General features: G+C 42.0%; 2 protein-coding genes across 5 annotated transcripts; one reads left to right on the top strand and one right to left on the bottom strand.

Moving 5' to 3' along the window:
* The first annotated feature begins 79972 nt into the window (after positions 1-79972).
* slc6a6a (solute carrier family 6 member 6a) lies at positions 79973-166211 on the top strand. 4 transcript variants are annotated; one of them, XM_060932478.1, is made up of 16 exons: positions 79973-80158; positions 95504-95692; positions 111943-112168; positions 112895-113124; positions 120466-120600; positions 134133-134367; positions 137155-137287; positions 137585-137719; positions 137845-137948; positions 140226-140350; positions 140460-140572; positions 144577-144714; positions 150143-150245; positions 153086-153186; positions 153306-153476; positions 160134-166211. In XM_060932478.1, exons 4-16 carry the CDS (start codon positions 112896-112898, stop codon positions 160284-160286), a joined length of 1875 nt encoding a protein of 624 aa, XP_060788461.1. In that variant the 5' UTR covers positions 79973-80158; positions 95504-95692; positions 111943-112168; position 112895; the 3' UTR covers positions 160287-166211. The 4 variants fall into 4 exon arrangements, with proteins under 4 accessions (XP_060788461.1, XP_060788460.1, XP_060788458.1 ...); XM_060932477.1 differs by lacking the exon at positions 95504-95692; XM_060932475.1 differs by lacking the exon at positions 111943-112168.
* Positions 166212-176580: 10369 nt separating this feature from the next.
* On the bottom strand, positions 176581-261664 carry grip2a (glutamate receptor interacting protein 2a). The gene is given in 25 exon segments (XM_060930920.1): positions 176581-176814; positions 179267-179413; positions 181830-181994; positions 182412-182526; positions 186857-187007; positions 187536-187541; positions 187922-188164; positions 188318-188457; positions 189540-189684; positions 192535-192680; positions 192806-192869; positions 192986-193066; positions 195372-195517; positions 196403-196586; positions 197790-197948; positions 198113-198247; positions 209346-209500; positions 209860-210007; positions 214101-214246; positions 218221-218296; positions 222124-222210; positions 224599-224744; positions 231339-231474; positions 231586-231666; positions 261502-261664. Coding segments are annotated over 25 exon segments (3399 nt in total).
* Between the last annotated feature and the right edge of the window lie 14616 nt (positions 261665-276280).

Genomic DNA, 276280 nt, shown 5'->3' with positions numbered 1-276280 from the left:
AAACCGTCGCCGGTACGTTTCTGCTTGTAACTTTTGAACCGTTGGTCCGATTTTCAAAAACTTGGTGTCCCTGGAATCCTTGGCCCGAGACGATTCCAGCACACCCTATGATGTCATTTTCCGCCCGGAAAATTTTCCCGCCATTTTGGATTTTGTGCAAATCAATTAAAATGCTTCTCCTCCCTCAATTTTTGACCAATTTCTCCCAAACTTGGTTCATGGCAGCTGCACAGGACACTTACCCGGTGTTCAGAGTTTGATAAGCGTTTGGCCGTGGCGGCCAATCGAAATTGCGCCAGCAGCTCAAAGTCGCAGGTACATTTCTGCTTGTAAGTTTTGAACCGTTGGTCCGATTTTCAAACTCTTGGTATCCCTCGAATCCTTGGCCCATGACGAATCCAACGCACCCTATGACGTCATTTTCAACCCTGAAAGTTTTCCCGCCATTTTGAGTTTTGTGAAAATCAATCATAATGCTTCTCCTCCCTCAATTTTTCACCAATTTCTCCCAAACTTGGTAGATGGCTTCTTGGGACTAAGCTGCACAAGAAACTTGCCCGGTGTTTAGGGTTTCATAAACATTTGGCCGTGGCGGCCAATCAAAATTGGCTGCGCAGACGCGAACCAGGAAGTGTGCTCATATCTCGGCCGCCCTTTGGCGTGCCTTAACGAAACTTCGTGGTGTTACGCCGGGCCCCTCCACAAAGGCCCTCAAAAAAATTGGGGACAAATTGGCCGCTAGGGGGCGCTATACCTAAGGACAATGACTTTTGCCTCATATCTCATGCTGCCTTTTGGGTGGTGCTTTCACCTAGAGGCGTGGCTACTCGCACTGCATCACTCTCGCAATTTCCGGTGACAGGGTTATACTGAACACAAGACAGTACAAAAACTTTGACATTTGTATAAAAATTAATTTATGAAAAAATGTACTAGTCCTTTTTTAATTTCTTGATTGATTTGATTATTTAACTCAGTTTTCTCTCTTGGCTGTTGCAGTATTATTCGAGCTAGTGAGCCCTGTATTAGTAATTTTTTAAAGCTATGTTATGGATAATAAAATCTTTATCCCATAAAGAACACTTCCCTAGCAGAAGGCTGCACAGAAAAACACAAAATGACTTCCAGTGGTGATTCTTCATATTGCAGCTGCAGCACAGAAGCTCCAAAATGGAGTATATGCTAATTCTAGCAGTGAATCAGTATGGGATTTAATATAATGATAATTTATAGTCAAATCATAAATGTATTTCACACAAAACAACAACAGGAATGCAGTCAATTGAGGAGACAGGATTAGGTGATAAGGTTTTTTTTTCTTTTGTGTTTTTATCTTTTACAGCTGGTGAGGTAATTGGTTGCTAGCAGCTAGTTTAGACAGATTAGCATGTGAGGAGGATGGGGGGGGGCAACTCTGCAACAGAGTTGTTTTAAATTAGATTAAATTTTATTTTAATTTTTAAAGGGAGGATTTGATTCATAGCCCCGAAAGTAACTGAGGAAAAATAAACTGCATTTACAAACCTGTATTTATTTTTCAGCTGAAAACTAGCATGCTAAGTTGCAGAAGTTTAGCTGCTAACTGCAACAAAATGGAGGACTGCAGTGGATTAATCCATGTCTCAAAAACATATTCAGTCAAACAAATACTCAGATACTTGAATAAGCAAATACTGAAGTTTCCTGACAATATTTAATTTACTTAAAAATGCTGATATGGTTTATGAATTAAAACTCATTAGTGCTGAACCTTAACTACTGAGCTGCCATTAAAGGTGCAATATGGAGCTTTTTTAAATTTCTCAGTAGTAAATATAACCTGTAAAAACGCATAGAACATGATCTAAAATAATGGTTTAAGCTACAGCCTCCTCATAATTGGATCACATGGTTGAGAAAACCAGCTTGGAAAACTGCTTTATAATCCAGAATGTGGACGGCACGGTGGTGTAGTGGTTAGCACTGTTGCCTTACAGCAAGAAGGTCCGGGTTCGAGCCCTGTGGCCGGCGAGGGCCTTTCTGTGCGGAGTTTGCATGTTCTCCCCGTGTCCACGTGGGTTTCCTCCGGGTGCTCCGGTTTCCCCCACAGTCCAAAGACATGCAGGTTAGGTTAACTGGTGACTCTAAATTGACCGTAGGTGTGAATGTGAGTGTGAATGGCTGTCTGTGTCTATGTGTCAGCCCTGTGATGACCTGGCGACTTGTCCAGGGTGTACCCCGCCTTTCACCCGTAGTCAGCTGGGACAGGCTCCAGCTTGCCTGCGACCCTGTAGAACAGGATAAAGCGGCTAGAGATAATGAGATGAGAACTTCGTTTTACTTTTCAGTTACCACTTTGTCACAGCAGTTGTTTGTCAAGGGCTGAAATTTGCTGAAATTAAATGGACTCTTATCTTTAAAGCGAGACGGCCTTTCGATTTCATAAAATCGGTGAAATTTAGTTCCCTCTGAAATTTGGTCATTGTGATATATGTTTATTTCTGTAATATTTTAAAAAAAACCCCAAAAAAACAGGCCATTCTGTGGCTGTGAAGCAGACAGATTCATCTTTTGGGTTTTATAGAAGCTGGCATCCACAGTGTTGCATTACTGCCATCTACAGGTTTACTTTGACAGTTCCATCATTCTGTCGCTAAACGAACAGCTGATCACACCGAGGTGCTCGCTGAGCGCCGAAATTTATTAGTTTGGTCCTGCGTTTCCTTTCCTTCGTATATAACAACGTCTTTTCTTCTCACTTTCTTTCCGTTACTGTAGTCGGTCTTTCACATTTCATTCGCACACTCACGTCCTCCATTTTTCTCTCCTGTTTCAAATTTGTATCCCACAATGCCTTGAGTGAATAGGGAAAACCCACCACATGATGCATGATGTAGTATCTTGAATTGGGTCATGGTGAAGCAGGAAAAAATAGCGGGGAATTTAGGAACACGTGGCTCTAAACTCATTAATTGTTCTATTAAAAAAGCCTAATAAAATTGGAAGTCTGTGATTTGAATTTAGTAGCTTTCGGTCCACTAGACAAAAATAATTGGGTGTCGGGGAAAATTCTTTTTATGACCTACACTTGAAAAATCTGAAAGGCAGAACAGCTTTAAAGTTGTGTGGGTGGAATTTCTCCGATGGTTGGGTGTTCTTAATTTTTCACATCAACCACTTTCCCCTTACCCTACGCATACATTACACAAACATTTTCCAATAATTTTAATAATGAGCATGAGCACATGCACGCACGCACACACACACACACACACACACACACACACACACACACACACACACACACACACTTTTATATAGACAGATGAATTGGCCTCACAAGGTTTTTTATGTTTCTAGGCGACAGGAGTGAGAGGATCTCCATGGCAACAGGCTTGAAGAGAAACGGAGTGAGAGGTTGACGGAGCAGAATTTCCATTCTCTGACATATACACACAGGATGTGTGTGTGTGTGTGTGTGTGTGTGTGTGTGTGTGTGTGTGTGTGTGTGTGTGTATATGAGAGAGAGAGATGAACCAGCACAGAAACAAGTAAGATAAGCAAGCAGACAGTTGTGCAAGTCTCTGTAATGTGAGACCTGTAAACAAATACACTCCGATCTTCCAATCCTCTCTCTTTCTCTCTCTGATAAACTCATTATTTCCAAAACATAAAGACAAACCCCTATGGAAGCAGACCTATGAGTTCCCTTTTGAGTCTGGTTCCCCTCAAGATTTCTTCCTCATTTTGTTTCCTCACTGCTGTCGCCTCTGGCTTGTTCTTTGTGGATTTAAATCTACATCCGGATCTCTGTAAAAGCTTCTTTGTGATGATATCTGTTGCTAAAAATGACTATTTAACCAGACGGTGTTGATTAATTTTCTGTAGCATCGGCTTTGACAGTACTTACAGCTGCAGCACAATTCACAGATTTATATTAGGATTTATGATTTTTTTTAAATAGCTGAATGCCTTCATCTGATTAACACACCACTGTTACTCTGGTTTGCTTGGGTCAGCTGATTGTTGTGAATGGTGGCATTCCATAGCCATCAGTGGAGTTGCGGTGTGCCCTCTGGTGGACAAGCTACGCAATGGCGACACTCATAACGTGGTGAAAGGATCCATCTTCTTCCGTATCTCCATTTCTTTTATTAATGGTCATTTATTGGCCTTTATAAATGTCGATACCGATTTGCAAATACTACAGAATATTGTATTGCAAAAATGCAATATTGGTGACAGGGCTTTCGATGTTGCAGCACCTAAACTTTTTAATGCTCTTCCTCATGAAATCAGACATGAGAAGAATTTTGATCATTTTAAGTCTTTAGTTAAAATGTTTTTATCTCACGCTGCTTATGGATAAATTTAATATACTACAACTTATCATATTAATGTATCATTATTATATTTTATTTTATTATGAGATATTTCCATCATATTCTGATTTTCTTTTAAATAAACACTTTTTGCACCTGCAGTATTTATACAAAGATGAAGATAAATTATTTTTATGCAGTAAGCAATATAAATGTGTTTTGCTTTAGATATTTTGTTTTATATAGAAATTTTTATATATTTTTGTACAATAGACAATGTTTTGTAATTTAGCTATTTATTAATGTCTATAATGCACGTTTGACCATATTTAAATGTCAATTTGCATAAAATAAGTGTTAAATTATTATTATTATTATTATTATTATTATTAATCATTATTATTGGAACATTGATTTATCAATCGGGCACTAATTTATGTTAATTAATGCCCTCGTTGTTAAATGTTGTCATTTCTATAGTAACAGCATACACAGGAACTTGTACGGCGGATGCGCCTTATAATCCAAGACTAATAATAAATAGATAAAAAAAACACATTATTTAATAAAGAAAAATATAATCTTTGATATGGTGAAGTTTTCTGGAAATATGTTTATTTAATAAATATCAAAGGAGTCTCCACTGTCAGTGAGTTGTAATAGTCAGTTATTATTAGTACATTTTCTGACATTGGAAATTCTTCAGAGGTTTGAATTTTTTGTTTACTTCTTTATTCATTCTTTCTTTGTAACAAGACAAGTTGCATTTTTTTTTTTTAAGAGAGAATAAAACGGAACTTCTCACCAGCCTTTATAGCTGCTATAACATAAGTGAGAACAGGAACATTACACATAACTGTAAATGGATGAATGGATAAAAAGTACAACATGTCGTTCTATAATAAATAAAAAAATTAAATTGTCAAACTTCGATGTAAATAAAACATTCAAGGATGCACTGGTACGGAAAAATAATCAGCTTTGGTAACATTAGCGGAAACTCTGCTCCGTTGTTGATTTTTGTCCGATAACAGCACATCGCACAACTGTTTTATTCCTTACGTATTCGTCACATCAACGAATTTGTGATAGAAGAGGAGATGGTGAGATTCAGCAGATTGTATTGAATATTCCCTCATGCAGATGGTCTGTTCGAACCTGATATTACAGATATGACTGAATCCTAATTCATTTATGTGTTCTACTGTATTGTAATGAATGTATTGAGGTCATTGATCCTTTTCCATGTGCTAAATTGGCTTTGGTTGATCTGACTCAAAGACTTGCATCTACAGGGGATTTAATCCAGCGAATGAGGCTCAGAAACACTGCTGATTTCATCCTTATTGTTTAGTCTTTAGCTTCTAGAAAGGCATTCGTTTCCTTACAGAGACTTCTTAAAGAAAGGATAATACTATGATGTGGGTAAAGCAAGATTAACAAATCTTATGTTAAAATTCACATCACTGAGTGATCTTACAACCCCGATTCCAAAAAAGTTGGGACAAAGTACAAATTGTAAATAAAAACGGAATGCAATGATGTGGAAGTTTCAAAATTTCATATTTTATTCAGAATAGAACATAGATGACATATCAAATGTTTAAACTGAGAAAATGTATCATTTAAAGAGAAAAATTAGGTGATTTTAAATTTCATGACAATAACACATCTCAAAAAAGTTGGGACAAGGCCATGTTTCCCACTGTGAGACATCCCCTTTTCTCTTTACAACAGTCTGTAAACGTCTGGGGACTGAGGAGACAAGTTGCTCAAGTTTAGGGATAGGAATGTTAACCCATTCTTGTCTAATGTAGGATTCTAGTTGCTCAACTGTCTTAGGTCTTTTTTTTTGTCGTATCTTCTGTTTTATGATGCGCCAAATGTTTTCTGTGGGTGAAAGATCTGGACTGCAGGCTGGCCAGTTCAGTACCCGGACCCTTCTTCTACGCAGCCATGATGCTGTAATTGATGCAGTATGTGGTTTGGCATTGTCATGTTGGAAAATGCAAGGTCTTCCCTGAAAGAGACGTCGTCTGGATGGGAGCATATGTTGCTCTAGAACCTCGATATACCTTTCAGCATTGATGGTGTCTTTACAGATGTGTAAGCTGCCCATGCCACACGCACTAATGCAACCCCATACCATCAGAGATGCAGGCTTCTGAACTGAGCGCTGATAACAACTTGGGTCGTCCTTCTCCTCTTTAGTCCGAATGACACGGCGTCCCCGATTTCCATAAAGAACTTCAAATTTTGATTTGTCTGACCACAGAACAGTTTTCCACTTTGCCACAGTCCATTTTAAATGAGCCTTGGCCCAGAGAAGACGTCTGCGCTTCTGGATCATGTCTAGATACGGCTTCTTCTTTGAACTATAGAGTTTTAGCTGGCAACGGCGGATGGCACGGTGAATTGTGTTCACAGATAATGTTCTCTGGAAATATTCCTGAGCCCATTTTGTGATTTCCAATACAGAAGCATGCCTGTATCAGAGTGCATGCGTGGGGTGGGCGGGGCGCCGAGAGAACCTCGGGACCCTGACCCGGAGGGGAACCCTGACCCATCAACCCTCCCAATGGCACCAACCAACGCCAGTCCCACCTGACAGCCAGACAGGATGGGGCCGACCACGCCATCCCAGAAGCCCAGGTATAACAAGAGTAGATGAAGTGGGGGAGGGAAGACGGTAGCAGAGGGAGGGAGGGAGTGGTGGGAAGAGTAGGGAATGGTGGGAAAAATTAATAAATGAAGTACATAAACAGAGATAAGAGATTCCAGCTTCCATCCTCCCTTCCCTAATATGTATGGCTAAGTATTAACAATTATGGAAGGATATTTGAGTGTGGCGTTGGGACTGGATCTCAGGCACAGAGGGCCAGGTCAAGTCTGTAAAAAGGTGAGGTAAGATGACCAAGGGGAGTGTGTATTCTGAGTGTGGAGTAAGTTGGGAGAGGTATGATTGTCCAATGATATATAATCTGCTAGCAGGTTTTTCCAATGGGTAATGTGGATTGAGTTCTTTGAGTTCCAGTTCATGAGGATTGTTTTCTTGGCGATAGTTAGTGCTACTAGAAGAAATTTATTGTCTGTGGTGTTAAGGTTGGTTGAAGATGTATCTCCTAGTATGCAGAGGGAAGGAGTTGCTGGGATGTGATGGCCAAGGATAGAGGTGAGTGAATCTGTGACTTTTATCCAGAACCTATGGATCGGGGTGCAGTGCCAGACAGCGTGGATGTATGTGTCCGGGGTGTTTAGCATGCAGTGGGAACACGTGTCAGAGCCAAAACCCATTCTTGCCAGTTTCTGTGCAGTGTAGTGAAATCTGTGGAGTACCTTGTACTGTATTAGTTGAAGATTGGCATTTTTAGTCATTAGATAGATGTTTTTGCAGATTTGGGTCCAGAAGCCGGCATCAGGAGTAATGGACAGGTCTGATTCCCAATTGTGGTATGGAAGGCTTAAAGTTTTTTCGGATTGTGATATAATTTTGTATATTTTGGAAAGGATTTTTTGAGGGGAGGGTATGTTAATCAGTTCCAAGATTTGTGGGGGGATGTCTAAATTAGGTATCTGAATATTCCATTTTGCTTGAATAGTTGATTTAATTTGAAGATACTGTAAGAAGTGTTTACCCTCAATGCCATGCTTCTGGACCAAATAGGGAAAAGAGACCAGTCTATTGTTTTGGATGATATGATGAAGATGAGTGATACCCTTGCCTATCCATGTGAGAAAGTTGAGTGTTTTTTTATTGATGGTGAAATCAGGATTATTCCAGATAGGGGTGTGATTTGATAGTGTCAGAGGTGAATTAGTGAGGTCATAAAACTTCCACCAGGCTGTCAGACTTGATGCTATGGTTGGAGCTTTGAAAGATGGATGCTTTTTGACTGACTGGCTGCAGAAAGGTAAGTCTGAGATCTGAATATCCTTGCAAATGGTTTGTTCTAGGTCTAACCAGGTGAATTCAAGTGAGGTGGGATGTATCCATTTGTAAATGTATTGAAGCTGATTGGCCAGTGCATAATGGTAGAAGTGTGGCGCCTCTAGACCACCTAGTATTTTAGGTTTTTGAAGTGTGGTCAGTTTGATTCTTGGTGTCTTGTTTTTCCAGTAGAATTTAATGATTGTAGAGTCTAGTGATTTAAACCAGGATTGGATAGGCTGAATAGGAATCATTGAAAGTAAATAGTTAACTTTGGGCAAAACTGTCATTTTGATAACTGATATCCTGCCCATGATGGATAGTGGAAGGTTCATCCAGCGCTGGAGGTCATCAGTTATTGAATTGAGTAGGGGGGTGAAATTTAGACCAAACAAGTCTGACAGCTTGGGGGAAACCCTTATCCCCAGGTATATGATATAATTGGTGCATAGGGGAATAGGTGATGAGTGGGCCGACACATCCCAGCTGTTGGAATGTAATGGGAGGATTGCAGATTTGTTCCAGTTGATAGAATATTCAGAAATGTTGGAGAATGTGTTGATCAGTTCAATAGTTTCGTGTACAGATGTTGGGGGATTTTGTAAGAAAAGTAAGATATCATCAGCATAGAGACTAATTTTGTGATGTAAATTTGGAGTTTGAACTCCCTTGATGAGGGAGTTCTGTCGGATGGCGGCGGCTAAAGGTTTAATGAAGATGGTAAATAGTGAAGGAGAGAGTGGGCATCCTTGTCTAGTCCCCCGGTGCAAAGTGAAACTATGTGATGTTAGTCCATTGGTGATTACTGTGGCTGAAGGTGATGTGTATAGAATTTTGATCCAATTAATGAAGGATTCCCCAAAACCAAACCTCCCTAATGTGGAGAACAGGAAATTCCAGTTGACCCTGTCAAATGCTTTTTCTGCGTCTAGAGTTGCTATGATGGTATTTTCTTGTATGGTTGAGGAGTAGTGTATAATATTAAATAATCTGCGAGCATTGGAGGTTGAGATTCTACCCTTGATAAAACCAGTTTGGTCCGGATGGATAATGGATGGGGTGACCTCTTCTAACCTACGTGCTAAAGCTTTGGCGATTATTTAATTGTCAACGTTGAGAAAAGAAATTGGTCGATAGCTAGATGGAATTGTTGGGTCCTTATTGGGCTTGAGGAGGAGTGAAATTGTTGCTGAGGTAGTGCTAGCTGGTAGTTTTGAATTTTCTTTTGATTCATTGATCATCCTGATGAACAGTGGAGCCAAAATGGACCAGAATTGTTTGTAGAACTCAGCAGGGAATCCATCCGGTCCTGGTGCTTTATTGTTAGGCATGCGTTTCAGAGCTGAAAACAGTTCCTCTTGAGTAATAGGTGACTCCAGTTTATTTATTTGGGTTTCGGTTAGTTGTGGTAAATTGATATTATTGAGGAATGAGTCAATGGATTCCTGGTTGGGGTTTATTTCAGAAGAATATAGTTTGTTGTAGAAATTGTAGAAAACTTGGTTAATTTCTTCAGGTGAGCTGGTTAGCTTCCCTGCTGAGTTCTTTATGGCTGAAATTGTTGCTTTTTCTTTGTTGCGTCTAATTTGATTTGCTAAATATTTACCTGATTTATTGCTGTGATGACAGTCCAAAGACATGCAGGTTAGGTTAACTGGTGACTCTAAATTGACCGTAGGTGTGAATGTGAGTGTGAATGGTTGTCTGTGTCTATGTGTCAGCCCTGTGATGACCTGGCGACTTGTCCAGGGTGTACCCCGCCTTTCGCCCGTAGTCAGCTGGGATAGGCTCCAGCTTGCCTGCGACCCTGTAGAAGGATAAAGCGGCTACAGATAATGAGATGAGATGAGATTGCTGTGATGAAAGGATTCTTGCCTTAATCGATGGATCATAAATTGGATGTGTTTACTAAGTATTTCATCTAGTTTGGATTTGCACTTTCTTAATTCATTTTGTGTTTCTTGAGATTGGTATTGCACAGCGCGCCTTATCCTCTTTTAAATGCTCTACACATTAGGAAGCACACACCATTTGTCCACCTTCAATAAGAACAACGTGATAGACTAGGGCACGGGAGGAGTGCATGTGGGAAACCTCTGCAGGTGCTTCGCTGCACTCCTCGCTTCTTTTAATGCAAATACATCTTGGAGGAGGCTTATATCTTTGATTACATAGGGTGTGGGGGGCGTGTAGGTGGAGATCTGGGCAGGTTTTCACCCTGCACGCCCTCTTCTTTTAATGCAGTACACTTTAGAGAAGGCACACATTCTTGTCATATACAGTCATATATAGGATAGGTAGGGCGTGTTGTGCGGAGGTTATGGGGGGCTGGTGTCGGTGTGTGGGGCGTCCGGGCCCGGAGCCCTGCCTCATGCAGTACCTCCCCCTCCCCTCTGTCGTCCCATCATGATTTAGCTTGGGCAGGGGCGGCTGGCACCATAGCCATGAACAGGTGCTCAGGTAGTCATCGTAATTAACTATTAAATAACTATTATTTTTAGAATTACTATCTATAAAAAATTTACTAACACAAATGATTAGCAAATAATACTCCCCCCCCCCCCCCCCCCCCCACTCTCCTTCATTATGATCCAGCTTCCTTCTCCCTGGCCCGACACTAGACCAGCACTGCTTATATACACTCACACACACACACATGTGCTCACTATCACAAACTCTGCTCCCCCCCAACATATACACACTGTCCCTCCACCCATAACTCAAGGCCCAAAACCCCTCCAAATCCCCCCCACCTACCCTCCTCTATCTCACATGCACATTCATTACCCCTAACCAACCCCACCCAGCCTCCCCTATACAGCAATATAGCTCTTGTTTATCTTTGTCGAATTTGTCTCCATGTGTTCTGTTACATCTCTTTGTTAACATATTAGTAGTATTGTCCAGCCTTTGAAATTGTTGTTAATGTTACGTCAGTGCTTCTGTTGTATGTCATGTGTATGTATTGATTTGTTTCATTCTGTCCTTCTTACTTTGTATTTGTTAGCAAATAAATAAAAAAAAAAAAAGCATGCCTGTATGTGATGCGGTGCCATCTAAGGGCCCGAAGATCACGGGCACCCGGTATGGTTTTCCAGCCTTGACCCTTACGCACAGAGATTCTTCCAGATTCTCTGAATCTTTTGATGATATTATGCACTGTAGATGATGATATGTTCAAACTCTTTGCAATTTTACACTGTCGAACTCCTTTCTGATATTGCTCCACTATTTGTCGGCGCAGAATTAGGGGGATTGGTGATCCTCTTCCCAGCTTTACTTCTGAGAGCTGCTGCCACTCCAAGATGCTCTTTTTATACCCAGTCATGTTAATGACCTATTGCCAATTGACCTACTGAGTTGCAATTTGGTCCTCCAGCTGTTCCTTTTTTGTCCCTTTAACTTTTCCAGCCTCTTATTGCCCCGTCCCAACTTTTTTGAGATGTGTTGCTGTCATGAAATTTCAAATGCGCCAATATTTGGCATGAAATTTCAAAATGTCTCACTTTCGACATTTGATATGTTGTCTATGTTCTATTGTGAATACAATATCAGTTTTTGAGATTTGTAAATTATTGCATTCTGTTTTTATTTGCAATTTGTACTTTGTCCCAACTTTTTTGGAATCAGGGTTGTACTTCCAGGATCTGTATATTAGATATCCCAGGATCCTATTAAGGCCCGGTCTGACAATACTGATAACTGCAACTACAGCTATAACTATAAATAAATCGGTCCCCTGCAATTTATGTGGCCGGTGCTCACACCAGACCGATAACGATCCCTATAGCCCGGGCCTGGGTTTATCCGTATCGCTGATATTGCTTCACTCACACTCATTATCTGGTTTAACGTCACGTAAACACCACCAGTGTGTTGGACACTGCATGGCAAGTCCGTAATTCCTTCTTCCAGAAGTCCCTGTGTAAGGCACCACTTCTTGAGGTCCTGATTGACCAGCGCACACAAGGTCTTGCGGGGGCGGCCCTTTTTCCTTGATCCATCCAACTGCTGGGGCATGACCCTTCCAATACATGACGGATGTGGCCAAACCACTGTAGGCGCTTATACTGAAGGTCGGCATCAAGCTCCTAACTACCATGACTTAAAGTGAGGCAACATTTTACAGCTGGATGCCCTTCCTATCACTAACCTAGAAATTTACAGCATCTAGGGGAGCTGGGTCCTTCTGGAGCCATTTTTCCAGGCCCGGACCTGAGCCGATAAAACATCTGACCAATCAGCTAATTGTTTACATGTGATGTTGTCTGAGCACGTACTATTTCCGCCAGGCATCTTTATACATCCTTGTTGCATCATGAAGTCGCGGAATACGGATTCATGGAAATAAAAAACATAATACAAAATACAGATCTTTTATTCATGGATATGTGATTTTCCATGAAATATTAATAATAAATTAATAAAGTAAACCTATAAATGAAAGCAAGATATTTTAATTATGAACTTCAGCAGTCCAAACATTTAATTGTTTTAGACTTGTTAATGTTTTTTATCCGTGATGCATCATCTGTATGAAATCGGTAACCAATCTGTAATATACTGAAACGTCCGTGACCGATCCATAAATTATTAGCATCCATGATGCATCCGTATTAAAATCCGTAACCACTCTGTATTTTGTATCCTTTTTTATTATATTTCCATAATCCGTGACCTATCTGTATTATATCAACCACTGGAGTGTGTGCAAAGGTTGTTTTGAAGTCCAAGCTGTACAGTATGACCCGGAATAATGTGCTGCTGCTTGGAAAAAACTTCCGTGACTATTCCTAAGTTGCATGCATTTATTTACCTGAGTGGCAGGACCAAGCGATATTATAGTTGTGATGTGACTGCTCCAGACTGGAACTAAATTCAGGCAGAGGTATAGTCATAGTTGTAGTTATACGTACTGTATAGTTATCAGTGTTGTTGGACCGGGCCCTTATCCTCTCAGAAGTAACTTTTTTTTTTTCCAAATCTAATTTAACATAAAACCGTAGCAGCACAGCATGGCTTGACTAACTGTGACACAGAGCTGCAGCTTTTTTTTTTTTTTCCTGTCTTTCAGATTTAAATATAGGATTCAAAAATAGCAGACAATTCTGAGAGAGATGTAGTCGAAGAATTTGAGTCAGTCACAAGTGTGTTATGGGCCAAAAGCTGTAGGCAGATAATTTAAGATTCTTGCTATATTTAGGATCAGGTTAAATGCAACCAGCCATATTTAATGTTTTTGCAGCATTTCCATTTTGGACTTCTTTGAACTCGGTGAAAAAGGTAAAAATGTTTATTCCAGTATAAATAGCAGTGAGGTATATTTGAAAAATCGGAAAAGCATGTCGGATTCACGTGGCGTCAGACTCAACCCTGAGCAGGTAAAACATTGAGAGCTTTTGTTTTATCCTGCTCCTGTTCCTATACTATGATTCAGACATTTTGTGTGCGGCTGATCTGAAACGCTATAAACTCTTCAAATGTTAGCAGGTGGCTTGAATAAATGTGCTAGCATGGCTAAATCACCAAATAAAAATAAAAAAAATCAATCAATATTAGGTTTAAATTTTGGTAGTTTATCTGTAGTTAACGAATGTCTTACAGAGAATTTATTTGGCATTTGGTATAAGAAGAAAAACATACACTGTATATGAAGGATATGAAGCAAGAAGTGAGGATGGGGCTGATTTCTTTCTAGCTCAGACTGTTCCATGACCTCCATTTGGTCCTCCATATTATTTTTCACATGCATTTTCCTTAAAATGGGGCAGCACGGTGGTGTAGTGGTTAGCGCTGTTGCCTCACAGCAAGAAGGTCTGGGTTCGAGCCCCGTGGCCGGCGAGGGCCTTTCTGTGTGGAGTTTGCATGTTCTCCCCGTGTCTGCGTGGGTTTCCTCCGGGTGCTCCGGTTTCCCCCACAGTCCAAAGACATGCAGGTTAGGTTAACTGGTGACTCTAAATTGAGCGTAGGTGTGAATGTGAGTGTGAATGGTTGTCTGTGTCTATGTGCAGCCCTGTGATGACCTGGCGACTTGTCCAGGGTGTACCCCGCCTTTCGCCCGTAGTCAGCTGGGATAGGCTCCAGCTTGCCTGTGACTCTGTAGAACAGGATAAAGCGGCTAGAGATAATGAGATGAGATTTTCCTTAAAATGCATTTGGAGGATAAGCTAAAAGTAGATACACTAAGCACACATTGTCCAAATAAAATACAACCCCAATTCCAAGTTGGGTCGCTGTGTAAAACAGAAATAAAAACAGAATGCGATAATTTGCAAATCATGGAAACCCTATATTTCATTGAAAATAGTACAAAGACAACATATCAAACGTTGAAACTGAGAAATTTTATTGTTTTTCGAAAAATATATGTTCATTTTGAATTTGATGTCACCAACATGTTTCAAAAAAGTTGGGACAGGGGCATGTTTACCACTGTGTTTCATCACTTCTACTTTTAACAACACTCTGTAAACGTTTGGGAATTGAAGAGACAAATTGCTGTAGTTTTGAAAGAGAAATGTCGTCCCATTCTCGCCTGATACACAATTTCAGTTGCTCAACAGTTCAGGGTCTCCTTTGTCTTATTTTGCACTTCATAATGCGCCAATTGTTTTAAATGGGAGAAAGGTCTGGGCTGTAAGCAGGCCAGTTTAGCACCCAGACTCTTTTACTATGGAGCCATGCAGTTTTAATATGTGCAGAAAGCAGTTTGGCATTGTTGTTTCACTGTTTGCCCACGCGGTCTTTCACAAAGAGGTGAACCCCTCCCCATCTTTACTTCTGAGAGACTCCACCTCTCTGGGATGCTCTTTTTATTCCCAATCATATTACTAACATGTTGTCAATTAACCAAATTAGGTTTTTTTTTAGCATTACACAACTTTTTCAGTCTTTTGTTGCCCCTGTCCCAACTTTTCTGAAACATGTTGCTGACATCAAATTCAAAATGAGCATATATTTTTCAACAAACAATAAAATTTCTCATTTTCAACATTTGATATGTTGTCTTTGTACTATTTTCAATGGGATATAGGGTTTCCGTGATTTGCAAATCTTCACATTCTGTTTTTATTTATGTTTTACACAGGGTCCCAACTTTTTGGAATCGGGGGTGTAAAAGTACTAAAAATGACAGACGACACAATTGTAAGTTTATTTTGTGGTTTGTTTGTTTTTATAATGAAAAGATTACACTATGTGTTTACCAGTAGAGTAGTCAAGTCAAAGTCCCTTCCACACCATGATCTGGTCTGGTCTTCCCAGGCAGTCTCCTGTCCTAGTACTAACCAGCTCTTTGAGGTGCATGGGTGCAGCGCCGATCTCCGTTTCCATGGCTCTTAGCCTCTCGCCTATACAGTTAGGGTTACAATGGGGGGCTGGTCCTCTGGTAACCGTGGGAGTTTGACTCCCTACCCGCATCTGTATTGCCATGCCAGAAGGTACCGTTTTTATGATGGTCTTTGGTATGACCTGACTGCAAGTAGAACTCGAGATCTCCCGGTTGAGAGGCGGACATGCTAACCACTAGGCCAACTCATGGTTCAGTAGAGTATTAATGGATACAACTACCAGTGTTTTTGAACTAGTTTTCCTGACAACATTCTTACTATAGTGTTGATGAGACCTTGTGATGTAATGCATTGCTCAATGATAGTTTAATTATCAAAGTGTTCATAAATATTAGATTTGGAGCTCCAATACAAAACTAAAGACCATCAGACACCAAACATATCTTGGCTAATCAGCTACATTTGGCATAAGAAGAACACTGTGATCTGTCAACATTGTGGTTCTGATGTTTATAGACCATTCCAGGCACATTATTTTTGAAACCTTACAGCCTGAACTTCAATGATCCCTTTGAATGCATTGACTATACCTGCTGGCTTTAACCACATATCAATCAAAGCATGATAATTACAGTTGTCAAGCAACTAGACAAAGGTCACCAGAGCCCTTTTTAAAAAATTTCTTAATTATTATTTCTGTCTGTATACAATAGTATTCCTGGTAGAGCACATCTAAAACTCAGCCGTGTGTAACAGATCCATGAGTCACGGTGCATGAGGTATGACTACTTGATGTTGGTGTCTCGTGGACATGATCTAAAATAACAATGGTGTAGGGTTAACATGCCTTGTTTCTTCAGCTGCTTGGGATCATTTTCAAGGCTCGTGCACATGTTAACATGGACTTTGGTTCAATACAAAGCGATGAAACTAATAAATTGGCGTGACGTACAATATGACTGGTGGAGTGTTCTTAAAACGCCTTGTAAGTGAGCGTGTTTGATGTTTCCTGGCACAACACACAAAAACACAGTGAGAGAGAGAGAGCATGTGAAGCTGAAAGAGGATTACTGTTACAGCACATGACTTTTATGGGGAATGCAGGCAGCAGACACACACTTTATCGTACAGTACTTTATCATTTATTCGAAACCTTCAGTAAACGCACCAAGCCAAAACAATGTCTAAAGACAATAACATAAGTGTTGGGGGGTGTTGAATGAACGGAACACAACTACACTAAAGTTTTAAGATGCTTGAATGTAGCCAAAAATCAAAATGATGTCAACAATTTCCTCCCAAATGTAGTCAATCAGCTAATGCATTTCTAAATATTTTCCCCTTAGCTTTGTGGCTACTGTGTTATAGAAGCTTGAAGCCTCCATTATCAGAATGTAACCAAATAGGAGTACAGTGCCTTGCAAAAGTATTCATCCCCCTTGGTGTTTGTCCTTTTTTGTCGCATTACAAGCTGGAATTAAAATGGATTTTTGGAGGGTTAGCACCATTTGATTTACACAACATGCCTACCACTTTAAAGGTGCACATTGTTTTTTTATTGTGGCACAAACAATAATTAAGATGAAAAAACAGAAATCTGGAGTGTGCATAAATATTCAAACCCCCCCCCCCCCCCCCCCCCCCCAAAAAAAAAAAGTCAATACTTTATAGAGCCACCTTTTGCTACAATTACAGCTGCAAGTCTCTTGGGTTTGTCTCTACTAGCTTAGCATATCAGAGGAATGGGCCACTAGGATTTTTGTCCATTCCTCAAGGCAAAACTGCTCCAACTCCTTCAAGTTAGATGGATTGCGTTGGTTTACAGCAATCTTCAAGTTATGCCACAGATTCTCAATTGGATTGATGTCTGGGCTTTGATTAAGCCATTCCAAGACATTTAAATGTTTCCCTTTAAACCACTCCAGTGTAGCTTTAGCAGTACGTTTAGGGTCATTGTCCTGCTGAACCATGAACCTTCGTCCCAGTCTCAAACCTCTGGCTGACTCAAACAGGTTTTCCTCCAGAATTGCCCTGTACTTAGTGCCATCCAGCTTTCCTTCAGTCCTGACCAGCTTTCCTGTCCCTGCAGATGAAAAACATCCCCACAGCATGATGCTGCCACCACCATGCTTCATTGGAGGGATGGTGTTCTCAGGGTGTTGGGTTTGCACCGCACATGGCATTTCCCATGATGGCCAAAAAGTTCAATTTTTGTCTCATTTAACCAGAGAATCATCTTCTCTGTGTTTGGGGAGTCTGCCACATGCTGTTGAGCAAACTCCAAACGTGTTTTCTTAAGCAATGACTTTTTTTCTGGCCACTTTTCCATAAAGCCCCACTCTGTGGAGCGTATGGCTTAAAGTGATCCTATGGACAGATACTCCCATCTCCACTGTGGATCTTTGCAGCTCCCTCAGCGTTATCGTTGGTGTCTTTGTTGCATCTCTGATCAATGCCCTCTTTACTCGGTCTGTGAGTTTTGGTGGGCGGCCTTCTCTTGTCAGGTTTGCAGTGGTGCCATATTCTTTCCATTTTGCTATAATGGATTTAATCGAGCTCCTTGAGATATTCAAAGTTTGGGATATTTTTTATGACCCAACCCTGATCCATACTTCTCCACAACTTTGTCTCTGACCTGCTTGGAGTGCTCCTTGGTTTTCATGTTGCTTGCTTAGTAGTGTAGCAGGGTCAGGGTCCTTCCAGAACAGGTTGATTTTATACAGACATCATGTGACAGATCATGTGACACTTTGATTGTACAAAGGTGGATCTTAATCAACTAATTATGTGACTTATGAAGTGAATTGGTTGGACCGGGTCTTATTTAGGGGTTTCATAAGAAAGGGGGTGAATACTTATGCACACTCCAGATTTCTGTTTTTTCATCTTATTGTTTGTGTCACAATAAAAAAAAAAACAATGTGCACCTTTAAAGTGGTAGGCATATTGTGTAAATCAAATGGTGCTAACCACCCAAAAATCCATTTTAATTCCAGCTTGTAATGCGACAAAACAGGACAAACACCAAGGGGGATGAATACTTTTGCAAGACACTGTATATTATTCGGGATGAACAAATCGAGCATAGTGTAGTTCAGGCAGATCATGAAGTCAGGTTCATTGGCCTCAATCACAGCTACGTTGGCTGGCTGTAGCTGGTCTCAAGCCAGCCCACACCAGCTGACAGCTTCGCCAATTCCCTTCTTAGCATTCTATTAGCATATCTCTCACAGGGCGCCTTATTTAAGCTGTTTTAACCTTCCTGCTTCCTCTACAAGCCATTTTTGCAACCCAGTTCCTCCTTTTGCTGTTCTGACCTTAATGTAATTTCTGTTGTTATCAATGCCTGCTCATTCTGTACCCCAGGTGGGGTCTTTGCTGCTGCTCTCCCTGTCTTAAGCCTTTCCATGTAGGCACATGGAAAGGCAAGGAGATCCTAGAACAAAGCCACACCGCCAAATTAATTTGTTGCAATGTAAATAAAATTCTTTGACAAACGTGGTCCTGACTGAAATAATGTATTCTAAACAGATGTGAATATATAGAAAAATAATATACGTGACCCACTAATTGTTTTTGACTGTGAGCTGGCCTAGTGGTTAGCATGTCCGTCTCTCAACTGGGAGATCGCAAGTTCTACTCGTGGTTGGGTCATACCAAAGACCATCATAAAAATGGTACCTACTACCGTCTGGCAAGGCATGCTGCAATACAGATGTGAGTGGGGAAGTCAAACTCTTGCGGTTACCAGAGGACTAGCCCCCCACTGTAACCCTAGCTGTATTGAGGTATTTCACTCACGTGACCAAGTCATGTGATGCTGCCATTTTGGACGGCACGGCTCGAATCAGTTTGAATGCGAGGAAGGCGACAAACGAAAAACATAAAAGAAAAAGGAGCGAGATGCAGAAAACACCTTCACTATCCAGCGACGTAGGGCATTTACAGGGTGAGCAGAGGGAGAGGTATTTGCAAAAATTGAGGTTAGCAGGCTTGGAGAACGACGTTTACCTGCTTCCACCAGGATTGCTCACTGACAGCTAAGGTTTGTTCACATTTTCATTTACTTTCGGTCCTCAGGATAAACAAAATGTTATTAAATGTCATTGAAATAACTTCTTAGTCTGTTGAGACATGGCCCATTATAAATTTTTCCTTTACTGTATTTACTAGTTTACTGAGCGCGCTCTGGGGCTGGCTGGCCGGCTAGCTAGCGCTCCGGGGCTGGCTGGCCGGCTAGCTAGCGCTCCGGGGCTGGCTGGCCGGCTAGCTAGCGCTCCGGGGCTGGCTGGCCGGCTAGCTAGCGCTCCGGGGCTGGCTGGCCGGCTAGCTAGCGCTCCGGGGCTCGCTGGCCGGCTAGCTAGCGCTCCGGGGCTCGCTGGCCGGCTAGCTAGCGCTCCGGGGCTGGCTGGCCGGCTAGCTAGCGCTCCGGGGCTGGCTGGCCGGCTAGCTAGCTCTCCGGGGCTGGCTGGCCGGCTAGCTAGCGCTCCGGGGCTGGCTGGCCGGCTAGCTAGCGCTCCGGGGCTCGCTGGCCGGCTAGCTAGCGCTCCGGGGCTCGCTGGCCGGCTAGCTAGCGCTCCGGGGCTGGCTGGCCGGCTAGCTAGCGCTCCGGGGCTGGCTGGCCGGCTAGCTAGCGCTCCGGGGCTGGCTGGCCGGCTAGCTAGCGCTCCGGGGCTGGCTGGCCGGCTAGCTAGCGCTCCGGGGCTGGCTGGCCGGCTAGCTAGCGCTCCGGGGCTGGCTGGCCGGCTAGCTAGCGCTCCGGGGCTCGCTGGCCGGCTAGCTAGCGCTCCGGGGCTCGCTGGCCGGCTAGCTAGCGCTCCGGGGCTGGCTGGCCGGCTAGCTAGCGCTCCGGGGCTGGCTGGCCGGCTAGCTAGCGCTCCGGGGCTGGCTGGCCGGCTAGCTAGCGCTCCGGGGCTGACTGGCCGGCTAGCTAGCGCTCCGGGGCTGGCTGGCCGGCTAGCTAGCGCTCCGGGGCTGGCTGGCCGGCTAGCTAGCGCTCCGGGGCTGGCTGGCCGGCTAGCTAGTGCTCCGGGGCTCGCTGGCCGGCTAGCTAGCGCTCCGGGGCTGGCTGGCCGGCTAGCTAGCGCTCCGGGGCTGGCTGGCCGGCTAGCTAGCGCTCCGGGGCTCGCTGGCCGGCTAGCTAGCGCTCCGGGGCTGGCTGGCCGGCTAGCTAGCGCTCCGGGGCTGGCTGGCCGGCTAGCTAGCACTCCGGGGCTGGCTGGCCGGCTAGCTAGCGCTCCGGGGCTGGCTGGCCGGCTAGCTAGCGCTCCGGGGCTCGCTGGTGCAGTAAACTAGTAAATCCAGTAAAGGAAAAACTTGAGACGGAAAGGTTTTAACAGTCATCCAAATGACTGAACGTAAACATTGCTACAGTAACATACTAGCTACTGTTGTTGACATTAGCTAGCTTGCCGTCCAAAATGGCGGACACCGGGGCGTCACGTGACCCTGTGACGTCAGGTGAAATACCTCAATAGGCGAGAGGCTGAGGGCTACGAAATGGAGTTTGGTGTCGCACCCAGTTGGTTAGTACTGGGACAACAGACTGCCTGGGAAGACCAGATTCTGGCATGAGAGGGACTTTGACTAATTGTTTTTGCTAGAAATCTTACCAGAAAGTTTCTCAGGGCATCTAGATAAGATGAGAAGTCTGTATCAGGACTGGGATCTTGCGGGATCGTACAAAAAATTTGTACAGGATATGAAGCGATCAGATATGAAGCTTGTGGGACAGAAGAAGACATTCATTCATTCATCCTTAGTAACTGTCTTTTCAGGGTCTCAGTGGTACTCATATTTTGGGAAGCTAAATTTGTTAGAAAATATCATGGGCAGGTACAAAAAAAGAAAATAGTACTGTACACATCTCAAGCTGAGCCCAGTTATGAAATAGAGTGATGTAGCTGAGGTTGAAGAACTGTCAGAGCCAGAATTCACATGCCATGCTGATTCACATGCCATGCAATTGTGCTAGTATTTCTACAAAAAAAATCAATCAATCAATCAATTGAGGCTGAGGACATTTCATGTCTAAATACAGGGTGGCAAAATGGTGTAGTGGTTAGCACTGTCGCCTCACAGCAAGAAGGTTCTGGGTTTGAGCCCAGTGGCCGACTGGGGCCTTTCTGTGTGAAGTTTGCATGTTCTCCCCGTGTCCGCGTGGGTTTCCTCCGGGTGCTCCGGTTTCCCCCACAGTCCAAAGACACACAGGTTAGGTTAATAGGTGAATGTGAGTGTGAATGGTTGTTTGTCTCGATGTGTCAGCCCTGCGATGACCTGGCGACTTGTCCAGGGTGTACCCCGCCTCTCGCCCATAGTCAGCTGGGATAGGCTCCAGTTTGCCCGTGACCCTGCATAGGATAAGTGGCTACGGATAATGGATGGATGGATGGATGGATGGACTATACAATCATGTAAATCACTTGGAACATCCAATTATGATGTGACTCTAGGCCACGCCTCCTGTTAGGTTCAAATCTTTTAAGCTCAAAACCAGATCTCGGTCCTCCTTTGAGTGTTGAGCACTCAGAGAATGAGAAAACGAGACACACAGAAGTTGTCAAGCATTACTCGGTCTCAGGTTTAATAATCATTGAGCAATATTTATACAAAGATTGTCACACAAAGAACAGAAAAAAAGAGGGGTGAAAGGGGAACAGATAAGGGTCGATTGTACCAAAACATCTTGTTCTGTCTTATCGCTCTAGGCACTCCATGAGAGATCATGAGTTGTTCACGTGAACCTTAAAAAAGGAGGGGGAGCGCATGTAAGTATATACAGCAGCCAAAACATTATGTGCAAAGAGGATAAAGAGAACAGGATGATATTCTATCAATGCCTTCTTTTGTTCTGATGGAACAAAAAGTCATCTTGTTTGTTTTTAAGCAGAGGAACAACCAAGAAGGAACTAAGGAATGAACATCCCAATAATATGGCACAGAAAAATAAACAATATGCTGTTTTAGACATGGAATATTACATTACATTAATGGCATTTAGCAGACGCTCTTATCCAGAGCGATGTATAACATACCGAAAGCAGCCTGGGGAGCAGCTGGGGGTTAGGAGCCTTGCTCAGTGGCACTTCAGCCATTTCTGCTGGTACAGGGAATCAAACCAGCAACCTTTTGGTCCCAAAGATGCTTCTCTAAACATTAGGCCATGGTTCCCCCCCCATGTACAGTGATTTATGACCTAAAAATAGAGAAAATAATGTATTAAATGATTACAAAATTAAACACAGACATATCGACACGGCCCTGTGATGACCTGGCGACTTGTCCAGGGTGTACCCCGCCTTTCGCCCGTAGTCAGCTGGGATAGGCTGCAGCTTGCCTGCGACCCTGTAGAACAGGATAAAGCGGCTAGAGATAATGAGAGATGAGAGAGACATATCGACACACAAACAAAACACTGGGCCCCTTAAGGGCTGTTTGATTCATGTTACAGAGTTTCTTATTCCTACGTTGGGCCCCCTGAGAATGGCTTGATGGTAGTTACTTCTGCAGAGGCTGATGACGCTTTCTTGAGTTGACTAGTATGGATCCATTTTGGTTGGATTAACATTGCGGTTCTTGTGATAGCAATGACCTCTGTTGGAGGGCTGTAGGTGACCTCACCTACATTTCAGGGATTCAGGGACTTCACAACTGGAACAAAAGGGTGAGTGGTATATATTTCTGTAGGTATAGGGAGAGAACCGGATATGCTACCACGAATTCTTCGTGTGCATGTGATGTCACGCTTATTTTCCAAACCGAAAGTCTGCCATGTTGGATGATAACGACCACCAAGTTTGCGGCGCTTCACGTGTGAGCTGCTGCAGTGCTTCGTGATTTTCTTTTCTTTTCATTGCCTTTGAAGAAAGACAGTGCCTCCTTTGTGTGTGGGATATAATTGCACTAATAATGCTACTCGTGACAAAGAGAAACGGTTCTTCAGAAAGAATTCCCAAACTAATTAAAAACGGCGACAAAACAGATGAAGAACTATCCAGAGAACACCATGCATATGCTGTGGTTCAAAAACATCCATCGTAAGGACTTAACTGAGGAAAGAGCTAATTACATTCGCGTGTGTGTGTGGTGACCACTTTATTTCTGGTCAGAGTTCATTGCTAATTAAAGCTATTTTTTCTGCTGATTAATTTGAACTTTTGAGTGATGTTTCTCGAGATCGTTGAGAATGGTTTACAAACAAGCACCCTGTCATCTTTTAATCGTTTGATGAGAAGACCACCAACCGACCCAGCCAGACACAAAGAAATTGTAGGTATCTAGACTCTTATAAGCCTTCATTTATGCATTGATTGTTCACAAGGTTTGTAGAACAAGAGAGTTCACGCTGATATCAGGGTATTCAATTGCTGGTAATGAGGCTAAATCCTCTGTATAATCAGACGCCTTTAACATATACGGGTCAAAGCTACAAATTTCACCTTTTTCCTCTGAATTTTGACTAGGCAGAAGACTCCAGAAAATCATAATATTTCTAGAAAGTTGGAGATGCATCACAGTTATTGTTTGTACGAGATGGCATTTTGGATTTGTAGATCATCCAACATGGTGGCGGATGCATACATCACACTGTTTTGTCACGTGGTTGCACACGAAGAATACTGTTCAATTTCTCAATCAAAGTGGGTGTACTTGGGTGTAATTGCTGATGACAATTTTCTGTAAAAGAAATGCCAGGATTCCTTTTATCCATGGTGTAACAAATTCCATCATAACCTTCGTCAAACATTCTTTCGGCATTCTATTCACTCTCTCAACTCCCCCTGATGACTGTGGGTGGTAGGGAATGTTAAATTAAATTTCCAGTTAATGCTTAAGTATTGACACAGCTTCTGTGTAACCTTGGTCAACCTTGGGGAAGCCATGGCCTAATGGATAGAGAAGCAGCTTTGGAACTAAAAGGTCACTGGTTTGATTCAGCAAGGCACCAAACCCCCGACTGCTCCCCAGGCTGCTCTGGGTACGTTGTACGTTGCTCTGGATAAGAGTGTCTGCTAAATGCTTGTAATGTAATGTAATGTAATGTCAGTGGCAGATGGAATGCCATAAACTGGGACAATTTCTTTAGCAAGAATTTTCACAACAGTATTTGTGTCCCTTGTGCGTTTAGCACAAGGGAAAGTGTCTACCCATTTGGAAAATCTGCCAACAATCTGGCCCTGCAGCAGGCACGTGTGTGAAATCAACCTGCAGATACTGAAAAGGAAACTGGGGGGGTGGTATTGAATGCACTTCCTAGACGGGATTGAGAAGAGCGCAGACAGGGTAATTACAATGAAAAGTAGATTCGTGAAGTTTTGAACCGGAGCCATCAACACGCACATGTATACCATATTCAGATGAGAGGGAGAAAGATCTGAATGAATGCTGGAAGTTTCATAGATAAGAGCCAAGCAATCATGGTCTTCAAACGGGGTCGAAATATTGTGATCAGAGGAAAGAAGGTGCTGTAAAAGAATTGCAGGAGAGTTGGGGGATGAGATGGGTTTGATGATGAGATTTTGGGTAGTACATGGAATGGCCTCGTAGCCTGAATGTCTCTCTCTCTCTCTGTCTCTCTCGATCATCATCAACTTCTCCCTTGTCCAGCACTGTTGCCAGGTCAGGGTCCATGTGGACCCTATTGATCCACATGTCATATTAATTGGAGCATAGTTTTACGTTGGATGCCCTTCCTGCCACAACCCTCCCATTCCTGGGCTTGGGAAACAACCATTCACACCTATGGACAATTTAGAATAGCTGGTTAACCTAACCGCATGTCTTTGGACTCTGGGGGAAACCGGAGCACCCGGAGGAAATCCATGCAGACATGGGGAGAACATGCAAATTCCACACAGAAAGGCCCCCGTCAGCCACTGGACTTGAACCCAAAAACCTTCTTGCTGTGAGGCGACAGTGCTAACCACTACACGACCGTGCCGTCCCGTGCTGTGTCTGGATGTTGATTAAAATAGTAAGGAACTGGTGAGAGGTGTGTAAAGTAAGAGGATGGGACAAAACAATCTTTTCAGTATCCATGAGCAGTGATTGCACAAAGACAGGCTGGCATGCCTTGAACAACCAGATCAAATGTTTTGCTCACGTAAGCTACAGGATGATAATGATAGCTATGCTCCTGGGTCAAGACCCCCACCACAGTGGAACCACATTCAGATACATAAAGGTGGAATGGGAGCATTTATTGTGGCAGGCCCAAGGTTGGTGGTGTTTTTAAATGTCTGAAGGAGCGCATAATTTCAGGAGTCCACGAGTGGCCACATTGCCCTCTTAAAACCTTGTCATGTCGAGAGCAGCCAGGAATCCATTGTCTGCTGTAGTTAATAAGTCCCAGAAAGCTGAGCATGACTTTCTGTGTTTCAGGTGGAGGAATGTCACGTATAACAGCAGACATCCTGCAGACAGGATGAAACCCAAGAGGATGACTGATGGTTGACACCATTGTAGCTTTGAAAGCAATGCCTTGAAACCACAGAAGGCCACTTGTTTTACAACCCCAAATCAGAAATAGTTGGGATGGATGGTGTGTTGAAATTGAAATTAAAACTGAAAATAATGCTTTGACCTGTATTGCAGGGTGGCACGGTGGTGTAGTGGTTAGCGCTGTCGCTTCACAGCAAGAAGGTCCAGGTTCGAGCCCTGTGGCCGACGAGGGCCTTTCTGTGTGGAGTTTGCATGTTGTCCGCGTGGGTTTCCTCCGGGTGCTCTGGTTTCCCCCACAGTCCAAAGACATGCAGGTTAGGTTAACTGGTGACTCTAAATTGACCGTGAGTGTGAATGGTTGTCTGTGTCTGTGTGTCAGCCCTGTGATGACCTGGCGACTTGTCCAGGGTGTACCCCGCCTTTCGTCCATAGTCAGCTGGGATAGGCTCCAGCTTGCCTGCGACCCTGTAGAACAGGATAAAGCGGCTAGAGATAATAAGATGAGATGAGACCTGTATTGCACTCTAAACAATACGACAGCACATCATTTGATGTTTTACATCATGAATTTTGTTGTTTTTTCAAAATAAACTCATTTTAATTTTGATTCTTGTGACATATTTCAAAAAGTTAGGACATTTGCCATATTTTTCATTTCAAAATCCTCCACACATTCTCTATTGGGGACAGACGAGACAGACACCCTCTTCTTCCACAGCCACACCTTTGTAATGTGTGCAGAATGTGGTTTTGCATTGTCTTGTTGAAATCTCCCTGGAAAAGATGTCGTCTTGAAGGCAGCATATGTTGCTCCAAAATCTCAATGTACTTTTCTGCATTAATGCTCCATCACAGAAGGGTAAGTTACCTTTGCCAAGGGCACTGACACAACCCCATACCATGACACACCCTGGCTTTTGGACTTGTTCCTGGTAACAGTCTGGATGGTCCTTTTCGTCTTTGGTCCAGAGCACATGGCATCCATTTCTGACAAAAAAGACCTGGAATACTGATTCATCTGACCACAGTACATGTTTCCACTGTGTGATGGTCCATCCCAGAGGCCCCTGAGCCCAGAGAAGTCAATGGTGCTTGTGGACACCAGTTAAAATAAGGCTTCATTTTTGCGGAGTTTTAACTGGCATTTGTGGATGTAACTCTGTATTGTAGTACTTGACAAAGGTTTGCCAAAGTAATCCTGAGCCCATGTGGTTACTGTATATCAGCTGTAGATGATTGATGGTTCTTGATGCAGTGCCGTCTGAGGGATCGGCGATCACGGGTGTTCGGATTAGGCTTGAGCCCTTGCCCTTTACACACCAAAATTCCTCCAGATTCCTTGAATCGTTTAATGATCTTTAATGCACCATAGAGGGTGAAATATCCAAATCCCTTCCTATCTTTCCTTGAGGCACATTATTTTGTAAAAATTTCAATGATTTTCTTACACATTTGTTGACAAACTCGGGACAAACTCGATATTTGCTCCTCAAAGACTAGGCCATTCCTAGATACTTATTTTGTACCAAATTATGATTACAATCACCTGTTGACATCACTTATTTAAATGACATCATTGTTTAATTGTTGTACCTCATTACTAGCCCTAAACTGCTCCTATTACAAATTTTTTTGGAATGTGTTGCAGGCCTGGATGTATATTAACAATCGAAATGAAGTTGACCAGATGTGACCATGAAATATCTTGGGTTCATACTGTCTGCAGTGAAATACAAGTCAAAGTAAATTTAGAAATCACTGCTTTCTTTCTTTATTGGCATTTTCCATACCCTCCCAACGTTTTCTGATTTCGAGTTGCAGTAACTATAAGCTTCCCTTATTTGTTTGACACATTTGGTATAATCCTTGATTTTATAAAGTGAATTAAAATGTGAATTAACAAGAGTGCTCTGACAGCACGATATCCCCCACTGGCAACTATACCATAACTCTGGTAAAATGCGACTGAATTGAGCGAAATTTCAATATGTGTATTACCGACATATAGCAAAGAATCCAGTCAAGTTTCATGAAATTCCTCCAAAAATTGTGAAAGGACTTGATTTCAGAAGGTGAGTACCCTTCCCGGGACGGACGGACAGAAGGACATCTCCACGACATAATCTCCCTTCGGGCCTTTCGGCTAGCAGGGGATAAAAATTGTGAGGGAAGTTGATTTCAGAAAGTAAGCACACCTTGATAAAATTGCCAAAGTGCAAGTTTGTTAATAATCAAGATCATAACTCTGGTCAAATTTGCCCAAATTAAATGAAATTTTAATATGTGTATAACTGTCATATAACAAAGCATTTTGCCAAGTTTGGTGAAATTCCTCCCCAAATTGTGAGAGGAGTTGATTTCAGAAAAATGTACATCCTCATGAAATTGTCAAAGTACAAGTTATTTAATCAAGGGTCACAACTCTGTGAAAATTTTCACAAACGAAATTAAATCGTAATATGCGTATTACCATCATATAACAAGGCCTTTTGCCAAGCTTCGAGAAATTCGTCCAAAATTACGAGAGAAGTTGATGTCAGAAGGAAAACACACCTTCATGAAATTGTCAAATTATAATTTTGTTAATCAAGGGCTGTAACTCTGGTAAAATGCGACCCAATTTAACGAAATTGCAATACGCACATTACCAACATCTCATTATCTCTAGCCGCTTTATCCTGTTCTACAGGGTTGCAGGCAAGCTGGAGCCTATCCCAGCTGACAACGGGCGAAAGGCGGGGTACACCCTGGACAAGTCGCCAGGTCATCACAGGGCTGACACATAGACACAGACAACCATTCACACTCACATTCACACCTACGGTCAATTTAGAGTCACCAGTTAACCTAACCTGCATGTCTTTGGACTATGGGGGAAACCAGAGCACCCGGAGGAAACCCACGCGGACACGGGGAGAACATGCAAACTCCGCACAGAAAGGCCCTCGTTGGCCACGGGGACCGAACCCGGACCTTCTTGCTGTGAGGCGACAACGCTAACCACTACACCACCGTGCCGCCCCATTACCAACATATAACAAAGAATCCTTTCAAGTTTCATGAAATTCCTCCCAACAACTGTGAGAGGAGTTGATTTCAGAAGGTGATCACCCTTCCCAGGACAGATGGACGGACAGAAATTGCCACGACACGATCCTCCTTCGGGCCTTTCGGACAGTGGGAGATGAAAACTTTTTTTTAAATTCGTCTGTCAGGTTCATGTTCTGTGTGTGATTATTTTTTGTTAATTCCATCTTTTTTATCATTTAATACCAGTCATGTTTTATTTTGTTGCTTCCGATTTTATTGGTAGGAAATTTCGGGTCACAACTATTATCTGATCAGTGCACAGAACAGATTGTGATTGACTGAGACAAGATAGTAACTGAGGCTGAAGTAACAAAAAATTATGTACTGCAAATCATGACCTTAGTTATAAAGTTCTATATGGGTTAAGAATGAACAGCAGATAGAACCTTATAATACTGAGGTCAAGAAATGGTTAAATGATAAACTAAGCCGAAGAAGTAACTCCAACTGAGAAAGCAAACAAGAATCACTAAGCACACCTGAGTGAGAGAAATAATTGCGTAGATTAGATTTGGCACTGATCCATTGAGAGAAGATACACATTAAACAGGACATCATTTGTAGGAAGTACATAAAATTCTATATAGTGCCAGGTTAATGTTTTATTAATAAGTCAGACCTGAGGAATGTGAGGAAAAATAAACTTGCCCATGATCTAAAGTACACCATGATGGTGTGGACACAGTGGAACTGAATCAGGTTTTATTATTATTATTTCTTGTACCTGTCAGTGGCGCTAGTGTTGAATAACAATAATCATTTACCAAAAAAAAAACTATGAAATACATCTTTTAAGAAAGAAACACTTTGCAAGACAAGACAGCATGTTGTTTCCTGTGCCAACATGCCATCATGCTGTAATGACGTTGTCCTACCCATTTGTCTAGATTCCTGGTAAGCAGCACAGCACGGCACACATGGACCAGCCATCTGTCTCTGTACAGCATCATATATACCCCTCCTCACAATCTCATGCTCCTATACCGTACATGTCCTCACACAGACACACTTGCTTACACTCTGATCCGTGGCATGTCTGTGGAAACAAAATGTGGAAAAGTCCAAAGGATAACTACTTTTACAAGGCATTGTAATCTCAGTGATTTAAAAAGTCTAATGCTCAGTATTACTGATTGTGACATGTTCACTCATGTTTACAATCCTTTCTCCTGGTCGATAACGTATATAGACTATACAACCCCAATTCCAAAAAAGTTGGGACAAAGTACAAATTGTAAATAAAAACGGAATGCAATGATGTGGAAGTTTCAAAATTCCATATTTTATTCAGAATAGAACATAGATGACATATCAAATGTTTAAACTGAGAAAATGTATCATTTAAAGAGAAAACTTAGGTGATTTTAAATTTCATGACAACACCACATCTCAAAAAAGTTGGGACAAGGCCATGTTTACCACTGTGAGACATCCCCTTTTCTCTTTACAACAGTCTGTAAACGTCTGGGGACTGAGGAGACAAGTTGCTCAAGTTTAGGGATAGGAATGTTAACCCATTCTTGTCTAATGTAGGATTCTAGTTGCTCAACTGTCTTAGGTCTTTTTTGTCGTATCTTCCGTTTTATGATGCGCCAAATGTTTTCTATGGGTGAAAGATCTGGACTGCAGGCTGGCCAGTTCAGTACCCGGACCCTTCTTCTATGCAGCCACGATGCTGTAATTGATGCAGTATGTGGTTTGGCATTGTCATGTTGGAAAATGCAAGGTCTTCCCTGAAAGAGACGTCGTCTGGATGGGAGCATATGTTGCTCTAGAACCTGGATATACCTTTCAGCATTGATGGTGTCTTTCCAGATGTGTAAGCTGCCCATGCCACATGCACTAATGCAACCCCATACCATCAGAGATGCAGGCTTCTGAACTGAGCGCTGATAACAACTTGGGTCGTCCTTCTCCTCTTTAGTCCGAATGACACGGCGTCCCTGATTTCCATAAAGAACTTCAAATTTTGATTCGTCTGACCACAGAACAGTTTTCCACTTTGCCACAGTCCATTTTAAATGAGCCTCGGCCCAGAGAAGACGTCTGCGCTTCTGGATCATGTTTAGATACGGCTTCTTCTTTGAACTATAGAGTTTTAGTTGGCAACGGCGGATGGCACGGTGAATTGTGCTCACAGATAATGTTCTCTGGAAATATTCCTGAGCCCATTTTTTGATTTCCAATACAGAAGCATGCCTGTATGTGATGCAGTGCCGTCTAAGGGCCCGAAGATCACGGGCACCCAGTATGGTTTACCGGCCTTGACCCTTACGCACAGAGATTCTTCCAGATTCTCTGAATCTTTTGATGATCTTATGCACTGTAGATGATGATATGTTCAAACTCTTTGCAATTTTACACTGTCGAACTCCTTTCTGATGTTGCTCCACTATTTGTCGGCGCAGAATTAGGGGGATTGGTGATCCTCTTCCTATCTTTACTTCTGAGAGCCGCTGCCACTCCAAGATGCTCTTTTTATACCCAGTCATGTTAATGACCTATTGCCAATTGACCTAATGAGTTGCAATTTGGTCCTCCAGCTGTTCCTTTTTTGTACCTTTAACTTTTCCAGCCTCTTATTGCCCCTGTCCCAACTTTTTTGAGATGTGTTGCTGTCATGAAATTTCAAATGAGCCAATATTTGACATGAAATTTCAAAATGTCTCACTTTCGACATTTGATATGTTGTCTATGTTCTATTGTGAATACAATATCAGTTTTTGAGATTTGTAAATTATTGCATTCTGTTTTTATTTACAATTTGTACTTTGTCCCAACTTTTTTGGAATCGGGGTTGTATATCGGTCCAAACTTCAGAGACTATGCGAGGCTATCACACTTATGCTATAGGCTACTATCGAGTGAATTTTTAGAGTATTTGAGAGTCATCAGCATCAGTGATGGGAATAACGGCGTTAGAATAAACGGCGTTACTAACGGCGTTACTTTTTTTAGTAACGAGTAATCTAACTAATTACTTTTTACATCGTTATAACGCCGTTCCCGTTACTTACAATAAAATACTATGCGTTACTTTATTAAAGCTGTTCTCATCTGGCACGCTGCTCGTTCAGCCTTTCTTTCTTCTGCTTTAGTGTGGGGCGGGGAGACGCGAGACAACGGCACAGTAAGCCAATCAGAGTAGATTTGGACAACATATGTAGGTAGGCCACGCCTACTGCACTACTGCGCACGCTTTCAATCGGAAGACCCAGCGATGGCGAGCGGTCAGCCCAGCACTGCGCTTTCACACACTGGAAATACAGCCAGGACTTTTCATTACTTGAAATAAAAGGCAAGAGTGTTTACGTGCAATGCACATTATGTCGAGGAACAAAGCGTTTGTCCTCGTCAGTGGCCAGTAATTAGTAACATAATTTTAATAACTGCAAAAATATATTACATTTGATAGATGTCTTATCTCACATTGTCCCACAAAAATATTAATATAGTGTAGATAATGTTACTAACTGGTTCTGTTAAGTGTCCATTTCAGTCATTAAACACATTTAACATTCACTTTTATTATGATTACACTAATTGAATTTGATTTTTTTTTTTTTGGGGGGGGGGAACAAAATGTAACGGAATAATTACTTTCCCTGGTAATTAGTTACTTTTATGACAAAGTAACTCCGTTACTAACTCAGTTACTTTTTGGGAAAAGTAACTAGTAACTATAACTAATTACTTTTTGAAAGTAACGTGCCCAACACTGATCAGCATACCATCATTAAGCATCTTCTTCTTGTACATCAGCCGTAGTTGCCTGTAGATTTGTTAGCTAGCTCAGGAGAGCAGAGGTGGACAGTAATGAGGTACATTTACTTGAGTACTGTACTTAAGTACACTTTTTGACTACCTGTACTTTACTTGAGTATTTTTTTTGGAAACTTATGACTTTAACTTCACTACATTTGAAAGACAAATATCGTACTTTTCACTCCACTACATTTCTATCAAGGTCCTCGTTACTCGTTACTATGAAGCAGCTTAGAAAGTTGATGTTTTTTTATTTTCCTTTCTAAAACGTGATTGTTTTTTCACAGGTGACACTGAGACAGCTGATCAGTAATCACTAGGGTCATGTCTCGTCCATAGACTGTATAAAATCGAGTTCAATGATTTCTCAGTAGCATAATTGAACACGATCAATTTGATGGTAGAATGGAAGGAGGCGGTTCTTCTTGGAAATGAACGCGCTCATGGCCCATGAACCCATGTTTCAGTTTTCTGAAAGGATTAAAGATTTGTTTCGTTTTAAATGTTTGCTTTGTTTGCCGAAAACGAACCACATCACGGCCTACAAAAACTAGCCGTCCAACCTGCAGAAACATATTGAGGTATATAAACGTTTTATTCCAAGAGAAAGCTTGCGATGGAGTTGTTTGTGCTTTTAGAGCTAGCAATAACGTTACAATAGCTATGCAGTCTGGTTAGTCATATGACTTTCTATGGATTTGCCCGCCAAGTTGCCGTAGCCTTGTCCACAGCTAATGTTTACACATAGCTAGTTAACTTGGACACTGTTAGTATGTAAAAACGAAGTTCCGCTAACATGAATAATGTTAACTTCTCTGAAGTCCTTTCAGAAATATCTCATCTCATTATCTCTAGCCGCTTTATCCTGTTCTACAGGGTCACTGGAGCCTATCCCAGCTGACTACAGGCAAGAGGCGGGGTACACCCTGGACAAGTCACCAGGTCATCACAGGGCTGACACATAGACAACCATTCACACCTACAGTCAATTTAGAGTCACCAGTTAACCTGGCCTGTATGTCTTTGGGGGAAACCGGAGCAAACCCATGCGGAGAACATGCAAACTCTGCACAGAAAGGCCCTCGCTGGCCACGGGGCTTGAACCCAGACATTCTTGCTGTGAGGCAACAGCACTAACCACTACACCACCGTGCCACCCTTTCAGAAATATGTTTTAGCATAATTTTGCCAAATAAACAGAATGTAGAAATCTTTCTTTTCTAGTAATGTTAGCTACCTAATATGATTTCGAGTTTGAAAAGCGTTTGCTAGCATGTCAGGTGGAGTTTCACTGACTAGCTAGCTTAACGTTAAACCACTATGATGGCACAGCATGCGTTTATTTTGTAAATCCAGTAGGTTGCTTCAGAGACATTAGGTTTTGTAAGTGTTGTGGCAATAATACAACAATGCATTGACAGAAAATGTACTTTTAATACTTAAGTATTTTTAAAAGAAAGTACTTCAGTACTTTACCTTAAGCAAAAATTTGACTGGAGAACTTTCACTTGTATCGGAGTAGCATTTGACCAGCGGGATCTGTACTTTGACTTAAGTAATGAAGTTGGGTACTTTGTCCACCTCTTCAGGAGAGCTACCCAGGGTGAACATCAAGGACGTAGGACAGTTCCCACCCATCCATTCACACATATGGGCAAGTAGACGGTTAACCTAACTATGGGGGTCTGAATTTAGGGCCACATGGCCCTAAATTCATTAATTGCACTATTTAAAAAAAATAAAAACCTAATAAAATTGGAAGTCTGTGATTCGAATTCAGTAGCTTTCAGTCGACTAAACAAAAATAATTGGGTGTCGGGGAAAATTCTTTTTATGACCTAAACTTGAAAAATCTGAAAGACAGTCTACTTTTAAGTTTGGATCAGGTAAGAAAAAAATGTATCAAATTACACAGCAAGAACAATGTACAGTTGATTTACAGACAAAAAAAACCCCAAACACTGCTGTAATGAAAAATTACACAATAAAAATTGGTAGGCAACAGGAACAAAATCAGTAAGTCTTGGTCCTGAATACCACTGGGGGAAAAAAATCAAGCTACAGTACAAGTTTAAAAGTCAGATTCATTATCATTATTGCGAAACCGAATGAGGTAGTGAGACATTACACACTCCAAATGAAAGACACTTAAGAAGTGAAAACAAGCAAAAGAAAGCAGAAATTCCAAGCAGAAAGTACAAACCGAAACACAATGGAGGAAAAAAAAAGAGTTCACGGGATACAGTATGCAAATGTATTCCAGTATTCAAAATATTAAAACAACAGTAAAATTTTACTATCAATATGAGCCATCTATTTTAAATAACAGGCAAATGTTAGCTGTAACCTTCCCTAACATTGCCTCGCTTTAGCTCCAGTTTGCACTTATCCTGCTTCGCTAAAATAACTGAAGATATGTTTTATAATCAAATTAAAATAATGAAGGGACAACAAAAAATAATGGTGATGTAATGGTTAGCACTGTTGCCTAACAGTAAGAAGGTTATGGGTTCAAACCTCCTGGTCAACTGAGGCCTTTATGCATGGAGTTTGCATGTTCTTCTCAAGCCTGCATGGGTTTCCTCCAGGTGCTCCAGTTTCTATCCTGTGACAGATTGGATACTTGCCCAGGACCCTCCATGCCTCTTGCCTGAAGTCAGCTGGGATTGGCTCCAGCTTCCCCCATGATTCTGACACATAAGCAGTCTAGAAAATGGATGGATGATAAAATAAACAAATTAGCCAAAATTAGGATTGGTTGCTTCACATCAATGATTTTAGTGATTACTAGACTACAGTATCCATACCGCTGGGATCGCCACCTTGTAGTGGTGGTATGGCTTGCGTGTTCCAGTGACCCCTAGAGCTATGTCGGCTGGAGTTGTAAGACTCTTGGTAGGGACACCCATGCTGAACAGGTCGAAGGGTAGGGACCAGACGAAGAGTGATCCCCTGGTCTTCCAGGTTGGGGGTTGGGCAAAAGGCTGATAACCCACTCCCATAAAAATCACCATATTATAGAAACCAGAAACAGAGGAAATCCATTGAATCTCGGGTGCACAGTGACCACTCATCCTAATAACAGAGAGCCCATGACGCAGGAGGGCCAAAGCCAGCAGGATGCCCTTCGGCCGAATAGGCCACTTCTACACCCGAAGAACATAACCAAGATTGGAAATTGGAACGAAAAAGGAAAAGAGGTCGACCAAAGACAACATGGCAGCATACAGTAGAAAGAGAGCGAAAGGAAGCAGGATGGAGGTCATGGGACGAGGCACAGGTGACCGCTGCAAACAGAATTGAATGGAGGAAATCTGTGGAGGCCTTATGTGCCAGCAAGTGTGAAGAAGATAGGTAACAGGTAACAGACTACAGTATTCTTCACATCATAGTTTACTGTATTATTAGTTCATCCAGCCGACAGGCGATGAGTTTATGCCATCATGTGTTGTCTGTTGTCCGTCCAGCGTCATTCACATTTCACGAAAATTGCTTATTCTCTCTCAATTCTTCACCGATTTTGATTCTTTCTGGCATGAAGGTAGGGGTACCTAGAGTGCATATAACGTCTACCCAGATTTGCTTCATTACAAGTATTAATGAAGTTATGGACTAATTAAGCCTTAATGAGCAGTTCAACAAACAAAAAAAATCACTTCTTCTTGGTCAATTCCTCACCGTTTTGGATTCTTTATGGCAAATAGGTCAGTGTTCCTAGAGTATATATAGCTTCTATATATAGCTTGTATATAGTGTATATCACTTGCAATATTTATTGCGCAAGGTGGCCTACTTTAGATCGTTCCTTCTGGACTAGACAGGGCTGGAGTGAGCTATGCCGTCATTGACGGTCTTGTTATAGATAGCCCTGCAATAAATTGGTGACCTGTGGATGGATGGATGGATAAAAGGATAGATAGTTGGATGGATGGCTTATTAAGATATCTATTGTAGCTATAAGATACTTTGATCAAGTGTAATCTGTCACTGCTGATAAATATTTTCCCAGAATACCAGGCAGGCTACGGTATCAAAGTGTAAATCACAGTTAAAGTATTATACTGCTTTGAACGCATTATCTTTTGTAGAATTAAAAAAAAAATGGAGTAGTATTGTTACATGGCATGGTGATTGCTACACTACATGCGAGCTCCAGGTTCCAGGATTCCGTCCTGAATTCAGAGTACTCTCTGTGTGGTGTTCCCCCAGGGGCTATATGGGGTTTCATCCTACACCCCTCCTAAAAGCATGTTAATAGGTTGACTGTGTGTGTGTGTGTGTGTGTGTGTGTGTGTGTGTGTAATGGACATATTTAAGCCTCATGCTAGCCAATGACAGATACCTGTTAGCTCATATGTCCTGTGATGTCATATAAGCAGCAGTACCAACACATAAACACATGGGTGTTAGCAAGGAGCAATCAGTTTGACTGAAAAATAAATTACAGAAAAACTGATGCCAGAGGCAAATTCAGCAAGGCATGTCACAGCACTTTGGGCCTGTGGAGAGGGATCTGGGTCTCCCACAGAAAAATTTAAAAAATTTAATGTTCTTAGATGCTCTCTGATGGCATTCCTGCAAAAAAAACAGACAAAAAAAGATCTTATTTTGCAGATATCAGAAGATATATCCAATAGCTGGATTCAATAATGTCATTTTTGATAGATTTTTCCCAAAAATATGCCACAGTATTTATAAATCGGTGTGAAAACAGAGAGAATTAAATAGTTGGACCAAGGCATTAAAAATAAATGGCGGGACAAGTGGCTAAAAGAACTTGATTAACATGATGGGCCACAAAAAACGTGGTGTTGAAATCTTATTGACAAGCCTAGAAAGGGCAGCACGGTGGTGTAGTGGTTAGCGCTGTCACCTCACAGCAAGAAGGTCCGGGTTCGAGCCCCGTGGCCGGCGAGAGCCTTTCTGTGTGGAGTTTGCATGTTCTCCCCGTGTCCGCGTGGGTTTCCTCCGGGTGCTCCGGTTTCCCCCACAGTCCAAAGACATGCAGGTTAGGTTAACTGGTGACTCTAAATTGAGCGTAGGTGTGAATGTGAGTGTGAATGGTTGTCTGTGTCTATGTGTCGGCCCTGTGATGACCTGGCAACTTGTCCAGGGTGTACCCCGCCTTTCGCCCGTAGTCAGCTGGGATAGGCTCCAGCTTGCCTGCGACCCTGTAGAACAGGATAAGCGGCTAGAGATAATGCGATGAAGCCTAGAGATGCGATTTGCCTTGTAGATCATGAGGAAAAGACGTGCGGCCAGAACGGAAAGAAGGTGTTTTTAATGCATGCAAATGAAAACCAAAATAATCACAAAGCTTTTTCTCAACAGGCGTCACCTAGATGTTACCAGGTAAGTAAACGGGCGTAACTGAGTACTGTGCCAGTCAATATCATGTGTGAGCGATAATAGGTTAATTATCTAAATGAGTTAATTAACTAAATGGGTGGGGGTGGGGTAGAGGGAGGGGCAACATAATGGTGCTGATGTAGGCTTATGCGTTTAAGTTTGAGGGTGTATGAAGGAGGTCTACCGAATCTAGTGCCAGTCAATATTGTGTGTCAGCGATAATGTGATATTGACTGGCACAGTAGGTTCGGTAGATCCCCTTCCTACACCCTCAAACTTAAAAGCGTAAGCCTACATAAACACCATTATATTGGGCTAACACATGTCGGAAACATTTGGAATTTATATTAAGACGCATTAAAAACCCAAGTATTGCCAAGTAATACTGACAAACAAACCACTATGGAAGTGTACAAGTGACAAAGTATTTAAAGCTAGACGGCCTTTCGATTTCATAAAATCGGTGAAATTTAGTTCCCTCTGAAATGTGGTCATTGTGATACATGTTTATTTCTGTAATAGCTCACAAAATATCAGGTCGTTCTGTTCTGTGGCTGGGAAGTTATTTAATTTGAAGGGATTAAAGCAAATAATGTGCATGAAATCACTCGCTTCGCTCAGTCAAGCAGACAGAGGAAGTCCGTGTGTGTGTGTGTGTGTGTGTGTGCGCGCATGCGCAGGTTTCCCTTTGAGCGTGCACTGACAGTTCCATCATTCTGTCGCTAAACGAACAGCTGATCACACCGAGGTGCTCGCTGAGCGCCGATATTTATTAGTTTGGTCCTGCGTTTCCTTTCCTTCGTATATAACATAACGTCTTTTCTTCTCGCTTTCTTTCCGTTACTGTAGTCGGTCTTTCACGTTTCATTCGCACACTCACGTCCTCCATTTTTCTCTCCTGTTTCAAATTTGTATCCCACAATGCCTTGCGCGAACGGGGAAAGCCCACCACGTCATGCATGATGTAGTATCTTGAATTGGGTCATGGTGAAGGAGGAGGAAAAAATAGCGGAGAATTTCGGGACACGTGGTGCTAAATTCATTAGTTGTTCTATTAAAAAAAATCGGAAGTCTGTGATTTGAATTCAGTAGCTTTCAGTCCACTTAACAAAAATAACTGGGTGTTCGGAAAATTCTTTTCATGACCTACACTTGAAAAATCTGAAAGGCGGTCTACCTTTAAGCTTGCAAAAAATCAGAAATTACACAGATGGTGAAAATGCAAGTTTCACGATTTTATTTTGACGTTTATTTTGACGTTGGGCTAACACATGTCAGAAACATTTGGAATTTATATTAAAATGCATTAAAAACCCAAGTATTGCCAAGTAATACTGACAAACATAAACCACTATGGAAGTGTACAAGTGACAAAGTATTTAAAGCTAGACAGCCTTTCGATTTCATAAAATCGGTGAAATTTAGTCCCCTCTGAAATGTGGTCATTGTGATACATGTTTATTTCTGTAATATCTCACAAAATATCAGGCCGTTCTGTTCTGTGGCTGGGAAGTTATTTAATTTGAGGGGATTAAAGCAAATAATGTGCATGAAATCACTTGCTTCGCGCAGTCAAGCAGACAGAGGAAGTCCGTGTGTGTGTGTGTGCACGCGCAGGTTTCCCTTTGAGCGTGCACTGACAGTTCCATCATTCTGTCGCTAAACGAACAGCTGATCACACCGAGGTGCTCGCTGAGCGCCGATATTTATTAGTTTGGTCCTGCGTTTCCTTTCCTTCGTATATAACATAACGTCTTTTCTTCTCGCTTTCTTTCCGTTACTGTAGTCGGTCTTTCACGTTTCATTCGCACACTCACGTCCTCCATTTTTGTCTCCTGTTTCAAATTTGTATCCCACAATGCCTTGCGCGAACGGGGAAAGCCCACCACGTCATGCATGATGTAGTATCTTGAATTGGGTCATGGTGAAGGAGGAGGAAAAAATAGCGGAGAATTTCGGGACACGTGGTGCTAAATTCATTAGTTGTTCTATTAAAAAAAATCGGAAGTCTGTGATTTGAATTCAGTAGCTTTCAGTCCACTTAACAAAAATAACTGGGTGTTCGGAAAGTTCTTTTCATGACCTACGCTTGAAAAATCTGAAAGGCGGTCTACCTTTAAGCTTGCAAAAAATCAGAAATTACACAGATGGTGAAAATGCAAGTTTCACGATTTTTTTTTGACGGAAATCCATTTTTCCGTCTGAGTACTAACACCCATGCAGAAACAGTTTTTATCTTGCAGTTCTGATAAGAACTTGAAATCAGAAATAGGTGCAATAATGTCAGCAACCTCCTGCTAACTCACTTTTTTCGGACACTTTTGAGAACAACAGAGTGAGGTTAAGATAAATATTGCAACCTTTAGATAAATATTGTGACCACTCACTAAGCTCTGCATGTGGAGCTGGAGGAGGCCCAGGTGTTCTGCAAAAAGACTTTGGAGCTCAGAACATATCTCTAATACCTGTTGATATGTTCCGTTTGAAACATGAAGTCAAAGTGAAGTGCTTGACTGATTTACACAGCAGCCAATCGCAAACAAAATCACCAAATTGAAAAAAAAAAAACCCTCAACAGTAGCTTACCAAGCTAGCGAACAGCTAAGAGTTTCACAAGAGCCTTTTTCAGCTGTGGAGGTGTTCTTACTGCAGCCTTCACCCACACCTGTTGGATTTAACGAGGGCGCTGATGAAAAAATGGCATGTTTGTCTGACACGTGCCGTACGTGTTTGAGTCAAGGTCGAAGATAGCGAATGAGAGCCGCAAGGTCGTCATCGTGAAATCTGTTATTTGTTATTTATTTGGTCGATAAAATAATATAACTTATTCTGACTCGTAGCCTTGACAGTACATAAAGGCAGAATTATGTTCTGGATCAGCCACAAGTTGGTAAAAAAACTCCTCTGAAAATTCACATAACTGCCAGCTTGAACAAATTACATCGAATAAATCCCAGTGATTTTTTTTCTCAAGTGATAATTTGATGGCACCATGTTTACTGCTAACAAGCTGCTACCGTAGAACAAGGCACACCCCGAGCTGGACATACTGTACCAGTCAAAAGTTTGGACACACCTTCTAATTCAATGGTTTTTAGCTTATCTAGCCGCAGGCCAGGCCGGATGAGCTTACGCAATCACGTGTCGTCCATCCGTCGTTGTCCATAGTCATCGTTCGTCCACAATTTACAAAAATCGCTACTCCTCCTACAGGATTGATCGGATTTCGATCAAACTCACAGACAATGTTCCTCAGGTGGGTGTAGAGCATTTTTTAACATAGTTACTGGGAGACCAAATGGTCTCCCAGTGGCCAGATTTGGTCTCCTAGTCAATGCCAAACCAGCTTCACTGGGAGACCAAATTTTAAACCAAGTTATGTCTTATCATTTGGTTCAATCAGCTGCAATTAGGGGCGGCACGGTGGTGTAGTGGTTAACGCTGTCGCCTCACAGCAAGAAGGTCCTGGGTTCGAGCCCTGGGGCCGACGAGGGCCTTTCTGTGTGGAGTTTGCATGTTCTCCCCGTGTCCGCGTGGGTTTCCTCCGGGTGCTCCGGTTTCCCCCACAGTCCAAAGACATGCAGGTTAGGTTAACTGGTGACTCTAAATTGACCGTAGGTGTGAATGTATGAATGGTTGTCTGTGTCTATGTGTCAGCCCTGTGATGACCTGGTGACTTGTCCAGGGTGTACCCCGCCTTTCGCCCGTAGTCAGCTGGGATAGGCTCCAGCTTGCCTGCGACCCTGTAGAAGGATAAAGTGGCTAGAGATAATGAGATGAGAATGAGATGAGCTGCAATTAATTAACCAAGTACCATGTAAGTATACATTTAACAAGGAAAACGAAGATCTATGTTATAAGATATACACACAAGATCATGTTGGTTAAGAAAAACAAAATTAAAATTTGGTTACTGAGATGGCTGATGTCAGAATCCAATGTCATTACTGTGTAACTTTGAGTGTCTTTGACATAACATTTGTGCTTGGTAATTGCTCTTGATAGCTGTGTAGTCACTGTAGTGTGTTTGTCTGTATGGTGATTGGTGAACCATTTTGCATCACAGAATATGCCGCAGCGGTGCAGCCGCATGGACTCTGGGGCCTGTGATTGTATTGCCCAGACCAGTTGGTCTCCTAGTGGAAAATCCTTAAAAAATGCTCTGGGTGGGTGTGCATAAAAATTGTCAAGATGGTGGTGCTACTTGTCATATTTATGATTTTTTGGGTGTCTGAAATTTTTGGGTGACTTGTCACATTAAACATTACTGTTCATAAACTGCTGGGATGTTTTCACTGAAACTCACCCAGAAGACTCTAAAGACATATTCCAACAAGAGTTGTTCACCAGGTGGCACCACCTATCATGGATGCAGCTACAGAGGGGTCACATGCAATTTCACAGAAATCGCTACTCCTCCTACAGGAGTGATCAGATTTTGATCAAACTCATATAGAATGTTCCCCAGGTTGGTATGTAGAAAAATTGTCATGATGGTGGTGCCACCTGTCATATTTAATGTTTTATGGGTGTTTGAAAAATTTTGGGTCACTCTTCACACCAAACACTACTGTTCATAAACTGCTAAGATGTTTTCACTGAAACTCACCCAGAAGACTCTAAAGACATATTCCAACAAGAATTGTTCACCAGGTGGCGACACCTGCTATGGCTCCGGCTACATAGGAGTCATATGTAATTTCACAAAAATCGCTACTCCTCTAACAGGATTGATCGGATTTCAAACTCGCACACAGCAACAGTGGCTGGTATGAGTTACAGCCTCATTGAGGCTGTTTTCTTTATTTTTATTCATCAAAAGCCACTTCGTGTCTTAAAGTAATGATGGATGTTGTTTCTCTTTACTTATTTGTTCGGTTCTTGACATAATACTGCATGGATTACTACAGTTGTGGTGTGGAATAGGGCTATTAACTGTATATTTATTATTTACTATTAACTGTTTGATCTCAAACACATTAAGAAGGCAAAAAACTCATCCACTAATTAACTTTTGACGAGGCACACGTGTTAATTGGAAAGCATTCCAGGTGACAACCTAATGAGGCTGGTTAAGATAATAATAGTCAATAGTGTGCAAAGCGCTGGACACTTTGAAGAATCTAAAATGTCAAACATATTTTGTTTACCAATTTTTGTTTACCACACAATTCCATATATGTTCCAGATGTTATTTCATAGTTTTGATGTCTTCAGTATTGTTCTACAGTGTAGAAAATAGCCACAATACAGAAACACCTATGAATGAGTAGAGTAGGGGTGTACAAACTTTTGACTGGTACACCATAAATGTGTATGTTTTAGAGAGTACGGTATTTAATTGGACGAACACAACACTAGTACAAGTACGAGTTACCAAAAATATTTTAATTAAGCATTTCCCTGGAAGTGACAAATTATATATATATATATATATATATATATATATATATATATATATATATATATATATATATATATATATATATATATCTGTCTGGTGGTGGTTTGGTTTTATTTATTTATTGTCCAAGATATACTGTCATATTGTTGTCTATAAGACTGAGGGACAGATAGTAAAACCTCTGAAACACCAGTTTTGATTTCAGGGGCCATTTTAAAGAGCTCTAAAGATGTGGATTATCCTGTAACTGAAGAACGGTGAGTTGATCACATGACATCAGCTCAGCACTGAATCCGAGCTACAAATGAAATGGAAATGGAAAGATAAAGCCACACAAATGGGAAAGGATCCTGTGTGTAATTGAAGATCTGGCAATAACACACCACGTTGCTTTGGGTTCCAAGGCCGTGACGCAACACATGCTGCACCCCTCCATCCTTACGCACTTGTTTCTGGTTCTCTTTGCGCATGTGCGCTCATGCAGTCTTCAAGTGCCATGACTCAGTGAGTGTACATGTAATGAAATTCTTCCCTGTATTCCATGAATTCTTTTAAATTAAAGTATTTCCTCATTCTTATAATAATAATAATAATAATAATAATAATAATAATAATAATAAAATCAATAGTGAATAGAGCTGCAAACTAATGAAATTATTGTTGTTGTTGCTGTTGTTAATAATAACAACATCAGCAATAATAATAATAATAATAATAATAATAATAGAATCAGGGTGGCATGGTGGTGTAGTGGTTAACACTGTCGCCTCACAGCAAGAAGGTTCTGGGTTCTAGCCCAGCGGCCGGCAAGGGCTTTTCTGTGTGGTGTTTGCATGTTGTCTGCGTGGGTTTCCCCTACAATCCAAAGACATGCAGTTAGGTTGACGTGGGGTGGCCTTGGGCTGAGGTGCCCTTGAGCAAGGTACCGAACCCCTGACTGCTCCCCGGACACTCTGGTGTAGCTGCCCACTGCTCTGGGTGTGTGCGTGTGTTCACTGCTTCAGATGGGTTAAATGCAGAGGATGAATTTCACTGTGCACGAAGTGTGCATGTGACGAATAAAGGTTTCTTCTTCTTCTAAATTGAGAATATCTGACAAAAATTCAAACTACTAATTTAAGGTCAGACAATGTAAGTGACCCTGTAGTTAACAATATAACTGTATCAGATCAGCAATTAGAATGTTTTACTCCCCTTGGAAAAATTGAATCACTTTCATTAATCTCAGCATCAAAAGCCTCAACTTGTGTACTAGATCCCTTACCTACATGTCTATTCAAACAGATAATACCTGAAGTAATTGAACCACTTCTAAAAATAATAAATTCTTCTTTTAGGATTGGCTATATACCCAAATCCTTTAAATTAGCGGTTATCAAACCCCTGATTAAAAAACCTGACCTTGATCCCTGTCAGCTGTCCAATTATCGGCCAATATCAAACCTCCCCTTTATCTCCAAGATCCTTGAAAAAGCTGTGGCACAGCAGTTATGCTCATATTTACATAGGAATAACATCCATGAAATGTATCAGTCAGGATTTAAACCTCATCATAGCACAGAGACAGCACTGGTTAAAATAGTAAATGACCTACTGTTGGCGTCTGATCAGGGCTGTGTCTCGCTGCTTGTGTTGCTTGATGTTAGTGCAGCATTTGATACCATTGATCATTCCATTCTTCTGCATAGACTAGAAAATGTTGTGGGAGTTAAGGGAACAGCCCTCTCCTGGCTCACTTCTTATTTAACTGATTGCTATCAGTATGTTGATGTAAATGGTGCTTTTTCTAGACATACTGAAGTAAAGTTTGGTGTTCCACAAGGTTCTGTCTTGGGTCCACTCAGGGGCGTGGCCACCGGGGTGGCCGGGGGTGGCATTGGCTACCTCTGAAATTTGGTTGGCCACCCTAAGTGGCCCTCCTCCCCACCTCAGTAAGGGAGAAAAAAGGAGGGTTTAATTAATTGCAAAATTTATTTTTCCACGCATATGTATAAAAGTACAATTTAAAAGTGTTTTGATGTTGGGCAATATTATTTTTAATTATTTTGTACGCAACAGTATAACTGCTTTTGCGAATAGGTTATTGGCCGCACAGGAAGAACGTCAATTTCATCCAATCACAACAGAAGAAGTTGGACCTCTTTCATGTTCATCAAGCTGGTATGGTTCCTGAGAACACCACCACTGCGGTGGTTAAACACAAAGATTAATTAAGGTAAGTGAGAATGTCCAAAGTGTGAAAAAAGTGTGAATGTTAGTGTTTAATGTATTGGGAATTTCGCAGGTGATTAGGTAACTGTGGCAGCGGGGGCGTGGTCAAGCGCCGGTCTGTGACAGGAGGGCGGAGTCAGGGAAGGTAAGTGGCAGAATCACGTCACCTGAGAGCAATTAACCTGTTTGTGTGTCTTCCCAGTGACTGCGCCCTATATCAGGAGGGAGAGCGAGAGCAGAGGGGCGCAACCCTGAACCAGACTCCAGTTGTGTGTGTGTCTGTGTAAGAAGTATTGCTAGACTGAAAAGTGTGGCAATAAAGCCAGTTGATAAAACCTGATCTCTGTCCTGCCGTCCTCTGTGCTCCACCCACACGTAGGGTCGTTACAGTGGTGCCGAAACCCGGGACAGTGGAGCACCAAACCCGCAGCCCCATGGAATCCTCCCCGTTCGCCGATCTGATCCACGCCCTCGCCACGGCTCAGCAAAGCCAGCACCAGGCACTCGTCACGCTCCGAAAGGAGCAGGAGCAGCGCTTCAAAGCCCTGGTGCTGGCCCAGCAGGAAGATCGCGAGGCGTTCCGGCATCTCCTCGCGTCGGCGGGGTCCACCAGCGCTCCGGCCGCGGGCCCGTCTCCCCTCATTGTCACCAAGATGGGCCCGCAGGACGACCCCGAGGCTTTCATCACGTTGTTTGAACAGGTCGCCGAAGCCTCGGGGTGGCCGATGGAGCAGCGCGCGGCGCGCCTCCTCCCCCTGCTCACGGGAGAGGCACAGCTGGCCGCGCTACAGCTCCCCGCCGACCGCCGGCTGGCCTACGCGGACCTTCGCCGGGCCGTCCTCCAGCGCGTGGGGCGCACACCGGAGCAACAGCGCCAGCGCTTCCGCGCGCTGCGACTGGAGGAAGTCGGCCGGCCGTTCGCGTTCGGCCAGCAGCTCCGGGACGCCTGCTGGCGGTGGCTGAGGGCCAACGATCGCGACGCCGAGGGAATCGTCGACCAGGTGGTACTGGAACAGTTCATCGCCCGCTTACCAGCCGGAACCGCGGAGTGGGTCCAGTGCCACCGCCCGGCGTCGCTGGATCAGGCAGTCGAGCTGGCGGAGGATCATCTGGCGGCTGTCCCGGCGGCAGGACAGCAGATGGCATCTTCTCTTCTCTCCTCTTCTCTCTCTCTCTCTCCCCCTCCTCCTGTGTCCTGTCCTCGCCCCATTCCCCCTCCGCGGAGGCGGGGGCCGGCACCCCCCCAGCCGGCCCGCCGCACCCGCGGTGCCCTCCCGTTTCTCCCTTCTGTGTCTGTCTCTCCCCCACCTCAGGTGAGTGAGCCCCAGATCACCGGTGCAGAGGGAAAGCCCGGGCCGGTTTGCTGGCGCTGCGGGGAGCCGGGCCACCTTCAACAGCAGTGCACGGCAACGGAAGTGGGCGCGGTGGTTCGGATCCCCGACGCGCCAGAGGCTGCCCTCGATCGGGCCGGAGCGTATCGCATACCGGTGAGTATCCAAGGGGCTACATATCAGGCGTTGGTGGATTCTGGTTGTAATCAGACCTCAATTCGCCAAAGCCTGGTTCAAAACGAGGCATTGGGGGGAGCACAAGGGGTGAAGGTGTTATGTGTGCACGGGGATGTTCACAGCTACCCTTTGGTGTCGGTCCACATTATTTTCAGAGGGGAAAAATCCATAGTAAAGGCGGCGGTTAATCCTCGCCTTACCCACTCTCTAATTTTGGGGACTGATTGGCCGGGATTTCGGGGTTTAATGACACGCCTAGTCGAGAGTGGGTCCTGCCATTTGACAGGGGGAGGTCCCGGTGTCGCTTTGGCGGGAGCAGCTGTCACAGAGCCGTCTACGTCATCTCCGCGTCAGAGTGAGGAGCCGCCGGCTCCTCCTCTCTCTCTTGGGGAATCCCTCGCGGATTTCCCATTAGAGCAGTCGCGAGACGAGACTCTGCGGCATGCGTTTGACCAAGTGAGAGTAATCGATGGTCAAACGCTCCCGCCGAACGCCACCCCGTCCTTCCCCTACTTCGCGATTATGAAGGATAGATTATACCGAGTGACGCAGGACACTCAAACTAAAGAGCGAGTCACGCAGCTTTTAATTCCGAAGAGCCGCCGGGAATTGGTATTCCAGGCGGCTCACTTTAATCCCATGGCCGGACACTTGGGGCAGGATAAAACACTAGCCCGAATAATGGCCCGTTTCTATTGGCCGGGGATTCGCGGCGATGTCCGTAGGTGGTGTACGGCATGCCGCGAATGCCAGTTAGTAAACCCAGCGGCCATTCCAAAAGCGCCTTTGCGCCCTCTACCGTTAATCGAGACCCCGTTCGAGAGAATTGGGATGGATCTCGTCGGGCCATTAGATCGGTCAGCACGAGGGTACCGCTTTATATTAGTTCTGGTGGACTATGCAACGCGATACCCGGAAGCAGTGCCTCTGCGCAATATCTCAGCACGCAGTATTGCCGAGGCACTCTTCCGCGTCATCTCCCGAGTTGGAATCCCGAAAGAGATTCTGACTGATCAAGGCACTACGTTTATGTCACGAACACTGCGCGAACTGTATGGGTTATTGGGGATTAAGCCGATCCGCACCAGCGTGTATCACCCACAAACGGACGGTTTAGTGGAACGATTCAACCGCACCCTCAAAAATATTATTAAAAAATTCGTAAGTGAGGACGGACGTAACTGGGATAAGTGGCTCGAACCCTTGCTGTTCTCAGTGCGAGAGGTCCCCCAAGCCTCCACGGGGTTCTCCCCGTTTGAATTATTATATGGGCGTAAGCCGCGCGGCATCCTGGACGTGCTGCGGGAAAATTGGGAGGAGGGACCTTCACAAAGTAAGAACGAAATTCAGTACGTTATGGACCTGCGCGCAAAACTCCACACACTCACGCACCTAACTCAGGAGAATTTGCGGCAGGCCCAGGAACGGCAAGCCCGCCTGTACAACAAGGGTACGCGCCTTAGAGAGTTCACTCCGGGAGATAAGGTACTCGTACTGTTGCCCACGTCGAGCTCCAAATTGATCGCCAAGTGGCAAGGACCCTTTGAGGTCACACGGCGAGTCGGGGACGTCGACTATGAGGTGAGGCGAACGGACAGGGGTGGGGCGCTACAGATTTACCACCTCAACCTGCTTAAACTCTGGAACGAGGAGGTCCCCGTGGCGTTGGTGTCGGTAGTTCCAGAGAAGGCGGAGCTGGGGCCGGAGGTTCAAAAAGGGACATTGGCATCGCGTACCTCTCCGGTCCCCTGTGGAGACCACCTCTCCCCGACCCAACTCACGGAGGTCGCCCAGTTGCAGACCGAGTTTTCGGATGTGTTCTCGCCCCTGCCCGGTCGCACTAACCTCATAGAGCACCACATAGAGACGCCCCCGGGGGTGGTAGTGCGTAGCCGCCCTTACAGGCTACCCGAACACAAAAAAAAGGTGGTTCGGGAAGAACTTCAGACCATGCTCGAAATGGGCATCGTCGAGGAGTCCTACAGTGACTGGAGCAGCCCGGTGGTCTTGGTACCCAAGGCCGACGGGTCGGTCCGGTTCTGTGTGGACTATAGGAAAGTCAACGCGGTGTCTAAATTCGACGCGTACCCAATGCCTCGTATTGATGAGTTGCTCGATCGACTCGGCACTGCTCGCTTTTATTCGACACTGGATTTGACGAAGGGATATTGGCAGATCCCCTTGACTCCACTATCCCGAGAAAAAACGGCCTTTTCCACACCGTTTGGTTTACACCAATTCGTCACCCTTCCGTTTGGGCTGTTTGGGGCGCCCGCGACGTTTCAGCGGCTGATGGACAGAGTCCTCCGCCCTCACGCCACGTATGCAGCAGCATATTTAGATGACATAATCATCTATAGTAATGACTGGCAGCGGCACCTCGAACATCTGAGGGCTGTCCTTAGGTCACTGAGGCGAGCGGGGCTCACAGCCAACCCAAAGAAGTGTGCGATTGGGCGGGTGGAAGTACGGTATCTGGGCTTCCACTTGGGCAACGGGCAGGTGCGTCCCCAAATTAATAAGACGGCAGCAATTGCGGCCTGCCCGAGGCCCAAGACCAAAAAGGGGGTGAGACAGTTCCTGGGGCTGGCTGGCTATTATCGCAGGTTTATACCTAATTATTCGGACGTCACCAGCCCGCTGACTGATCTCACTAAAAAGGGGGCACCAGATCCGGTCCAGTGGACGGAGCAGTGCCAGCGGGCTTTCTCAGAGGTAAAGGCTGCACTGTGTGGGGGGCCACTTCTACACTCCCCTGACTTTTCTCTCCCTTTTATGTTGCAGACCGATGCGTCGGACAGAGGGCTGGGGGCGGTTTTGTCCCAGGAGGTGGAGGGGGAGGACCGCCCTGTCCTGTATATCAGCAGGAAGCTGTCGGTGCGTGAGGGGCGCTACAGCACCATAGAGAAAGAGTGTCTGGCCATCAAGTGGGCGGTTCTCGCCCTCCGGTACTACCTGCTGGGGCGCCCTTTCACCCTCTGTTCGGACCACGCGCCCCTCCAGTGGCTCCACCGCATGAAGGATGCCAACGCGCGGATCACCCGTTGGTATCTGGCGCTCCAACCCTTTAATTTCAAGGTGGTCCACAGGCCGGGGGCGCAGATGGTCGTGGCGGACTTCCTCTCCCGTCAAGGGGGGGGGGGAGTCGGCTGCAGGCCGGACGGCCGCCCGGCTTGAGTCGGGCGGTGGGGGTATGTGGCAGCGGGGGCGTGGTCAAGCGCCGGTCTGTGACAGGAGGGCGGAGTCAGGGAAGGTAAGTGGCAGAATCACGTCACCTGAGAGCAATTAACCTGTTTGTGTGTCTTCCCAGTGACTGCGCCCTATATCAGGAGGGAGAGCGAGAGCAGAGGGGCGCAACCCTGAACCAGACTCCAGTTGTGTGTGTGTCTGTGTAAGAAGTATTGCTAGACTGAAAAGTGTGGCAATAAAGCCAGTTGATAAAACCTGATCTCTGTCCTGCCGTCCTCTGTGCTCCACCCACACGTAGGGTCGTTACAGTAACGTTTGTGTAGCTGAAGTTAAGGAGCTAACATTAGCAACATTAGCTCGACAGTATGTTATCAGCATTTAGCTGTGCAGTTATGTACTCGCGTATGGGTCCCAAAAAAGACGGTTCGAGCAGGAAAATAGAAAGGTCGCACATGTGCGAGTACCGAATTCAGCCCATTCATTCTCATTTTTCTCCAGGAATGAATTCATGCAAAGAGGATCTAAGTACAGTAACTTTTTCGCGCATAAACAAACTTCCCTTTGGCACACCTCTAACACAGCCTGATAGATTGACTTGAGTCAGGTCGGTGTCCTGAGCAGCCGCCTGAACTAGGCTACGTCCCTCGAGGGGAAAAAAAAAAAACACGCATTGGCTAGTTTAATCTTTTCATTGCTCTGGGCCAATAGTACTTACTCTATTTTTTTTGTAAAATTGTACTTAAATGTGTTAATAAACTCAGTAATAATTATCTCACTAATTAATCATCAATAAAGTCATATTACTTATAATGTAGTCTACTGGTTATTATTGTCATCACCTAAAATCAGAGGCTGTCATAGGACACTTTAAACCATTTTATGTCAATACAATAGGGGTGTAAAGGTACAAGTACATTTACCGAACCGCTCGAAATCGAACGTTAGGTTCAATACAGTGCTGTATCGAACGGGAGCCTACAGTCAGTTTACATAGGCCATGATTGCATGCTGCCACTACATGTGCAGTGGCTCTTTAATATTCAAGAGGGTACTCATTCATGATTGGGGTGGTTAGGGAAGGATTTTAAATATTCATGAGGAAACTTGTCCGTGATTTGTGCTACTGTGATCATGTGTGACAGAGTTTTGGTTTAATAAACAACGTGCTGAGCAAGCAAATGGTTTAACATGTTATTCCTATACTGTACCGAAACGAATCGTGACCCCAAAACCGAGGTAATCGTGATTTTTGTGTATCGTTACACCCCTACAATACAATATGCCACCCCTCTACAGATTGTGACCCTATTTGGCCCCCCCAAGAAAAAAATCCTAGACACGCCCCTGGGTCCACTGCTTTTTTCTTTATATACAGTATGTTCCCTCTGGGTGATATGATTCGTAAACATTGTTTCCACTGTTATGCTGATGACACACAGTTGTATGTTTCTGCAAAACCTGATGAGAGACACCAGCTTAATAGAATTAAGGAATGTGTGAAGGACATTAGACACTGGATGCTTATTAACTTCCTTCTGCTTAACTCTGACAAAATAATAATAATAATAATAATAAGTTAAATTTATATAGCGCCTTTCAAGAAACCCAAGGACACTTTACAATAGTAGACAAAGAAGGAAAAAAATAAATAAATAATATAATAAGAAAAAAAATAAAATAAAAAGTAAAAAAGTCCACCAAGTAGGGGTCAGGATGTAATTCCCGTGGTGTAGCAGCCACAGTCCCACCAAAAGGCGCACAAAAACAAGTCCCACATCTCCAGCACCGCCGCCACGACGTCGTCAGCAACATCGCTCAGAACACCACGCCATGGATCCACAAAGCGAGCAGAGAAGCTCTGCCACGCAAAGCGCTGGTGTGTCCCAAACCGCCTGCACAGCCGCCGCGACACCACCAAGCAACATCGCTTGGAACATCATGCCAAGCGTTAAAGCGCAGAGCGCTGGACAACCATGATGTAAAATGAGCAACGAGCTCACTGCAGTCCACAGCTGGGAGCGCAGGCATCACCCACAGCGAACCAAGGCCTGGAGGGAACCGACGCCCAAAACTAGATCCGGAGCTACACCACAACCGGTGGAGAAAACACTCAAACAAACATCAAACTACACAAATACACAGAAAAAAAATAGAAAAAGAAATAAAATAAAACAAAAAAGCTCTGACAAGACTGAAGTATTTGTACTCGGACCACATGCAGCTAGAAGTAAGTTTTCTGATTACACAGTAACTCTGGATGGCCTTTCTGTTTCTTCACGTGCAGCAGTAAAAGACCTCGGAGTGATTATTGACCCCAGCCTTTCATTCAAAACTCACATTGATAACATCATCCGGATAGCTTTCTTTCATCTCAGAAATATTGCTAAGATAAGAAATTTAATGTCACTACATGATGCGGAAAAACTAGTTCATGCTTTCGTTCCCTCCAGGTTGGATTATTGTAATGCCTTACTGTCTGGATGTTCCAGTAAGTGCATAAACAAGCTCCAGTTAATTCAAAATACAGCAGCAAGAGTCCTTACTAGAACTAGAAAATATGACCACATCACGCCTGTCTTACCCACACTGCATTGGCTCCCAATCAAATTTCGTATTGATTATAAAATACTACTATTGACCTTTAAAGCACTGAATGGTTTCGCACCACAGTACCTGAGTGAACTTCTGCTCCTCTATGACCCGCCACGCCTACTTAGATCAAAAGGTGCAGGCTATCTGCTGGTACCTTGTATAGTGAAGGCTACATCAGGGGGCGGAGCCTTTTCTTACAAAGCCCCACAGTTATGGAACAGCCTTACAAGTAGTGTTCGGGAATCAGACACAGTCTCAGCGTTTAAGTCTCGGCTGAAAACATATCAAAACACAGTCAAGCCTTTTGTTAATGGTGTTTATGAGGTAAAAGTGTAGATCTGGAGGGTCCTCAGACAGAGTGTTTTGGTAAACTGGGATGTATGGATGCTGTCAGTCCCCCACTCGCTTGCTCACTCGAGTTTGTTGACGGTGTAGTGGCTGCTGCTTTATGTCCCGGGGCTCCCTCATGCCTGTGTTACCTTCTGGCTCTCCCCTTTTAGTTATGCTGTCATAGCTAGTTGCCGGAGTCCCTGCTTGTACTCAGTGCAATATGTATACTGTTTCTACTTATGCAGGTGGCATTGGGCATACCTAACAACCTGTGTTTTCTCCCCCCCCCCCCCCCCCAAAAAAAAATCTGTCCCTCTGAGTTACATGTCAATCCTGAGATCGAGATGCTGACCTCTTCTTCTCGGACCTGCTTGATCCATCCTGGTGCCCTGTGTCTGGTTGGAGTCTCATCACATTGCTCCTGTGGAGGACGGCCCCATATGGACAGTTGAAAGCCACACCTGGAGGACGCTCTGGACACTTACAGTAATGCTTTTATGGCTGAGGACTACAGTTGACTTGCTAACTTTAGGACTGCAGTTGTCATGAACAGTTTTGCACTCAAGTTTTCATCAATGAAGAGTTTATAACATCAACGAAACTGACTTCATGTTAAAACTGTTAATGTTATAGTCATGTTGTCTGTTGTTGCCCAAATGAGGATGGGTTCCCTTTTGAGTCTGGTTCCTCTCGAGGTTTCTTCCTCATGTCGTCAGAGGGAGTTTTTCCTTGCCACCGTCGCCACAGGCTTGCTCATTGGGGATAGATTAGGGATAAAATTAGCTCATGTTTTAAGTTGTTCAAATTCTGTAAAGCTGCTTTGCGACAATGTTTATTATTAAAAACACTATACAAATAGACTTGACTAATAATAATAAAATCAATAGTAAAAAGAGCTGCAAACTAAGGAAATTATTATTATTATTATTATTATTATTATTATTCACAACAACAACAATAATAATAATGATAATAATAATAATAATACATTTCTTAGTTTGCAGCTCTATTTACTATTGATTCTATTATTATTATTATTATTATTATTATTATTATTATATAATTGAGACATGGCCCGTGAATAACATTTTCCTTAGTTTGCAGGTCTATTCACTCTTGATTCTATAATAATAATAATTAAAGCCGCAAGCGGCCTCGACGGGCCCTCGCGCCAGCGGCCAGTGGGGGCGGGGGCATGCGTCCCCGCGAAATACCGTAAAGAGTCTGCTTGCCAAGTTTGACCAATCAGAAGCTGCAATATCATTTGTGCCATAACCAGCACCCCCAGGGGTGAAAGTGCACAAAATTTGGCGGATATGTCAGGAGAGCTATGAAGAGTTTGCGTATGAAGTTTGATGACAATTGAGTAAATAGAAGATGAGAGATAGATTTTTGAAGAATAAATTTTTTGGTTTTTCCCATGTCAGAAGGTGGCGCTATGCTGTACATGAGCGATTATGAGTTGGAGAAATAAGTGTCTACAACAGCAACGCACTATCACAAGGTAGTGGTGTGAAGGAAAAGCAGTATGGAATTATTTACCAAAAACCCGTTTTGGAGAAATTGCGTCGGCCAAAAACAGCGCCCCCCATGGACGAAAATTCCCAAAATGTGGTATACATGACATGGGCGGTAGTAAGAGGGTGGCCGTGAAGTTTGACCAAATTTGAGGAAAGATTGGATTGTTTGCCCAAAAATAGCGCCCCCAGTGGCGAAATATCACAGAAAATGGGGAACATGTCAGAAGCCCAATGAGGGATTTGCGTGTGAAGTATGAGCAGTTTTGAGCAATTAGAAGATTTGTTATGAATTTTTAAGCATGTAAAATTTTGCATTAAAAATTGATTGACGTATAACTTCTGAGCGGTTCAAGCTACGTGAAACTTATTTAGTAACTTTTGTCAGCCATGTCTGTAGATGATGTGTATCAATTTTGGTGACATTCCTATGAACGGTCTAGGAGGAGTTGCGCCGTGTTCGTGGCCATGCATTTCGCACAAAAGTGAAATTACCTCACTTCCTGTTGGGCGTGGCTAATGCATTGGCATTACATTTTTGTCCGGCTTAGTGAGATACATATGCGTACCAAATGGCACGCCACTCCTACAAACTACATGGCAACCAGGCACCTTAAAGCGGGAGGCCAAAATCACAACGAGTTAGGGGGCGCTATAGAGGCCCTGAGGCCCGGCTGGATCTGGGCTTTTGGTTCTCAGTAGCGGTGGCAGTCTAAGAAAAAGGAGCCAAATTTCGTGCGTTGTCGACCATGGCAAGCGCCCCAATAAGGGTCTTGAAAAGAGTTTGCTTGCCAAGTTTGACAAATCAGAAGCTGCAATATCATTTCCGCCATAACCAGCACCCCCAGGGGCAAAAGTGCACAAAATTTGGCGGACATGTCAGGTGAGCTATGAAGAGTTTGCGTATGAAGTTTGATGACAATTGAGTAAATAGAAGATGAGATATAGATTTTTGAAGAATAAATTTTTTGGTTTTTCCCATGTCAGAAGGTGGCGCTATGCTGTACATGAGCGATTATGAGTTGGAAAAATAAGTGTCCACAACAGGAACGCACTATCACAAGGTAGTGGTGTGAAGGAAAAGCATTATGGAATTATTTACCAAAAACCCGTTTTGGAGCAATTGCGTCGGCCAAAAACAGCGCCCCCCATGGACGAAAATTCCCAAAATGCGGTATACATGACATGGGAGGTAGTAAGAGGGTGGCCGTGAAGTTTGACCAAATTTGAGGAAAGATTGGATTTTTTGCCCAAAAATAGCGCCCCCAGTGGCGAAATATCACAGAAATTGGGTAACATGTCAGAAGCCCAATGAGTGATTTGCGTGTGAAGTATGAGCAGTTTTGAGCAATTAGAAGATTTGTTATGAATTTTTTAGCATGTAAAATTTTGAAGTGAAAATTGATTGACGTATAACTTCTGAACGTTTTATCCTACGTGAAACGTATTTAGTAACTTTTGTCAGCCATGTCTGTAGATGATGTGTATCAATTTTGGTGACATTCCCATGAACGGTCAAGGAGGAGTTGCGCCGTCTTCGTGGCCATGCATTTCGCACAAAAGTAAAATTACCTCACTTCCTGTTGGGCGTGGCTATGCATTCATAGAACGTTTTTTGTTCGTCTCAGTAAGATACATATGTGAACCAAATTTCGTTCCTCTACGACAAACTATATGGCAACCAGGAGCCTTCGAAAAAAGGCAAAATTTTCAAGGCGTTAGGGGGCGCTATAGAGGCCCAGAGCCCCGCCCAGATCTGGGGTTTTGGATCTGAGTAGCGTAGGGGATGCCGATAAAATGATCCAAAATATGCGCGTTTTCGTCCACAGGAAGTGCCCCAAAAAAGGCCGAACAGCGACCGCGACTAAGGAATAATAATAATAATAATAATAATAATAAGAATAATAATAATAATAATAATAATAATTAAAGCCGCAAGCGGCCTTGACGGGCCCTCGCGCCAGCGGCCAGGGGGGGCGGGGGCATGCGTCCCCGCGAAATACCGTAAAGAGTCTGCTTGCCAAGTTTGACCAATCAGAAGCTGCAATATCATTTGTGCCATAACCAGCACCCCCAGGGGTGAAAGTGCACAAAATTTGGCGGATATGTCAGGAGAGCTATGAAGAGTTTGCGTATGAAGTTTGATGACAATTGAGTAAATAGAAGATGAGAGATAGATTTTTGAAGAATAAATTTTTTGGTTTTTCCCATGTCAGAAGGTGGCGCTATGCTGTACATGAGCGATTATGAGTTGGAGAAATAAGTGTCTACAACAGCAACGCACTATCACAAGGTAGTGGTGTGAAGGAAAAGCATTATGGAGTTATTTACCAAAAACCCGTTTTGGAGAAATTGCGTCGGCCAAAAACAGCGCCCCCCATGGACGAAAATTCCCAAAATGTGGTATACATGACATGGGCGGTAGTAAGAGGGTGGCCGTGAAGCTTGACCAAATTTGAGGAAAGATTGGATTGTTTGCCCAAAAATAGCGCCCCCAGTGGCGAAATATCACAGAAAATGGGGAACATGTCAGAAGCCCAATGAGGGATTTGCGTGTGAAGTATGAGCAGTTTTGAGCAATTAGAAGATTTGTTATGAATTTTTAAGCATGTAAAATTTTGCATTAAAAATTGATTGACGTATAACTTCTGAGCGGTTTAAGCTACGTGAAACTTATTTAGTAACTTTTGTCAGCCATGTCTGTAGATGATGTGTATCAATTTTGGTGACATTCCTATGAACAGTCTAGGAGGAGATGCGCCGTCTTCGTGGCCATGCATTTCGCACAAAAGTGAAATTACCTCACTTCCTGTTGGGCGTGGCTAATGCATTGGCATTACATTTTTGTCCGGCTTAGTGAGATACATATGCGTACCAAATGGCATGCCACTCCTACAAACTACATGGCAACCAGGCACCTTAAAGCGGGAGGCCAAAATCACAACGAGTTAGGGGGCGCTATAGAGGCCCTGAGGCCCGGCTGGATCTGGGCTTTTGGTTCTCAGTAGCGGTGGCAGTCTAAGAAAAAGGAGCCAAATTTCGTGCGTTGTCGACCATGGCAAGCGCCCCAATAAGGGTCTTGAAAAGAGTTTGCTTGCCAAGTTTGACAAATCAGAAGCTGCAATATCATTTCCGCCATAACCAGCACCCCCAGGGGCGAAAGTGCACAAAATTTGGCGGACATGTCAGGTGAGCTATGAAGAGTTTGCGTATGAAGTTTGATGACAATTGAGTAAATAGAAGATGAGATATAGATTTGTGAAGAATAAATTTTTTGGTTTTTCCCATGTCAGAAGGTGGCGCTATGCTGTACATGAGCGATTATGAGTTGGAAAAATAAGTGTCTACAACAGGAACGCACTATCACAAGGTAGTGGTGTGAAGGAAAAGCATTATGGAATTATTTACCAAAAACCCGTTTTGGAGCAATTGCGTCGGCCAAAAACAGCGCCCCCCATGGACGAAAATTCCCAAAATGCGGTATACATGACATGGGAGGTAGTAAGAGGGTGGCCGTGAAGTTTGACCAAATTTGAGGAAAGATTGGATTTTTTGCCCAAAAATAGCGCCCCCAGTGGCGAAATATCACAGAAATTGGGTAACATGTCAGAAGCCCAATGAGTGATTTGCGTGTGAAGTATGAGCAGTTTTGAGCAATTAGAAGATTTGTCATGAATTTTTTAGCATGTAAAATTTTGAAGTGAAAATTGATTGACGTATAACTTCTGAACGTTTTATCCTACGTGAAACGTATTTAGTAACTTTTGTCAGCCATGTCTGTAGATGATGTGTATCAATTTTGGTGACATTCCCATGAACGGTCTAGGAGGAGTTGCGCCGTCTTCGTGGCCATGCATTTCGCACAAAAGTAAAATTACCTCACTTCCTGTTGGGCGTGGCTATGCATTCATAGAACTTTTTTTGTTCGTGTCAGTAAGATACATATGTGAACCAAATTTCGTTCCTCTACGACAAACTATATGGCAACCAGGAGCCTTCGAAAAAAGGCAAAATTTTCAAGGCGTTCGGGGGCGCTATAGAGGCCCAGAGCCCCGCCCAGATCTGGGGTTTTGGATCAGAGTAGCGTAGGGGATGCCGATAAAATGATCCAAAATATGCGCGTTTTCGTCCACAGGAAGTGCCCCAAAAAAGGCCGAACAGCGACCGCGACTAAGGAATAATAATAATAATAATAATAATAATAATAATAATAATAATAATAATTAAAGCCGCAAGCGGCCTTGACGGGCCCTCGCGCCAGCGGCCAGGGGGGGCGGGGGCATGCGTCCCCGCGAAATACCGTAAAGAGTCTGCTTGCCAAGTTTGACCAATCAGAAGCTGCAATATCATTTGTGCCATAACCAGCACCCCCAGGGGTGAAAGTGCACAAAATTTGGCGGATATGTCAGGAGAGCTATGAAGAGTTGGCGTATGAAGCTTGATGACAATTGAGTAAATAGAAGATGAGAGATAGATTTTTGAAGAATAAATTTTTTGGTTTTTCCCATGTCAGAAGGTGGCGCTATGCTGTACATGAGCGATTATGAGATGGAGAAATAAGTGTCTACAACAGCAACGCACTATCACAAGGTAGTGGTGTGAAGGAAAAGCATTATGGAATTATTTACCAAAAACCCGTTTTGGAGAAATTGCGTCGGCCAAAAACAGCGCCCCCCATGGACGAAAATTCCCAAAATGTGGTATACATGACATGGGCGGTAGTAAGAGGGTGGCCGTGAAGTTTGACCAAATTTGAGGAAAGATTGGATTGTTTGCCCAAAAATTGCGCCCCCAGTGGCGAAATATCACAGAAAATGGGGAACATGTCAGAAGCCCAATGAGGGATTTGCGTGTGAAGTATGAGCAGTTTTGAGCAATTAGAAGATTTGTTATGAATTTTTAAGCATGTAAAATTTTGCATTAAAAATTGATTGACGTATAACTTCTGAGCGGTTTAAGCTACGTGAAACTTATTTAGTAACTTTTGTCAGCCATGTCTGTAGATGATGTGTATCAATTTTGGTGACATTCCTATGAACAGTCTAGGAGGAGTTGCGCCGTCTTCGTGGCCATGCATTTCGCACAAAAGTGAAATTACCTCACTTCCTGTTGGGCGTGGCTAATGCATTGGCATTACATTTTTGTCCGGCTTAGTGAGATACATATGCGTACCAAATGGCACGCCACTCCTACAAACTACATGGCAACCAGGCACCTTAAAGCGGGAGGCCAAAATCACAACGAGTTAGGGGGCGCTATAGAGGCCCTGAGGCCCGGCTGGATCTGGGCTTTTGGTTCTCAGTAGCGGTGGCAGTCTAAGAAAAAGGAGCCAAATTTCGTGCGTTGTCGACCATGGCAAGCGCCCCAATAAGGGTCTTGAAAAGAGTTTGCTTGCCAAGTTTGACAAATCAGAAGCTGCAATATCATTTCCGCCATAACCAGCACCCCCAGGGGCGAAAGTGCACAAAATTTGGCGGACATGTCAGGTGAGCTATGAAGAGTTTGCGTATGAAGTTTGATGACAATTGAGTAAATAGAAGATGAGATATAGATTTTTGAAGAATAAATTTTTTGGTTTTTCCCATGTCAGAAGGTGGCGCTATGCTGTACATGAGCGATTATGAGTTGGAAAAATAAGTGTCCACAACAGGAACGCACTATCACAAGGTAGTGGTGTGAAGGAAAAGCATTATGGAATTATTTACCAAAAACCCGTTTTGGAGCAATTGCGTCGGCCAAAAACAGCGCCCCCCATGGACGAAAATTCCCAAAATGCGGTATACATGACATGGGAGGTAGTAAGAGGGTGGCCGTGAAGTTTGACCAAATTTGAGGAAAGATTGGATTTTTTGCCCAAAAATAGCGCCCCCAGTGGCGAAATATCACAGAAATTGGGTAACATGTCAGAAGCCCAATGAGTGATTTGCGTGTGAAGTATGAGCAGTTTTGAGCAATTAGAAGATTTGTTATGAATTTTTTAGCATGTAAAATTTTGAAGTGAAAATTGATTGACGTATAACTTCTGAACGTTTTATCCTACGTGAAACGTATTTAGTAACTTTTGTCAGCCATGTCTGTAGATGATGTGTATCAATTTTGGTGACATTCCCATGAACGGTCTAGGAGGAGTTGCGCCGTCTTCGTGGCCATGCATTTCGCACAAAAGTAAAATTACCTCACTTCCTGTTGGGCGTGGCTATGCATTCATAGAACGTTTTTTGTTCGTCTCAGTAAGATACATATGTGAACCAAATTTCGTTCCTCCACGACAAACTATATGGCAACCAGGAGCCTTCGAAAAAAGGCAAAATTTTCAAGGCGTTAGGGGGCGCTATAGAGGCCCAGAGCCCCGCCCAGATCTGGGGTTTTGGATCTGAGTAGCGTAGGGGATGCCGATAAAATGATCCAAAATATGCGCGTTTTCGTCCACAGGAAGTGCCCCAAAAAAGGCCGAACAGCGACCGCGACTAAGGAATAATAATAATAATAATAATAATAATAAGAATAATAATAATAATAATAATAATAATAATAAAAAACCGAACAAGATCAATAGGGCCTTCGCCCTATAGGGCTCGGGCCCTAATAAAAAACCGAACAAGATCAATAGGGCCTTCGCCCTATAGGGCTCGGGCCCTAATAATAAAAAACCGAACAAGATCAATAGGGCCTTCGCCCTATAGGGCTCGGGCCCTAATAATAATAATTATTAACTAGAACATTTTTCATGCAAGGGCGGCATGGCAGTGTAGTGGTTAGCGCTGTTGCCTCACAGCAAGAAGGTCCGGGTTTGAGCCCCGTGGCCAGCGAGGGCCTTTCTGTGTGGAGTTTGCATGTTCTCCGCGTGGGTTTCCTCTGGGTGCTCCGGTTTCCCCCACAGTCCAAAGACATGCAGGTTAGGTTAACTGGTGACTCTAAATTGAGCGTAGGTGTGAATGTGAGTGTGAATGGTTGTCTGTGTCTATGTGTCAGCCCTGTGATGACCTGGCGACTTGTCCAGGGTGTACCCCGCCTTTCGCCCGTAGTCAGCTGGGATAGGCTCCAGCTTGCCTGTGACCCTGTAGAACAGGATAAAGTGGCTACAGATAATGAGATGAAATTTTTCATGCGTTTTGGGAATTTTTTCCCTGCCCATTGATATTTATATCTTTTCAAGGATTAAAATATTACAGCTTTAAGAAGAGTTAATGTGATTATGAAATGTCACCATTATAGATTAATACAAGATGTTCTAGACAAAAAAAAAAGCGCTAAAGTTGTAACATCAGTCTGTTGGGCCACTTCCCTGGGCGTGGCCATTCTGCATAGAAAATGAGGGTGGCGCTGTGTGACGTAGGATTCCGCACGTCTTCTTCATTCTGTCTTGGATTCGAGATGTTTGTCTGAGTAGATTATTATTATTATTATTATTATTATTATTATTATTATTATTTAACTAGAACATTTTTCATGCATTTTGGGAGTTTTTTCCCCGCCCATTGATATTTATATCTTTTCAAGGATTAAAATATTACAACTTTAAGAAGAGTTAAAGCAATTATGAAATGTCACCATTATAGATTAATACAAGATGTTCTAGACAAAAAAAAAGTATTAAAGTTGTAACATCAATCTGTTGGGCCACTTCCCTGGGCGTGGCCATAATTTCCTTAGTTTCATCAAGTAAAGCGAGAAAACTTTACTCCTGGAAAAAGCAGTAAATTGTACAGTGAGCATTTTACAGAAGATTGTGGATTTGTGGAGGACTTGGATGAAAAAATCACTGGGAAGAAGTGAGACACGAAGCAGAAATGACAACTGAACCCAGACGCGATCCCGACTTTGTTTCACCACAAAACACAGACAGCACGACAGCACACCGTGTCACGCATCAAACGGATGGAAGATAAGCAGGTAAATATTTTTTTAAAAACAAACAGGCAATAAACTAGCCACTACTTTATTTTGATTCCTTTTCTAATCCTGCATTGCCATAATTTTTGTGGAGAAATGCAAACAAATTGACCAAGAAGTCACACTAGACCATAATATTATACTATAGTCGAGTATACATAGTTTGCACATGACGTCACAGAGTCGGGGATTCCCTAGTGGCGGCCATCTTGTGGGTCAAGCTTACCGTACGGGTGACTGAGCACACATTGTAACGCGTGAGTACAAAGTCTTCAAAAGAACCCAAGCAGGCTATTTAAAGCTAGCAATGGTGCACACCTGTTGTATTCACGGCTGTCGTAATAGGTCAGATGATGAAGTCAAGCGGAGCTTTTATGGAATTCCTACTGTACGGGAGCACGAAGGCGAGCAAACAAAGAAACTCAGCATACAGAGGAGAAATCTATGGCTTGCGAGAATCAACCACAAGGATTATCAGCCTTCCAAACACAGCAAAGTCTGCTCCGATCATTTTATAAGTGGTAAGTTGTTTAAATAAACAATCAATTGTGTTTAAGTTTGTTTTTGGAAACCAAAACATCGTGTAAGCAATCTCTGGAGAATGCCTAACTGGAACCGCTGAGTGTACGTTTACATTGTAATGTACACTTAATATCGCTCGTTTGTTTATATGCAGTGTTGAGAGCTCTAAAATTCCAATGTTTACATATCTCGGCTGTAATTAGGACACGACTGTCACTTGGTTTTATATGGTGGACTTCACGGACCCAGCCACAGACAAAATAATTGTATGACTCCAGCGACTTTTATGCTTTGAGGTCGTCAAGTGTGTAGGCACTTTTACTATTCACGAAATAGTTCACAATATCAGGGTACGATATGGATGGCAGCCCTGCATAGTCACTCGAAAATGCATCTTTGTCCAATTCGTAGGGGTCAATTCCCCCAATCAAGGCCAGTTTGGCTGCATACCGTTGTCGTGAGATGTCGTCCAATGTATCCATATAGTACTTCCATTTGCTTGATTTTGCTGACATTGATCTTTATTTTAGAAAACTGACTATATAACTTCATAAATTCGTCCGAGATAACGTAGCTGGTAATGGCGATGGTCCGTTTTGTTTGCCCCCCAAGATGGCGGCTGGAGGGTGTTCCCCGGAATGCCGTGACGTCACTGAAAACTATGTATAGCATGCACTTGTACACCTCCGCTGTGCTCGCAGAAAATGACATCATGCACGACGGAGTTATGGCGGCCTCCCTGACAAAAAATAGTCCCAACTATTTTAATCACTTTAGTGGTTATATCGTTAAGAACAAATTCAACATGCAGCTTATTTTTTTTTTATAAAGGACAGACATAAAGACGGACTTTCAGCTCCAGTTGTTTATTTGCGAGATATTTCCTGTAAAGTACGTGTTGAAACTTGCAGTTCTGAATTAAGTTACATATTAAGCTATTTATATAATGAATTTATTTTTATGTCAACTAGTTGTTTGTTGTTCTACTCGGTTCATTTTCTTCAGTAGTTATTCAGACGATTCTTTGTACGTTAAGGGTTTTTAATCTCCAAAAGGGTTCTACATATGCAGGTTTTCTTTCTTTCTTTTTTTTCTTTCTTGTTTTTGGTCAGATCTTTTTCCACCTTTAATGTGACCTAACAACCAACAAAACGCAAATGAAAAATAACTTGAAATGCTTTATGTAAAGTAAAAGAAAATAACTCACAATAATGTGGTTGCATAAGTTTGCGCACCCTTTTATAATTGGACCATATGACTGTGCTCCAGATGAAGATCACATTCAAACTCGTTAAAAACTAATCATCATACAACTATTATCAATGAAACCATTCTACTTAACTCCAAATAAAGATCAGATCAATCTGTAGGATTTTCATGACATCATCTTGGGCATGTCCGAGTGTTGAAGCTATCTCCCACAAAGAGATTACAAAGCACGTACAGATTCTCATTGTCGAAAAGAAATGGGTACAAAAGAACATTCAAAATATTAAATGTACCATGGAGGTTCGGGAAGGCCATCACAATGGGTCACCACAGTGACATTATCTAGAACAGGACTTCCTTTCAAAACTGACTAAAGGCAGGATTTAAAAAATTATCAGCAAGGTTGCCAAGAGACCTACGGTAACAATAAAGAAGTTGCAGGTTTACTGCAGTGAATGTGTGCAGTCTGCCTCTTATCTGCTGTTTTCATTTGTTATCTGGTTAGCCTTGTGTTACAGCAGAAATAATTGTGATGGGGGGACAGACAGAGAGAGAGAGAGAGAGAGAAAAGAAAGACAAAGAGAGAGAAAATGAGACAAAGAGAGATGAAGACAGAAAGAAAGAGATACAGAGAGACAGACTGTGAGACAGAAAAGGAGACAAAGGGAGACAGAAACAGAGTGAGGTGAAACAGCGAGAGACAGAGAGATTAGTCAGGTATGACGTGTATAGTGCATGATTACAGACAATATACAGTATATCTTATCTGTGCTCAGTTTTATGCTGTTTTTTAAGAGAGAGAGAGATTAGTTAAGTATATATATTAGGTTACTTTTACAAGCTTAATAAAAAAAACAGAAAACAGTAACACCAACATGGCTGTACGGTACCTGTATTGACACTGAGCTTATTTTATTTCCCTCTGACACAGCTCAATAACACCATGATCTTTGTTATATCCTGTCTCTGAATTCTGAATGTTGTTGGTGGTAACTTCCTGTCCAGGGCTCACTTGTGTAATGTGTCTGTCCTGGTGAAATGAAGGATAAATAAGGGTGTTTCTTCAAATATGTGCACCTTTTGGCCTTTTGAAGTTGAGTTAAAAAAAAGATTCTCCAAATTCTACTCACACAGCTTTACTGTAAAAAAAAAATAGTTGAGAATACTTGAAATTTCAAGGCAACCGTCTGCATTAAGAATTTTATGTTTTGCCAACGATGTGCCCATGATAATCCAAACTATGATAAAACTGTTATCTTTATTAAGAATTCTTAATTAAGTCAATTTTCAATTCCTCATTCTGCCAACATAGATTTCTCTTTTTGCTGAACAGTGGCATTCACAGTAGTGCAAAAAGGCAATTGAGGTTATCACAATTTTTTTTTTTAGATTTTTTGGGGGCTTTTTTCACCTCTATTTGGATAGGACAGCGTAGAGACAGGAAATGAGCGGGAGAGACGGGGAGGGATCGGGAAATGACCTCGGGTCGGAACCGAACCCGGGTCCCTGGATTTATGGTATGGCGCCTTATCCACCTGAGCCACGACGCCCCCGAGGTTATCACAATTTATACATGCCTTTTTTCATTGTTCTACACAATTACAAAAATTTTTAAAACCTACATCATGGGTGTGGCTCAGGTGGATAAGGCGCCATACCATAAATCCGGGGACCCAGGTTCGATTCCGACCCGAGGTCATTTCCCGATCCCTCCCCATCCTGCTCATTTCCTGTCTCTACACTGTCCTATACAAATAAAGGTGAAAAAAGTCTGATAACCTCAATTGCCTTTTTGTACTACTGTGAATGCCACTGTTCAGCAAAAAGAGAAATCTATGTTGGCAGAATGAGGAATTGAAAATTGACTTAAGAATTCTTAATAAAGATAACAGTTTTATCATAGTTTGGATTATCATGGGCACGTCATTGGCAAAACATAAAATTCTTAATGCAGACTGTTGCCTTGAAATTTCAAGTATTCTCAACTATTCTTTTTTTACAGTGTTCATATGTTTAAATAACCACTATAGAATTGAGATCCACAAGATTTCACACTGAATTTACAAGACAAATTGTTATTTTTTTTTACATTTTATCTGACCCGGAATAAACAAATGTCATTTCCACCACATTTCATTAAACAAATATCAGTTAAAACGTATGATAATTTAAACATCCTAGAACTTTCTAGGACCATTAGTTTAACTAGTTGTACCAGTTACCATTATTTACAACAATCATTAATTTCTGAATGACAGAAATTAAATGCCTTATACGGATCAAATGCTGAACTGTACATTTTTGACAGTGTGAAATACAATATTACTTTGGGTAGGGTCTTGTAAATAACAAATAATCTGGTTTGTTGTATAAAGTAAGGCAAGTCATCAATAATTAAAGATATGATTTTAATATGAGGCGACTATTTTTTGAAAAATATGTGCCGTGATGGAAATGACAAGGTGTTGTGGAAATGACAATGACTTAAAGTGCCATTCCACCATTGGATGTATTTTTTTGGCATAAAATACAATATATTTTATGACAACATGACTAGACAGAGAAATCTTTTAGCTTCAAAATGATATATCAAACATAATTTTTTGACAACGACAAGTATATTAATTTTGCGAACAAAGTCACCTACCCTTTTAATTTCCGCGCGGTAGTGAAACGTGATGTCATCGGCAGGTTCCCCTTCTTGTGTACCACGTCACGTGTGACATGGCACAGATTATCAGCAATGGCGGATAGAATGCGATTGTCAGCTTGGGAAAAGAAGCGAAGGAAAATAGCAAGTGATGCCCAAAGGAGACGGTCGATGGTGAATATCGGCACAGCAATCGACAAGTGGAAATCGCGTTCTATCCGCCATTGCTGATAATCTGTGCCATGTCACACGTGACGTGGTACACAAGAAGGGGAACCTGCCGATGACATCACGTTTCACTACCGTGCGGAAATTAAAAGGGTAGGTGACTTTGTTCGCAAAATTAGTATACTTGTCGTTGTCAAAAAATTATGTTTGATATATCATTTTGAAGCTACAACCCCGATTCCAAAAAAGTTGGGACAAAGTACAAATTGTAAATAAAAACGGAATGCAATGATGTGGAAGTTTCAAAATTCCATATTTTATTCAGAATAGAACATAGATGACATATCAAATGTTTAAACTGAGAAAATGTATCATTTAAAGAGAAAAATTAGGTGATTTTAAATTTCATGACAACAACACATCTCAAAAAAGTTGGGACAAGGCCATGTTTACTACTGTGAGACATCCCCTTTTCTCTTTACAACAGTCTGTAAACGTCTGGGGACTGAGGAGACAAGTTGCTCAAGTTTAGGGATAGGAATGTTAACCCATTCTTGTCTAATGTAGGATTCTAGTTGCTCAACTGTCTTAGGTCTTTTTTGTCGTATCTTCTGTTTTATGATGCGCCAAATGTTTTCTATGGGTGAAAGATCTGGACTGCAGGCTGGCCAGTTCAGTACCCGGACCCTTCTTCTACGCAGCCATGATGCTGTAATTGATGCAGTATGTGGTTTGGCATTGTCATGTTGGAAAATGCAAGGTCTTCCCTGAAAGAGACGTCGTCTGGATGGGAGCATATGTTGCTCTAGAACCTGGATATACCTTTCAGCATTGATGGTGTCTTTCCAGATGTGTAAGCTGCCCATGCCACACGCACTAATGCAACCCCATACCATCAGAGATGCAGGCTTCTGAACTGAGCGCTGATAACAACTTGGGTCGTCCTTCTCCTCTTTAGTCCGAATGACACGGCGTCCCTGATTTCCATAAAGAACTTCAAATTTTGATTCGTCTGACCACAGAACAGTTTTCCACTTTGCCACAGTCCATTTTAAATGAGCCTTGGCCCAGAGAAGACGTCTGCGCTTCTGGATCATGTTTAGATACGGCTTCTTCTTTGAACTATAGAGTTTTAGCTGGCAACGGCGGATGGCACGGTGAATTGTGTTCACAGATAATGTTCTCTGGAAATGTTCCTGAGCCCATTTTGTGATTTCCAATACAGAAGCATGCCTGTATGTGATGCAGTGCCGTCTAAGGGCCCGAAGATCACGGGCACCCAGTATGGTTTTCCGGCCTTGACCCTTACGCACAGAGATTCTTCCAGATTCTCTGAATCTTTTGATGATATGCACTGTAGATGATGATATGTTCAAACTCTTTGCAATTTTACACTGTTGAACTCCTTTCTGATATTGCTCCACTATTTGTCGGCGCAGAATTAGGGGGATTGGTGATCCTCTTCCCATCTTTACTTCTGAGAGCCGCTGCCACTTCAAGATGCTTTTTTTATACCCAGTCATGTTAATGACCTATTGCCAATTGACCTAATGAGTTGCAATTTGGTCCTCCAGCTGTTCCTTTTTTGTACCTTTAACTTTTCCAGCCTCTTATTGCCCCTGTCCCAACTTTTTTGAGATGTGTTGCTGTCATGAAATTTCAAATGAGCCAATATTTGGCATGAAATTTCAAAATGTCTCACTTTCGACATTTGATATGTTGTCTATGTTCTATTGTGAATACAATATCAGTTTTTGAGATTTGTAAATTATTGCATTCCGTTTTATTTACAATTTGTACTTTGTCCCAACTTTTTTGGAATTGGAGTTGTAAAAGATTGCTCTGTCTAGTCATGTTGTCATAAAATATATTGTATTTTATGCCAAAGAATACATCCAATGGTGGAATGGCACTTTAACATACGCATGGAGAAATGTTTATATATTTATTAGAAAAAATCTCATGAATCATTAAACTTCATTCACAACAACATATGACGGCCAACCACACCTGACCACTTTAGTATTGTGCAAAGACAACATCTAAATTTCATTTGTTTCTTCAAACTCTAACAGAACTGTAACATTACATGCTGTAAATAACCCAGAGACTGAGGGTTAGGCAAGAATACTTCAAATGCATGACTATTCATTTTGAGAGTCAATACTGAGTCTCTTCTGAGTCTTTCTTCAATGAACACTAAAACTTGTATACTTGAAAATGCAAAGTAACTCTGCAGTAACTGTAGTATCATAGACTACTGTATTTTGTATTCAATCTGTGAATGAGTGTGTGTGTGTGTGCGTGCGCGCGTGTTTGTGTATGAGAGAGAGAGAGTCAGTACTGTGTGTGAGATTCAATCACGGGCGATTGCTCTAAGACAACGAGGGAGGCTCAGCCTCCTCTAAAAATGACAAACATCATGTAGGATGAATTGCGCTAGGCTTATGTTATAGTCGACCTTATAACATTGCTATTTCAGATCCAGAATCATAGAAATATATGTGCTCAACCCAACTACAGTGCGAAATCATTCCCTTATAACTTTCCCCAGTTCACCTAATGTGCGCGTGAGTTTTTCCCCCTCGTGACACCGCGATGCAGCCCAGCCTCAGTGGATTGGGAGCTATGTGCTTGTCAATCTCAAAATGCAAGACGATTATTGGACAAATACTGCGAAAATGCCCGCCCACGGAGTCTCACGGACTCCCAGCCTCAATGGACTTCAACGTCATTTGGGAGCTATGCGCTTTTCAATCTCAAAATGCAAGACTGTTATTGGACAAATACTGCGAAAACGCCCGCCCACAGACTCCGAGCCTCACATGGGAGGGACATGGCAGTTTCCGCGAGGAGACTGGTGATTGGTGAAGCGGCCGGATATTTTCTTTGATTGACAGCTCGTTTCAACTATAGACAGGCAGCGGTACAGTGTTGCCAGATTGGGCAGTTTTAAGTGCATTTTGGCGGGTTTTCAACATATTTTGGGCTGGATAACGTCAGCAGTATCTGGCAACATCAGTTCAGTCCCATGCGGATTTGCAAGTGCTGTGGTGTATTGTAAGAGATCGGCTTACATTTCGATTTCATTCATTACATACGGTTTCTACCAGCTTTTTTAGTTTGTATATATTTTCATTGTAAATAAAGTGTAAATATAGTGTTGTCAAGTTTGCTATCTTAGTTCCAGAAATTTCGTTTATTTGAGTGACTGAACTTGAACTTGAGGGGGCTAATCAGCTAGCAAGAAAGCTGCGCACGGATGCCAAGCATTGCTGATTTAATTTTGGCGAAGCCATTTGCCAGTCTTCCTTTCGAGGAAAAAATTAAAATTAAAGAGCAGGGTAGACCAACGCCTCAAATTGACTTGGTGAAAAAGGTAGGGAATAATACTCGTTCCTTTCAGCTCTCCTGGTACGAGAAAGTGAATTGGCTAACAGCAAGTGACCCACATCAACAACAGTAAATAGGCTACTTTAGTAATATGTCATGGATGGACCAAAAATATAGAATCTATTTAAAATGTTTATGCTGAGTATATTATATTGGGATATATATTTTTCTGGATATGAATTAAACACAGCTACAATTTGGAAAACATTTTTAAACAAAAACACAGCCGAGGTCAATTTTTAAACAACATGCCACAATTTTAAAATATAAAATGTTAAAATATAACCCACCCACCCACCTCCCAACACCACCATCATGTATATTGGACAGTAGGCTAATGGGCCAAAAGAACCTGTTATTTCACAGTTTGTGACCCTGCCAACAATCAGCCAGATCAGAGGCAAGAGTATGGGCAAAACTGATGTGTTTTTTCTTTTAAAATCTAGAAATATCGTAACCGACCAGCCTCCCCTGTTTGAAAGACTACCAGCCGCCACTGGATTCAATACTGAGGAAATCTCAATGGATTCTTCAATGAACACTAAACCGTTCCTGAACATGCAAACAACTCTTAACTCTATCATGAACTATCATAACTAGTCTTACACAATGCTGAGTACACCTTCGTGCGGTGCCTTGCCACCTTTTTTCTTCCCCTCTGCTTTTGGGCTTGAGATTGCATAGAGGGTGGTGAGGGGTGCAGGTTAACAACCTGTCGTGGTGAGGGGTATAGGTTAACGACCTGTCCTGGCTGAATGGCAGGCTCAGAAGACTGTGGTGGGGTGGTGGTGGAAAGGTAAGCCTGCATTGCTTGAGTTTTTTTAATATTCTCTCTTCTGTTTCTTTGATTTGTTCTCCATTCTCTTCACTTTTTGCGTTGCTCCCGCTTTGTCAAATCTGTGATTGGCTTTACTACACCTTTTTCCTCAGATATCTCTCTCTGTCTCGTTTAAGTTTCTCGTCATATTTTACAGGATCAGCTTTTAATTTGTCCCTATAGGCTTGTGATCTCTCTTTTGTTGTCTTTGGTGGCATCTTAAAAACAGATAAAAGTAAAATTGTAAGTATATAAAAGGAGTATATTTACATATTATTATATAGTATATATTTAGAATTTATATTTATATAGTACATGATTACAATTGTGGCTGCACGGTGGTGTAGTGGTTAGCGCTGTCGCCTCACAGCAAGAAGGTCCTGGGTTCGAGCCCCGGGGCCGGCGAGGGCCTTTCTGTGCGGAGTTTGCATGTTCTCCCCGTGTCCGCGTGGGTTTCCTCCGGGTGCTCCGGTTTCCCCCACAGTCCAAAGACATGCAGGTTAGGTTAACTGGTGACTCTAAATTGAGCGTAGGTGTGAATGTGAGTGTGAATGGTTGTCTGTGTCTATGTGTCAGCCCTGTGATGACCTGGCGACTTGTCCAGGGTGTACCCCGCCTTTCGCCCGTAGTCAGCTGGGATAGGCTCCAGCTTGCCTGCGACCCTGTAGAACAGGATAAAGTGGCTAGAGATAATGAGATGAGAGATGATTACAATTTTTAGTTATAATTTCACAATCATTGTCACTCATATATAATCTGAAATGTCATTTCCACCACATACTGTCACCACAGAGGGAAGTGTGGTGGAAATGACATTTCTACACTTTTCTGATAAAAAATGGAAGATGGCTTCATTGATTAGCTTTGAATTGATGGTTAGCATTTCGTGTCCGCAAAATAATGCTTTTCATCTTAAATTTGTAGTCTTTTTCAAAACAACAATTGAACTACAGTATGTTTGGAAATCTCATCTCATCTCATTATCTCTAGCCGCTTTATCCTTCTACAGGGTTGCAGGCAAGCTGGAGCCTATCCCAGCTGACTACGGGCGAAAGGCGGGGTACACCCTGGACAAGTCGCCAGGTCATCACAGGGCTGACACATAGACACAGACAACCATTCACACTCACATTCACACCTACGGTCAATTTAGAGTCACCAGTTAACCTCACCTGCATGTCTTTGGACTGTGGGGGAAACCGGAGCACCCGGAGGAAACCCACGCGGACACGGGGAGAACATGCAAACTCCACACAGAAAGGCCCTCGCCGGCCCCGGGGCTCGAACCCAGGACCTTCTTGCTGTGAGGCGACAGCGCTAACCACTACACCACCGTGCCGCCCATGTTTGGAAATGACGTACAATAAATATATTTGCTGATCAGGCAATATTTACCTTGCTTTTTCTTTAAAAGTTGTGAGTGGAAATTTAAATTGGCTCCATGCCCAACATGTGCTCTGATGCCACTTTACATTTCCATGGAAACTACCTAAACAATCTTTCACCAGAGCTTTTTTAAAGGGATAGTAGGCATTGTGGTGGAAATGACGCCAATGCTGTGTGACAGGTATATTTTGTATAAAAAAATAATATTTACAGTGGACTCAAATCTCATCTCATCTCATTATCTCTAGCCGCTTTATCCTGTTCTACAGGGTCGCAGGCAAGCTGGAGCCTATCCCAGCTGACTACGGGCGAAAGGCGGGGTACACCCTGGACAAGTCGCCAGGTCATCACAGGGCTGGCACATAGACACAGACAACCATTCACACTCACACCTACGCTCAATTTAGAGTCACCAGTTAACCTAACCTGCATGTCTTTGGACTGTGGGGGAAACCGGAGCACCCGGAGGAAACCCACGCGGACACGGGGAGAACATGCAAACTCCACACAGAAAGGCCCTCGCCGGCCACGGGGCTCGAACCCAGGACCTTCTTGCTGTGAGGCGACAGCGCTAACCACTACACCACCATGCCGCCCTGGACTCAAATCAAATATTATAATATATTTTATTTATTTTAGTATTACTTAATTCCAGTGCATCAATAATTGTCATATAAGTGAAACTCTTAAACTTTATTTTCATGTAAGTCTGGGTGTGTGACAAGGAGAAAACACTGATTTTGACAACTTCCAGGAGGAGAAAAGTATTAAAAAATCATATTTAAGAGGTGGTAAATTTTTTAAAAGAGTTTTTTATAGCTAGTTTCACACTGAAAGTGTTATTTGTCCAAAATTTCTATTATTTTTAAAAATATGAACAAAGACCATAAAAGTGCAAGTGTAAGTTCTAAGAATCACCCATAAACAACTGAAATAATTCAAAGGACTTTATTCCACTCTACTCCACTCCATTCCACTTCACTATACTCCACTCCGCTATACTACACTCCACTCAGCTATACTCCACAGCACCACACTCCACCTTGCTATACTTCGCCACACTCCACTTCACTATACTCCACTTTGCTATACTTCACTCCACTCCACCACACTCCACTCAGCTACAGTTGTGTTCAAAATAATAGCAGTGTGTTTAAAAACGTGAGTAAAGCTCAAAATCCTTATAATAGTTTTTATTTCCATGCATTGGGAACAATGCACATTATATTCTACATCAAAACATGAAGAAAAATGTATCAATATTTTAATTTCTTTACAGAAAATGAAGAAAAATGAACATTGGGCTGTTCAAAAAAATAGCAGTGTCTGCATTTTTCATTACAAACTCCAAATATTTACTGTATAAACTGAAAAAATCTTAAGGATTTAGTATTCCTGTGAATCACTAAACTAATATTTAGTTGTATAACCACGGTTTCTGAGAACTTCTGGCACCTGTGAACAGGTATTCCAGCCCAGGATGATTTGACAACATTCCACAATTCCTCTGCATTTCTTGGTTTTGCCTCAGAAACAGCGTTTTTGATGTCACCCCACAAGTTTTCTATCGGATTAAGGTCCGGGGATTGGGCTGGCCACTCCATAACTTTCATTTTGTTGGTCTTGAACCCTGATGCTGCTCGCTTACTGGTGTGTTTGGGGTCGTTGTCTTGTTGAAACACCCATTTCAAGGGCATTTCCTCTTCAGCATAAGGCAACATGACCTCTTCAAGTATTTTGATATATGCAAACTGATCCATGATCCCTGGTATGCGATAAATGGGCCCAACACCACAGTAAGAGAAACATCCCCATATCATGATGCTTGCACCACCATGCTTCACTGTCTTCAGAGTGTACTGTGGCTTGAATTCAGTGTTTGGGGGTCGTCTGAAAAACTGTCTGCGGCCCTAGGACCCAAAAAGAACAATTTTACTTTCATCAGTCCACAAAATGTTTTTCCATTTCTCTTTAGGCCAGTTGATGTGTTCTTTGGCAAATTGTATCCTCTTCAGCACGTCTTTTTTTTTTAACAGTGGAACTTTGCGGGGGCTTCTTGCCGATAGATTAGCTTCACACAGGCATCTTCTAATTGTCACAGTACTCACAGGTAACTTCAGACCGTCTTTGATCACCCTGGAGCTGATCATTGGCTGAGTCTTTGCCATTCTGGCTATTCTTCGATCCATTCGAATGGTAGTCTTCTGTTTTCTTCCACGTCTCTCTGGCTTTGCTGTCCATTTTAAAGCACTGGAGATCATTTTAGCCGAGCAGCCCATCATTTTCTGCACTTCTTTACAGTATACGTTTTACCTCTCCAATCAACGTTTTAATCAAAGCACGCTGTTCTTCTGAACAATGTCTGGAACGACCCATGTTTCTCAGGTTTTCAGAGAGAAATGGATGTACAACATGTGCTGGCTTCATCCTTAAATTAGGGCCACCTGACTGACATCTGTTTTTTCACAGAATGAATGATCTCACTAATTAAACTCCACACTGCTATTATTTTGAACACGTCCCTTTCACTTAATTATTCGATTACACAGACTCGGGAGCATGCATATCATGAATGTTGGGTCTGTTGGTTTTCTATGACTCTACTACACCTACTGGTAAATTATTTGCCATGTAGTAATATAATTTCCACCAAAAACAGTGATTGATCTGGTTAGTCGTGTTGGACTGCTATTATTTTGAACACAAGTGTATACTCCACCACACTCCACTTCATTATACTCCACTCCACTTTGCTATACTTCACTCCACTCTACTTCACCATACCACACCCCACTTCGCTATACTACACTTCACTCAGCTATATTCCACTCCACTCTGCTGCACTTCACTCCACTCCACCACACTCCACTCTGCTGTACTCCACCACACCACACTCCACTTTGCTATACTCCACTCCTCTCAGCTATACTCCACCACACTCCACTCTACTTCACCACACCACACTCCATTTCACTATACTCCACCACACTCCACTCCACTATACTACACCACACCACACCACGCTCCACCTCGCTATACTACACTTCACTCAGCTATACTCCACTGCACCATACTCCACTTTGCTATACTCTAGTTCACTCCACCACGCTCCGCTTTACTATACTCCACCACACCACACTCCACTTTGCTATGCCCCATTCCACTCTACTATACTCCACTACAACACACTCCATGCCTCTTCACCCTACTATACTCCACTACACGACACTCCACTTCACTGTACTACACTCCACCACACTACACTACACTGACCTCCACTTTACTACACTTTACTACACTCCACTCCATTCCACCCCACTCCACTATAATACACTCTACTCCATTCCAATACACTACACTACAGTATACTCCAGTCCACTCCACTACAACGCACTCCACTACAATACACTACATTCCACTCCATTTTACTACACTACAATACACTCCACTTCAATACACTCGAATAGAGAACACTACTGTGGCAGTGGGGGCGTGGTCAAGTGTCGGTCTGTGACCAGAGGGCGGAGTCAGGGAAGGTAAGTGGCAGAATCACTACACCTGATGTGAATTAACCTGTGTTTGTGTGTCTTCCCAGGAGCCGTGTCCTATTTAAGGAAGAGAGCGAGAGCAGAGCGGGCTCTCTCCCAACCAGAACATGTGTGTGTGTGTGGCGTGTGTGTATATGTATATGAGTAAACGTGTAGAAGCTGAAAAGCTGACAATAAAAGAGTTATTGAGAACTCAGTACTGGCCTGCCGTGCTTCTGTGCTCCACCCACCTAGAACGCTTGCTACAACTACAATATACTCCAGTCCACCCCACTCCACTCCACTATACTACGCTACAATATACTCCATTTCAATACACTCTAATACAGTACACCACAATATACTCCAGATCACCCCACTCCACTCCAATACACCCCACTCCACTTTACTACACTATAATACACTCCACTCCAATACACTACATTCCACTCCACTTTACTACACTACAATACACTCTAATACAGTATAGTACAATATACTCCAGTCCACCCCACTCCACACCAATACACCCCACTCCACTTTACTACACTATAATACACTCCACTCCAATACACTGCATTCCACTCCACTTTACTACACTACAATACACTCTAATACAGTATACTACAATATACTCCAGTCCACCCCACTCCACACCAATACACTTCACTCCACTTTACTACACTATAATACACTCCACTCCAATACACACAATACAATCCACTCCAATACAGTACACTACAATGCACTCCACACCAATACACTCCACTCCACTTTATTACACTATAATACACTCCACTCCAATACACTCTGATACAGTAGACTCCACTCCACCCCAGTACACTCCACACCAATACAGTCCACTCCACTCCATTTTACTACACTATAATACACTCCACTCCACTCTAATACAGTACACTACAATGCACTCCACACCAATACACTCCAATACACTCTAATACACTCCACTCCAATACACTCTAATACAGTACACTCCACTCCACTCTAATACACTACAGTGCACTCCACACCAATACACTCCAATACACTCTAATACACTCCACTCCAATACACTCTAATACAGTACACTACAATACACTTCACTCCAGTACAGTACACTCCACACCAATACACTCCACTCTACTTTACTACACTATAATACACTCCACTCCAATACACTCTAATAGAGTACACTACAATACACTCCACTCCACTACAGTCCACTCCACTTTACTACACTATAATACACTCCACTCCAATACGCTCTATTACAGTACACTCCACTCCAGTACACTACAATACACTCCACACCAATACAATCCACTCCACTTTACTACACTATAATACACTCCACTCCAATACACTCTAATACAGTACACTCCACTCCAATACAGTACACTACAATGCACTCCACTCCACTAGAATACACTCCACTCCAATACACTCCACTCCACTCCACTCCACTAGAATACACTCCACTCCACCACACTAGAATACACTCCACTCCACTCCACTAGAATACACTCCACTCCACTAGAATCCACTCCACTCCACTCCAATACACTAGAATACACTCCACTCCACCACACTAGAATACACTCCACTCCACTAGAATACACTCCACTCCACCACACTAGAATACACTCCACTCCACTCCACTAGAATACACTTCACTCCACCACACTAGAATACACTCCACTCCACTCCACTCCACTCCAATACACTCCACTCCACTAGAATGCACTCCACTCCAATACACTCCACTCCACTAGAATACACTCCACTCCACCACACTAGAATACACTCCACTCCACTAGAATACACTCCACTCCACCACACTAGAATCCACTCCACTCCACTAGAATACACTCCACTCCACCACACTAGAATACACTCCACTCCAATACACTCCACTCCACTAGAATACACTCCACTCCACCACACTAGAATACACTCCACTCCACTCCACCACACTAGAATACACTCCACTCCACTAGAATACACTCCATTCCACCACAGTAGAATCCACTCCACTCCACTAGAATACACTCCACTCCACCACACTAGAATACACTCCACTCCACCACACTGGAATACACTCCACTCCAATACACTCGAATACACTCCATTCCAATACACTCTACTCCACCACACTAGAATACACTCCACTCTACTCCACTAGAATACACTCCACTCCACTCCACTCCACTCCACTAGAATGCACTCCACTCCACCATACTAGAATACACTCCACTCCACTAGAATCCACTCCACTCCACTCCACTAGAATCCACTCCACTAGAATACACTCCACTCTAATACACTCCACTCCACTAGAATACCCTCCACTCCACTCCAATACACTCCACTCCACTAGAATACACTCCACTCCACCACACTAGAATACACTCCACTCCACTAGAATACACTCCACTCCACCACACTAGAATACACTCCACTCCACTCCACTAGAATACACTCCACTCCACTAGAATACACTCCACTCCACCACACTACAATACACTCCACTCCACTAGAATACACTCCACTCCACCACACTAGAATACACTCCACTCCACTCCACTCCACTCCACCACACTAGAATACACTCCACTCCACTCCACTCCACTAGAATCCACTCCACTCCACCTGAATACACTCCACTCCACTAGAATACACTCCACTCCACTAGAATACACTCCACTCCACCACACTAGAATACACTCCACTCCACTCCACTAGAATACACTCCACTCCACTCCACTAGAATACACTCCACTCCACCACACTAGAATACACTCCACTCCATTAGAATACACTCCACTCCACTCCACTCCACTCCACTCCACTAGAATACACTCCACTCCACTCCACTAGAATACACTCCACTCCACTAGAATACACTCCACTCCAATACACTCCACTCCACTAGAATACACTCCACTCCACTAGAATACACTCCACTCCAATACACTCCACTCCACTAGAATACACTCCACTCCACTCCACTCCACTCCACTAGAATACACTCCACTCCAATACACTCCACTCCACTAGAATACACTCCACTCCACTAGAATACACTCCACTCCAATACACTCCACTCCACTAGAATACACTCCACTCCACTCCAATACACTCCACTCCACTAGAATATACTCCACTCCACTCCACTCCACTAGAATACACTCCACTCCAATACACTCCACTCCACTAGAATACACTCCACTCCACTCCACTCCACTCCACTAGAATACACTCCACTCCAATGCACTCCACTCCACTAGAATACACTCCACTCCACTCCACTCCACTCCACTAGAATACACTCCACTCCACTCCATTCCACTCCAGATTAGCAATTTACACGCTTTGCGTTAACACAGTTAGCGCGTGCACGGTTCGGTGTGTCACGTAGCCGTTATGAACGTGCGCGTGCGTGTATGTATGCATCCGCGTGTCTCTTTAAGAAACACAGTCCTGTTGCATGGAGAGTCTGGTGTTTTTCCACTCTCTGCGATATTACCCATATAAGACACGAAGGTCAGAGAGAGAAAGAGGGCGTGAAGATTATTTGTAGTTGCCTTGACGGTCGCGCGCGCAGACAAACACTCTGTGATCCACAGCGAACAAAGAAACGGCAGGACAAGAAGAGCGCGAGCCAACAACCCGGAGCACAGGTAACCGACATCCTGCCTCTAATCAGGGCTCTCATCATCATACAGCTCTTAGCAATACAACATTACTAATTACACTCTTAATTGTGAGCGCGTGACCGTTGCGTTGCCCTTTCAAGTGCGTTAAAAATATGTTCCTGGTTCCGACATGCTTTAAGTTCATTCTTCAGTGGAAATCTCACCGTTTCCCTTCCAGGCTTTTCTTTGACAGGATGCTGTGGGGTCTTGTGATGCTTGGTGCGCTCACTTGTTTTCATTGGGTTTATTTAGACTGAGCTGTTGTAGGCTAGATGTAAATAATAATAATAATAATAATAAAATTTTAAAAAATCTGTGCATGCTCTATGCTCGGATTTAAGCTAGAGATATAATTAGATTATAAAGTAGGTTAATGGCAGAAACACACACACACACACACACACACATTGTCATGTAGATATAAAAGGTGTCAAGGTGCTGTTCAAACACACACGCGCGCACGCACGCGCATTTCCTCTTTTGTGTTTGAAGATGTGTCTCGCGCCCGTTAATACAAGATACATCCAAAATGAATAATACTATAGTGCACTAGTCCCTACAACCCATTTTGCACCCTACCTAGTGGACTTCTTTCAGTAAGAGGAAGGAAGGTATTTGGGATGCGACCTGAACACAATAGTTCATTGTCATAAATAAGCTGCTATAATATAAAAATGGTACTGTATTGACATAGGGTACTATTTAGTACTTGTTTTTATCCTGCTGTTTACACCTGAATTCAAGCTGATGAATATTCTATTTAATATAATAACCCTGATATTTTCCTTCCCCTTTAATGGTGGATATATGAGGGTCTTGTCAAAGATTCGAATCTTTTTACTGAAATGATTCGTTCTTCTGAATCATCAGCCGATTCTGTTGTGCATTTTGTATAATTGGACAATATTGAGCCAAGCATTTTAACCCAAGTATTTTAACCCCTTTATAGCCTCATTGTTGGTGTTAATTAGGCATGGTTATTCATCTTGGAGCACATTATTCAGGACTACAGTGAAACTAATAGGAAAAGGTGTATGGGGTGGGACAGTGGTGTAGTGGTTAGCACTGTCACCTCACAGCAAGAAGGTTCTGAGTTCGAGCCCAGCGGCTGGCGAGGGCCTTTCTGTGTGGAGTTTGCATGTTCTCCTCATGTCTGTGTGGATGCTCCGGTTTCCCCCACAGTCCAAAGACATGCAGGTTTGGATAATTGGTGGCTCTAAATTGACCGTAGGTGTGAGTGGTTGTTTGTCTCTGTGTCAGCCCTGCAATAACCTGGTGACTTGTCCAGGGTGTACCCTGCCTCTCGCCCATAGTCAGCTGGGATAGGCGACCCTGTAGGACAGGATAAGCGGCTACAGATAATGGATGTGTGTGTGTGTGTGTGTGTGTGTATATATATATATATATATATATATATATATACACACACTACCGTTCAAAAGTTTGGGGTCACCCAGACAATTTTGTGTTTTCCATGAAAAGTCACACTTTTATTTCCCACCATAAGTTGTAAAATGAATAGAAAATATAGTCAAGACATTTTTCTGGCCATTTTGAGCATTTAATCGACCCCACAAATGTGATGCTCCAGAAAGTCAATCTGCTCAAAGGAAGGTCAGTTTTATAGCTTCTCTAAAGAGCTCAACTGTTTTCAGCTGTGCTAACATGATTGTACAAGGGTTTTCTAATCATCCATTAGCCTTCTGAGGCAATGAGCAAACACATTGTACCATTAGAACACTGGAGTGAGAGTTGCTGGAAATGGGCCTCTATACACCTATGGAGATATTGCACCAAAAACCAGACATTTGCAGCTAGAATAGTCATTTACCACATTAGCAATGTACTCTATAGAGTGGATTTCTGATTAGTTTAAAGCATACCTGTCAACTTTGAGGTTTGAAAAAAAAAGGGATATTTCCCAGATTTTTAACTCAAAATAAGGGAAAATTTCGGAAAGTCATACCCTTCACCAAAAGTGGGTGTGTAGTTGAATGGGGGGGCAATTTTCTATTTAGTATTTGTGATTTCCTGTACTCTGGTGCATGTTGGTGATAGCCAAGACCCAAACTCAATATGCTTATGGTTTATAGAGTGCATTTGTGAATAAACTATACATTTATTTTTATTTGCTTTCAGTGGTACCAGTTATTTCCCAAATTAAGGGCTAAAATACGTATCTTATGTTAAAATAAGAAAGGTCATTATATAACTAGTCAATAAATTCAATTCCATTGCAATTTATTATGGTTTTACTCATGGCCTCGGAACACTAGATAGATAGATAGATAGATAGATAGATAGATAGATAGATAGATAGATAGATAGATAGATAGAGTAATAAAGAGTAATAAAGAGTAATATAAGATATGAAACCAAGAGTGATTTAAAATGGGTAAGTTTCAGATAGAAAATAAAATAGACAATGAGTGGATAAAACAGTTAATACACCAATTAGTTTACACTAGGCTATTTATGAGGTCTTAGCCAGGACATACTTAATGTAAACATATGTAGCTTACCTTTGATTATTTGGGAGGCTTTCGTTTTCCCCGTGGAAAATTTCTTTGCGATGGAAGAGTCTGGGAACATTCCAGCCACGCACTTGTTGAAATCATCAAAGAAAGAGAGGCTAATGTTTTTCTTAGCTATTAGCATCGCCATCTTCACCTCAGACCTAATCAGTGTTGCCAGATACTGCTGACGTTTTCCAGCCCAAAATATGTTCAAAACCCGCCAAAATGCACTTGAAACCGCCCAACTTGGGAGGGAAACCGTCCAATCTGGCAACACTGGACCTAATCACTTGTTCAGCCTCGCCTCCGGACGTAGTTATGTAATTACTGATGCCTGAGAGGGCGGGGACGTGAATTCATGGCCCGACTTCCTGCTGTAAACTCCTGTCAGAGGCGCGTCATGAATTCTGGACCTACCGACTTTTTTATATTGTGAAAATACGGGATATTTTCGGGAAAATAAAAAAACGGGAAGACAGCGGGAAATAAGTCAAAATAAGGGATTTCCCGGGAAAAACGGGAGGGTTGACAGGTATGGTTTAAAGTGATCTTCATTGAAAAGAACAGTGCTTTTTTTTTTGAAAATAAGGAAATTTCAAAGTGACCCCAAACTTTTGAATGGTTGTGTGTGTGTGTGTGTGTGTGTGTGTATATATATATATAATATATATATATATATATATATATATATATATATATATATATATATATATAAAATATCAGTGTTGTAGTCGAGTCACTAAACCTCAAATCCGAGTCCAGTCTCGAGTCCCCAGTGTTCAAGTCCGAGTCATTAAAAAAAATTTCGAGTCCGAGTCAAGTCCACTATTGCAGGGGTTCTCAACCTTTTCTGCTTTGAGGCCAACCTATTCACTCCCTGTTGCAGATGGGAGCCCAGGAATGAAATAAATGCAATAAAAATGAACTGTTTTTAATTGTAGGTATTGTATTTAAAACTGTATGGATGTACCAGCAGGGCATTCTCAGTCAAAAGGGATTAATGATCCAAAAGTGGAGTCTGGTCCATTAACACAAGAACTTACTGCCATGTTTGTGTTCAGCAAACAAGCCAGTTATTAAAGGAGAACTGAAGTAATTTTTAAACTTGCTTTATTTCTTAACAAACATATTATTCAATTACGTTTTCAGTTTTATTAACCTTATATTGTGACTCGTATTGGCATATTATATTACACTTATTGGCCTTTTTGGTTTTTAGCCGTGGTGAATGTAGTTCGTTTGATCCACGGCAGGCGTCGCTTATCTGCGTGATCTTCACGAGACTTGTGCGAGACTTCAAACGTGAAGTGTCGGCGCCGCCATTTTGAAAACTGTTTACACAGTCGCCATATCATTCCAATTTAGATTAATTTCGAGATTTGCCAGCTTCATCAGTGATGGAGATTATTCCATACGACTTCGAACCAACATGGAGTAGAGAAGAGTTGGAAAGATGACAGGATAAGGACTAGTCCGTCGCGCTGGTATGTACGTCATTACCGTCGCACAAGTAAAATGTGCCAGATCAGGCGGCTGGTGGGTTTCCAAAATAATAAATACATGCATGTATTTTTGTGATAAATCCATATTATACTGAGTGTATTTCCCACATAATCCTCACTAAGGTTTCGGACAGCACTACAAAATGGCGTCCTCACTATACAGTGCCCTATATAGTGAGTAGGGAGCGATTTCGGACACAGGGAAAACTTCCGTCTTGATTACATCAGCATTCGAAGGAGGGCACGCGCGTCTTTTGGCAACGTTGGCAGATGTTGGTCACTTTGATTTCCGCCGTATGTTTTACTTCCGTCCTACGGTGTTTCACACACGTCTCAACGAATCTCGTTTACGGCCATCGCTTTGACATATGGACTGATCTATTACAGAGCATATTTCAAACACTCATAACTTGCTATAGCAGCGACAAAATAGCGATCAAAAATGCATTCCGATATTTAATAAAATGAGAAATAGAATTTTGATAATAAAAAAATTTGCCTTCAGTTCCCCTTTAAAACCAAGAAGTGGATATAGAAACCAGTCAGTGGGATTAGACCCTTACACGTTAACAAAGAAGGATTTTTCCTACGAGTTGGAAAATTATCCATCCATTGAGTTCCCCAACGTCTCAAACTACCTGGTGCTGCAGACATTGTTCGACATGGACACACAGATGAAAACCTAGAAGAGCATGGAGGAGTACAACTTTTTATATGTGGCTGGGTTAAAGATCTGGGCATCAGGACACTAAAAGATAGACGGCGGTAGATGGATCGAAGTCCAGTTAGAGTGTTTTTTAGCAGGTGTAATATTTACAAAAATGAAAGCAAAACAAAGCAGAGTATTTAAACAGCGTTATAAACATAGCTAGAAACAAACACGACAGTGATAATGATGATACTTTGCAAATCCTTCTGAAAACAGTGTCCGTATCTGTGCGTGCTGATTGCACTCAAATCAGCGTCAGGTGTTTCCCATAACGACCGGGTCCCAAGAGTGTGTACAACGCGCTCCGTGAACACATGCGTCCGCTCGAGCTACGCCAGACACAAGCGCACAAAGGTCTGACAGTCAAGTGTTCATCTGCTCTGTGATCACAACTTTTAGCTCACATGTATATTGCCATACATCGCCACCCAAATGCCTCATTTTCATCGATAACCCATCGCAAACAACGCGAGCTGTAGTGTGACCGTAGCTTAACGAGGTGGATGTGACGTCAGATGCAACCCAACAATTATACTCTACTATGAGTAAAAAATTAACTTCAACTTGAAAATAAATTCACAGCCCACTAGATGGCGCTTCACGGCCCACTAATGGGCCGCGGCCCAGTGGTTGAGAAACACTGGACTACTGATCCGAGTCGAGTCCGAGAACAAGACTCCAACCGCACCATGTGACGGTGGCTGTGTCAGCGCCATTAATATTAGTTTGTTCCTGAACATGCCGTATGAACAGGTGAATGTGCTTCTCTTTATCAGGGAGTGTGAAGTATTCTGTCAGAGATGGTTGGGAGATGGATGTAAGTGCAGAAGGTGTGTTTATTAATACAAGTGAAGACGGTAAACAATCCAGAACGGCAGGCAAAATCGTAAAACGGTGAAACGGGCAATAGGTCGAGTGAGGCACAAACAGGCTCTCACAGACTCGGCAGGATCAAAGACGAGAAACAGGAAATCAGCTATCAGGAAACCAAACAAGGAAATAAGTCTTGGTAAAGTATCAGCAATGCAACTCAATACTTCGCAAGGTAAGTGCGTTTTCACACTTTTTATATCGGCGTGCTGATTGCGCCTTAATCCTGTGAGGGTGCGAGTCATTTACGGCGCATGTGCGAGAGTCTGCTTGGCGCCTGCAGTGTCCAGAGCGCACCCAAGAGTCTATCTAATGCACACGCCAAGGTGTGCAGGTGTAACACTGTTGCACAAAATTAATACAAAATTAAGGTAGATATAAATGTCTAACACCAAATTATTATGGCGTGTTGCAAAAAATAAAGAAAAAATCGGAGTCCTCGTCTCCAATTTACGAGTCCTAATGCAGTTAATGCACAAGTTTGAGTCCGAGTCATCAGTGCTCAAGTCCAAGTTGAGCCATGAGTCCTTAAAATTAGGGCACGAGTTGGGACTCGGGTAATATATATATATATATATATATATATATATATATATATATATATATATCTCATCTCATTATCTGTAGCCGCTTTATCCTGTTCTACAGGGTCGCAGGCAAGCTGGAGCCTATCCCAGCTGACTACGGGCGAAAGGCGGGGTACACCCTGGACAAGTCGCCAGGTCATCACAGGGCTGACACATAGACACAGACAACCATTCACACTCACATTCACACCTACGCTCAATTTAGAGTCACCAGTTAACCTAACCTGCATGTCTTTGGACTGTGGGGGAAACCGGAGCACCCGGAGGAAACCCACGCGGACACGGGGAGAACATGCAAACTCTACACAGAAAGGCCCTCGCCGGCCACGGGGCTCGAACCCGGACCTTCTTGCTGTGAGGCGACAGCGCTAACCACTACACCACTGTGCTGCCATATATATATATATATATATATATATATATATATATATATATATATATGCGCACATTTAGAATCCAGGTCTGGACCTGTTGACATGCCCTTTATCTTTATAAGGTTAACAAAATATTGTCAGTATTTCGTAGTGTCAGGAACCGCACAGCTTTATTTTCGTTCCCACTGTTTCGACGTTCCCTCAAAGGCACAACAGTCGTCCTTAAGGCCCAATTATGTACCTTAATCATGTTCCTTTGCCATTATGATTCTCTCGGTAAGGGTATAAAAGACGGTATGTGTAAGGAACCCATCGGCAGGCATTTGTACTTGTGTTACCTTCCGATTTGCGTGTAGGTTTATAGAAACATAAAATAACAGCTTAACCCTCCGTTCACACTCACACTAGCAAGTGACAAGGCAGTTCATTTTCAAAAATATTCAGTTTTCAGTTCATTTTCGATGTATGTGTACGACACAAAGCCACAGTTTTAGCAAATGATTCCTTGGATCAAACTGGAAGAAAAACTTAGAACTGTAGTTTCATTTTTTTCCTGTCTGATACAACTTCTCGTTAAATAGACGTCGTGAAGAAAAATAAAGGAAGGAAGTCAAGCTTGTTGGTGCTTCTGGTGAGTGCACATAGGCCAAGGTATTACTTTGTGAATCTGTCACTGAATCTAGTTTGATGTGTAGAATGTAGCATGTGCAACACAACCAGTTTTTACACTGATTACTGCATCATTTCATGTGTTTGAATATATTTTTTAAAATTTTATAGTTAGCCCTGTGATGACCTGGCGACTTGTCCAGGGTGTACCCCGCCTTTCGCCCGTAGTCAGCTGGGATAGGCTCCAGCTTGCCTGCAACCCTGTAGAACAGGATAAAGCGGCTAGAGATAATGAGATGAGATTAAATTTATACTAGAGATTGCCATACAGGTGTTCTAGCAACAACTGATGTGAGTAACTTGCTAGTGTGAACACAGGGTAGGACTCACAATCCCGTGACCACAATAATCAGCACAATATATAAACATTGTTACTGGTATATTTAAAGTCAGTTCTGCTTGTCCTTGATCTGACCACTAAACAAACGTGCATCATTTTTGTTCTAAGTTTGATATTGTGTAAAATAAGTCCTGTTTTGAAACCATTTTAAAGAACTGAAGGCAAATTTTTTTTTATTATCAAAATTCTATTTACCTCATTTTATTAAATATCGGAATGCATGTTTGATGGCTATTTTGTCACTTCTATAGCAAGTTATGAGTGTTTGAAATATGCTCTGTAATATATCAGTCCATATGTCAAAGCGACGGCCGTAAACGAGACTCGTTGAGACCTGTGCGAGACATCGTAGGACGGAAGTAAAACGTACAGCGGAAATCAAAGCGACCAACATCTGCCAACGTTGTCAAAAGATGCGAGCGCCCTCTTTCGAATGCTGATGTAATCAAGCCGGAAGTTTTGTTTGTTTTGATAGCGATCAGGAAAGTTTGAAAAAAGTCGGCAGTAATCGTCATTTAAACTCGTTTTTTGTGCAATATTTCGTTTGGAAAACAGTTTTCAAAATGGCGGCACTGACACCTGGCTGACACTTGACGTTTCGAAGTCTCGCACAAGTCTCGTGAAGATCGCGCGGATAAGCGACGCCTGCCGTGGACCAAACGAATTAAATTCAACACGGATAAAAACCGAATAGGCGATAAGTCTAATATTTAATTGCAATTAGTTGCCAATACGAGTCACGATATAAGGTTACTAAAACCGAAAACGTGATTGAACAACACGTTAAGAAATAAAGCAAGTTTAAAAATGACTTCAGTTCCCCTTTAAAGTCAGTTCTGCGTGTCTTTGATCTGACCACTAAACAAACGTGCATCATTTTTGTTCGATATTGTGTAAAATAAGTCCTGTTTTGAAACCATTTTAAACATTTCTCACTAATGTGAACATCACAGCATCGGCTGTAGCTGCATATCTTTTACAGACGATTCACCAAAAAGATTTGTTCAGCGGAGTGAATCATTTGTAAACGACGCATCGCTAAATTGCATGAAAAGCATGAAAACCGTAAAGACATCGACATAGAGCAGTTCTTGGAAATGTGACATGTACTGTATCTCTGGCCAAATTAATTAATTTTTACAAAAGGTCTGACTCCAGTGTCTGACTTTGCACAGAAACAGACAAACAAAACGCCAAGACACATAACTCAATAACTAATCCCGCATTGACAGTTTGTCTTGACGCTGAGCCAAGAGAAAGGCGTATAAGGACAAATATCTGACACAAAACTGGAGCTATTTTAATCTGCTCTGATACGTCATGACATGGTGGCTTGTCTGTTCTTAGTCAGATGAGGTTGAAATAACCAGGTACATTCATTTTCACCTGCTGATAATGTGGAGTAAAATTCCCACGTGAAATGAGGTGTTAATTAAACACCTAACACTTTTTTTTCAGTACATTTTTAATGTTCTATTAAACAAAAAGTAAAATAATCCGTGTAGCTAATATGTCTCCACTGCCTCACAGATCCACAGAGTGCAGCTAAGAAAAAAAAGGTAGAGCCTTTTCTTAGTAGGCATGCTATTTTGGTTATAGAGTGCTATTATGCAATAAAATCTAATACCCACTTTAAAACCCAAGCGATTGCCGTTATAAAGGCAAAACACTAGCCTAAGTACCGCACCATAAAGCAGTGGCGTGGCATGTTGAATAATACTACCTACGATATAACTCTGCTAATAGTTTATAACCGTGAGTAAAGGTCAGGCCAGCGCAAACATTATTTTCGAGAATGTTCACGCACTTGGCGTCTCTGAACCCACATGACATGTCTCTGTAGATCCGCTCTGTGCTGCTGAATAGGTTTAAGTTGAAAATCCTACATCCTGACACAGAATGAACCTGTTAACCTTGAAGGGTTAATTTTGCTTGAAAGCGACATGGGGTTTTGGTAAGCCGTTAGGAATTGGTTTATGTAATGCTGCAGGAAAGCCACCCTAAGTAGGTCTACTGATTTTTTTTCTCATGCAGTTCAGTAAGCTTGAATGTAAAACGGTACACTTGTTTATCTGTAATATGCCAGTAATGTCATAATCAAATCCATGCTCATTTTCTTTCATACGTTATCATCACTATCTTGGCGTGTCCTTTAAGAAGCTTGAAATACAAGCTATTCCAATCAGAACACAACACACTCACCGGCCACTTTATTAGGAACACCCATACACCTAAGGGCCTCTGCATGCTCTTGCGACAAGGCTTTCGCAGATAGCTTTTCGCAGACAGTTGTAATTTATCGTTGAGCGGGGAGTAATAGGCGTGCGCGATGTTATTCACCGCCACAACGCAAGGGGGCGCGAAATCGCTAGGAGTAGTTGGTGGGTGTGGTTAGTGGAGTGTTTATCCTCCGGTTACTTATAATGACTAGAACTGGAGTCGTATAGATGTACGTACTTCCTCACTTCCTCGATCAACGGCTCTTCGTGCTGCTCCATCTTCGCTCGTGTTTTTAAAAATGGCGGTTGTGAAAACAAACCAAACCGGGAAAGTAGGGAAGCGGAAGTGCGTGTACAGCAGATGTAGAGTGGACCAATCGGAGCCCTCTTGTCTGCGATGCTGTCTGCGAGGCTGTCTGCAGTGGTCACAATTTTTGGGAGGTGTGCGCAGAGCATCTGCGAAGGGGGGGGGCTTCGCAGACGCCATCTGCGACGCCATCTGCGAGGACTGGGTTGTCAGCGTAAATTGGCCTTAACTGCTCTTTTATTACGCAGTTCTCTAATCAGCCGATCCCTTGACAACAGCACGATGCCGTCATAAAATCACGCAGATGCAAATCAAGAGCTTCGGTTAATTAATGTTCACAATGTTCAAACATCAGAACGGGAAAAATTGTGATCTCAAAGTATGACTTTCTTTCACTGTGGCCTGGGTGTTGGTTTGAGCCAGATGAAGTGGTTTGAGTATTTCAGAAACTGCTGATCTCCTGAGGTTTTCACACACAGCAGTCTGTAGAGTTTACACAGAATGGTGCGAAAAACAAAAAACACGTAATGAGTGAGCGGCAGGTCTGTGGGTAGAAACAAACGCCTTGTTGATAATAGAGGTCAGAGGAAAATGGCTAGATTGGTTCGAGCTTTTTTGCCAGGAAGGATACAGTAACTCACATAATCACTCTTTACAACCGTGGTGAGCAGAAAAGCATCTCAGCATGCAACAGCAGAAGACTACCGGTACATTGGCTTCCAGTCCGGCAAGAACAGGGATCTTAGGGCGTATTCACACCTACGTTGTTTGGTCCGGACCAAACGAACCAAATTTCCCTTGGTCCGGACCTTTTGGGTTGGTCTGAATACAAACCACCGAACTCTGGTCCGGACCAAACAAGCGGACCGAGACCGAGCTGCAAGGTCGGACTCGGTCCGGACCAAAGGAACCCTGGTGCGCACCTTTTGGAGGTGTGAAGGCAGCCCGGACCTAATCCGACAGTTTTGCTTTTTTGTACCTCGGGAGCTTCCGTCGTTTGTCGAGCATTATGGGAAACAGAGTCTTGACACTCCACCGCAAAGTGCAAACACTGTTTCAGTTGTCAAGGGAACCTTACAACAGTCGTTCAGTCATTCAGACCAGTGGTAGGCTAGACTACAGAGTACAAAAAATGAGTAGGGGGCAGACGTGGGCCGAGGAAGAAACGCGTACCCTTGTGGATATATGGGCAGATGTCCACATATCTGAGCTTTTGGAGAGAACACACAAAAAACCCGACGTGTTTGCTGTATTCAGTGAGAAAATGGAGAAGGGGTTCACGCGCTCCCCAGAACAATGTCGGCTAAAAGTGAAGAAACTCCGTCAGACCTACATTAAAATCAGGGACATTCTTTCAAAAAGTGGCGGTACTAGCGACGCAAAAAAGAAATTCATCTATTACGATGGATAAGGGGCGGCACGGTGGTGTAGTGGTTAGCGCTGTCGCCTCACAGCAAGAAGGTCCTGGGTTCGAGCCCCAGGGCCGGCGAGGGCCTTTCTGTGTGGAGTTTGCATGTTCTCCCCGTGTCCGCGTGGGTTTCCTCCGGGTGCTCCGGTTTCCCCCACAGTCCAAAGACATGCAGGTTAGGTTAACTGGTGGCTCTAAATTGACCATAGGTGTGAATGTGAGTGTGAATGGTTGTCTGTGTCTATGTGTCAGCCCTGTGATGACCTGGCGACTTGTCCAGGGTGTACTCTGCCTTTCGCCCATAGTCAGCTGGGATAGGCTCCAGCTTGCCTGCGACCCTGTAGAAGGATAAAGCGGCTAGAGATAATGAGAATGAGATGAGACGATGGATAAGGCGAATATCCCGACACATACCTCCTCCGTCTTCCGTGAAGAGCCAGAACTGTCACAACATGATGTGCGCTCATCAGCGCTATCCTCCGTAGCCGCCTTGCCCTTTGAAGTCGTCGTTGATAAATTACTTGTACAACAGCATAGTAATCGCACAATTGTGAAAACAGTAAAAACTGGAAAAAACATATAGCTTTGATGACATTAAAAAGAATAGCAGCACGGAAAGCCTCCATGACTACTTTTGAACTTAACGCTTTGTGCGCGTGTCGTCTCTGACCAATAGCTGAACGACCTCAGGGCGCGTGGCTTTGTTGACAGATTTTGGTCCGCTTACTAAAATGTACTGTGTGAAAGCGAACCGCACCAAAATGAAAAAATAAAAAAAACATTTGGTTCGGACCAAAGCAAGTGAAATATCAAACTATCCTGGTCTGAATACACCCTTAGAATCAGCAACAAGTTCTTATTAAAGTGGCCGTTGAGTGCAGCTAACCTTGTCCTGCTAGCTCATACGTTGCCTAGAAATTTGTTAAGCTACACTTTTTAAATATGATGAATGATTTTGTCAGAAAACACAAAACAACTAGGGGGAAAAGATAGTTTAATATCTGTTAAACTACCTTGGTGATAATTGATTTGGTCAGTGTTACAGAAGTATACCTGTGTTTTTTTTTTTTTTTTTTCTGTCATTAATAATGTCGCCCAGCCTTATTCGCTAGCAAGTTAGCTGGCTAGTTCATCCAGACTTGTGACTGAACGAACTTTAAAAGCGAGCTTGTGAAACGTTTTGTAGTTCAAAACAAATCGTTTCCTCATGCAGTTCAGCAGAATAATCAACTCGGAAGTATGAACAATACCTACGTTTTTCTTAGGATGCTTATCATGAAGCCTTGTTAGCTAGCAGGTTAGCTTGCTAGTTCGATCAGACTTTAATTTCACTAGCTAATGTTTTGTAGTCGAATTCAAGAAATTTTCCTCGCACACTTTACAAAAATCACCAGAATAATTACATCAGAGGTGGTCAGGGTTGCAGAAGTCTTGAAGATTTTCTCTAAACGTCTACATGGAAATCACCTTCTTAGAGAGTTAGCTTGCTAGTTTGATCAGACTTTCACTTTGTACGTTTAAATGCTACATTTAAAAGCAACATTTAAATGCTAACTAGCTAGCTAATTGTTTTGTAGCTCCAAAACTAGGCTACAACACAGATCACTGGAATAAGTAGGTTGGTTTGTGTTTTATTACTGCATTTGGTTAGCAGTTACTGAGGTAAAAGTCTGAGAAAATGTTTTATAAAGCTGTTTCCCGTGTCATGTTATACTCCCTTGATAAAAGCAGCAATGCTAATTCGGAAAATGTATTGGCACACAAAAATACAAGCACACACAAACACGCCAAGTGCTAGTCAATGGAAAAATGAGAGAAAATGTCAACCATTTTCAACAAAGTTATAGAAATTGTTGTTCTTCTTTTTCATGCCTTTTTTGCCTGATTTTCTGGCAATGGCTTAATGACTTGAGAAATGTAAATCTGTATTTAGCCTTAAAGGACATGGGACATGGATTTTTTTCTGGGTATAATTATGTATAAAGGACATAAGAAATGCCATCTAAATCACTGCAGGGCGTCAAAAATGTGAAAATCATCACATTATTCAACTTTTTTATACATCAGCGTAAGACAATGATTCGTTAATGAGCTAGGTGGTCACGTGACCCGTGATGTCACAAAAACTTTCCAAGGAGCCAGCGCTTGGGAATCTAATGTAAACAGGTTACCGAAATGGACACCATCGACAGTGACATTCCCGATGTTTCACAGAGATGCCTATCAATTCGAACCGATAGCTGGAAATTCACATGAACATGGATCTTGTCTTTACTCTGACGGGTCAGATGATTCTGAGAGTGAGAGTTCATTCAGCCCTCATGAAACTGAAAGCGGTCGGCTCGATAACACTTCCTGGTAAGTTAAAAACAATTCTGCTCAAAGGCTAATGATCTGTTGAAAGAAGTATTATTTTTGTATCATACATTGAAAGTTCATCATAGATCTAGCTAAAGTCCGTTGCAAGCTAGTTTTTTTTTTTTGCTGATATTTTTCGAGATTGATTGAGATACAATGCTTCCAGAGTCCGAGATGAAAACATTCAAAATGGCGAAACGCCATCACACAGCCAACAACACTACGCCATTTGGTGAAAGAGATGAAAATTAAGAAAAGTTAAACAAACTTACCAACATAACATTTATTTAAATGTCCATTAATGTTACAGGGGGGCGGCACGGTGGTGTAGTGGTTAGCGCTGTCGCCTCACAGCAAGAAGGTCCTGGGTTCGAGCCCCGGGGCCGGCGAGGGCCCTTCTGTGCGGAGTTTGCATGTTCTCCCCGTGTCCGCGTGGGTTTCCTCCGGGTGCTCCGGTTTCCCCCACAGTCCAAAGACATGCAGGTTAGGTTAACTGGTGACTCTACATTGACCGTAGGTGTGAATGTGAGTGTGAATGGTTGTCTGTGTCTATGTGTCAGCCCTGTGATGACCTGGCGACTTGTCCAGGGTGTACCCCGCCTTTCGCCCGTAGTCAGCTGGGATAGGCTCCAGCTTGCCTGCGACCCTGTAGAAGGATAAAGCGGCTAGAGATAATGAGATGAGATGAGATGTTACAGGATTTCTTGACTGTCTCTACAGTTGTAGGAATGTTAGGCCCTGTATATTATGGCGCTATCACTGCCTCCATGAACCCGACTATACGGCCTCTTAAATTTGGCTTGGCAATTAATATCACTCTGAGCATTAATGTTGAAAGAATCCTCAGTGAAATGGTCCGAACACAGTTTGTGGGAAACAGTAGGTGCAAAGTTTTTTCTACGGCAGTAGTGAGCCCACACTTTCCTCAGTTTCGGGTCCTTGGGGAATGCAAAAAAACTTACTCCAGGGCATTTCCCATTGGAATTATTGCAACCATAAGCAGAACAATACACCATGATGTTCAATGTACGTTAAAGACTATAAAAACAATTTTCTTGTCATTCACTTCTCCATTCATCTACCCGCTTGTGCTGTGCCCGAAAGTTTTTGTGACGTATGATCACGTGACAGCGGCTCTTCCGGTTGTAAAATATGCATATCGGAGCTCGAGCAGAAATGCCATATAGCCTAATCATCACGAATATAACGATTTTGCTGAATTTAATTTTTGTATCTGTTGATGCAATTAATTCATATTTTTAATGGAAAGAAACTGATATAGCGTGCATTTATGTTTCATGTCCCATGTCCTTTAAAATGATGATCTGTCTGCTAGTGAGTGGACGCCTACATGACACGAAAGCCGGCTGTTTAAAGTGTTCTCAACTAATTATTTTATTGTCTTGTATTTTGTTTCACATGATGCTATGCGCAACTGCCATGTTTCACACCATCTGTGCTGGGGGGTGAGGATTATGATGTCCTTCCTCTGAGCTGAACTTCAGCCTGGTTTTGACTCTGGTAAACTCACAGAAGCCTTGTGTTTTCCTGCCTTGGATTAACCATTGCCTGCTCCAGCCGTGTCGTTTTGCCCTCTCTCTCGCAGTATAAACCAGTCCAATATGTCGATCATCAGCCACCATCAGGCCACCATGGCTGAGTAAGTCTGTGCTCCATTTCTTCGTTGGTTATGGGGATACAGTTCTGTCCCACGATCAGCAGGCTGACTAGCTGCTTATGTTTCTGCGGGAGTGCTGATCTCTCTGACCCCCCACCCCTTCCCCAGACGGTACAGTTTTCAAAAGGACATTCTTTCGGGATTTTCTCTAGATAATCACCAGGTTTTGCTTTGGTGTTACATTTCTCTCTGGATTCCTTCCACTCGATATCTCTGCTAGCCTCCTATGGTTGATTGAACTCATTCACTGTCATCCTACTTACCTTTAATAAACAGTAATCCACCAGGCGCTATTGTGCTTCTAAAGTAATAAAGTCCATTTGGAAATGTCAGAGCCTTCATCTCCTACATGTTCTCAGTTGGGAGAAATATAAGAACGTCCAAGACTTGACTTTGTTGCTCTTTGTAACTGAGAATAGCCAGCTAACTTTGGTACAGTAAATCCTGAACTAAAGCTCAGTTAAGTTTTCATAGCACGAGCATTCTGCTGTAAAAATGCTAATGTTGCTAAAATTTTGAATGAATGACATCTAATGGGAAACATTTAGCATAATCTCATTGGCATAATGCTAACTGGGTCCCACCATATTTCATTTATTACTATCAAGGTATTTCTAGAAGCTTATCTGTAATTTTAGCAATACTTTTTTTTTCGATATGAAAGTAGCAGTTCAATTTTTGAATACATTAGCTTCAAAATGCCACAACCGCCGTTTACCACTGTACGCCAAATGTCACACCAGAGCGCAATATCCTGTACATTTTTGGCATTTTGGTAGATATTATAGAAATAGCTGAATTCATACGTACAGGCTGTGATGGTTGGAGCCTGTGATGGTTGGTTGGACTTCTGCCCAGCAACCAAAAGGTATTCTGATTGACAAAATATGGACCAATAGTGTCAAAGAAAACATGAAGAAGAAAATGGAAGCTAAACTATTTTGTATAATTTATATCTTTAACATGCACAATTTGCTAAATGCAATATTTAATAGTTATTCCATGAAACTGAGTCGTACATGACCTGATATAAGCCGTGTACGACGAGATTGAGTGGAATAACTGTTTTATTCTATCCACATTCACTAGATTTTGAGAAACACGCCATTTTTATTTGTATTTTTTGCAAATTCGATAAAGAAAAAACTTTATACAAAATGTCCGACAGAATCGTTTCCGCTTAACAAACCGGCGAAATGACAGTAGCAATTTGTGAAAAATGCTATAATAATAATAATTCTTGAAAAATAAAAAAAGATAAGTTCTTCCCATCAAGTACTTTTCTTCCATATTTTATTGCTTTTTTGTATTTTTGGGGGTTTTGTTTTTGAGTAGTCTTTCTTTCGTCCTCGGTTGGTTCAGCAACACGCTCCGCCATTTTGTTTTTCTCTTCTCATGGTATATGAGCCTAGTAGTAGAGTAGCCAATCAAAGTGCGCGATTGCTCATATCCAGTGAATGTGGACAGGATAATTATGTAATATCTACAATAATGATACGGTACAGTATTGTGTCCTTGATGTAAAAAAACAAAAAAAGGTTTAACACATTTGTTTACATTTGAAGTAACCCAATGAGATTAGCATCTCCAAAGCTTCCCAACATGCAATAAGGACAGATATAAGAAATATTGAATTCTGCGCTCCTGAATTACACCAAATCTTTTTCACCCCCTCGTTTTTACTTCTCACGAAGCACACTTGGTGGAGTGAATGATTATACTGATTATATCCTATCCTTCTCTCTTTCCCTTAAACCTATCCCAAAATATTAATCTTTAACTATGAATAAGTTTCCTTTCTGAAATCTCAAACTAATCATCCCTGATGATCCTGATGATGTTAGCCACTATACTATACACTTGCTTGGCATTATCTTTTGTCATTTACTTAAGCCTGGCATATCAAACTTGCTCAACACACACGCTGTAATACCGCCTTGTCTGAATGTTTACTAGAAAGTTGCTTGACCAGAGTAAGATTTACAGGATCTGTGAAATAGAACCAACTAATTTCATTAGAAAATATTGCAGCAAAAATATCTCAGGCAGGTACAAACAAAAAATAATAACTGTATGAGCAGAATTAAAATAAAAGGAAAGAAAAAAAAACCAAGCACACAGTTGAGAACAGATATATATTTGAGTGATGTAGCTGAGGTTGAGGAACTGTCAGAGTCAGAATTCGCACACCATGCTGACAATGCTGACATGTATACTTGTGTTTATTTTCCCTCAGTAAGCGTAGTGCTCAGGTTTATATTTATTTCAAAAAGAAAAGAAATAAAATCCTTTTCAGTTTAGGTCATGATCACTTCAGGATAAAAATCTAATGCAGATTTTTGGAGCATTAAAGAGATGCAGATACAGATAGTGAAATTGCATTATTCCCCTAATGAGAACTTTATAATTTAGCTTGCTTGTTTGTTTTTTTTTAATTTGCTTTTCCTGATACACCTCTTTCACTTAATGAGCGTTTTTATTTATTACCGTAGCTTATGAACCATATGTCCCAAAGCAAGGAAAGCATTTAGTTGTGTTCAAGTAAAACCTACATCCTCCAGTTTATTGTAAATATTTCACTGTCAGTGAAACCTGGAGCACATCACTCATACAATAGCCGAAGGTCCATTTTAGCTTGTGTTGATGTGTAAAGTATACCTTTAAGGCCTATCACATTATTCTCAATCCCACACAGAACTAGCCTGGGCCCGCCCATCCTAAGTGTGACGCAACATGAGGGCCTGTTGCGAGCTTAGTCTGGCAAGGCAAGCTATCTACAGCTCTTCCAAGCTTCCGAAAAATCGGGAGCCAATCAACTTTGAGCATCTCCAACGGCCCTGGGTAGAGGCGTGTTCAAGGCACTGACGTAGTAGAACTGTGACCGGAAGCCATAGATTGTTTACAGAATCTATGCCGGAAGCGCTTCATTCACTAGAAACATTACGAACATGGAGCAAGTTCTCACTGAAAACGGAGCAAAGAACAGCCCTGGAGGTATTTATTGAAAGGAAGGACGTTTTCGCCTTGCTCCCGACCGGCTTCGGTAAGAGTTTAATCTACCAGTTAGCCCCATCGTGTCACATACGTCAGAGGAAAGAGTGATGTGATTGGTTTAAGCTTCGTCACAGCCTTTTCTGGCTTCGACCAGTAACAAACTGAGGCATTTCAGGGAGGCGGGTCAACCACGCACTTTGGGAAACGGTTGGGCTTAATATCTTTGCCAGACCAAATGCTCGCAGAGCTTTGAAGTCGCGTTAGCCAGACTAACACAGAACACCCTCATCAGTAATCTCTTGCACTCTTTTCTTGACCAAACTGTCGTAGTCTTCAGTCATCCGATGTCGTCACCTCAAACAAATACGACCTCACGGGATCCCTAAGGATCCAAAATAACTTTAAATTTAGCTGTAGGGGCTAGGGACACTCCCCCAGCTCTTGTTATAACACTTAAAAAAAAAAAAGTTAGTCACTTCCATGCCAGAATCTGGTCTTCCCAGCCAGTCTCAGTACTAACCAGCACTTTGAGGTGCATGGGTGCAGCACCAATCTCCGTTTCCATAGCCCTCGGCCTCTTGCCTATACAGCTAGGGTTACAATGGAGGGCTGGTCCTCTGGTAATCATGAGAGTTTGACTCCCTACTCGCATCTGTATTGCAGTGTGCCTTGTGAAGTGGACAGTGAAGTCAAAGTCCCTCTCACACCAGAATCTGGTCTTCCCAGGCAGTCTCCTGTCCCAGTACTAACCAGGCCCTTAAGGTGCATTGGGCAGCACTGATCTCCGTTTTCGTAGCCCTTGGCCTCTTGCCTATACAGCTAGAGTTACAGCGGGGGACTGGTCCTCTGGTAACCATGAGAGTTTGACTCCCTACTCGCATCTGGATTGCAGTGTGCCTTGCCAGACGGCAGTAGGTACCGTTTTTATGATGGTCTTTGGTATGACCCAACTGCAAGTAGAACTCACAATCTCCTGATCAAGAGGTGGACATGCTAACCACTAGGCCAGCTCACAGTCTTGGGGAATGTAGAACCCTGCAAACATACAGCCATGAGGAAATAGGACTGTAGCACTACAGTGGTGCTTGAAAGTTTGTGAACCCTTTAGAATTTTCTCTATTTCTGCATAAATATGACCTAAAACATCATCAGATTTTCACACAAGTCCTAAAAGTAGATAAAGAGAACCCAGTTAAACAAATGAGACAAAAATATTATACTTGGTCATTTATTTACTGAGGAAAATTATCCAATATTACATATCTGTCAGTGGCAAAAGTATGTGAACCTTTGCTTTCAGTATCTGGTGTGACCCCCTTGTGCAGCAATAACTGCAACTAAACATTTCTGGTAACTGTTGGTCAGTCCTGCACACCGGCTTGGAGGAATTTTAGCCCATTCCTCCGTACAGAACAGCTTCAACTCTGGGATGTTAGTGGGTTTCCTCACATGAACTGCTCGCTTCAGGTCCTTCCACAACATTTCCATTGGATTAAGGTCAGGACTTTGACTTGGCCATTCCAAAACATTAACTTTATTCTTCTTTAACCATTCTTTGGTAGAACGACTTGTGTGCTTAGGGTTGTTGTCTTGCTGCATGACCCACCTTCTCTTGAGATTCAGTTCATGGACAGATGTCCTGACATTTTTCTTTAGAATTCGCTGGTGTAATTCAGAATTAATTGTTCCATCAATGATGGCAAGCCGTCCTGGCCCAGATGCAGCAAAACAGGCCCAAACCATGATACTACCACCACCATGTTTCACAAATGGGATAAGGTTCTTATGCTGGAATGCAATGTTTTCCTTTCTCCAAACATAACGCTTTTCATTTAAACCAAAAAGTTCTATTTTGGTCTCATCCGTCCACAAAACATTTTTCCAATAGCCTTCTGGCTTGTCCACGTGATCTTTAGCAAACTGCAGACGGAGCAGCAGTGTTCTTTTTGGAGAGCAGTGGCTTTCTCCTTGCAACCCTGCCATGCACACCATTGTTGTTCAGTGTTCTCCTGATGGTGGACTCATGAACATTAGCCAATGTGAGAGAGGCCTTCAGTTGCTTAGAAGTTACCCTGGGGTCCTTTGTGACCTTGCCGACTATTACACGCCTTGCTCTTGGAGTGATCTTTGTTGGTCAACCACTCCTGGGGAGGGTAACAGTGGTCTTGAATTTCCTCCATTTGTACACAATCTGTCTGACTGTGGATTGGTGGAGTCCAAACTCTTTAGAGATGGTTTTGTAACCTTTTCCAGCCTGATGAGCATCAACAACGCTTTTTCTGAGCTCCTCAGAAATCTCCTTTGTTCATGCCATGATACACTTCCACAAACATGTGTTGTGAAGATCAGACTTTGATAGATCCCTGTTCTTTAAATAAAACAGGGTGCCCACTCACACCTGATTGTCATCCCATTGATTGAAAACACCTGAGTCTAATTTCACCTTCAAATTAACTGCTAATCCTACGGTAGAAGTTCACATGCTTTTGCTGTAACATTGGATCATTTTCCTCAATAAATAAATGACCAAGTATAATATTTTTGTCTTGTTTGTTGAACTGGGTTCTCTTTATTTACTTTTAGGACTTGTGTGAAATCTGATTATGTTTTAGGTCATATTTATGCAGAAATATAGAAAATGCTAAAGGGTTCACAAACTTTCAAGCACCACTGTATAGTACACAGTAATACATAGGACCCTGGGAACCCAAGACCCTAAGAGCATGAGAATTTAGGTACATAGGACCCTGGAAATAGAGGACTATGAGTACATAGGAGTCTCAGTACAAAGGTCGTGGGGAATATAGGACTCTTGGGACATAGAGCTTTGAGAACACAGGACCCTGGGAACACAATACCCAAGATGCACTCAAGATATCTGTGGGTCTCAGGGAATATAGGACCCAGCAAACCCTGAGGAAAAATGCATAGCTATATGGGTATACAGGTTCCATGGAACATAGTTGATCCATTGCTAATTAGTGAATCTACCTATAGTAGGCTATCATATGTCAGGTGTCAGTTGATTGCATGGCGAAGCCATAGCCTAATGGTTAGAGAAGCAGCTTTTGGACCAAAAGGTTGCTGGTTCCATTCCCTGGACCAGCACTTCAGCAAGGCATCTAACCCCCAACAGCTCCCCAGGCTGCTCTAGGTACATTGTGTTGTATGTTATACATGTAATACAACATTGCTGGTTTGATTTCCTGGACCAACAGGAATGGTTGAAGTACCCTTTTGCAAGGCATCTAATCCCCAACTGCTCTCCAGGCTGCTCTGGGTATGTTGTATGTCACTCTGGATAAGAGTGTCTGCTAAATGCCATTAATGTAATGTAAAAACATTCTGCCTTTTGCAAAGAATTTCGAAGTTGTAGCAAAGACAACAATCAAACAACCAAAGTTGTAGCAAAGCTTTCTCAAGCATAACATTAATAACACTAAGCTTCCCCTTATATATAGTACATTGGGCTTTTTATCCCCCGCTGGCCGAAAGGCCTGAAGGGGGATTATGTCGTGGCGATGTCCGTCCATCCATCTGTCCATACGTCGGGAAGGTTCTCACCTTCTGAAATCAACTCCTCTCACAATTTTTGGAGGAATTTCACAAACCTTGACAGGATTCTTTGTTATATGTCGGTAATACGCATATTGCACTTTCATTCAATTCAGTCGCATTTTACCAGCGTTATACAGTCATGGCCAGAAGTGTTGGCATCCCAGATTTTTTTCCAGAAAATGAAGTATTTCTCCCAGAAAATGATTGCGATTACTCATGTTTTTTTAAACACACGTTTATTTCTTTTGTGTGTATTGAAGCAATACAAAAAAAAAACAGAGAAAAAATAATAATTTGCATAATTTCACACACAACTCCAAAAATGGGCTGGACAAAATTATTGGCACCTTTTCAAAATTGTGGGTAAATTATTAAGTTTCAAGCCTGTCATGCTCGTTTAAACTCACCTGTGGCAAGTAACAGGTGTGGGCAATATAAGAATCACACCTGAAACCAGATAAAAAGAAGAGAAGTTGACTCAATCTTTGCATTGTGTGTCTGTGTGTGCCACACTAAACATGGAGGACAGAAAGAGGAGAAGAGAGCTGTCTGAGGACTTGAGAACCAGAATTGTGGAGAAATATCAACAGTCTCAAGGTTACAAGGCCATCTCAAGAGATCTTTGTGTTCCTTTGTCCACGGTGCACAACATCATCAAGAAGTTCCAAACCCATGGCACTGTAGCTAATCTCCCTGGACGAGGACGAAAGAGAAAAATTGATGCAAGGTTGCAACGCAGGATTGTCCGAATGGTGGATAAGCAGCCCCAATCAAGTTCCAAATGTATTCAAGGTCTCCTGCAGACTCAGGGTGCATCAGTGTCAGCGCGAACTATCCGTCGACATTTGAATGAAATGAAATGCTATGGCAGAAGTCCAAGGAGGACCCCACTGCTGACACAGAGACATAAAAAAGCTAGACTGCAGTTTGCCAAAATGTACGTGAATAAGCCAAAATCCTTCTGGGAAAACGTCTTGTGGACAGATGAGACCAAGATAGAGCTTTTTGGCAAAACACATCATTCTACTGTTTACCGAAAACGGAATGAGGCCTACAAAGAAAAGAACACAATACCTACAGTCAAATATGGTGGAGGTTCAAAGATGTTTTGGGGTTGTTTTGCTGCCTCTGGCACTGGATGCCTTGACTGTGTGCAAGGTATCATGAAATCTGAAGATTATCAAGGGATTTTGGGTCGCAACGTAGGGCCCAGTGTCAGAAAGCTGGGTTTGCGTCCTAGGTCATGGGTCTTCCAGCAGGACAATGACCCCAAACATACCTCAGAAAGCACCCAGAAATGGATGGAAAGAAAGCACTGGAGGGTTCTAAAGTGGCCAGCAACGAGTCCTGATCTGAATCCCATTGAACACCTGTGGAGAGATCTTAACATTGCTGTTGGGATAAGGCACCCTTCAAATATGAGAGAACTGGAGCAATTTACAAAAGAAGAGTGGTCCAAAATTCCAGTTGAGAGGTGTAAGAAGCTTGTTGATGGTTATAGGAAGCGATTGATTTCAGTTATTTTTTCCAAAGGGCGTGCAACCAAATGTTAAGTTGAGGGTGCCAACAATTTTGTCCGACCCATTTTTTGAGTTTTGCATGAAATTATATCAATTTTGCTTTTTTTTTCTTTTTGTTTTAATCCAGTGCACACAAAGGAAATAAACATGTATATAACAAAACGTGTAAATGCAATAATTTTCTGGGAAATATGCTATATTTTCTGGAAAAAAATCTGGGGTGCCAACACTTTCGGCCTGTCTGTGAAGATTCTCAATCATCCAGGTCATAGTAAACTGTGGGTGGTAGAAAAGGGCAACTGGACTTGCTTGAAGATTCTTGAAAACGTTTCACCTCTCGTCCGAAAGGCTTCCTCGGTTCTGTCTGACTAATAGGGAGTATCAGATATTTATCCTCTCCTGGATCAGAATCAGAATCAGAATTCTGATGACCAGCTCATCTAAGGTGTCATTGAGGTGGGGTTTACATTAGACCGTATCAGCGGATCATCAGATTAACGTTTTTAAAACGATTAGTGTGCACACAGCAACACCAATACACGGATACGCTCGGCTCCGCAGGCATCCTGCGCTCCAAATCACTCCACCCTGAACAGCGAGTGCCCTCTGGAGGGTGCGCACTCCGGCCCTGTGGAGCTCACAGAGCGCGCGAGTGAAGTGCACGAGCAGTGATTTGGGACTGAGCCGCTGTGTGAGAGATCTCAGTGCATATCGGGCATGCGCGTCACTTACCACTTGCAAGTGGAAGGATGGCAAGCCTAAAGACAATCATAACTACACAATGGGCAGTATTTGCATCAGTATTTGCAGTATTTTCATACTTTTATACTCTTTAATGAAAGGTGATACAAGGCGGAAGTCCGCGCCGTTTTTCAGCAGTCGCGTCACATGACCAACGCCAGCGAATCAGGAAGGTGGATGTCACAGTGACGTTGTCCAATGACGATGCCAGCTAGAGCTCAGCACAGCGTATCCGCGTATTCTCAATGTTTACACAGCACCGGACCAGACATGATCTAGATTGAATACGTGGACCCTGGCGGATTCCCGTTTCCCGGCGTTTCCAGGCGTTTTAATGTAAACGGACAGTGCATCCGCAAAGAAAACGAGACAGATACGGTCTAATGTAAACTTGGCCTGAGGCATCATGTTGGTGTGGGTCACTGGAGGCTGGGTGTGAACGGCGAGTCATTAGGGTGATCAAAGGATTGCCCGTTAGGGTGATCAATGGAAATCTGACTCTCTCTGTCCTCCTGTGAGTCACCGAAAACAGCTGGGTCCTGGCGCCATGACTGTAGCATAGTTGCCAGTGTGGGATATTGTGCTCTCGGAGCACTCTTGTCTATTACGCTAACAAGCCAACCCATCATCTTAATGGCAACCATTATTGGTGCATGCTGCAAAATTTATTGATTAATTTACACGGGATGGAAATTCCTCACATGAACAGAAACAAACTCATGAATAACTCACTGCTGTTTCCTGTAAGCATCCTCAGTTCCTCACCAAGCGATGTGTCAACTGAAACAATGCATGTGATCCTACCTATGATTTTTGATATCTGACCTCATCCCGCAAATCCACTACCAGGAAGCAAGTTTCCACCTTCAGCCTTACAGACATTTGATGGTCAGGCCTTCTCTCAGACTTTGTCTTTGGTCCGAAGGAGACTCTTTCCACCTTTTTATCTAAAGGTCATGGCTTAAACTGTGCTTTGCTTCCTTTGCTTCTGTGTGCTTTTGATGTCTTCACAGTAAATTTTGCAGTGTTAAAGTAACACGTAAAGAGTTCACTTTAACACTATTCCCAAGTGTATATGGTCGCTCTCGGAGTTGGTGTTAAATTGACTCTTGCTCTAGTGTTGAAATTTTAGAGTTAAACTAACATTAAATAGAGTAAGAAATTAACACTCGCTTGCACTCTATAGTGTTGTTTAAACTTAACACTACAGGTTAAAAACTTTGGAGAGTGTAAATATTATTCTCAGTGGTGTTGACTCTTAATTTATTCTTCTGCGATAAAAAAACCCCAAAACTCCAAGTTGAACTCCAATGTTCATTAACACTACAGTGAGTTATTAAAAGTTAAAACCGGAGGGTCAAATACCTCTAATAAGTGTTTTTCTTACACAATGCTGTGTTGATTATTTACTCTCTTGCAGTGAAAATACAGTGAAAAATCATTAACACTTATCAGTGTCTTTCAAACTTGCCACTTAATATACTCCTTTGTAGTGTCAAATTAGATCTAACCAAATTTGTTTTCCATATTTTTTTTTTCAAATATATCATTAAAGTGCTGATGACATGTTTTTGACATCTTTGGCGATGTTTTATAAAAAGTAATTCCCGATGATCCATATATTAATTCACGAAGGCGCCTATTTTACAAGTTATGATAAAAAACGCGGCTATCTGGGCAAATTTGACGGGGCTGCAGCACCCAGGAGACGAAAGAGGAGGAGGAGCTATATGACGTCAGCGAAAGAACCTTCCTCCTAACTTACCAGTTTGTTGTTGATGCGGCAGGTGTTCAGTTTATCATTATTAGTATTTTTATTAGACATTCTATATAATATATATTTATTTATTATGCCTTAGCGTTGTGTTGCCGGCTTTTGCTCCAAAACCCACAAGGATGGGGTAAGTTTATTCAGGTTTCCCAGAGATCCCGAGCTGCATGCGAAGTGGGTGAAGCAAGTCAGGCGCACTCGTGACAAGTGGGAGCCCTCACCAACATCCGTCCTGTGCTCTGAACACTTCGATTTGGATTGTTTTGACACCCTTCCCAGCTTAAAAGAATTTCTTGGGTGTTCAGTTCAGCACAAACGTGTGTTACTACCATCAGCTGTGCCTACACAGTGTTGCCAGATTGGGAGGTTTCCCGCCCAGTTGGGTGGTTTCAAGTGCATTTTGGTGGGTTTTGAACATATTTTGGGCTGGAAAACGTCAGCAGTATCTGTTGTTTTCCATATTTCCAGATACTGCTGAAGTTTTCCAGCCCAAAATATGTTCAAAACCCACCAAAATGCACTTGAAACTGCCCAACTGGGCGGGAAACCTCCCAATCTGGCAACACTGCCAGTATTCCGGAGGGGGTCTACTAGTAGCTATGCTGGATCCAAAGACAGTCGTCCTGTCAGAACATGTGTTGTGAAACGACATAAGATAAAGGTACGTAGAGCTATAGATTCTACATGATAATCATAAATGTAATCATAAAGTCGGCGTGATATCAGTCATGTATTTGCTTGTGAAAGCTTGCGGCTTTCATGTAACTGCCGCCTAGCAACGAGAGGCAAAGGGTAAAGAGGGTAGGCTATCATAGATTCTATTCGGAAGAGATCAACACAATTCTAGACTCCCAGAAGAGGAAGAGCTAGCACTAGAGAGTTCACCGGCGTTTTCATGTGCCATTTCCATTGAGTAGAACCAGAGTAGAACAGCCAGTGAACCGCAGCGTGTTCTTCCGCTGACGTCACAACATGGCCGCGAGCCACGGACCCAGTTTTCTTGCGCTGTGCAATTAAAAGTTGGATATTCGCGTAACAACAGCTTCTTTTCACGTAATTATAACAGAAATCTAACATGTTTGCCATGTTGTATAGTTTATTTAAGAAATTGCATAGAGTCATGTTCGTGTCATCAGCCCTTTTAAGTGAGCAATAATTACATTTCAACAAAATAATGCATTTAACAACTTGTCAGGCCAAAATATCAAAATATACCATGGAGAATACAAAGCCACTTTAAAACACTGACCTCTGTCTGCATAAAATGACAGTATGGCATAACATACAGTATAAGGAGGAATCCATGGTTCCCTACTTCATTTGAACATCAAATGGTTTGAAGTCACACAGCTCATTTATGTGCAACACTTTTAGAACCCTGTCCGGATGCAGCCTGACCTTAAAGGCATGGTTGATAGATTGATGTTCGTCTTTCGGGGTCGAAAATGACCATGACTTCAAATTTGAATTTGAAGTCATGACTTGCATGTGGGGGCGGCACGGACATGTAGTAGTTAGCACTGTCGCCTCACAGCAAGAAGGTCCTGGGTTTAAGCCCAGTTGCCGACGAGGGCCTTTCTGTGTGGAGTTTGCATGTCCTCCCCGTGTCTGCGTGGGTTTCCTCCGGGTGCTCCGGTTTCCCTCAAAGACATGCAGGTTAGGCTAATTGGTGGATCTAAATTGACCGTAGGTGTGAACGTGAGTGTGGATGGTTTTGTCTCTGTGTGTCAGCTCTGCGATGACCTGGCGACTTGTCCAGGGTGTACCCCTCCCTCCTCTCACCCATAGTCAGCTGGGATAGGCTCCAGCTTGCCCGTGACCCTGCACAGGATAAACGGTTATGGATAATGGATGGACTTGCACGTGACTTGGATTAGAGCGAGGGACAGTTGCGCAGCCGTCAGCTTCACTCTCTCGTCCCAACCTAACTGGGTCCAGGGGCAAAACAGAATCAAGACGGCTGGAGCTAGGTTGGGATGCAGTAGATGGCCAACAGTGTTCTACTTGTTGCACCGTACCCTGATCATGCTCTACAAACGCTTTGCTGGATCCGCCTTCCTGCCCGTTGAACCACCAGGTGGTGGTCTCCTCCGCGCAGTCTGCCGAGTCCAGTCTTCGGTCGTAACCCTGACCAGGGGAGCGAGGAGTTGCTAGTGCTTGCTCAAGGCACCACCCCAGGCTAGTGGAGGGAAGGAGACGCCTTACTACTCCATTGCACGGTGGTCAAGGACGGTACATGCCCACTGCCCAACAGATAAAGGCATGGTAATGGTGATCAAAACACATGGTTTTCATCATTTTTCCACAGAGCAATACATTGTCTTCTTTAACCACAATAGTCTTGACCTTACAAAACACAGGCATCTCAGATGCTACCTCAGGACAGATAATGATGTCACGGCAGTACTCTGTACCATGATGTTTTATCCACTTGGCAGAAAATACACTGGTAGACAATACAGTTCCAAATTTGCAAGCAATATCTTGGCCACCTTTGAGCTCACTAAGTGTCACCATCTTTCCTGGACCTGAAGTTAATCTTTCCTTGCAAAAGCACTCCTGATACATTGCCATACAACTTTGGTGCTTTTTGGCTAATGTTTTTAAAGCTTTTTAATTGTCTCAAAGAAATTATGTTTGGCTTCATAATGCATGCACCACGTGCAGAATTGGGTGGGGTAATGTATCATGAAGTGATGCTTTGGTAAGAGATTGACTGCAGGAAATAAGTGCTTGAAGAGCCACTGATGATCAGTGATTAAATGTTTGAGATAAATGGTCATGCCTTCTGACAGAACCGGTGTAAATGGTGAATGTTAACAATCTGTAGAAGCAAAAGTAGAAGATGCTAGTACTTATTATCTGTCTGTATTAAATCCCCAAATAACAAAGACATATTGCGCAATAAGCACCGTGACTGTATTGCATTCAACCCCAAATCATTATTCCATCAAACAACAACACTCTTTGTATTATATTTTTTATTTTCATTGAATCCGTAGTTTATAAACGGTGGTAACGCCACTTTGAAAGCACATCATTAATTTAGCCAACTAGCCAAAATTTAAACCGGTATATCAGCATTAACTTACATCTTCTTGTTATTGACCTTGACTGCTCATACAAATGGTAGCCATAGATAACTAGTCAAGCTAAAATTTGCCAGTTTAGCCAACACCCTTCACATGCAGTCTCAGCCATTTCAACGATAACATATGGGAATCTATGGACATTTAAAAAAAAAAATTGAGTGTAGCATAGTTTAGGCAGGCCACGAAGTCAAGCTCAGCCCTCAGTCCTAGCTACATCAGTTGACTGCAGCTGATCTCAAGCCAGGCCACATCAGCTGCCAGCTCAGCTGATCCCCTTCTACGCGTTCTATTGGCATATCTCTCATAGAACACCTATTTGGGCTGCTTTAACCTGCCTACCTTTGCTGCTTCCTCTGCAAGCCATTTTGCAACCCACGTCCACCCCAACTCCTCCCCTTTTGTACTGTCTGACTTTAATCAATGTCATTTCTGTATCACTGATGCCTGTTCACAACCCAGTCTAGGTCACCTTCTTCCATTACTCCATGGTCCAGTTCTGATGCTCACATGCCTATTGTAGGCACTTTCCTTGGCAGACAGGAGTCAACATGAGTGCCCTGACCAGTCTGTAGTTCCTCAGCCCATACAAAGCAAGCGGTGTTGCGCTATGCATTCTAACACCTACCATTAACTTTTTCAACAGTTGTGCTACAGGTGCTCTTCTGTGGTTCGCTGATTGTCCTTCTTTGGACCACTTTCTGATTGGTGATCATCGCTGCATACCGGGTACACCCCATGGCCTACAATTTTAGAGATGTGTTGACCCAGTCATCTAACTATTGTATTTAGCCCTTGTCAAAGAGGCCAAGATCCTTAATTCATGCCATTTCCGTTGCTACCACCCTCCCTGCTTTAGCCGTTCCATGTAGGCACATGGAAGGGCAGGGAGGTGCTCTCCCTGCCTCAAGGCTTTCCACATAGGCACGCAGAAGGGCAGGGAGGTCCCCTAATCCATGCCATTTCCGTTATTGCCGCCCTCCCTGCTTTAGCCATTCCATGCAGGCACATGGAAGGGCAGGGAGGTGCTGTCCCTTCCTTAAGACTTTCCACATAGGCACATGGAAGGGGTAGGGAGGTCCCCTAATCCATGCCATTTTTGTTGCTGCCAGTCTCCCTGCTTTAGCCATTCCATGTAGGCACATGGAAGGGCAGGAAGGTACTCTCCTTGTTCCAAGGCTTTCCACATAGGCACGCAGAAGGGCAGGGAGGTCCCCTAATCCATGCCATTTCCATTATTGCCTCGCTCCCTGCTTTAGCCGTTCCATGCAGGCACATGGAAGGGCAGGGAGGTGCTGTCCCTTCCTTAAGGCTTTCCACGTAGACACATGGAAGGGCAGGGAGGTCCCATATTCCGATCTTAATGAATGTCATCTCTGTTGTCATTGATGCTTGCTCTGTTCCGTACCCTATGGGGGGTTGCTGCAGCTCTCCCTACTCCAAGGCTTTCCACATAAGCACGTGGAAGAGCAGGGAGGTCCCAGAACAGCGCCACCTGCCAAATACAACTTGTTGCAAATATTGCGATGTAAATAAAGTTCCTTGACTAAAGTGGTCCTGACAGAAATACAACACAGTCATCTCTCCACATTGAATGAACCATGTTAACTTTACCTCTTGCTGACGTAGTCAAGTCAAGTTCATTTGTATAGCGCTTTTAACAATAAACATTGTCGCAAAGCAGCTTTACAGAATTTGAATGACTTAAAACATGAGCTAATTTTATCCCTAATCTATCCCCAATGAGCAAGCCTGTGGCGACGGTGGCAAGGAAAAACTCCCTCTGACGACATGAGGAAGAAACCTCGCGAGGAACCAGACTCAAAAGGGAACCCATCCTCATTTGGGCAACAACAGACAACATGACTATAACATTAACAGTTTTAACATGAAGTCAGTTTTGTTGATGTTATAAACTCCTTCATTGATGGAAACTTGAGTGCAAAACTGTTCATGACAACCGCAGTCCTAAAGTTAGCAAGTCATCTGTAGTCCTCAGCCATAAAAGCATTACTGTAAGTGTCCAGAGCGTCCTCCAAGTGTGACTTTCAACTGTCCATATGGGGCCGTCCTCCACAGGAGCGATGCGATGAGACTCCAACCAGACACAGGGCACCAGGATGGATCAGGCAGGTCCGAGGAGCAGAAGAGGTCAGCATCTCGATCCCAGGACCAGCATGTAACTCAGAGGGACAGATTGGGGGGGAGAGAGAGAGAAAACACAGGTTGTTAGGTATGGCCAATGTCACCTGAATAAGTAGGAACAGTATACATATTGCACTGAGTACAAGCAGGGACTCTGGCGAAAGTAACTATGACAGCATAACTAAAAGGGGAGAGCCAGAAGGTAACACAGGCATGAGGGAGCCCTGCCCGGGACATAAAGCACCAGCCACTATACCGTCAACAAACTCGAGTGAGCAAGCGAGTGGGGGACTGACAGCATCCATACATCCCAGTTTACCAAAACACTGTATGTCTGAGGACCCTCCAGATCTACACCTTTACCTCATAAACACCATTAACAAAAGACTTGACTGTGTTTTGATATGTTTTCAGCCCAGACTTAAACGCTGAGACTGTGTCTGATTCCCGAACACTACTTGTAAGGCTGTTCCATAACTGTGGGGCTTTGTAAGAAAAGGCTCCGACCCCTGATGTAGCCTTCACTGTACGAGGTACCAGCAGATAGCCTGCACCTTTTGATCTAAGTAGGCGTGGCGGGTCATAGAGGAGCAGAAGTTCACTCAGGTACTGTGGTGCGAAACCATTCAGTGCTTTAAAGGTCAGTAGTATTTTATAATCAATACGAAATTTGATTGGGAGCCAATGCAGTGTGGATAAGACAGGGGTGACATTGTCTAGTTTGACTAACTAGCTGCTTAATTAACGTTCACTCACACATTTAAGTTAGCCATCAGCTAACTCGGTCACGTTAGCCTTCGGAATTTGATGTTTTCAAGATACAAAACCATCTAGAGTGTATGGTGAACAACAATATAAAGTTATTCTAATATGCTGCGCCAGTTTAACATGTTATCAGGAAAAATGTACCGCAGTAAGTTTTTTTCAACGTGAAGAAAATGGCGCCGTGAAAATCTAACCTGGCCGGTTAGAAATGAGAGGGAAGGTGAGCGGGGCTTTACAGAATACTGAGAAGGAAGGCGGGCGGGGCTTTATAAAGAACTCATGACATCACATCTTTTGAGTCTGAGAATTTTCACAAATTCTAGTGGGCAATTTACTCTAGCTGCTGTTCTAATAACTTTGAAAGAGTCTGTATACTTTAATACTGTATATTTTACACGGAGGAATTTGGAGTTCTGTCTTTTATACAGTATATGCTGTGGGTTTTTGTTTTGTGAAAAAGTACGTACGTGACTGTGTGAAATAATATCAAAATGTGTATATAAATGACATCACTGTCTAATAGAAGTTGTGCAATTGTGCAAAACAAACTCTCCGAAGGAGCTGATTGTTGCTTGATTTTGTGATTTTTCTCTGTCTTTAGTATGGCACAGAAAGAGAAGCTGCAGTGTCTGAAGGATTTCCATAAGGACACACTAAAGCCATCTCCAGGTAAAAGTCCAGGCACTCGGCCAGAGGACGAAGCAGAGGGAAAACCTCCGCAGAGGGAGAAATGGGCCAGCAAATTGGACTTCCTTCTCTCTGTAGCTGGTGGCTTTGTTGGATTAGGGAACGTGTGGCGTTTTCCGTACCTCTGCTACAAGAACGGTGGAGGTGAGTGACTTTTGAGGTTAATTATATTTAAAAATCCTTCTTTTAAATAGCATATCACGACACTATATTACGTCTTGTAAACGAACATATGGATATTTTGTGAAGAAACGTATGGAAATGATCGTTATGATATATCTTTTCTCATTTGTGTGTCTCATATGGGGGTGTTTTAAGTGTGTCTTCTAGTTTTGTGTCAGATATTGTGTGTGTTTGCTCACCCTGTTCCCCTATGATCCGAGAATGACAAAGGTGACTTGTGTTTTTAAGCAGTGACACAGAGCGCCCTTTGTTTTTTCATAAATAAAGTTAATGAGGCCAGGACTTTCTCGAATAGTCTGGTATAAACATGATCTAATATCCATTCCTTTCACCTTGATGCGAAAGGTCGCCATATGGGGACAAAATTCAGTCTGCGGCATCCCGATTAGTCCCATCCGTACCTGACCCTCAGGCTGTGTGATTTATATTAAACACGTTTCTTCTGTCTGCTCAATTATTAAATTTTTGTATTTGTTAAAAATGCACCTATACTGTATGCAAAGCAATATGTGCCACAGTGCTGCATGAAATGTACCGATTTGTTCTTACATTTTAATAATTTGCCTTTTTACTGTTTCACTTCAACTCTTAAAGGTCATAGGCAACGGTTGGAAGCGAAACGTAGAATATCAACTTTATTGTCTAGAAGAACGACCCAAAAAGCGAATTCAATCTTCCTGATGTCTAATTTGCACCCTAAAATTGAATAAAACGCTTAAAATCTACTGTTTTGCCCAATTTCCGAAGGTTTGTTTAGATCTCATTTATGCGCACTTTCACCGCCAGGCGACCGTCGTCGTCATGTCATTTAAGCCAAACAGACCGGGAGCAGCTCTGTGTTTACTTGTGAACCGAGCACACGTGTACGGACTTTGGTCGTGAGAGATTGTGTAAAATGTCTGAAAACGATAGCGATTTTGAAGCAGGAACTCTCCAAATTAAATATCGAGAGGTGAAACCATACATGTATGAACCTATGGCCATTGCGAAGCAATCGGTGAATGTGGCTCACTGGTTTGACCGTGCGGCCTCGGAATCGGACAGCGACTCGGCCGACTCCGATCGCGGTGACCCCGGACCTCAACAAGACTCACGCCCAAACGATTTATCCTGGTAGTTATGATAAAAAACAACCCTCTGGCTTCACACACACAATCCACTCTCTCTGCCTCGTCTCCTCTTTCGGAAAAAAGCCAACCCTCCTGCTCCGCCTCTTCTCCTCTTCCAGAAAAAGCCAATTCACTCTCTCTGCCTCTTCTCCTCTCTCGGAAAAGGGTAAAAACTTCTTCCTGAACCGGTCCCGTTGTTACGGTTCACTGCACAACAATAAGGCATGGGGGGTTTTTCTTTGGAAATTCCTGAACGCGCGTCTGCGCGCCGAGTGGTCACGAAAATAGCCGAACAGAAATTCGCCGCGATCCGCGCTAACTTATTTTAATTATTACTTATTAACAATACTTCTTGGGACTAGAAGAAAATTACAGAGGGTTTTTTAACATATAAAGTTTCAAATGTGCATAAAATTAAAACCGTTGCCTATGAGCTTTAACTCTTTACCCCTTAATGACGACATACCGGTATGATGCCTTGTCTAAAACCTTGTCAAAACCTTGTCTTTAGACTTTTTTTTCTTGTAAATATGTTCTAAGGGTGAACAGTATACACAAGGGTGGCTGTAGCAACTGCTTTAAGGGGTAAAGAGTTAAGAGTCACTTTTCTAACAAAACATTGCCTGGATTGCCAGAAACAACATTATTGATCAAAGTGAATATTTTAGAAAGAGTGAAGGTCGGCCTGTGTTATAGGATCGATTTGGATTCAGAATCTAAAAAGAACCTTCCTTATGGAAGGGATTCTCATTCAGAATCTAAAAAGAATGTTTTGTTATAGAATCGATTTGGCTTCAGATTAAAAAGTGAACGTTTTATAATAGTCAGTTTTTATTTATATTCCAAATATAAATGCTGCGTTTCAAATAGAACCCTGAAAGTCGCTGCCTTGTTGCCTCGCTGCTGTAAGAGACGCGTGTCTCATAAGGCAGGAATTTCAACTCGAGGCATCTTCTAAAGACGTTCATTTTGAATGACCTTTTAGGATAGCATTTGCCGTAACGTGTAACATCAGTGCACCTTGTAACTAAATTTAGCTCACGTTAGCTAGTAGGCTAACAGATGCCTCATAAATCACATCAGACAAACTCTTCGTGTGCAACCGGGGCGCCGCCAGAAATTTTGGGCCCCATGAAAGATTAGAATTTTGGGCCCCCCCAACTTTGCCCACCCTCGTCACAATTGCACTATTGTCATTATTTGACTTTTGATAGCCCATGGACCTTGAGTTTGTGACTTTGTTATTACATTTTAAGTATTAACCTGGGCGGCACGGTGGTGTAGTGGTTAGCGCTGTCGCCTCACAGCAAGAAGGTCCTGGGTTCGAGCCCCGGGGCCGGCGAGGGCCTTTCTGTGCGGAGTTTGCATGTTCTCCCCGTGTCCGCGTGGGTTTCCTCCGGGTGCTCCGGTTTCCCCCACAGTCCAAAGACATGCAGGTCAGGTTAACTGGTGACTCTAAATTGAGCGTAGGTGTGAATGTGAGTGTGAATGGTTGTCTGTGTCTATGTGTCAGCCCTGTGATGACCTGGCGACTTGTCCAGGGTGTACCCCGCCTTTCGCCCGTAGTCAGCTGGGATAGGCTCCAGCTTGCCTGCGACCCTGTAGAACAGGGGTCTTCAATCCTATCCGCAAAGGGCCGGTGTAGCTGCAGGCTTTTATTACAGCCAAATTGGAGGCTCACTTGATTGTTGATTGGAGACGAGGGTGAAATGATTAAACAAGTGAAATCAGGTGTAGCTCCTGCTTGGTTGGAATGAAAGCCTGCAGCCACACTGGCCCTTTGCGGATAGGATTGAAGACCCCTGCTGTAGAAGGATAAAGCGGCTAGAGATAATGAGATGAGATGAGATGAAGTATTAACCTACCAGGGACTAGATGAAAACTGGTCAGTGACTAATTCTGGTGCATTTACAAAATGAAAATTCAAGATTTTGCCACATGCCTTCTTGTGCTAGGACAATTGGTAGTGAAATGTGTGACGTGACTGCTAAGCAACACTTTAATCTAGCAAACTATTAGCAACACTTTAATCTAGCAAACTGTATATGGCGCTCGCTCATTAAAAACTTCAATCCTGAAGCATTTATGGGTTGTATTGCTGCTCACCTCCTTCTCCAAAGGGGGGTTCAGTGGTTTGGTAGGGCGGAGGTCACCCTGAGGCTGAATCTGTGCATATTTAGGGCACCCCATTAGTTATGAAACTGGTTATTAGCACTAGTTATTAGCACCAGCATAGCGTAATATTTCATCTTGTTTATCACACAAGTCAGTTCAGTTATTAAAATGGAAACTATTTAATAACAAATAATTCAGACCACTGCAGAGAATGAGTAATATGTATGCAAAAATGAACAAATGTATATCCAAAGATTATTTTTATTTCTCAAAATAATACTGTTGAGCCGGAAGCTCTGTTTTTTTCGGTTCTGAAAAAGTCATTTTTCCAAATCGTGTAAATCCGTTAAGATTTTTTTTTGGGGGGGGTGGCTCTCTCACTGTCTCACTCTCATAGGGCCAATGATTTTCTGTGATCGCGGAAAACAGATGGAAATTACGGAATTTTTATGGTGAAACGTTGCTCGCGTGTCAAAATGTAACTGCCGCAGAAGGCTTCCGCCCAAGCAGACATGCCTTCAGTGTTGCCAGATATTGCTAACGTTTTCCACCCCAAAATATGTTCAAAACCAGCCAAAAAGCACCTAAACCTGCCCAATCTGGCAACACTGCATGCCTTTCCGGTCAAGTGATTGTGATTGGCTTGTGGCACACCTAGCCAGCCAATGAGCTGCTTGTTTACAGATTCACTCCCCGCGTCGCAACCAGAATGGCGACCGCTTAAAAGAAATGAATGCTCTGCCAGTGGCGAGTGTGGACGTTGCGTGACTCGCAGAAGATTGTCGCAGGTCGGCGAAAAAACGACTTACTAATAGATATAAAAAAATAAAAGTAATTTAAGTAAGTTTAAAATGTAATTTAAATAAAAAGTAAAGTATTCATAAATTGAAGTTTGGAAGCACCTCTGTTTTTGGGCTGAGGAGAAGTTTGAAAGGGTGTACTGCGATTCTGCCTTCTTGTATCGCGATACGGATCGTGGCTCTGCGTATCGCAATTTCGATTTCGATACGCATATCGTTACAGCCCTAGTGTAAACCATTCTCAATGATCTTGAGAAACATCACTCAAAAGTTCAGTTTAATCAGCAGAAAATACAGCTTTAATTAGCAACAAACCCTGACCAGAAATAGTGGTCACCACACATGCACGAGTGTAATTAGCTCTTTCCTCAGTTAAGTCTTTACGATGTATGTTTTTGAACCACAGCGTACGCACGGCGTTCTCCAGACAGTTCTTCATCTGTTTTGTCGCCGTTTTTAATTAGTTTGGGAATTCTTTCTGAAGAACCATTTCTCTTTGTCACGAGTAGCATTATTAGCACAATTATATCCCACACACAAAGGAGGCACTGTCTTTCTTCAAAGACAATGAAAAGAAGAGAAAATCACGAAGCACTGCAGCAGCTCACATGTACAGCACCCTGCTATCTTGGTGGTTGTTGTTAGCATCCAACATGGTGGACTTCCAGTTTGGAAAATAAGCGTGACGTCACACGCACATGAAGAATTTAATTGGTTACAGTCACAGGGGGCGGCACGGTGGTGTAGTGGCTAGCACCGTCGCCTCACAGCAAGAAGGTTCTGGGTTCGAACCTCATCGCTGATGAGGGCCTTTCTGTGTAGAGTTTGCGTGTTCTCCCCGTGTCCGTGTTGTAGTTGGGTCATTAAACCTCGAGTCCCCAGTGTCCAAGTCAAGTCCAAGTCATTAAAGAATTTCAAATTGAGTCCACTACTGATCCAAGTTGAGTCCAGAACAAGCCCCACCCACTATCAACGGGGTAAATAACATGAGAGAGGGTTAACGCTAGCTAGTTCATCGGTCAGCAAGCAAGCCCTGCTATCAACAATGAACATAACGTGTCACTTCTTTCTCTGGGTGGAGTCTTACCAAATAACGATTGAAGTTCGAGGTCGTCCCCGTCGTCTCCTCGATAGTTCTTCTACATATGGAACACGTAGCAGTGCATTTTTTTCCCCACTGCACGAGACGTCTGTATAAGCAAAGCGGACAATCCTAGGCGCATTCTCTCCAGGCATTTTAGCGCCATTAACGTTAGTTTGTTCCTGAACATGACATATGAACAGGTGAATGTGCATTCTCTTGCATGAAATTAGTACAAAATTAATGTAGATATAAATATCTTATGCCAAATTATTATGGCATGTCACAAAAAATAAAGAAAGAATCTAAGTCCTCGTCTCCAGTTTATGAGTCCAAATGCAGTTAATGTACGAGTCCGAGTCATCTATGCTCAAGTCCAAGTCAAGTCACGAGTCCTTAAAATTAGGGCACGAGTCGGACTCGGACTCGAGTACTACAAGCCTGTCTGTGTGGGTTTCCTCCGTCCGGGCGCTCCGGTTTCCCCCCCAGGCCAAAGACATGCAGTTAGGCAAACTGGCTATTCTAAATTGTCCACAACCAAAGGCAGTGCAGCAGAGGAGTGGCTAGCTGGCTGTACTTACTCAGCCAAGAAACCCTAGGAAAAGGGACCGAACCCAGAACAGACTGGATGGGTGAAGAAGAAGACAGTCACAGGGTTATAAGAGAGTCTCATCTCATTATCTGTAGCCGCTTTATCCTGTCCTACAGGGTCACAGGCGAGATGGAGCCTATCCCAGCTGACTACGGGCGAAAGGCGGGGTACACCCTGGACAAGTCGCCAGGTCATCACAGGGCTGACACATAGGCCAAGTTTACATTAGACCGTATCTGTCTCGTTTTCTTCGTGGATGCACTGTCCGTTTACATTAAACCGCCTGGAAACGCCGGGAAACGGGAATCCGCCAGGGTCCACGTATTCAATCCAGATCATGTCTGATCCGGTGCTGTGTAAACATTGAGAATACGCGGATACGCTGTGCTGAGCTCTAGCTGGCGTCGTCATTGGACAACGTCACTGTGACATCCACCTTCCTGATTCGCTGGCGTTGGTCATGTGACGAGACTGCTGAAAAACGGCGCGGACTTCCGCCTTGTATCACCTTTCATTAAAGAGTATAAAAGTATGAAAATACTGCAAATACTGATGCAAATACTGCCCATTGTGTAGTTATGATGGTCTTTAGGCTTGCCATCCTTCCACTTGCAAGTGGTAAGTGACTTGCGCACAGCGGCTCAGTCCCGAATCACTGCTCGTGCGCTTCACTCGTGATTTGGAGCGCAGCCGCTGAGGAGGAAGCGATGAGCCACACTGACACATTTCAACTTGCGTGCCGAATTAGTCATGTGATTAGCGTATCCGTGTATTGGCGTTGCTGTGTGCACGCGAATCGTGTATTGGCGTTGCTGTGTGCACGCTAATCGTTTTTAAAAACGTTAATCTGATGATCCGCTGATACGGTCTAATGTAAACCCCACCATAGACACAGACAACCATTCACACTCACATTCACACCTACGGTCAATTTAGAGTCACCAGTTAACCTAACCTGCATGTCTTTGGACTGTGGGGGAAACCGGAGCACCCGGAGGAAACCCACGCGGACACGGGGAGAACATGCAAACTCCACACAGAAAGGCCCTCGCCGGCCATGGGGCTCGAACCCGGACCTTCTTGCTGTGAGGCGACAGCGCTAACCACTACACCACCGTGCCGCCCGTTATAAGATAGTACAATGTTTATTTCTGAGTAATTTTTCCAAAATGTACAGTATGTGGGGGAAAAAAAGAGCTCAAAAAACTTACATTTGTTTTTTGTAAGAAATTCACTTTTCTGTGACGTTTGGTCCGCCATCTTTTTTTAATTTTTCTGTTGCTTGAGGCAGCTGGTGCACAGATTTATGGGTAATAGGCAGCATTGAGGATCGATCAATGCTGCCTTCAAGAAAGAACGTTCTGGAGCAGTTCGAAGGCATCTTACAAGACCGTTTCGAATGGTCTTTAGACACCCTCCTGAGATACCCTCCACTTTCTCCAATTTCAGTGCAGGACATTTAATCTAAATGTAAATCTAAACCTTTTTTTTGGGTCCCATATTGTAATGCTGGTCTTCCTCTGACTGATTGTTGTTGGTGAGCGAGACTGTTCACCTGTCTTACTACTCAAAGTCTGTCTCTCTCTCTCTCTCTCTCTCTCTCAGGTGCATTTCTCATCCCATATTTCATCTTCCTATTTGGTGGAGGACTTCCCGTGTTCTTCCTGGAGGTTGCACTAGGCCAGTTCACCTCTGAAGGAGGCATCACCTGCTGGGAGAAACTCTGCCCCATCTTCACTGGTGAGAGAAAGAGATACAGAAACAGATGGGGAGACAGAAAGGACACAAAAGAAAAACATACAGCTGTATTACAGTACAGTTTGGCAGCGTATTTTAACGATGCATGAGATTTATGATTCACTGTGACACAGCACATCTAAAATGGGTCAGCTATGAAATCATAATCTCAGCAGAGGTCAGAACTCATTTCCTGTAATAACAGTGACCATGGTGTGACGTGCTCGGTGTGCGATAAGCGCACGTCTGCTGAGAGCTGGTGATATAACGGTCCAATCAAACTTTAAGATGAACAGACAAGGACTGATTAGATTATTTCAGTTTGTAAACAACCACCAGGATCAGTAGGCACTGTTTTTTGTTAGTGTGTGTGTGTGTGACCTGCTTTCAGTGCCTAAGCAGTATGCGCTGTTACTGGGGCAGGTTTGGTTTCTAGGCAGCAGCAGGGGATGTTGTTCTCTCCTGAGAATTAACTCTCAGTATTGTGGCGTTTTATATACAAACCCCATTTTCAGAAAAGCTGCAATATTTTCCAAAATGCAATAAGAACAAAAATCTACAATTTGTTAATTCATGTGAAATTTTATTCATCTCATCTCATTATCTGTAGCCGCTTTATCCTGTTCTACAGGGTCACGGGCAAGCTGGAGCCTATCCCAGCTGACTGCGGGCGAAAGGCGGGGTACACCCTGGACAAGTCGCCAGGTCATCACAGGGCTGGCACATAGACACAGACAACCATTCACACTCACATTCACACCTACGGTCAATTTAGAGTCACCAGTTAACCTAACCTGCATGTCTTTGGACTGTGGGGGAAACCGGAGCACCCGGAGGAAACCCACGCGGACACGGGGAGAACATGCAAACTCCGCACAGAAAGGCCCTCGCCGGCCCCGGGGCTCGAACCCGGACCTTCTTGCTGTGAGGCGACAGCGCTAACCACTACACCACCGTGCCGCCTGAAATTTTATTTAACTGACAAAACTACAAAGAAAATACTTTCAGTAGTTTTACTGACCAACTTAAAGGTAGACTCCGTTCCAGATTTTTCAAGTGTAGGACATGAAAACAATTTTCCCCGACACTCAATTATTTTTGTTTAGTGGACTGAAAGCTACTGAATTTGAATCACAGACTTCCAATTTTAGTTTTTTTAATAGAACAATTAATGAATTTATCTCCATGTGGCCCTAAATTCTCCGCTATTTTTTCCTGCTTCACCATGACCCAATACAAGATACTACGTCATGCATGACGTGATGGGCTTTCCCTGTTCGCGCAAGGCATTGGGGGATACAAATTTGAAACAGGAGAGAAAAATGGAGGACGTCAGTGTGAATGAAACGTGAAAGGCCGACTACAGTAACGGAAAGAAAGCGAGAAGAAAAGACGTTATGTTATATACGAAGGAAAGGAAACGTAGGACCAAACTAATAAATATCGGCGCTCAGCGAGAGCACCTCGGTGCGATCAGCTGTTCGTTTAGCCACAAAATGATGGAACTGTCAGTGTGCGGTCAAAGGTAAACCTGTAGATGGCAGTAATGCAACACTGTGGATGCCAGCTGCTGTAAAACCCAAAAGAAGAAGGTAAACCTTGATTGCGCAAAGCAAGTGATTTCATGCACATTATTCAGGGTTTTTTCTAGAAAAATTTAGTATGAGGGCGCTCACCATGGCGAGGGAGCGAAGGGGGGGGGGATGGTGCCGGTTGTGTCCCCCCCCGCCGTGCGAAGCCTTTGAAAAATGCTCCAATGGGACATTCTGAGGCTATCTGAGAGGGAAATTGTAACAAATTGTTTGTCAACATTGAAAAACAAAGAAGTAATCTTCTTCTGCCCCGGACAGTCTTTGGCTTTCTTCCGCTTTGTGCCGCGGGATGACATCTTTAAATACCCAAGTGTCAACAAAAACAACTCGCGAACTACTTCTGTCAAAAGCTCCCGCGCCGGTGGGTGAAAGGTCATTCAGTCTCGAGAAATCTCGCTCTACAAGTCAGCTGACCTTGTATGTAACCTGTCAAATCTCGCGAGAGCAGCCGCGACAAGTAAACAACTAAACAACATGGCGCCTCAGTCTGGAAAACGCCAATTCGGATTGTTTTTGCACCATCTGGCGGTATATCTACTATGATTGGAATATTTTTGGAGCAATTATAACGTATTTGATGATCAGACACATTGTCACGTAGTGTTGCTGGGATGTTTTCACGGAGTCGGTAAGGGGGCGCACGCCGAGAGTAAGAGGGCACAGCGCCCCTGTTCCCCCGTTTAGACGAAAGCCTCTTATTTGCTTTAATCCCCTCAAATTAAATAATTTACCAGCAACAGAATGGCCTGTTGGCTTTTTTAGATATTACCGAACTAAACATGTATCACAATGACCAAATAAATTTCTATTTAACAGTTATTCCACGAAATCGAGTCGTACATGAGCTGATAGCCGACGAGGCGCGTAACACCGACTTGGGTATAAGCCATGTACGACCTGATTGAGTGGAATAACTGTTTTATTCTATCCACATTCAGTGGATTTTGAGAAACAGAGCTTTTTTATTTTTTGCAAATTCGATAAAAACTTTATACAAAATGTCCGACAAAATAATTTCCAATTAGAATGTAAACAAACCAGCGAAATGACAGTCGCAATTTGTGAAAAATGCTATAATAATAATAATAATTCTTGAAAAAAAGATACATTCTTACCATCAGATATTGTTATTCCATATTTCGTTGCTTTTCATTTGTATTTTTTGTGGTTTTCTTCCTCTTTAGCGTTTTTGGTGGTTGGCAAACCAACATAAAGGTGCATTACTGCCACCGACTGGGTTGGAGCGTGGAACAGGAGATGGGGGGGGGGGACCCCAAAAAACTATATTCTTTTAGCTATTTCTGTTTATTTTAAATACTTGATCACAATTTTTGTGGTTTTATTTTTGAGTAGAGTTTTTATTTCGTCCTCGGTTGTTTCAGCAACACGCTCCGCCATTTTGTTTTTCTCTACTCACGGTATATGAGCCGATCTCCTAGTAGTAGAGTAGCCAATCAGAGCGCGCAATTGCTCATATCCAGTGAATGTGGATAGAATAAAAATACATATATGAATACGAGGCACACGATTTGTGTTTTCACACCTGATTGAGATAAGACGTGCATCTGGACTGTTATCACACGGGACACAACAAAAAAACGTTTTTTTCTTTTGAAAATATCACAAGCAGGTAGGATACAAAATAATAAATTTGTCAGTGTGGATTTAAAAAAAAAAAAGGCAAAGTTGCTTAGTTCAGACCAATACGATATGATTATAGCCGATGTTCATTATTGAGGAATGATCAGAGCTAGAATTCACACATCATGACTATTTCAACATGAGTTTGTTTTCCGAGGGTAGAATTTAGATTTAATTAAAAAAACAATTCCAAGTTAGGCCACACCCACTTCACAGACACAGTTACAGTGGTATGCAAAAGTTTGGGCACCCCGGTCAAAATTGCTTCAGGCTTATTTAGATGTTCATTTGCAAACTTCAGACGCTGAAGTTTGTGGCTCGGACGCAGGAACGGTTTTCTTCTGATGACTCTCCCATGAAGGTCATTTTTGTTCAGGTGTCGCTGCATAGTAGAACAGCGCACCACCACTCCAGGGTCTGCTAAATCTTTCTGAAGGTCTTCTGCAGTCGAACAGGGGTTTTTATTTACCTTTCTAGCAATCCAACGAGCAGTTCTTTCAGAAAGTTTTCTTCATCTTCCAGACCTCACCTTGATCTCCACCGTTTCTGTTAACTGCCATTTCTTAATAACATTACAATCTGAGGAAACGGCTACCTGAAAACACTTTGCTACGTTCTTGTAGCCTTCTCCTGCTTTGTGAGCATCAATTATTTTATTATTCAGAATGTGAGGGAGTTGCTTAGAGGAGCCCATGGCTGTTGATTTTAGGGACAAGTTTGAGGAGTCAGAGAATTTATACAGCTTTGAAATCTGCATCATCTGACCTTCCCTAACGAAGAATTTGAACAAGCCACAGCTCAATAAGTTAATTAAGGTCTGGAACCTTGGTAAAAGTTACATGAGAACTCAAATGGATTGGGGTGCCCAAACTTTCGCATGGTGTTCCTTTTCTTTTTTTCACTCTCCAATTGTACAAAACAAAAATAATATGCAAGTCTTGCAGAAAACGCTGAAAAGAAATGTCGTTTTTACCTTTTATGCCTTTTGGTGATCAGTTCATCTTCTGCTCACTTAACTATTCACAGTAACAGACATTTTCAGTAAGGGTGCCCAAACTTTTGCATGCCACTGTATTTGGAGTAATAAACACATACAGAAAGTGTCCATGTGTTACACCTCTACATGTACGTGTGTGTGTGTGTATGTATGTATGTATATATGTGTGTGTGTGTGTGTATATATATATATATATATATATATATATATATATATATATATATATATATATATATATATATTAGTGCTGCTTGAAAGTTTGTGAACCCTTTAGAATTTTCTATATTTCTGTATTGTGTATAAATATGGCTTAAAACATCATCAGATTTTCACACAAGTCCTAAAAGTAGATAAAGAGAACCCAGTTAAATAGATGAGACAAAAATATTATACTTGGTCATTTATTTATTGAGGAAAATGATCCAATATTACATATCTGGGAACATGTCTGTGAAGATTCTCAATCATCCAGGTCATAGTAAACTGTGGGTGGTAGAAAAGGGCAACTGGACTTGCTTGAAGATTCTTGAAAACGTTTCACCTCTCGTCCAAAAGGCTTCCTCAGTTCTGTCTGACTAATAGGGAGTATCAGATATTTATCCTCTCCTGGCTCAGAATCAGAATTCTGATGACCAGCTCATCTAAGGTGTCATTGAGGCATCATGTTGGTGTGGGTCGCTGGAGGCTGGGTGTGAATGGCGAGTCATTAGGGTGATCAAAGGATTGCCCGTTAGGGTGATCAATGGCAATCTGACTCTCTCTGTCCTCCTGTGAGTCCCCGAAAACAGCTGGGTCCTGGCGTACACCCAGCCGTCTGGGAAGAGTGTCCAAGACCACCTTGTAGATGGTTGACAAATGATGTCTTAGACCCCCACCTCTGTTCAGTGATGGCCGTTCCAGGTTGACAAAAATGGCTTCTTTGACTCCTCGCTCATACCAACGATCCTCTCTGGCTAAAATGCGTACGTCACAATCCCGAAATGAGTGTCCTTCGTTGTTAAGATGAATGTAGACAGCCGAGTCCTGGCCTGAGGAGCTGGCTCTCCTGTGTTGGGCCAAGCGCCTGTATAGCGGTTGTTTCGTCTCCCCAATATACGAATTTGTGCAATTCTCTCTGCACTGAATTGCATACACTACGTTGTCCTGTTTGTGTCTGGGTATTCTGTCCTTAGGGTGGACCAGTTTCTGCTTCAGGGTGTTATTGGGTCTGAAATGTACCGGAATGTTGTGTTTGTAGAAGATCCTCCTGAGTTTCTCAGATAGACCAGAAATGTAGGGAATGACAATGTTCTTGCGTTTGTTCCTGTTATCATCCTTGTCAGCTATGTTCCTTTTTATGCTCTTTAGGAAAGCCCAGTTGGGATAACCGCAATTCTGAAGTGCTTTCTTGATATGATTCTGCTCCTTCTCTTTTCCCTCTAATGTTGTAGGAATGTTCTGAGCCCTGTGTTGCAAGGTCCTAATGACCCCCAATTTATGTTCCAGTGGGTGGTGAGAGTCGAAAAGTAGGTACTGGTCTGTGTGTGCGGGTTTCCGGTAGACCTCGATACTAAGGCTTCTGTCTTGTCTAATGTGTACATCACAATCCAAGAAGGCTAGATTATTCCCACTGACATCCTCCCGAGTGAAGTTGATGTTGCTATCCACTGCATTGATGAAGCTTCGAGAAAGCTTCCACCTCCTGGATTTTGATTTTAACCCAAGTATCATCCACGTATCCAAACCAATGGCTGGGAGCAACTCCTGCAAAAGTGGTCAAAGCTATATGTTCCACTTCCTCCATGTATAAATTGGCCACAATAGGGGACACTGGTGATCCCATGGCGCATCCATGCTTCTGTCTGTAGAAACTTTCATTAAACTGGAAATAAGTGGTAGTCAGGCAGAGGTCAGGCAGGGTGCAAATCTGATCCGTGGTGAGTTTCGTTCTATCCAGTAAGGAGCTATCCTGAAGGAGTCGTTTTCTTACAGATTCGACTGCTTCTGTGGTGGGAATGCAGGTGAACAGAGAAGTGACATCGTAGGAAACCATGGTTTCATCTGAATCTAGTTTGAGGTCTGCAACTTTAGAAGCAAAATCTTGGTCATGTCAAAATGTCAAAAATTCCCAAGATTTTGCTTCTAAAGTTGCAGACCTCAAACTAGATTCAGATGAAACCATGGCCTCATTTGTTTAACTGGGTTCTCTTTATCTGGACTTGTGTGAAAATCTGATGATGTTTTAGGTCATATTTATGCAGAAATATAGAAAATTCTAAAGGGTTCACAAACTTTCAAGCACCACTGTATGTGTGTGTGATATATATATATATATATATATATATATATATATATATATATATATATATATATATATACACACACACTAGGCACTAAACAGGTCCACCGTGTTAGACTATACTCTAGGCATAAAGTTATGGGCTCTAGCTCATTTTTCTTTCATGCAGTGTGTGTTGGTTGTCCTGTACCCTACATCACAATCAGATTCTGGCCACAACATTGCTATTGGCTATTGACAGTTTTGCAACCCTGCACATGCAACACACACACACACACACACACACACACACTAATTTATATAATGCATAAAAACATAACGTGTGCGTACACACACACACCTGGTTATTACTATAGTATTGTCTCTGCGCTTGTCCTGTTTCAATATTTCACCCACACACACACACACACACACACACACACACAGTGACTAACGCCCAAACCCCACTAGTCAGGACATTTTGGAATCTTCATTGCCATGGCAACAGCAGCCAGTGATGACTAAGATATGTTTGTCGATTGGCTCTCATCTATTTGCAGCGTGAATACAAGTGAAAGACTGAAAATGTGGATGTATTATGGCATGGAAAGCAAAATGAGTTCTAAGCTCTTTAAATATTGTCCCCGTGCACATGAACACACACAATTGGGTCCCTGCACATGCAAAACACTAATAATCTTATTTAAAAAACTGTTCCAAGTGTGCACATACAGCATGTTTTTTTTTTTTTCCCGCAGACATATTCTCCTGGCAAAAAAGAAAGGTGGACGTGCATATGAGCAGGTTTGCGTGCTCCTGTATGACTCATTTTGCTCACACGGGTTCATACCTTTTACCCCAGAAATGTCATGGAAGATTGGAGCAGCTGAACATCCTCACAGACTCGCACATTCCCACACTTGCACACAATCACGCACTTTGGATTAGAGTCAGCTGTTGCAATTATACCTGGCCCAGTGCCTTTTGGCCGGCCTCGACTCCACAAAAACATTTAAAGGTCGTTAGGGCAGGAAGGCTGGTGCTCAATAGTAGACATTGCCATACGAGCTGAAAATAAAGGGTGCAGCTGTGGTGCAGTTATTAACGGATCTGGCGCCTGCTGGTGGCACGCCCTCCATATGGTTTTGGAAAACTGGCCTGCTCTGACACCGCAATGTCGTCAAACACAAACCTGGCTCACCTCGTCAGTGATCATCATGTACGCGTGTCTGGTTCAGAACGATGCCAGCCTATAATCCAAACGAGTCTGATTTCCAGGATTAGAGTCAGGGAACCTGCTGTTGAAAGCCCAGGAGTCCCTGAATCAAACTTCTCCAATAGATGCCATTGTTGTGATGGTGCCAGTTGGCTTTCAAGTGCTCCCCAAAAAGAAAGCGATAAGCCAAATGAACCACTGTGAACATGAGCACACTGCACACAACTGATAGTTGTTGGACATATTGGGGTTCACTCTGAACTTGGTTTCCCTATGTCCGGATTATGATGTCACTTTTATGCCAGATCTTTCAGAATCTTTTTTTTTTTTTTTTTTACCCATTTTCTTCCAATTTGGCATTGCCAGGTCCTACCAACTAGGTCAACGTCTGTGTAAGTTCATTTTATGTAAGACATCGAGGTAGTAAAGTGTTTAAAAATGTTTACTTGGAATCCATCCATCCATTATCTGTAGCCGCTTATCCTGTACAGGGTTGCAGGCAAGCTGTAGCCTATCCCAGCTGACTATGAGCGAGAGGCGGGGTACACCCTGGACAAGTCGCCAGATCATCACAGGGCTGAGACACAGAGATAAACAACCATTCACACTCAGGGTCAATTTAGAGCCACCAATTAGCCTAACCTGCATGTCTTTGGACTGTGGGGGAAACCAGAGCACCCGGAGGAAACCCACACAGACATGGGAAGAACATGCAAACTCCACACAGAAAGGCCCTCGTCGGCCATTGGGCTCAAACCCAGGACCACCTTGCTGTGAGGCGACAGTGCTAACCACTACACCACCGTGCCGCCCTATACTTGGAATCATTGGACTATAAAACAAAGAAGATATTACAGGCATTTAGCAGACGCTGTTATCCAGAGCAACATACAACATCCCCAGAGCAGCTTGGGGAGAAGATGCCTTGCTCAAGGGCACTTCAGTCATTCCTGCTTGTCTAGGGAATTAAACTGGCAACATTTTGGTCCCAAAGCTGCTTCTCTAACCACTAAGCCATGGCTTCCCAAAAATGTTTCAGGGTTAATCCAAACAGGGCGGCACGGTGGTGTAGTGGTTAGCGCTGTCGCCTCACAGCAAGAAGGTCCTGGGTTCGAGCCCCATGGCCGGCGAGGGCCTTTCTGTGCGGAGTTTGCATGTTCTCCCCATGTCTGCGTGGGTTTCCTCCGGGTGCTCCAGTTTCCCCCACAGTCCAAAGACATGCAGGTTAGGTTAACTGGTGACTCTAAATTGAGCGTAGGTGTGAATGTGAGTGTGAATGGTTGTCTGTGTCTATGTGTCAGCCCTGTGATGACCTGGCGACTTGTCCAGGGTGTACCCCGCCTTTCGCCCGTAGTCAGCTGGGATAAGCTCCAGCTTGCCTGCGACCCTGTAGAACAGGATAAAGCGGCTAGAGATAATGAGATGAGGTTCATCCAAACACCATCACCAGTTGTAAAAGTGCAACAGGAAGTAGCTCTGTAACAGGACTTTATGGAGAAACCATCTTGCTCCATCTCACAAATGGGAGCAGTGGCACCACCACCACAAGCTGCTAAGAACACCATTTTGTCTGGCAAGGACAATTCCGTTAATAACATCTTAACTAGTCATTTGACTAACATCTCATGTCATGCTCTGATCATGTGACTCCCTCGTGTGTATTTTTGCTAGGGTTACTTCCTGTCACACTTTTCAACTGACGAAGGTGTTTGGATGAACACCGAAACATCTTGTTTGTTTTTTTTTAAAAACATCGTTAAACATACCAGCTAGATCCCATCTCCTGCCAAAAGATGTGGAGCTTCTTTGTTCGAAGTCTTGTTTATGCACCAAGAGGAAATACTAACCGCTCCGCTCCATGAACTCCGTTAGTGTCATTTGGATCAACAGTGAAGAAAATAATGCCACCCTGCCCACCCAGAGAGCAGTCTCAGTCCCAGCTGTGAACGTCTACAGCATCATCAGGATTCAAGCGTGTGATCTCAATGATGATGATGAGCGCTTTTCTGTTGCTCCACTAATCAATATCCAGAGCAAACACCTGTGTTTACCATCACATGAAAGTAGAAGGAGTGCTGAAATGATGTTTGTCCTTTGGGTCGAAGATGACTTCAGTTTGGTGGGTGGCTGTTGTGGCTCCAGAGTTGACTGATGAAGCCAATCCGGGCTTTGAAGGTACGCCCACATGTCAGGCACGTGTGGGTAGGTCCTGTAATGGGGGTGAGGATAGTTCGAGTCTTCCACGCAGCTTGTTTCTTCTGGGCTTTGGCGATACGTTTCATCTCTGCTGCAAGTGCACCACTGGTGAGCTTTGCTTACCATGCTGGATGATCCTGAGCAAGCGATTCCCAGGAGTTGAGGTTGAGTTCTAGGGTTTTGAGGGACACTTTGAGATGGTCCTTGAAGCGTTTCTTCTGCCCCCCCAGATGAGCATTTGTCTTGGCACAGCTCTCCATACAACAACTGTTTGGACAGTCGACAGACTGTCTGGCATCCTGACAACATGGCCGGTCCATCTGGCTTGGGCTTTCTGCAGAAGAGTGTTAATGCTGGGAAGTCCAGCCCCCAGTAGAATGGGGGCTTGGCACGTTCCACATGCCAAGGTTGAGTACCTTCACTATCTTGTTATTTATTTTCTAATTTGTTTTATTTCAGCCGCTGAGTGTGAGCCCCACTTCACGTGAGGTGAAACAGGTTATGTTTGGGGCACCTTTTTAGCCCCTTCCTCCATGGACGTGAGCAGAGTGAAGCCTAAACAGGGCTGCTCAGACACCCAGGGGCAGAGAATGCGAGGAGCTTTCACTCATTAGCAAAATTATGGAACTGTATCACACCAAGACGGTGACTTATGGAAAACATCATGACTCTGCATCGACCTCAGAGAGTTTTGAGTCGCAGGGATGTACAACCCCAATTCCAAAAAAGTTGGGACAAAGTACAAATTGTAAATAAAAACGGAATGCAATAATTTACAAATCTCAAAAACTGATATTGTATTCACAATAGAACATAGACAACATATCAAATGTCGAAAGTGAGACATTTTGAAATTTCATGCCAAATATTGGCTCATTTGAAATTTCATGACAGCAACACATCTCAAAAAAGTTGGGACAGGGGCAATAAGAGGCTGGAAAAGTTAAAGGTACAAAAAAGGAACAGCTGGAGGACTAAATTGCAACTCGTTAGGTCAATTGGCCATAGGTCATTAACATGACTGGGTATAAAAAGAGCATCTTGGAGTGGCAGCGGCTCTCAGAAGTAAAGATGGGAAGAGGATCACCAATCCCCCTAATTCTGCGCCGACAAATAGTGGAGCAATATCAGAAAGGAGTTCGACAGTGTAAAATTGCAAAGAGTTTGAACATATCATCATCTACAGTGCATAATATCATCAAAAGATTCGGAGAATCTGGAAGAATCTCTGTGCGTAAGGGTCAAGGCTGGAAAACCATACTGGGTGCCTGTGATCTTCGGGCCCTTAGACGGCACTGCATCACATACAGGCATGCTTCTGTATTGGAAATCACAAAATGGGCTCAGGAATATTTCCAGAGAACATTATCTGTGAACACAATTCACCGTGCCATCCGCTGTTGCCAGCTAAAACTCTATAGTTCAAAGAAGAAGCCGTATCTAAACATGATCCAGAAGCGCAGACGTCTTCTCTGGGCCAAGGCTCATTTAAAATGGACTGTGGCAAAGTGGAAAACTGTTCTGTGGTCAGACGAATCAAAATTTGAAGTTCTTTATGGAAATCAGGGACGCCGTGTCATTCGGACTAAAGAGGAGAAGGACGACCCAAGTTGTTATCAGCGCTCAGTTCAGAAGCCTGCATCTCTGATGGTATGGGGTTGCATTAGTGCGTGTGGCATGGGCAGCTTACACATCTGGAAAGACACCATCAATGCTGAAAGGTATATCCAGGTTCTAGAGCAACATATGCTCCCGTCCAGACGACGTCTCTTTCAGGGAAGACCCTGCATTTTCCAACATGACAATGCCAAACCACATACTGCATCAATTACAGCATCATGGCTGCGTAGAAGAAGGGTCCGGGTACTGAACTGGCCAGCCTGCAGTCCAGATCTTTCACCCATAGAAAACATTTGGTGCATCATAAAATGGAAAATACGACAAAAAAGACCTAAGACAGGTGAGCAACTAGAATCCTACATTAGACAAGAATGGGTTAACATTCCTATCCCTAAACTTGAGCAACTTGTCTCCTCAGTCCCCAGACGTTTACAGACTGTTGTAAAGAGAAAAGGGGATGTCTCACAGTGGCAAACATGGCCTTGTCCCAACTTTTTTGAGATGTGGTGTTGTCATGAAATTTAAAATCACCTAATTTTTCTCTTTAAATGATACATTTTCTCGGTTTAAATATTTGATATGTCATCTATGTTCTATTCTGAATAAAATATGGAATTTTGAAACTTCCACATCATTTCATTCCGTTTTTATTTAAAATTCGTACTTTGTCCCAACTTTTTTGGAATCGGGGTTGTAATTTGTGGTTGACGTTCGCGAATAGAGCCGTGAAACAAAAGACGAGTATACCTTTTCTCTGTTACTGCTTTTGTGTTATCGTTTCTTTCACTGTAAGATCAAAACATTAGGTTTAGAACGCCATGCTCAGACTCACCAATCCGAGACAAGTGCTGCAAATTGTTCATCAGGTTTCACGCCTGTTTCATCCTTCAGTCAATTCCAGCCTTCGATTTGTCCCTTCATGAAAATTCCTTCATGCGGACAACCTTTTGGTTTCCATTGCTTTTCTGATGCGCTTTCTAGCTGATTTGCTTTCATATTTTCCTTTTCTGGCGGCACGGTGGTGTAGTGGTTAGCGCTGTCGCCTCACAGCAAGAAGGGACTGGGTTCGAGCCCCGGGGCCGGCGAGGGCCTTTCTGTGTGGAGTTTGCATGTTCTCCCCGTGTCCGCGTGGGTTTCCTCCGGGTGCTCCGGTTTCCCCCACAGTCCAAAGACATGCAGGTTAGGTTAACTGGTGACTCTAAATTGAGCGTAGGTGTGAATGTGAGTGTGAATGGTTGTCTGTGTCTATGTGTCAGCCCTGTGATGACCTGGCGACTTGTCCAGGGTGTACCCCGCCTTTCGCCCGTAGTCAGCTGGGATAGGCTCCAGTCTGCCTGCGACCCTGTAGAAGGATAAAGCGGCTACAGATAATGAGATGAGATAATGAGATTTTCCTTTTCTTTTCTGATAGCTTTTAGCTGGAGGGAGAGCCGAGTCTGCCATGTTTGCTCACGCCGACTTGTTTTGGTTAAAAGTAGGTCAAACACGCCCCACGGTGGTCACGTGATATTGTTGCACACTTGCTTCAGCAATCTCCGGAATCATAAAACGTGGGACACTGTTTATCTCGGCAAAACATTTACACACGGTACACTGTGTGTGTGTGCAGCAACGCAACATCTCGAAACTCCAATAGCAATAGAAATGGAACATTTTTGCCCAGAATTCGACTTTGCAGTCAGAATCTGTAAGCTTTACATTTCACTCTGCTCACTTAGCAGAACTATTGTCCTTTTAAAGTATAAAATACCTATTTGCTTTAATTTAAAGCACTTATTTATTTAAAAAAAAACGAAAGAAGACTACGTTAAAGTGGCACTAACGGGAACATGAAGCAATCAAGTGGCAATACCAGTCCAACACAGTAGATGGTGATGGTGGTAACATGCTCACCATTTCCATTGAGTATGCAACCCAAAGGAAGTTTCCCATCATGGACTAAATGTAATATTAGCTTTTAACTAATAGTGTGTGTGTGTGTGTGTGTCTCTGTGTGTGTGTGTGTGTGTGTGTCAGGAATTGGCTATGCATCCATCGTGATCGTGTCCCTGCTGAACATCTACTACATCGTGATCCTGGCTTGGGGTTTGTATTACCTGCTGCAGTGTTTGCAGAGCGAGCTGCCGTGGGCGCGCTGTCACCACAGCTGGAACACCCCCTACTGCGTGGAGGACACCATCCGTAAGAACAAAACCCTCTGGGTGTCGGCCAACATCACCAACTTCACCTCTCCCGTGTCTGAGTTCTGGGAGTGAGTGCACATAACATCACACACACACACACACACACACACACACACACACACACACACACACACACACACACACACACCACCTTTAACCCTTTGATGCAAAACATATGCACACCCCTTCTAATGCACAACATGGGTCAAAAATGACCCGCATTCATTTTCCAGGTTATTTCATGCTGACTGAGTTTTTCTTTGCTCTATCTTTTGAAATCAGTTTATTTTATGATTGAATATTCCAAGTATTCTTTAAATATCTTGTTTTTAATTACCACAAATCATTAATTTAATTTTTTCTTTCCTACTTTATGAACAAAAATACTTTTTATATTACTACACATGGGTCATCCAAGTGTGATTTAAAATTAAATGTCTTAATACTATAATAATAATTTATTTCAAGTAATTACTTTAGCAGTGAATGGGGCCAGTTATTTATTTATTAACTATGTCGTTAGCTAAGCCAACTACAATAAAATTAGCTAACTAAAGTAGAATATGTCAACAGCTACCATAGGTAGCTAATAGTAATTACTTGTAACGTTCTGACAAGTAATCTACTCACTCTCAAGGTAACCTAAACATCAATTTTTTCCTAAGGTAATGTTAGAACAATTGAAAAACATTCCTTCCATGTATTAGATGGGCAAAGGGCGCTGTGCTGAGCTGCGAAACGTCTGACACAAGCACAATTCACAGTTCCCACCAAACGCTGGAGTAAATGCATGCGGGTCGGTTCTGACCCATGTGTGTAAACTTGATGTAGAATTACAAAAGCTGTGCTTGTTCATAACTTAAGAAAGGAAAAATAAAAATGATGATTTGTGCTAAACAAAAACAAGATATTTACTGCATATTTGGAAAAGTAAATGACAAAATGAATTTATTTCAGAAGTATATCATAGAAACACTCAGCCATACATGAAATAACCTGGAAAATGAACGCAGGTCGTTTTTGACCCATTAGAAGGGTTGTGATACAAAAAGGGTTTTTATTCAAAAAGTAAGAAAGGAAAAAATAAAATAAGGATGTATGATGATCAAAAACAAGTTAATTGAGGAATACCTTGAATACTGAATGATGGAATTAATTTATTGCAAAGATATAGAAGATAAAAACTCAGCCGGGTCACTTTTGACCCATGTTTTGCATCTAAGGGTTTTAATATGGTTCAGTGAATGGGGTATCAAGCTGTGAATATTTAATTGTCCTCTGGGTGAGGATTTAAATCAATAATCCGCAGAAAGTATGTTCTACATCATAAATATACATACACAGGCAGATACCCGATGATGTCATACTGTACATGTTGTTGTGAAGCCGCCATCCTGGTGCTTCGTCTCTGCTCTGTAGAATGGAGTCAGTTTAAATATTCCCCTAAAAAACTCCACTGGGATAAAAATATACCCATAATGGCAAGTATAAATGAAAAAGCTTTCTTTCTTTCTTCACCTGTTTCTTCCTGTTCTCAGTTTGTGTCGAATTATCTCATTCATTGTTCTACTCTGATACTCTCTCATTTTTGTTCTTTACTTCAGCTTCTGTCTTTCTGACATTTGCCATTTTCTCTTTCCCTTTTTACCTCCGCCAAGGAGGTTATGTTTTCGGTAGCGTTGGTTTGTTTGTGTGTTGGTTTGTCTGTTAGCAACATTATGGAAAAAGTTATGAACGGATTGCTCTGAAATTTTTTCCAGAGGTGTGACTGGGCACAAGTAACAATCCATTACATTTTGGCGGTGATCCGGATCACCTTCTGGATCCCGGAATTTTTTAAAGGATTCTTTAGCATTGCGAGATGAGCTGCTTGGCGGAGGTCTGCGCTCTCCGAGTGCTTTTCTAGTTGTTTCTGTTTCTATCTATCTGTTTCTCTGTATCTCTATCTGTCTGTCTGTCTCTCTCTCTGTTTCTCTCTCATTTTTGTTCTCTACTTCAGCCTGTCTTTCTGACATTTGCCACTTTCTCTTTCCCTTTCTATCTATCTATCTATCTATCTATCTATCTATCTATCTATCTATCTATCTATCTATCTATCTATCTATCTATCTATCTGTCTGTCTGTCTGTCTGTCTGTCTGTCTGTCTGTCTGTCTGTATCTCTATCTGTCTGTCTCTCTATCTGTCTGTCTCTCTATCTGTCTGTCTCTGTTTCTCTATCTGTCTGTCTCTCTCTCTGTTTCTCTATCTGTCTGTCTCTCTCTCTCTGTTTCTCTATCTGTCTGTCTCTCTCTCTCTGTTTCTCTCTCATTTTTGTTCTCTACTTCAGCCTGTCTTTCTGACATTTGCCACTTTCTCTTTCCCTTTCTGTTTCTCTTCCTATCTATCTATCTATCTATCTATCTATCTATCTATCTATCTATCTATCTATCTATCTATCTATCTATCTATCTATCTGTGTCTGTCTGTCTCTCTCTCTGTTTCTCTCTCATTTTTGTTCTCTACTTCAGCCTGTCTTTCTGACATTTGCCACTTTCTCTTTCCCTTTCTGTTTCTCTTCCTACCTACCTATCTATCTATCTATCTATCTATCTATCTATCTATCTATCTATCTATCTGTCTGTCTGTCTGTCTGTCTGTCTGTCTGTCTGTATCTGTCTGTCTGTCTGTCTCTCTTGTTTTCTCTCTCTCACTTGCTCTCATTTTTGTTCTCTACTTCAGTCTCTGTCTTTCTGACATTTGCCATTTTCTCTTTCCCCTTCTCTCTCTCTCTCTCTCTCTCTCTCTCTCTCTCTCTCTCTCTCTCTCTCTCTGTCTCTCTGTGTGTTTGACCCTCGGCTCTGCTGTGTTCCTCAGGCATAACGTGCTCGGTTTGTCGTCAGGGATTGATGAGATGGGCAAGCTGAAGTGGGATCTTGCCCTCTGTCTGCTCGCCGTCTGGGTCATCTGCTTCTTCTGCATCTGGAAAGGAGTGAAATCCACCGGCAAAGTGAGACAGTGGGACAAAGGGAGGGAGGGAGGAAGGTATGGTGGGATGAAGAGAAAAAGATAAAGGAACAGAGGGTCAAATTAGACAGGAGCGTGTGTGTGTGTGTGTGTGTGTGTGTGTGTGTGTGTGTGTGTGTGTGTGTGTTCATAAGATGCATCAAAACAATACGTGAAGGAAATAGATGTAAAACTTTACTTAACTGTGTGCATAACTGAATAAATTGTACTTTTTTTTTTTTTTACAGAGATCTTTGACTAATTTGATGATGTCACTGTTTAATCTCCCTCGGTCATGTAGGTGGTGTATTTTACTGCCACCTTTCCGTTCCTCATGCTCATTGTGTTGTTGGTGCGAGGCTTGACTCTGCCCGGTGCTGCCGAGGGTATCAAGTTCTACCTGTACCCCGACCTGAGCCGCCTTCAAGACCCTCAGGTATGACCCGCGTGTGTGTGTGTGTGTGTTTAATAAAAATAGATAACACTAAAACAGCTGTAAGTCATGATTAGGATTAGATGAAAGTGCTCTCTCTCTCTCTCTCTCTCTCTCTCTCTCTGCAGGTGTGGATCGATGCAGGGACTCAGATCTTCTTCTCTTATGCTATTTGTCTTGGTGCAATGACCTCACTTGGAAGCTATAATAAATATAAATATAACTGCTATAGGTAAGGACTTACTTGTGTTCTTTCTAAACTCTTCTTTAACTGTATGACTCACTTTCAGGCCTGAATTTAAGTTCAGAGAGTAGACGGACAGTAGGTCGGGTCATCTGGCCTGTAAATGTAAACACTTATATCAGGTCCTTCATGGTTGCTTTTCCCTTTAACTATCTATCTGGTTTCTGGATAAAAATAAATAAGTAAATAGAAGAAGTCAGACAGTTGAGGTTAAGCAGGGTTCCCCCTGGGTTCTGATAAACATTCTCCACTTTTTTCCTTGAAAAATAAAGTCAAATAAGTATCTTCACTTTTTCTTAGTCCGTATTTTTTTCTTAGTTACCGTCTTGTCAAAGTGGACTAATACAGGTTTATACCAACCAAACTGGCACAATTCAAATATTTGTACAGATACAGCTAGGCTTCTCCATTAGACATAAAATTTGGGCTCCACTCCAGCCTCTGATAAGAAAGACTTGATTTTGGGCGCCCTGTGCACTATCAAGTTAAAGTAAACCTCTTTAGTTTGCGCTTACTGAAGGTTATTTTAGCAGGGAATTATTCAAAAGAGGTACTAGGATCCCTTTAGCCTTTACTTCAACACAAAACTTGATTTACAAGTTACAAGGGAACAGAGTCGAGAAGAGTCTTGGAACGAACCAACAATGAAGGAATTTGAATTTCCCATCGATTTATGAACCGAACACAGACTGACAAGGCGTTTTAAATCATACGTTCGCCACGGGCACGGTGGTGTAGTGGTTAGCACTGTTGCCTCACAGCAAGAAGGTCCGGGTTCGAGCCCCGTGGCCGGCGAGGGCCTTTCTGTGCGGAGTTTGCATGTTCTCCCCGTGTCCGCGTGGGTTTCCTCCGGGTGCTCCGGTTTCCCCCACAGTCCAAAGACATGCAGGTTAGGTTAACTGGTGACTCTAAATTGAGCGTAGGTGTGAATGTGAGTGTGAATGGTTGTCTGTGTCTATGTGTCAGCCCTGTGATGACCTGGCGACTTGTCCAGGGTGTACCCCGCCTCTTGCCCGTAGTCAGCTGGGATAGGCTCCAGCTTGCCTGCGACCCTGTAGAACAGGATAAAGCGGCTAGAGATAATGAGATGAGATGTTCGCCACAGGGACACACCATGCCCCCTGAAACATAACTCCCTTCAGTCGCTTGCCGGCTGCCTGCACTTTCACTTTGGCGAGTTTTTTTTTTTTTTAAACCAATCCCTGTATTACTGATGGGTGGCACGGTGGTGTAATGGTTAGCACTGTTGCCTCACAGCAAGAAGGTCCTGGGTTCAAGCCCAGCGGCCAGTGAGGGCCTTTCTGTGTGGAGTTTGCATGTTCTCCCCGTGTCTGTGGGTTTCCTCTGGGTGCTCCGGTTTCCCCCACAGTCCACCGTAGGTGTGAATGGGAGTGTGAATGGTTCTTTGTCTCTGTGTCAGCCCCCCGATGACCTGCTGACTTGTCCAGGGTGTACCCCGCCTCTCGCCCATCGTTGGCTGGGATAGGCTCCAGCTTGCCTGCGACCCTGTAGAACAGGATAACCAGCTACAGATAATGGATGGATGGATTACTGACACTGTCCGATGTGCTCGGAGACGGTCGGGGCTCTGAGTGTGTTTCTCCCGTGGCTGTCTCAGCCCTTAAATCATCTTCAGTGGTTGAAGAAGCCCCGCCCAAAAAACTTTGCCAGCTTAGACTGCACCATTGTTTATTTCACGCAGAGATAATTACATCACCACACCAGGCTGATTAAGACACACTGTGATTGGTCAAAAGCTTGGCGCTCATTTGGTCCTTATGTGTTGTCGATTTTTATTGGTCACAAGCGCATGCTCATTGTTTACACTCTGACTTCCCAACATCTCTTCACTGGGATTGGATTTTGGCAGATGGAGGGATTTGTGGAGGAAAAGATGACTTGCGATAATGATAAAGATGACAAATACATTCGTCACTGTGACGACTGCTAGTAATTTTCTCTTCGTTTAATTATTTTTAATTTTTTACCAATTTTTTTAACCATTTCCCTTTATTTTCTTATCTACTTCCAACCTATGTGGGGTTTTTTTTTTGTTGGTTTTTTGTGGATCCATGTTTACTTGTTTTTTTTGTTATTTTTCAACCAATTTACTTTAATTATATAAGAATTCTTCTCAGGTGTAGAATGATTTAAAATTTGTTTAGAGTATCAGTAAATAAATTCTCAACCACAGTAGTAGAGTAATGCAACATTAATGTGTGTGTGTGTGTGTGTGTGTGTGTGTGTGTGTGTGTGTGTGTGTAGGGACTGCTTGTTGCTGGGATGCTTGAACAGCGGGACCAGCTTTGTGTCTGGGTTTGCCATCTTCTCCGTCCTGGGTTTCATGGCGCAGGAGCAGGGCGTGGCCATCGTTGATGTAGCTGAGTCAGGTAGGCTGGGGGTTAAAGGTCAACCGTGCACTCGTACACTCATATTTTATTTATTGCATGTATATTTAGAGCAGTGTTTATTAGTGTGTAACGGGCGTGTCTCTCTCAGGTCCCGGACTGGCCTTCATCGCGTATCCAAAGGCGGTCACTATGATGCCACTGCCCACTTTTTGGGCGATCCTCTTCTTCATCATGCTTCTGCTGCTGGGCCTCGACAGTCAGGTGCGTCTCCAGATTGTCTTCTTTGCATGTACATACATTAATAAAATTATTAGGCACGTATTCCCCAACCTCCCAAGATCAACAGGGGTGTCGATCTTGGGAGGTTGGGAAATGCGTGCCTAATAATTTTATTAAAATGTGTTAATAAAATTAACACACATTTTAATAGAATTTTAATAGAGACTTCCAAACTCTAAACGTCTATTTATACTTGAACAATTCCTAATTCCACAGGTCACTTTATGCTATTGCACTTTATCATATTTTTGCTGCTGCATAATTTAATACACTTTCACATTTAATTCTGTACTGAGCCAAATTGTAACGAAATTTCGTTCTGTGTACGCTTGTTGCATACTGAATGACAATAAAGGTTGTCTAAGTCTAAAGCCTCGGTCACAACCGGCCGTACGTGCTCCTACGGCCGGTCTACGTGCAAAAAACGCAAGAAATGCACAGAGGGCGCGTGTGAAACGCACGGAGGGCGCGCGTGTGACGTGCTGATTTTCGAGCCGTAGACTGGCCGCAGACCGGCCGCAGAGGTTCTTTGTCATGTCAAACAAACTCTACAGGCGCTTATGTTTTTTTCAGGTTGCAAGAGAAACTTACGGCCAACGTGCGTCTTTCTCCACGAACAAAAAAAACGCAGCAATTTGGGAAACGCCAAAAATAGCACGGCCAAAAAATCGTACGTCTGGTTGTGACCTAGGCTTAAGTGAGTTTCACAAAATCACTGCAAAGGTAAAAGTTAAGATGTTAGCTGGTTTTCTGAGAGAGAGAGAGAGAGAGAGAGTGTTCATTGTGATGCTCACTCAACCATTTAATGATCATCTTTATGCTGTGATGCTTTGGGACACTCGATCCATGCTGAGATAAGAGATATGAGCTCTGGAGTGTGAGTGAAGTGGTATATGTGTGTTATGACAGGCATTCATAACTCACACTCGGTGAGGATATGAAATATTATCTTCAGCTCAGGCCATAAGCCTGCAAGCAAACATCGGTGGGTTATATTTAGTCACTTTGCGCATGATGAAAAGTTGAAATGTGTTGCAGCGATTTGACAGTTTGCACAGTTGTCCATACACACACACACACACACACACACACACACACACACTCATATAGTGGCGTCCAAACGTCTGAGACCACAATGAAAATCTGTGATTTTCTTTTTTCCATGTAAAATTTTATGAATTTTTAGAATCATTAAATTCAGTTCAGTATTTTGAATATTTAACAATTATTTGCCAAAGGCTCAGTGAATATCAGTGATTATTATACATAAAGGCCACTTTTTCCATTGAATAAAAACATGTATTCTATTCCCTTCTAGTTGGTTTATTGATAGCATGCAATATTGTTAGCATATCGCTTATCCTATGCGTATTATGTCACTCTACCCAATGGAGAATGAGCACTGAATATGGCTTACGATGTCACATGGTTGTCAAGACAACATGTCACACGTCAGAGACGTAAAACTTCCGCACTAGCGAGTGAGTGATGTGACAATTTGTAAACAAACATGGCCGCCAGGTTTGCTTTGTTAAAAACGGAAGATTTTGAGAGAATTTTGGCTGCCAGGTCGCTCTGTTGTGTGTAGCTGTTGATGTCGGTTTTAAAAGTAACTAAGTAAATTACACAGGGAAAATAATAATAATAATAATATTCGGCTTGACTGCATTGGCATTGGCCTTCACTAACACTACCCTGGCTGCAAGATGGACTGCCACGCTAACAGCACTGAGTCGCGGCTGAGCCCATGTTGGCCTTCATTTACACTAGTGATGAATGCTACACTGGCTAGAAGGTAACTGGACTGCTGCGCTAACAGCACTGTCGTGGGTAAGCTAGCATTGGCCTTCGAGAATGCTCATATGAAGAGAGTGTATTTATAATAATAATAATATTGACTGGCTTTCTTTCGTGGTCTATCAGATATATTCCATTCAGCTACTCGTCTTCGACTCGTTCAATATCCTGCTAGCTGAATGGAATATATCTGATATACCACGAAAAAACCCAGCCAATATTATTTAAATAATAACAGATGAAGTTGAGGTTATTATTATTCACTGATATTCACTGATCCTGAGGTGGATAATTGTTTTAGTATAAATACACAGGTGATTTTATTTAAAAAATTATTTCAAACTTCAAAAGCAGCATGTAAATGTCATAACGGTGTGGCTTGTAATTACATAATAATGGTGATGAAGTGATTGGCTGCCATTTTGCCGAGTTGCTCGAGGTGATTATCAAGAAATAGTCCAAATTTCTCAACCAGTCAGCGCATGATTTTCTATAATCATCTCCATGTTTATATTTAAGTTATTCCACGAAATCAAGTTGTACATGAGCTGATAGCCAGTGAGGCGCGTGGCACTGAGGTATCTATAAGCCATGTACGACGAGATTGAGTGGAATAACTGTTTTATTCTATCCACATTCACTGGATTTTGAGAAACGGAGCATGTTTATTTTTATTTTTTGCAAATCCGATCAACAAAAATTTTATACAAAATGTCTGACAAAATAATTTCTGTTTAGAATGTAAACAAACCGGCAAAATGACAGGAGCAATTTGTGAAAAATGTGATGATAATAATTCTTGAAATTAAAAAAAAAGATACGTTCTTAAAATCAAATACTTTCATTCCATATTTTGTTGCCTTTTTTTGTGTATATTTTGGGGGGTTTTGTTTTCAGGTAGAGTTTTTCTTTCATCCTCGGTTGGTTCAGCAACACAATCTGCCATTTTGTTTTTCTCTACTTATGATATATGAGCTGATATCCTAGTAGTAGAGTAGCCAATCAGAGCGCATGATTGCTCATATCCAGTGAATGTGGATAGAATAGTATTTAATACTCTGCACTATTTCTAGGTCCCTACAGTATATACTAAATGTAAGCAAATGTTTAAACTGCTTTGTATAAAAGATCAGGTATTTGTCATGTCTGATCTCTTCTGGGTTTTTTTGGGTTTTTTTTTTTTCATTTTTGATGCCTCATAAATTAAATATATATATTTCTTTCAGACATTCACCTAATTGCTAAAAAAATACTATAACATGAGTATTATATATAAATATAAACATTTAAAAGATCTGACTGATCTGGTTCAGGTTGAAGATATAGTGAACTCCAAAGCATGAAATAATTTTTATGTACTTTTTTTTTGCCATAACTTTGCAAATATGCAGCTGTTAAAGACATTGAATAGTGTAGAACAATCTCTGAAAATTTCAAGCATCTAGCACAAATAGTTCAAAAGTACAGTCTCAGGTAAATATCTCAGGAAGTAAAGAAGATACAAGCTGCAAACTTTGCACACGACATGTTGGAAACGGTGGCATTATTTATATAAAGTAGGTATGAAGCAAATCCAAGATGGTCAGTTAGGAAAATTTCTAAAATCTGTCAATTTGATGTGGAAAAGGATTTTAGTCCTTAAAAAGGATCAGCAGGTTTTGTACAAATTGAAGGAGTCCATGCCAGCTCGAGTGTGGATCAGCTTTTCTTTTTCTCATTAAAGAAAAAAAGGGGACGTACCAAATAGTAAGGAACTGTAAAAGTCATGTAAATATTTTAAAGAGTATTTTTCGCTCAAGTTGTTAATGTTATATTAAATTATATTCATGAAAATTGGTGTATTAAAGTAGAAAAAGTGTGCAAAATAGAAGCATTTTCACTGTGTGTGTGTGTGTGTGTGTGTGTGTGTGTGTGTGTGTGTGTGTGTGTGTGTGTGTTTGCAGAAAATCGAATTTCATTGTAATTTTAAACACACACAGAGGTTGTATCAAGTATCCATTATGCAATTCTGTGAGAGTTGCATAACCATCTCACTCACACACACCTATCCACATGCACACATGCTGTGAGTGCAATAAAATCATCAGCACCACATGACCTCCTAAAATGTGATTTGAGCTTTTGCATAAATATGTATTATGAGCAAAGTTTTACACAATTCACAGATGTTTGTGTGTGTGTGTGTCCAGTTTGTAGAAGTGGAGGGTCAGATCACCTCCCTGGTGGACCTGTACCCATCCCTCCTAAGGAAGGGATACCGGAGAGAGATCTTCATCGCTGGCATCTGTGTCATCAGTTACCTGGTGGGACTCACCATGGTTACTAATGTAAGAAATTTTCCGTGTGTGTGTGTGTGTGTTCTGACTAGGGCATGAATGACTGATGGATGGAAGATACATTTAAAGCAGCCAGTAATTGAATATGATAGAATTCCATCAGATTTAATGTGTGAACTTTGGAGGCCACGCCTGCTTCACTGGGACTAACAGATACCTAGGCCACACCTCCTTCACTGGGATTGGCAGACACATAGGCCATGTCTCTTTCACTGGGACTGGCAGACACATAGGCCACGCCTCTTTCACTGGGATTGGCAGACACATAGACCACACCTCCTTCACTTGGACTAATAGACACACAAGCCACACCTCCTTCACTCGGACTGATAGACACGTATGCCACACCTCCTTCACTTGGACTAAGACCCATAGGTCACACCTCCTTCATTCGGACTAATAGACACGTAGGCCACACCTCCTTCATTCGGACTAATAGACACACAGGCCACACCTCCTTCACTCGGACTATATAGACACACAGGCCACACGTCCTTCACTCGGACTATATAGACACAGGCCACACCTCCTTCACTCGGACTAATAGACACAGGCCACACCTCCTTCACTCGGACTAATAGACACAGGCCACACCTCCTTCACTCGGACTAATAGACACGTAGGCTACACCTCCTTCACTCGGACTAATAGACACGTAGGCTACACCTCCTTCACTCGGACTAATAGACACACAGGCCACACCTCCTTCACTCGGACTAATAGACATGTAGGCCACACCTCCTTCACTCGGACTAATAGACACGTAGGCCACACCTCCTTCACTTGGACTAATAGACACATAGGCCACACCTCCTTCACTCGGACTAATTAGACACGTAGGCTACACCTCCTTCACTCGGACTAATAGACACGTAGGCCACACCTCCTTCACTCGGACTAATAGACACGTAGGCTACACCTCCTTCACTCGGACTAATAGACACACAGGCCACACCTCCTTCACTCGGACTAATAGACGCATAGGCCACACCTCCTTCACTCGGACTAATAGACACGTAAGCCACACCTCCTTCACTCGGACTATATAGACACACAGGCCACACCTCCTTCACTCGGACTAATAGACACATAGGCCACACCTCCTTCACTCGGACTAATAGACACACAGGCCACACCTCCTTCACTCGGACTAATAGACACATAGGCCACACCTCCTTCACTCGGACTAATAGACACATAGGCCACACCTCCTTCACTCGGACTAATTAGACACGTAGGCTACACCTCCTTCACTCGGACTAATAGACACGTAGGCTACACCTCCTTCACTCGGACTAATAGACACACAGGCCACACCTCCTTCACTCGGACTAATAGACACATAGGCCACACCTCCTTCACTCGGACTAATAGACACATAGGCCACACCTCCTTCACTCGGACTAATAGACACATAGGCCACACCTCCTTCACTCGGACTAATAGACACGTAGGCCACACCTCCTTCACTCGGACTAATAGACACACAGGCCACACCTCCTTCACTCGGACTAATAGACACACAGGCCACACCTCCTTCACTCGGACTATATAGACACACAGGCCACACCTCCTTCACTCAGACTATATAGACACACAGGCCACACCTCCTTCACTCGGACTATATAGACACAGGCCACACCTCCTTCACTCGGACTAATAGACACGTAGGCTACACCTCCTTCACTCGGACTAATAGACACGTAGGCCACACCTCCTTCACTCGGACTAATAGACACATAGGCCACACCTCCTTCACTCGGACTATATAGACACACAGGCCACACCTCCTTCACTCGGACTATATAGACACAGGCCACACCTCCTTCACTCGGACTAATAGACACATAGGCTACACCTCCTTCACTCGGACTAATAGACACACAGGCCACACCTCCTTCACTTGGACTAATAGACACACAGGCCACACCTCCTTCACTCGGACTAATAGACACGTAGGCCACACCTCCTTCACTCGGACTAATAGACACACAGGCCACACCTCCTTCACTCGGACTAATAGACACATAGGCCACACCTCCTTCACTCGGACTAATAGACACACAGGCCACACCTCCTTCACTCGGACTAATAGACACACAGGCCACACCTCCTTCACTCGGACTAATAGACACGTAGGCTACACCTCCTTCACTCGGACTAATAGACACACAGGCCACACCTCCTTCACTCGGACTAATAGACACATAGGCCACACCTCCTTCACTCGGACTAATAGACACGTAGGCCACACCTCCTTCACTCGGACTAATAGACACGTAAGCCACACCTCCTTCACTCGGACTATATAGACACACAGGCCACACCTCCTTCACTCGGACTAATAGACACATAGGCCACACCTCCTTCACTCGGACTAATAGACACACAGGCCACACCTCCTTCACTCGGACTAATAGACACATAGGCCACACCTCCTTCACTCGGACTAATAGACACATAGGCCACACCTCCTTCACTCGGACTAATAGACACATAGGCCACACCTCCTTCACTCGGACTAATAGACACGTAGGCTACACCTCCTTCACTCGGACTAATAGACACATAGGCCACACCTCCTTCACTCGGACTAATAGACACGTAGGCCACACCTCCTTCACTCGGACTAATAGACACGTAAGCCACACCTCCTTCACTCGGACTATATAGACACACAGGCCACACCTCCTTCACTCGGACTAATAGACACATAGGCCACACCTCCTTCACTCGGACTAATAGACACAGGCCACACCTCCTTCACTCGGACTAATAGACACGTAGGCTACACCTCCTTCACTCGGACTAATAGACACGTAGGCTACACCTCCTTCACTCGGACTAATAGACACACAGGCCACACCTCCTTCACTCGGACTAATAGACACATAGGCCACACCTCCTTCACTCGGACTAATAGACACATAGGCCACACCTCCTTCACTCGGACTAATAGACACATAGGCCACACCTCCTTCACTCGGACTAATAGACATGTAGGCCACACCTCCTTCACTCGGACTAATAGACACGTAGGCCACACCTCCTTCACTCGGACTATATAGACACGTAGGCCACACCTCCTTCACTCGGACTATATAGACACGTAGGCCACACCTCCTTCACTCGGACTATATAGACACACAGGCCACACCTCCTTCACTCGGACTATATAGACACACAGGCCACACCTCCTTCACTCGGACTATATAGACACAGGCCACACCTCCTTCACTCGGACTAATAGACACGTAGGCTACACCTCCTTCACTCGGACTAATAGACACGTAGGCCACACCTCCTTCACTCGGACTAATAGACACATAGGCCACACCTCCTTCACTCGGACTAATAGACACATAGGCCACACCTCCTTCACTCGGACTATATAGACACACAGGCCACACCTCCTTCACTCGGACTATATAGACACAGGCCACACCTCCTTCACTCGGACTAATAGACACATAGGCTACACCTCCTTCACTCGGACTATATAGACGCACAGGCCACACCTCCTTCACTCGGACTAATAGACACGTAAGCCACACCTCCTTCACTCGGACTATATAGACACACAGGCCACACCTCCTTCACTCGGACTAATAGACACATAGGCCACACCTCCTTCACTCGGACTAATAGACACACAGGCCACACCTCCTTCACTCGGACTAATAGACACATAGGCCACACCTCCTTCACTCGGACTAATAGACACATAGGCCACACCTCCTTCACTCGGACTAATAGACACGTAGGCTACACCTCCTTCACTCGGACTAATAGACACATAGGCCACACCTCCTTCACTCGGACTAATAGACATGTAGGCCACACCTCCTTCACTCGGACTAATAGACACGTAAGCCACACCTCCTTCACTCGGACTATATAGACACACAGGCCACACCTCCTTCACTCGGACTAATAGACACATAGGCCACACCTCCTTCACTCGGACTAATAGACACAGGCCACACCTCCTTCACTCGGACTAATAGACACGTAGGCTACACCTCCTTCACTCGGACTAATAGACACGTAGGCTACACCTCCTTCACTCGGACTAATAGACACACAGGCCACACCTCCTTCACTCGGACTAATAGACACATAGGCCACACCTCCTTCACTCGGACTAATAGACACATAGGCCACACCTCCTTCACTCGGACTAATAGACACATAGGCCACACCTCCTTCACTCGGACTAATAGACACGTAGGCCACACCTCCTTCACTCGGACTAATAGACACGTAGGCCACACCTCCTTCACTTGGACTAATAGACACATAGGCCACACCTCCTTCACTCGGACTAATTAGACACGTAGGCTACACCTCCTTCACTCGGACTAATAGACACGTAGGCCACACCTCCTTCACTCGGACTAATAGACACATAGGCCACACCTCCTTCACTCGGACTAATAGACACACAGGCCACACCTCCTTCACTCGGACTAATAGACACATAGGCCACACCTCCTTCACTCGGACTATATAGACACAGGCCACACCTCCTTCACTCGGACTAATAGACACGTAGGCTACACCTCCTTCACTCGGACTAATAGACACGTAGGCCACACCTCCTTCACTCGGACTAATAGACACGTAGGCCACACCTCCTTCACTCGGACTAATAGACACGTAGGCCACACCTCCTTCACTCGGACTATATAGACACACAGGCCACACCTCCTTCACTCGGACTATATAGACACAGGCCACACCTCCTTCACTCGGACTAATAGACACATAGGCTACACCTCCTTCACTCGGACTATATAGACGCACAGGCCACACCTCCTTCACTCGGACTAATAGACACATAGGCCACACCTCCTTCACTCGGACTAATAGACACACAGGCCACACCTCCTTCACTCGGACTAATAGACACATAGGCCACACCTCCTTCACTCGGACTAATAGACACATAGGCCACACCTCCTTCACTCGGACTAATAGACACATAGGCCACACCTCCTTCACTCGGACTAATAGACACATAGGCCACACCTCCTTCACTCAGACTAATAGACACATAGGCCACACCTCCTTCACTCGGACTATATAGACACACAGGCCACACCTTCACTCGGACTATATAGACACAGGCCACACCTCCTTCACTCGGACTAATAGACACATAGGCTACACCTCCTTCACTCGGACTATATAGACGCACAGGCCACACCTCCTTCACTCGGACTAATAGACACATAGGCCACACCTCCTTCACTCGGACTAATAGACACATAGGCCACACCTCCTTCACTCGGACTGACAGACAGCAGAGGCCACATCCATTTAGTAGGATTAGCATTAAGAAAAGCCACACCCTCCATCGCTGGGACTGTCAGATACAGAGACCACGCCCCTTTCACTTGTTCTCTCTTTTTTCCAGGGTGGCATGTACGTGTTCCAGCTATTTGATTACTATGCAGCCAGCGGTGTGTGCCTTCTCTGGGTTGCATTCTTTGAATGTGTGGCAGTAGCCTGGGTTTATGGTGAGTCTACACACACACACACACACACACCATGGACCAACACTTCAAAATGCTCTGTGTTATACCAAATGACTCAAAGCACAATTTGTACTCTTTTCATGTGTGGGTGATGGACTTGAACCAGCATTTGCTTAGCTTGATAATGTGCTCAGATTACACGCGCTGTCACTCTCACTCACACACACACACACACTCGCATCAATCACTGAGGTTGGCAATGAATGTGAATCTGACCTTCTAAAAAAGACATAAAATTGAAGACTCTTCGTACACACTCTCTCTCTCTCTCTCTCTCTCTCTCTCTGACACACACACACACACACACAGAGCATATTTTATTCCTGGAAGTGTAACCGTCAGTAGTGTGCTTTATAAGCACTGTGTGTTTGCTATACAAGCATTACATTCCCCTTTTCACTTTGTCATTTACCTCTCTCTCTCTCTCTCTCTCTCTCTCTCTGTGTGTATTTTCTATTTTCCAATAACAGCACATCCTGATGTGTTTTTCCCTTCATTCCACAGCAATTAATACAACCCCAATTCCAAAAATGTTGTGATGCTGTGAAAACTGTAAATAAAAACATAATGCGATAATTTGCAGATCATGCAAACCCTATTGAAAATAGTACAAAGACAACATATCAAATGTTGAAACTGAGGAATTTTATTGTTTTTTGAAAAAAATATATGCTCATTTTGAATTTGATGTCAGCAACACGTTTCAAAAAAGTTGGGACAGGGGCATGTTTACCACTGTGTTTCATTACTTCTACTTTTAACAACACTCTGTAAACGTTTGGGAACTGAGGAGACCATTTGCTTTAGTTTTGAAAGAGAAATGTTGTCCCGTTCTTGCCTGATGTACAATTTCAGTTGCTCAACAGTTCGGGGTTTCCTTTGTCATATTTTGCGCTTCACAATGCTCCAAGTGTTTTAAATAGGAGACAGGTCTGGGTTGCAGGCAGGCCAGTTTAGCACCCAGACTCTTTTACTACAGAGCCATGCAGTTTTAATATCTGCAGAAAGTGATTTTGTCTTGCTGAAAGAAGGAAGGCCTTCTCTGAAAAATATTTTGTCTGGATGGCAGCATATTGCTCTGAAATATGTATATATCATTCAGCATTAATGATGCCTTCCCAGATGTACAAGCTACCCATGTCATGTACAGTACACTGATGCCCCCTCATACCATCACAGATGCTGGGTTTTGAACTGTGCACTGATAACAAGCCGGATGGTCCCTCTCCTCTTTCACCTGGAGGACGTGGTATCCATGATTTCTAAAAAGAATTTTTACTTTTGATTCGTCAGACCTCGGGACAATTTACCACTTCGCCTCAGTCCATCGTAAAAGAGCTCAGGCCCAGATAAGGTGGTGGTGTTTCTGGATATTGTTTATATCTGGTTTTAAATTGCATTTGTGGATGCAGTAATGAACTGTTTTCACAGACGATGGTTTTCTGAAGTGTTCCTGAGCCCATACGGTGATTTCCACTACAGACACGTGTCTGCTTTTAATGCAGTGTCTCCTGAGGGCCTGAAGATCACAGGCATCCAATGTCAGTTTTCAGCCTTGTTTCTTGCATACAGAGATTCCTCCAGATTCTCTGAATCTTTTAGTGATATTATGGACCATAGATGATGTAATCCACACATTCTTTGCAGTTTTACATTGAGGAACGTTATTCTTAAACTGTTGCACTGTTTGCCCACACAGTCTTTCACAGAGTAGTGAACCCCTCCCTAGCTTTACTTCTGAGAGACTCCGCCTCTCTGGGGTGCTCTTTTTATACCCAATCATGTTACTGACCTGTTGCCAAACCGCCTTCTGCACAAATTAAAACTGCATGGCTCTGTGGTAAAAGAGTCCGGGTGCTAAACTGGCCTGCCTGAAGTCCAGACCTGTCTCCCATTTCAAACATTTGGTGCGTTTTGAAGGGCAAAATATGACAAAGGAGACCCTGAACTGTTGAGCAATTGAAATCGTATATCAGGCAAGAATGGGACAACATTTCTCTTTCAAAACTACAGCAATTGGTCTCCTCAGTTCCCAAACGTTTACAGAGTGTTATTAAAAGTAAAGGTGATGAAACACAGTGGTAAATATGCCCCTGTCCCAACTTTTCTGAAATGTGCTTTTGACATCAAATTCAAAATGAGCATATATTTTAAAAAAAACAATAAAATTCCTCAGTTTCAACATTTGATATGTTGGCTTTGTACTATTTTCAATGAAGTATAGGGTTTCCATGATTTGCAAATTATCACGTTCTGTTTTTATTTACAGTTTACACAGCGTCCCAACTTTTTTGGAAGCGGGGTTGTAAATAGCCAAAGATGACATCTTATTATTGTCTCATCACAAAAAAACTTTACCTTATCGATCAACAGCGTCTGACCAATCAGATTCAAGAATTCCACTGTTGTGTAATATTAAATAATTTATTTTTTTGTTATAAATTTAAGTTAAAAGTTGATCCATATCATCATCCGCATCACTTTCAGCTTTCCAATACAGCGCCGTCTTTTGGTTGTTCAAAATGGCTGTCACCATAGCGTTCCAGCATTCAGCTCCATGGTGACATTTTGTTCATGGTTATAGAGTGCAGTGTAGTCAAAGTGTGTCCATAAACAATCGGAAAATCTTTGTGAGCGGTGAAGGACTGGGTGTGGTCCGAGGTCATTTAGGGTGAGATAGATTTCCATTATGAGTTAGCTTTAGCTTTATAATTAATTAGCTGTGTTGTTTTATTGAAGTACTACAGGGGAGTGTATTGATGTTCCCAGGGTCCTAAGTTCCCAATGTAACAAGTCTAATGAGTGTGTGTGTGTGATTGCAGGCGCTGATAATTTCTACGATGCTATTGAGGAGATGATTGGCTACAGACCAAACGGTTGGATGAAATGGAGCTGGATGTTGATCACACCTGTGCTGTGCGTGGTAAGTGTGTACAGTGTGTGTGTGTGAGACAACGGAAGAAGGTACTTTAAGTATTTACAGTCCAGTGTGATGTGAGTCTCGAAGTCTTTTCCTTAACACCATTCTCCTTCCTGTTTCAGGGCTGTTTTGTTTTTTCGCTGGTGAAATACAAACCCCTCACGTATAACAAGGCATACAAGTATCCCAATTGGGCCATCGGATTGGGTTGGGGTCTGGCTTTGGCGTCGATGATCTGCATCCCAATGGTAGTGGTCGTCAAAATCATCCAATCGGATGGCTCGCTGATTGAGGTGAATTCCTTTCCATGGTGTGCTGTTTGAGGAAAATAATCAACAACACAATGGTGTGTGTGTGTGTTCACCACCACTTTGACCATCACAAAGTTGATTATTTTCTACTAACAGCTTATCCAAAGTGCTTTATTCCTCTTATCCAACAGCAGTTTACCCATTTCTATTTATTAAAGAATGACGTCATGCTTTTTATTCATTTATTGTTCCATTCAATGTGTGCAAAACACAGTTATCAGTTGTTATAGCAGCTATAAACAAGATAAGTGAACAAATGCCCAGTGTCTCACAGATACAGTATCTCTCACAGCAATAACCGTAACTATAAACAGATAAAAACAAGTGTTGCCAGGCAAAACAAACCTCGCCCGGTAGCGCTTATGATGAATATGAAGGAAGATATCGTGAAAAAAATAGGTACCCTATGGGTCCATGTGGCTACTGCTTATAAATAAAATAGTTTTCTGATCCCATGTCCATACAGTAGATACAGCATATATATTTACTCTATAAGGCAGTAGCCACAGAAGTGAAGCATAATCCAAAAATGAGCAATTTAAAAATGACAAGTAAAATATACCAAGTGTCTGTGCTTTATATTATTCTACTCTTACCGCTTACAGTTTTCGAAACTGAACCCTCCGAACCGAGGTTGACATACGCACGCTGTCGCCATGACCCAAACTCTTATTTCCCGGAAAAGGCCCGGCGCTAGAGCTCAGTGGAACGCACTTTCCCTCTGTAATAAGCCTAAACATATCTGAAAGCGATTACTTTAGTCTAGTCCATTTATTTTGAATGGTGAACCGAATTGTATACACTCACCAGCCATTTTAATCGGAATCCGTGCATGCGCAGTGCGCGATTGTTACACTCTTACATTCTTACAGCATGATGACGTAGTGGCTAGCACCTGTATATGAGTCAGTAGACAACAAAAACGATTTTGACCTTTTTGGTGACCTTGACCAGATGACCCTCAAAATGTTGGCGGTTCTATTTGAGACCAACGCCCATCTATCCTGAAAGTTTCATGACGATTGGTCCAGCCGTTTTCCCGTAATATCATTAATAAAAAAACAAAGAAACCCAACCGAAAACAATACCTCGCCCCCTGGTGGACTCCGTCCCGGGCGAGGTAATTACAGCATGTCATTCGTCAAAAAATCTAAATTTGTTAATGTTAGCACATCGCTCGTCTTGCTGTTATGGGAAAATAAGCAACTGTGTGGTGATCACTAGTCTGGTTAACACCAGACCATATCACAAGTGAAATATGGTCTGGAATCCGCCTATTGAATTTCTCGTAGGGGAGGTGTGGTTTACGATTGTCAACGGCCGTTTATTGGACGTTGCGAATGTCTATCATTTGGCGTATACGTAGCCCATGGCCAATCATGGCAGTTGTACCCGGTGACGTAGTTAGAGCGACGAAGAAGAGAAGGAAAGAGAAGGAGAAGGCAAAGGCATCTGTCTTCGTGTCAACGAAAGACTGTAACGCCAAATGCTGTTCTTTTTTTAAAACAAACTTTTGCTCTAAACTATTCAGAACAGTGTCTAAAGCTTGATCGAAAGTTTGGTTCGTATCGCTCGCCGCCATGTTAAATGTGATCCGTAAACAGTCCCAAATAAACTACAAGCCTCCGTTTGTCGAGTAGTACGCGTCACCGTCTTTCCACCCCTCCCCACTCTCTGATTGGCTCCCTAACTCAGGCGAGCCTTTAGACCATAGTTTCCATGCTGTCTTTTCAGATCGGAACGATTGTGCAAAGCAGCATGGGATTTCCCAGGCTAGGTGATCACTGGAAAGTAATTCCAAATTATGACCACCTAGTCGTTAATTATTTTTCTCTAACAGCATGTTACACAGTGTTTTATTCCTTACATACAGTAGCACTTGCCAAAACCTTCTTGAATAATGACTGAGATGAGATTTTCACCTCTTAGACCAGTTTGTGCACTCAAATTAGTTTCTCTGAAAGGATTTAATTGCAAAAAAAAAGTTTTGTGAAGATTAAGGAAACCTGAAAACAATGTGCCGTAATTTGTCTTTGCCTTTGAATTGAGTTTAGAAAATGTAGGGGAGACCAGGGATGGTTGTAACAAAGGGATAGTTGTAACAGCAGCACTTTCACCAATAACGGATAACACAAGAGTCATGGGATCAATTTCACGTATAACCACGCCCTCCTTGACTTTGCATATGAATTTGCATGGCTGTGTGAAGAATACTGATTTTACAGCCAAAACTAATTTTCAGGTAAGAAAGTAAATTTTTTTGGGGACCAGGTCTATATTCTGATTAGTACTGATACTGTAGGAGTTGGAATTCAGTAACTTGTATTAGATTAAAGAGGAGGTTCTTTGGTAAAATGTGAGGTATTTACTCTACGCTGATTTCAAACCACCATGCTGGTACAGCTAGCTAAACCATGACTGACGGGGGTGGGGATGGTTGTAACGCCTCATAAGAAATTGTTACAACCATCCCTGTAATTACAACTCACATAGAAGAAGACTTTTGCATTGTGCGCATGGAGCCCTTTGGAAAACCCAAACCCAAAGAAAAGTGGATCAGACAGGGACGGATCCAGCCCACGAATCTGACATATGCATATTTGCAGAAATGTTTTCGCTAATTTTACCAGATTGCTATGGATTTTCACAGGGGCGTAGAGCACGCCGAGCCCTTTCCGAAGACGCCAGCTACAGCCTGCTACGACCGCGGCTCGGCCCGCTATTTGCCCCTGAAGCCCCACGTGAGTGCAGCTCACCGAAAACTTTAATATGTGCCCTGGCTACAGCCGCATGCGCGCACAGGGATTTAAAAATTCATAACTCGGCCACAAAGTCTGAGCCCTGCCAAGCCTCCCTCTCCCCGAGAACTTTCAAAACAGCCCAGGCACGACCCACTACGGTCGCGGCTCGGTCTGTTATTCACCCTCAAACTCCCCACATGAGCGCGGCTCACCGAAAACTTTAATATGCGCCCTGACTCCAGCCGTGCGCACACGCAGGGATTTAAAAATTCATAACTCAAAAAAATTCATTACAGGCACCTCCCTCTCCCCGAGACCTTTCAAAACAGTCCAGGCATGACCCACTACAATCGTGGCTCAGCCCGTTATTTGCCCCTGAACTCCCCACATGAGCGCGGCTCACCGAAAACTTTAATATGTGCCCTGGCTCCAGCCGCACACACATGTAGGGATTCAAAAATTCATAACTCGGCCACTGAAAGCCCTAGCCCCACCAAACTTTACAGGCACCTCCCTCTCCTAGAGACCTTCAAAACAGCCCAGGCACGGCCTGCTACAACCACAGACCAGCCTGTTATTCGCCCCCGAACTCCCCACATGAGCGTTGGCTCACCGAAAACTTTAATATGTGCTCTGGCTCCAGCCGCGCATGCACACAGGGATTTAAAAATTTATAACTCAGCCACCGAAAGTCCTAGCTCCACCAAACTTTACAGGCTTCTTCCTCTCCCCAAGACCTTTCAAAACAGTACAGGCCTGGCCTGCTACGATCGCAGCTCGGCCCGTTGTTAGCCCCCGAACTCCCCACATGAGCATTGACTCGCCAAAAACTTTAATATGCGCCCTGGCTCCAGCCGCGTACACACGCAGGGATTTAAAAATTCATAACTCGGCCACAGAAAGTCTTAGCCCTGCCAAACTTTACAGACACCTCCCTTTCCCCGAGACCTTTCAAACAGCCCAGGCACAGCCCGTTATTTCCAGCGAATTTAAAATTTTGACCACTTTCTGGAGCATTTTATTGGTTTGACCTAGATTCTTTGTCTCAGGTCACGCTATACAAAGCATCGCGAGAATACAGGTAATTAGGTCAGGTAAGCATCACCGCTTAGCACAGGTGGTCGGATCCTGAACCATTGGTCTGTTGGTTTAGCGTGGCTATAGCTCATTTGGCCAGCTAGCGGTAAAGTAAACAAACGCCCCATGACCAATTCCAAGCAGTGCACATATATTTCTGACCGATGAACGTGCATCGGTTGCATCGCTCTGGATCCGTCCCTGGATCAGATGTGTAAATTGCAAGTTCTGGGCCCACAAAAAGTGCACCCTTGGTGGACCTACGTACATATGTCACCACTGTGACTCTGATTAGATGGATAACACACACAGATACACGCACTCAAGTTCATGTCTTATCATGTAAAAGCAAAATACAGTTTGTTGGTTCATTAATTGCCAAAAGTCCTCCTGGAATTTTCCGTTAATTACGATGAGCTGCATCTGACCCCCTGCTGAAGGTTTCCGTTCATGTGTCAGTAGATGTTATCGGATGTTCTTTAAGAAAGCTCTTCTAATGTAATGCACACCACTGACCCTGTTCTTCGTTTAGCCATCAGTGATGGGTTCCTTTTGTTCTTACTGGACCACAGGAAGATGCTCAAGTGTTGGCACATGCACAATAAACTTATATAGATGCGTAGTTTGTGGTGTGGTCTCACTTTTTAATTCTTCACTTTCACTGTTGCAGCATAAACAGAGGGGGTAAGTTGTAACAGAGGGGTACAGAGGGGTAAGTTGTAACAGCGGCACACCTTGCATTTGATATCAAATAATGAATTGTCATGGTTGGAGAAGCTGAAAACATTATTTGTAGTAGACAAACGAGAAGACTTTGTGCCAAAATTTGAGTGCTCCATCACAAAAAAAAAGTTGTAGATGCTAATGGTGCGTTCATGTGCTATGGGAATTATGGTAAATACCAAACGCCGACATGGAAAGCACACATGAACGCCCCCTCTTGTGGTATTTTCCACTGGGCAACTCGTAGAAAATTTTGATACACGAGTTGCCGAGATGAGATGAACTTTAACCTTTTCAACATGGCGGCGAGCGGTACAAGACACTTGAATGGTAAGCATTGTACGCTACTAAAGGTTTTTTTTTACTAGTACTAGTGGGTAGTTTTTGGTGTCTATGCAATGTTGCATCATTAACAAGTGTAATATAATACGTTAGAAATCCGTTTCCTTTAAAAATGTGTTGTTATGGTTTGTTTTTACCTATCCAGAGCAGACGCTGTTGCTAACGATAGCTAACTAACTATTGCTAACTAGCAGTCCGCGTCCTTTGTCAACAACAACAACAAAAGCATGTGAACGCAACACACTGGTAAATACCACTTCCCAACTGGAAAATATCATCTTCCCATAGCACATGAACGCAGCATAAGACAAAAAGTGTTGCATCCATCCCAGGTATCCCCTACACTATTTTATGTCACGAGTGGCGAGCTGAGGTGAAGCGAGGACCCAAGCGCAGGCTCAGAAAACAGGCAGTGTAAAGAGAAAACTTCTTTAATGAAGTAGATGGCAGAAAGGCAAAAGGTACAGTAGGGCTCAGGCAAAAATCGGTAGTCAGAAAACAGGCCAGGAGGTCAAAAACACAGAGGAGCAGGTAGACACGATCAGGGACAAAAAAACAGGACAGAAAATCTTGACAAAAAAACAAGGACAAATTCAGGCAGGGGGAATCAAGAAGACACAATACCAATAAACTGTAGCAAGGCGAGGAAAGTCTACAAGAGACAGTCTGGCAAATGGAGTAGCTCCAAACAGTTCTTAAAAAGCCCTGGCTGATAGGAGAGGAGTGGTAGCAGGTATGGGAGCGCCGTTTCAGGAAATGGCCTTCAGCAAGGCAGGACTGAATTCCTGTCCTGGATCCGGCCTGGAAGTCCCACAATCTAAGGCATGGATGGACTAGCCTGGGCCCGCCCATCCTAAGTGTGACGCAACACGAGGGCCTGTTGCGAACTTAGTCTGGCAAGGCAAGCTATCTCCAGCTCTTCCAAGCTCCCGAAAAATCGGGAGCCAATCAACTTTGAGCATCTCCAACGGCCCTGGGTAGAGGCGTGTTCAAGGCAGTGACGTAGTAGAACTGCGACCGGAAGCCATAGATTGTTTACAGAATCTATGCCGGAAGCGCTTCATTCACTAGAAACATTACGAACATGGAGCAGCGGCAAGCCTTTGACACAGCGGTAGATGCTGTATTGAAAGCATTCAACGGGAAGTTCTCATTGAAAACGTCGCGTCACATACGTCAGAGGAAAGAGTGATGTGATTGGTTTAAGCTTCGTCACAGCCTTTTCTGGCTTCGACCAGTAGCAAACTGAGGCATTTTAGGGAGGCGGGTCAACCACGCGCTTTGGGAAACGGTTGGGCTTAACCCTTTGGTGACTGACCCCTTGAAAATGGTTCCTCCAGGAACCATGACGTTTCAGTTGTCAAGACAACGGAAAAACTAAAATACAAATACAAGAGCATTTTGTTTTGTGCACAAGAGCATTGTGATGTATCTTTCTGTTTTTGTATTTTAGTTTTTCCGTTGTCTTGACAACTGAAACGTCATCGTTCCTGGAGGAACCATTTTCAAGGGGTCAGTCACCAAAGGGTTAATATCTAGGCCAGACCAATGCTCGCAGAGCTTTGAAGTTGCGTTAGCCAGACTATGGATGGACTGGACCGGACTGTGACAATTTTATACATCGTACATTCTGGTTATCCCTTTCAAAACTTTGAATCATGTGGGGTTTTTTGTTGTTGTTGTTGTTTTGATAGGGTGTACATGTTACATGTGGAGTATGAATCTGACTTGTCACTAATGTCATGTGTCTGTGTAGCGGATCAAGGCCGTGGCGGCGCCGGTGAAAGGAGCGAGCTCTCGTCCGAAAGAGTACATCCAGAACAACAGCGAGCTGCTCCACCCGCTCGACCCGAACGGCACTTACACCAACACCAAACACACTCACACCATCGTAGAAACTACAATGTGAGACTCTCTATGAGAGAACCGTGTTCTTTTTTCTCCTCTTTTAATCTGATCCGACTGCTTCATAGTGTGTTCTAGTTGTATTTTTACTCAAGGAAGTTAAAAAAAAAAACAAAAAAAAAACCACCTTCCTAATAATATCCTTTGCTGTTTAGTAATGTTATCATCATCATCATCATTCTTATTATTGTAGTATTATTCTTGTTGTTGTTATTAAGATATCACTATAATCATTGCTAGTAATGCTAAGATTTATAGAGGCCGAAGCCCTGAGAGTTTAGAGAGAGAGAGAGCGACAGAGATGCCTTGTCTTCTTCGCACAGGCAAAAAGAGATGGATAGGAACTGTGAAAGTTGTTTAGAAGGATGTTGAGCCTTTTTTTTTTTTTTTAAAGAAAAATGACAAATACAGCAGTGACGTAAACGTGATTTTTTTTTTAAAAAGGTAGCGACACTAATCAACAGGTGTGTAGGTGACAGTTTGTGGCAGTGACCCTTATTGTACAGTGAGGTTTCCTGTACAGCGCTTTTCGTCTTGATGAAGCTGAATGTACCTCCGCTTTGTGCGGAAGATCTGCACTGCTTACACACACACACACACACACACACACACACACTTGATTTATTGGAGAGGGTTAAGTCCTCAAAGTGTGCCCATTTCTTCAATGGTGCCCTTTTCAGAACCCTCTGTGCACTTTAGTAATCACTGCCAGATGAGGCAAACACACACACACACACACACGTAAGCGCATATAGTATATATACAGCCATCGTGTTGCTCTAATAATGTAGGCAGCTGTGCTTTTTATAGATATATATAAATATATATGCTAAGTATCACATGCTGCTCTTCTCATTTAAGAGAGGAGTTTGAATCAATTTCTTTTTAATTAAAAGTAATTCAGGGTTGCCTGACCATCCTACTGCTGAGTCCAAGGGTGAATTATTTACCCGTAGTCCAGCAATATCCGTCCCTCTTTTTAATGCCTTTCAGAAAACAAGACACCCTTTCGTTTTCATTCATCTCCATTCATCTACCGATAAACCTTTTGATTACCCATAACCCCCCTCACGTTACACCTTACAGCATTGTGTCCTACGTCCTTATTGTTGTTCACTGCCAGTCAAAACCCTTTAAAACACCCTCCTTAATATTTCATAGCGATTTAATTACTGTTATAAATGTAGCCATCTTGTGGAAAATCCTTGTTTCGAATTGGCTGCTCCAGAACACCTTCACTGCACCTCGTCACCTCGGCTACTCGAACTTTCCCGCAGCAACGAATCTCCCTTCTTCCAAACAACATTTCCTCAGTTGTTATTTTGCTGATGATCGCAAGTCCAAAATCTCTCCTAGATGTTCACTTAAATTCACTCCATTCCATTAAACTTCCATGAGAATCCGTGTCCTGTGGATGGAAGCGGAGTCATCCTGGAACAGACCACGCCCATCAGGACAGAAGTGTTTTATTAAAGGGTAAAGGTGATCAGTCAGAAGAAGTTTTGTTTTTCCTTTTTATTTCTATATATGAAAGGATTGGCATATAATTTGCCTTATTCTAGCCGCATTCACTGGATATGAGCAATCGTGCTCCGATTGGTTACTCTGCTCCTAGGATATCAGCTTATATACTGTGAGTAGAGAAAAACAAAATGGCGGAGCGTGTTGCCGCACCAACCGAGGATAAAAACTCTACTCGAAAACAAAACCCCAAGCAACAAAATATAGTTGATGGTAAGAACATATCTTTTTAAAAATATTTTCAAGAATTATTATTATTATAATTATAGCATTTTTCACAAATTGCTCCTGTCATTTCGCCAGTTTGTTTACATTCTAAGCGGAAATGATTTTGTCGGACGTTTTGTATAAAGTTTTTATTTAGCAAATTTGCAAAAAAATAAAAAAAGCTCCGTTTCTCAAAATCCAGTGAATGTGGGTAGAATAAAACAGTTATTCCACTCAATCTCGTCATACATATCTTATAGCCAAACTATCAGCTCATGTACGACTCGATTTCGTGGAATAACAGTTAAACATATAATACTGTGGAAAAGTCTAAGGCACATGCAAAGAAATGCTGTAGAGCAAAGATGCCTTTAAAAAGAATGAAATTAAATGTTTGTACATTTAAAAAACACTACAAACAGCAGTAAATTGTAAGAAATAAAACAAAGTAAGTATTTAGTGTGATGACCTTTTGCTTAAAACTAGATAGAACTCGACGCCAACGGCGTCAATGGGGATGCCTCCGCCTGGTAGACTACACGCCTTAAGTTGTGATTTGGGGATGGACATTTGACCTCACGGTAATCTTGACCTGTGACCTTTTAACCTCAAAATCTAATCAGTTCGTGTTTGTCCCCAAATGTACAAATGGTGAAAGTTTGGTGAAATTCCTTTCATTTGCCTTGGAGATATTGTGCTCACAAGGTTTTCGGGCAGACATTTGACCTCACAGTGACCTTGACCTTAGACCTTTTGATCTCAAAATCTAATCATTTCATCTTTGTCCCAAAGTGCACAAATGGTGAAAGCATACGGTACATGTCAACCTTTGGTCAATCAAACCTGTATAACCAACCTCCAAAATCCGTATTTCCCTTATAAAATCCGTATAAGATGCAAATTAAAATAATTTACCTAAAATTTGAATGATAATTAACAATGATATATCCCAGTTACTTTTTATTCAATATTAATAACAATAAACCTTCAGAATGAATACAAAGCTCCAATGTTTGACAAAAACACAAAGTGTTATCAGCGTAGTTACGAAGGAAATACTTCGTTGTTTGGAGACAGGTGTCACCGAGCGGCTATTATGCGCGAGACTTCATATTAGCCACAAAGTCAGGAAAATCTGTTTGTAAAATTACGTTATAATGACCAAATACAATGAAAAGTATTTTTCCAGTCTCACCTGTGAAAGGTAATCCCATGTGATCTCGTTTGGACGGTAAACCTGTTGGTACAGTTAAACGCAGCACATGAATGATGCATCTTTATTCTCGGCTACTGTCTAGACGCTATACCAGAGACGGTTGAAGACTTTGCCACATCCAATATGGCGGCGAGGATGATGCCTACACAGAAGGTTTATATGTCTATGACTTCCCGGTTGGCGGGATTCTCGCAATGCAGTGTGCGCATGATCAAAAGTGGAACGAAGTCTCGCTACCACAAGATAATGCGTGATTTCATAAGACTCTTTACTGGCTGTCTGTGGTGTACAGTACGTTTGTAAATGTTATGTGCTCTTTTATCATCGTGAGAATTGATTATAGCTCTAAATAAATATTGAAGTTTTTTTAAAGAATCCGTATAACTTTATTTATACGCCCGTATACTACGTTTATTGAATCAAATCCGTATAAAATACGAACATTCCGTATAGGTTGACATGTATGTGAAAGTTTGGTGAAATTCCTTTCATTAGTCTTTGAGATATGGTGTTCACAAAGTTTGGGGATGGACATTTGACCTCACAGTAATCTTGACCTGTGACCTTTTAACCTCAAAATCTAATCAGTTCATGTTTGTCCCAAAGCGCACAAATGGTGAAAGTTTGGTGAAATTCCTTTCATTAGCCTTTGAGATATCGTGGTCACAAGGTTTCAGGACGGACGGACGGACGCACGGATGGACGGACAACCCGAAAATATAATGCCTCCTGCACCTTAAGGTGGCGGAGGCATAAAAATAGTAACCTTGAAAACAGTTAGTGCAGTTTATAAGGAAATGAGATGTTAGGTTTACGGAGAATCTTCCAGAACCAGACACAGTTCTTCTGGACACTTTGATTGTCACACTTGCTTCATATTTTTGCATCAAAACCCAGTAGCCTTTATTATGGGGTTTCTTTTTTGTCTGAAAAAAATATATCCCTTACATCCTGTAATACGCCGCTTTATTTCCTGACATGCAAAGATTTTTCTCTAACATTTTCATTTTTTGCTGGAAAAGTAATGTTTGGAATCTAAAATGTTTCATACAGACTCGATAATGTAAAAGATGTGTATAAAATGAAAATCTATAACAGTTTGTACGTATAAAAAAAAGGGGTGCCAAGACTTTTGCACAGTACTACGCGCGCGTGCGCACACATAGGTGTCCATTATTTAATTCATTGTATTAGAATGTATATGAAGGTTTGTTGTTTTAAGAACTACACAAACGTCTGTCTTTGGTGCAGCTGAATTCTGGAAAACAAACAAAAATAACCCCTCAAAAATTACGTTTTCATCAAAATTGAGTTTCAAGTTAAAAAAAAAAGATACTTTAAGAAAATATTTATTTTTTACCAAAATGACTTGGAATTTTTTTTTAACTTTCTAATCTTGTCTTGGCATCTGCCTGCAAAGATTAAAAATAAATAAATAAATAAATAAGTAAAAACAGTTTGTGAAACATTTTTTATTAAAATTTTTTTTTATCTAAATGCATTTTTCTCAGACAGTGAATATCTGACTTTGATTAAGCTAGCCAGACAAAAATCTAAATTCAGTTTGCGATCAGATGCTGGCTGTCAAAATGTCCGCCGCCATCACATCATCAAAACAAAGAAGAGCGCTTAAACACTGAGGGCCCGTTTACACGAGGACGCTGTCGGGTAAAAACGACTAAATATTTTATCGGAAGTGCCTTTCGTCTACACGGGGACGGCGTTTCCGAGGCTGAAAAACGGAAAAAATTGAAAACGCCTTCCAGAGTGGATAAGTTCAAAACAGCCCCCGTTGCATATCCGTCTAAACTACCCAATACGCGAAACTCTGCTCAGATCTGCTCACGTCGGGTACGCGTTTACGTCATACATATGTCATATACTGTACATGCCAGCCCGGGAAGTAAGAAAGTAAGTAAAAAAGTAAGAGCATGTCTGATTACATTGATCCAATGGACCCTCAAGCTGCTCTGGCAGCTTTAATAAACGTCCAGGAGTCCTTCGAACATCTATACCGAATCTGCACATATACCGTTAATGAACAGAGGCGGGTATGCAATTACCTTTATGAATTTTTGGATACACCGATTCGTCGGAGGAAGTTTTTCTTAACCTCACGAGTAGCCATAGCCAGAGTAGTCAAAGTTTTCACGGCGCAGATGTGCAGATCAGACAAGACGGAAGACGTTGCGCATGCGTGCAGACATAGCGGAGGTCTTTCGCAGCACCACCTAGCCGCCTGGCATGCAGATCCAATTGAATTCCACACATTTATGCGTCACCGTATAGACGCAGATTTCCTCCTTGAAAACGGTCGTGTAGACGCGGAAAAAAGTGAGAACGAAAACGGACTCTTGCGTTTTTGTTTCAGACCGTCCCTGTGTAAAGTGGGCCTCAGCCACAGAGTTCGGAAAAATTTTTCAATTACCTAATAATAATAAATTCATCCAAAAGTAATGATATGAGTGAATTAATTAATGATTCTTTCCTCAGTGATGATCAGTCGAGTATAAAGACACCAGTGAGGCTCACTCAGAATCGACATTATCAGCTTTTTGGGAATCTTTGACTGGCAGAAAACACACCGTAGTGCACACTTCATGGCTGTATCGCCACACCAACCTACACACACACACACACACACACACACACACTTACTTCACTGTGCTGTACTTTGTGCTTTTTGAGTTTACGCCATCCATGACTAAACCAGAATCTGTTCTAGTATTTTCCTCTCCAATCACATTTGCCTTTTGAATCAGCCGTTTTATATGGTGCACAACGTAACCCGTCAGTGATTTGCCTCTATTTTTCTGAATGTATTCAGAAATTTCTATCTAAATGTTAGCCTAAACTTGCAGTGTGCAATATTTGTAAACAAGTGGTTTTGTCTGTTTTTTATTATAATTTTCAGCTTGAACATGTAATAAAACAAATTGAAGAAGCATTAAATAAACATCCATTCAAACAAATAAAATATATCATAACTGGATTTGATTTAATAATTAAAAAAAAAACATTTTGTGTAACCAAAGTAGCTTTGTTATGAACTTGTTTCGAGATGCATATTGCATCATTTAGCTCTGAAATAAAAAATTTTTTTCCCTCTGGTAACAAAAGTCTGTTTTTTTCCCTTATTACTGCAAACTTTTATTAGAACAGGTTGGTAATGCTGTACTTAAGACAGGTTTTTAAGTAAGTGTCTTGTACTCGAGTTTTTCTTTCACCTAAAAGTCAATTCTGACTTAATTTCAAAAAGAAAAATCTCTATGTTCTACTCAACTACAAATATCAAACATCGCTACATCTCTTTACAGTCATACGTTCAGAAATCATAAAAGCAGCATTTTAGCATCAGATACATTAGTTTCAAAGAGTCAAAATAAACTAGATTTAAATTCCTGCATGGCTACGTAGTAAAAGAGTCCGGGTGCTAAACTGGCCTGCCTGAAGTCCAGACCTGTCCCCCGTTTAAAACATTTGGTGCATTATGAAGCACAAAATACTACAAAGGAGACCCCGAACTGTTGAGCAACTGAAATTGTAAATCAGGCAAGAATCTCATCTCATTATCTCTAGCCGCTTTATCCTTCTACAGGGTCGCAGGCAAGCTGTAGCCTATCCCAGCTGACTACGGGCGAAAGGCGGGGTACACCCTGGACAAGTCGCTAGGTCATCACAGGGCTGACAGACACAGACAACCATTCACACTCACATTCACACCTACGGTCAATTTAGAGTCACCAGTTAACCTAACCTGCATGTCTTTGGACTGTGGGGGAAACCGGAGCACCCGGAGGAAACCCACGCGGACACGGGGAGAACATGCAAACTCCACACAGAAAGGCCCTCGCCGGCCCCGGGGCTCGAACCCAGGACCTTCTTGCTGTGAGGCGACAGCGCTAACCACTACACCACCGTGCCACCCTCAGGCAAGAATGGGACGATATTTCTCTTTCAAAGCTACAGCAATGGGTCTCCTCAATTCCCAAATGTTTACAGAGTGTTGTTAAAAATAGAGGTGATGCAACACAGTGGTAAACATGCCTCTGTCCCAACTTTTTTGAAACGTGTTGCTGACATCAAATTTAAAAGGAGCATATATTTCTCAAAAAGCCATAAAATTTCTCAGTTTCAACATTTGATATGTTGTCTTTGTACTATTTTCAGTGAAATATAGGGCTTCCATGATTTGCAAATGATCGCATTCTGTTTTATTAATCTTTTACACAGCATCCCAACTTGTTTTGGAATTGGGGTTCTACAGTATGTAAGGCACAACAACATAACATTTACCAGCTTGGGTGGTCTTGGCTTTTAATGTCTAGGAGCAGTTAGGCCTTGAAAAATGAATGGAAGCCAATAGGAGGAAAAGCAAGGGATGAAAAAAACCAGAAAGCAATCATAATAGAGGTATGAGAAGAGGTAGAGTGCTTAGTAGCATTGCCCAGAACATGTCTAGTAAGTATGGAGGTATTATTTCTAAAATTAACTGTATGGGAGCAGTTTGAAAAATTACTCATTCAATGTCTATGGGGGAAAATGGACAGATAGAGGGATAAAAAAGAGGGATGTGGGTAGAATATCAAAAAGAAAAATACAAACATGCTTCTCATCAATGCGCCGAACATTTTTCAATTGAAATGAAGTTTCTAGCACAAAATCTCTAGGAGCATTTAAGCCTTGAAAAATCAAAGGAAGCCAATAGGAAGAAAAGCGAGGGATGAAAAAAGGAGTGATAGAGATATGAGAAGAGGTAGAGTGCTTTGTAGTATTGCCCAGAATATGTCTAGTAAGTACGGAGGTATTATTTCTAAAATTAACTATATGGGAACAGTTTGGAAAATTTCCCATTCATTGTCTATGGGGGGAAAAACGGATGGCAAGAGAGATAAAAAAAAAGAGGGATGTGTGTCATTTAAAAGACCTGTGCAACAAAGGTTGAGGAAAGTTTCTTTGTTAAGCAGGTCAAGCTGAATTAAGAACAAAATTATAATAAAAGATGATAATGATTAAAAAGCTTTGGGATCACAAAATAGTGTTTTGCAAAAACTTTAATTCCGAACAAATCAAAACTTTTAACAGATGTGACTTGAGAACAAGACCGACGGTAGCGTGTACACTTTGTATTCATCAGAGCGGTTTGTGTTTATCAAGCTACTCATTAGCGTTTGGCTAGTTTGTATTGTCAGAGTTGCTAGCATGCTAGCTATCATGTGAGAGATTAGTGATAAAGCTGTTAGTTACTGTTGTTAGCCTCAGCTAACTGTTTCCCCACACAGCACAAATTTAACACCAGGAAGTAAAATCAGTGAGGTATCTGTCTGTCTGTCTTTTGTGGATACTTTTTCATACTTTTTTTTTTTTTTCAAATAAATGTTATTTGAGTTTATACAGTTAGATCCATAAATATTTGGTCAGAGACAACATTTTCCTAATTTTGGTTCTGTACATTACCACAATGAATTTTGAACAAAACAATTCAGATGCAGTTGAAGTTCAGACTTTCAGCTTTAATTCAGTGGGTTGAACAAAATGATTGCATACAAATGTGAGGAACTAAAGCATTTTTAAACACAATCCCTTCATTTCAGGGGCTCAAAAGTAATTGGACAAATTTAAATAATTGTAAATAAAATGTTCATTTCTAATACTTGGTTGAAAACCCTTTGTTGGCAATGACTGCCTGAAGTCTTGAACTCATGGACATCACCAGACGCTGTGTTTCCTCCTTTTTAATGCTCTGCCAGGCCTTTACTGCAGCGGTTTTCAGTTGCTGTTTGTTTGTGGGCCTTTCTGTCTGAAGTTTAGTCTTTAACAAGTGAAATGCATGCTCAATTGGGTTGAGATCAGGTGACTGACTTGGCCATTCAAGAATATTCCACTTCTTTGCTTTAATAAACTCCTGGGTTGCTTTGGCTTTATGTTTTGGGTCATTGTCCATCTGTATTATGAAACGCCGACCAATCAGTTTGGCTGGATTTGAGCACACAGTATGTCTCTGAATACCTCAGAATTCATCCGGCTGCTTCTGTCCTGTGTCACATCATCAATAAGCACTAGTGACCCAGTGCCACTGGCAGCCATGCATGTCCAAGCCATCACACTGCCTCCGCCGTGTTTTACAGATGATGTGGTATGCTTTGGATCATGAGCTGTACCACGCCTTCGCCATACTTTTTTTCTTTCCATCATTCTGGTAGAGGTTGATCTTGGTTTCATCTGTCCAAAGAATGTTCTTCCAGAACTGTGCTGGCTTTCTTAGATGTTTTTTAGCAAAGTCCAATCTAGCCTTTTTATTCTTGAGGCTTATGAGTGGCTTGCACCGTGCAGTGAACCCTCTGTATTTACTTTCATACAGTCTTCTCTTTATGGTAGATTTGGATATTGATACGCCTACCTCCTGGAGAGTGTTGTTCACTTGGTTGGCTGCTGTGAAGGGGTTTCTCTTCACCATGGAAATTATTCTGCAATCATCCACCACTGTTGTCGTCTGTGGGCGTCCAGGTCTTTTTGCATTGATGAGTTCACCAGTGCTTTCTTTCTTTCTCAGGATGTACCAAACTGTAGATTTTGCCACTCTTAATATTGTAGCAATTTCTCGGATGGGTTTTTTTCTGTTTTGGCAGCTTAAGGATGGCTTGTTTCACCTGCATGGAGAGCTCCTTTGACCGCATGTTTTCTTCACAGCAAAATCTTCCAAATGCAAGCACCACACCTCAAATCAACTCCAGGCCTTTTATCTGCTTAATTGAGAATGACATAACGAAGGAATTTCCCACACGTGCCCATGAAATAGCCTTTGAGTCAACTGTCCAATTACTTTTGGTCCCTTTAAAAACAGGGTGGCACATGTTAAGGAGCTGAAACTCCTAAACCCTTCATCCAATTTTAATGTGGATACCCTCAAATGAAAGCTGAAAGTCTGGACTTTATGTCCATGTCCATTATATAACTATAACTTGAATATGTTTCAGTAAACAGGTAAAAAAAAATTTGTGTCAGTGTCCAAATATATATAGACCTAACTGTACTTTTATGCTTTAATTGAGGAAAGGATTTGAGGCTTCAGCTTTGACAGAGTATTTACTTGCTAATTTCATTACTACCCCAGTTTAGACAACTCTTATTTAACGTGATGAAGTGAAGCAGATTACAATTTGAGGAAGTAAAGGTTATTGGTCTTTCTTAAAAGCTCAAGCAGTGGCTCTGTTACAGTAGGCAGATCAGACGCTCGCCAAGCAGAGCAGAAGCTCATCTAAGTTTCCAAGTCTGTCATTGCTCAACTCTTGAATATTTTCTATTGTGAATAAAACCATTAAAAAGCTTATAATCATTGCTTTCCAAAGAGATTTCTTTCATTAAGATCTGTTCAGTACTTTGGGAGTAACGGCAGGTTGAAATTGGTACAACAGAGTAAAAACTCTGCTCGCATGACGTCGGGAAACTGCCTGTGCTTTTCTTTTTGAGTCATGAGAAAGCGCTCAGGCTCTCTCTCTCTTCTGATCAGTTTCCGACTCGTCAATATCAATCAGATCATTTTTACAGGGATGTTCTCTCGCTCTCACCGTTTCTGATGATGTATTCGGCAAAATTTTCCGTCTGCTAGTTTTGATGTTACGATTCACAGGAGACTTTGAAGTGAGTTTTCATAGCTTTACCTACTTATTTTTTTCAAATCAAACTGATTCATGTAAATAAATAACTATTTTAGAATATAACTGAAGTTCTTTTGGTGAAAACTATCGAGATGTTAGTGGTCGGATTGAGATTTTAAAAATTCCGAAGTCGGAAACGCGAGTGTCAATTTCAATTTGATTAATGTGAATTGTTTATTGGATGTGGATCAGAAGGTTTTTTTGAGGCTCGCCTTGAAAGCTGTGAATATTAATCAAAATAATCATTTATATTCTTTCATATAAACACTAGCAGGCCCTACTTTTGAGAAATACAAAGGCATACAGAGCACAAAGAGGGGATTAGAAATAAACTTTTATTACTTTTTTATTGAGTGTACCAATTTAACATGTTACCTAATTAGCATAATTAATAATAATTAAATACTACTTTGCATAATTTGTTTTTACTAATTTTTCAAACTTTGTATTCGGTATCCAATCGTCTATGTGCCGCCAATTTCCACGTAAATATCGTGAAAAATAGAAAAGTTATTAAGAAAAAACATTTGATCTTATTGGTTAATGAGGCCCATTTTGGACTATGTGATCCTCATATGGAATATTACGGCAGTTTTCTAAAAATTAAGCTGTTTCTTCAATCTTTGGTTTGTAATATCTGAAGAACGGATAAACATTTTAATTCTGTTGTTCTGCATTCAATTCTGAATCCAATGAGAACAGTATCAAGCAATTTGGATTGAATTTTCACCTGATATGCCTAGTTACAGTCCTGGGATTTAATTCACAACATCCTAGTCACTGTCCTGACGTAGCTTTTATATATTTCCATTTTTATATTTTTGATTAGGACTAACTGAATGAATGCTAAATGTACTACATTCATCTTCAGTATGAACTTTATCCTGATTAATTTTGTGGTGGATCTGGAGTCTATACCAGGAATACTTAGGGTGAGGTGGGAATACGACCAGGATTAGAAGCCAGTTCATCACAGGACATCATGCACACATACACCCACACGCTGTTCTTCACACTCTAGGGGGAAGTTAGGGTTGCCAATCCATCTACTGGCATGTTTTTGGGAGGTGGAAGGAAACCAGAGAACCCAGAGGAAATCCATATGTACGCAGGGAGAACATGAAAAATTCCACACGGACAGTAACACGAGCTCAGGATTGATCCAGGGACCCTGCAGCTGCGTGGTGAGAAGGTTACCCACTACACCGCCATGCCTCCCATCTGCAGTACCAGTACAATAAATGTTAAATATTATTATCCCTTATTAAAACCAACCAGCTGTTCTTTCACCTTCTTCTAACTCTAGTTTTTAAAGTTCAGTTCATCCAAAGTTTAGCTCCCACCACAGTCCTGCTCCCTGAACCAACCTTCAGCCTAAACATAGCGAGTTTCATAGCGAGTTGAATTCTCAGAACAGGCTGTGGGTTATGATGGCACATTGAACTAATTGAGCTAAACACAGGCAAACATGTCAGCGCTCCTGGGTCCCGGTCCCACAGGCTGCCTCCTCCGGTCATTACCTAAATGACTCTGACGCACAGGAGCACTTCAATTAAAGCAGGTGAAGAAAAATGAAGATTAAGAATGCATGAGGAAGCTGGGTGGACTGAAAAGAGAGAAGCAGAAGCACATCAGGGTCAATAGGAACCAGCAGGATCGCAAGTTGTGTCATGCTGGAATTCACTACAAAGGTTGGAATAAAAATAGAAATTTGAAGACGACACACTTTTAGAAAACGTCACGATTTTGTGTGAGGAAAAATGGCTAGAGCTGTGGATAAAATTTGCATCCAATAATACATTTTCCTTATGTATATAGAGTTAAACTTCTAGCCAAGACATTTATTATAGACACATACAGTACATGTCCAAAAAAGCCTATTTATTATAAAATGCCTTTTGGTCTGACAATATGCCAAGTAACTCTGAAGAAGCTGAAGAAACGCATAGCTCGGATGGAAAAAGTTGTTCTCAGGACAACCACAGAGCTCCACACTGAACAAACCTGGGCTTTATAGAAGAGCAGCGAGAGAAGAATGCCATGATTGGGAAATAAAAAAAAAAACATATAAAATTCCATTTGAAGTTTGCCAAAAGGCATGTTTTTGGTCTTGGCACAAAGTGGCACATTTATCAGAAACCCAACACTGCTCATCAGGCTGAGAATACAATCCCTACAGTGAAGCATGGTGGCGATAGCATCATGTCGTGGGGCTGCTTTTCATCAGCAGGGACTGGGAAACTGGTCAAGATGGGTGGAGCTAAATACAGGACAATCATAGAAGAACCCCAGTTCCAGTCTACAAGAGGACACTCTGACAAAATATTCCAGTTTTTGTCATTATAAAAAACTGATTATAATATTCCTACTAAGCTGTTTACATGGCTGATAAAAATGGATATTCTGCTAATATTCCTGTTTACATGTAGCTATGCATAGTCAACACTGTCCAAAGAATGCTCCTAAAATCCAAATATCAACATAGCCCACATTTTTTTAATCCAAAAATGCTAAATTTGGAATAATGCTTACATGACCCATATCAAATTCTGAATATCATTATATTCGGAATAACAATGGAATATTAATGTGCATGTAAAACATACTGACTGACTAAACACACTGTTAAAGCTACATAAGAAAAGGTCAAAGCCAAGTGCACTTGTGTCCAGTCAAGGCTTAATCGAGAATCCATGACGAGGCATGAACATTGCTGTTTGCCAACAATCACTATCACAAAGCTTGAGCAATTTTACCAAGAAGAATGGGCAAAAAATATCAGGATCCAGATGTGCAAAGCTGGCAGGAGACGTATCCCAGATGGGCTGCAGCTGCATTTGCAATTTTGCAGATGGTTTTTAGACAATATTAACTCAAGGGATTGAATATTTATGCAACCAACAAATGTCAACTTTTCTGTTTAATTAATCTTTGAGTCACAATCAAAAATATTTTGCACCTTAACTTTGCTAGCTAGCTAACATTAACAAAAAACCCTCAAACTTTATTTAGTTAACCGTTAACTCATCCGTATATAATACAAATGATTGTGATTCGAAATGCTATGTAGCTAATCTCACTAACATTTTATAAAAGTTAAATTTAGGAGCTCTACAGGATATTACATAGTTGTGCAAAGATGTGTTTATTTTCGAGTACTGAATATATATATATATATATATATCCACGAGTGAGTGAAAATATTTTTTGACACGAGATAAGCTTTATATCAGGCTGAGATATAACCCCACCATGTAATGTTCTTTATATTATATGGACACATCCACAAAAAAAGATTCGAGTTAATCAAAATAATTTTCATTTTAAACCAGTTTGCCATTTTGACAGCGTGCGTCTAGTCAGCAGGGAAAACACTGGGAGTGAGATCAGGAAATATTATACTGTACATACAGGCCACTTTTCCCATAGAATTAAAACAAGTATTCTATTCCCTTCTAGTGGGTTTATTGATGGCATGCAATATTATCATATCACTTATCCTCTGTGTATTACGCCACTCTCCCCAATGGAGAATGAGCGTGCAATATTGTTATAATATTGACAACACATCACACATCGGAGCTGATGCAAAGATCCAATGACAAAACTTTTCTGCTGTGCATGCACACAATCATTTCTTTGGCGGCCGGGAGGGAGACAGAGATCCAGTGCTAGGTTTAAGCACTAAATAAATAATCTGAAAACTGAAACTAAAAAGATGCGCTGAACACCTGAAAGGCTACCAAAATTTCATTAGATAGTCTTCACGCATATTTACAAGAGAAGAACATACCAATGGACATTGAAAAACTGGAAGAGAGACACATTGGAGATGTAAAACTTGTGCGCTAGCGCAGGATTGAGACAATTTGTACAAAAACATGGCTGCGAGGTTTGCTTCATTAAAAGTGGAAGATTTAGAGAGAATTTTGAAAGTGAAAGACGTGCTGAACACCCGAAAGGCTACCAAAACTTCACTGGATATTCTTCACACATATTTACAAGAGAAAAAAAAAAAAAACAGACCAACGGACATCGAAAAACTGGAAAAGAGAGCAATAGCGGAAATATTGTTAAAGTTCTACTTGGAGGTGAGGAAAAGTGATGGAGACTTTTACAAGAAGACTTCACTCGTGGATTTCACTCAGCAAAGCCCTTTTGTTTTGAACAACTGCAATGGAACAATTAATTACGACCAAAAGTAACTTTGAACCATCGACCTGGCTATATACAAGTTGGGTTGTTATTCAGGCTTTTTGGACTTGTACCATTTTTATTGGTAGAACTTTAACTTGGTCCATGGACATTGCATTGACAGAACATTGACTTACATTCGGTCAGAATCAACATTCAATATTGGTAAGTTACCCCTATTCTTAACTTTTTGTAAAATCTATAAATTGTTCCATCAAATGTGTACGTATTATAATAATGGCATTTTTCTTGGTATATTCATTCAGCTATTCGTCTCTGACTTGTTCAATCTTATGCTAACTGAATGGAATATATCTGATATACCATGAAAAAGCCAGCCAATATTATTTAAAATATTGAATTTTCATACTTTTTCCAAAACGTCTAGCGTTCATTCACACTGGACTTTAGCTCAAAACAAGGGTCCGATTAGCAGCATGACCTTCTGCCTCAGTCTTCCCTCATTACGGAGATCTAGCACCAATAAAACATCTCATTTATTTTGTTTAAAAAAAAAAAAAGGAAATTTTTTGCATCCAATAATAAAAAGCATTCATTCACACAGTCACGTTATCAGTTATTGCACCCAGACACTTACAACACAGCATACAGAACCGTAAAGGAATGTGGGTAAAACCACCGACCCAGGAAATTTGTCTTTTTTTTTTTTTTTTTTTAAAAAAGGAGGTACAGTTAAAACTAAATCTCACACTTTAACAGACTCATCATACAAGTTACTCAGGTAGAAAATGACCAGACGTGATCAAAGCCTTAATTTCTCATGAGAACGCACAGCCGTGTCACTCTGGACAGTGTTCTTTACAGTACACACAGTTCTCCATATACATATTAATCTTAAATTTTAAAAACAATTTTAGTCTCAGTCAAGGTTTTATCGAAATCCGTCAAGCCAACTTTAACTCAAAACAGGAAACAAGATATACAGAGATCCGTTTTACACATTAAAGCTGCACCTTAAAATCATTCAGCCATTAAAACAAAACACCAATTCAGAGAGTGTGTAAAAGTCAGCAGGAAAACAAACACTAATTTTTTTAAAAACATGAGCCGCTAATGAACCGGTCTTTCTAAAAATGTTCAAGGTAAGCGTGTATCTGTCGTCTCTTTCTTTGTGCATCATATTCTTTATAACCATCTTAAAATGTTCCAGAACACTATAAACCAAGTTTTGTGAGTTTGTAAGTATGCAAGTGTGTACGTGTGCGCGCAGGTGTGTGTGAACCTAAAACAGTCTAAAATTAAAATGGACCCATGAACAAAAAGTGTAGAGTTGTGCATAGAAGTAACAAAAACAAGTGTGTGAGTGAATACTTGATTAACTTTTTTTTTTTGAAAAACAGTGTCATGGAAACAGAGTGAAAACACTTCGTTAAAACTTTTAATGATGTGTGAAAGTGGTTTAAACTGTGTCAGAAGTGAATTTAAAAAAAAAAAAAAAAGGAAGTGTGCGCATGTGAGAAAGAGAGAAAGACTCCTTTCTTCTACAGTAAACCGCCGCTCAGTGGCACCATCTCAGGCCCGAGTTCTGTCTTTTTGGGGCTGTGGACACTGACAGTAGGAAGTATGTCCGAGGGGTCCTGACTGTCTTCAGGGGACCACTGAGGAGCCTGTACGAGAGGGTTCCTGCTGATAACAAGCTGAAGCTGATCTCCTGCCTCGGTAATCAGAGGAACAGCTAAGCAGCAGTCAAAGTCTCGCGTGCGAACATGATTCACCTAAGATGGAGAGACACAGGTTGTGTTCAAACACACAGCTCAAATATCACTTTCCTCTCCCCATACAAGTAGAAAAGAAATCCCCCCTCCAGTCTGAATGCTGAAAAAACACAGTTTAGGTTTCTGAACATCTGACTCAAGTTTTATCGTGTTTTTTTTGCAGCAAAAACAAAATGCATGAAAATTACTCGCCTAGGTATCACATATGGTCCAAAACGTCCATGTGCGAGGAGAGAATATTCACATCCCCTGTAGTACTCGGTGTACACACCCCAGCATCGTTTTTATCATGATCAAAACAGCTATAAATGCAAAAGAACTGCGTTTTGTGCAACCCCACACCAAACAAAAAGCAGACTATTAAAGCTAGGGTAGATCATTTTGGAGAAACCAGCACGAGTAAGCTCGATTCTGAAAGCATCCAATTAAAACCCACCCCCTCTCCCTCCAAAACCACTCCCTTAAACTAGAGACCTGTGCAGGTCTGTTCCGAGCTCAATCTTTGTCTGATTGGGAGATAGAAGCTACGGTGCATAAATAGAAAAAAAAAAAAAAAAAAAAAAAAGGCCGCTCAGAAATACACTGACACCAAGACTCGAACTGATGTTGCAAAATCGGTTCCTTTCCTGGCCAGCGTGCTAGATCACTCCACTATGGAGGATTACATCACACTCTGAGGTTATGCAACATGGCACTTATATAGTCAGTACGCAGTGGCACCGTTACCATTCTTAAACATGCTCGAGCTCTTAAACATAGACAGACAGGGGCCTCTATAGGCTTCAGCCAAAGACACATGAACGCGCACCACCTGACTACTGCTGGAGGACAAGTCCACAAGAGAATGTGTGTTGCAGGGAGGAGTGTAGTGAGTCATCATCATCATCTCCAACTACATGTCTCATTCACATATATTCTTGGGTTTCAGTCATGTGACTTCTTAGCGATTTCATTTCCAGTAAAACAGCTGGTGGTCTAGAAAAGCAAAATGGCTGCCATAGTGCAAACAACTACTGATAAGTTAATCAGAGTACGCTCGTAATCTAGAAGCCACCGCTGGCTTTAGATATATTCAGAAGATTGCTATGTGCAATGGAATCGACCCCTACAGTCTGGGGAAAGAAGGATTTGTCATACAGTATGATCTCGAAAACTACCCTTCAGTTCGAGATGTCTGGGAACTCGACTATCTGGTGTTGCAGACGTCCTTCTACACTGCAAAAATAGATGAAAGCGTGGAAGAGTATGGAGGCTTACAACTTTTTTTTTGTACCTGGCTGGGTAAAGGACCTCGGGATCAAGTCGCTGCCGAATGAATCTTAGACTGTTTTTGCCCATGTAAGTATTTTAAGCTTTTCGTTCGCGTCTTTACAACAAAGCGCTGCAAATTGAAGTGTAAATAAAGAACAGTTGGCTTGATTCTGACTTGTGTTGGCTCTTATCTCTCAGCTAAAATAATTCACAAAGATCATCAGAAACCCCTTTAAAGACCTGGAGCTTAGTTAAACAAGACGGAGAAGTGATCACGGCGCATTGTAACTGTATGGCTGGGGAAGAATTTTGTCGCGACCTTCATGCATATGGACTGTGAGGAGTAAACAAAAACAGCTGGGGACTTTAACGCTTTGTGACTTAAAAAAAAAAGGTACCGTAAAATAACATAGCAAGAAAAGTACTTGGAAAAACACAAACCTTTGACCAAGTGATCACTGCAAACTCGAGCATGCTTTGACTCGACTCCCTTCGATTTCACGGAGGGGTTCGAAAGCCACCTTTCTCCACGTCTTTTTGTGAAATCCTGTGTTCGTTCACCCTTTAGTTCACGGGGAACCCTGAAGAAACTATCAGTTTCACGGTTTGATCAATTTGAACAACCTAAAACAACGCAAGCATAAGGCATTTTTTACGCGAGTGATGCACCTTCTCCGTACAAACGATTTGTCAACTGAGCTTTGGTAGACCACCAGCTAAAGTTTTGAATAACTAATGAGGTGGATGTGACGTCACGTGAAACCCAGCTATTTATTAAAAATAAACCCACCCCCAACATTATCATAATGCACGTCGCTATGGTCAGTCCTCAAAGCTGTCAAAATGCTCGCTAGCTTTAGCAACACATCTGCCTCGCCTTGTGGAGACTCCGGTCACATGCAATGCATTCACAAGAAGTGTGAGCGCAGGTAGGCCGGCCATCCAATAATTTCATTCGGACTGAATGAAATAATTGGACGGGTTTTTTTTTTTTTTTTTTTCAGTCCTGTGACTGCCACAGATGATGGATTTTTTTTCTCTTTATCATCAGAGTATTTGACTCCCCCCCCCATTGCTGCTGGAACGTAAAGAGAATTTCAATAAACAAAAAAATGCTTCTAATAAAAATGACGTCCCTTAGCTTTAATCCAAGTTTTCTAACAACCAAGTAATCCTGAGAAACGTCAAGGTGGTTCTTTACCTGAAGAATGCGGTCGTATGGCTGTAACCCTGCCTGATCTGCAGGACCATCTGGACGGATCATGTTCACAAACACACCCTTCTCCAGTAAGCCATCAGACACACTGAAGCCAAAATCCAGGCTCTCTTTATCCTTCAACACACAGATCTGAGAGAGAGAGAAAAATTGATATATACACATCAAGGCGGTTTGTAGTTCATCCACCTCTTACCATCAGGACGATGTGGCTAGTAACTAGCATGAATTTAAATAAATAAATAAATAAAAATTAAAAACCCCACCATGTTGGGTTTTTAAGTGTTAAAGTGACTAGGATTCCGAAAGCCAACTGAACATCTTTTATTTTGTAGCAAACGGAGCACAAATGTTAAACCAAGCCAAAATGTCTCGTGGGAATGTAGTTAGCTACGAGGTTAATATACATACCTCATACAAAGTTTTCAATAATATTGGCTGGCTTTTTTTTTTTTTGTGATGCATCAGATATCTTCCATTCAGCTATGGCAGATTCTACCATAACTGGATCCATTAATCACTTGCCCACAAAATAAGAAATTTTTCTTGTCCTTTTTTTCAGTGAGGTAATATTTTCAAGATTGAAAATATGGTATTTGGTCTTCTAAAACAGCACGTCATTTAAAAATACACTGAGTATATCAATAAAAGATTTTTAAAGAATAAAAGTTCCATTTCTTTGACATATCTGACAGACATGACTCCCATTTTAAAAATCCCTTTCATTATCCCTGTTGCTATCGTCAGTGAATTTCTGTCAGATGACCTGACGACAGACTCGGCCATTATGGATCTTTGGTAGTTATCGTGTGGAAGCAGGCTTTATCATTTTTGGGTGTCAACAGATAGAGTTGAAATAGATTAACAGCGAAAAAACTATTTCGTTCACGACGAAAAGCCCACAGTTATTTTTAAAAAATGCTATCATCAGTCTGTCAGTCAAATGCACCTGATGATAGCAAAATTCAAGCCCTCACCACGCACATGTTGACTGACGCAAAGAGGAAATTCTACTGCGCGTGATTTTTGTGACAGCAGACATTTACTTCCGGGCAAGACTTGGAGTTCTGACAGCTAGATTTCATCAAATAAATCAAGGTAAGATTTTCAGTCAGCTATCCTGACGATAGAAATTTTTGACGATAGAAACATTGAGAATATATTTGTGCATTCATATTTAAATTTTTCTGGAGGAAAACTATCGTAAGTTGAGATAAATCAGAGCCACTTGCGACCCTTTCAGCCGACAGGCCATTTCAATGTGTTATTTCCCCGCGAAAGTGACACAGTCGTGTCTATCGTCACTGTTCTGACAATTATTGTTGATATTTCAATTTTGAAAATAAATTCTCTTTTATTTCAATATTTTATTTTATTATTTGGTTCTAGTGATGAGGTATTTAATATTATTATTAAATTTGTCAGATTAATAATGCAAGAAACAGTTTTGTTGCTATTGTCATCTAGAGCGTCTGTCAGAATATGATGTAGACGTTAGTTTGTCTGTCAGATTTTGATGAGAGAAACCGATGTGTTTCTATTGTCATTTAGCATGTCTGTCATGTCAGGCTTTTATTAATTAGTTACCAGGACTACTGTCCTAAAATTTACTGTGAATGTCCAAGACCCCAAATGCTACTAGAAAAATTTAATAGAATTATCAAAATAATCAATTCAGCAATTTAAGGAGATGGGACTTAACTGGCCTCTGTTATGGTAGAATCTGCCCTGTGATATACCATGAAAAAAAAGCCAGCCAATATCATTCATATGCTTTCCTTTCAGGTGTTCAACGCGTCTTTCTCCTTCAAAATTCTCTCAAAATCTCCTGTATTTAACGAAGCAAACCTGGCTGCCATGCTTGTTTACAAACTGTCCCAGTCGCTCACTCACTAGCGCCGAGGTTTTACGTCTCCAATGTGTGACGTCATGTCTTGATAACCCTGCAATATTGTAAACCATATTCAACGCTCATTCTCCATTGGGTAGAGCGACATAATACACGCAAGATAAGTGATATGCTAACAATATTGCATGCTATCAAACCAAATGAATGAAACCCGCTAGAAGGGAATAGAACACGTTTTTATTCCATCCAAAAAAAAAAAAAAAAAAAAAAAGTGTCCTGTATGTATAATTTCCAATACTGTTCAAATACACTGTTGGGCTGAATAATCATTTTGTAAAATACTCAAGAAGAGTCTGTATTCAGAAATTTAAGTGAAACCATAAGAGATGCAAAGATACCAAATAAGGAAATTTAATAAGGAACCAATTGACCAAGATGGCCACCACCATCATGTTAGAGTTATATGGGTTTATGTAGAGTTATGTTCATGTTTATAAACAACAGTAAGTTGCACTGTGTCCTAAACAACATCAGCGAGTTTGTGTGACTTCGCTTTAAGATTTTTATAGAAGATGACACGGTCTTTCAGTACTCATGAGATGCATTAGTCTATTAGCTCAGTCGATTTTACCAGTGGTGTTGTTTTTGCACCGTTTTGTTTAGGTGAAAGGATAAAATCAGCAATCGAGTCGTTTATACCTTATGTAGCTCTAAGGGCACGGTGGTGTTCGAGTCATTTAGCTCGGTTTCTGTGCAGCAATCCCAGCACTGCTTCAGTTCCAGTGCTGGAGGTTTGAGTTCACCGTCGTTACAGACCTCGCTCTCGTCCCCAAAACTCAGCGTGCTGCCTGACATCATGGTGGCCTGGAAGGTATAATCAATTTGGAAAATGAATAAATCAAAATCTGAGAAAAATAAAGAGCTATATTTTCAAAATGAGGATATTTAATAATATATGTTACATTTAATTTGTCAAATTTTGCTTTGTTGAACAGTCATTACTAGTAAAATTAATACACAAAATATAAATAAAAATACATAATACCATTAATTTATTGTGTTAATCATTTGTTTATTAATTAATTTAAGTAATTATATTAATTTATATTTTTTATTTTCCTCCTTTTAAAAGAAATCATTTAAGTTAACGAACACAATATTACAATATCGCATATTAATATTCATTCAAGTGTTATTCCATTGAACTTGTTTAGCAGTGTAAATAAAAACAGTCGAGGTAGCTTGGCAGTCTCACCATGAACGTTATGACTGACTGTTTACCTCCAGCTCTCTGAGAATTTCTGATTGGCCGCACGTCTCCAGGTCCTGCAGGGCTTGCGACCAGTAGCTCTCCTGGGTATCAGTGTTGCCACGGCAACGCATGGGGCTAACGGATCTGCATCAATGCAAAGCATCCTGGGTAATGCAAGTCCTGGTGCACAAGATGGAGTTCTGTCCTTCCTTCCCTGCCCCCCTCTCTCTCTCTCTCTCTCTCTCCTACACACTGTAGCACCATCTACTGTAAAGTTGCTGTAAAATCTCCAATACACTCTACAGCATGAGGAGAATATGTAAGATTATGCTGTATGAACACACGCACGCGCGCACACACACACACGGCTGAAGATGCCATGGCCAACGTTTTGGAAAAACAGAAGCGATAGAAAAGGATGATGCCGCAGAGCCGTGGGTGATTAGTAAGGCGGATGAAGGACAGAACACCTGAGAAAGAGAGAAACAGAAGCACAGACAGGAGGAAACAAAGAAGAAAAGATTGCGTTTCTGTGCCACGTACTGGTATTCAATATTCATATTCACATCCTCTGGCACAGAAAAAAGAATTAAGAGGAAAATGAAACACAGGCTACAATTTTCCACTAATCTCAAATGACTCTGCAAAAAACGTGTTTGTGTCTGAAACGGGTGGGAGATATGATGAAAACGTCATGATCTTTCAAGACATTTCTAGAATACAGAATATGCATCTAGTTTTTTTTTTTTTAAACAAACCACCAGCGAAAACGTAGTGTTGCATTTAATAAAAAAAAGTGTGCTTGATGTTTTAATTCAACTGTGATTTAAAAAAAAAAAAATCTAAGATGTTCATACAGTTTACAATTATGATACAAAAAAACAGTAGAAAACTAATTTCTGGAATTATAATAAATAATTTATCATGACGTTGACACTGTGGTTATGTTTCATTATACCACAGTGCTGTCGAATTCTCGATCCTGATTGGTCAGAAGGTGTTCACTTTAAAATAATAATAGCAGCTCTGACACTAGTTCCACCTCCAAGACAAATCCCAGGTTTATACTGCATTAACGCGTTCATTAATACTTAATCATTTCTACGATAGTCGCCGATGGCTACACAGATGTAGTCGTGCATTTATGAAAAATATTTTTGCGGCAAAGAGACTTCTTTAACATGTTCGCTTCATAAACCTGGTCGCTTCAGTGCAAAACTAAACGTCAGACACAAAACACATATCTTTGCTGACTTGGAGTAAGTGGAAAATTGTGTACGCTTATTTTGGTGCAAAATAATCAGATAATGATCAGAGCAGATCCATGCGGTTAACATCAGCATGTTCACCAGAAGAGCAAAAATCAATTCCCAGAAAGTTAGTCGGTCAGAGTACCACAGGACATTCCCTAAGGCTCAAACATCTTAGAAAGTGATCTTTTGCAGTAAATGTTGGGGGTCAGATGACATGAATTCAGCCCGATTGTAACAGACAAATTTCCAGCACTGGGGCCGAATACAAACATCGAGAATGATGAACAGGCCTTGTAGGGCATCTGGGACACTCCACGAAACCCTGACGAAAAGTCAAGCGTGTCAGAATTTATATTATCTGGACATGAGTGTTTTACTGGGAAATACGCCACTCGTATTTCTTTATCCGAGCTCCATCCGGGATATCGAGAACAAAACCATGACAAATCTCCAAGGTCACTCGTGAGGAAATCGATGAATTGCTTTGATAAATTTGGGGACTTTGTTTGTGAAGGTGTCGATATAATAAGAAAAATCACATGGTGGCTTGAAGATATGAAGTTTATCTTCTTGTGCTGAAAAACTCACATTTTTCAGATGAAATGCATCGCAGATATGAGCAACATATTTAAATAATATTGGCTGGCGTTGAGTGGTATATCAGATATATTCCATTCAGCTAGCATGATACTGAACGAGTTGAAGACAAGTAGCTGAATGGAATATATCTGATAGACCATGAAAAAAAGCCAGCCAATATTATAATAATAATAAAAAAATAAATAAAAAAGTACACATTCCTTTTGGGTGTTCAATGCATCTTTCTCTTTCAAAATCTTCCATATTTAACGAAGCAAACCTGGCAGCCATGTTCACGTACAAATCATCAGTCGCTCACTTGCTAATGACGAAATTTTACATCTCTGACGTGTGATACGTCTTGACAACCATGCAATATCGCAAACCATATTCAATGCTCATTCTCCATTGGGTAGAGTGATGTAATACACATAGGATAAGTGATATGCTAACAATATTGTATGCCATCAAACCAAATGAATGAAACCCGCTAGAACACGTCTTTATTCCATCAAAACAGCATCCTGTTTGTATAATCTCATCTCATTATCCCTAGCCGCTTTATCCTGTTCTACAGGGTCGCAGGCAAGCTGGAGCCTATCCCAGCTGACTACGGGCGAAAGGCGGGGTACACCCTGGACAAGTCGCCAGGTCATCACAGGGCTGACACATAGACACAGACAACCATTCACACTCACACCTACGGTCAATTTAGAGTCACCAGTTAACCTAACCTGCATGTCTTTGGACTGTGGGGGAAACCGGAGCACCCGGAGGAAACCCACGCGGACACGGGGAGAACATGCAAACTCCGCACAGAAAGGCCCTCACCGGCCACAGGGCTCGAACCCGGACCTTCTTGCTGTGAGGCAACAGCACTAACCACTACACCACCGTGCCGCCTGTTTGTATAATAATTCCCGATATTTCACTCTGATGACGTCACTCCCATTGTTTTTCCGCTGACTAGATGCGCGTTGTGAAAATGGCGAATCGATTCAAAATTAAAATTGATTAACTTGCTTTTTGTGTGGACGTGTCCATATAATATAAAAGAACATTACACAGTGATAAAGATATGAAGTTTATCTTCTTGCTTTGAAAATATTTTCACCTGTTCGCCTCACTCACTTGTGATCTGTTCACCACTTGAAGACAAACTTCATCTCTTTATGCAACCATGCAATATCCTCCATGTATTTTCTCACCTAGTTTGATAACTCCTGTGACATGCTCCTTGATAGCCATGATTGATAATTTCTTGACCTTCCTCGCTGATCCATGCAAGGACCTGAATGATGATTGGTTAGGGTCAAACTTGGAGCGTTGCCAGCCTCTTGACCAAGACAGCAAAACTCTGGTACTATGATTGTCTAATGTGTCATTGTGAAAGACAAAAATATCATGTAGTCTGATCCTGGCATAACAGGGTAAAGTGGTTAGCGTATTGGACGATGAACTAGAAAGATGCAAGTTCAAATCCCAAACGTCACCAAGCTGCTAGTGTTGAACCAGATTACTCAGTTGCAGAATACATCTTAACTGCTGCTTTGGATAAAATTGTTAACCACAATGGAGTAAACGTAAATGCAAAAGAAATAGCATAAAAAGCATGTGGAAACGACATTTTGCTTCAGTAAGCAGGTGCCGACCTTCACCCTCCCTCACTGGCTTGTTATTACTTTCTACACACATAAGTAGTGTCTATGTACTGTAGAACACTGTAATAGAGTTTTGTTTAACAACACTTTTATACCCTTATAATTGTAGTATCATTTCCGAGTGACTATATTTGGGAAAGTTAAACATTGTGTAAATTCCATCTTCATTAAAACCCCGACACGTAAGGCTTACAAGACTTTTTTTCTTTCTTTCCTTCAACCAAACCTGTTCATAAATTCACCTAGTCTTGCATCACATGACTACGAGCTCTTACTGTAAATGTTTGTTCAGCTGCTGCACTTTGATTTTCCAACTAAAATTATTAAAATTCCTACCAAAAAGTAATCCCTAGGATTCCTGTAGTTTAAAAAAAAAAAAAAACTGCCAAAATAGTAAAAATTTATTCTCTTTACTCTTCATGGTCATGAGTCGGAGGTGAAGTGTCCATGCTTAAATGTATCGAAGTATTTACATGTTGAAATTAATTGATCACTGAATGACATGCTGGTCAAGGACACTTTGTACCCATTTCACAAGAAAATTTAAAGCAGTATAAGAAAAAAAAAAGACCCACATGATTTGTAAGTAGCAGTACTTGGAAGGTACGAATGAATGAAAGTGCTCGAAGGTAAATGACGGCTCGTGATAAACAAACAACGCTGTGTTTTCTATAAAAACTCCAAGTACACTGGTACTTCCCAAAGGGGTAAAATAACCAAGTGTTTATTTATGGCTTTATTCTTGTCCTGTCATGTTTGGTTTAACTGGGAGACTGAAAACACAGAGCAGATGAGGGCCCGAGAGACAGTAAACAGACCAGAACTGTAAACAAGCAAGTAATTAATACTGCACACAACAAGATGATGACGGTCTAGATTTTCCTCAGATCTCAGTACAGGGAGGAGGACGTATGAGGTCTAAAAACCAACATTAAAATAGCAGCTAAATAATTTATTTTTGCTTAAATTGTGTAATCTTACCCATGGTATTTCTTGTCTTCCTCTACCAATTTCCCATCTTGCACTGCAGCTTGGTGGGCGTGTCTTCTGGAGGCCAGTGGGCTCCTTTGATTAGTTGGTCTCCACTCATTAGGGTGGACGGTCAGATCAGACGTCCGATGGATGTAGGCCCCTGGACATGCAGGTGGAGGAGAGACACTACAATTGATTGATTATATTGGAAATGAGGAAACTGCTATGCAAATTATATATATTTAAACACACACACACACACACACACACACACACACACACCCTCCCCCCTCATGATGGGCCTTTTTTTTTAATTAAAAAAAAAGTAATGAAAGATAAAATGGCAGTGTACTTAAAAAAAACAAACATTTATAAATCAAATTATTTTAACAAATATACAACTTGTTTATTCCCTTGTTTTTCCATTTTTTTTAAATTGCAAATTTTACACAAATCTATTTATGATTAAATTATACAGTATACAATTAAAAAAGGTATACCATGCATTAAACAATTAAATTAATTTCATAGTACTAAATATGAATTAAAAAAAGTTTAAATGCATAGCCATTTTTAAAAAAAAATGAAAGATGGGGGGGGGGGGGGGGTCACCCTGATAAAAACAAAACCTGCACATCTCAACATCTATATTTAAAAGTTACTTTATTTTGTTCTTAGCACACCCAACACCATACTCAGCTTTATTTCATTTATCATCATCAATGCGTGGGCGGCACGGTGGTGTAGTGGTTAGCGCTGTCGCCTCACAGCAAGAAGGTCCGGGTTCGAGCCCCGTGGCTGGCGAGGGCCTTTCTGTGTGGAGTTTGCATGTTCTCCCTGTGTCCGCGTGGGTTTCCTCCGGGTGCTCCGGTTTCCCCCACAGCCCAAAGACATGCAGGTTAGGTTAACTGGTGACTCTAAATTGAGCGTAGGTGTGAATGTGAATGGTTGTCTGTGTCTATGTGTCAGCCCTGTGATGACCTGGCGACTTGTCCAGGGTGTACCCCGCCTTTCGCCTGTAGTCAGCTGGGATAGACTCCAGCTTGCCTGCGACCCTGTAGAACAGGATAAAGCGGCTAGAGATAATGAGATCAGATCAGATCATCATCAATGCTCGTCCCTCACCTTGACCCCCATATTTGGCATTGTGGGCGGAGCCATCCCACAAGTCCATGGCCAAGTCCAGGCTGGGGGGCGTGGCTGGTTGACGAAGACCAGATCGTTTACATCGCCTGAGCGAATCAGAGTGGTTGTCTTCAGTGTCACTCAGACAAGCTCTCGCCCTCAGGGGGCTGCCAGAGTCTGACTCGAACACAGCTGAGAGAGAGAGAGAGAGAGAGAGAGAGAGAGAGAGAGATATTAGGCCATGCAGGATTGATCAAGATCTCAGTAACCTATACACATGCATCCACTTGCTTATATGAGAACACCTTGTGTAAACATGCTAGTGTGTGCACGTGCTAGACTCACGCTCAGTTCGTTTTTTGATCTTGAGTGTCACAGCATCTCCAGCAGTCTGCAGCAGATGGATGGCTTCACTCAGCGGCTTCCCCTTTAGACTCACATGATTAATGGCCAACACACGGTCACCAACATGAAGAGCCCCGGTCCTGCGCATGCATACACCCTTAAGATTTGGCTTCCATAGCAATAACCTTTTTATTGTTTATTTTAAAACAGACAGTCCCAAACAGGAACCAACAGATGTTTAAGCCAAGTTCTAGTTTGGTTTCTGAGGAACACGAGTGTGTTCTCACTTCACATCCAGAGTAGATAGCAGGGCATCACACACACAGCCAACAGTTTTACCTCCACAAAAAAAATAATTAACAAGACCTGGTCATCACTATCCCCCACCACGAGCATCTTATGAAGATCTCAACACTTGCGTCCTTATAAGTCAATATTAAAGCAATGGGCTTATGTCGTAAGTGCTATGGCACCTTCATAAAACACTACCCAGCTTTTTTCAGTAGTACGAGCACGCAAAGTTTCATTGATGTAACTTATGTAGTTTGAGAAAACTTGCCCCGATCGAGTCCAAAGTCCAATAACAAATCAAGAGCCATAACTCGGAAAATAATTTCTTGTAAATTATTTTGAAACTCAACTTGGATCATGAATAGTAATATGAGCATGCAAAGTTTCACTGAGGTAGCTTATGTAGGTTTCTAAGAAAACTTGTCCAGGTTGAAACGGACGGAAGGACGGACTCCATTCCTATATCCCCCTGCACACTTTGTGGTGGGGGATAAAAACCATGTAATTAGCTAGAAGGCTCAGCTAGAGGATGGAATGCCAGTTTTAAAACAAACAAAAAGTAAATGTGGAAGAAGTGCTTGGATTAACTTTGCTCCTTTGTCTGATTGTCTCTTTGGTTACCCAGCAGATCAGACTCCTCGCTGAAGGAACACCAAAACTCACTGTTTTTGTGAAGAAAAACATACTTTACAAATGTTGGCTTGGCACTGCTAGACCTGTACCCCAAGTACCACCAACTTCTTGTGTTAACAATATTGATCAAGTCCCAAAATCCACACAACTGGAACCTTTAATATTAAATTCAGCAGCTAATGGAAAAAGCACAGTCCCAGAAGGCATTCCAGTTTTGTTGACAGACACACAGTACAGAAGGAATATAAATTTCAACAGAAGTAGCAGTTTCCCTTCAGGCACGTCCGCATGTGTATACCTGTGTGCGAGACCGTTACGGGTCAGACTGGAGATAAGGATGGGGTTAAAGGGCTCCTCAGTGCCAGAAATGGTGATTCCCAGAGGACCTCCATGTCTCTTCAGCTCCACAGTGAAAATCACAGAGCCGGATGACTCCAGCTCGTCTACAGCACACACAAGCCATCAGTGCAAAACTTACTGTATATGATCATCATAAAACAGCTACAAGTGACAGAAAAACAGGGACAACATTATACAGTGCCTTGCAAAAGTATTTACAGTGGTGCTTGAAAGTTTGTGAACCCTTTAGAATTTTCTATATTTCTGCAAAAATATGACCTTAAACATCATCAGATTTTCACACAAGTCCTAAAAGTAGATAAAGAGAACCCAGTTAAACAAACGAGATAAAAATATTATACTTGGTCATTTATTTATTGAGGAAAATGATCCAATATTACATATCTGTGAGTGGCAAAAGTATGTGAACCTTTGCTTTCAGTATCTGGTGTGACCCCCTTGTGCAGCAATAACTGCAACTAAATGTTTCCGATAACTGTTGATCAGTCCTGCACACCGGCTTGGAGGAATTTTAGCCCGTTCCTCCGTACAGAACAGCTTCAACTCTGGGATGTTGGTGGGTTTCCTCCCATGAACTGCTGGCTTCAGGTCCTTCCACAGCATTTCGATTGGATTAAGGTCAGGACTTTGACTTGGCCATTCCAAAACATTAACTTTATTCTTCTTTAACCATTCTTTGGTAGAACAACTTGTGTGCTTAGGGTCGTTGTCTTCCTGCATGACCCACTTTCTCTTGAGATTCAGTTCATGGACAGATGTCCTGACGTTTTTCTTTAGAATTCGCTGGTATAATTCAGAATTCATTGTTCCATCAATGATGGCAAGCTGTCCTGGCCCAGATTCAGCAAAACAGTCCCAAACCATGATACTACCACCGCCATGTTTCACAGATGGGATAAGGTTCTTATGCTGGAATGCAGTGTTTTCCTTTCTCCAAACATAACGCTTCTCATTTAAACCAAAAAGTTCTACTTTGGTCTCATCTATCCACAAAACATTTTTCCAATAGCATTCTGGCTTGTCCACGTGATCTTAGCAAACTGCAGATGAGCAGCAATGTTCTTTTTGGAGAGCAGTGTCTTTCTCCTTGTAACCCTGCCATGCACACCATTGTTGTTCAGTGTTCTCCTGATGGTGGACCCATGAACATTAGCCAATGTGAGAGAGGCCTTCAGTTGCTTAGAAGTTCCCCTGTGGTCCTTTGTGACCTCGCCGACTATTACACGCCTTTATCTTGGAGTGATCTTTGTTGGTCGACCACTCCTGGGGAGGGTAACAATGGTCTTGAATTTCCTCCATTTGTACACAGTCTGTCTGACTGTGGATTGGTGGAGTCCAAACTCTTTAGAGATGGTTTTGTAAACTTTTCCAGCCTGATGAGCATCAACAACGCTTTTTCTGAGGTCCTCAGAAATCTCCTTTGTTGGTGCCATGATACACTTCCACAAACGTGTTGTGAAGATCAGACTTTGATAGATCCCTGTTCTTTAAATAAAACAGGGTGCCCACTCACACCTGATTGTTGTCTCATTGACTGAAAACACCTGACTCTAATTTCACCTTCAAATTAACTGCTAATCCTAGAGGTTCACATACTTTTGCCACTCACAGATATGTAATATTGGATCATTTTCCTCAATAAATAAATGACCAAGTATAATATTTTTGTCTCATTTGTTTAACTGGGTTTTCTTTATCTACTTTTAGGACTTGTGTGAAAATCAGATGATGTTTTAGGTCCTATTTATGCAGAAATATAGAAAATTCTAAAGGGTTCACAAACTTTCAAGCACCACTGTACCCTGCCTTGACTGGAGGAGATGTACAGTACACCAAATCAGCTATAATATTAAAGCCACTGACAGGTGACGTGAAGAACATTGATTCTCTCAATACAATGAGACCTGTCAGTGGGTGGGATACATTAGGCAGCAAGACAAGGGAACATTCAGCTCTTGAAGTTGATGTGTTGAAAACAGGAAAAGTGGGCAAATGCAAGCGACTTTGACAAGGGCCAAATTGTGATGGCTGGGTCTGATGATCTCCAAAATGGTACATCTTGTGGGGTGTTCCCAGCATGCAGTGGTTAGTACCTACCAAAAGTGGCCCAAGGACCCAAAGGACAACCGGTGAACCAGCGACAGGGTCATGGGTGTCAAAGGCTCATTGATTTGCATGAGGCTTGAAAGCGAGCCCATATGGTCCAATCCCACAGAAGAGCTCCTGTAGCACAAACTGCTGAAAAAAAAGTTACAGAAGTTCTTTCGTGGGATTGGACCATATTGGCTAGCCTTGGTGACCCATGCGAATCAATGAGCCTTCGACACCCATGACCCTGTCGCCAGTTGTCCTTTGGATCCTTGGACCACTTTTGGTAGGTACTAAACACTCCATACCAGGAACACCCTACAAGATGTGCCATTTTGGAGATGCTCAGACCCAGTCATATTGCCGTCACAATTTGGCCCTTGTCAAAGTTTCTCACTTGCCCATTTTTCCTGCTTCCAACACCTCAACTTTGAGAACTGGCTGTTCTCTTGGTGCCTAATATATCCCACCCCTTGACAGGTGCCATTGTCATGATCTAATCAATGTTATTCATGATCTGTCAGTGTTTTTAACTTTATAGCTGATTGGTATAGATAGTAGCATAAAAGTTGAGATTGTATAAGGATTCACTTCCCTTGTTGTCATACCACTACATTGTGCACATCTGCCATCAGAAATTAGATTAAAAACACATCCAGGAGCCCTTTATGGCATAACCACAACTCTACCTAGATGAGGTTGCCCACTAACTGTCAAGACTGAGTTAGGAAGGCATTAACCAGAGAAACAACAAAGAGAGGGGTGAATACTTGTGCAAGGCTCTGTAACCATGATGTTGGTCCATGTGCTTTTATCAGAAAACCCTTTGTGAATACGACACACACCCAAGTTGTCCTCATCTTTCTGAATGCGCAGTCGGACCATGTCCTCAGCCTGCTGGAGGACCTCCATCGCCTCGTCAATTTCACAGTTCTCGAGTTTTACATTGTCTATACCTAGCAAACGATCACCAGGCTCCAGTGTACCTGTTCTGTGCACACACATGCCATACAGTATGCATGCACAGCATAGATCAAATATTTTATATTCTCAGCTCTCCAGAGGAGTGTTAAATTGCATGAAAGACACGTAAACGTTGCTTCATGGTGAATTTACCTGTGAGCGATACTCCCTCTCTTTATCTCAGAGATGATCAGAGGCCGGCCTGGCTTCTTACTGGCTGCGATTTACAATTAACAGAAATTAGAAATTGTATTCTACATTGGCCAATGGAGAACGCGATGGTAGATTCTGTGCATTACTAAGCAACAGCGCCACCTCTTGGTTACTACTTACCACTGATAGTAATGCCCACCTCCACCCCACGCCTCTTGGGCAGCTTCACGTGAAACGTACCACTGCTCGGGATTACAGATTCTGGCAAAGGAAGTATACAAATAAAATCACAGTGATGTTCTGTTGATGTTCTGATTTAAGGCATTAATACCGGAAAGTCACAATACTACACAGTTTAGTACAGATTGTGTGTCAAAACCAGGTATTGGGTAAAAGCTAGGACGTAATCGCAACCGTAACATCTGTCCAACACTACACCCGTATCTCATTTCTAAATAACAGACTACCATTTAAAAAACATTGACAAATTAAGTTTTTTGCGACTTTCTTTCTCTCGTGCTGCCTCTTCATTTAGGATTTGCCATAGACTAAAAATAACGGACCAAGCCTCTGTGAAGGTCACTCATAGGATTTCTGAAGAGCGGGTTTGAAGCTCAAATAAGGAGGCTATGGGCGTCATCTTGGCAGCGCCATCTGGGCAGCGCCTGACTCCGCATAACTCCCAGCTAGTCCATAAAAGAAGAAAGGGGCGGGGATAGTGAAACCTGGCCTCTGGAATAGTATGGCTGGAACATGCCTACTAACATTGAAGCTAATTAGCTAGCCAACAAGCTACTGGCTAAAGTAAAAGAAGCTGCTCCATAAGATACAGACCAGAATCTCAACAGCCGGTTTAAGCAAGCCAAAAAAAATAAAATAAAAACCCAGGCAGGCGGCATGGTGGTGTAGTGGTTAGCGCTGTCGCCTCACAGCAAGAAGGTCTGGGTTCGAGCCCCGTGGCCGGCGAGGGCCTTTCTGTGTGGAGTTTGCATGTTCTCCCCGTGTCCGCGTGGGTTTCCTCCGGGTGCTCCGGTTTCCCCCACAGTCCAAAGACATGCAGGTTAGGTTAACTGGTGACTCTAAATTGAGCGTAGGTGTGAATGTGAGTGTGAATGGCTGTCTGTGTCTATGTGTCAGCCCTGTGATGACCTGGCGACTTGTCCAGGGTGTACCCCGCCTTTCGCCCGTAGTCAGCTGGGATAGGCTCCAGCTTGCCTGCGACCCTGTAGAAGGATAAAGTGGCTAGAGATAATGAGATGAGAAAAACCCAGGCATGTAACCATAATTGTTAATTAAAACATTAGCAATGATATTTCCCCTTGAGACTTAGATAACTAAGGTTAGCTTGGTTAATAGCTAGCTTGCTAAAAATATTGAAATGCAAGTACAAACTAATTAAAAAGTAAATTGCAGGTGTAGTAGGTGTGTAAAAGTTGTGTTTGCTTGGAAAAGCTCTTCGATGAAGATAGGCAAGGCTCCATAAATTTTAATTTCCTGAGGTAATGACAGCTAGCAGCTAACAAGAAGACAAACCCAGCGGTCACTCAAATCAGCCCGCCCCTAATTATGCATAAATAAATTGTATTGGAGTCATACAAACTGTTGAATTATATATTTTTTTGCACTCCCCGTACAGTTGTCATGAAGGGGGAAACTAGCTATAGAGACCGAAACCGTTTTTCTGTACCAGGCTGTAAACATTTTTATTTTCGCTGTAAAGTTGGACATTTTAACACGGGAATCTATGGAAACTGACTCGCTTTTGGAGTCAGCCTCAAGTAGCCATTTGAGGAACTGCAGGTTTTTAGCACTTCTGCACAGGTTTCACTTTTAAGCAGTGGAGGTTGTCGCTTGGGGTTCGCTCTGCCTGTCAGTCCAAATAAGGAGGCGTGGCCTCTGCACCCAACAGTCTCAGTGAAGGTATGGCTCCTATGCCTGCCAGTCTTACCAAAAGGAGGTGCTACTTCCATGCCAAGGTTCTGGGTTCGAGCCCAGAGGCTGACAAGGGCCTTTCTTTGCATGTTCTCCCCGTGTCTGCGTGGGTTTCCTCCCACAGTCCAAAGATATGCAGGTTAGGTTAATTGGTGGCTCTAAATTGACCGTGAGTGTGAATGGTTGTTTGTGTCCGTCAGCCCTGTGATGAGCTGGCGACTTGTCCAGGGTGTACCCTGCCTCTCGCCCATGGTCAGCTGGGATAGGCTCCAGCTTGCTCCCCGCAACCCCACATGGGATAAGCGGTTACAGATAAAAACAAACAAAAAAAAACTTCTATGCCTGTCAGTCTTATAAAAAGAAGGCGTGGCTTCTACACCTGTAAGTCTCAATGACCTACTTCTCCCCCAACATTTATTTATAATAAAAATGAAACTATTTTCACAATACAGAATTACATCGCATGCGACACATCACCTCAGAATCTAAATTATATGAAATATCTGGTGGCTTAAAACATTTTTCATACAGTATATCTGGTTATCAATCATGTATCGTAGCACACATTGGAGAGATATACACTTCTACTGCTTTGTGTTTGACGCAAGATGTGCTGCAATATCATTCAGGTTACCTGCAACATCAAACTCGACTTCTAGAGTGACCTGATTGGACAGTGCGGCATCTCGAAGAAGCTGATTGGCCTCCTCGAGCGTTCCATCATCAGTTGGGATTCCATTTATAGACAAGATTCTGTCTCCAACCTGCAGCACTCCACACCTACAAAAGAACTGCGTGATGAATAATGGGTTCTCTCTCTCTCTCTCTACATACACAAACTGAAAAGAAGGAAAAAAAAGGAATTATGAAGAAAAAAAAAAGTCTCATCTCAAAACCTTTATACCATAGTGCTGTCAAACTCTTAATTCAACAGATGGTACTTTGGTGATGTTTAAATTATATATTTATATATAAAATTGTCCTGTTTTATGCGTGCATGGAGGGGGCATTTATTTATTTTGCTGGCATCGTTTGGCTCTGCTCACCCCCTTAGATGAAAGCATCACTGCAATTCCTCTCTGATCACATTTATCCTATGATGAAACATTTCTATCCTAAAGGGCGTGGTCATATCCAGGATGACTCCACCCCATTCACAAGCTCTAGCTGAATATTTTTGTTCTCGTCAAACCAATGTAGATCATGTGTCACAGTCACCAGAACTGAACCCTGAAGAACTAGGAGGTTTTCAAGCGACATGTTAAGAAAATTGTGTCGCTCTCCACCATCACAGCACCAACTGAGGGAACAGCTTCAGCGTCAAGGAGCACTGAACCAGTTCTGGAGGCTGATGGTGCCTTCATTATAGCTCGTTTCGCATTTCACTCCATCTCACATACAGTGAACTTCTGAGGGAAAAATGGAGCTAATCTCCTAAGTGTAGGATATACAAGTAGTGCAATATTTATGGTGTTTAAACTGATCTACCAATTAGCACACCTTCAAAAGTTTCCTTCAGAGCGTGGAAGCTCTGGAAGATGATCAAACATGGCGAGTTTCAAAATCTTGCTCACCACTCACATTAAAAATATCTGAACCGTGCTTCAGTTCTTATTGATTTATAAAACGTCGCATGTAAGCACAGGTGTGCACGCACACACGCACCTTTCAGCAGGTGAGTCTGGCTCTATGAACCGGATACAGGCGGGTGCAGACAGAGGCTCTGTGGCAAACACTCCTCCCTGGAGCTGCAGGCCGAAGCCCGTGAGCGGGTCTCCTCTCAGCACCACCTCGTTATTCTCAATGTGCACCACCTGACCACCAACACCCACCGTGCTGGAGAGGGACACTGATGATGCAGCAGAAAGAAAGAACCGACAGATCAGAGAAAGAAAGACAAGTTCAGAAGAAAAAAAAAAGAGCCAAGAGAGAGGTCAGATGAGACCAAAGAGAGATCAGACCCCAGGGAGAGAGAAAGACCATAGAAGAAAACACAAACAAACCAGTGAGAGATAAATATACCAAAAGGAGTGATGAGATGAGAGATAGAGATCAGAGGACAAAGAGAATGAGTCGATGAGATAGGGATCAGATGAAACCAGAGAAAGAATAGAGATAAGACCAAAAGATAGAAGAGACCAGAAAGTGATCAGACAGGAAAGAAACAGAAGGAAAGATCAGACAGTATATTAAAAAAACCAGAAGAGATTAGACAATACCAGAAAGAGCTCAGACCAGAGAGAGAAAGAGAGCGATCAAGATCAGACAGGAAAGAAACCAGAAGAGATCAGACAATACCAGAAATAGATCAGACAGGAAAGAAACAGAAGGAAAGATCAGACAGTTTATATTAAAAAAAACCCAGAAGAGATTAGACAATACCAGAAAGAGCTCAGACCAGAGACAGAAAGAGAGCGATCAAGATCAGACAGGAAAGAAAACAGAAGAGATCAGACAATGCCAGAAATAGATCAGACAGGAAAGAAACAGAAGGAAAGAGATCAGGCAGGAAAGAGATCAGACCAGAGGTAGAGGAGAGGGAGACCAACCAGAGAGTGATCAGACAGGAAAGAAACAGAAGGAAAGATCAGACAGTTTATATAAAAAAAAACCCAGAAGAGATTAGACAATACTAGAAAGAGCTCAGACCAGAGAGAGAAAGAGAGCGATCAAGATCAGACAGGAAAAAAAACAGAAGAGATCAGACAATGCCAGAAATAGATCAGACCAGAGAGTGATCAGACAGGAAAGAAACAGAAGGAAAGAGATCAGGCAGGAAAGAGATCAGACCAGAAGTAGAGGAGAGGGAGAGAGAGACCAACCAGAGAGTGATCAGACAGGAAAGAAACAGAAGGAAATAGATCAGACCAGAGAGAGAAAAATCAGACCAGAGGCCGACATGAACAACAGAATTCCATATCCACGTTTTTTGATATTTCTTGGGGATTAGATCAGTGTATCACATTGCACACACCATATTGAGGATCTGGAACAACTGTATCATTGTACATAAAGAAAAAGAAAGGAACAAAGCGAGAGACTGTTCTCTTACATGAGCTCTTGTGCTCGGCTCTCCTGGGTTTCCTCCTGCTGGCGGTGCTGCGTGGGCTCGAGGGGTACGAAGGCAGAGTACTGCAGGGGTTTGGGCTTGGATACACAGAACCGCTCTTAGCGCTGTGAAAGCCTGATGTCTGAGACGAGCTGCCTGATGCTGCAGATCAGATCATGTTCTGTTTACTCAGTAAAGTTGTTTCAGATAATTTAAAAAACTAGGAATTGTTAGTGTTTTGGTGAGGGGGGTATTGGTCAGAAGTTGTGAATCAGGTAGTGTTCATTATTTACATTACATGTGCACACATGTATGCATGATGGTGCACTCACGTGTGCAGCGGGAGGGTGAAGGGGTGGTGTTGCTCCAGGTTGATGGGGTTTTGCTGTGGGTGGGTGCAGGGGCACTGAGGTAGTTCACACCAGATTCCCACTGACGCTGGCTGCTCCTCTGGACACGCACTGCAAATACACACAAAATCATGTCTGTGAGCCACCAATCTCTCACTCACACACACAAAACACAGACAGAAAGATTCTGACAGGAAGAAAGATGATCATCTGGGGATAAAGAAATCCCACTGAGGGAAAAGATTCTTTCTAGAAGATCCTCCATACAGCATCAGGCACATGTTCTGCACATTCATTCCTTCATTTCTCTCTGTCTCTTACATTTTCTCACAAGACTGGATAAAGTTGAGAGCAATGGAGAAACCTGCATTTTTAAAAACAAAACAAACGTCTCTGAGCACATCAGCAACAATCAAAACATTGGGATTTGCTGTGAAAGTGTGTGGGTAAGAGAGAGAAGACACTAATGATGCTAAATTAACCACCAGCCAGCACCACTGGTTAGTTCAGGCCACGCCCACCAGGACTAATCAGCTTTTTGGAAGATTTTTTTTTTTTTTTGTAGTCTCTCATCTCGTCTCATCTCATTATCTCTAGCCGCTTTATCCTGTTCTACAGGGTCGCAGGCAAGCTGGAGCCTATCCCAGCTGACTACGGGCGAAAGGCGGGGTACACCCTGGACAAGTCGCCAGGTCATCACAGGGCTGACACATAGACACAGACAACCATTCACACTCACATTCACACCTACGCTCAATTTAGAGTCACCAGTTAACCTAACCTGCATGTCTTTGGACTGTGGGGGAAACCGGAGCACCCGGAGGAAACCCACGCGGACACGGGGAGAACATGCAAACTCCGCACAGAAAGGCCCTCGCCGGCCACGGGGCTCGAACCCAGGACCTTCTTGCTGTGAGGCGACAGCGCTAACCACTACACCACCATGCCGCCCTTTTTTGTAGTCAAGAGCACAAATAAATGCAAGAACTTTCCATTTGGAGCACAGCAAAGCTATGAAGAATTATTGGCACCCTTCATAAACATGCTTGTGTAAAATAAACAATCAATGTGTAATCATTATAAACGTTCCACTCAACAAAGCAGAACATTTTTGTATTTGTTTTTATTAATTCGCATTAGCAATGCTGGCGCAAATTGTTACGCTCACTCAGGAGCTTTCTACTTATTATTATTATTAGTAGTAGTAGTAGTAGTAGTATCCTTGACTTGCAAGTGACATCAAAGCAAACTAGAAACCTGGATGTCGGCCATGTTGGTGGATATACAAATGCGGGGTCAAGCGACATTTCATACAAAACACAGTCACGCGTGCGCAACTCTCTTTGTTTTTCCACTGCTTTAAGTGCTCTTTTAGCTATATCATATTTTTGTGCAGGGCGGCACGGTGGTGTAGTGGTTAGCGCTGTCGCCTCACAGCAAGAAGGTCCGGGTTCGAGCCCCGTGGCCGGCGAGGGCCTTTCTGTGTGGAGTTTGCATGTTCTCCCCGTGTCCGCGTGGGTTTCCTCCGGGTGCTCCGGTTTCCCCCACAGTCCAAAGACATGCAGGTTAGGTTAACCGGTGACTCTAAATTGACCGTAGGTGTGAATGTGAGTGTGAATGGTTGTCTGTGTCTATGTGTCAGCCCTGTGATGACCTGGTGACTTGTCCAGGGTGTACCCCGCCTTTCGCCCGTAGTCAGCTGGGATAGGCTCCAGCTTGCCTGCGACCCTGTAGAACAGGATAAAGCAGCTAGAGATAATGAGATGAGATGAGATATTTTTGTGCTGTATGTGGTTGTGGTCACAACAGTATTCGTGACCATGGCACGTTCCGATTCGGAAAGAGGGTGAGGAAACTCTGAGGCTTAGTTCGGAGAAGAGACAAGGGGATCAGGACACTTCGTCCAATGACCATTTCGTCCAGTAGTTAAGACATTTCATCCAAAGGCTTTTTCATACGCCCTATCAGTTATTTTATATTTCAGGTATTCTGGTGTTTGCGAACGAAGCCCCCGCGAGAGCACTGCTCAGCACCTAAAGATTTAGTATGATCCAGCCAGCTTTAAAAATTAATAACTCTGCCAACGGAGCTCATAGTGAAGCCAAATTTTACAGGCACCTCCCTCTAAGCCTCCCTGTTCGAAAGAGCACGGTCTCGGGTCGACAGGACTGTGCCTCGGCCTGGAATTCACGAACAAAGCCTCTGCGAGAGCGCTGCTCCGCGCCTGAAGATTTAATATGATCCAGCCGGAAACAGAGATATGCAAGCGAGCAGCCTGCAATGACAAGGGAGTTAAACTCATCCCAGGGTCAGCAAGTGGCATGGGCCGACATGGGTACCCCCCTTAGTGTGCTATTTAGCGTCGAAGCTGCTTCGGTCAAATTCCATTGAGAATTCCTCCTTTTTTCGAACAAACAAATACCTGAAAAATAAAATAATTGATCATGTGTATGAAAAAGGCTTTGGTTGAAATGTCTTAACTGTTGGATGAAATGACCTGTATTCGTACTCGATGGTTGGTAGAAGCGTCTTATCTTCAGAAAAGTCTGACTGTTTTAAATAATATGGGTCAAAACCACACATCTGTCTTCTCCTTGTATCGAATCTTCGCTCGATCGTTCAAATCGTAGTAATGCTGAGAAAATTCAGCATTATTTACAGACACGCTTTCAGCAGCTGCCATCCTAGTTGCTTTGTATAGTCACCATTATGGCGGACGCTCATGATGTAGCACATTTTGATCACATGGTTGCAAGTCATCTATTCTCCTAACGTTTTTAAGACGCTGTTTCTCCCTCAGTTTTCAACCAATCATCACCAAATTTCACATGAAGAATACCTCTGGGCTCAATTAAGTTACTATGACTTTTGGTGCTGATCTGGATCACTGATCCGGAATGATCCATGAAAAATGGGATTTTTTTCCTCACTAAGTGTCATTCTCTATCTCTTACCGTTCCGGATCTATAGGGTACAGTGTCCAGACGTCCCGGTTTGTAAGAGCTAGCGCAAATCACTGTGACTTTAGTCATAGTATCTATCTAATAAACAATTATTTGAAGTAGAAGTACATTTTTTGTCAAATAATAGTATTTATTCTCAAATATATTCAGACCAAAATTATTGAGACTCTTGAGGAATGTTTGTAAAATAAATACGAACAAAATCTAATCATGAGCTCCCTACATAAGCAATAGTGCTCTTGGTGTGCTCTTACTGTGGGGAAAAAAAATCAAAGGACTTTCAACATAACAGCAATTTGTTGACCTGCACAAATTATGTCATGGATATACAGTATTTGGGCTCCAACATCACGCGACGGAAAAGTGTTTCATCCTATCGTTGGGAGATCACAAGTTTGAATGCCAAAGATATTACATCCATTGTTAGTCAAGAGAGCAAAACTGGCTGGGTTCTCTGGGTGGGAGGGGCATACTCTCGTCTCTCTTCCTGTCAATCACAGTGACCTTCAACATTCATGGGTGAATGTGAACTCATGTATGTGGAAGAGGGCGGGTAGCACTTTCCTCTGATTGTATGATGCAGTATTAGTTTTAGGCTACGTTCACATTACAAGCCTCATTGTTCAATCCTTATTGATTTTTTGCCTATCTTGACGGTTCACATTCATAATTACAAGTGACCTGTGTCTAACTGTAATGTGAATGCATCTGTCCTCTGAAACGGCACGCATGCGCACATTGGTACATATTTGCACGAGTCATCTGCATTACCAACAAGAAAAAATAAGTCATATTTGCAATACCATATTTGCATGGGATTAAAACCGACAAAATGGACGCACTAGTAACTAATATATGCTTCATAATTTGCTCTGGAGGACGGCAAACTGCTCGCCAGCTGTACATGATCAGGTCAAGAAGCCAAAAAAAAAAAAGTCAGGTGGTTAGCTTTTACTGTTTTTGCAGCTACTGTAGCTGTCTGCCAGTGGTGTTTAGCAGCACTGATGAAGACAGCGCTCACTGCATAGATATAGGCAAAAAGCCACATGAATTCTGATCTGATCGTTCTCATTCATGTCACATGGTTGCAAATTGGATACGTATCTGATCTATCATACGTTGTGTAAACATCATGTTTAATATGTGGCCTCCAGTTAATTATTTAACAGGAACAGGTGAATCTTTAAAGCTAGACGGCCTTTTGATTTCATAAAATTGGTGAAATTTAGTTCCCTCTGAAATGTGGTCATTGTGATATATGTTTATTTCTGTAATATCTCACAAAATATCAAGCCATTCTGTTCTGTGGCTGGGAAGTTATTTAATTTGAGGGGATTCCTGAGTAAATAATGTGCATGAAATCGCTCGCTTCACGCAGTCAAGGAAGTCCGTGTGTGTGTGTGCGCATGCGCAGGTTTACCTTTGAGCGTGTACTGACAGTTCCATCATTCTGTCGCTAAACGAACAGCTGATCACACCGAGGTGCTCGCTGAACGCCGATATTTATTAGTTTGGTCCTGTGTTTTCTTTCTTTCGTATATAACATAACGTCTTTTCTTCTTGCTTTCCATTACTGTCGTCGGTCTTTCACGGTTCATTTGCACACTCACGTCCTCCATTTTTCTCTCCTGTTTCAAATGTGTATCCCACAATGCCTTGCGTGAACGGGGAAAGCCCACCACACGATGCATGATGTAGTATCTTGAATTGGGTCATGGTGAAACAGGAAAAAATAGCATAGAATTTAGAGTCAGATGGCCCTAAATTCATTAATTGTTCTGTTTTAAAAAGAAACTAATAAAATTGGAAGTCTGTGATTCGAATTCAGTAGCTTTCGGTCCACTAAACAAAAATAATTGGGTGTCGGAGAAAATTCTTTTTATGACCTACACTTGAAAAATCTGAAAGTCAGTCTACCTTTAAGGCAAAAAATCTGATTTGACTCACTTCAGCCTGGTAACATGAATGTAGCCTTAGTGTGTTCCATTTGAACTGGGAAGTCAAGATTTCCAACTCTGAAAAATCAGAAGAACCTCACCAACCCCGACCTCAAAATCCAAGATGGCACTTCTGTCTTATTTGTGTCTCATTAAATCAGTCATACACACAGTAATGTCCTACTTCTATCTGTAGACAGGTTGCTATGGCGTTTTTTTTTTTTTGTGCAAAATACTGCATAATGTGGGCGGCACGGTGGTGTAGTGGTTAGCGCTGTCGCCTCACAGCAAGAAGGTCCGGGTTCGAGCCCCGTGGCCGGCGAGGGCCTTTCTGTGTGGAGTTTGCATGTTCTCCCCGTGTCCGCGTGGGTTTCCTCCGGGTGCTCCGGTTTCCCCCACAGTCCAAAGACATGCAGGTTAGGTTAACTGGTGACTCTAAATTGAGCGTAGGTGTGAATGTGAGTGTGAATGGTTGTCTGTGTCTATGTGTCAGCCCTGTGACGACCTGGCGACTTGTCCAGGGTGTACCCCGCCTTTCGCCCGTAGTCAGCTGGGATAGGCTCCAGCTTGCCTGCGACCCTGTAGAACAGGATAAAGCGGCTAGAGATAATGAGATAAGATGAGAAGTAACTGCATAATGTGTTATCAACTGGCGTTGCTAACAATAGCGAATAACGGCTAAGCTGGATAGAAGCTAGAACTAGTACTGCTAACAGTAGCTAATAATGGTGTCCATCTTGGTTTTCTGACTTGTTGTGCTGGAACATGGTCAACCCAGGTGTGACGTCATTCCTAACTCTGACCTCCAACTTCCAAGGAAAACAGTATTTGACCTGATGTGTTTGGCTGGCTTGTTAGCCTTCCCCTTGCTTAGTTGGTAACTGTTGTATGACATGGTGGGTAGGAAATGGGGGAAAAACAGAGCTCATGAGGCTGGAGCTCATACCGGCCACTGCTGTTGTGTGTGAGTTTAAAATCCAATCAACTCTGTGGGAGGAGTAGCAATTTTTGTGAAATTGCATATGACCCCACTGTAGCTGTAGGTGGCGCCACCTGGTGAACAACTCTTGTTGGAATCTGTCTTTAGACTCTTCTGCGTGAGTTTCAGTGAAAACGTCCCAGCAGTTTACGAAGAGTAATGTTTAATGTGACGAGTCACCCCAAAAGTTCAGACGCCCATAGAATAAAAAATATGACAGGTGGCAACAACATCTTGACAACTTTTATGCACACCCACCTGGGGAACATTGTATATGAGTTTGATCAAAATCCGATCAATCCTGTAGGAGTAGTAGTAAATTATCGTAAATCATGGACGGACGATGAGTGATCACATGTGTAACCTGAGCGTACCATGTTCATACGTTGTGTGAACAACATGTTTAACTAGACCGGACAATTCCCCGGGGGAAATTGTGAGAGGATGCAGTGCGCGAAGCAATTCGGTCACGCACGTTCGCTGGCCGTGAACGTGTGACCCGCAATGATGTTTCAATGCAATGATTATGTGTGTGCTTGAGACAGCAGCCGTCATGAAGAAGAGCTATTCAACAGTACAACCAAAGTGACTACAGGCGGAAATTAGCATGTACTGCTATAACCTGGGACAGACATCTGTCCTTACCACAAGGATAATGTTTAATTTGTGCACTGTCCCTTTTAAAAATAAAATAAACTCTAAGAAGAGTGTTTGTAGTTTGTATGTACGAACAGAAGTGTTCCTAATAAAGTGGGCGGCTAAGGTGAGGCCTGTCGGCTGCCCTCTTCTCAGTTTCTCAGAGCAGCGGATGTTTGAAAAAGTGCTTTTTTTTCCAGTTAATTCCATAGAAATGAATGGGGTTTTTTTGGGACAAGTGTGACTACTACTTTTGAGAAAATTATGTCTGTAGTGTGAAATTTGTGGCTGAAAACAGTTTAAGTTTGAAATTTTGAGCATGATGTGTGTGTGCTTGAGACAGCTTTTCCCTCTGCCCCGTCACTGGCCCCAATCGGCATGGTGACGGGCCTGAACAGGAGAGTTAAGACACACACAAGATTATGTCAGGTGTCTGCTGTTTTGCTAAGGAGTAGGCCTCGAACAATCACAAATAACTCGACAACGAAAGCAGCTATTCACAAAATTCTTTCACAGTGAGCACTAGAAGGGTCTCCTGAATAAAATGATGTAATTTTTTTCTCTGTATTCTTAAAAATGAGGACGCTACAGGGAGTTAAAAACGAGTGACTTTTCTATCACGTTTATAATGGATGTCAATGAAGCCTGTCAGCTGCACTGTCCTCAGTTTGACGCTTGTCATTCAAAAAACGTAAATCCTATCGTTTAGGTAGACACATTGTGTGAATCAGGACAAGTTTTCCTACAACTTTTGAGAAAATCATGTCTGTAGAGTGAAATTTGTAGCTGAAAACACAGTTTAAGCGAGAAAGTTTGACCTTTTTTTTAAACCTCTCTCCACTCTGAGCTTAACGAGGTCCACTGGTGTGTAACGCAATAGACACTCATTCAAAAGCCGGATTTTCTCCCAGAAGCCACATGGCGTTTGAGCTGGGACTGATCCGAAAGTGTAGAACCTAGCAGAAAAGTTGAATGCCAGATCCACAGAGGAGAAGTTTTCCTATGTTTTAGAGTTTGAATCACGTCTCTAGGTTAAAGCATGCCAGAGCAGCGGACGTTTGAAAAACGTTGAAAAAGTGCTTTTTTTCCAATTAATTCCATAGAAATGAATGGGGTTTTTTTGGGCGATTTTTTCGCGACTACGTCGCGAAAAAATCGTAATCTGTAGAGAAAACTAATAGCATAGCGAGTCCGATCGATCCGCACGTTTTGATATATTGTTTGTCTGTGTGCGACGTACGGTTATTGAGTTATTCGAAATCAAAATTTGCGTAGGAATAAGAAGAAGAAGAAGAAGAAGAAGAAATACGTAGAAGAACAATAGTTGCAGTGCTTTGCACTGCAACCTATGGGCTCCCCTAGGGGAGCCCATAGGTTGCTGTGCTGCAGCACTGCATCCTAATAAGTGGCCTCCAGTTAATTATTTAACAGGAACAAGTGAATCTTTAAGGTGGTATATCCATGTCACAACTCCAGTGACTCCATTATGTCTTTTTCGTCATTCCAAGATTGATGTAAAGTGTAATGATTATTCATCTCCATGACACATCCATCCATTATCCATAACTGCTTATCCTGTGCAGGGTCGTGGACCAGCTGAAGCCTATCCTGGCTGACTATGGGCGAGAGGCGGGGTACACCCTGGACAAGGCACCAGTCATCGCAGGGCTGACACACAGAGACAAACAACCATTCACACTGACATTCACACCTATGGTCAATTTAGAGCCACCAGTTGACCATGCAAACTCCACACAGAAAGGCCCCCATCGGTCACTGGGCTCGAACCCAAAACCTTCTTGCTGTGAGGCGACAGTGCTAAGCGCTACACCACCATGCCACCCATGACAAAACCATTAAATTCAATTGCCTTCTCTGGCTCAATACTTTAAAATAAACTGATACCTCATGACCATCTAAGTATCTCATGACCATGAAAGAGATCTGGAGACATTAAATTTTAGCTTTAATAAATTAATTCTTGGTCAAACCTAATGAAAAAATAATCACTATGTCACCTCAACTATGTAGATTTTTAATCTTTCCCAAATTTATTGTCCCAAATTTATTCTAACAACAAAACCATTTAGTCAGTTTGAGCATGGAGCTTGAGTTTCTGAATCTTACTGGACCTGAATCACAAACAGGCATTCGTTCTCTCATATTAATCTATTCTCTCTCTTTCTCTCTCTTTCTCCCTGGTGGCTGAAGCTCAGCTCAGACTCGTCTCCATGTCACATGCACTGACAGCAGAGCTTGAAGAAGGTATAAGACATGCAGCAGTGGTGGAGCTGGTGCCCAATTTTATCATCTTTCAGATTTATCAGTTTAAGTGGTAAACAGTGGAAAGAAAAATGCTGTTTGGGTTTGCATTAACTAGTAGTTCAGATCTGTCACACCCTCTGAGTGTGATACACTCCGACTCTGGCTCTACAAACACACACTGAGTGCAGTGTTGAAAACTGGATACGAGGACCAAAGCAGTTTCTTTTGAGTTGCACTTGAGCTACGAGGCTAATATAGCTAACGAGCAAAACTTATCGCATGGTGTCAGCTGCATGCCTTTGAAACTGTTTTTAGTTTTCAAGCTTAGGCTATGGCCACACTACAGCTCACGATGATTTGCGACGGCTTATCGATGAAAATGAGGCATGTGGTGGCAACGCTTCCCTGATCTTCGGGAAATATTCCCAAACCCATCTGCGAGTATTCGCTGCTTAGTTTACTGACGAAAACATCACCACAGAATTTTAATGCATGCAGTGAAATTTTTTGTAACGTATTTGGCCACTCATGAGGTGGAGACACACCAAAAAACAACTTGTGAAGCTCGGAGAACATTCACTGTGCATCGCATGATTGGTGGGGATGCTACCAATTTTTCATCGCCAAGTCATCGCAAGGGGCGGCACGGTGGTGTAGTGGTTAGCGCTGTCGCCTCACAGCAAGAAGGTCCGGGTTCGAGCCCCGTGGCCGGCGAGGGCCTTTCTGTGTGGAGTTTGCATGTTCTCCCCGTGTCCGCGTGGGTTTCCTCCGGGTACTCCGGTTTCCCCCACAGCCCAAAGACATGCAGGTTAGGTTAACTGGTGACTCTAAATTGATCGTAGGTGTGAATGTGAGTGTGAATGGTTGTCTGTGTCTATGTGTCAGCCCTGTGATGACCTGGCGACTTGTCCAGGGTGTACCCCGCCTTTCGCCCGTAGTCAGCTGGGATAGGCTCCAGCTTGCCTGCGACCCTGTAGAACAGGACAAAGTGGCTACAGATAATGAGATGAGAAGTCATCGCAAGCTGTAGTGTGACCAAAGCCTTATTAACTAGAAGGGCACACTGAAAGCACAGACCTCTGCAAAGGACAAGAGTCAAGTCTTCTATTTTCCACTTTATATTACATTACAGGCATTTGACAGACACTCTTTTCCAGAGCAACATACAACATACCCAGAGTAGCCTGGGGAGCGGTTGAGAGGTAAGGTGCCTTGTTTAACGGCACTTCAGCCATTCCTGTTGGTCCAGGGAATCGGACCAGCAACCTTTTTGCCCCAAAGCTGCTTCTCTAACCATTAGGCCATGGCTTTGCCAAATATATTTATATGTCTGAATATATTTCCTAAACTATCAGTGTTATGAGGGCGGCACAGTGGTGTAGTGGTTAGCGCTGTCGCCTCACAGCAAGAAGGTCCAGGTTCGAGCCCCGTGGCTGGCGAGGGCCTTTCTGTGTGGAGTTTGCATGTTCTCCCCGTGTCCGCGTGGGTTTCCTCCGGGTGCTCCGGTTTCCCCCACAGTCCAAAGACATGCAGGTTAGGTTAACTGGTGACTCTAAATTGAGCGTAGGTGTGAATGTGAGTGTGAATGGTTGTCTGTGTCTATGTGTCAGCCCTGTGATGACCTGGCGACTTGTCCAGGGTGTACCCCGCCTTTCGCCCGTAGTCAGCTGGGATAGGCTCCAGCTTGCCCGCAACCCTGTAGAACAGGATAAAGCGGCTAGAGATAATCAGATGAGATGAGATGAGTGTTATGTTTCTACATATGTATCCCAGGGGATTACTTGTACCTGTGAATGTGGTTCATGATATGGAGTCATCGTGTTTCTACATTGTTTGTTTTGTCACTATTAAACTTTACTGCCATCTACTGGCTTTTAAGATGTGTGGCATTGTTCAGGGCAGACATCAACCAAGGCCAAATGCCGTATCTCGCAACATTAGCGAAAGACTAACTAAATACTTGGATCCGCCCCGTGACTTGGATTTGCTCCAAAATTTAATGAGTTCTTCCTTGGCCCATTCTACGCCCTTCCACCAAGTTTCATGGAAATCACTCCTGGTTAAAGCAAATTCGACATGCTTGTTAAAAAAGACACGAAACATGTCTTGACTGATGAATTACATTTGGGGTGACTGTAGGGAAAATGGTGTAAATGAAATTTTTTGCCATTTTGTTTTGTGAAATGCTGCTTCTAAAATTACAATAAAACAGGAAGAAATATTTGACACATTTGGTGTTCTGTGCATGTGCTTGAGGTGTGTGTGTGTGTGTGTGTGTGTGTGTGTGTGTGTGTGCCCACAGCATTCAGTGGATTATGAATGATTCACTGCACATACAAGAGTAGCCTAAAGAGGTCTGCCTTCAGCCACGACAAACACAGCACAGCCTGCACAGAGGTCAGACAGGAGTAGTGTGTGTGTGTGTGTACCCGTGTCATGTAGGCTATGTGGAGAAGGCAGGATCTCGAGTTTGGTGACCTCTGAGGAGTTGGCCAGCAGCTGCTGAGCTTCCATTAAAGAGCAGTGCTCAGTGCTCATGCCATCTATAGCCAAGAGAATATCACCTACATGTAGAGCACCACACCTGAGACAGACATGCACACACACACACACACACACACACAGAAAGAGTCATTAAAAATCAAACTGTGTAGTGCTAAATAGCGAAAAAGCCGCAACGTCTAACTGTTTAAGCGTGTACTGTATGCAAAGCTAAACTGAACTTTTTTGATGTAATTTTACAAAGTGGTGTATGAAAGTTCAGCCAAGACCAGCGGCTGCTTCTATAACTTCAGGAGCTCACAAGTAATACAAGTCCATTTCACTCAGTAAGGATTTAGGATTTCTGAGAGGACATTTAAAATCATAATAATACATGTTCATCATTTTCACAGGTAAAGCTAGCTATCTTGTACCTAAACATCTATAGCTGGATTTGTGTACCTCTCTGCGACACTGGCAGGTTTGATTTTCTGGATGGTAACGACGTGTTTGTTCCTGTAGAGGGCAGTAGTGAGGCTCAGTCCCAGTACAGAACCTGCACTCTTCATGATCTCCACCTGCAGGGGACCTGAAGACTGCTGCACTGACTCTGATCAAACACACACACACAGTGGCAAATCAGAAACACTCTTCTTTATTTTGGGGGACAAAAGAGATTAAATACAGCTTTGGTAATGAATATATTTATATGGAGTATAATAATTCACAGGGTGTCTTATTGAGACGTGAGGTTTGCAATTGACAGGGATCCTGTGGGAGGCAACAAAAAAGTCAACACAAGTGAGAAGGTCCCGGTTCCTGGCCAGAGAATGAGGTAGGGTACATGTAGCCCCACCCCTAACCCTAATCATAACCAATGAGGTGTGGCTACATGTGTATCCCTGCCTACAAAGGCGTGTGGATACATGTATAATCCCGCCCCTAATCCTATCCCTAACCATAACCCATGGGGCGTAGCTATATATGTACCGTAGCTGTGCCCATAAAGGTGTGTGGTGATATATATAGCCCCGCCCCAACTATATCCCTAACTATAACCAATGGGGCATGGCTACATACGTAGCTCTGCCCATAAAGGGGTGTAGTGGCATATAGTCCCACCCCAACCCTCTCCATAACCATAACCCATGGGGCGTGGCTACATGTGTAGCCCTTGGCCATAAAGGGGTGTGGATACATGTATAACCCCACCCCAACCCTAACCCTAACCCATGGGGTGTGCCTACATGTGCAACCCTGCCCACAAAAGGGTGTGGCTACATGAGCAGTATAACCCCACCCCTAACCCTCTCCCTAACCATAACCCATGGGGCGTGGCTACATGTGTAGCCCTTGGTCATAAAGGGATGTGGTTACATATATAGCCCTGCCCCTAACCATATCCTTAACCATAACACTTGGGTGTGACTACATGTGTAGTCCTTGGCCATAAAGGGGTGTGGCTACATGTAGGACCCCACCCCTAACCCTAACTATAACCCATGGGGTGTGGCTACATGTGTAGCCCTTGGTCATAAAGGGATGTGGTTACATATATAGCCCTGCCCCTAACCATATCCTTAATCATAACACTTGGGTGTGACTACATGTGTAGTCCTTGGCCATAAAGGGGTGTGGTTATATATATACCCCTGCCCTCAACCATATCCCTAACAATAACCCATGGGGCGTGGCTACATTTGTAGACCTTGGCCATAAAGGGGTGTGGCTACATGTATAGCCCCATCCCTAACCATAACCCATGGGGCGTGCCTACATGTGTAGCCCTGCCCACAAAGGGATGTGGTTATATGCATTTCCTCATGTTACTACTGTGTTTCTTTTTCTTTTATCCCTGTCTTCCTGACCTGTTCCCCCTCTGTAAGGACAGGTTGATGGTCAATTTCACTGGTACAGTGATAATAAAGGGTTCATTCATTCATTCATTCATTCATAACCCCGCCCCAATCCTATCCCTAACCAGAATCCATGGGGCGTGGCTACATGTGTAGCCCTAAGACATAATGGTGTATGGTTAACATGTATAACCTTGTCTTGAACCCTATCCCTAACCATAACCCATAAAGCGTGCCTACATATGTAGCCCTGCCCACAAAGGGGTGTGGCTACATGTATAACCCTGCCCCAACCCTATCCCTAACCATTACCCATGGAACGTGGCTACATGTGTAACCCTTGGCCATAAGGGTGTATGGTTACATGTATAGCCCTATCACTTTGTTGTCCAGGCTGCAACCAAGTGTCCTTGACACAAGTGGGAAGTTTGTAGGGATTAGGCCACGCCCACTGGATTCAACTTCACTCAGAACTGAGAAGTCTGAAATTAGAATTTTCGAGCTTAGTGCGTTTAAGCTACAAAGTAGGGAAAAACATGGGCACATGCTTGTTAGCAACAAGCTAGCCAGTTAACATCAGTGATCATGGGTTTGACGTATTTACTTATTTACAAAACAGCGAACTGTATGGTCAATGATATGAATTTAACCAACTAGTGTTTCGATGTTGATTGATTCTTGTTTTCTGTAAATTAATTGTTTGTTGTCTTATTTCCCTGATAGAAATGATCAGGTCAAATCAGAGCAGTCTGAATTGATTTGCACTAAGTATTTAATTGTCATGATCTGAAAACCAAACTTCATTAAAACAAAACTAAGAAGAGGTTTTCGATCACCTTTGGTAGCAAAAACAGACAAATCCGAATATAAGTACAGGTACATGACTTCAAAAATGCAATAAAATGATAATTATTATGACTGATGGAAACTGATTCAAGGATTCAAGCATTCCTCGGACAGGGAAATTGCCAAACACAGGTTACATGCATTGTGTCTGCAAGAAAAGCAGGCGAGTTTTCCCACATTGCATGAAATGCTTTTGTCGCTAGTGAGTGAACTGAATTGACTGGATTAGGTTTCTTTTTACAGTCACTTGTGAAAGATACAGTCACCTGTTCATTTTTATCATCAAAGTTTTCTGTTTTAATGCATTATTTGATGAAATAAATGTCAATTTCACTAGAAAACTGAGAAATGTCAACAAATTATGGGTGTGGCCATGATGAAGGATGCCACTAGCTTCGGAACACTGATTTGCTGAAATGGAGTTGTCGGCCTCTGGGAAAAATGGATGTCGGTTTCTGAAAAAAAGATGAATATTTCGGGATTCTACAATAGAGATGTCTGGTTTTGTGGAAAAAAAACCTGCTGAACAGAGAGCTGTCGTTTGAACGACACATCTTAACACGTTAATGACAGTGTTTGCGACGGTTCCGTCAAACTATGTGTCACTTAAAGCTAGACTGCCTTTCAGATTTTTCAAGTTTAGGTCATAAAAAGAATTTTCCCCGACACCCAATTATTTTTGTTTAGTGGACTGAAAGCTACTGAATTCGAATCACAGACTTCCAATTTTATTAGTTTCTTTTTAAAACAGAACAATTAATGAATTTAAGGCCATGTGACCCAAAATTCTCTGCTATTTTTTCCTGCTTCACCATGACCCAATTTAAGATACTACATCATGCATGACGTGGTGGGCTTTCCCCGTTCATGCAAGGCATTGTGGGATACAAATTTGAAACAGGAGAGAAAAATGGAGGACGTGAGTGTGCAAATGAAATGTGAAAGACCAACTACAGTAATGGAAAGAAAGCGAGAAGAAAGACGTTATGTTATATACGAAGGAAAGGAAACGCAAGACCAAACAAATAAATATCGGCGCTCAGCGAGCACCTCGGTGTGATCAGCTGTTCGTTTAGCGACAGAATGATGGAACTGTCAGTGCGCGCTCAAAGGAAAACATATAGATGGCAGTAACACAACATTGTGGATGCCAGCTGCTGTAAAACCCAAAAGAAGAAGGAAAAGAAAAAGAAGCAGGTAAACCTGCACATGCGCACACAGACTTCCTCTGTCTGCTTGACTGAACGAAGTGAGCAATTTCATGCACGTTATTTGCTCGGTAATCCCCTCAAATTAAATTATTTCCCAGCCACAGAATGGCCTGATATTTTTTTTAGATATTACGGAAAGAAACATATTATCACAATGACCAAATTTCAGAGGGAACTAAATTTCACCGATCTTATGAAATTGAAAGGCCGTCTACTTTTAACAATGGTTTGTATTATGTAAGTTCCCAACATAGGTACATCAATACTTCGAACTGTGGTTTTGGGAAACACTTGCATCGCAACTGCATGGGTCGAAATATGTAAACTGCAATCGTAGTTAGCAACTATGTTTTTCGGAAACATATCCCAGAAAGACGGCACCATTACGATAACCTAGTTAAAATAATGAAGTGATCATTTATTTACTGTTGATGGTGTGAGCGGTCATGTTGATTCGATGTCATGTCCTGTGAACCCAAGGTTGAAGAGACCTTCCCAAATAAGAAAGGAGTTCCGAACTGAGGGTGTGTTTTCTTTGTTTTTTCCAAGTGAGATTTTGGAAATTCTGAGTTATAGGCTCAAGTCAAAAGCAGCATTAATCCAAATACAAGGACCAATATAAATATTTGGAGAATTAAACAGATACAAAGAGTGTCGTTGTGTTACAGCCAACATTACTGTTAGGTTTTGCATGTGTGTCATATGGGAAAGTACAGCTGGTTTATGAAACGAGGTGAAACAGAGTAGTAGAATGTGAATGTTTTTTGCTTCAGTGTGCACGTGTGCTCACCCATAACCTTGATGTCATACTCAATGAGGAAATAAGCTTCCTGACTGCTCTGCATGAGCAGAGTGAGAGCATCGGCATGTTTCCGTCGGTTTAAAGCAACACCGTTGACACTCAATACCCGATCCCCGACACGCAGAGTCCCCTCCCTGAAAGAGAGAAAGAGAGAGAAAGAGAGAGAGAGAGTAAAAGGGTTTGATAGAAAGGGTTACAAGAATACAGAGTCATCTATATCCCCCACCTTATATACCAATTATATACCAAGTTTCAAGATATTATGTCACATCTTTCAAGTTCTGCTGCAGGAAACCAGCCCAACCTCTTTACACTGACCTCAGCAGCCCATGGCATAAACCCACCAGACCTTTGGTCCAGGGGAGCTAAAAATTAAAATTTCTGGCATTTCTTAGAATCAAAAGGCAAATATACATTACTTAATCAACACATATACCAACTTTCAAGACCAGACCACTCTTAGTTTTCAAGTTCTGCTCTGGAAACAAAACCCACCCCTAAGACTAATCTGAGAGACTGAGTCTGAAATTGTTTCCATGGAAACATGAAATATTAAAATTTCTCAAATTTCTTAGTATGAAAAGGCATCACCTTTTCACTACATCACCTTGTTAACATGTATACCAAGTTTCACATCTGTATCATGAATAGTTTTGGATATATGCTCCAGAAACAAACATTGCTCTTAGAAACGAAGTCAAAATCTATTTTTTTTATGCAAAAATTTGAAAAATACTTTTTCTTCAACAATCCAAAATAGCAAAAGGCACCAGTTCACATGTTGCTTGATATGTGTATACAACCCCAATTCCAAAAAAGTTGGGACAAAGTACAAATTGTAAATACAAACGGAATGCAATAATTTACAAATCTCAAAAACTGATATTGTATTCACAATAGAACATAGACAACATATCAAATGTCGAAAGTGAGACATTTTGAAATTTCATGCCAAATATTGGCTCATTTGAAATTTCATGACAGCAACACATCTCAAAAAAGTTGGGACAGGGGCAATAAGAGGCTGGAAAAGTTAAAGGTACAAAAAAGGAACAGCTGGAGGACCAAATTGCAATTCATTAGGTCAATTGGCAATAGGTCATTAACATGACTGGGTATAAAAAGAGCATCTTGGAGTGGCAGCGGCTCTCAGAAGTAAAGATGGGAAGAGGATCACCAATCCCCCTAATTCTGCGCCGACAAATAGTGGAGCAATATCAGAAAGGAGTTCGACAGTGTAAAATTGCAAAGAGTTTGAACATATCATCATATACAGTGCATAATATCATCAAAAGATTCAGAGAATCTGGAAGAATCTCTGTGCGTAAGGGTCAAGGCTGGAAAACCATACTGGGTGCCCGTGATCTTCGGGCCCTTAGACGGCACTGCATCACATACAGGCATGCTTCTGTATTGGAAATCACAAAATGGGCTCAGGAATATTTCCAGAGAACATTATCTGTGAACACAATTCACCGTGCCATCCGCCGTTGCCAGCTAAAACTCTATAGTTCAAAGAAGAAGCCGTATCTAAACATGATCCAGAAGCGCAGACGTCTTCTCTGGGCCAAGGCTCATTTAAAATGGACTGTGGCAAAGTGGAAAACTGTTCTGTGGTTAGATGAATCAAAATTTGAAGTTCTTTATGGAAATCAGGGACGCCGTGTCATTCGGACTAAAGAGGAGAAGGACGACCCAAGTTGTTATCAGCGCTCAGTTCAGAAGCCTGCATCTCTGATGGTATGGGGTTGCATTAGTGCGTGTGGCATGGGCAGCTTACACATCTGGAAAGACACCATCAATGCTGAAAGGTATATCCAGGTTCTAGAGCAACATATACTCCCATCCAGACGACGTCTCTTTCAGGGAAGACCTTGCATTTTCCAACATGACAATGCCAAACCACATACTGCATCAATTACAGCATCATGGCTGCGTAGAAGAAGGGTCCGGGTACTGAACTGGCCAGCCTGCAGTCCAGATCTTTCACCCACAGAAAACATTTGGCGCATCATAAAACGGAAGATATGACAAAAAAGACCTAAGACAGTTGAGCAACTAGAATCCTACATTAGACAAGAATGGGTTAACATTCCTATCCCTAAACTTGAGCAACTTGTCTCCTCAGTCCCCAGACGTTTACAGACTGTTGTAAAGAGAAAAGGGGATGTCTCACAGTGGGAAACATGGCCTTGTCCCAACTTTTTTGAGATGTGTTGTTGTCATGAAATTTAAAATCACCTAATTTTTCTCTTTAAATGATACATTTTCTCAGTTTAAACATTTGATATGTCATCTATGTTCTATTCTGAATAAAATATGGAATTTTGAAACTTCCACATCATTGCATTCCATTTTTATTTACAATTTGTACTTTGTCCCAACTTTTTTGGAATCGGGGTTGTACTCTTCAGTAGTTTTAAAGATATGTCCTGGAAAAGAAAACGTGACCAGACAGACATACAGCTGGATGGACGGATGGACGGAACCCGTTTCTATATCCCCCGCCAAACTTTGTTTGGGCGGGGGATAATAAACAGAAGGAAAATCTCAAGCTGAGAAAGGAAATACTGCATTAGGCCCATAGAGTGAGTCAGAAGGATATAAGATATTATTCTATCCACATTCACTGGATATGAGCAATCGCACACTCTGATTGGCTACTCTACTACTAGGCTATCAACTCATATACCATGAGTAGAGAAGAACAAAATGGTGGCTTTGTTATCAAGTATTTAAAAGAAACAGAAATAGCCAAAAGAATATACACCCCCACTCCACCCCACCCCCATATCTCCTGTTCCATACTCCAGCCCAGTCAGTGGCAGTAATGCACCTTTAAGCTGGTTTGCCAAACTGCTAAAAAAAAAAAAACCTAAAGAAGGAGAAGGAGAAGAAGAAAAACAAAATGGTGGCACGTGTTGCTGAACCAACCGAGGACGAAATAAAAACTCTATTCAAAACCCCAAAAAATACAACAAAAAAAGAAACAAAAGATCGAATAAATATATTTGATGGTAAGAACACATCTTTTTTTATTTTTCAAGAATTATTTTTATTATCGCATTTTTCACAAATTGCTCCGGTCATTTCGCCGGTTTGTTTACATTCTAAGCAGAAATGATTTTGTCGGACATTTTGTATAAAGTTTTTATTTATCGAAATGAAAATAAAAATGCTCTGTTACTCAAAATCCAGTGAATGTGGATAGAATAAAACAGTTATTCTGTTCAGTGCTCATGTACGACTTGATTTTGTGGAATAACTGTTAAATATAGCGAAATGTACACAGATGTATAACCTAAAATAAAATTTACATGATGAGGATGAGGGGTTCCCCGTTTACCCCAAACGTAGTCAGTCAGCCGAGGCACATTTGGTGTCTCTCTGACATGTGCTGCTCTTTTATCTTTCCACACACCAACTAATGAAAGCTAATAGCTTCCAGTTTGGCATTATGCAGATTCGATGTCAACGTTATCACATCCTCGCTTCAAAACACATCATTACACCCGAGTGTGAACCTGGCACAGAGTAACGTTAAACTCTGCTGAGGAAGAAAGTGATTCAGCTTCGAGATGGAGCTGCAACTGTTTATAGGTCTCTGACGTCAATTTTATCTATTTTTATAGATAACTGCGTCATACAGAGTCAGAAATTATGAAAAACTCAATAGAGTCAGAAAAAGCGGATGCAGTTTTGAAGACGTTTCCTTTGCATGAAGCTTAGAGTCATGAGATTTACTTAATTGGTATCAACGTTATCCTCATAGTGCAATTCCAAAATTAATTTTGGCTGATAGATTACATTTGGGGTGGTGCGTGTGTGTGTGTGTGTGTGTGTGTGTGTGTGTGTGTGTGTGTGTGTGTGTGCATGGGGGGGGCGGTCTGGTACCTGGCTGCTGAAGCTGCAGCATAAACTGCTGTCATTATAATAAGTGAGAAGTGCACACACACACACACACACACACACACACACACACACACACACATGTCTAACACATTTTACAGAGATGTCTCATGACACACATAGACACAGTGAAATACACACACACACACAAACACACACACACACATAGAGAGAGGTGTTGTGAGTCATCTTATCTCACCTGTCCGCAGGACCCCCGGGTCTAACATAGGTCACCACTAGAGGACGAGCCTTATGCCAGTCCTCATGAAACCCACCTGCAAAGATTACACACACACACTGTGTTATTTTACAGCCAGCTCGATTAGCACTGAATGTTCTGGGGCAAATTTCTTGCTTTTTTTCCCCAATAATAATCTTTCCACAGAGTGGAAAATGGGTTGTGATGTACAGCAGTCCAGACACCAACTTACACACTTACAGTCGAGGCCTCAGTGTCCGTGTGGCTGCAGGTTTTCATTCTAAAAATGCAGGAGCAAATGTGATTGCGCTTCTTGAATCAGATTCAACAATTAATCAATAATCAAAGTTGCCATTGAGTTTACACTGAAGAAAATCCAATCAATTGTTATAAAAATATCTATAACGAGACCGTCAATGACGGCGTAGCTCACTCGGGACCCATCTAGTCCAGAAAGAACGATCTAAAGTGGGCCACCTTGCGCAATCAATGTTGCAAGCTATACACTCTATAGATGCTATATACACCCTAGGAATACTGACCTATTTCCCAGAAAGAATCCAAAATGGTGAGGAATTGACCGAGAAGAAGCGATTTTTGTTGAACTGCTCATTAAAGCTAAACTGCCTTTCAGATTTTTCAAGCGTAGGTCCTAAAAAGAATTTTCCCTGACATCCAATTATTTTTGTTTAGTGGACTGAAAGCTACTGAATTCGAATCACAGACTTCCAATTTTATTAGTTTTTTAAAAAATAGAACAATTAATGAATTTATCTCCACGTGGCCCTAAATTCTCCGCTATTTTTTCCTGCTTCACCATGACCCGATTCAAGATACTACGTCATGCATGACGTGGTGGACTTTCCCTGTTTGTGCAAGGCATTGTGGGATACAAATTTGAAACAGGAGAGAAAAATGGAGGACGTGAGTGTGCAAGTGAAACGTGAAAGGCCGACTACAGTAACGGAAAGCGAGAAGAAAAAACATTCTGTTATATATGAAGGAAAGGAAACGCAGGACCAAACTAATAAATATCAGCGGTCAGCGAGCACCTCGGTGTGATCAGCTGTTCATTTAGTGACAGAATGATAGAACTGTCAGTGCACCGTCAAAGGTAAACCTGCGTGGACTTCCTCTGTCTGCTTGACTGCGCGAAGCGAGCGATTTCATGCATGTTATTTGCTTTAATCCCCTCAAATTAAATAATTTCCCAGCCACAGAACAGAACGGCCTGATATTTTGTGAGATATTACAGAAATAAACATATATCACAATGACCACATTTCAGAGGGAACTAAATTTCACCGATTTTATGAAATCGAAAGGCCATCTAGCTTTAAGGTTTAATTAGTCCATAACTTCATTAATAATTGTAATGAAGTAAATCTGGGTAGACGTTCTATGCACCCTAGGTATCCCTACCTTCATGCCAGAAAGAATCAAAATCGGTGAAGAATTGAGGGAGAAGAAGCAGTTTGTGTGGAAACTGCTCATCTCATCTCATCTCATTATCTCTAGCCACTTTATCCTGTTCTACAGGGTCGCAGGCAAGCTGGAGCCTATCCCAGCTGACTACGGGCGAAAGGTGGGGTACACCCTGGACAAGTCGCCAGGTCATCACAGGGCTGACACATAGACACAGACAACCGTTCACACTCACACCTACGGTCAAATTAGAGTCACCAGTTAACCTAACCTGCATGTCTTTGGACTGTGGGGGAAACCGGAGCACCCGGAGGAAACCCACGCAGACACGGGGAGAACATGCAAACTCCGCACAGAAAGGCCCTCGCCGGCCACGGGGATCGAACCCGGACCTTCTTGCTGTGAGGCGACAGCGCTAACCACTACACCACCGTGCCGCCCGAAACTGCTCATTAGGGCTTAATTACTCCATATCTTCATTATTAATTGCAATTATGTAAATTTGGGTAGAGGTTATACAGTGAGAGTAAAAAGTATTTGATCCCTTGCTGATTTTGTTGGTTTGCCCACTAATAAAGACATGATCATTCTATACTTTTAATGGTAGATGTATTCTAACATGGAGAGACAGAATATCAAAACGAAAATCCAGAAAATAACTTTAAAGAATATATTTTAATTGATCTGTATTTCATTGAGGGAAATAAGTATTTGATCCCTCTAGCCAAAAGCACTTAATACTTGGTGGCAAAGCCTTTGTTTGCAAGCACAGTGGACAGACGTTTGTTGTAGTTAACCACAGGGTTAGCACACATATCAGGGGGAATTTTGGCCCACTCTTCTTTGCAGATCCTCTCTAAATCATTAAGGTTGGTGGGCGGTCACTTGGCAACTCGGACCTTCAGCTCCCTCCATAGATTTTCGATTGGATTGAGGTCCGGAGACTGGCTGGGCCACTCCATGACCTTAATGTGGTTCTTCTTGAGCCACTCCTTTGTTGCCTTTGCTGTATGCTTCGGGTCGTTGTCATGTTGGAAGACCCAACCACGGCCCATTTTCAACTTCCTGGCAGAAGGGAGGAGGTTGTCCCTCAGGACTGCACAGTACATGGCTCCATCCATCTTCCCACTGATGCGGTGAAGTAGCCCTGTGCCCTTGGCAGAGAAACACCCCCAAAACATAATGTTTCCACCTCCATGCTTGACGGTGGGCACAGTGTTCCTGGGGTCATAGGCAGCATTTTTCTTCCTCCACACATGACGAGTAGAGTTTAGGCCAAATAGTTCAATTTTGGTCTCGTCTGACCACAGAACCTTCTCCCAATCACTTTGTACATCTTTGAGGTGATCATTGGCATACTTTAGGCGGGCCTCCACATGTGCCTTCTTAAGCAGGGGTACCTTTCGGGCACTGCAGGATTTTAATCCATTGCGGCGCAAAGTGTTGCCAATTGTTTTCCTGGTGACTGTGGTCCCAGCTGCCTTGAGGTCATTCACTAACTCCCGCTGTGTGGTTGCAGGCCGATTTCTCACAGTTCTCATGATCATTGCCACCCCACGAGGTGAAATCTTCTGTGGAGCACCAGACCGAGGTCTATTGATGGTCATGTTATACTTCTTAAATTTTCTCACAATTGCACCAGTGGTTGTTACTTTAATACCCAGCATCTTGCTAATGTTTTTGTAGCCCATTCCAGATTTGCGCAGGTCAACAATCCTGTCTCTGAGGTCCTGAGAGAGTTCTTTGGTCTTACCCATGTTGGAGGGTTTGGAATCTGTCTGATTGTCTGATTCTGTGAACAGGTGTCTTTCATACAGGTGATTAGTTAGAACAGGCGTCTTCAATTCAGGTAACAAATTGATTGGGAGTGTCTAACTGGTCTGTGAAAGCCAGAACTCCTAATGCATACTAGGGGATCAAATACTTATTTCCCTCAATGAAACACAAATCAATTAATATATATTCTTTAAAGTTATTTTCTGGATTTTCTTTTTGATATTCTGTCTCTCCATGTTAGAATACATTTACCATTAAAAGTATAGAATGATCATGTCTTTATTAGTGGGCAAACTAACAAAATCAGCAAGGGATCAAATACTTTTTACTCTCACTGTATATGCACCCCAGGCAGACCTACCTTCCTGCCAAAAAGAATAAAAATCGGTGAAGAACAGAGAGAAGAAGCGATTTTCGTGAAATGTGGACAACAAACGACGGACAACACATAATGACAGAAGCTCATCACCTGTCGGCTGGATGAACTAATAATGGAGAACCCATTTGTTGTTGTTGTTGTTGTTGTTGTTGTTTTTTCATCTATGAGTAAGAAATATACACTATACACCAAACGTTTATAAATGCCTATTAGCTATGGCTGCTGTTTGGTTAGAATGGAAACCTGCAGCCACAAACACAGTTATATCAAACCCCTCTGAGAAGATCTGAGAAGAACAGGAAAAGCTACAGCCACTGATGTACCTCGGAGCACGAAGCCAAAACTGTTGCCTTCTTTTTCCAAACACACCTCGATGGTTTTGGAGATGATGCTGCTCGGACTTCTGGGAGCTGAAACACACACACAGATGGATCAAAGCAGCTCAGCGATAAGGCGCCAGAAATAACAGCTCACATCATTCTCCAGAATAAAGCTCCAGTCATTCACTCTGACGCTGATATTCTAAAAATTCTTAACACGTACTATTGCAGGGCTATCATTTTGGATTTTTATAAATATGACTGATACAGTGTCTTGCAAAATATTCATCCCCCTTCTGTTTGTCCTGCTTTGTTTAAAATGGATTTTTGGAGGGTTAGCACCATTTGATTTACACAACATGCCTACAACTTTAAAGGTGCACATTGTTTTTTTTTTTTATTGTGACACAAACAATAATTAAGATGAAAAAAACAGAAATCTGGAGTGTGCATAAGTATTCACCCCCTTTCGTATGAAACCCCTAAATAAGAGCTGGTCCAACCAGTTCACTTCATAAGTCACATAATTAGTTCATTAAGATCCACCTGTGTGCAATCAAAGTGTCACATGATCTGTCACATGATGACTGTATAAAGCAACCTGTTCTGGAAGGACCCTGACTCTGCAGCACTACTAAGCAAGCAACATGAAAACCAAGGAGCCTCCAAGCAGGTCAGAGACAAAGTTGTGGAGAAGTATAGATCAGGGTTGGGTTATAAAAACTGTCTCAAATTTTGAATATGGGGCGGCACGGTGGTGTAGTGGTTAGCGCTGTCGCCTCACAGCAAGAAGGTCCTGGGTTCGAGCCCCGGGGCCGGCGAGGGCCTTTCTGTGTGGAGTTTGCATGTTCTCCCCGTGTCCGCGTGGGTTTCCTCCGGGTGCTCCGGTTTCCCCCACAGTCCAAAGACATGCAGGTTAGGTTAACTGGTGACTCTAAATTGAGCGTAGGTGTGAATGTGAGTGTGAATGGTTGTCTGTGTCTATGTGTCAGCCCTGTGATGACCTGGCGACTTGTCCAGGGTGTACCCCGCCTTTCGCCCGTAGTCAGCTGGGATAGGCTCCAGCTTGCCTGCGACCCTGTAGAACAGGATAAAGCGGCTAGAGATAATGAGATGAAATTTTGAATATCCCACAGAGCACCATTAAATCCATTATAGCAAAATGGAAAGAATATGGTACCACTACAAACCTGATAAGAGAAGGCCGTCCACCAAAACTCACAGACTGGGCAAGGAGGGCATTAATCAGAGATGCAACAAAGACACCAAAGATAACACTGAAGGAGCTGCAAAGATCCACAGCGGAGATGGGAGTATCTGTCCATAGGACCACTTTAAGCCGTACACTCCACGCTTTATGGAAGAGTGGACAGAAAAAATTCATTGCTTAAAGAAAAAAAATAAGAAAACACGTTAGGAGTTTGCCCAACAGCATATGGCAGACTCCCCAAACACATGGAAGAAGATTCTTTGGTCAGATGAAACTAAAACTGAACTTTTTGGCCATCATGGGAAATGCCATGTGTGGCGCAAACCCAACACCCTGAGAACACCATTCCTACAGTGAAGCATGGTGGTGGCAGCATCATGCTGTGGGGATGTTTTTCATCTGCAGGGACAGGAAAGCTGGTCAGGACTGAAGGAAAGATGGACGGCACTAAATACAGGGCAATTCTGGAGGAAAACCTGTTTGAGTCGGTCAGAGGTTTGCGACTGGGACAAAGGTTCATGTTCTAGCAGGACAATGACCCTAAACATACTGCTAAAGCTACACTGGAGTGGTTTAAAGGGAAATATTTAAATGTCTTGGAACGGCCTAATCAAAGCCCAGACCTCAATCCAATTGAGAATCTGTGGCATAACTTGACGATTGCTGTACACCAATGCAACCCATCTAAGTTGAAGGAGTTGGAGCAGTTTCGCCTTGAGGAATGGGGGGGGGAATATCCCAGTGGCTAGATGTGCTAAGCTAATAGAAACATACCCCAAGAGACTTGCAGCTGTAACTGCAGCAAAAGGTGCCTCTACAAAGTATTGACTTTGGGGGTGAATACCTATGCACACTCCAGATTTCTGTTTTTTCACCTTAATTATTGTTTATGTCACAATAAAAAAAAACAATTTTCACCTTTACAGTGGTAGGCATGTTGTGTAAATCAAATGGCACTAACCACCCAAAAATTCATTTTAATTCCAGATTGTAATGCGACAAAACAGGACCAACACCAAGGGGGATGAATACTTTTGCAAGACACTGTACATGAATGCAAGAAATAAACATGGTTAACTTGTATTCCTGGAAATATGGTACACCAATAGCACTAGTTCAGTAGTTTATTGTGCTATTTGTGAGTCACTGGGAACCTTTAGCCACGTTTCTGAGCCTTCTCCACCTCAGCTGAATGACATGATTCCGTTTTATGAACAGGTTCTACAACAACGTGCAGGAATTTCTCAGAACAAATTCTAAGGGTGTACCGAGAGGAGGCAGCTCGTACTCGACCTCCAGCACCACCCTCTCTCCAATGTTCTTCAGCATGCTAATGATCTCGTCATGCCGTAGCTTGGACAGGTTGATGCCGTTCACTGACTTGATGTAGTCGCCCATGTTCAGCTGGTCACTCCTGAGATTAGCACACACACAATGGGAATTATGAGAATAACCACTTGAACTTTACTGCATTCTGAAAAAAAAAATCACGATTTGTCTTGCTTTGGATGAATGAAATGAGCAGAAATGTGAAGATTTTAATGCTATCCATTATTTAGAAGCAGGAGGAATGCAACCCTAAAGCACGTTTTATCATTACGTCTCATAGCTCGAGCTCTGTGTATGAATTTTAACCTAACAGCATCCTTTTGAAGGAAATCGCTAAGGCAGGTCTGTGCAAATTATTATGGCAATGATATGATGCTGACTTGTGACAGCACGACAAGTCAAGGGCTATGTCAGCTTCATGTAAGTCCTTTAAAATGCAAAACAGCATACCAGTGTGTGTGTGTGTGTGATGTGGCTTGAGCTGACACATAATGCGTTTGCATGGATGCTAATTTAAGCCTCTCCGTCTGCTGTCCTGCAGCTTTGTGCATTTGCCTGTTGGCATCTTTAACACACACTCACACACATTCACTGTGCATTATGATGGAATTTAGCTAAACATAGGTGTTCAGAATTTAACACAAACAAAAATGCTTATCTTCTCTACACAAATACACACACAAAACAGGCCAATCACAGCTCCAGCCTGTACTACTCTCACAATATTGAGCTTCCTCAACAACGAATATGTAAGAGACAAGGGTTATTGCATCATAAAATAAAACAGCCAATTACGTTTCAGTATGCAAATGCAGGCACTGATAATGGTGAATACAATGTTGTTAAACCTGCTCAATGAATTTGGATCTGTGCTCAGGTAAATGAACCACTGCCATGCACCGAGGCATTCCTTTCATTCAGTTGCGGTTGATTAGCATAAAAATTGCAAATGGCAAAAGTGTATAAACGAAAGGTATATGTGTCAGTCCACCAGATTTTCATACCAGATGCTCAGATTTTGAGTTATACCTGCTGCATTACACAACCAAGCCTGGGTAGCACTGTTGCCTCGCAGGAAGAAGGTTCTGGGTTCGAACCTCATGGCCTTGTAGTTTGCATGTTCTCCCTGTGTCTGTGTGGGTTTCTTCTGGGTGCTCTGGTTTCAAACAGTTCAAAGACTTGCAGATTAAATACCCAGCCACTAGAGTTGAACAAGCCAGTGCATACTTAGTGCTGGTCCCAAGCCTGGATAGATTGTGGGCGTGGTTGCGTCAGGAAGGGCATCTGGTTTAAAAAATCTATGCCAAAACATATATGTGAATCATGATGATCTGCTGTGGCGACCCCTAACAGAAGCATCCGAAAGAAGAACTTGTTAGTGACTTCGAAGGCACGAAGAAGACTCATCTCTAATTTGGGAGTATTTCAGATTTGTATATTAATAGAAACTGAATTTCTGGATGAGGGTAAAAATGGAGGTGCTTCTTGGCCTTTTTCTTTTTTTATGGAACTGTTACATCAAATAATTAATTATTTTAGGGCTGCACGGTGGTGTAGTGGTTAGCGCTGTCGCCTCACAGCAAGAAGGTCCGGGTTTGAGCCCCGTGGCCGGCAAGGGCCTTTCTGTGTGGAGTTTGCATGTTCTCCCCGTGTCCGCGTGAGTTTCCTCCGGGTGCTCCGGTTTCCCCCACAGTCCAAAGACATGCAGGTTAGGTTAACTGGTGACTCTAAATTGACCGTAGGTGTGAATGTGAGTGTGAATGGTTGTGTGTGTCTATGTGTCAGCCCTGTGATGACCTGGCGACTTGTCCAGGGTGTACCCCGCCTTTCGCCCGTAGTCAGCTGGGATAGGCTCCAGCTTGCCTGCGACCCTGTAGAACAGGATAAAGCGGCTAGAGATGAGATTAATTATTTTATAATCTGAGCTAAAAAAAAAGTATGGTTGTGTCAGGAAGGGCATCCCATGTAAAACCTATGCCAAGTCAAATACGCAGAACAGATCCGCTGTGGCGACTCCTAACGGGAGCAGCAGAAAGAAGAAGAAGAAGAAGAAGAACCTGATTGAAAAAATGTAAGATCTTAACATTACATTACAGGCATTTAGCAGATGCTCTTATCCAGAGCGAAGTACAACACACCCAAAGCAGCAGTTGGGGGTTAGGTGCTTTGCTCAAGGGCTCTTCAGTCATTCCTGCTGGTCCAGGGAATCAAACCAGCAACCTTTTGGTCCCAACACTGCTTCACTAACCATTAGGCAATGACTTCCCCCATAGCTTTAAAACATGTTTGAGCCAGAGTCTTCCTTTTGTTTATGCCTCCATGAAGGAATACACACAATGAAAGGCTCAGCATGCAGTGTAATGGCCTGCATTGTAATTTTGGACTGTCTCACACCTTCTTCTGCTACTAACTGTGAAGTGGATGAGTACACACACACACACACACACACACACACACACACACACACTACTTCACTAATGTTATTTTTACACCTCACAAGTCAGCTACTATTCTATTGTCCAAACGTGTTTGATTGCCCAAATGGTCTCAGGGCTTGTTGTGATCCATCTGCACCAAAAACAAAAAGATGGACAAGGTTGTTACGTGCTGCTCAGGAGTTCTTCAGTGGGTCTTAATGTCTGTAACGTGTGCCCGGATAATGTATCCTGGACCATCCACCACCAACCCTCCTGTAGATGTCCTACACCAAACAGGACATCTCCATGTTGATGTTTTTATGTTGCGTGTACCAAATACTGATCCTTCCATTTAATGATCCAAGCTTCTTGTTCTCCTGACAGTACTGACAACATTGAAACCTGTCTCAGGTGTTTCAACCTCCTACATGCAGGAAGCATCTAAAACCTTTTGTTCACTTATCTGGCCACAAACTTCAGTATCTTGAAGCTTGCAATCTGTTTGGCTTTGGAAACTTCTTTGTACAAACCCTTACATAAGCTGCTGGACACTGCTGGAATGACACAGATCATACCAAAATGTTTACAGCATGCTATATTTAAAAGTCATGCCACAAATTTATTTGAAATAATTAGTTTGTGGCCAGCCTCTCTGTGAAAGTAGTCAGTTCTTGGCAGCGTTTAGTGACAAAAAAAGTGCCAAACGACTCTAGCTTACTGGCTGGCTATTCACATCTTTAACTAGAACAGCACTCGGAGAGCACAGACCTGCACCAAGGACAATAGTTGAGTCTTCTGCGGTATGCAAATCTGCAGCCGCAACCACTTTATATGTCTGTATTTACAGCATTTCCAAAAGTATTAGAATTATGTGCCTACATGTGTATCCCAGAGGATTACCGGTACCCATTAATGTGGATTGTGATATGGAGTCATCGTATTACTACATTGGCTATGTTTTGTCACAATTCAGGGCTTTCCCCAGAAAAAAATATCAGAGTGGTGCTACTGATAAATAATAATAATAATAATAATAATAATAATAATAAGTTACATTTATATAGCGCCTTTCTCATGCCCAAGGTCGCTTTACAATTATAGGGGGAAAAATATAGTCCACCAAAAGAAAGTCAGAATGTCATTCCAATAATGGAACAGCCACAACCCCACCAAAAGGCACACGAAAATAAGTTCTATACCGCGTGCCCAGCCACCGCAACGCCACTGGGCAACATCACTCAGAACACCACACCATGGATCCACAAAGCAAGCACAGAAGCACCACCACACAGAGTGCTGTATGTCCTGAACCACCTGCACAGCTGCCATGACGCCACCAAGCAACATCGCTCGGAACACCGTGCCAAGCACAAAAGCACCACTGCACAGAGCGCTGGACAACCACAATGTTAAAATGAGCAATGAGCTCACTTCAGTCCATAGTGAGGAGCACAGGCATCATCCATGGCAAACCAAGGCCTGGAGAGAACTGACACCCAAAACTGGATCCAGAGCTACACCACAACTGGCAGACAAAACATTCAAACAAAAACAAAAACTAAACATCAAACTAGACAAACACAAAAAAAGAAAAACAAAAGGGAAAATAAAATAAAAAGCTCCAGTGAGAAGCAGCAGCCAGAATGCGCACAGCGAACTCTCAACCGGAAACTGATGCAGAGCCCTGCAAAATTTTGAAATTAGAGACTTCAAATGCAGGGGCGCAGATAGGATTTTTGAACTGGGGGGACTGAGCTGTCAGCAAATGATTCCATTTTGTGTATGCATGTATGTGTGCGTGTGTGTGTGTGTGTGTATATATATATATATATATATATATATATATATATATATATATATATATATATATATACTACTGTTCAAAAGTTTGGGGTCACTTTGAAATGTCCATATTTTTGAAAGAAAAGCACTGTTCTTTTCAATGAAGATCACTTTAAACTCATCAGAAATCCACTCTATACATTGCTAATGTGGTAAATGACTATTCTAGCTGCAAATGTCTGGTTTTTGGTGCAATATCTCCATAGGTGTATAGAGGCCCATTTCCAGCAACTCTCACTCCAGTGTTCTAATGGTACAATGTGTTTGCTCATTGCCTCAGAAGGCTAATGGATGATTAGAAAACCCTTGTACAATCATGTTAGCACAGCTGAAAACAGTTGAGCTCTTTAGAGAAGCTATAAAACTGACCTTCCTTTGAGCAGATCGAGTTTCTGGAGCATCACATTTGTGGGGTCGATTAAATGCTCAAAATGGCCAGAAAAATGTCTTGACTATATTTTCTATTCATTTTACAACTTATGGTGGTAAATAAAAGTGTGACTTTTCATGGAAAACACAAAATTGTCTGGGTGACCCCAAACTTTTGAACGGTAGTGTGTATACATGTTATTTCACCTCCCTCACTGCCATCACCAGGAACTACCTGCAGGCCAGGACAATGATAACATTTTAACATAGCCTATGGAAATCCAAAGTTTACACATTATCATCACGCACAGAAACTGCAAAACTAGTTTTAAAACCGCTAAGTTCCAACTGTTAAACATAGCGAGAGGCTGGGCTACGTGTGTGTGTGTAAAGTGTAAACCAGTGCATCCTGACTTTCTAACTATGCCTGTGTGTTGCGTGAGCGGCAGTCAGTCAACAACTCTTCGCAAAGTTTCCTTATGAAACAATATGCTCGCTGAAATTATGGCAGGGAACGCCAGATTAAACATTAAAACTGCCTTCTGAGCACTGTATCTACAGGCTACCACCGAAAGAAGGAGGCTACCAGAAAGGCATCACTCCGTACGATTTTACTTTCACTACGACATTACTTTAAACAGACTATCAAAACATTGCAAGGTGATATGATAAAGTAAGGCACAGTTTACTTACAGTCTTTTTTTTTTTAAAAAACGATGCAATCGTTTTCTGCCTTTTGGCACCCTTCATCATGCCGTGTTGGGGTCCTGAACTAGGAGGAGCTGTCCCCGATATGCCTGTCAAACTTGTTGTGGGTAACCATAGCAACCAAGCTCGAGCTCGCAACCTGTGCAGTCTGCGCAGTTGCAACTACGTCTGTACTGCTGTGCACCTCAATAAACCGAATGGTAATTAGTCTTTTGATTTTTCCGTGAGGTTTGCCTTATGCAAAGAAAGACAGCATAGACGTTTTTTCCTCCCTATAAGTGGGGGGGACCGAACGAGGTGAATTTAAATCTGGGTGGGACGAATCCCCCCTGTCCCCCCTCTATCTGCGCCCGTGTTCAAATGGTGCATTCTGGTGGCATCTGGGGCTGATTTAGGCACAATTCAACATTATTAAATTAGCTGATTTTTACCTTGTCAAATATGAAAGGGGAAACATTTAAAAGGAAGAATCAGATTTGAAATGAAAATACTTCGTAGCACGCCTCTTCATTTTCCAATTCCAGAATGCCAGGAACAGAATCAAGGTCAAACCCAGAAACAGAAACAGGTCAAATCATGTAGCAGTGCCATCTAGCGACCAGCGCCTAGAACATGGTTTTGTGCATGGTTGCGAATGGCAGTCAGTGCATGCAGCAAAACCCTTTATTTTCACTTCTGGGTTGAGTACCAGGATAGTCTAGATCTTTATATTACAATATCTTCCTATTTCTATAGTTATTACTCATTTTTAGAGGGGAATAGAAGATACTTAGGTGCGGAATGTACTCTGCAGTGTTCAATTTATGGTTTTGGGGTTGTTGTTGTTGTTTTTTTTGGTGTGCAGGTGACACCGCGATGCTGACATCGCACAGTGCAGCGGAACACCGCATATGCGCACTTTGGGGAAAGCCCTGCAATTGAACTTTACTACCATCTACTGTATGACATCATTGAGACTTCCACCAAGGCCAAATGCCATATCTTGCAACATTAGTGAAAGATAAACTACATTCATGGATCCGCCCTGTGACTTGAATCCATGTCAAAAAGTAATCGTTCCTTCCTTAGCCCAAGCTTCACCCTTCCACCAAGTTTCATGGAAATCAGATTGGTAGGTTTTGCACAATCCTGCTTACAATCAAACAAATAAACTAAGAGAAACAAACCACACGGAAAACATAACCTCCTTGGTGGAGGAATGGGGGTGGTCAATACTCGTTTACATTCTTACCTCATTGTATATGCATTTATGACAACTTAATAGGCACAAAATACTGAGTGGATATTGTTTTAATAAATATCCAACTGACTCCTGTGAATACAAATGGTATCAAAGACCTCACCTGGCTGCCAGGCCTCCTGGTCGAAGGTTTGACACTCGAGGCTTGCCATCTTTGTCCGAGCCTCCAGAGATAGTGAGTCCGAGACTGGAGCCTTCTCTCTTTATCAGCTCTACTGTGGTTAGACCTCGAATCTCATCTACACATGCACACACAAACATACACAAAAAAATCAGGGCGGCTTTTCAGCCTACATCCTGATCATTTATGGAAATCATTTGAGATTACAAGCATTTAATGAGCATTTTACCTGGAATGCTGCGTCTCTTTGAGACCACACTGCTGTCGTTGGCTGCACAGTCTTTATTCCCTTTTGAATAAGGGCCATCATCTGGAACAATCAAATAATCATCGTCATTAGTGCCGAAGGAACATCTGGCAACCTTGCAATTTGTCATAACTACTTCTTTTTTTTATTTTTTATTTTTTTTACCCAGCCTACCAGGTTTAAATATTATAATTTTATCATGGCAGTTGTATTCAGTAGTTTACGTTTATCTCAGTACCAGTGTTATTGTCGAGAGGTGTGAATTGTTTGCCCAGCAGGGGGCTCACACCCTTCCTTTTCACATCACCCTACTCACTAGCAGCTAAGCACAGAGTCTCGATATGCTACACACAATAAGAAATCCATTACTGTATGAGGTAAAAACAACACGGGATAGATAACACATTTACATTCCCAATCAGTCTTCCGTGATGGAAAAATAACCAATATCGCGTATTCCCACCTGACTGTATTTCATGTTATGGAATGTTACAAAGACACGCGAGACTGGATATGATGTATAATTCATGAGGTGGAAGTCCATATTGCTGTGAAAAGCCCAAGTTGAGAGATTAGCTAGTTAGCAACACCACAGTATCACAAACAGTACCAGATGTCTGACGAGCAGTTTTGTCTTTGGCACGAACAGCCAACAGTTCTTTGATTTCTGTGTTGCTCCAAATTCCAGCCAAATCTGCTGATGTTTTCTTTCCTTGTTTTTTGAGTAAATTGACACAGTACGAGTAGTACCTTCACGATATCACTACATCATCATTGATGTCATTGCCAGTCACAACACATGACTTATTCTGATGGTTCTGATCCCTACTGGACCTATGACTAAAGATTTCCGTAAATGTTAGTAGGTCTCCAGGGGATAGATTAATGTTTCAATTTTGCTGTTTTTCTCCCATTCCCACACGACACTATTACAGCCTAATAAAGGAAAATTGAGTAGGAATGGGGTAACAGAAACTCAACAGTGTCCTGACTAATCATAACAGACCTGCAGTGATAAAGTAATTCATTTGTTTATATTAATTGAAAATGTCAGATACGTCTCCATTCCATTTCCATTCCACCTGTAAAATTTAATGCTAGTGTATTGCTAGAAAGGGTTAAACATATTTCTAGATTTTTTTTTTTTACTAAGTTCAATCTTGAAATAGTTCTATTGGGAGATGGTTTTGATTACAATAAGAATATTTAAATCTTGATGTCTAGAAATAGGTTTGGTAATCTTATAGTTGGTTTATTGTAATCTTTTAATAGGAAATACTAGATACATTTGACTTTATTCTATCCACATTCACTGGATATGAGCAATTGTGCACTCTGATTGGCTACTCTACTTCTAGGATATCAGCTCATATACCATGAGTAGAGAAAAACAAAATGGCAGAGCGTGTTGCTGAACCAACCGAGGATGAAATAAAAACTCGAGTCAAAAACAAAACCCCAAAAATTATCAATTATTTAAAAGAAACAGAAATAGGTAAAAGAATATTTTTTTTGTTTTCCCCCCCAATACCTTCTGTTCCACTCTCCAGCCCAGTTGGTGGCAGTAATGCACCTTTTAGTTGGTTTGTCAACCGCCAAAAAACCCTAAAGAAGAAGACCCCCCCCCCAAAAAAAAACAATACAAAAAAAGAAACAAAATATGGAATAAAAGTATCTGATGGGAAGAACATATCTTTTTATTATAGCATTTTTCACAAATTACTACTGTCATTTCGCTGGTTTGTTTACATTCTAAGCAGAAATGATTTTGTCGGACATTTTGTATAAAGTTTTTATTCATCGAATTTGCAAAAAATAAAAATAAAAATGCTCTGATTCTCAAAATCCAGTGAATGTGGATAGAATAAAACAATTATTCCACTCAATCTTGTTGTACATGGCTTATAGCCAACTCAGTGCTACGTGCCTCATTGACAATCAGCTCATGTACGGCTCAATTTCATGGAATAATTGTTAAATATTCAAGTTTTTTTAAACATTTATTGCAGGGTTTAGATTTGCATCAGAGCTCGTCAGCGTTGGTACTAGTTAAAGGAATCCTATAGCTATCAGTTAATCATTGTTTCTAAAGCACATGTCTAAGTGATGACACACTCACCTCAAAAAAAGAGTTGCTTATACGGTTTCTGGTGTTCTATAAAAATGGACAGAAGGGCATCACAGCGCTAACTAGAATGGCACTCGGTACTTCCGGTAATGGCGGGGTGCTGAGAGGCTGCGTAACACCAACCCTCCTGATAGAAAATCCTTGAAAAATTATATTTTTTACTCTAAACCGAACTTTCAGCGGTGATTTTGACAGATTTTGGGCCATGTCACAGACGAGGAGGAAAAAAACTGCTCAAAAACAGCAGAAACATGAAAAAGATACCGAAAGACTTTCAGAATCTGAACACGAGGAGATGGGGGATGAAGAGTGTGAGTCTGAACCCAGTGATAACTCCGCAACAAACCCCAGCACGTCGGATGTCATGAATGCAATTAAAGGGATGGAAAAGCGAATTGCAGATAAGATAGATGGAGTATTGGAAAGAGTGAAAGAAATAACCGAAAGAGTTGAAGAAGCTGAGGAACGTATTTCGGGTACGGAAGACGAGGTGAGCAAACTCAAAACTCGCATTAACACGTTGGAATCGCAGGTGGCATTACTGCTTGAGAAAATTGATGGGATGAACAACCACAGTCGTAGAAACAACCTGAGACTTGTAGGCTTTCCAGAAAAGGAAGAAGGAAGGGATGCGCTAAAATTCTTAGAAAGCTGGATCCCTTCAATCTTAGAGATGAAGGATACCACGCTAACACTGGAACGAGCACACCGAATAGGCCCACAACCTCAGGCGGAGAGTGACACCAACGCTACTCCGCCTACAGCCACTCCACCTCGACCGAGAACTCTGATCATGAAGTTCCTCAGCTATCGACAGAAAGAAGAGGTGTTGAGAGCAGCGAGGGATAAAGGGACACTAAAATATAAAGAGCACACAATCAGATTCTACCCTGACGTCACCGCGGAAACACACAAGAAACAGAGGGCTTACGATGGAGTGAGACAGAGATTACGACAGAAAGGAATCAAGACGCACCGTGTCGTCTTCCCAGCGAGACTGCTTCTCACCCACGAAGGAAAAACTGAACTGTATAATACTCCGGCAGAGGTGGAGCGCTACATGGAAAGCGTGGGTATCTGATGATAAGTGGTCCTTTGCAATTTAATACCATTTTCTTCTCTTTTAAATCAGCAGATGGAGTTTAAGGCAGGTCGGCTACAGATAGCCTGTAATATAATTTAATAGAGAGACTATACTTTGATCCATAACAGTTGTTAGGCAGTAAGTAGATTCTTTATTTTAACCTGCCTTCCTTTTCTTTTCTTTTTTTCCTAACTGCACCTGAAGGATAGCCCCTTAATTTTTCTGTTGTGTTTAAAGGGGGCTGAAAAGCGGACTTTTTTTTTTTCTTTTTACAAAGTGGACTTTGTTCTGAATAGGGATATGGGGTATTCTCAGCTTGAGCCAACCTATTTGGCCCCTTTTTCTGGTGTTTTTAAAGGGGGCTGAAAAGCTGACTTTTTTCTTTACAGAAAGGACTTTGTTCTGAACAAAGCTATGGGGGTATTCTCAGCTTGAGCCAAACTATCAAAAAAAATCTAAATAAGCTGGGAAATCTGAAAAGTTCATTTCTATCTGAAATATGAGTGGAAAACTAATAATTTCAAGGGTTGTGTTATAAGTAGTAGATCTAAGTAGAGAGAGCCAATCAGTAATTAGCTCCTCACGGATGTGTGGATCTAATAAACCCATACAGGAAGCGAACATGAAAGGGGGAGGGGGGATATATTGTGGAAGGATTTGGGAGAGGTTATTTGTAAGGTTCAGGTTCAGAATGTTAGTTTGTGTGATTGTTACTTTTATTTTATTATTGTGCATGTTTTTTGTTTTTATGTTTGGCTTCTCATTGGTATATCTATCTCATACTAAAGGAGTGTTTAGGGTGAGTGATGATGACAGATAAAAAGTAATGTATGAAAAGGAAAAGGTCAAATTCATAACTTGGAATTGTAGGGGAATGGGTAGCCTTAAAAAAATAAAACAAGTAATGGATAGAATCAAACTTCTGCAGGCAACTATAATATATTTGCAAGAAACGCATATGACAACTGGGGAAATAATTAAAATACAGAGGAGATGGCAGGGTCAGGTGTTTTCATGTTGTTACGCCTCCAATGCTAGAGGGGTAATGATACTGGTTCATAAGACCGTCCCTTTTCAAGTTGAAAAAATAACAAAAGATTCAGCAGGTAGGTTTATTATAGTTGAGGGATATTTATTTGGAGATAAAATCAATCTTATTAACGTGTATGGCCCAAATGATGATAGTCCTTCTTTTTTCAGCAACTTATTCCTCTCAATAGCGGCTTTAAGAGGACAGCATATTATGGCAGGAGACATAAACTGCACACTAGATCCAGGGAAAGATCGCTCAACTGGCTTGGATACAACACATGTTAAGTCTAGGAAACTTATAACTCAGTTTATGAAAGACTTGAACATGTTGGATGTGTGGCGATATTTCAACCCTAGCCTTTTAGTTTACTCATGTTATTCTGGGACACACAAAACATATTCACGCATTGATTACTTTCTGATATCAGCATCACTGCTCCCCAATATTACAGATTGCAAGTACCATACGGTGGTAATCTCTGACCATGCTGCTGTATCTCTAACCTATACAAATAAAAAGATGACCAACACTCCTCCTAAATGGAGATTGCAAGCAGGGTGGCTACAAGACCCTTCATTTAAGGAATTCTTGGGTAAACAAATAGACTTTTATTTTGAGACCAATACTTCTGAAACATCTGCTTGTGTGAGATGGGAAGCATTCAAAGCTTTTATTAGGGGTCAAATTATTGGATTTTGTAGCCATAAATCCAAACAATCTAGACAAGACATTAAACAGTTGGAGAAGCGTATCAGTGAATTAGAAAAAACAATATATCAAAACAGGGTAGCAAATAAAGATGAACACAATAAATTACTCCTTTTAAGAGCACAATATAATGAAAAGTCAGCAGCAAAAGCGGCAGCAAAAATCATGAAATTAAAACAGAATTACTACGAACAAGGAGATAAAGCAGGAAAATTACTTGCTTGGCAAATAAAAAAAATGCAAGAGCAAAGGGCTATCATTAAAATTGAAACTCCTTCAGAAAATATCACAGATCCATTAAAGATAAATGAAGCTTTTAGAGACTATTATAAAAACTTGTACAGTCCAGATATTTCTCCAAATAATGACTTACGAACGCAATTTTTAGAAGATCTTGAATTGCCTCAGATATTAGAGGAAGACCAGATGAATCTTGAAGAACAGATTACAATAGAAGAGATATCATTAGCTATTGATGCAATGACTACAGGAAAAACGCCAGGCCCAGATGGCCTTCCTATAGACATTTATAAAACATTTAAAGAAAAATTGATAAATCCTTTTCTAGATATGGTAGTAGAGGCCTTTGAATTGGGCATTCTTCCTGCATCAATGAGAAGGGCATTAATCACGCTATTACCAAAACCAGGTAAAAGTAATACAAAATGTGAAAACATGCGCCCAATAAGCCTTCTTAATTCAGACACTAAGATAATATGCAAAGTGTTAGCAAGAAGGCTGGAGACAATATTACCTAATCTAATAGGAGAGGATCAAAATGGCTTTATTCAACGCAGACAAGGGTTTCATAATGTAAGAAGGCTTCTTAACATTCTCCATAACCAGCGGAATGCGCAAGACACAGCTGTCTTGTCACTGGATGCAGAAAAGGCCTTTGACTGCGTACTGTGGCCCTATTTATTTGAAACATTGGTTAAATTTGGTTTTGGAGAAAATTTTTGTAAATGGGTTAAAATTCTTTGTAATGACCTTGTAGCTGAGGTACTGACGAACAATGTAGTATCAAATCCGTTCAATATATTGAGGGGTTGTCAGCAGGGATCACCTCTCTCTCCACTCCTTTTTGTCATTTCAATAGAGCCCTTTGCAATTGCAGTCAGAAAGCATGCAGGCATTTCTGGAATTAACGTTGATCAGATGGAACATAAAATTGCCCTGTTTGCCGATGATGTCCTCCTTTTTCTTACAAATCTTAGCCATTCTATACCAGCTCTTGTAGAACTTATAGGAACTTTTGGGAAGATCTCAGGATACAAAGTAAATCATTCAAAAAGTATGTTAATGGTACTGGATGATGAAGATAGAATGCAATTTCAGAATAATCCAATGACTTTTCAGTTAACTGATAGCTTTACATATCTGGGAATACGAATTGTACCAAAACTAGAGGATATAATCACTGTAAATTATGAACCACTGTTTGAAAATATTTCTAATTCCATTGATAGATGGACGTTACTACCCATAACCTTAATTGGTCGCATAAATGTTCTAAAAATGAACATCTTGCCCAAACTACTATACATATTTCAAAATATTCCACTACCACCCCCAAAACACCTTTTTATGAGACTAAATAAGCTGTTCACTAACTTCATCTGGAACAGCAGGCGTCCAAGACTCCGCCTTTCACTCTTATACTTGCCTTTTGATAGAGGGGGGCTCATGTGCCCCAATGTGCTATGGTATTATTGGGCTGCCCAGCTTAGAACTATGATGTTTTACTTTTCTTCAGAAGGCACCCCGTCATGGGTCAATATGGAATCAGCTGAAGTCACACATGGTCTACCTCTAAATATGTACATATATTCAGCCAATCTCAAATATCATAGGAAACACTGCTCTAACCCTATTTTGCTTAATATGATTAATGTATGGTACATGGTGAAGAAATATCTTGGTATTTCTAATGATCTCTCTTGCTTTAGCCCCATTTGGGGCAATACAGATTTCAAACCAGGAAGATTGGACGCAGGCTTTAAAAGCTGGGCTGATAAAGGGATAAGGGCCATACATAATTTGTACTCTTCAAACAAACTCATGTCCTTTGAAGAAATTGTTAATAAATTTAATATACCTAAAAATCACTTCTTTAAATACTTACAAATAAGAAATTTTATATTTGTAGCTCAAAATAATACTTTAGACATGCCAACAATAAACAACCTAGAGAAAGAAATGTTAAGTGATTGTTATGCGAGAGGCTTAATTTCACATTTATACAGAATTATGATAGCAGGGTCACAAGAATCGTCAATTACTAAATTAGAAGCCTGGAAAAAGGACCTAAAAGAAGATTTGTGCACAGCAGACTGGACAGAGGCATGTAAGGAAGCTCAAACTCAAACAATAAGTGTAAGATTGAAACTACTACAATATAAGTGGTTGATGCGGACTTACATAACTCCATCTATTCTACACAAGTACAATGACGATATACCTGATACTTGTACAAAATGCAACAAATTTAAAGGTGATTTCTATCATTGTATATGGGAATGTGAACACATAATGTCATTCTGGGAGGGGCTGAGAGATATGATAAATAAGATAACAGGTATAAATTTAACATTATCAGCAAAAGTGTTTGTCATGCACTTATATCCTCTCGAAGTGACATTGGGAAGAAGGGAATATATTTTTCTTGACATGTGTTTGTTACAAGCAAAACGTTTAATTGCTTTATTCTGGAAAAGAATTCAAGCACCAAATGTGAATGATTGGTTGAAAGAAATGGCAAATAATATGGTCATGGAGAAAATAACATATATAGTGAAAGGTAAAGGCAGTAAATTTGAGGAGATATGGTACCCATTTTTAGCCTTTCTGGAAAAAGATGGAGGCAATGGAACACCAGATGTGAATAATACAGACACCAATTGAGAAGCTTTTTTTTTTTTTTTTTTTAATTTTTTAATTTTAATTTTAATTTATTTTATTATTATTATATATTTTTGTATTTATTTTTAATAATGTATGTATTAACGAGGTTTTTAATTAGTTATTATTTGTTTTCGGTTTAGTTCTTTCTGTCATTTGAATTTGGTTTATGTTAAACTTTAAAGGTTTTTTTTTGTATTGTCTTATATATTGTCTTTGTTCAAATGTAAGTATACCAATGTTAAAACTCAATAAAAATATTTGGAAAAAAAAAAAAAAAGAATGGCACTCGGTAGCGTGCATACCTCTGCCAAGCCACATATTCAGATTTGCATCAAAATCTAATCAATTGTTCCATGACTCGTCTTGCCTCCAAATTTCATCAAAATCTGTTCACTACTTTTTGAGCTATAGGGTGGCACGGTGGTGCAGTGGTTAGCACTAGTACCTCACAGCAAGAAGGTTCTGGGTTCTAGCCCAGTCGCCAATGAGGGCCTTTCTGTGTGGAGTTTGCATGTTCTTGCCATGTCTGCGTGGGTTTCCTCCAGGTACTCTGGTTTCCCCCACAGTCCAAAGACACGCAGGTTAGGTTAACTGGCTACTCTAAATTGCCCATAGGTGTGAGTGTGCAGAAAGGAACTGGCCACCCTACTGCTGCCATTCTAGTCAAGCCAACCAAACATGGTTTGCCTCAAGCCTGGATTGGGTTTGGCAGTGATGACAATGATGACTTTTGAGTTACAACGGAAACAGACAAAACAATCCTGGATCCACATATCTGGATTTGCATCAAAATCAAATCAATTGTTCCTTGTCCTATGGCCCACCTTTCCTCAAACTTTCATCAAAATCCGTTAACTACTTTTTGAATTACGTTGGGAACAGGCAAAAAAAAAAAATCCTGGATCCGTATACATATCTGGATCCTGGATCCACATCCATATCCGGATTTTCATCAAAATCTAATCAACTGTTCCTTGGCCCATGGCTCAGTTTTCCTCCAAATTTAATCCAAATCCGTTCACTACTTTTAGAGTTACACTGTGAAATCAGACAAATAAATGAACATGCAAACAAACCAACGGAGGCGAAAACATAACCTCCTCCAATACAGCTGATAGAGGTAAAGATAAGTCCTTCTTGAAACCGAATTACTTCCTTCTTCTTGGTAAACATCAGACAGACTCAGGTTGGAATTTGAAGATAGAATTCTACGTACGTGATTCAGATGCTAAAATATTTCCAGTTAGTTTTGTTGGTTACATTTTAATACCAGTGTATTCTGCTGGTTTATGAGTCACATGGCACAAATGGTATTAATGAGGAGAGTGTGTTTTAGTCATGATTTAGCCCTGCAGGTTGCACAATGCTAAAGTGGTAGCTGCTTCCTTTATTTGCTACCTACAGTGCATCTGACTTATAGTTCCAGTACAAAACGAAAACAAAGCAAACATCAGACAACAAACATTTGGATTTATGAGCTAAGAGGAAAATTATGTAAAGGCAATAGTATCTCTAACCAGCAGTAAAACTCCCTGGTATATAAGGCAACAGGAATAATTGCCCAGGGCGCCAGCTTGCCAGGGGCGACACTGACACACAGGGTTTTATATAGACGCTCATGAAATCTGCTCCGTTCTTCCCCGGTGATGCTGCTAATTGGATGCTGCCTGTCGCCTTACCCCTGCCATGCCCCTCAGTCTCCAAGTGAAATTTAACCAAGAGTGCCAAATAGGTCAGGGTTATCACTGCTACACACATACACACAGTGCACGGAAGCACATGTGAAACATGATGTGAGGATCTCCAGACTGGCATTTTTTTCTACATAAGAACAAATAGGATGTCCAAAAACTATAAATTATTGCTAGTCTCTTTATCCCACACCTATGTTGAATTAACCAAACCATCCCAAATGACAGACGTTCTTCATACAGTATCTTAAATTACAGCTTGTTACCCTTCAAAAAAAAAAACCAACTAATGCCAAAGCTATTTTATATTTATATCTATTTATCAACACAAAGTCTCTGAAACACATGCCTCTTGCGTTCAAGATTCAAGGTTCCTTTATTGTCACTGCACCATGAAATTGAAGCATGCAATCCAGTCGGTGTATTCATACAAACAGTATTAAGGGGAAAGAAAGGGAAAAAAGTCAGATCTGTACAAGATAAACATCCAAGTAAAAAGATAAACAAATCTATACAATATATATATTTTTTTAAAGTTTCAATGTATCTAGATTGTGTTCATTTAAAAAAGTTTCCGAAATCACTTTTGCCACGCACAACTCATTTTACAAGTCAATTAAAAAGTCACAAAGTAATTTAGAGCGTTACACTCTGGCAGCCCAGCTTGTGATGACACCATTCCTGATGTAGGTTAAACGCCGGATGTTCCTACAATGCTGGTAGGCCTATTTTCAGACCTGCTTTATTTATAGAGCCGACACAAGACCTGGTTAATACTCGTCTCCCAGAGCTCCACAGTTTTTCCATGAACACCTCCAAACATCAGTGAGGAACGTTGTACATAGATGGTTTATAACTAAAAATTAAAAATAAATAAATAAATAAACAACTGTAGTTTGTGTGATCAGTCAATAATGAGCCAGGCTAGTCATCGATCACACAGTAATGAGGCTTTCAAACATAGAAAATGCTACAAGAAGACCTACTTTGATGTAATAAGATCAGTGAGTATATAGTAATCTCATTTTCAATTTAAAAAATATACCGTAGCGGGTTGCCAGGTATGAAAAGGTACCCCAAGAGACAAATAAAACCATTCCAATACCAAAAACTTATAATATGGCCTCCAGAGATCTTATACACATTATAACTGTGTCTTGGTTTTTATTATAAACAGTACAGTATGTACCGTATATGGTGAAGCCATGGTCTTATGGTTAGAGAAGCAGCTTTGGGACCAAAAGGTTGCCAGTGGACCAGCAGGAATGGATGAACTGCCCTTGAGCAAGGCACCTAACCCCCAACTGCTCTCTAGGCAGCTCTGGGTATGTAGTACGTCGCTCTGGATAAAAGTGTCTGCTAAACACCATTAGTGTAATTATACATATTCTGTCTCTATATTCTCCTAAGTTAAGAATACCTACTGTATGTGAACACATAAACCTAAAATCTAAATCTACTTATGCACAATATAATGTATCCAGACAGTAAAAGTATCCTGGTATATTTATTTCACATGTATTTACTGTGTATTATTAAGGAATGAAACACTTTAGGGTGTGCTGTTTGTGGAAAATAATCAACAGCAGAGCAATGTGATGAAGCGGAGTTACTGGTACCATCACATTGTTGATTATTATTAGCTCGTCTGGCCGATAAGTGATGAGCTTATGCCATTATGTGTTGTCCGTCGTCCATCCATTGTCCGGCGTCCATCTGGCGTCGTCCACATTTCATGAAAATTGCTTCTGCTCCCTCAATTATTCACCGATTTTTATTCTTATTGGCAGGAAGGTAGGTCTGCCTGGGGTGCATATATAACTTCTACCCAAATTTGCATAATTGCAATTAATAATGAAGATATGGAGTGATTAACCAATCCCTAACGAGTAGTTTCCACACAAATCTCTTCTTCTCCCTCAATTCTTCATCAATTTTGATTCTTTCTGGCATGAAGGTAGGGGTACCTAGGGTGCATATAAATTCTACGCAGATTTGCTTCATTACAATTATTAATGAAGTTATGGACTAATTAAGCCTTAATGAGCAGTTCAGCAACAACAACAATAAAAATCGCTTCTTCTCGGTCAATTCTTTGCCGTTTTGGATTCTTTCTGACAAATAGGTCAGTATTTCTAGGGTGTATATAACTTCTATATATAGCTTGCAACATTTATTGCGCCCATAAGGTGGCCCACTTTAGATCGTTCCTTCTGGACTAGACGGGGCCCGAGTGAGCTACGCCGTCACTGATGGTCTCGTTTTCCTGTAACAGCACAATGAAGTGTTTAATTCTTATAATACATACTACAGCGGGCGGCATGGTGGTGTAGTGGTTAGCGCTGTCGCCTCACAGCAAGAAGGTCCGGGTTCGAGCCCTGTGTCCGGCGAGGGCCTTTCTGTGCGGAGTTTGCATGTTCTCCCCGTGTCCGCGTGGGTTTCCTCCGGGTGCTCCGGTTTCCCCCACAGTCCAAAGACATGCAGGTTAGGTTAACTGGTGACTCGAAATTGACCGTAGGTGTGAATATGAGTGTGAATGGTTGTCTGTGTCTATGTGTCAGCCCTGTGATGACCTGGCGACTTGTCCAGGGTGTACCCCGCCTTTCGCCCGTAGTCAGCTGGGATAGGCTCCAGCTTGCCTGCGACCCTGTAGAACAGGATAAAGCGGCTAGAGATAATGAGATGAGATGAGACATACTACAGCAATTTGCCAGCAATTAGAATATTTTATTAGTTTAATAAAATATACAGATAATTCTGTACACTTTATGTATTTATAGTTACCTCAATGTTATGAAATGTCCATGAAACCAGTTAGTTCTTGTTATTGCTTACTGCATGTTACGTTTAGCAGTTATAAACAGTCATAGTGCAAGTATAGAATTATTTGGTGAGGCAAAATGTGAGAATATTTATTCCAAAATGGCTTTGTTTAGATTTCAGCAGTTTATCAAGATAAACTTTATTTCAGTTTTGTCTAATTTGGCCTTCGATATTGTTTAAAGTGTAACTTCAGCCCTCGCTCTGAGCCTAACTCTGCCCACTGCATCATTTTGAGAAATCCTAAAACATGCACAAGAGACTGAGAGGGCGAGGCGGGGAAGGAAAATAGTACGGTATAAACTCTTGTAAATGATGAGTCTTGATCAGCAGACAGTACTGTGCAAAAGTATTGGCACCCAATTTTTTTTCATACAAACTTTATTATAGATTTCTATTTTATGACTTCTACATTATCGAGTCAGTACAAAAACATTTTAGAGTTCCAAACATTCGTTATTTTTCCAGCACAAAATTAAATGTTACAGGGAAAAGTTTGTATCTGAGCAGCATGTTACATAAGAGAGCACTTTTCAGATCAAAAAAGAAACATAATGAAGGCTACTGGAAAATTTTTGATGCAAAATTAAGAAGCGAGTATGACAGTCAAAGTGTTCAGAAGAACTGTGGCTGGTTCTGGAAGATGCTCAGTAAAACCTACAGCTCATTTCCGCATAAAACTGCACTCACTGGACCTGAGACTACTAATTTTTTTTTTTTAAAGCCAAGGATCATCTCACACCAAATATTAACTTTGTTATCTTCATTTATTATGACTTACTGCTTACTGTTTATAGTATTTTTTTTATGTTGAAACATTTCATTTCATTATTTTTAAGCCATTTTTGGTCGACAGCATTTCTTTACATGTATGTGCCTAGGACTTTTGCATGGTGCTGTGTATTTGGAAGTGAGCGCAGTTTTATGGATATCTATTCAAGGGCGGGGCTGGGGGAGGTGGCCAATCTGTCTCTGATTAGAGGGCGTTAAGATTCATTTTTTAAAATAACAATTTCATGATGTAAAGAAGTACCAAACAGTCGACTCGACGTCAACAAGGTTCAGGATGATTTTAACCAGTAGATGTCATTTTGAACCATTTTCCACCCATAAAATGCGATTTTTATTTTAAAAAATGGTAATTTTGTCAATATTAACACCAGCACTGATGTGTTTCATCAGAGTACAGTCATATGATTTATAGTTTACAGTTTAAAAAAAAACACATTTAAGTATGCAGAACATCTTTAATTTGAAAAGTAACCTTCCTTTTTTTTTATACAACCCCGATTCGAAAAAAGTTGGGACAAAGTACAAATTGCAAATAAAAACGGAATGCAATAATTTACAAATCTCAAAAACTGATATTGTATTCACAATAGAACATAGACAACATATCAAATGTCGAAAGTGAGACATTTTGAAATTTCATGCCAAATATTGGCTCATTTGAAATTTCATGACAGCAACACATCTCAAAAAAGTTGGGACGGGGGCAATAAGAGGCTGGAAAAGTTAAAGGTACAAAAAAGGAACAGCTGGAGGACCAAATTACAACTCATTAGGTCAATTGGCAATAGGTCATTAACATGACTGGGTATAAAAAGAGCATCTTGGACTGGCAACGGCTCTCAGAAGTAAAGATGGGAAGAGGATCACCAATCCCCCTAATTCTGCGCCGACAAATAGTGGAGCAATATCAGAAAGGAGTTCGACAGTGTAAAATTGCAAAGAGTTTGAACATATCATCATCTACAGTGCATAATATCATCAAAAGATTCAGAGAATCTGGAAGAATTTCTGTGCGTAAGGGTCAAGGCCGGCGGCACGGTGGTGTAGTGGTTAGCGCTGTCACCTCACAGCAAGAAGGTTCTGGGTTCGAGCCCCGTGGCCGACGAGGGCCTTTCTGTGCGGAGTTTGCATGTTCTCCCCGTGTCCGCGTGGGTTTCCTCCGGGTGCTCCGGTTTCCCCCACAGTCCAAAGACATGCAGGTTAGGTTAACTGGTGACTCGAAATTGACCGTAGGTGTGAATGTGAGTGTGAATGGTTGTCTGTGTCTATGTGTCAGCCCTGTGATGACCTGGCGACTTGTCCAGGGTGTACCCCGCCTTTCGCCCGTAGTCAGCTGGGATAGGCTCCAGCTTGCTTGCGACCCTGTAGAAGGATAAAGCGGCTAGAGATAATGAGATGAGATGAGAGGGTCAAGGCCAGAAAACCATACTGGGTGCCCGTGATCTTCGGGCCCTTAGACGGCACTGCGTCACACAGGCATGCTTCTGTATTGGAAATCACAAAATGGGCTCAGGAATATTTCCAGAGAACATTATCTGTGAACACAATTCACCGTGCCATCCGCCGTTGCCAGCTAAAACTCTATAGTTCAAAGAAGAAGCTGTATCTAAACATGATCCAGAAGCGCAGACGTCTTCTCTGGGCCAAGGCTCATTTAAAATGGACTGTGGCAAAGTGGAAAACTGTTCTGTGGTCAGACGAATCAAAATTTTAGCTTCTTTATGGAAATCAGTCCGTGTCATTCGGACTAAAGAGGAGAAGGACGACCCAAGTTGTTATCAGCGCTCAGTTCAGAAGCCTGCATCTCTGATGGTATGGGGTTGCATTAGTGCGTGTGGCATGGGCAGCTTACACATCTGGAAAGACACCATCAATGCTGAAAGGTATATCCAGGTTCTAGAGCAACATATGCTCCCATCCAGACGATGTCTCTTTCAGGGAAGACCTTGCATTTTCCAACATGACAATGCCAAACCACATACTGCATCAATTACAGCATCATGGCTGCGTAGAAGAAGGGTCCGGGTACTGAACTGGCCAGCCTGCAGTCCAGATCTTTCACCCATAGAAAACATTTGGCGCATCATAAAATGGAAGATACGACAAAAAAGACCTAAGACAGTTGAGCAACTAGAATCCTACATTAGACAAGAATGGGTTAACATTCCTATCCCTAAACTTGAGCAACTTGTCTCCTCAGTCCCCAGACGTTTACAGACTGTTGTAAAGAGAAAAGGGGATGTCTCACAGTGGGAAACATGGCCTTGTCCCAACTTTTTTGAGATGTGTTGTTGTCATGAAATTTAAAATCACCTAATTTTTCTCTTTAAATGATACATTTTCTCAGTTTAAACATTTGATATGTCATCTATGTTCTATTCTGAATAAAATATGGAATTTTGAAACTTCCACATCATTGCATTCCGTTTTTATTTACAATTTGTACTTTGTCCCAACTTTTTTGGAATCAGGGTTGTAAATCATACAAGATAAAATTAAATCCTGTGAAATAACTTTAGACATAAATTTATGATGTCATCTCATACAACAGCAAAACACATCAGCACTAACAGCAGAAATATTTTAGGAGTCAAAACAATATAGAAAAACATTTTTTTGCTAAGTAGACTACTCTGTTTTCCTGATTCACACTTCCTAGGAGATACTTTATGCAGAAATAAAGCTGTGTTACTATCACCTGAATTGGTATAGTGAAGTTTGCTAGGCAAATAGAGATGGATATATGGAGATGTAAAAGACTCACCAATGCAGCCTTCTTTCCGTAAACCGCACAGCATGGCTGTGGTGTCACGTCTCCATGCTTTTCCACACCGGCGTATGAGACCCGTCTATATTCTGCATACACTTTTGCTAACCCACAGTGCAGTTTACAGCATGACTTCCAAAATCACAGTGAGCATGCTACAGCATACTCTCTCCAAAATAAGCCAAAGCTCCTCAATGTGTCTGCTTTAGAACAAATTTGGCTTGTGTGTCTTCAATCAGAGATCGCATATCATCCACGGTGCCAGGCGACTCTGCAAATTTGTAAAGGGAGTGTTTACTTTTCTAAAAAAAAATCTGTAGTCAGTAAATAGGTGAGTATGTATTTAGTTTGAATGAATAAATATAATCATGCATGTGTGTTTGTATTTCCCTCAAAATCCTAATGATCTCAATCTCTATATCTGGTGGTATCCTTTTTCAACTTCCTGTAGCTAAATTAGCATCAGGCTACATCCAAGTACTAGTTCCAAAAGAGATACTGATTGGACCAGTATTCCCAAACCATATCTCAATAACTCAAGTCTATAAAGAGATACTGGCTAGTCATACTCAAGTCCCAGATTGTACTTTCTCAAGAGGTTCTGGCAATTCATATCTCAATATCCAAATTCTAGTCTTTAATAAGATACTGGCTATTCATCACCCTATATCCAAAATCTATTCTTTAAAGAGATACTGGTTATTCATATCTCAATAGCCAAATCAGTCTCTAAAAAGATACTGTCTGTTCATACTCCAATATCCAGACTGTAGTCTCTAAAGAGGTACTGGCTATTCATACTCAAGTACCAAATTGTACTTTCTAAAGAGGTACTGGCAATTCATATTCCAATATCCAAAATCCAGTCTCTAAAGAGATACTGTCAATTCATGACCCTATATCCAAAATCTAGTCTCTAAAGAGATGCTGGCTATTCATACTCAAGTACCAAATTGTACTTTCTAAAGAGGTCCTGGCAATTCATATTCCAATATCCAAAATCCAGTCTCTAAAGAGATACTGACTATTCGTTCTCCAATATCCAAACTGTAGTCTCAAAAGAGATACTGGCTGTTCATAAATCCATATCCAAATTTTAGTCTCTAGAAAGATGCTGTCTATTCATGACCTTATATCCAAAATCTAGTCTCTAAAGAGATACTGGCTATTCATACTCAAGTACCAAATTGTACTTTCTAAAGAGGTACTGTCAATTCATATTCCAATATCCAAAATCTGGTCTCTAAAGAGATACTGGCTGTTCATACTCAAGTACCAAATTTTACTTTCTAAAAAGGTACTCTCTATTCATTCTCCAATATCCAAACTGTAGTCTCAAAAGAGATGCTGGCTGTTCATAATCAAGTAAACAAATTGTACTTTCATAAGAGGTACTCTTTATTCATTCTCTGATATCCAAACTGGAGTCTCTAAAGAGATACTGTCTGTTCATATTCCAATATCCAAATTCCAGTCTCGAAAAAGAGACTGTCTAATCATAACCCTACATCCAAAATCTAGTCTATAAAGAGATACTAGTAATTCATAATCAAGTACCAAATTGTACTTTCTAAAGAGATACTGGCAATTCATATTCCAATATCCAAAATCTGGTCTCTAAATAGGTACTGGCTATTCATTCTCCAATATCCAAACTGTAGTCTCTAAAGAGATACTGGCTATTCATAATCAAGTACCAAATTGTACTTTCTAAAGAGGTACTCTCTATTCATTCTCCGATATCCAAACTGGAGTCTCTAAAGAGATACTGGCTGTTCATATTCCAATATCCAAATTCCAGTTTTGAAAAATATACCGTCTTAGCCCTATATCCAAAATCTAGACAATAAAGAGATACTGGCTATTCATAATCAAGTATCAAATTGTACTTTCTTAAGGGGTATTGACAATTCATATTCCAATATCCAAAATCTAGTCTCTAACAAGATACTGTCTATTCATAATCCTATAACCAAAATCTAGTCTCTAAATAGGTACTGTCTATTCATTCTCCAATATCCAAACTGTAGTCTCTAAAGAGATACTGGCTGTTCATGCTCCTATATCCAAATTTTAGTCTCTAAATAGTTACTGTCTATTCATAATCCATTACATAAACTCTAGTCTCAAAAGAGATACTGGCTACTCATTCTCCAATATCCAAACTCTCATGTCTAAAGAGATACTGGCTATTCATAGTCCAACATCTGAAGGGATACTGGCTATCCATGCTCCAATATTTAAACTGTACTCTCTAAAATATTATTAGATATCCATATGCCAAGATCCAAACTATAGTCTCTGAAGAGATACTCACTATTCATACCCCAATATCTAAGCTTTGGCCCTAAAGAGATACTGGTTATCCATACTCTACTGTAGTATCCAAACTATAGTCTCTAAAGAGATACTGGCTATTCATACTCTAATATCTAAGAAATAGTCAGAGAGGCACCAAGATGACTGAATCTAACATTCAACAACCAAATTTGATATAGTGGCAATAGAGATACTGACAATTCATGCCTCAGCATTAGTTTCCAAAAAGAAACACATTTATACTGCAATATTCAAACTCTAATGTGTAAACATTCACTATTCGTACATTAATATCAAAACTCAAGTCTGAAAAGAGATACCAGCTGTCCAATGAAATATCTAGAAGTAATACTCCAATACCCGAGCTCTAATGTCAGACTATCTATACATCAATGTACATCAATATCGAAACTAGTCTCCATACTTCAATAACAAAAACTCTTATTTCCAAAGATATACTATATATCCAAGCAGATATCTAAAATCCAAACTTCACACTGGCTTTCCATACTCCAATATTAACATTACTCCAGTGTCCAATATGTAAATAAATATCTATATTACAATATACAAAATATAATATGCAAAGATATACAGACTCTCTATTCCAAAATTCAGACTCTAGTGAATATCTGACGATCTAGACTCCAGTATCCAAACTCTAATGTTCAGAAAGGTACTCACAATGCATACTTCAGTATCCAAATGCTATTGTCAAAAAAAAAAAAAGGCTGTCCATGCCACACTGTCCAGTCTCCAGAGTCCACTGCTTATTGCTTCCCCAATCCACAGTCTTCAGCAGCAGATCTTTCACCCACAATGCAGAATCTAAACAGGTCATGAATGTCCACACAACATGCTGCAAAACCACAACATCCAGTCAGGATCTGATTATCTGTGCCTCGGTCTTCAAGCTCTAGTCTCCAAACTTGGTGTCTTACTTCACACTGGTTGTGGAGTCAAGCATGAGTGGGAAGCTCCAACTGTGATGGAACCGTAACATGAGGCTGGAATAAAAAACACTGCTGCAGTGAGACTCCAAGCGACGAAGCAGAGTCTATCCCCCTCTTTCTCTCCTCCTCTCGTTCCTTTCACTCCTCCCTCTCTTCCCAGGTTCCTGAGATGTTCACACTCATCTCTGTCCTTCCTCCTTATCGGTATTAATCATCACTCTTCACATACACACAAAAGAGCCAACTCCTTCTTCAGAAACACTCATAACATCCATGTGCCAGTAATATTAGTACATCAACTCAACACACAAACACACACACACACACTATAGTACATGCTGTACAGTCATTGTTTTGACATCTATTGGTGTGTACAACAAAAAAGGGTTTATATAATATAAATAGATCTTGTAGCATGTTTACAGTAAGTCAATGCCAGAAAGTAGCACACTATTGCTATTTTGTAAAGATTTCTAGATATTTTTGAAATAATTTCTACTTCTTTAAATCCGTTTTTCTTTTTTTTTTATCTCAGTTACAAATTACCTAATAAAATAGTTTGGCAAGAAACAGATATAGCAATTTGAAACGAAAGTGCGTCAAAAAAAAAAGACCCACAAAAATTATTTTCTAATTTTGCCATAAATACATTCCTTTATCTATAATGTATCTGTCACCCCAAAGTATTATCCTGTAAAACAACCGATAAATATGACTTTGACGGCCAAATAAAAGTGCCCTACGCATTAATTTCAATTTACACCTCACAAAATTTATAGCTGATTTTCTCCAAACTGGATTAAAAATTTTTTTGTTAAATTCCCTGGATTGGCTGCACCAAATTTAACAAATCACTTTATTTTAAAGATAATTAACTTTATTCTACCACATTCACTGGATATGTACAATCGCATGCTCTGATTGGCTACTCTACTACTAGGATATTATCTCATATACCATGAGTAGAGAAAAACAAAATGGCGGCACGTGTTGCTGAACCAACTGAGAATTAAATAAAAACTCTACTCAAAAACCAAACCCCTAAAATTGTTATCAAGTATTTAAAAGAAATAGAAATAGCTAAAAGAATATAATTTTTTCCTCCGATATATCCTGTTTCACACTCCAGCCCAGTCGGTGGCGGTAATGTACCTTTAAGTTAGTTTGCCAACCGCCAAAAACACCCTAAAGAAGAAGAAGAAGAAGAAAAAGAACCCCCCCCCCCAAAAAAAAAACAAAAAAAGCAACAAAATATGTTTTTATTTATCAAATTTACAAAAAAAATGTAAATAAAAATGCTCTGTTTCTCAAATCCAGTGAATGTGGATAAAATAAAACAGTTATTCCACTCAATCTTGTCATACATGGCTTATAGCCAACTCAGTGCTACGTGCCTCATCGGCTATCAGCTCATGTACGACTCGATTTCATGGAATAACTGTTAAATAGCTTGAGAATATCCAATAAAACAAGTTTTTTCATTTTTTGAACAACTGGACTCGTTTTGTGGTGACACGACCCAAATGTTAATTTCTGCAAATGTAGTCGATCAACCAAGACGCGTTTGCTGTCTGATTTGTGTTTCTTTATTTTTGCACTGGCTGATGTCGCTAACAGGTAAGTCTGGAAGTTTAGGGTTAGCATTTAGCAAAATTGTGTGAGATCGTTGTACTGAAGTAAGTACTGGATGCAGTTTATGATTAATAAAACCTCTTTAGTGAAAAACCAAAGAACCAACTAAAGAATCAGACAGCAATATCTTGCCTGATTGCTGATTCACAAACAGAGATGCAGAGACCCAAAGGGCCACATGGTTCTGTGAAGTATAGCCATGGGGTCTGTGATTTAAAAAAAAAAAGTTATAATGGTAGAAATCATAATCCAACATTAACAAAGTACTGGGTTATTTTAGTTATAGCTCATTTGACTGGTCACTTAAATGGATTTAATCCAAACCTTAATAACTCAAAAACAAATAGGCCAGTATAAAACATTTTATTCTATCCACATTCACTGGATATGAGCAATCACGTGCTCTGATTGGCTACTCTACTACTAGGATATCAGCTCATATACCATGAGTAGAGAAAAACAAAATGACAGAGCACATCGTCAGATATATCACTTTGTTATGAAGTATTTAAAAGAAATAGAGATAGATAAAGGAATATAGTTCCCTGTTTCAATATCTCCTGTTCCACACCAGCCCAGTCAGTGGCGATAATGCACCTTTAAGTTGGTTTGCCAACCACCAAAAAAATCCTTAAAGAAGAAGAAGAAGAAAAAGAAATGGCTGTGCGTGAAGCTGAACCAACCGAGGACGAAATAAAAACTCTACTTGAAAACAAAACCCAAAAAAATGCAAAAAAAAAAAAAGCAACAAAATATGGAATAAAAGTATTTGATTGTACGGACATATCTTTTTTTAATTTTTCAATAATTATTATTATTATAGAGTTTTTCACAAGCTCCTGTCATTTCACCTTTTTTTTTTTTTTACATTCTAAGCGGAAATGATTTGTCGGACGTTTTGTATAAAGTTTTTATTTATCGAATTTGCAAAAAATAAAAATAAAAATGCTCTGTTTCTCAAAATCCAGTAATGTGGATAGAATAAAACAGTTATTCCACTCAATCTCGTCGTACATGGCTTATAGCCAACTCGGTGGTACGTGCCTCATCAGCTGTCAGCTCATGTACAACTCGATTTCATGGAATAACTGTTAAATATAAAACTGAATCTAATGACAGTTTTAATTTAAAAATCCGTATACCTCCTATAAATAATGAGGCTAATATTTGAATAATTGGATTATGTTGATTTTTTTTAATGGGCTATTTTTTTTTTTTTTTTGCCCTGATTTTTCTTTTTATAGTGAAGAGTGTCCATGGCTGCACAGCTGATTTTTTTATACATACCCACTTTTTCCTTTTCTCTCTGTTAAATAGTGCTCAGTAACACCCGTACTTAGCGGTACCTTTCATTGCTACTGTATATGACTATCACTACCAGCTGAAATATCTGATTAACTCATGTTAGGTTTTGATTTGTCTGTACCGAAGGAGTTTGAGTTGACAACGTATGATCTAGGAATGTAGACCTCCGATGCCTAAGAGATTCTGCCTGATGGATCGATCCAGGAACAAACATTCACTGATACAGACACAGGTGCTCAGAGATGTTTCTCAGTTTATTGTAGGCTAGGTCAAACATGAGCATATATTCACATTCAGAAGTGTGTTGTAGCTACATGATTGGATGATGATGATGATGATGATGATGATGATGTGATTGACGAAGCTAAGTTATCTATGTATAACGTAAATGGGCAATGATGCATTACATCACTGGTTTGGATGACACTGCTGTATGAAAGAAGAGAGACATTATGTACCATACATCACCCGTCAGGATCATAGTCTTATAAAAAGAAGAAAGACATTACTGGTCAGCATCATCTTCATTAAGCAGAGAGCAGAATGTGTGAGTGAAGAAAAATCTCAAGGATTTAAAACTAGACGGCCTTTCGATTTCATAAAATCGCTGAAATTTAGTTCCTTCTGAAATTTGGTCATTGTGATATATGTTTATTTCTGTAATATCTCACAAAATATCAGGCTATTCTGTGGCTGGGAAGTTATTTAATTTGAGGGAATTAAAGCAAATAATGTGCATGAAATTGCATGCTTCGCGCAGTCAAGCAGACAGAGGAAGTCCGTGTGTGTGTGTGTGTGCATGCGTAGGTTTACCTTCTTCTTCTTCTGGGTTTTACAGCAGCTGGCATCCACAGTGTTGCATTACTGCCATCTACAGGTTTCCCTTTGACCGTGCACTGACAGTTCCATCATTCTTTTGCTAAACCAACAGCTGATCACACCGAGGTGCTCGCTGAGCGCCGATATTTATTAGTTTGGTCCTGCGTTTCCTTTCCTTCGCATATAACATAGCGTCTTTTCTTCTCGCTTTCCGTTACTGTAGTCAGTCTTTCATGTTCCATTCGCACACTGACGTCCTCCATGTTTCTCTCCTGTTTCAAATTTGTATCCCACAATGCCTTGTGCAAACGGGGAAAACCCACCATGTGATGCATGACGTAGTATCTTGTATTGCATCATGGTGAAGCAGGAAAAAATAGCGGAAAATTTAGGGACACATGGAGATAAATTCATGAATTGTTCTATTAAAAAAAAACGAATAAAATTGGAAGTCTGTGATTCGAATTCAGTCCACTAAAGAAAAATAACTGGGTGTCGGGGAAAATTCTTTTTATGACCTACCCTTGAAAAAGCTGAAAGGCGGTACAGCTTTAACTAGCCAAAACAAGTAGCAATCAGGCCAGCCTGTTCCAGTTTCAAGCGTGCCAAACATATATTTCTATCAACTCATTACACACTTTATTGCTTTTAATTTCATATCCCTGGAGAACAGTAAAATAAATCTGCTGGATGGAAATTAACTTTACTAGCTCGAACACTACTCTAACTCGTGACTGCTCTCAGGTTTCATTGTCTTAGAAGATCTTTCAGTCAGTGACAGCAACTGGGTTCTTCCTTTACAGCAGGTGTGTGATGATGTCGGCTCTCCAGTGCTCACACCTGTCTCTCCATTTGCCCATTTGTCATTTGAACATACCAGACCTTCCCCACTCCCACACACCCATTTCCTTTAACCTCACATACACACAGTCAGCTCCAATATAGTCACTGTGTGCTCCCTGTCCTCTCTCTGACATGTACAGCTGGGACAAAGTGATCAAAGAGACATGTCCTTCTTCTCTTAGCTCTCTTCTGTGATTTTGTCAGACAGAGACGTCAGTCTGCAGCTACTCCTGTTTGGATCAACCACTTGATCGCTGGTTTACTATTATGGGGAAGCAATAGATCTTAATAAACTTCTCATCTCATCTCATCTCATTATCTCTAGCCGCTTTATCCTGTTCTACAGGGTCGCAGGCAAGCTGGAGCCTATCCCAGCTGACTACGGGCGAAAGGCGGGGTACACCCTGGACAAGTCGCCAGGTCATCACAGGGCTGACACATAGACACAGACAACCATTCACACTCACATTCACACCTACGCTCAATTTAGAGTCACCAGTTAACCTAACCTGCATGTCTTTGGACTGTGGGGGAAACCGGAGCACCCGGAGGAAACCCACGCGGACACGGGGAGAACATGCAAACTCCACACAGAAAGGCCCTCGCCGGCCACGGGGCTCGAACCCGGACCTTCTTGCTGTGAGGCGACAGCGCTAACCACTACACCACCGTGCCGCCCCCTTAATAAACTTGTTGCAGTGAATTAATAAGAGGTACTGACTGAATGTTCACTCCTGCTGATGATCTACATAAAGAAGCTTCTTTCTTTCTGTTTGCATTTTGTATATGAGAGTTATGCAATTGAAAAATGGTCACTACTAACATCTATATGACTTGTTTTTGAAAGTGTAATTAATAATGATATAACAAAAATATCATACTAAGATATTTGAAGGCTTTTCTACCATACACAATAAAAAACGGTTGCACAAAAATATGAAGTTTATCTTCGAGGGGTGAATGTATATATCACGAGTGAGTGAAGTGAACGAGTGAAAAAATTTGCAACATGAGAAGATAAACTTCATATCTTCCCACCACTGTGTAATGTTTCTTATATTATATGGACACAACCACACACACACACACAAAAAAAACGCAAGTTAATCAAAAGAATTTTAATTTTGAACCAGTTCGCCATTTTCACATTGGAGTGAAATATCAGGAATTATTATACATACAGGACACTTTTTCAATGGAATAAAAACATGTGCTCTATTCCCTTCTAGCCAGTTTCATTCATTTGGCTTGATAGCATGCAATATTGTTAGCATATCGCTTATCCTACATGTATTGCGTCACTCTACCCAATGGAGAATGAGCGTTGAATATGGTTTACGATATTGCATGGTTGTCAAGACAACATGACGTCACACGTCAGAGATGTAAAACTTCTGCACTAGCGAGCGAGTGAGCGACTTTTTTTTGTAAACAAACATGGCCGCCAGGTTTGCTTTGTTAAATATGGAAGATTTTGAGAGAATTTTGAAAAAGAAAGATGTGTTGAACACCTGAAAGGAATTTATAATAATAATAATAATAATAATAATAATAATTTCTGGCTTTTTTCGTGGTATATCAGATATATTCCATTCAGCTACTCATCTTCAACTTGTTCAATATCATGCTAGCTGAATGGAATATATCTGATATACCACTCAACACCCTCCAATATTATTTAAATATGTCACTCAGGTCCATGATGTATTTCGTATGAAAAATGAGAGTTTTTCAACACGAGAAGATAAACTTCATATCTTCAAGCCAGCCTGTGATTTTCTTTTTATTATAGAGACACATTCACAAACAAAAAGTCTCCAAATTTATCAAAACAATTCATTGATTTCCTCATGAGTGACATATAGAGATTTATGTCACGGTTTTGGTTCTCCCTGTCCCGGATGGAGCTCGGATGAAAAATGCACGAGTGGTGTATTTCCCAGTAAAACACTCGTGTCCATATAGTATATCATAATGAGGTTTCCTGAGAAATTTCCAGCAAAATGTTTTTAAAAATTGATGCTACTTTTATTTAGTCTACAAAAATTAAATTATTTAATGCTGAAAAGGAAGTAAAAAGCATTTTTTAAATTTTACAAAGGTACAAATTCAGTAAATTTTTTTAAACAGTAAAATCATGTGCTTGTAGATGAGTCAGAGCCAATCCCAGCTGACTTAGGACAAGAAGTGTGGTACACCTTGGGCAGGTCACCAGTTTAATGCATAGAGACAGACCACCATTTACGCTCATGGGTAATTTAGAGTGGCCAGTTGACCTAATTCACATATCTTTGGACTGTGTGAGGAAATCCATCCAGGCACAGGGAGAACATGCAAACCCCACACAGAAAGGACCCAGTTTGAACCCACATCCTGCTTGCTGTGAGACGACAGTGGTAACCACTGCACCGCTATGCCTCCTGCTTGCAATCGATTTGCAATTAAAAATAATAAACAGGGCGGCACGGTGGTGTAGTGGTTAGCGCTGTCGCCTCACAGCAAGAAGGTCCGGGTTCGAGCCCCGTGGCCGGCGAGGGCCTTTCTGTGTGGAGTTTGCATGTTCTCCCCGTGTCCGCGTGGGTTTCCTCCGGGTGCTCCGGTTTCCCCCACAGTCCAAAGACATGCAGGTTAGGTTAACTGGTGACTCTAAATTGACCGTAGGTGTGAATGTGAGTGTGAATGGTTGTCTGTGTCTATGTGTCAGCCCTGTGATGACCTGGCGACTTGTCCAGGGTGTACCCCGCCTTTCGCCCGTAGTCAGCTGGGATAGGCTCCAGCTTGCCTGCGACCCTGTAGAACAGGATAAAGCGGCTACAGATAATGAGATGAGATGAGAATAATAAACCTATCATAATAAGCACAATATACAGTCTTATTAAAATGGATTGTGATTCATTTACCCCAGTGTTGATATTATATTGTCATATTGCCCAGCCCTCAGGCTAAATATAAACAAACCAACATGTCAGCTCCAGAATTGGCATTAAACTACAGTTCCCAGAACACAACACGCCCTACAAACATGGCTGCTGAGAACTACAACACAGTCATGACAAACATGCTCACGTTCACATTCACACGATTACTGGTTCCAATCACAGTTACATTCACCCACAATATATAAGGACTTTCTACTACACTCCCTTTGTGAAGTATCCACCCTGTATTTCTGTTTGAATTGTTGGGTGGCTCTATGGGTTTGATCCGGTTTCTGGTTTTGTCTTCTTGGTCTTGAGTACCCTAGTCTGCTGTTTGTACATCCCAACCCTTTCCTGGATTTTGACATTGTTTTGTGATTACATATTGGATTTGTTTGCAAGCTTCAACAAAGCCATGCAGGAAGCCATGGCTTAAAGGTTAGAGAAGCAGCTTTGGGACCAAAAGGTTGTTGGTTTAATTCCCTGGCCCAGCAGGAATGGCTGAAGTGCCTCCAACTGCTCCCTGGGCTGCCCACTGTTGTGGGTATGTCAGAATCTTGTTGTACATTGCTCTGGATAAGAGCGTCTGCTAAATGCCTGTAAGGTAAAATTTTCTCTGCTTCTATGTCTATATCTTCTGCCTGACACAAACACGTATCTCGGATATATGAATTTATGCTCGAATATTCCAGTGGTGGCTTTTACCAACAGTGTAAAACCCAAGTACACTGTCAGGAATAAGGGTACAGTAGGAGTCCATTTCTGTCCCCCAAGGTATAATCTACACTAATGTACACCCTAGGCCTCATTATTGGATCTCAAGGTAAATATGTGTAACTTTTTAGGACCAAAAAGGTACATATATGTTCCCTAGTAGTTCTCTACACTGGTAGCATGGTGGTGTAGTGGTTAGCACTGTCACTTCATAAAAAGAAGGTTCTGGGTTTGAGCCCAGCGGCTAACAGGGGCCTTTCTGTGTGGAGTTTGCATGTTCTCCCCATGTCTGCCCAGGATTCCTCCGGGTGCTCTGGTTTCCCCCACAGTTCAAAGACATGCAGTTAGGTTAACATGGGGCAGCCATGGCCTGAACGTTGGCCTGAAGTGCCCTTGAGCAAGGCACCTAACCCCCAACTGCTCTGGGTACGTGTGTGTGCTCACTTGTGTGTGCATGTATGTGTTCACTGCTTCAGATTGGTTAAATGCAGAGGTTAAATTTCACTGTGTGCTTGGGTCTATGTGTGACAAATAAAGGCTTCTTGGCTTGGCTTCTTCTTCTTAAAGGGTACAAATAAGTCCCTTAGAAGGTTCTGCCCCAGTGACAAGCCATTGTAGCCCTAAAGGTAGAATAATGTACTTTATTTTCTGAGATTATAGGAACACAAACCTAGGAATGTCAATTTAGCAAAAGCATTCCCATACATCTTACATATTGTACTGACTATGACAATATAGTAATGAACATCAATCTCACACATTTTTTCCTTTAAATATATGCCCCAATGTTGCTTCAAACAACATTCTTTAGTGTCATAATTTCATGAGGAAATTCAGTGTCTAAGATGGCCGTCCCCATAAGGTTGCAATGTTTAGTGACACAGTTAGGTTAGTCTAGTTTAGTTAAGTTAGGGGAAGCCATGGCCAAATGGTTAGAGAAACATCTTTGGGACCAAAAGGTAACTGGTTTGATTCCCTGGACCACCAGGATTGGCTCAAGTGCCCTTGAGCAAGGCACTTAACCCCCAACTGCTCCAGCAATTGTGGTGGCGTACCTTGTGTCTGATTAGCCAAAGAAAAACTGATGATGTGATTATCAGTTCGGGCAAGAACCCAGCCAAAATTATAAATAGGTTTGGTTCATGTTTGTATCAGACAGTAAGTTCAACTGTGTACTAAAACATGTCTGTGAGACTGAAGAATTGGATGAGGTTTGAGGCAGATATTTATAGAAAAAAAACTATTTATCAATGAGCTAGATAGAGTTCCACTACCTTCGCTTAGCCTTGTAGCGCTAGTGCAAATGTAAGGTTGCAGAGAAGTCATTTTTGGGGTTATATCTTCATTTGTTCTTTGAAATGTTGACCTACTAGGAAGTGAGTTTCTGGGTTCTTCTCTCACAAACTCATCTCATCTCATTATCTCTAGCCGCTTTATCCTTCTACAGGGTCGCAGGCAAGCTGGAGCCTATCCCAGCTGACTATGGGCGAAAGGCGGGGTACACCCTGGACAAGTCGCCAGGTCATCACAGGGCTGACACATAGACACAGACAACCATTCACACTCACACCTACGGTCAATTTAGTGTCACCAGTTAACCTAACCTGCATGTCTTTGGACTGTGGGGGAAACCGGAGCACCCGGAGGAAACCCACGCGGACACGGGGAGAACATGCAAACTCCGCACAGAAAGGCCCTCGCCGGCCCCAGGGCTCGAACCCAGGACCTTCTTGCTGTGAGGCGACAGCACTAACCACTACACCACCGTGCCGCCCCTCTCACAAACTCTCTTAATTTAAAATAACAGGATTACCAGGTCCAGTCAACTGGAACATATAGATGCTAAGCAGAAACTAGCTAATGACTCAAGCTAACATTTTAGCTCGTACTGTCCATAGCTATTAAGTCTTTTAAACATACAGGATGTAAAGAGGATAGAAGTGGAAATGAGACAGAACTATCAAGCATATTAACATTTTCCTCAGATGTGTTGGTAACTTTGTTAAAAAGACTTCATGTGGCTAAAATTATGCTCGAATGACACTTGAGCAGTAAATAAACTTCCATAAGCAACGCCATCTTGAAAATCAACACTAAGTTGCAATACAGAGCTGTGAGAGAATTTCAGCTACCAAAAGAGTGGAATGAAAATGTGAAATCTTTCCATAAATATGGTAAACACCCAAATAAACGTGTGTATTCATGATATTCATGAATTCTTGCTAAATGGATGGATTGGGATGATTTTGATAACAACACTGCCATCTTGTGGTGTTGAAAGGATGCCAAAACTGGTGAGACTGACAGATATTGAACATGACCTTTGAGTTTCTTATACTGGGAAACACCAGTGTGAAAGCATGAAAACACACACACACACTGCATTACACTGATTATTGAATATCACATTCCCTCTGCATTTCCACCTTACTTTCGTTCCCATTTCAAACACACACACAAACATATACCTTTCACTCTTCCTTTGATGACTCCCATGCGACAGCGCAGCGAGAAGAACACCCTCCTCTTCCCCTTCACTCCTCCACCTGATCCCTTCTTCACTGAGCTGACAGAAGAGGAAACTCCATCAGGAAAGCATTTGGGATTGATGCTGCAACTCAGCCGCCACATCTCACCTTAGAAGCTACTGAATGTACGACCAGGTATCTCTATTTTTCACACACATTCTTTATCTCTCCTCCTTTTCTTTTTCTCATCTCACAGTCAGAAGACACGCAGCGGATCCCTCTTTATTTACTGTCACATCGTCACTTGATGGGGAAAAAATGATCGACGTCAACTCCACAAGACAAAGATGATGCTGAGGTTGTGTTTGTCAGTATGCGGGTGTGTGTGTGTGTGTGTGTGTGTGTGTGTGTGTGTGTGTGTGTGTGTGTGTGTTTATGTGAGAACATTTCTGGCCTGGAGAGTAGAAAGCAGATGGAGAACAGCTTCTCTCTGCAGAGATCCGGTCTGGACAAACCACAGGAGCAGTACCATCCTGAGAACATGGCTCACAGCTGACTTCATTTGTTACACATGAGGAAAACGTGCACGGTAGAAGAACTGAGTTTATTGAGTACGCCTTTAAAGGCGTACTCAAGCAGTTTTTAAAATCCTAATATCTACATCTACTGCATGTGTAGCAATTGTGTGATTACCACAGACAAGAATTTCATCTCGTCTCGTCTCATCTTCATACGCTTATCCGGGGCCGGGTCGCGGAGGCAGCAGTCTGAGCATGGAAGCCCAAACTTCCCTCTCCCCAGACACCTCGGCCAGCTCCTCGGGAAGAACATCGAGGTGTTCCCAGGCCAGCCGAGAGACATAGTCCCTCCAGCATGTCCTGGGTCTTCCCCGGGGCCTCCTCCCGGGAGGACATGCCTGGAACACCTCCCCAGGGAGGCGTCCAGGAGGCATCCGAAAGAGATGCCCGAGCCACCTCAGCTGATTCCTCTCGACGTGGAGGAGCAGCAGCTCTACTCCGAGCTCCTCCTGAGTGACTGTGCTTCTCACCCTATCTCTAAGGGAGTGCCCAGCCACCCTGCGAAGGAAACTCATTTCAGCCGCTTGTATCCGCGATCTTGTTCTTTCGGTCATTACCCAAAGCTCTTGACCATAGGTGAGAGTCGGAACGTAGATCGACCAGTAAATCGAGAGCTTCGCCTTTTGGCTCAGCTCCTTCTTCACCACAAAGGACCGGTAAAGCGACTGCATCACTGCGAAGGCTGCACCGATCCGCCTGTCGATCTCACGCTCTATCCTTCCCTCACTTGTGAACAAGATCCCGAGATACTTAAACTCCTCCACTTGAGGCAGAACTTCTCCACCAACCTGGAGAGGGCAAGCCACCCTTTTCCGGTCGAGAACCATGGCCTCGGACTTGGAGGTGCTGATTCTCATTCCAGCTGCTTCACACTCAACTGCAAACCGCCCCAGTGCATGCTGAAGGTCCTGGTTTGAAGAAGCCAACAGGACAACATCATCCGCAAAAAGCAGAGATGAAATCCTGTGGTTCCCAAACAGGATTCCTTCCGGCCCTTGGCTGCGCCTAGAAATTCTGTCCATAAAAATTATGAACAGAACCGGTGACAAAGGGCAGCCCTGCTGGAGTCGAACAAGCACTGGGAACAGGTCTGACTTACTGCCAGCAATGCGAACCAGACTCCTGCTCCGTTCGTACAGGGACTGGACAGCCCTTAGCAAAGAGCCCCGAACCCCATACTCCCGAAGCATCCCCCACAGAATACCACAAGGGACACGATCAAATGTGTTCTCCAGATCCACAAAGTGCATGTGGACTGGTTGGGCAAACTCCCATGAACCCTCGAGCACCCTATGAAGGGTATAGAGCTGGTCCAGTGTTCCACCACCAGGACGTAAATTGCATTGTTCCTCCTGGATCCGAAGTTCGACTATTGGCCGAATTCTCCTCTCCAGTATCCTGGAGTAAACCTTCCCGGGGAGGCTGAGAAGTGTGATTCCCCTATAATTGGAGCACACTCTCTGGTCCCCTTTCTTAAAAAGATGGACCACCACCTCGGTCTGCCACTCCAGAGGCACTGTCCCCGACCACCACGCGATGTTGCAGAGGCGTGTCAGCCAAGACAGCCCCACAACATCCAGAGACTTGAGATACTCAGGGCAGATCTCATCCACCCCCGGTGCCTTGCCACTGAGGAGCTTGCAAACCACCTCAGTGACTTTGGCTTGGGTAATGGACGAGTCCACCTCTGAGTCATCAGCCTCCGCTTCCTCAATGGAAGACGTGACGGTGGGATTGAGGAGATCCTCGAAGTTTTCCTTCCACCACCCGACAGTGTCCCCAGTCGAGGTCAACAGCTCCCCACCCGCACGGTAAACAGTGTTGGCAGAGTGCTGCTTCCCCCTCCTGAGGCGCTGGATGGTTTGCCAGAATTTCTTCGAGGCCGACCGATGGTCCTCCTCCATGGCCTCACCGAACTCCTCCCAGTTCTGAGTTTTTGCCTCCGCAACTGCCCGAGCTGCAGCACACCTGGCCTGCCGATACCCGTCAGCTGCCTCAGGAGTCCCGGAGGCCAACATGGCCTGACAGGACTCCTTCTTCAGCTTGATGGCCTCCCTTACTTCCGGTGTCCACCACCGGGTACGGGGATTGCCGTCACGACAGGCACTGGAGACCTTGTGGCCACAGCTCCAAACAGCCACGTCTACAATGGAGGTAGAGAACATGGTCCACTCAGACGCAATGTCCCCCACCTCCCTCGGAAGCTGGGAGAAGCTCTCCCGGAGGTGGGAGTTAAAGACCTCCCCGACAGAGTGCGTGGCCAGACGTTCCCAGCAGACCCTCACCATACATTTGGGCCTGCCAGGTCTGTCCGGCTTCCTCCTCCGCCAGCAGATCCAACTCACCACCAGGTGGTGATCAGTTGACAGCTCAGCCCCTCTCTTCACCTGAGTGTCCAAGACATAGGGCCGGAGATCAGATGAAACAACAACAAAGTCGATCATCGACCTCTGACCTAAGGTGTCCTGGTGCCACGTGCACTTATGGACACCCCTATGCTCAAACATGGTGTTCGTTATGGGCAAACCGTGACTAGCACAGAAGTCCAATAACAAAACACCACTTGGGTTCAGATTGGGGAGGCCGTTCCTCCCAATCACGCCCCTCCAGGTGTCACTGTCATCGCCCATGTGAGCATTTAAGTCCCCCAGTAGAACAATGGAGTCCCCAGTCTAAGCACCTCTCAGTACCTCTCCCAGGGACTCCAAGAAAGCCGGATACTCTATACTGCTATTCGGCCCGTAGGCACAAACAACAGCATGAGCCCTCTCCCCGATCCGAAGGCGCAGAGAGGCAACCCTCTTGTTCACTGGGGTAAACTCCAACACATGGCGGCTGAGCTGGGGAGCTATAAGCAAACCCACACCAGCCCGCCGCCGCTCACCGTGGGTGACTCCAGAGAAGTGGAGAGTCCAGCCCCTCTAGAGGAGCTGGGTTCCGGAGCCCAAGCTGTGCATGGAGGTGAGCCCGACTATCTCTAGCCAGTACCTCTCAACCTCCTGCACAAGCTCAGGCTCTTTCCCCCTGAGTGAAGTGACATTCCATGTCCCAACAGCTAGCCGCTGTGTTCGGGGATCAGGTCGTCGAGGCCCCTGCCGCCCAATCCACACTGCACCGGCCCCCTATGGCTACCTCTGTGGGTGGTGAACCCACAGGAGGTCGGGCCCACATCACCGCTTGGGGCTGAGCCCAGCTGGGCCCCGTGGGCAAAGGCCTGGCCACCAGGCACTCGCATACGAGCCCCAACCCCGGGCCTGGCTCCAGGGTGGGGCCCCGGCTGCGCCATACTGGGCGACGTCACGGTCCTCGTTCTTTTAATATCCATAAGGGGTTTGGTGAACTGCTCTTGGTCTGGCCTGTCACCTAGGACCTGTCTGCCTTGGGAGACCCTAACAGGGGCTTAATGCCCCCGACAACATAGCTCAAGCACACAAACCCCTCCACCACAATAAGGTGGCAGTTCTAGGAGGGGAGACAAGAATTTGTCTTTGAGAAATGTTTTCCTTGAGAAAAGAATAGAAAACTCATTTACTTAAACCATTCACTTACAATCACTGACAGGTGAAGAACCGAATAACATTGATTATCTCATTACAGTGGCACCTGTCGAGGGGTGGGATATATTAGGCAGCAAGAGAAGAGAACAGTCACTTCTTGAAGTTGATGTGTTGGAAGCAGGAAAAATGGGCAAGCGAAAGTGAGCGACTTTGACAAGAACCAAATTGTGATACTAGATGACTGGGTCTGAGCATCTCCAAAATGGAGATAGACGGCATTACATTTGGTGATGGATAAACAAAGGATTTTGGACATAAGATTTAAATCCTGTATACTATATTATTATTGCAAAACTTTGACTTATTCCCAGCACTTACTTTCATAGCTTCCCAGCACTTACTTACTGCAACGAGGACTTCATTCAGCATCCATTGACACGAGTCTTCCAATCATCTCTGTTGGCCATAGCAATGTGGAGTTCATCATATGTGAACCCAGTATCTTCAAGTAATTGGTCGATGTACGTTTTTGCAGGTCTTCTTCTGGCACATTTCCCATGAGGTGGTTGCCATAAGATCACATCAGCTACGAGTTCTTCTTTGCTGTGACAACAATGGCCTGCAAATCTCAGTCTATACAGTGCTTTGCAAAAGTATTCATCCCCCTTGGTGTTTGTCCTGTTTTGTTGCATTACAAGCTGGAATTAAAATGGATTTTTGGGTGGTTAGCACCGTTTGATTTACACAACATGTCTACCACTTTAAAGGTGCACATTGTTTTTTTTATTGTGACATAAACAATAATTAAAATGAAAAAACAGAAATCTGGAGTGTGCATAAGTATTCACCCCCCAAAGTCAATACTTTATAGAGCTGCCTTTTGCGACAATTACAGCTGCAAGTCTCTTGGGGTATGTCTCTATTAGCTTAGTGCATCTAGCCACTAGGATTTTTGCCCATTCCTCAAGGCAAAACTGCTCCAACTCCTTCAAGTTAGATGGGTTGTGTTGATGTACAGCAATCTTCAAGTTACAGCACAGATTCTCGATTGGATTAAGGTCTGGGCTTTGATTAGTCCATTCCAAGACATTTAAATGCTTCTCTTTTTAACCACTCCAGTGTAGCCTTAGCAGTATGTTTAGGGTAATTTTCCTGCTGGACCATGAACCTTCGTCCCAGTCGCAAACCTCTGGCTGACTCAAACAGGTTTTCCTCCAGAATTGCCCTGTATTTAGTGCCATCCATCTTTCCTTCAGTCCTGACCAGCTTTCCTGTCCCTGCAGATGAAAAGCATCCCCACAGCATGATGCTGCCACCACCATGCTTCATTGTAGGAATGGTGTTCTCAGGGTTTGCGCCACACATGGCACTTCCCATGATGGCCAAAAAGTTCAATTTTTGTCTCATTTGACCAGAGAATCTTCTTCCATGTGTTTAGGGAGTCTGCCACGTGCTGTTGGGCAAACTCCAAATGTGATTTTTTTAAGCAATTACTTTTTTCTGGTCACTCTTCCATAAAGCCCCACTCTGTGGTGTGTATGGCTTAAAGGAACAGTCCACCGTACTTCCATAATGAAATATGCTCTTATCTGAATTGAGACGAGCTGCTCTGTACCTCTCCGAGCTTTGCGCGACCTCCCAGTCAGTCAGACGCAGTCAGATGCGCTGTCACTCCTGTTAGCAATGTAGCTAGGCTCAGTATGGCCAATGGTATTTTTTGGGGTTGTAGTTAGATGCGACCAAACTCTTCCGCGTTTTTCCTGTTTACATAGGTTTATATGACCAGTGATATGAAACAAGTTCAGTTAAAAAAATTGAAACGTGGCGATTTTCTATGCTATGGAAAGTCCGCACTATAATGACAGGCATACTAACACCTTCTGTGCGCTTCGGCAGCGCATTGATACGGAGCTCAGATATCAATGCGCTGTCGAAGCACGCAGAAGGTGTTAGTACGCCTGTCATTATAGTACGGACTTTCCATAGCATAGAAAATCACTACGTTTCAATTTGTGTAACTGAACTTGTTTCATATCACTGGTCATATAAACCTATGTAAACAGGAAAAACGTGGAAGAGTTTGGTCGCATCTAACTACAACCCCCAAAAATACCATTGGCCATGCTGAGCCTAGCTACATTGCTAACAGGAGTGACAGCGCGTCTGACTGCGTCTGACTGACTGGGAGGTCGCGCAAAGCTCGGAGAGGTACGGAGCAGCTCGTCTCAATTCAGATAAGAACATATTTCATTATGGAAGTACGGTGGACTGTTCCTTTAAAGTGGTCCTATGGACAGATACTCCCATCTCTGCTGTGGATCTTTGCAGCTCCCTCAGCATTATTGTTCATGTCTTTGTTGCATCTCTGATTAATGCCCTCCTTGCCCGGTCTGTGAGTTTTGGTGGGTGACCTTCTCTTGTGAGGTTTGTAGTGGTGCCATATTCTTTCCATTTTGCTATAATGGATTTAATGGTGCTCCATGGGATAGTCAAAGTTTGGGATATTTTTTAATGACCCAACCCTGATTTATACTTCTCCACAACTTTGTCTCTGACCTGTTTGGAGGCTCCTAGGTTTTCATGTTGCTTGCTTAGTAATGTTGCAGAATCAGGGTCCTTCCAGAACAGGTTGATTTATACAGTCATCATGTGACAGACCATGTGACACTTTAATTGCACACAGATGGATCTTAATCAACTAATTTTGTGACTTGTGAAGTGAATTGGTTGGACCAGCTCTTATTTAGGGGTTTCATACGAAAGGGGGTGAATACTTATGCACACTCCAGATTTCTGTTTTTTCATCTTAATCATTGTTTGTGTCATAATTTAAAAAAAAAACAATGTGCACCTTTAAAGTGGTAGGCATGTTGTGTAAATCAAATGGTGCTAACCCTCCAAAAATCTATTTTAATTCCAGCTTGTAATGCAACAAAACAGGACAAACACTAAGGGGGATGAATACTTTTGCAAGGCACTGTATTTTTGGATGGTTTCTGAAATTTAGGGAAGTTCTTCATAAAGTTCTTTACTTGTGATGTGTTGTTTCCATGATATGTTGAGTGCAGCGTGAAGCATTCTAGTGTTTGCACCATTTATTGATTTCTCCATTGATTTTGTCATTGTCCATGTAATGTAACCATACACAAGATTTGATTCAGCTGCTGCTCCGAAGAAGTCCCTTTTCATCTTCTGTGGAAGGTTTGATTTCCATACCTTATCAAGGCCGTTCAGCACTCCGCAAGCTTTTCCTATTCTGGACTCCATATCTTTCTTGGATTCAGCTATGAAACTTACCAAGTATTTGAAATCGTTCCTTGATTTTATTTCTTCACCATTCAAAGAGTGCAGAATTGTATCATGTATTCAGTTTTTGAGGCATTAATGTAAAGACCTATTTCGCTTCCAACTTTCACTATAATTCCCAGCACGGCTCTACGCAAATACACTCTGTTTGTGGCTTTGAGTTTGGTGTCTTTGGCCTAACAATAAACATGTTGCATGTGTGTTTGAAGAAAGTAATTTTTTGAGAACTGATCTGACTTGAGAACTGATTTGACTTGAGAAGGTACAATGATCTTATGCAGACAAGTGTTGACAGAGTGGATTCAGATCCATTGTATTTGTATACAGTTTTTAAGAACAGACTTTGTCAAAGAGCAGTTCGACAGACATCCAGATGTAGATTTATATTTAGATCTCTAACAAACGAATAAGTCAAAGGAGACAGTGGTGTAGAAACCCCCCCCCCCAACATCCTCTGCCCAACCCCCCCACCATCACCACCACCACCACCACTAACTTCCTTCTGCAAAAGACAACATTCAAGAGGAAACAGGCTCAAAAGAGAACTGATTCTCCATCCAGGTGACCCTGAATAGTGTGATTATAAATCATTGCTGTATTCAGGTGGAGAAGAGTAAAGACAAACAGTACTGAGAGTTTTGTAAGAATGTTGTGGACTAACAGATTGCAAATGAACATCCTGGGAGGAGCACAGGATAGGAATGTAATCCAAGTGTGTGTAATGTTGAACAGACAAAACCAGACTGATGAGTGAAAACGAGAAGTGAGAGCTGTTCTGATTGCAAACGAGTGCAGATAACATCTCCACTCCTTACTGAGGTTACTTGTTGCCAAGGGTGTAAAATACTTGGGTAGTTGTACTTTGCTACTATAATAAAATTTTATTTTGGTGTATGTACTGTATACTTAACATTTAAATCGAATGCATGGCGTTTTACTTAACTACATTTCCAAGAACATTTTCTTTCTACTTCTGTCCTTCCTTGTATAGACTTTCAAAATATTACAAATCTCTTAAGTCAGTCAGTTTATTTGTATAGCGCTTTTAACAATAGACATTGTCACAAAGCAGCTTGACAGAAAATTAAAGGCTTTAAACATGAGCTAATTTTATTCCTAATTTATCCCTGATGAGGAAGCCTGTGGTGACGGTGGTGAGGAAAAACTTCCTCAGATGACATGAGGAAGAAACCTTGAGAGGAACCCGGCTCAAAAGGGAACCCATCCTCATCTGGGTGATAACAGATAGTGTGATTATAAATAACTCGCTTCTATAACTGTGTCCTATAGAGTCACAAAGTACAACTGTGAAACCAGGAAATTCATTATAGTTCTAACATGAAGTCTGTTTTGTTGACGTTATAAACTGTTCATTGATGGAAACTTGAGTACAAAACTGTTCATGACAACTGCAGTCCTAAAGTTAGCAAGTCGATTGTCATCCTCAGCCATCATAGCAAAACTGTAAGTGTCCAAAGCCAACTTCCAAGTGCGACTTTCGACTGTCCATATGGGGCTGTCCTCTACAGGAGCGATGTGATAAGACTCCAGCTAGAAGTAGGGCATCAGGATGGATCAGGCAGGTCCGGAGAGCAGAAAGCATCACTGCTTCTCAGGATCAACATGTAACTCGACGAAGAGACAGAGAGAATTATTACAAATCTCGAACATCTCTTCTCTTGTCCAGCCAATGACTGTATGCTATACATCAACTGAATGGGCCCAATTTTGCATCCAGTGAAATAATTTCAGTTCAAAGCCCTTAATCAATTGTATTAGTGTATAAAAACTGTCCAAAAAACACCTATTATACCAGTTCATCATTACTGATGGCCTTCTCATGGAACACAATGTGTTTAGTGTTGAACTTAAGGATGAACGCTCCTCAGAAAAATGTTTCAAAATGCTGGAGTAAGCAAAAGACTTGTAGAAATTGAGGTGACTTCTTTGCATCCCTAGAAGGTATTAACTTCATCTCCTTTAAAATAAAAAAGCATGTCGAGGTAATTTTAGCCAAATTGCACATTATTTAACTCAGTACGCCTGTTTTCTTTGCTAATAGACAAGTATAGATTCCTGTAGTTAACATACAGTGGATATAAAAAGTGTACACACCCCATTCAAATGATAGGTTTTTCTGATGTAAAAAAAAATGAGACCACGATAAATAATTTCAAAACTTTTCCCACCTTTAATGTGACCTATAACCTGTATAATTCAATTGAAAAACAAACAAATCTGTTAGGAGGAAAAACATAAAAAATAAAAAATGTACAATAAGCTGGTTGCATAAGTGTGCACACCCTTAAACTAATACTTTGTTGAAGCACATTTTGATTCAATTACAGCATTCAGTGTTTTTGGGTTCACACCTGCCATCAATTAAAATGACTCTGATTAACCCCAAATAAAGTTCAGACATTTACTCAGTTGCATCCTCCAGCAAAAGCCAGGGTTCGCAGAGAGCTTACAAAGCATCAACGGGATCTCATTGTTGAAAGGTATCAGTCAGGAGAAGGGTACAAAAACATTTCCACGGCATTAGAGATACCATGGAGCACAGTGAAGACTGTCATCAAGAAGTGGAGCAAATATGGGACAAGAGTGACATTACCGAGAACTGGACGTCCCTCCAAAATTGATGAAAAGACGAGACGAAAACTGGTCAGGGAGGCTGCCAAGAAGCCTACAGCAACACTGAAGGAGCTGCAGGAATTTCTGGCAAGTACTGGTTGTGTACTACATGTGACAACAATCTCCCGTATTTCCCATATGTCTGGACTATGAGGTAGGGTCAAAGAAAAACATCCAGGCCCGGCTAAATTTTGCAAAAAAAAAAAAATCAGCTCTCCCAAGAGCATGTGGGAAAATGTGTTATGGTCTGATGAAACCAAAGTTGAACTTTTTGGCCACAATTCCAAAAGGTATGTTTGGCGCAAAAACAATACTGCGCATCACCAAAAGAGCACCATACCCACGGTGAAGCATGGTGGTGGCAGCATCATGTTTTGGGATTGTTTTTCTTCAGCTGGAACAGGGGCTTTAGTCAAGATGGAAGGAATTATGAACAGTTCTAAATACCAGTCAAATTTGGCCTAAAACCTTCAGGTGTCTGCTAGAAAGATGAAGATGAAGAGGAATTTCATCTTTCAGCACGACAATGACCCCAAGCATACATCGAAATCAACAAAAGAATGGCTTCACTAGAAGAAAATTAAAGTTTTGGAACGGCCCAGCCAGAGCCCAGACCTAAATCCAATTGAAAATCTGTGGGGTGACCTGAAGAGGGCTGTGCACAAGAGATGCCCTCACAATCTGACAGATTTGGAGCGCTTTGGCAAGGAAGAGTGGGCAAATATTGCCAAGTCTAGATGTGGAAGGCTGATAGACTCCGACCCAAAAAGACTGAATGCTGTAATTAAATCAAAAGGTGCTTCAACAAAGTATTAGTTTAAGGGTGTGCACACTTATGCAACCAGCTTACTGTACATTTTTTTTTATTTTTTATGTTTTTCCCCCTAACATATTTGTTTGTTTTTCAATTGAATTGTACAGGCTATAGGTCACATTAAAGGTGGGAAAAGTTTTGAAATTATTTATCGTGGTCTCATTTTTTTACATCAGAAAAACCGATCATTTAAACGGGGTGTGTATACTTTTTATATCCACTGTAATAGGGTAGACAGCAGGTCAAATTTTAAACTTATACAAATTGAATGGTTTTCAAGCAAAACAAAAATCATCTTTGAACAGTTCTGAGTAGTTTCTCAAGCATTTCAATGTACAACACTCCTTGACAAATTGTGCAAATGATAAATCTGCTTTACTGTAGTACAACAGAAATATGTACACTAACCTCCTAAGGCCCAAGCTGTTTTTTTACATGCATTTTTTATTTCTCTTTGCTATTTGGGCTTATTAGAATCTGATTAGAATAAAAACTAAGCATCATCTTTTGATAAGATGTACTTTTAGAGAAAAAGTATGTCCACATATGTGGATTCTTGTTCCGAATTTCTAAAAAGTGCTGTCCACGCATGTGACCGCTAAGCCCTAGGAGGCTAAATAATGGGCTTGGACAATATAATTTTAGAGCTCTCATTAAATGAGAAGTAAAGATACTTGAACAGCATGTTCACTAGTCAATGAGTAAACATGATTGTCCAGTGGATTTCTGCTTATTGTAGAAAAAATGCACAGACTGTTGTCACATCCAGGGCAGGAGCACAGGACAGCCATCACTGGCCACATGGTCTGAAGACACAAATAACCTACTCTACTCCTTCCATTAACTCAAAGTATTAGACAAGATGCCTGTTGTTCTTGGTGTAGGACACAATCTCGAGAACTATGAGGGATGGACAAACGATTTCTTTCATAATGAACTTATAGTGCACAGAAATCAGTCTGTATTTAACAATTATGTGGTTATTGAACATGCATGATTCCTGGTGTAAAACATTATGCATTATACTGTTTATATATGTGTGTTAATAATAAAGGTTATGCAAAACGTACATATGTGCATATATCTATGCGGGGGACACCATGGCCTAATGAATATAGAAGCAGCTTTGGGACCAAAAAGCCATCAGTTCAATTCCCTGGACAGTTGAACTCCTCATCAAGGACAAGAAGTCATAGCAGGGTCACCACGGTCAGGTAGACAGCATGACCCCAGAAATGCATGTGACTTCACTGTAGGAGGAAGTAATACAGCTCTAATGTCATGAAAACACACACAAACAGATTTAAAATGGGAAAGAGAGGAACGGGGAAGCCATGCCCTAATGGTTAGAGAAGCAGCTTTAGGACCAAAAGGTTACCAGTTTGAGTCTTTGACCAGCAGGAATAGCTGAAGTGTCCTTGAGCAAGGCACTTGCTACTCTGGATATGTTATATTTCAAGAAGGTCCGGGTTTGAGCCCTGTGGCTGGCGAGGGCCTTTCTGTGCGGAGTTTCCGCGTGGGTTTCCTCCGGGTGCTCCGGTTTCCCCCACAGTCCAAAGACATGCAGGTTAGGTTAACTGGTGACTCTAAATTGACCGTAGGTGTGAATGTGAGTGTGAATGGTTGTCTGTGTCTATGTGTCAGCCCTGTGATGACCTGGCGACATGTCCAGGGTGTACCCCGCCTTTCACCCGTAGTCAGCTGGGATAGGCTTCAGCTTGCCTGCAACCCTGTAGGACAGGATAAAGCAGCTAGAGATAATGAGATTATATATATATATATATATATATATATATATATATATATATATATATATATATATACACACACACACACATATATATATATATATATATATATATATATATATATATATATATATATATATATACAGTGCTCAGCGTAAATGAGTACATCCCCTTTGAAAAGTAACATTTTAAACAATATCTCAATGAACACAAACAATTTCCAAAATGTTGACAAGACAAAGTTTAATATAACATCTGTTTAACTTATAACAGGAAAGTAAGGTTAATAATATAACTTCGATTACACGTTTTTTCAGTTTTACTCAAATTAGGGTGGTGCAAAAATGAGTACACCCCACAACAAAAACTACTACGTCTAGTACTTTGTATGGCCTCCATGATTTTTAATGAGAGCACCAAGTCTTCTAGGCATGGAATGAACAAGTTGGCGACATTTTGCAACATCAATCTTTTTCTATTCTTCAACAATGACCTCTTTTAGTAACGAGATGCTGGATGGAGAGTGACGCTCAACTTGTCTCTTCAGAATTCCCCATAGGTGTTCGATTGGGTTCAGATCAGGAGACATACTTGGCCACTGAATCACTTTCACCCTGTTCTTCTTCAGAAATCCAACAGTGGTCTTAGATGTCTGTTTAGTCGTGTTGGAAAAGTGCACAACGACCAAGGGCACGGAGTGATGGTAGCATCTTCTCTTTCAGTATAGAACAATACGTCTGTGAATTCATGATGCCATCAATGAAATGCAGCTCCCTGACACCAGCAGCACTCACGCAGCCCCACATAAGGACACTGCCACCACCATGTTTCACTGTAGGGACCAGGCATTTTACTTTGTATTCCTCACCTTTGCGATGCTATACAGTTTTGAAGCCATCAGTTCCAAAAACATTTATCTTGGTCTCATCACTCCAAAGTATAGAGTCCCAGTAGTCTTCATCTTTGTCAGCATGGGCCCTGGCAAACTCTAGGTGGGCTTTTTTTGTGCCTGGGCTTTAGGAGAGGCTTCTTTCGTGGACGGCATCCATGCATGCCATTCCTCTGCAGTGTATGTCGTATTGTGTCACGGGAAATAGTCACCCCAGTTTGGCTTTCTACTTCTTTAGATAACTGCAGTGAACTTGCATGCCGATTTTCTTCAACCCTTCTCATCAGAAGATCCTCCTGTCGAGGTGTTAACTTCTGTGGACGACCTGGACGTCTCTGTGAGATGGTTGCAGTTCCATCTTTCTTAAGTTTGTTTCCCACTTTTGCTACAGTATTCTGACTGATAAGTAAAGCTTTGCTGATCTTGTAGCCTTCACCTTTGTGGCAGAAAGAAATTATTTTCTTTGGGGAATTCTGAAGAGACAAGTTGAGCATCGCTCTCCATCCAGCATCCAGTCACTAAAAGAGGTTGTTGTTGAAGAATAGAAAAAGATTGATGTTGCAAAATGTTGCCAACTTGTTCATTCCATGCCTAGAAGACTTGGTGCTGTCATTAAAAATCATGGAGGCCATACAAAGTACTAGACGTAGTAGTTTTTGTTGTGGGGTGTACTCATTTTTGCACCACCCTAATTTGAGTAAAACTGAAAAAACGTGTAATCGAAGTTATATTATTAACCTTACTTTCCCGTTATAAGTTAAACAGATGTTATATTAAACTTTGTCTTGTCAACATTTTGGAAATTGTTTGTGTTCATTGAGATATTGTTTAAAATGTTACTTTTCAAAGGGGGTGCACTCATTTACGCTGAGCACTATATATATATATATATATATATATATATATATATATATATATATATATATATATATATATATATATATGAGTTGAATGTGATCCTAGAAGGGCAGTGAATCACGTGCATGTACAACCAAGATTGTGAGGCTGTCAAAGAAGAAAACAGCATATGAAATAAGATGGAAATAATTTCTATTCATTATAGACTTCAATCTGATTGGATTCACAGGCTCCACTGGTTTCATTTCAGCCTGCATTAATGCATAAAACGAAAGTGATAGTAAAATAAAATGTTCTGTTTAGTTATGATCCTAAATCACATGAAGCCAAAATAATTATGATAATAATTAAAAACAATTAAAAATAATATATATACACTTTATTTGTTATATCAGCATAACAAACCTGAGACATGTTTATGATTAGGAAGAGGAAAAAAAACTAAAAATAGCATT

The sequence above is a fragment of the Neoarius graeffei genome, chromosome 10, assembly GCF_027579695.1.
Source record: "Neoarius graeffei isolate fNeoGra1 chromosome 10, fNeoGra1.pri, whole genome shotgun sequence".
NCBI lineage: Eukaryota > Metazoa > Chordata > Actinopteri > Siluriformes > Ariidae > Neoarius > Neoarius graeffei.
This window is presented reverse-complemented; position numbering and strand designations above follow the sequence as displayed.

Bases quoted from the DNA above. Each gene is read 5' to 3' on its own strand.
- slc6a6a (XM_060932475.1), top strand. From the start codon at position 95,655: ATGTCGATCATCAGCCACCATCAGGCCACCATGGCTGA. The intron at 95,693-112,894 runs GTAAGTCTGTGC...CTCTGTCTTTAG, and splicing joins CATCAGGCCACCATGGCTGA to TATGGCACAGAAAGAGAAGC. The intron at 150,246-153,085 runs GTGAGTCTACAC...GTGTGATTGCAG, and splicing joins GGCAGTAGCCTGGGTTTATG to GCGCTGATAATTTCTACGAT.